Source organism: Rousettus aegyptiacus, unplaced genomic scaffold (assembly GCF_014176215.1).
Source record: "Rousettus aegyptiacus isolate mRouAeg1 unplaced genomic scaffold, mRouAeg1.p scaffold_m13_p_14, whole genome shotgun sequence".
Taxonomy (NCBI): Eukaryota; Metazoa; Chordata; class Mammalia; order Chiroptera; family Pteropodidae; genus Rousettus; species Rousettus aegyptiacus.
Window position 1 is genome coordinate 59,955,584 of NW_023416289.1, and position 228,898 is coordinate 60,184,481.

Sequence of the window (228,898 nt, forward strand, 5' to 3'; positions counted from 1 at the left end):
CAGACTTCCGATGGGGGGGGTCGGCACCCCAACCCCATGCTGTTTAAGAGTCGGCTGTGTAGCTGCTGGAACGGAGTACGGCCCAGGAAAAGAAATGCCTCAGCTCTTAGCACCAGTTATGATTACTCAAGATTATCTCTTAACACGGAAGAAAAATCCGTAATATTTCTGAAAGTAACTTACAATTTTTTAAATTTTCAGCACTTGCCTCCTCTTGTAGTTCTAACAAAATTCGAACCACAGCGACCAGAGACGAGAGCCCCGCGGTCGACGGTTGACAGTCGTGTACAGAGAGCAGACGACGCGGACGTGACCGCAGGGCTCGGAGGGTGGAAGGAAGTGCGGGTGGGTCGCTTCATTCGGCTGGAGAGAAAACGCTTCCTGCGGCCCCGGCCGGACCACAGCTGGGGCTTTTCGGGGCAGGTCGCATCGAGTCGAGGTCTGAGTGCCACGAAAGCCACAGGAATTACACCGATTTTCAATCACTGAGGAGTCTGTTCCTCTGGTTTAATTAAGTTTACATTTTTCACAGAAAAAAAAATATATTTCAGGCAAATAAAAACAAACCCCAGGTGAGCATAGCTGAGTGTTTTTTATTTTACCTTCATCAAGGCAGGCGAAGTACAGATGCTGTACAGTAAGAGCGTGCAAACGCGCGGCTCACGACCCCCCGACCCCCACAGGCCTCCCCAGCGCGGCCCCCCCGAGAAGCGCGGCCACCGCTAAATGTACAGAGAGCCATCCGCCGGCCCCACGTAGCCGACTCCGATGAGCAAGACGTCGATCAGCGTCCAGATCCCCAGGCCGCCGAAGCTGAAGAGCTTGCCGAGGCCTTCTCGCCACTGGCCCAGGTAGAAGCGGTCTGCGCCAAAGCCACCGAGGGTGATGCTGCAACAGGAGACAGGGCTGGGACCCTCTGGGTGGCCCCCGCTGCGGCCGCTGTGGCCCCGCGACACCGCTCAGCCGCATCTGGGCGAGGGCGCGAATCACCCTACCCCCTCGTCAGAACATGACTAGTTCACGTTTCACAGCACCGAGTACGCACCTCCCGTCTCGGCTGGGACTCCGCCAACGGAGGGCTGACCTTAGCCACAGGGGGACCACGGGCCGTGCAGGGTCCAAGCGCCCCACCCCGCCGCACTGCGGCGCTGCTCACGGGGACGACTGCCACCACAGCCACGGTCCATCAGCGCGTCCAGGAGATGCGTGCGATCTTCAGCTAGACTAAAATCTAGTTCGCTTTTAAAGGAATCGATCTCGCATCTTAATCTCGAGAGCAAAGCAGGAGCCCGGCTGGACAGAAAGTGTGCGAACGTGGGGGGAGGGGCGGCACCGGGAGGCCAGCACCCAGCTGCGGGAGAGAGTCCTCCCCCTCCCAGTCACTCCTCTCTAACGTGTGTGTTGGGAATGAGTGACTTTTAAGGTTCCTTCAAGGGCTAAGCTCTGCACTACCTGACAACGTCTCAGTGGGTTTCTTCTAAAGTTTTTACCACAGAAAATCTCAGAACATATCGAAGTAAAAAGGAACGAACCCACAATCCAGCCCCAACGACTGAGCATGCGGCCGACCCGGCTCACCAGGCGAGCAAACCCGCCGCACTGCTCCGAGGCACCGTCACGTCCACGGTGACGACAGGAAAGCCACCCTCACGCTTTAAGTCACTCCTTATGTGTGCCGTGGCCATTTAAGGCACCAGCGGGGGGGCGGGGGGCGGGCAGGGCTGTGCAGAACCACTCTATCTTTGCTACTTTTCAGTAAATCTAAAATTCTTCCAAAATAAATTTTTTTAAAAAAAGTTTTCACTGAAATTGTTGCTGACAGTGACTGTGGCCAGTTACCTGATCTCAGGTGTGCTGCACCGGACTTCCCACCACGGGCCCCTGTCCACGTCCAGCCACACCTGCCAGGCGGGCTCCTCCTCCTCCTCCCCCAGCCCCAGCCCCAGGCGGAAGCGGCGGACGCAGCGGAGCCCCACCAGGGACAAGGTGTCCAACGTCCCGACCGTCACGACTCGGGGGGAGGGGAGTGCCACTGACATCCAGCAAGTAGAATCCACAGATGCCGCCACACGGCCCACTGCGCGCGGGGCGCCTGATGACGAGGCTGAGACGCCCCGCCCCGCGTCCTGCGCAGGCCACGGGGCTCGGGCGCGACCGCGGAACCCCGGCCGCAGATGGCGCGGCTTGGTAAGGAGCAAACCCTTTACCAGCGCCCCCGCCCCTCCCTCTGGTGGCAAGAACTGGCACAGTTTTTTTTTTTTTCAAACTTTTTATGTAAAAATTGTAAGTCTATGTGTCTAGATGGGGGAATAGGTGATTCCTATTCTAGATAGGTGATTTTTAATGCATTTTTTTGTCGTTTTCACTTTTTCCAGTTTTCAGTATTAAGAATGTATTATTCTTATGATAAAGAAGTTCCCCGCCCACCTTCAATGGCGCAGAGCGTGGCAGCGGCTCATGGACACGCGGACGGACTCTGCCGGCCTGTCGCACGGCCCCCGCTGTCTGCCACAGGCCGCCCAGGGAGAGGAGCTATCGCCTGCCACTGAACCCCCGGAGGGGCCGCTGTGACCCCCAGGGGTGCTCCCCACAGCTGTGCTTTGGGGAACCCGGGGGAGGGGGGAACAGGGGCCGCGCGTCTGCGGGCATCCACCCACCCCAACAAGGCCGGGACGGCGCCATGGCTGCCCGGCGATGTGGCTCACCTGAGCGCCAGGGCGGTGGACCACTTGTACCCGCCCGTCCAGTTGCAGTACAGCATCTTCGGGAACGTGCGGTTACCTTGAAGAAGCGGAAACGCTCTGCTTAGAAACGTGGGTATAAACACTCTTACGCAGAGACCAAACTGTAACCGGTGGCCTTGTCCTTTAAAATCTCCCAAGTCGGCTCGCCTGACAACGTTTACCAGAGCGAATGGTAAGAAGACAGGCCTCGTGGCCCAGGAGCACAGGCCTCACGCTTAAGTCAGTCACAGGCTTCGGCCCCAAGACCGTGAGATGCCCCATCCATCGGCTGTGAGGACTCAGGCGAAGGGAGGAGCGAGCAAGACAGCGGGCTGCTGAGCCAGACCGGGCCCTGGGAAGAGGGCCCAGGGCACGCACACACGGACACGTGTGGGGCACGGGCACACGCGGACCGGCCCGCGATAGCCCGCAGGCCACCGGCTGTCCACGTGGGAGAAAAAGCGAGCCTGCATCTACCTGGCAGCACGCCCCGAAACCCGCTGCAAGTGGGCCACACACCTGCGAAAGGCCCGACTTACCACCTTTAAAAGAAAAGAGTGGTATTTATGAACCTGGAGTAAGAATAGATTTTTTATAACAAAAAAGAGCTACCTCCGGAAGACTAATAATGTCAACTAATTCAAATTTAAAGTTCTGTTCATCAAAAGACATCAAAACGAAATGGGAACAAAAAAAAAAGGTAAAAACCTGGGAGAAATTTAGGGACACCAAAAAGTTAAATTTCCAAAATACAAAAGAATTCCCAGGACTCTAAGAAAAAGACAAAACGCAGGGACAACAAGAATCAGAGAGGCCGGAGGCCGTCGAGGACAGGGGCGTCCACTGCTGGAAGAGCAGCCTCCTGGACCGCGTTGGAAAATGATGCCTGCTGGAGGGTGCACGTCGCACACACTCCTGCACGTGTGCAACCAGCACACTCTGTAGGAGCAAAAATATAAAAACCCAAATACACAGAGAAACAAACAAACGGTGGCACAATCTTACGATAGATTATCATTCAGAAGTCGAAGGAAAAAGATAGCTCTTAGAGCCACAAAGCTGAGTGGGGGAAAAAGGCCATTGGTAAGATGGTTGCTGTACACAATTCCAAAACACACATGACTGAGCACTGTGTCACACCATAGCTTATTACACAAATGTGGGAGAGCCACACGATTTGAGGAAAAGCAAGCAGGATGAGGACACTCACGCGGGTGACTGCCCCCGAAGGAGGGAGGACAGCCGGGCACACAACCAGCGCCGGGCGGTGGTGACCGCAGCAGCACCGCTGGAGCTGTTCACTCGGTGAAGCTCACCTACCATGCATTGTACTTTAGATCACGCGTAGCCTTTTCGTTTTATCAAATACTACGTTTTAAAACAGCATCGCAAATTTTCTGGGTTTTTCGTTCTGCGTTTTTAAGGAGGCTTGGCATAACTGAAAAGTGCTGATAAATGCTTCTGATGAGTCATTTAACTCGACTTTCTGATGACAGCTCCATGAGCAGGCTGGGAGGAAAGAAGTTAGCTCACGACTATCCTCGCGCTGCGACTCACCCAGGCAGTGCACGTGGTCCCGCACCGTGCAGTTGGCGGCGTGCCGCTGCCGAGGGCAGGACACCGTCACGCAGCTGGTGGAGGCGGAGCACTCGTAGTCGGCTTCCGGAAGCTGCCAGCAAAACCTGCACGTCATGTTGAGGACAAAGTTCTTCTGCGACTTGAAGTCTTGATCCTGTGTACCGAAGGACACGGAACTCATCAATCATAACACAGGAGCTTGTTAATACGTCAATAAACTACATGAACAGCACAAAGTTTCTAAGCATGATCTGGCAGGAAGTGGCGAGAAGGTGGCCACCAACGCAACACGTATGCAAAACACATGTACGTGGCATGACCCTGTAATCATGGAAACATACACCCAGAAGTAGTTACCTAAGGGAACACAAAACTACATCCATTCACATCAAAACCGCTAAGGATATTTTGCAGGTAAGATCGTGAGGACGCCCTGGCAATTAGCTCGATTTTCCAGCGTGCCTTAAAGGGTAATGCCAATATCTAACAATGGCAGACACTACGTTCCAGAAACTACGTTCAGATACTGAGACAACATAACTGTTGGGAGTGAAGCCTCCCTCACGTCTCTCCTAATCCAAGACTTCAGGAGAATGACAGGAAGGGGGGTGGGGCTGGTGGGGACACTCCACTCCACCCCTTGGCAGACCAAGTTCTAGAGAATGAAGTGGAGGAAAAAGTGCCTTCGAGTAAGTGCAGGAAATGCTAGAGCCGCTGATCAAAGGACATCTGTGGGGGACACTGTGGACATCTACACAGGAGGATCCCGTACAGAATCTGTTTTACCTTCCTCGACCATTTCCCAGAACAAGGGTTCCTCAGTTTAGGAAAAGCTGTTCTGGGATCATCGCCCCATGAACGAGATGGACTGACAAGTCACCCAGCCGGTCACGGCCGGGCTTCATCATTCACTTCTCCTTATCTCGCCTCGATGCTGGGATAATATTCCTAATTGAAGACTGCGACAATGACCTGGACCACTTGTTAAACAACACAGACACCTGAGTGTCCCTGACCTATGCTCCTTCAGCAGGTCTGGGGCACTGGTGATTCCCATGGGAGCCCAGTCAAGCAGCTCTGCCAAGAGCACTAGAAACACACCTATGGAATCCTTCTAGGCTCTTCCCAGCTCTCAGACATCACAGTAAGATGTCACTATGATGACTGTAACAGGGTCACCTCTAACGGGCAATAGTCAGTACGCTTGAGTTTTTTCTAGTTCTGACTTTCTGTCAAAAGTCTGACAACTGCTGCAATTTATCCTGCGTCAAAAAGCTGCCATCTGAACCCTTGCAATCAAACCTCACTTGGAAATGGAAGCTTGGGTCTTCTGGTAAACTTGATTTTATTCCTAAAATATTACCTGCAAAATAAAGCGCACGTTCTTTCAGAATTTCCCCACGGTCAAGGCTAAACTCTGCTGGTAACGCGAGGCTCACGGCGGGTTTGTTTAGAACAAGCTGCAGTACTTACAACACAAGTAACGGAAGGCTTGACTGTGCAGTCGAAGGTCACGGGCTTCCCGTAGACACAGGAGGCGTTTGTCCTGCACTCCACGCAGTCCGCGGGGAGCCTGCTGCACAGGCCGTTGCTCGGGCACTTCGTCACGTAGGGGGGGTTGTCGGTGCTTTCTGTGAGAGGTGAGAGCGCAGCTTATTCCCATAACGCTGAGAGGAAAACGATTTTCTAAGGCTAAAGGACGTGACCGTTGGCAGGGAGATGCTATGCGGGGATGAGGAGGCACGGCAGGGTCAGCAACACCTGCGATTAAGCAGGGCTCTGCCACCGGCCAGCTGTGCGACAGTGAGGGCTCAAGAGCGAAGTAAAAGGCATTTCATCACTGTCCCCCGATGACCATAAAAATCAAAGTGCGTATGTATATGAACTGCCAGATGCAAGTGAGGGCCTCAAAAAAACCTACCGTGTGACAAGAGGAAAGAACTAAGACTCAGAGATGGTGGGGTTTGTTCAAGGTCACAGAGGGAGCGGCAAAAGCGGAGACGGAACGGGCCTCTCGGCTTCCTATCCAGTGTTATTTTCCCTTGAACACTACCTTGGAAGAGGAGCCGGTGGCCCTCTATCCATTGGTACCACGGGGTGCACTTGACGCTAGAAAATGCCCTGTCATTCCATACTGCTGCCTCAGGAAACCATTTTTTTCTAAGAACATTTAGTTTTACACCACCAACGTTCCAAATGGTTCTCTATATTAGAAACTTGCTCAGTGGGTCGTAGTTCTATTTCCGGCCAACCGAGCCAGGAGTAAAATATATTTCTATCACTTAAGACCCGGACGTGGTATGGGGACCCCTGTCGCTGCCCCGGCCGCGTCCCCGAGCCCTCGGTGCCCCGCCCCCCGGCTCCGCAGCCTAACTAGCGACTCCGGGGTCCCCGAGCGCGGCGGCCGCGGACCGGCTGCCAGGACGCGCCGGGCTCAGGCCCAGCCCGAACGCTTCCCGCAGGCCGCGGGGCGCCTGACACCCAGCCAGGCCCGCCGTGACCCCAGCCTTAACTCACCGCCGCCCGCCAGGACGTAGAACTGTGACAGGAAGAGCAGCGCGGGGCAGAGGCGGCCCAGGGCCCGCGGCGACCCCGCCACGGCCGCCATCTTGCCAGCGCTCGCGTACTTCCGGCCGCCGGGGGGCGGAACTTCCGGGAGCCCGGAGTGCAGGCGCGGCCATCCGGCGCGGGTTCCGCGGGGCGTGGGTTCCGCCGGGCGTGGGTTCCGCGGGGTGTGAGTGGAAGCTCTGCGAGCGGCGGAGGTCGGGCCCGCGCGGTGCGGTGATGCGGAGAGGCTGCCGGTTCTCAAACTGGCCCATGCCCAGACCGGCGGCCGCCGCTCCTCACGCGCCTAGAGCCCGGGGAAGGTCCCGGGGACTGAGATGCTCACCTGAAGTGACTGAGAGCAGAGACCGGCAAACCTGGGAAGTTGGCCACCATTTATACCCCTTGCCCCCGTTTAGAAGAAGTGCAGCTTGCTGCCAAGTTCACTTAAGGTCACACGCAGGAATGCTGTTTTCTAGGATTTGACAAATTCAGTGATTAAGAATAGTTATGTTTTGTAAATGAACATAAACCACTGCTAAAAACAATGCTATAAATGGAATGACATTACTTATCTCCCAAGGCTATTGTATACTAGAGGGGTGCCGAGGTAGTAATATTCTGTAGCAATCTTCAGGAGTAAGGTTAGGACCGTAATCCCCGCGTGATCTGCGCGTGATCCCCGCATAAAAGGCGCTGGGGTCACTGCCAGCGCTGCTGGCGCGTATTCTCGGGGCAAACAGGAAATGGGGCACGTGGCTGCCTGGTGTTTAGGGAGGGAAATCACTGCTATGTACTAGGTGCTGTGCGAAGGTTTTGATGACATTACATTTCTCACTAAAATGGTAGCTGTTCACAGAATGAAACTGGCCCTAACTGTATGGAAAGCAACGCCCAGGTGTGCCAGGCGGCCCCGCGCTGGGCAGCTGGCCCGGCGGTGTCCGGCCCGCATCTCTCTGCAGCCTTCCTGGTCCCACCGCTCGCTAACTCCTTAAAGGCACGCATGGCTTCGAGGAAGCTTCTCGAAGACCGGGAGAAGCTGGACTTAGCAGGCCTTTGGGGCTCCAAGCACTGGCCCGGGATGTGAGAGGCGCCCAAAGCACGGGCCCCTCCCTGGAGGCCAGCGTGGGAGGGAAGGTGACCGCGGCTGCAGGCGCCTTGCGCGCTCACGTGGCAGCCTGCGCGTATTTCTGTCGCAGCCTCCTGAACATTGACATGCTTCCCTGTTCCCACCCACCTGTCACAACATCACCGGTGGGGAAGGCGGGAGGGTCTTCTGACCCCCCACTCCCTTACTAGCATATTTGGTGAACGGAAAAAAATATATATGTCACGTGGTGCCTGCCCTCAATAAATACAGGCTTAAAACATATCATACACTTTGCCCCTTATAGAACTATACAGGTCTGACACATAATACTGTTGCTTTTTTCTTTTTCTTTTTTTGGCCACCTGTTCAAGAAACTGTGTTGAGAGAGCATGTCCTAAATTTATTTTGAATTCCACAGCACCTAGTCTAATAAACAAAAAATACTTCTTGCTTGGTAGTTAAATTCTCTATTGGCATAAAACCATTTTCATTTTGTTCTGAGCAGTAAGGTATTCCCTTTAGTTAAAATCAAAAGTGCATTTGAGTACATTAATCAGTGGAATGTCATCCCATCAAAAAAGTACGCTGACTCTAGGGGAGATTATTGTGATGTAACCCAGAACCGAAACACTGGGAATACTGTGATGTCTTTTATTTGGAAATTTATTTTTTTCTAAAGATGAACAACGATCAGTTGTCAATTAGAAGCATTAAAATAGCAACTCTTAACCTACAGGGCAAACGACAATCCCACAATACCGAACTGGAGTTCAGCGTCCTTTGTCAATAATCCAATATTTAGTATTAGTTTCTTCTCTTGTGGTAGTTGGTTAGTTAAAACTAATTAAGAAAAATAAATAAACAAATCAAGTAATTATTCCAATTTTGGAGATAAAAGTTTCAGTGTGAACTTTAGTGAGACAACCATAAAAACACAAATCATGTTATTAGAAAATAAGACTTTCTGCTATATTCAAAAAAGTTTGCACTTTTATTTGAAGCCCATCTTTCGAAAATAACAACTCTCAGCAATAAAATCTCATAAACCTCATTTCCTAGTATTTCTCTCGTCGATGAATAACACTTTCCCATTTAAGTCTCTCAAGACATTGGGGAAATTTAAAATTCCCCAAGCTGCCCTCGTTTCACGCCCAGGCACGTTAGCGAATTAACATTGCATGTATCAGCTACTCATTCATTGTCTCTTTTCTCGCTGTGCCCATCAGGGGCCCTGTCAGTGGGTCCAAAGTTCTCAGAAGAAGGACTAACACGAATTAAGAAAAATACATTTTCAGGGGTCAAAACAAGGTTACACAGACGGGACCACCAGGAAGGACGTCAGAACTCCTCCTCAGCATTCGGGGTCCGCGACAGCTTGAGATTCTTCAATTTATCGATGGCGGAAGTTACTGAAATCTCTCCGTGAATTTTGTTGTCTCTTGTGCGAACATTTACAGCATTATTTGTTTTTTCCTTTTCTCCAACCACTGTAGAAAAGGGAAATTTTAAATCAACAATTTATTACTATTAAGCAAACAGGCACATGACACTTGTGTCTTATCAGCTTTTCTTCAGTTTTTTTTTTATTTTCTTTTCTCTTTAGTGTCTCCCCTCCCCAACTTCCACCCCTGGCCTATGGATGTTGCCGTTTACCCTTAAGAACTGGATCTCTGAAGGCAAGGTGTCTCCTCCCACACACTCGGGGCGTGCTCCTGGGGCCTGGCACCCCCAGGGGGCCTGGCGCACCCGGGATATGGTCTGTGGCTCCACCTGGGGCATGGACCCAGGACCTTCTGCATGTAATGCGGACGGGCTGACTGCTACACTATGGAGCCACCCTGGGTTTTTTCAGTCTAATGACCAATAGGTCATCCTCTGACTGACAGTTTCTTGAGGGAAGGAATGATGTCTAATCCCTCTTGTTCACTCGAGAGAACACCTACTCTGGTCTTGGGGTATAAATGGGAGCAGGGAGCTCTCGCCCCGGCTCTACCCCTGATGCATCACGGGACGGACACCAGACCTGTGCCTGACCAGCCAACTGGGACCTAGGTAAAAAATTCATTTTTTCTAATGATCCACGCTGTGAGATCATGCAGGAATCTGCAGCCATGTTTCTTGCCATTTAGAAGGAAGAAATCAGCAAGAGGACTAAAGTAAATACTCAAGAGAAACATAAAGAATCAGAACAAAACAGGGACCAGAATGGAAAGAAACAGTCCTGGTAAGGGCTGGGTTCCTCGTTCCAGTTATTCTTCTAATGGTCTGGCCACTTAAGTCTACCATCCGGGTTAGTGGACACTCCAATACCCTTCCAGAAACTCTGTCTTTGTCTAATATGAAGTTTCCATCACCACGGAAGGCTGTTTGAAACAAACCCAGACGTACTACAGTCAAACACTTTTGATGACAAATTGTTGATAGGACAGCTCTATGTTGCTTTATTTTGCCTTGTACAGCAGGGGTCCCCAACCCTTAGTACTGGTCTGTGGCCTGTCAGGAACCACATAGCAGGAGGGGAGCGGCGGGCGGGCTCCAGTGTCAAAAAGGTTGGGGACCATTGTTCTACAGAACCTTTCAACTTAATGGAGATAACGGTACCATGTGTGTAAGCATATCGATACCAGTTTCTCTTGGTTTCCGATCATTTTTAAAGTCAAAATTTTAGATTATGTATCCAATTATTCATGTGCCTCAAGGACTTTTTTTTTCACTTAATTCTTTCCTTCGATTGTCTTAAATTTGGAACCTTTTCCACTCTTAGTTTAATCCCGAACATTTCTAATAAGCCAGAAAAGCAAAGGAGAATATTTTAGCCCTGTTTCGTGGCTGAAACACAAGGAGTATAATTTTACCAATGAGATTATTCCACACTTTTGCCATTGTTGGTTGGGGATGTTAATTCTTGCGTGTACTGCTATATAACTCTTCTTCCAGCAAATATCAAAGAGTACACACAACAGCCTCCTGCTGAAACCACAGACTCTTCTTCAGTCAAACTCGTGTGCTATAATCATTGGAATTGAAGTGAGGGGGAAAAAAAAAAACATTTGGGAGACTATACGGGAATTTAAGTTACCCAAAATAAAATTATACTGAGCCAGCTGTGCGTTTCGTATTTTCTTATTCAGTGTACAGCTGTGATCTAAATCAACGTCGGCCATAAATCCTTCTTCCAAAAATTCACTGGACACCTACGAGAAAATGAAACACTTCATTACTGCACTACGTACGGGAGCCAGCCTCTGAGATGACACCCAGGGTCCCCGCCTCCAAGCAGTCATGCCCTTGGGCCATCCCCTCCACACCAAACGAGCTGAGTGCGCGCGTCCACGGGGACGGGCCGGAGTGACGTGCGTCACTTCCGAGAGGAGGTAAAATCCTGCAGCTTCCATCTCTTCCAGCTCGGTCCCCCTGGGGGTAACCAGCTGCCATGCCGGGAGACATTCAGGCCACCTCTGCGAAATGGCGTGCGTGAGTGAGGAAGGGAGGGCACCAAGGGTGAGGGTGAGCCCGAGGGCCACGGCCGCTGGGTGCCCGGGCCGGAACCACCCGCCAAGCCGCTCCGGGATTCGGACTCACAGACACTGTGCGACAATAAACGTTTGCTGTGTTAAGCTGCTAAATTCTGGGGTAATTTATGACACAGCAATAGAAAATATAAGTATTCTACCCTAAGACAGCCACATGGAAAATAACAACTTAAATGAGACATTTTAAAATACCAATTTCTCAAAAACATGAATAAAATAGTTCTGATAGGCACGAGTCAGGTGTCACCCCCAAGACCGAGGCCTGGGGTTGCTGAAAGGACATGTGGCTTTTCTATTTTCAGGCGTGAACGACATCCTGAGTCAGCGACCGTCACAGGCCGCGCTTTCTGCGCGATGGTTTTACCTGAAGTGCGTACTTTTCGCAAGTTGGCCCCACAGGGATGACCATCACCTGACGCGGAGACAGCCAGAACGGCCTGAAAAATATAAAAAATATGTATTTCAAAATGACCATTACCAAATAACCAAAGGTTTTTTTTTTTTAACACTTCCCAAGAGAGCAGAGTTAGCAGAGGGCGCGGAAGTAAAACAAAGTACGTTAAAGGGTTAAGAGGCAGAAGACGAAAGCAGAAACTGGGAACTCTGGTAGGAAAGAGGGGGAGGACGGGCTGGCAGGTAGAAGGCTGAACATCTCCTGACTGGTGACCCCGCAGAGTCAGCTCGGTGCCTTACTTCTCTGGCTAAGAAATGACTTCCGTGCTCAGAAGGACCGTGTGCTTCTAACGGGCACAAAGGCTCCACGGGCGTCCAGACGGTGTGGCCGGCAGGACTGAGCGGAGCACGTCAGAGCGGGATCTCCCCTGGAGCGCACGTCACCGGCCCTTGCATGTTGAAGGGATCAGTGTCATCGACCTGCCACGGGAGGCTGGCTGTGGTGTCACGTGAGGGGTCAGGACTCATCACTACTGACGGCACGTGGTGTCATCAGAAGAGGCCTGGCAGATGGAACTCAGTGAGGTCCCCGGTGTTGGCCTCACGCTTGTCCTCTTGGGGCCACTTTGCTCATCGATCACCGAGCGATCGGGAGTGGGAGAGAGGAGCTGATGACGCCAGCGGAACGGGCCTCTCGTGTTTGAACACGGAAACCCTGCTCCGGCGGGGGCCTTCGGGTGGCAACGTCACCCTCACGGCCCACTCTGAGCAACGCACATTCCTCTCCCCATCTGCTCGCCGTCTACTTTCTGACCTAATTACTCCTACGTCTCTGGCCGGAGCCGTAACCGGAGCCCGGGAAACCAGGATGTTTTTCCTCGAGGCAAAGAGGATCAGAGGACAGACCAGTGAACTCTGCGCCTAAGGGCGCCGCCCTTCTGCGTCTCAGACACGGGCCAGCGGCCCGGGGCTGTCCTCGTGGGCTAGTGCCAGCACTGTGCCGGGCGCCGGAGGACCAGGCTTCCACGTGCACCTGGTCCGCCCCTACGTTCATGGTCACGGCAGGTCCCCCACGAGGTGGGGGAGAAGCGGCGCACGGCAAGGGCCGGCCCCCAGGCATGTGAGCGTGTGTCTTCCGGACAGCACCTGGGCGTCTGGAGGGCTCCCCGGAGGTGACGTGGCAACCGCGATTCTCCTGACACCACGTCGTGCCCGTCACCCGCATGTGCTTTGTGGTTTTCCGACGTGGCAGGTGCCACGAGAGTTTTTATTTGCTGTCTGCACACCTGCAGGAGCTACCAAGTTTTTCTTATCGATTTTACCTTTTGCTTATGATTTTTAAGAATAATAGATAGACAGCATTTCTCTTCCACATCACTTACCACTTCCCTCCGTAGTTTTCTGAGAGGATGGCTATCATTCTTTCCACTGACCCCAAAACGGCTCGATGAATGATCACGGGGTTCTTCTTATCATCCCCATCCTTACTAAAAAAATGGAAAGTACACATTTAAGTGTTTTCTTAAGATTCAGTGAGAACGTCATCTTCTTACCTTATGTTGAAAAATTATTTTCCCAAAGTACGTAAAACAATGGATTCCTCATAAATCTTTAAGGACAAAATGTGCACTTTATTAGCAATGAAGGTTTTTTTCTAATTATGATATTTTTTATAAACCAAAAGGAAATATAATAAGTTATCTAGGATAGAAAGTCTCGCCAGGACCCAGACTCGATTTTTATGTCTCATTCTCCAACATCGTATTTATTGTATTTTTCAGTTCTGAAAATTTCATGTCTCATTGGAAAAATGGCTGATTCGAAAGCTGGCTCAGGGGAAAATACAAATGATCCTGCAGCATCTAATAGTGCCCGTGCCAGTGAGCAAAGAAGTGCCATTTTTTTTTTTAATGTAAAGAAAGAGAAAAGGAGGAAGCATGTCAAGGAGACATAGGAGCCAATACAGAAGATCTACCAGTGGCCAAGGGTGACCCGATTCGGGCAAGGAAAACTTTAAAATGTTGTTATTTCGTTATAACCCAAAGTATAAAAGAAACATTCACGAGTCTATCCTGATACGAATAAATGACTGGGTAAATAAACAAAGGAAGAAGAGGCAACTCTTCCTCACAGAAAAATTCCAAATAACACGGGCACATAATAATACTCCTTCCCCATCACCAACACCAGCCCCTCCAGAAAACGGACGAGGCGGGCCCGCTTCCCCAGCTCAGCGCGTGAGGCCGGCATGACCCACACACTACGACAGGCGAAGACAGGGCAAGACGGGAAAAGCACAGGCCAGCGACAGCCTACATGAACATCCACACAAATGCTCCCAACGGACCAGTAGGAGCTCGGACCCAGTACATGCAAAACTGACGCACCACGGCCCAGCGATGCGAGGCTGGCTCAACCGCCTAAGTCATTGTAATCACTACGCAAACAGGTAAAGAGGAAAAATCACATAAGCGTGTCACCGATGTAGTACAAAAACTTGACAAAATTCAATACCCATTCACAACTGAAAAAAAAAAAACAGCAGAAAGCCAGGACCGGAAAGGAACTTCCTCGACTCGACGAGCAGTGTCTACGGAGACCTACGGCTAAGTCGTACTCAAAGGGGGACAACGCATGCTTCCCTCCGAAGACTGGAACGAGGCGAGCAAGCCCGCGATCATCCCGCTCCCCGGCACAGAGCTGGGGGTTCTGGCCGGTGCCATGAGGCAGGAGGAGGCAATGAAAGGCACACAGACGAGAAGAAAAAAGGGGTTAAACCTCCCTCTTTGCAGGTGGCGTGGCTGCCTACATCAAAATCCCCAAAATTTTACCAAAAAAGTAAAAAACCTTGTAGAATAAGTGAGTTCAGCAGAGTCTCAGGATACAACATCGACATACAAGAATCGGTTGTATTTCTCAATACTGGCAATGAGCATATGGAAGCCGAAATTAAGAATACAGCGCCATTTAAAATGGCTTCCCCCAGATGAAACGCTTAGGCATAAAAGCAACGAGACTTGTATGGATAAGACCTGAATGCTGAAATCTGTAAAAACGGATGAAAGAAATCAAAGAAGTTCATGGATTGGAAGACTCGATTTAATTACGAAGTAAAATGGATCCTAACTGATCTCTAGATTCAATGCTATGCCAATAGCAATTCCTGTCAGGATTTGTTGGTAGATCTATTAAAAGCAAAAGAATTAGAATAGCCAAAATAATTCTGAAAAAGAACAAAGAACTCGTATCGTCTAATTTTAAGACTTACTACGAAGATACAATGATCAAAGCAGTATGGGACCAACAGAGGGATAATCGATGGATCAGTGAAACGGGACTGAAAATCTAGAAACGGACCCATACGAACAGGCCCAACTGACTTTTGATAAATGTAAAAAGGCAAGTCGATGGAGAAAGCATGCTCTTTACGACAAATGTCAGAATAATCAGACATCCAGACGCAAACGATGAACCCTGGCCTAAACTTCGCATCTTACGTAAAAATTAACACAAAATAGACCTTCGATCGAAATGTAAAACTTAATACTAGGAAAGTTTTAACATGAAGCACAGGAGAAATCCTCTTCACCCGTGCTCAGGCAAAGTCTGTAAACACGATGCCAAAAGCATGACAAGAAAAAAAAAATGTATAAATTTGACATCACTGAAATTAAAAACTTAAGACTGAAGACGAAGTCAAGATACTATAGAAACAAACAAAACGAACAAAAAATAAACAGAGGAGAAAATATTCGCAGGTCATGTACCCGTCGAAGGCCTTATATCTAGCGTGCATAAAGGAATCTCGAAACCCGCCCGGGACCACACTTACTACCGCGAACACGAATTACTGAGGATGGCGGCACGGAATTAATTCTCGCGGAGCCACCCACCTGGCATAGGTGAGATTGAACCTGAGGGGCAGCTGGAAGTCCAGCTGGACCGCGGCGCACCGGTGGTACCTGCCAACGGCGTCCTTTATCTTTACATCGATCTGTAAATTAAATGACATTTGCTGAGACACGGTTTTTCCTTTTCTCCGGAATTTGACTCTGTTTGAGGCACATGGCCTACTTACTTTAGGACCATAAAAGGCTCCGCCTCCTGGGTTCATCTTCCATGGTTTTCCAAATTCCATCAGGCTGTTCTGCAGTTGCTATTTTTTTTTGGAGGGGATGAGAACATTTAAAACCTCTACTGAATTAAACATTTTATTTTTTTATCATTAGCTCAAATAAGGAAATTCTTATTACTCTTAATTACATTCTATTTCAGTTCAACATGTATTTATTGAGTATCTTTTCTATTAAGTAAACTACTGAACAAGGACTACATAAAGATGATTAAGATGGTACCTGATCCCAAGAAACAGACTTTTTAATTGAAGGGCGGGGGGAGGGAGTAATGTCCTAAATCGTCCTGTGGAATTGCGGCCCGCTTTTAGGGAGGGAGGCTTCGGCCCTTGTGCCCAGAAGGCCCTCTCTGCACCACGCACACCTCAGCTTTTGTCTCCCCGTGAAGGATCCAAGGCCAGGTCTCTTCTCCTCAGGACCACAGAGGCCACCCCCAGGGGCAACTTCGCAGGCTGGGAGGCCACCCTCCTCCCTCTACTCTGTTTTTGAAAGAAGAAGAGACGCTGGTGTGTGTTCGCAGGGGAAATGACTTAAGTCACGGATGGAACTCTGGGGAATCCCAGGGAATCACGAAGCCTGACGACGAAGGCCGGATTGGGGAAGAGCAGCCAGCAGGGGTGACGCTCCTCCGTGGGCCCGGGGACACGGGGTTGGAGTGGCCGGTGGGCGCAGCCGAGGCTGAGAAAGCTCTGGGTTTACACGCGGCCTGGGGGCCGTGTGCGTGGAGGTGGAGCCGGGACCAGCGCCCGGCACCTGTGACGGAGAACTCGAGCCGTCCTGGCCGCCGTCCACCTGCCCTGCCCCTCGGTCAGACGGGCCTGGCTCCCGGGAGCGCTGGGCTCTCGGCTGACCGTGCTGGGCCAAGCAGGGCTGTCATCTCGGACCTGTGTGGGCGCGGGCGGGGCTGTAACGTTCCCAGGGACCCTAACTCTCATCCCAGTCCGGGGGCTCAGGAGAGATCTGCAGCGGGAGGTCATGTCGCCCCAAGGGGTGACAGATTCACACCAGTTCCCAGGGAGAGGACACAGCCGAGCTGCTGACGAAGGAGCCAGAGGACGTCTTGAAAAACTTACGACATTCGTTACTAGCGACTGGCTCTGAAGAGCAGGAGCGAAAACCTGGTACGTAAACGTTCACGTGTGGAGCGAACGGTGTCCTTGTGTTACGAGGACAACTCGATGAGGACACTCTGTGGCCCACCTGTGCACCCCGGGACGTCAGCGCCACACCGCGGGGTGCAGCCCCTTCACGCAGACTGACGAGCCGCGCCCGGGTGTTTTCCGTGTTCCCAGAAACGAGCGGCAAGCGCTTCATCAACACCTACCTTTTCGGCCTCATCCCACATCTCGATGTCCCCAAAGAAGCTTTCGGGCCTTGTCGACAAATGTAATTGAAAGGAGAAGCCAAACGTGGCGTAAACGGATTGCAAAGCCTGCAAACACCCCTTTACTTCTCCTTCAATCTGAAATTAGAGCAAATGAAATGTTTTAGAGTACCGATTAAATCTATTTGTGGCATTTTGAAAAATGAAAATAAATTCTTTGCGTCAGATACAAATAAAGCACGTTTTTACTGTAGAGCACAGCCGACCACACCGTTTGGTGGTTTGTCCATTCTTTCCTTGAATGTTCATGGAATGTCACCACTGGCCAGGGGTGCACAGGCTGCCAGAGGCCCCCGATCCAGGCCAGGAGTGGACCAGGATGCAGGCAAGGGTGCCGTACCCCGAAGGAGGCGCACGGGAGGGGGAAGGGCGCTGCCCAGGGCTAGTGACGGCGGAGCAGCAGCAGGGACAGGGAGCGTCCTCCGTGGAGAGGAAGGGCAGGCGGCCTCGGAGCAGAGGAGATGCTGGAGGTGAAGGCCCAGGGGACAGGGGCGCCCAGGGAGCCGACCGAGCTCATGGAGGGGACGGAGGGACTTGACTGGGCTGGAGGCAGGCAGGAGCCAGAGAAAACGAGGTGCCCACAGCCAGGGAAAGTCTGCACCTCTAGCCTGAGAGCAACGGAAACCAGCGGAGGGTTTTCAGCAGACTGGACCACCCAGTCCGTCCTTCGGAAGTGCGGGAGGTGGATGTGCAGATGAGAAGAGACTCGTTAGAAAGCAGGTGGGATCTCAGGAGCCGGATGAGGGCGGCCTGAACCAGAGAGAAGCCTCTGGAATGCAGAGTTGGATGGGCTTGCAGGGAGCTACCCTTCCGTTCATTAACGGACGGTAACTGCTCGCCCGCAAAGCAGTGTGCTGGATGCTGGGAAGTAGGGGGCGAGAGAAATTATTCAGGACTTGATCGTACATTTAGGGGAAGCCATCAGCAGGGCTTGTGACAAACTGGACGCACGGCGTGAAGAGCAAAGGGCGCCCGGGGTCCTGGCCTGGGCGCTGGACAGGGTGCTTGTGCATCCCCGGGGGCGGGGGGGAAGCAGAGGACGGGGCCACTGTGGGGGTGCTTGAGACGGCCACGCGGCCATGTCCACCAGCGAGGGCCCGGGAGGGAGAGCGGAGACGCCGGGGAGACGGGCTGGGCCCAGGCAGCGCCGAGGCCAGAGGGGACGCGGCGTGAGCGGCGCAGGGGGACGGCGGCCACACGTACCTGTGTCGCCGTGCAGAAGATGTGGGCGTCGTCCTGCTGGAAGCGGCGCACTCGGGTCAAGCCACTTAAGGTCGCTGACGGCTCATTTCTGTGAAGAACTCCAAAGTCGGCAAACCTGATGGGCATTTCCCTCCAAGACCGCGGACGGTGGGCAAACATCAGACTGGAAAAGACGCAGTAACACACGGCGCTTACTTAGCATGGAAAGGATGGGGTCGGTACCTGAACGTGAGTAAGTCACGGTTACGCCCCGACATTCGTAAGATGCGCCATTAATCTATGTGCCACTAAGAAAGAAAATAACCCATTAAATAAGTTATCACATGATGCTAAGATGCCCCCCGTTATAGACGCATCCCAATTTCAAACATGTTGACATGTGGGAGGAAAAGTTATCTTGAAATCAGTGGAACTCGGTAGCCCACTGATTATCCCACTGATCTCGTTATAATTGACCGAAACAACACGTAAGAACAAAACGGTCTGTAAACATGTATATTTGACATATAGTATTACGGTGAAGACAAATATTATAGTAATTTATAAAATCTACACATGTTATCTCTAAGAACCGTAACAAATTACATGGCTCCCAGCTACCCTCCCACACCCACCGAAGATCAAATGTGTTTACACAGCAAACCCATCCTTCGGGATGAGAACACTTGGGAGAGCGGACCAGTCTCCAACACCGCGACAGACGAACAGACAGATAAACAGAATCCCTTAACTCCACAGGCGGGACCCACAGCACCGCTGCCTCAGGTAAGACCCCGCCCAACGCGCAGTGCTCACCAGTGCCCTGGGCAGTTCCTGGGCTTCAGGGCGAAAGTGTCCTTTTCCACGTCGAAGGTAAACATGCGCTCGCCGTCGGGCGGCCGGTGGCCGGCGACCTCCCACAGCTTGGCGCTGCACACGTTTGGGGTGACCACCTCCGCGAAGTCGCGCTGCCGGTCCTCCTCCTTCAAGATGAACGCGTCTAGGGTTAAGCTCGGCCGCGATTATGTCTTACGTTAATCTGGGATTACTGTGCCCTCACTCTTAGGTGTGGTGCTTTCTGGATCATGAAAGGAAGATAAATGGAGGGCGGTATAATTTTCACAGTATATGTGTTATGGGATACAATAGTACATATGTGTTAATTCATTGGAAATTAGTAATCGAAATACTATACCTATAAACTTTCTGTAAGTACAAACTTAAAATCCGTCTGTGGAAAAGATACACTGCAGATTTTTTCTTATTATTTAAGAGGTTAAATAATTTCATAACTCAATAAGCCAGAATGTCTGTTGCATGCTAATTCAGTTTTGATCTATTAAATTTTAAATCAAGAGGAAATTGAGAATTTTCATTTATATAGTTGGTATCTATTAAGTCATGAGTGCCCTATCAACGGCTTCCCGAATTCAATCGGTAGGAACAAGACAGTCTTGATTTCACGGTTCTTATTTTATTTAAACTTTGTGGTTTTTTTCCTTGAAGGTATGAATCTGCTGATCTTTGCTGGGTGTTCCTTAGTCTTGACATTCGTCAATTGCTTAACGGTCACCTGGCATAAACCTAAACCACCACATTTTAGCTAAATAAAAAAAAAAAGATTTAAAATTACAAACATACAAAACAAGGTTTTGAAATTACTAATAACACTGCGTCGCTAAAAGGGGCATCATTTGTCGCTCTCGGCGGAGTGTCTCTTCAGGCCGACGGCATGTGACGAGCATGTGACAACAGAGGACTGAAGTGACGCGTTGGCCAGGAACCGTGACCGTGGCCGACAGGCCTCGGGAGCCGGGAAGAGGCAAGGGAAGATGCCTCGTGGGGTTGGGAGGCCCTTCCGCACCTCGACTTCACGCTCGGGCCTCTGCGACTACAAAACGATCCGTTTCTGCCGTTTTCAGCCCCCCCGCCGACGGTACCTCGTTAGGCACCGAGGAGGGCCACGCGCCCCCTGTGCCCACCCGAGGAAGGGGTGGGGCAGGCGCGGAAGACACAAGGGGAGCAGCCGGCACGATGACTAAAAGACGTCCTGAGACGTCGGCTGGAGAGAATCTTAGCAGCGAGTCGATTCCGGAGGGAAGACTGAATTTGAAAAGGAGATGTGCTGAGAGGTTACCTGAACCATCAGAACGTGCCGCAAGGAGTTTCGGATTCTTGATAGAAAGTGGAGGGTGAATCAGCGACGGGCACACAGAAAACCGAGCCAAGGACAGTTTAGGGAACTACGCATGACAAGGAAGACAAAAGCGGCCCAAGAAAGGGACTGCGACTGCAGCCCCGCAGCGGGCCCGTAGGGTCGCCGCTGCCGCAAGCCCACGCGCGTCGCCCCGGAGCCGCCCTCGCCCTGGGCTCATGCCACCAGTGCGCGGGCCACAGAGCTGCCGCCGCCCCCCTCGGGCGGGGCCTGCCAGGCCACCGGGCATCACGGGCGGCATGCGAGGGGCAACACGTCAAGGCCAAGCCCGCACGGCGCCTCCCAGCGCACGTGCGCAGAAATGTGCGCACCGCGCCGCGGCTACACCCGAGAGCGCCTTCTGCATGGGGTGGGGGGGAAGAAAATGACCTGGAGGTTCTATGAGAGGCGCGATCGGCATTGCTCTTTTAGGCTCAGAGTTCTCACTGTCACTAACATAAAATGAACCCGGTGCGGGCCGTTTCGCCCTTCTCTCGCACAGTAAAACGGCGTCGGATGAGGACGTTTAGGAAGCCACTTACTCGTATGAAATCCACCAGCGCGTTGTACACGAAGGCGCCGCGGGGCAGGAAGAAGCAGCTGCCGGGGCTCAGGTCGTGGAAGAAGAAGAGCTCCTGCTCCTGAGGGAAACAGCGAGGCGCCTCAGCTCCACGCGGCGCTCGGCCACGCCGGGGTCACACGCACGTGCCGGGGGCACACACACAGGCCGGGGGCACGCGCACAGGCCGGGGGCACGCGCACGCGCCGGGGTCACGGGTCATGAGCACAGGCCGGGGCCACGCGCAGGCCGGGGTCACATGCACAGGCTGCGGGTACGCGCACACACCAGGGTCACATGCACGTGCCGGGGTCACACACACAGGCTGGGGGCACACGCACAGGTCGGGGTCACGCACACACACCGGGGTCACGCGTACATGCAGTTGTCACGCACGCCTCCTGACGGCTGACATTCCAAGTCCCTCAGCACTGTGCCTGACTACGCGCAATAAACAGCATGTGGAAAATTACAATTTATCCTTACGGCCCCTTAGCTTTGAACTTGGCCTTTACCGCTCATTTCTCACTCGGGGGACGGATCTCACGGGCAGGCAGCATGGCCAAGCTCAGGCACGTTCACATGCTGTAGGTGGCGGCGACTACCGTTATGGCCTCACACACTGAGGTCCGCCGCCCGTGGCCACCGGCACCCAGCGCTGCTCACGGCAGCCCTGCACGGCCACCCGCCGGTCCGCGGGGACGTGGAATGCCAGGCCTGTCGCTTCGCACAGCTCGCACGAGACGGACCAAAACCCAGGCCCCCCGCGCTCTCAACGCATCTTTCTTCCTGCTCTGCTTCCCACGTGCAAAGTGTGTCATCAAAGTACACACTAGTTTTAATAAACGTTATTTTTATATCCTGATGAAAACGGGAGAAGGTTGCGATTTTTAACTTCTAATGCATCTAAAGTCACAGGCAGGACAGCGGAGAGGAGACGCTGGGGGTGTCAGCACGAAAGGACCCAGCGGCCAGCTCCGAGCGCCAGCAGAGCGGAAGACGGGGCCACGGGAGAAACACGACGCTTCAGCGGTGGGTCTGAGCGACTCGGCCCGCGCCGCCCACCTCCCCGATCCTCCTGTGATCCCGGCTGCCGGCCTCCTGCCGGGACCTCGCCCAGGCTGCCATCATCTCGTCCTCAGGGAAGGACACCCCGTGGACCCTCTGCAGGGCTTCCATTCCAGGGTCGCCCTCCCAGTACATCGAGGAAGCCTAGACGTCAAACGAGATTCTGGTCAACACATCAGACGTGCGGTTATACACAGCCGGTACGTACACGACTGTACGTACACAATGGTCCACTGCTGCGTCAACGCAGCTCACGGAAGGGCGGCTTCTTGTCGTGCTGGAAGGAATCGAGATTTTTTCTAACCAGTCCGCGGTGATCAGTAAATGACGCGGAGCCGGCTGGGGGTCCCGGGGTGGTGGGGGAGGTGAGAAGGACGAGGCGTAACGGGCAGTGTGATCGCCGCAGGGGACAGCAGGAGGAGCGGGCACAGGGGGCGGAGCTCGGCCTCGCCGGTCCGCGGCTAGTGGTTAACATGGCGCCGTCGCCGACCCCTCACCCACCTGCGACAAGGCCCAGGCCCAGGAGGGCTAGGGCAGTGGGGTGGGCCTCTCGATGGCCTCCAGGGCCGTGCGTTCTCCCCCGCACCTCGTGTCCCCCCCCCCCCCCCGCTCCCCTGTTCTTTTCCAGGCCGCAGTCTACATGCAGATACATGCCCTTGCTCACGGCAGGGCGAGTCGAGAAAGCTACCGTGTACACATCCAACGGCGGTGGATGAGGATATTTTGAAAGTCAAGTTACAGTACCCAGTGTCTTAAAATATCGTCGAAAGACACGCACTGTGACACAGCACGATTAAGTGATACGTAAAAGCCACGTATAATGCCCTGAGTATCAAAATCCTACAAAATGACATTGTTTTTAGAAGGCCGTGTAAAAATCAAATAATGAAGCATTGTTTAAAATAACATGATGTTCAGATTATAAATGATTGAATTTCCCAATTATCTGGTTCACCTTGTTTGCTCTACTAAAAACAATAAATCCTTACCTTGAAAATCTTTATGGTTTTAATTTTTCCAGTATGTCTCACGTGGGGCCCTTTACAAAGGTCAACTAGTGAACCACACCTACAAGGAAACATTAAGACACGCCAGACAGTTATAGCTTCTTGCATTATTATAAACCATGGTCTCATATGATATAAAGAATTTCACTTATTTGCATGTTTTGGGGAAATTTTTAATGTAGAGCCAATTTACATTAATTGAGACTGAGTTTTAATTTAGGGTAAAGGAGAGAGGCAATTCACCTCACCTCTTCTCCCCTCTGCTCAAAATCAAAAGCCACAGAACCTCCTGAAAGAAACCGTGTGCACAGAGACACCACTATGAATTGTCACTTCCCAAGGCTCTTGAAAATCTTCCATAGTCGAAAAATCAAAAAGCCATTTCCCTGCTTTACACTAATTTTCAAAACAAAAATCCTATGAAATTTATATAAAATGTATTAATGTGATCCCTTTCCCTAACAGCCCCCCGAAACCTAAGGCTCTGGGCAACGCGGTCTAACCCACAGGGAGAAAGACGCCGTCCCAGCTGAACATCCACAAAACGAAATCTGGGTTTCGGGACCATCTTGGTAAATACGAATGAGGAGGTAATGTCCTTCTGGGGGTGGCATTTCGGGGTCCCTAACCCCAGCAGCATGTCAACCATGCAAATTTACCAATGCACCAGACACCCACAGGCAAACCCGCTTCTGCGGATGCCCGCGAGGTCACCGTCGAGCAGCGTTTAAGACTCACACGCACTTTACCTGTAAACGGTGGCGGTCGGGGTGTCGACCTTCTCGTTCAGGATGCGGCACTTAAATCTATTGTGCTGCAAAGGAAAACGTATTTACAAACTATTACGTAAAATGTGTAAGTGGCAAAAACATTTCACTTTTTTTCAACAGACGCTGAGGGGTGTTTCTACGTTCTGGGCGCCGAGAACCGGGGGCAGGGCAGCGGCGCAGGGCCGAGAGCCACGCGGCCCGGCTCGGGAACCGCGAGGCCGCGCGGCTGCCGGGTGCCCGACGCGCCACCGGTCCGAGGCGAGGTACACTGTGTGCAAAACACACACACCGGGCTGCAGAGGCACAGTGCGAAAACATGGGCGCAAGACAGCTCATTTGTTTCTTGTGTTGGTGACCCGTTGAAGTGATACTTTGATAATGTTGGGTAAAATAAAGTATTATACAGATCACTTTAACCTTTCTTTGATTTTTAAAGTGTGGCTACTAGAAACCGGAGATCACAGATGTGGCTCAGGTTTGTGGATCACATTGTATTTCTAGTTGGACAGCGCTGTTCTCGAAGGTTCCGGGTTTAGGGTTGCGGAATATAATTCTGTGGGCGCGGCTTCACTGTCACAAAAACCAGAGCTTATAGTAAATAACCATGTCACACTTAAACACTTCCCAGCCACTTGCCCTCTCTTTTTTGCTTTTATTACTATTATGGTGGTGCTGGCTACCTTATAACTACTTAGAGAAGTTACTAGGAAAAAAGCAGATATGCGTAATTTAACCGTTTCATACGTAGATATTCAGATCAAATCATTTGTCTTTACGAAGGTTTGACCAAGTTTAGCTCTCGACCCACAAAATGGGAGAAAATAACCGCACATCACATATGTGATACAGGCTTAATATCCGAAACATATAAAGAAATATAACTCGGCAACAAAAGACAAGCCATTTCGAAAATTGGAAAAAGACTTGACATTTCTCCGGACGATATACAAATGGCCACTAAACACATGAAAAGATGCCCAATGTCATTAGCTATTAAAGATGCAGATCAAAACCACAGCGAGACACTACGTCACGCCCACTAGGATGGCTGAGATCAAAAAGTCAGGAAATAAGTGTCGGCAAGAGTGTGGAGGCACCGGAACCCTTGTGCATCGCTGGCGTTGAAGTTTTACACAGGTTAAAATCTTAAAAAAAATTTTTTAAACAGAAAACCTCAAAGAAAAGAGAAGCCAGGAAATTTATATGGCATTTTAAGTATTGTTGAGTTCAGTAGTCAGAACATCAACAATGCTCAGAATTAATCAGATTTAAAAACACGTATATGAAAACTAGTCTCCTGGCTCGTTACCGACCTACGTCTTCTTTAAAATCTTCAGGAAGTAGCAGGGAAATATCACATTGAGTGCCTGGTGACAACAGCTGTTTAGAACAATTTGGTGAGCAGTAGCCACTTATTCGCAAAGAAAGATCGCTATCTGTGTTAGTCATCTTTAATATTCACGGCAACGGGTTTTCTCACGCCGAAGAGCCCCCCCGAATTACCTTGAACATGTCCAGGAGGACTTCCTTGCTGACTTCCAACCTTTCGAAAGGCTGCTTTTCTTCTATGATAGTCTGACACAGGCTCTCCAGCGCTGACAGCTCCGTGCTGGACACTGCCCTAAAGAGACGGGCAGGTGAGGGTTGGCGCAGGGTTTCCAGGTAGCATCGTGCCCCTTTGGAGGCCCTTGGTCCCCTTGTCTGCCACTAACTGATGAGCTTTCTAAGATTGAGGAATTCGGTGTCGTATCGCACAGGGACCTCAGAGGGTCAAACGTTCATGCACAAGGCAGATGAGCTGATTCCTCAGAGGGAGACCGGGCTGTCATGTGTGGGGTGCGCCCCATCCCGGGCTGTCGCATGTGGGGCGCCCCGGCCGTCTCTGCACTGGGGCTCGCGGTCATGTGGCGCTGCTGGAACGCCCCCCGGGGTCTGCCCCTCACGCCACGTTCCTCCGTGCCGCACACGTCTGCCTGCACAGGTGTCAGAGCCGTACCCAGCGCTCACCTGCCCCTGCCCTCACGACGGGCGCCGTGGCCGGGAGACCGCGCTGGCTGACGCCTTTCCCGCTGCTCCCTGGCTCACGCTCAGTCCCCCCGCCCCACCCCGGCCCCAGCAGCTTCTTGTCATTCCTCACACGAGCCACACGAGCCCACCCCAGGGCTGTCTCACAGGGCCCTGGGATGTTCTTCCCCCAAATGTCTGTGAACATCCCCCTGACGGCCTCAGGGCAGGCTCCCTCTCTCAGTTCTGTCCCCTGCTTCGGTGGCACCGCGCTTTTCCTGGCCCCCTGATTAACCGATCTACCATCCTGCTACGTGACACACACCGTCACTAAACTAGTTGTAACCACTATGAAACAGTGAGCTAGAAACGTGCGTTCGGACGTGAGCATTCGCGGCGTTACCTGTCTTCGAGGAACATGTCGTAACAGAACCCGTCCTCGATGGGAGGCCCGCAGCACAGGTGGCCGCCGTAGAGGAGCTCCAAGGCCTCCCCCAGGACGTGCGCGCTGGAGTGCCAGTACACCTGCGGGGACAGCACGGGGCCACCAGCCCTGAGAACCGGGCCGCGGAGAACTCACGGAACAGCACGAGGAAGCGAGCGGACGTTTTAACGGGGTGAACTCCAAGACGCGCGGCAGCATCGCTTTGACAAGAAAACCTTCGGGGCCCACAGACGAGGACATCGTCCGAGCCCCCCGTCTGTCTGCAATGCCACCAGAGCCGCTCGCCTGGTGGAGCCGCCGCTGTGAGCCAGAGGCGAAGCTCCGCGGCCTCCGTGCGTTTTAACCGCGCGGCAGCCTCCACCCAGCCTGAGACCCCGCGGGCCCAGGGCAGAGGGGAGCCGGCTGGGGACGGAGACACCATTCCCGGTCGGAGCCACATGCAGCAAGGCAGCTGAGGCAGCAGATCTCGTCACCACTAACGCTAACAAGATTCCGAGTCTGCGTGGCGGTCTTTCCGTGCTGCAGAGCAGGTGACCGTGGGCGTCTGCAAGGTGGCTTTGGAAGACAGAGGTGCCACAGGGAAGGGTGTGCTGGCCGCCACGGACCCCTGAGCAGCGCACACACATGTCCACTGGCTGAGTCCAAGGGCGGGTCATCAGCCCAGCCTGTCCAGAAAGCTGATTTGGTTTTGAATTCCCAAGGAATCAATGGGTTATGGATGAACGAAAACTAACGGAGGTCACCAAATACATACAGGTGCCCAAGGAGCGAGACCATCGGGTCCGCTGGCAGCATTTCCTCTCCCTTAACTGAACAGGACACGAATCACGACCGGAGAGCTGTCTGACACAATAAACCGGAGCAGCGGGAGGCCGCCGACCGAGGGGCCCGGGTGGCAGGCCGGCCGCGGCATCGGGCTGGGACCCGGTCCGCGAACAGACCCGGGGGCCGGGCCTGCGGCAGAGCCGTGTGCATCGGCCGCCGCCGGGAGATGGCTGCTGTCGAATCGCTGCACTGCGCACCCGAAACTCACATCCCAAACGGGAGGCTGCACACCGACCAGCCGCACACGAAAACTAAACGAAAGACAGGATTCCACAGCCTCGTGAGAAAAAGCGTGGGAGTCTGCTACAGAAAAGACATGAATCATTCGGTAAAGCAGAGAATGCTTTTACAAAATGATTAATTTATCATTTTGAAAATCGGAGTATTCTAGACTTTCTTTTCTATAGTGTTTTTTCTCCTCGTGGATGCATACTAAATATTCATAAACTGGTTGGCGTTCAAAATCTCGTTGTTGGGCTCATCATAACAGTGAAGCAAAAGCCAGGAACAACAACAACAAAAATCTCTTTCACTAAATGACCCTAAAAGTTACCTAACCGCTCTGGGCCCTCGTGACTTCGTCTGTGAAATGGGGATCCAAACAGTGTCCGGCCGGGGAGCTGGACTCAAGGGGCTGGAGGCCGGCGCCGGACACACGAGGTGCACGTCACCGTATCATTTTCACCGACAGCCACGCACGTTTGCGGAAGCCCTAGAATGAGGCGCAGGCACCCTGTCACCCCGTCACGGCCAGTAGAAGGCCACTGGAGACTCCCCATGACAATGGCGGTGTTTCGTTTTGTTACGACGTCACGGGCAGCTGGGAGGGAAGAACACCCCCAGGGAGCATTAAACTCGGTGGGTCCCTGGCCCCCCAAACGCCTGACAGACGGGAGAGTCCAGCGGCCACGGGAACGACACTGCCGGCGAACTCTGACCGGCCAGCGTGGAAACGAGCCCGCCGCCGCCGTCCCGATGAGGGCCACACCTGCCCGCCAGGCCTGCTCTCAGTTCCCACGAGACGGACACGGCCCGGAGGCACCCGCTGAGTTTCTCTGTTTCCCGTCTCCCCCCGCGGCAGGTGAGCGCCCGGCGAAGCTGCCCCACTGCAGCCCACACGGCCTGCTTCGCGCGCCCAGTGCCTGGGACGCTGGCCAGCGACCGAGGGAATAAACGAAATTTTGCTGCATCTGGGATGTAGCTGTTAAGAACGATGTGAGAAAAACTAAAAAATACTTATAAGCTACTTATTTCTTTTAAAAACTGCTTCCTGAATCATTTTTAAAAATGGCTTTATCACTATTATATTGTTTAGCTATTTAATGGTTATAACGTGCATATTTTAAAGAGAAAATCATCATAATATGGTTCTTACAGTATGGATTAATAAATTGAGAAATTTCTCGGAAGCGTCAAATTAATGTAACCTCAGCTAATCACAGGTTGGGTTTTATGCATATAACCAACGGCTTGCACGGGTACTCCAAAGCTGAGTGACAATGTGTATTAGAGACCTTCATGAAAATGGGGTATCCATTTTTCAGACTATTACATTAATAAGTATTTAAAGGATATTTGAGTTTGTAAATTGTTTTTCTAGTCTCCCTACACATATTAAATGATAAAGTTAATCCTTGTGGAAGAGTCTATTTAAATTCATTTTAATAATTAAAGCATCCTAACTCAAAGAAATGATTACTTTGAGAAATGATAACTAGGAGCCACTTAAAAAAAACCCTGATATTTGTACATATTCATTCCATAAAATTTTACTAAATATTTATTCAACACCAATACACAGATTTTGAATCTTAGGCCACAAAACTCATCATTCTTGACTTCGATATGTGGCTTCGCACATCATGTAGTTTACGGCATAAACCCCGAGGTTCGGTCGCTGGTCGCTAAACACTCACCGCTCGGGCTTCCTCGTCGTCAAACGTGAGCAGGTCGAGGGTGCAGTCCCCTTCCAGCGGACGGTCCAAGTCCCACAACTCACCGTTGACTCTGGCTATCACTGCGCTTTCGGCCAGTTCTCGACTAGTGAGAGAAAAGCCACTTATCACAGGTCATGACGACTTGTTAAAACAAAAGAGTCTAACAACTTGCAGGGTTAACGCCAAGCTTGGAATGCCACAGGGATCTGCCTAAGTCAGTTCATAGAACCACCCATGGTTAGTTACTGGTGGGACGATGGCTTGGCGTTAAGCATCCTGACCCCTCGTCCAGCAGAAGACCTGTAAAAACTCATGGAAAAACCTTGATAATAAACAAAGGCAATGTAATGTGGCCTGTCGAGGGTTATACATTTTTCTCTACTATACGTTTTTATTAGAATTTTAAAATTTGGACCTTTGAAAGAGGAGACTGTGTTCTGATATCCGATTACTTATTTAAATAGCCTCTTTAGAAGCTAGTGGGGGGAAAATTAAGTGACTACATTTAATTCATTCAATGAGTCAGAAGACAAGATTTTAGTAATCCCCAAGAACACATTTGCACCCAGCTCGGGCACGACGCTTCATACAACACCCTCTCCAAACTCGGGCTTACCTGAGGCCAGCGGCCACTCGATACGGTGTGGTTGCCCAGGCTGCCCCGGCCACCGCCTTCCCGCCGGCCACTCTTACTGTGATTGGGTCGCCCCCGTTCCCCTTCTTTTCACGAGTGGCAAATAAGAGCTGATGATCTTTCTTCAGTATTTCAAAAAGCTTCAATCTTTCCTTTATGAAATGTGGTTGACTTTTCGCCTGAAAGTCATTAGAGACACTAAGGTTAACATACACGGACCGCTCAGCAATGAATAACTCCCGCCCCCTCTCGGCACAGCGTAGGTCACCGTCTGTGGCTGTCTCTATCACTCCGCTGCTCACTCTCACCTCAGAAGACCCCTCTCCGCCTATCTCCTTCCTGGCTGGCGGGTCCAGCTCAAAGCCCGCCTGCTACACCCCCCGCGTCGCTCCCTCTCACACGATTAACACACATGCACGCAGAGTCGCACTATTCAGCACTCGATTACACACCCCCTTTTCACTGTCTAGCTGTTCCTCCTGCTTTTGTCTGAACTCCTCACCCAGACGGGTCCCTCTGATGCCATGGAGCCCTCCTGTGCACCTGCCTACCAAACGCTGATGCTCGATAAACACTCTCAGGCTGTCTCAGTGACTTAAACAGAAAAAGCACAGTAGCCAGTTTACTGAACACAAAGGAGGAGCTGTATTATCTTAACTTTTATAAACCAAGGAGCACTTTATAGCTATGTGGCTGGCTCATCCCTAGGTTAAGACGTCTTGTATCTAAGGCTGCAAAGTTTTAAATATACTACTGTGCCCCAAATAATTTAATTAATAGTTGTTTTCATTTAAAAACCCTTGGTAATTGACTATATAAGCATATTTCAATTACGGGTAGTATTTTAGATTATTTCCATTAGCAAAACGTACCTCACTGTCAGGCTCCCTTTCCTCCTCCTTTTTCATATCTTTTTCTTGGTTTTGAATAGAAGGAGGCTGAGAAATAAAGATAAATTATAAGCAATATATACCAACAACAAGAAAGAGCAATACACTTGAAACCTCAGGGGGGGACATGCCAGCAGGCGGCCAGTGTCCCATGTTTAGAGGCTCTTGGCTGGGCCTTCCTGACCACCACTTACAACCCCCTCAATGGGCAACTGGCTTTCTGAGGTTCTGGCCTTCCTGCCTGTGCATTTTCATACACTGTTGTTAAGAAATTTTTTACATTTTAACATATGCAATATATTTTAAATGTAAATACATTTAATATATTTAATGTAAAGTTTTCCCCCTAAACATTAAACAAATAATGTCACTAAAAAATGGTGTGTAGCTGCCACCAGAGACTCTACATGCATTTTTTCATGAAGATGTTGCTAGTGCATCATGGTTTTCCTTGGTGATGAAGTGAAGAACATCCCAGTCTGAAAAAGCCTTCAGAACTTAGTAAATTTATTATGTTACAGGAAGATAACTGTCCTTCAATGAATGCAAATATTAAAATATTGCATTAATAATGTTAAATATGCAGATTTCAAGATAGACTACCAAAACAAGCCAACAAAACACCCAACGACCATCTGTCCTAACTAGCTCAGAACCGGCCATCATGACAGGGAACGGTTTACGTATGGAGCTGTTGGTCTTGCTGCTCAAGGAATGACTAGTGAGTGAGTGAGCTTTAAACACTCCAGTGTTGTTTTTAAACAATGGAAAATGCTATTTCTGTTACTGAAGAAAATGTGGGGCAGAGAATTTACTGCAAGAGCTGAGCAATTTGCACGATGAGGTCAACCCGGGATTGCTGGAAACGTAGTGGCCCCGGGAGGTGCAGGCCGCTCACTGGTGTCCCCCAGGCCAGCGTCTTAGCTCCAGATCAGGTGCACCGCGCCGGGCACCGGGAGGGGGAGGGGCAGGGACCGGGCCGGGGGCGGTGCGGAGCCGGTGCGGAGGGGCGTGGCCGGCCACGCCCCGCAGGCCATCCCCGGCGCCCGCACCTGTCCTTCAGCGGGAGAAGCCGCTCGGAGTGCAAGTGGCGGCCGCGGCGCCGCCCGGGCACTAGGAGGCGCCCTACTGCGCTCCCCGCGGGGAGTCCCGCCGCCCCGTTACCTGTGCGCCGGCCGCCGCGCGCTCCAGAGTCGCCTGGCGGCGTAGCCCCTCGGCCAGACACTGCCGCAGGCGGTGCAGGTGGTAGCGCAGGTCGCGGTTCTCGGCGCGCAGCTGCGCCACCTCCCGCGGGAGGCACGGCCCCTCGGCCTGGCACCGCTCGGGCGCGCTCAGCTGCTCGTCCCTCAGGCGCTGGACCTCCGCCCACAGCCGGCGGACGTCCTCCTCCTGCCGCTCCAGGCGCGAAGCCACGGCCTCCGCCGCCAGGGCCTCGGCCGTCATGGCGCCCGCCTCCCTCAGTGACAGATGCGGCGCCAGGTGGTAGGTAGCGGCGGCGGCTGGATGCTGTGCGGGAGCCGGAGCGAGGGGGAGGGGCGGGGCCGAGGCTACGTCCTCCCGCAGAGGCGGGGCCATGGGGACGGGGGCGGGGCGACGGGCGGGGCCATGGAGACGGGGGCGGGGCCGCGTCTACGTCCTTCTGCAGAGGCGGGGCCATGGGGACGGGGCGGGGCCGCGTCTACGTACCCCCGCAGGGGCGTGGCCATGGGGACGGGAGGCGGGGCGACGGGGAGGGGCGGGGCTGTGGGGCTTGCACTCTGCAGGGGCGCATTGCAGGAGTAGGGCACGCAGGTGCCCAGCATGCGCAGTGATGTGGGCCTCGAAAGTGGTGAGGGGCCTGAAGAGAGGCTCAAGGTACCTTCATAGCTACCAACATGCCGCCATTCGTTGGTTTAAACGCAAATCCTAAATCCTGCGAAGATATTACATGTCCCTCCCCAGAATGGCTCCTGTCTGCACCGTCGCGAATTCTGTCAATCACTATTCTTTCAACTTGCATCAATGTTCTGAAAAGTGGCTACTGAGAATCTACCATCGCTGGCCTCGATGCCAAGGCTGAGCAAGCGCAGAGGCTGCTGGGCAGGGCACGTGGAAGATCGTCACAAGAGTGTAACTCTGAAGGGCAGTTGCGGGCTCCTCAGGCCGGGGCGAATGCCACATACGCCTTCGTATGCCTCACAAGCATGGGCACAAACCTACTGTAAATGAAGGGTGGCAGCTGCTGGGGAGGTGGAGCAGTGAATGAATGCCGTCCTGGAGCAGGATCAGCAGGCAGGGAGGAGCTGGGGGAGGGGCTAGCATGTGGACTAAGGAACTGGAGTCACAAAGTGCTCCCCAGAGGATGCCCCATAAAGTTACGGCGCTAAAACCACTGCGTTTTTCTCGTTCCTGTCCCCAGTAGCTTCTGGACAGCTCCACAGACTCACGTTCTTCCCAGTCTCTCCTTAATCCTCTGCCATATGGTTTCTGCTCCTCCCGCCATGCCATGACCCACATGTTGTCAAGTGCTATCAATGTGCCTGGCACCCCACAAGCTTCCTCAGGCTTCTTTGTAGTTTGTCTTTCTTAGGTCCCCACACCCAACCCCCAGGTAACCAACCACTGGTCTGCTTTCTGTAACTATGGGTTCGTTCGCATATTCTGGAGTTTTCTATGAGTCTTACAGTGTTACTCCCTTTTGGAGGGGGCTCCTTTCACTTAGCGTAATAATTTTGAGGTTTACCTGTTGTTGGGCAAATGCCTAATGGGCCTCTTTGGACTTCAGAGACAACGCGCACCTCGTTGGAACGCATCGCTCTGACCCCATTATGACGTAACTCAGAGGACCGAAAACAGGGGAAGGTCCCAAAGCAGGTAAAGCTGCTCTGCGGCTACCTTTACACGTGGACCTCAGGAGTCGACAGACCTGGCGGTGTGCGAAGTGTCCCCCGGACGTGAGGGTGGCGTACGAAACCTTCGACAGCCCTTCCAGGTGAGTCACAGCATAGCCCTTTATCCATGTCATGGGCCAGTACGAAGTGGGCATCCAAATAAAGAAATCTCAGAGGAAAAATGGCCCGTGGCAAAAATTCGGAGAGTGCGAAGTTCAGCGGGCGCCAGATGTCGGGGAGGGGGGAGGAGGAGCACAGGGGAGCAACGCTGCCCTGTACGACACTCGGACGGTGGCTACGTGTTATCACACGTGTGTCCAAACCCACACGGTGTGCAACACCAGGCGGGAACGCTCCCGTAAGGCGCGGATGCCGGCGACCGTGCCGTGCCGGTGGGTCCATCGGTGGTGACAGACGCACCCCTCTGGTGGGGCTTTGACAGTGGGGAGGCGGCGAGTGCATGGGGGAAGGGCGTGGGGACTGTACAGTAAGTTCTCAGGTGACGTCGTCGATCGGTGCCGGCGCTTCCAGCGAAATGACGTGCAGCGAAACCGATCTTCCCACAGGCCGATGGATAGGAAGAGAGGTTCCCGCCGCGTGCCTTCAATGTAATAACGGTGACACTGGATGAGGTGGCATCATTTGAGGACCTGCCGTACGCTCTGTTCGATTGTGCCGAGAACCTAAAACTGCTCTAAAAAATTAAAGTACTGAAAGAACAAGGAAAAAGATGTCTCAAGAGACTGCAAAATAGCACAAGAAGGCACCGTTTCCCTCAGCGGTTTCGCTGTGGGGCCCGAGCACCAGAGTCGCGTGCAGAGAGCGGTGAGGATTCTGTGACCGTCCCCACCCCTTCGTGGGCACAGAGTGCTTCTCAGTATCCCCACAGCCCAGCCCCACGTTCGTACGGTCCGCGGATGTCATAGAATGTGAGGCTTATTGTTATTCGGGTGTGGCGAGGCCACTGCCATTGCGAAGACAGTCACCGAGAGGAGTGGGCGTGCGCGCCGAGCAGGGCCACACGCCGAAGCCCCGCGGTTGGCCAGGAGGCGGGGGAGTGGGAGGAAATAGCCTGGTTTTGCAGCAGGCTCTGGGGCGCTGGGGCTGTCCCTTGCGTCTGGTACCTGACCTGGGGGTGACAAGGACAAGTAGGTGGTGACATGGTGACCTGAAAGGGGGTGGTCGGGGTGTGGGCTCTGGATCGAGCGGCTGCACGTGGAGGTCACGCTGCAAGCGAGTCCTTCGCTGTCTTGAGGAGGTGGCTGGTCCTGGGAGAGGCCGGCTGCTCGGAGTCAGCAAAGTCTCGGGGCGTCACGTGGTGAACACAATGGCGTGTGGAGGTGCGAAGTTATTTCCTCAAGGTCGGACGCGAGGCCGGAAGCAAAGGCAGGACAAGCCTTACGGGCCCCACCACGAGGCCAAGGGAAGCCAGAGAGTTTTGATTTCTGAAAAATAAATCTCCCGCCCAGAGGCGGTAGAAAAATATCTGCCTGCTCCTGTAGACCGCACTGGCGGGAGCGTTAAACAACCACCGGCCTTTTCATCGGCTTCCCAGCTGGGAAAAGAAAGAAATGCTTGGAATCACTCTGTCCACCCGCACGCGATCTTGGGCGACTCTTAGAAGACACAGGTGGTTTGGAGAGAAGGGTCCCAATGCCACAATTCACTCCCATGGGCAGACGGAGAGTAATAGGACAGAGGCCCTGGGGGAGAGAACCGGTCCCCCGTAGGCTCGGCCCGGGAGTGTCCTGGGCTCCCTGCAGCAGCCGGGAGGTGCTGGGCAGGGGGCACACCAGGGCTGGCTCAGAGCCATCGTATTATGTCTGCGCGATCCGCAGTGAGGCATTGCTCGTGGCACGGGCCTCCCCGGAGCCGGCAGTAATCCGGTCTCCTAATCTGGCTTCATTAAGTGGACACCAGGGCCAGATCACAGGGGAGGGGTCATTTATGAGAGCCATGTCACCAGGCGATCACACGGAAGTGTTCCCATCGCTAAAGAAAAAGGGACGACGCCAACCAAGAAGTAGCGCTCGGTAGACAGGTTAATAAAACCGAAGCTCCGTGAGGCCACAGCTGGCTCTGGCCGCCGGCCTCCACCATGGCCGGCTTTCCCGCAAGACCGTGTCCGCCCCCAAACCGCAGTGGCGGGAGAGGCGAGCAGCAAGGCTCCGGATGGGCACAGCTCCTGACGCCTAGGCGACACCACGCAGTGCAGACTGCGAGCGAGTTACCTTCATAACGCTGAAAACCATTTGGGGGGGGGTGCAAGAGAGAGCCCGGGAGAATGGTCATTTGGGGGCGGGAGGAAGAATCTCAGCCGTCCCTCACCCCTTCTTCATCTCTGGAGCTCGGCTGCTGTGAGGGGCTAATTAGAGCAGCGCAATCCGCTTAGGCCTCGGCGGTCAGCACCCTGGTCAGCACCGCGGGCTTAATCCGGGGCCTTCCTCCCCTCCGCCTGCCGCCTGCTCAGTGCCCGCGGCAGGTGAGCTCGCCTGCAGGTGTCCGTGAGGCGCCGCACCGCCCACGGAGCCCAGAGCCGCACGGCCTGCAGAGGGGACATTTCGTTGGCTCTGTACGAGCCAAGATGCTCGCAGGCCAGGCCGGGTTGTGGTTCTATCACGGCGAGCCAGCGACGCAGGCAGAGAAGGAGAAGAGGAGCAGGCGGCTCTCGGAAATGCCCGGGACCTACAGAGAGAAGATCCTGAGGGACCTGAGCGTGAGCCAGCTGCTCCCACGCCTGGTGTACGACGGGGTCTTCTCCCTGCGGGAATACCGGGACATCCTCGCCCGCGATGGCCACCCACAGCGCGTGGAGTCCTTCCTTCTGAAGCTCTGCTCCAAGGGTCCGAGGGCTTTCTGCGCTTTCTGCTCTCACCTGGAGGCATTCTGCCCTTACCTGCTCACCTGCTTTTTCCTGTATTACCAAGGTAAGGGTGTGTAGTTTGTTCTGCAAAGCAGTATGCTTCATGACGGTCCGATCAAAATATCTGGCCCCCCAGCCACACCGTGTAAGGTCAGCACAGCATTGATCTTATTTCCTTAAAAACATCCCATATTTCTCTTTCAAAATCTCATGCTATGGAAGGGAATGTCCACGATGCCAAAGAAACCCTCACGTCGCCCCCGGGACAGCCCGGGGCGCATTTTCAGTCGTCCGATAGAAAGGTTTCACCTTCCTCGTTTGGACGAGGACTTTTAAGTGCGACGCGTAACATATCAACAGGTTAAAGAAGTTGGGCCGAGCTTTCGCTCTGCAGGTGAAGGCACAAAATGCTCATGGGTCCCCAAAATGTCGAGTCACCGTATGACCCAGCAATTCCTCTCCCAGGATTACACCCAAAAGAAATGAAAACATAGGTCCACCCCCAAAAAAACCTGTACGCGTGTTCACGGCAGCGTTATTCCTAAGAGTCAAAAGGTGGAAACAATCCACATATCCATCGACTGACGAACGGGTGAGCAAGCCTGGTGTAGCCACACGGTGGAATGTTCTTCTGCCGTAAAAAAGGAATGAGGACCCAACACACGGTGGACGAACCGTGAAAGCCTCACGCCGAGAGAAAGAAGCCAGGCACAAACGCCGTAGAGGCAGAGCCGGTCAGAGGTTGCTGGGGGCTGGGAGTGGGGGCTGGCGGGTGACCGTGTTGTGCACAGTGTTTCTCTGGGGGCCGATGCCGATGCTCTGAAATTAGGCAGTGTGACGACCGGGCGTGTCTACGAATACACTGAACCCCACCGAACTGTATCACTTTAAAAGGATGGCTTTCGTGCGTGTGCCATATAGCAACAAAGCGGCTGTTTTCAGAAATCAGCACAGAAGCCTTCCCAGCTGTTTCGCTTCCTCTGAAGGGCGCCCTACCCTCTTTCTTCCAAAGAGAAAGGCTTCTCTCCTGTGAGGAGGGAGTGTGCGCTGGTCAGCATGAGGAAGGAATGGCGAGTGGGGGAGGGGAGTGGGGGGGGAAGGGCGTGGAGCTGGACGGAGCCGGGGTTTGGGGACAGCGAAGACGTGTTCTGCAGGCGTGACGGGGACAAGGCTCCAGGAGGGCGTCTGTATTCGTGATGCTGCGGCCTGCGGGCGCGGGCTCTCTTTGGAGCCTTTGAGAACTGCAGACAAAGATTCGAGCTATTTCGAAGCAGCGTTTGGTTGTTGGTCATCATCGGACCCCAACATTTTTCCAAGACTGAACCGTAAGGGCCCCAGCTTTACACCGGTTACATGTATTTTAGGTTTGTCTTGATGGAAAGCTATCCTTGGTTTTCAGGGTAGTTGTCGTGAATCATAGTCTCATCGTGAACTCTCCCACACCACGGCCCTGATAATTTTCAGTAAACTGGTCCGTCCATATTGAAGCCATCTAATTGGCGAAAATGAATATTTACAAGTGGCTTATTTATACATTATTTTACACTATCATGTAATATGTTTTTATATATTATTTCAGGCTATAAAAGAATAGAAATTTATCAGAGAAGTATTTGTTCATCCGTCCATTTATTAACTCAATACAGTTTTGCACAGTGCTATGGCAAATGAGACCAACGCAGTCCTGTATTTTTTTTATTGTCAGGTCCTCATTGCTACTAAGTGTCTCTCATGCGTTAACAAAAACATTGATAAATATTTTTTCCGATGTAGTTGAAAATGCTGATAAGTTAAAAATAGCTGAACTATTACAGTAATTATCTAATTTTTTAGGTAAAGGACAATTACAGAGCAAGTCTCATTTGTTGTTTAATTTTGCTTGTAACGAAATAACCTTGGCTGAGAAGAAAGAGAGGGAAAGAGGTCGGTGGGATGTTCACTTTATCGTCTTTACTATTTTAATTCTTTAAAAAATTCCGAAGGGTGTCTGTCAAGATGCTAACACTCGTCGAATCTAGAATTGGAAACATAGATATCTGTTATGTTATTTTCTGCACTTTTCTGCATATTTAAGCATGTTCCTAAGTGAAAGTGAAAAGAGATAGATTTGATTTTAAAAAGAAATGGTCTCACCGTGGCGGGAGGCACACGCGTCTATGCCAACGGTAACATTTCACGGAACTGTACAACCACCACAGAAAAACCCACACGAAACCGAGCGTGCAGAAAACCCACGTGACCTGAGTGACGTCGGCAGTTAGGTATTACCCCAGGACCGACGTCCCGGTTTTGAAGATTGTGCTAGGGATGTGTCACTTATCACCGGGGGAGGGGGGAGGGCCGAGTGAAGGGGACACGGGAACTCTCTGTATGAGTGTCACGACTTCTACGTGAGCCTAAAACTACTTAGACGTTGTGAAATATGTAAGCGCGCGAATCTATCTATGTATTTGTATGTAGAAACACACACAGCAATAGGATGATCAAAATTTAACGGGAGAGATTATTTGTAAAAAATAAAATTCCGAAACGTTCTGCTCTTTGGCTTCCCGGATGCCATGTCAACGGGCAGAATTTAGGGCTGTTGACTGACGTCGTGATTCCGGGGTGATACTTGGGCTGCCGGGCCTCGCCTTCCAGCAGCCTGGGGCGCCCTGGCTGTGCTCCACAGGAACTGTCCTTTGTGGGCGCCCCTGAGGGGCTGCTTCGAGATGGATGGGCTGTGATGACCCCCACCCTGAGGGGGAAGTCCCTGGTCGGGGTAGGATCAGCTCGTATAAACGCCAAGGAGTCTTTGCAGTCCCCACAACACGGAAGGGCCAGCCGCCACTGCCGGAAACGCGTCCCGGTGGCCAAATGCCTCCACGTGACCGAGCTAGAAAGGCTCCAAGTCAGCAGCGATGCCCCAGCGAGCTCCGCGGAAGGCAGAATTGTCTAATCAGTGCAAAGGGGAGGCGAGAAGTCACCCTGCTCCTCCGCTCAGCGTCACCAGCCACGGAGACCACAGGGCACAGGGACACTGGGGCGTCTCATGTTTTATGTCCACATCCGGATGTCGTTTGGAAAACACTGGTTGTTACAGCAGATCGTTTGTGCCCGTGGAGACGGCAAGAGCGCCCAGCACCCCTAATTATAGGGGAAAAGCCCCCACGTGGGGACGAGAGTCTCCTCCCCGTGGAACTTCCGGTACCTCACGGCAGCCACTGGCCTTGTCTCGTGCCTGCCCTGTCCCATCAGAGGGACGATCCGGAGCTGGAGGACGATTCACGTGTTCGCGGAACGGGGTGGGGCGGTCCCGAAGCTGGCCTTTCCCAGGGCTGTCTCTCGGGGCGGGGCTTCTCATGGCACTGAGATTCGGTGTGACCTCAGAGGTTCAGGACCCAGCACTGGGCACCCGTGGGTGGGAGGGCTCAGGGAGGAGAGGGACGGTAACAGAAGGGTGCTACTGGGCGGGGGCGGGCAGGCCAGGCGCGGGCCAGGAGGTTGGCGGCGAGGGCTTTGGATGCTGAAGGGGTCCCACCGAGGGTTTTTACGGGGCGTCACGGGCTCTTTGCTAGGGAAGCTCGCCCCTTGTGGCCACGGGAGGTGGGTCAAGAGGCTTACAGGGGAGAAACTCGCAGGTTTTGGACCGAGTGTGCGGAGAAGGTGCTTGCCCCAAGCTAAGGCCGACCTCGTGGTCAGGGCCTGGGTGGAAAAGGAGTTTTCTCTGAGTGTTAAAAGTCAGCAGGATCTCCCTGTGACTCTGGCTTCCGATCCTGGTCAGTAGCTCACACCACGAGGGATCCTGGCTCCTCCTTTCCCTTCTTCCCATTTCCGTGAAGCCCATTTTTAGGTATCACAAAAAAAGGTGGGTTCTCAGGCCAACCCTCGTAATCAGAAAATTCTCAGTCAGTATGCACCTTTGAAAAACTGCCCCTCCGTTCCTGGCCCAAACCAGCAATTACTGATTTTAAACAATCGTTATTTTTAACAATCCATCTTTCGATGAACTCATGGGTATTTCTTTAGAGAAATGTGACCCGAATGATCTTCATCCTTCTGTATACGATCTGTAATCTCCAGCGACATACACCTGCCTGAACTGTGACCTCTGTTTGTGTCATAACGCAGAGCAAACCCACAGGATCTTGCAGGACGCGTCCGCAGCAGAAGAAAAAGCAAGAGCTGGAGCTCAGGCCGAACCCGGCGCTGCCCTGGAGACCGAAGGTCGAGAGCAAGTTCCTCGATTGCCGGACAGGTACGTCAACGGCCTCAGCGTCCGCGGCCTCCAGAAGTTCTGTCTTGTACTTCCGTTGTCTTCCCTCCCTTGTGGTTCACTGTCCACGTGGCTTCTCGCCGCCTCCGCGACATTTAGCTGACGCTGTGTTTTCTGGGACGCGCCCAGGCCGCTAGGGGACTTCTTGGCTGGCCCCAGCACATGCCACAGGCGGTCGACACCGTGGAAGTGTGTGCCTGACTGTCCTTTGTCGTTGTCGGGGCCCAGACAGGCTTAAAGTGGCTCCGGTAACTGAGCGCTCCGCAGCTAATCTCTAAAACCGGAATGGGGTGAGCATCGTGCGGTGGCCCCCCTAAAACATCCGCGAGGCCCCTCTCCTCAAAATACCTCACTCCTCGACTCCCGCGGGGCGTTCTGGAGCTGCTCGGACATGCGTGGCCGTCGTCTGCCCCTTCGGCTCACGCCTGATGTGTTTTCTGGGCCAGGATAAAACTTGAGGTGCGGTAACCACTTCCTGCCGGCACCAACTCTCTGATACAGAGAACTCAAAGCGACCGTCGCACGGTCCGGACTTCGGTCACTGTCCTTCCCACCTCTTGAAGGGACAAAAAGCGTAAGCCATCCGTTTTCTTTAGTGTGCTTATCGATGGCTTGCTAACGAATATCTGAGTTACGATAATTAGTAAGCATTGCAGAAAAGCGTCCAGGGCAACACTGAGCGTGTTTGGTTAGCGTGTAGAATTGGTTGTGCTGTTCATCGGGCTTATTAACGTAAACGTGAACAGGGTCCCGTGCCAGTCTGCTTGCATTCTGCTTCCTGTCCTTTCTCTGACTGTGGAGCGCCATGTGGTCTCGGGGCCAAGTGCTCAGAGGTACCTGAGCCTGACCTGGTGGGATGGGTCAAGAGTCCCTCTCTGGCCGGGGCCGGGTCGGTGGCTCAGGGATGAGCCCCTCCCGTGGACAGCGTGACCTCCGGGGAGCCCCGTTCAGCGGGCGCAGGTCTGGTGGCCCCGTCTGCTGGCTCTGCCTCGTACACTGTCCTGCGGTACAGGTGTCCCCGGGGTTTGCCAGAGAAGGCCTCTGTTTCCTGTCCTGTTCCGCTTGTTTTCAGCAGGGAGCAAGGGAGCAATTCTCTCATGTCGGTGATTCCTATCGATAGGGGGACTGAGTCAGATCGCTGTAGTACACAGGAAGGTTTTCCCTACAGATTTGTTAATTCTGTGAGCAAAACAGAATAGGCACGTTATGGATCTTCGAAAAATAATTTGCCGCCTAGACACTGACAGTAATTCCTCAGACCCTTTATTGTTGGGTTGTGACATCCAATAGGTTAAATCGTTAGGTTTACCCGTGTCAAGCAAACCGACGTCACCTTTCTAAAACAATAATTGAAGCAAGAAAACATAGATTCATATTGAATCTTATCTGTGATTGAATTAGAGTTAGACCGATAAGTCTGATAAGGTGCTTAGAATTAAAAATATTGGTAAACTGAGTGTAAACGCCTTTTTGTGTCTGAACTTGATCGAAAACGTCCCAGATTCTCTAGAACACTCTCAGCCTCCGGTCGTCACGGGAGAAATCGTCCATTTAAAAAAATTCTTTTCTCCACCCTCTATAAATCGTGTTTAAAAAGATAGCAACGACACCTGTCAAATCAAAAGTGTTTTTCTTTCGGGTTGCGCTTCCTGGAAGAAATGCACAAACTACAGTCGTTCCGAGTACGAAAAATCAAAGCAGGACTCACTTCTATGGTGTAACCCAAACAAGTGGCTGTAATCGCTGTGAAAACCATCGACCACAGTGCTCGTTTAATATCCCAAAACACAATCTATCGAGAATCCGAGACCTGGGAGCATTTTAAAATCTGATATTAGGGCCTATGAGCTGCTAATGCTTTATTCATCTCTATGACCTCACTTGATCAAACTGATTGTGAATGATAAAAGACACCGTTCTCCGCCCACCCCGGTGATGGTTTATACCCGGTCACTGTGTGCGTAGGTAGTTGACTGTTGAGCTGGGTTCGCCAGTCTCTCTCTAGCTAAGAGAAACCACAGTGCGCAGTTCACACAAGAAGGGAGCCGTATCACCGCTAGGTGGCACCATGAAGTCGTGATTAAATTCGACAGGGTTTAAACTTGGCATTGACAGGGCTTTTTTCTTCAAAGGGTGAATCGCTCACTCTTAATGCATTCTTGCCATTCCCCTCGGCACTATCTGCGCCTCGCCTGCCTCGAATTTGTTAAATCACCCCATTATGAAGGAATGCAGGACATTTTCAGTAGATTCGGTGAACGAATGCGTGAGTCTGTCCCCATCGGCGTGGGGCAGGCAGCGCTGGCTCACCCCGTGCCGGACCAGGCGCTGCGGCCCCGGCAGCTTCTCTGACGGGCATTGGTACCGCTGAGTCACCAGGGCGGACGTGGCGGTGTCGCTGCAGAGACCATTTGGAGCTAACTTCACTGTGCATTGCTAAATTTTTCCATTTTTCATTGAAAAAATAAAAACCTACATCATTTAGGTCGTTCCGACGCCGATCTATGACATGCAGTGATATGTCCTCTCTCGTTTGTGGTCAGCTGGTCAGGTTGGCGATTCAACAAGGCCTCATTCTGTTGGCTCTGAGCACGTCTGTCAGGACAAAGGTCTCCCCTGAGCCCTCCCGGCATTCGAATGGTTTCCGTGAGGTCAGGCAGCAAGGGTAACGTAGAACGTAGTGGAATCTCCGTAGGCATAATGCAGATAGAAGCCATTAGAGAGGAGAGACGTTGAATCGGTAAGTCCCAAAATTAAATCAGTGAAAAGTTACGTGTCAGTTTAAACCTCCCGTTACATTTCCTTTGTGGAAGGAAACATCCCATTCACAATCACTCATTCCATACATCGAGAAGGAATTCCGGCACATTTACACACACGGGCGCACACGCATGTTCATGTAGCCGTTACAACAGAATGCCATAGGGTGGTCGTTTATAAACAACAAGTGTTTCTCCCTCACTGCTCCGGAGGCGGAGAAGGCCGAGGTCACAGTGGCAGCAGATCCAGCATCCGGCGAGAACTTCCTGGGTCACGGGTGGTCACCCCTCCGTGTCCCCGCTTGGCAGAAGGGACGAGGGGGTGCTCTGGGCTCTGCGATGAGGGCGTTCATCCGTTCATGAGGGTTCTGCCCTCGTGACCTAATCACCTGCCAAAGACCCCACCTTCTACACCATCACCTTGGGGGGTAGGGTTTCAACATGGGAATTTCGGGGGGACACAAACATTCAGACAGAGGAATCTATATATATATGTATGTATGTATTCTTTTTTTAACTAAATAATGTATAATTAAATTAATATATATTAGAGAATACAGCCAGTTTTTAATATGGGAAAAGTCCATCATTGTCTCAATAAAAACTGAACGAATCCTTACGGACTACGACAGTGCTAGGTGGCATTCGGAATGCGAAGTAAAAGGTGGCCCCTGCCCTCGAGAACACACATCCGCACTCGGAGGAACAAGGCGCGGGCGGTCGGAGAGGACGCGGGCCCCGTGCCGCCCGACGGCGGGTCGGAGGTGGGCAGTGTGGGGGGCTGGGTGAAAACCCGCGCCCAGGGAGGGGGCTTCGTGGAGGAGAAGCGATCTCGGCGGTCCGCAGGTCACCACCGGCTCTCGCCCCGGCCGCGTCCTGGGTCACGCGGAGAGCCTCGTGACACACCCGTGCCGGGCCCGGCCTCCAGAGACCCTGCTTTAGGGGGTCCGATGCCCCCCGCAGGTGCATCCAGTGTTGGTCCCGGGCCTGCCTGCTGGCCCAGGAATCCGGCTTGAACCGGAACGCGTATCAGACGCGTCGCTTAGCCCAAGGCCGAGCTCCGCCGACATCCGGTCGGAAGCGTGACATTCACGGGAAGCCGCGGCAGCGGATCCGCCCGCTGCGTCCTGCTTTGAGGAGAGCCGCCAAATCGAGAGGGGACTCTGCACAGGGCTGCGGGACAGAAGGCGCGGGCGGCCGGAAACCCCGGGAGAGGAGCGGGAAGAAACGGGTTTCAGACAGCCCCTCCCCACCGTCTGCAGCTCCGACGACACTCCTTGGTCTCGGCGTCTGAGCGTCTGCGTCCACACTCCATCACAAACGGACGCCGGAGGGTTATTGTCGCCGAATGACCGTCTAAGGCGTTAAAAAAACGGCGGTGGGCATTTCCTTGCTTTCATTCCACTTTTTCTGCCTTTTCCGGCGCGCTTCATGTTTGTAAGCTAAAGTCCGTGTTGCATATGCCTCTCCCTATCTTCTGCAGCCTGCTCTATGGTGCCGTGCCCGTGAGCGCGGTGTCTAGCGCAGAATAGGCGTTTGCTAGACAATTTAAAACAATTTTTATTGTGGAAAATCTCCAGCATATGCAACGTAAACAGAACAGTGGAAGGAACCCCTACGCGCTGGCCCCCAGCGCCGGTATCGAGCTTCCTGCCATCGCGGCTGCTGAGCCCCCACCGCCCCCTGCCCATGACCCAGTCCTCGATTGTTTTTAGTTTTATTGGAGGTAAAAACTGCATGTATCAGAACTACATGATGACAAAGTTGGCTGTACAACCTGGACAAACGTCCACGCCTGTGAAACCAGTCCCTTTCACATCTCTTTCTGGGGAATCCGTCACCAACCAAAGGCGACTAACATTTTCCTTACCTGAGATGATTTTGCTTCCTCTAAAATGTCATCTAAATGAAGCGCTGCATTCATTCTTTCGCGTCCAGATTCTTTTGCTTCACATATTGTCTCTGAGGCTCGGCCAGTCGAGAAATACTTTTTAAAGGAAGGAATTCTGGACCAGGAAGAGGCGGGAGCAGCGGGCTCACGACGAGGAAGGGACCGGGCACGCGGGTTGGCATCGGTCCGTGCCCGTCCCTGGAAGCTGGGAAGGAGCTCTTACTCCGTCTTCCCCCTAACTGTCGGCGGGGCTTGGGGGCCAAGTCTCTGCACCGTGTCCGGCCCCCCGCCGCTTTCATGAGTCATCGCCGTGCCTCTGAGTGGCGGTGCCCGCGGGCGACCTCTGCTTGGAGCCGGCATGGTCGTAGCTCCCGCTGGAGAGCTGGCGAGTCCCGTCCACGCCCCCTGGAAAGATAAAAAGAGCGAGCTCAGAGCTTGGCGCCGGCCTTCGCAAGCTTCCTCAGGCCTCCTTGACGTGGAGGAGCTGAAGGTCAGGGGCACAAAAAGCCTGAGAGAGGCGGGCGGGGAGCCGCGGGGCGGCCGGGGCGCCCGGAGCCGCCAGGGCCCCGGTTTGCCAGCTCAGGGCCTGGCCTTGAATTGCTAGGGGGACAGAAGGGAACGGCCAGGCCGGCATCGGTTGGTGTGGGTGCAGTACAGGGTCAGGGGGCCGCGCTGGTGAGCCGTGGGAGCCCTCAAGGGAGAGGGCGAGCTGGCCACAGCAGGGAGCGTCCACCTCGACCCTGCGCGGACGCGCGCACCCCGTTTCACCGCACACACCTGTCCAGTGAGCGGGGCTGCCTTCTGGACAACCGGGTCTGTCCCCGAGAAGTCTCGGGGACCCCTCCTGGCACATCAGAGAACTGACTGCTGAAACCGACCTTGGCCGTGACGCTGTCAGACCACGTGGGCGAAAGAAGCCGCCTGCGTATTTTTTGGAGACAGAACAAGGCCTCGGGATGGTTTGGCCTTGACGGCAGTCGCCACTTTTCTAGAAATGGTCGCCCCCTGTTCTGGGCGAGGGCGGACCGCCCGCCTGTTCGGTCTCACAGAGCTCTCCCGGGAGCCAAATGAGATGACAGTTACGACCGCGTTTTGAAAAGCCCGTTGTTCGGAAGGACGAATGTCAGATATTCAAACCGCGCATTGTTGTTGTCATTGCTGGTGCTGTAAACAATCGTTTACTGGGAGAGACGGAGGCTCTCAGGGGGAGTTTGGGCCCCTGCTCTTCCTGCTCCCAGTGCAGCTAATGCCCGCGTCCGGGGATGCCCCCTCTCTGGGACTGTGACGTTTGCATCTCCGTCTCAGGCCCCAGCTCCCCGAGTTCGGGTCCCGCGCTCCTCCGGCCAGGGGCACACACGCCGCTGTCTCCCTGTGCCCCTCGGCTTTGCCACACATCCCTCTGCAACACCTCTCAGCACCACACAACTCTGAACAAGGCAGGGGCTCTCGAGCCGCGCAGGGGCCTCCCGTCGCCACCCTGGGGTCCCTCAGCGACCGCCCGTCGCCCCGGGCGAGCCGGCCTCCACGCTCCTCCTCTGCGTGGAAGCAGAGGGCCAGGTCCCTTCCCTGCTGGCCTGCTGGCTTGCAGCCACCACGATGGTTCACTACCGACGTTCCTTGGTACTGAACATATTTCCACCCCCTCTTTTCGTCTTAGGTATTGGCTTGAAGTCATTGTCTAGTCACGGTTTTAATCACAGATTCCACCAACTAGAGACGCATTTGCTCCACAAAGTAAATACGATAACCTCCATTTTCTCGTGGAGGAAATTAAGTTCAAGACCATAGAGCAAGTGGAGGTCTGGGCCAGCACCCAGACCCGGGCCATGTGCTCCCTCTGCCCGGGGCGCCCAGGGCTCCCCATTAGATCCACTGGACCCAGGTCTCTTCATTAGATCGTAAGACACTCAAGTCTTTGGGACGCCCACGATAACTGGGGATTTGCCCCCCAGTGTAAAAAACCAAATTATGTGTGCAAACTCCTGAGGGACACAAATTTCTGCCACAGTTAAATATTGATAAATGTCAATGGATAAAAGGGGTTGATTTGTATTTTGTAAAAATTTTTGATGGAAATGCCATATTTTCATCGAAATATGATTCACGTAACCGTGCATGTCCGTATCGTATATAAAAGCTGAAAATGTTCTTCCCGGCGGGTCTGTGCCATTAAATATCCACATTAAATGAAACATCATCCCATCTTAAGATTTATTCATTTACATGAAGAGACTCCAGGGTGTAACACTTTAATCTATAAAAAGTACTAACGAAAAGTCACCGTTACCATGGCGACACACTGCCTGCATCAGCGACGCTTTGGGGCTGAGCGTCTCAGACGAGTCAGGTCCATGGGATGGACTCTACGTCTGTCACCACTCGGAGGGGCCCCGTCTCCAAGGGAGGCCTCAGAGCTTGCCCTGGACACACGCCGTTTTCAAATTCAAGGGGAGAATTTCATTTTCTGTACATATATTTATTTGGAGGAACCAAAAAAAAAAAAAAAAGGATTTTTAAAGGCATCTGGATGAGGAAGGGCCAGCAAGAGCTACACACTGATTTGGCGAAAGAGCTAAGGGCCAGGCGCTCGCGAGTCGTAGCAGTGTGACCCTTGGTTCCGGCAGCGGGAACGCAATGGCTTGGGTCACCTGCCTTGGCCATTTTTACGTGGACCGCTCAGTGGCGTCAAAACATCTAGAATGTCGCGTGGCGGGCGTCACCACACCCAACTCCGGAATTCTTCGTCTCGCAAGACGGACTCTGCACCCATTAAACGCCAATTCCCCGTCGCCCCTCGTCCCCTAGCCCCTGAAAACCACCGTTTGACTTTCTGACTCTCTGACTTTGACTCCTCTGAGTAGCTCAGAAGTGGAGTCCCACAGGATTTGCCTTCCTACCACTGGCTCATGCCGCTCAGCATAATGTCCTCGAGGTCGAGGCAGGTGTCGACTCCCACCTTTTAAGGCGGGATAATAACGTTCCGTCCTATGTACAGACCACGTCCGTAGAGCAGCGTTTGTAATGTGCTTCATCTTCTTAACAAATCTTCGGGTTTTCTGTTTGCACTAATATCTTCGGATAAGTGATTTTCTTCAGCACACGGCACAAAAGACTGCCCGGAACGAGCTCGACACGCGCAGCAGTGATCCACCTTAACGTGGTCACGTCCCCTTCTGGTCTGTTATGTTCCTGGAGGTAAAAATAGAGCGAGATGTCAACCTCGGAGCAAAGAGCTGTTTATTGTGTTTATTTGGTGTGTTATAATTAAAACTGTTGTGAATGCTGCAGCTTCGTTTTGCAGAGGCTGAGAAAACCTTTTTTTCAGTTTGGTTCAAGTAAATTCACACTTCCTGAATTCCGTTTTGTGTTTTAGCATCTAAAAATGAACCTCAGCTTAAAAACAAAATGCGGCCACACCCTCGCGGCGTGCCTGGCCTCCTGCAGACATGAAAGGCTGTGTGCCACGCCCAGCCTGCATCCGAATGACACCTTCCTACACTCAGCCGAAGCCATGGGACTAGATGTGCCACGGAGGACGTCGTTGCTTGCAGTCGCTTTTTTCCTGAACTTTCGATGGATGGAGGTCAGCTCCCGGACCCCGTCACGGGCTCCACTCTCACTTTTAGGAGTGAATTCTTTTTCGATTAACCGAATGAATCATTATGAGGAAAAAGAAAAAAACCTTCGCAGCGAGAGGAGGTCGCGCCGAGGGTAGTCAGTCGCCGTGTTTGCCGCCGGTTTTGGAGATGGCGGGAGCTTCAGGGACGGAGGGGACGTTGTGACCCGGGCGGGCTGTCCAGCATTGCACCTAGTCTCCATCCTGGCGGCTCTGCCCTCAGCGCCGTCTCTCCTGCCCGGGGTAGCCGGCCCCGGGCACGCGGGCTCTGGGACACCGAGAATGTGATGCTAGTTCCTGGGCAAGGTCAGAGGTCGTAGCGTCGTCATGGCAGCAGCCTCAGTGACCACGCGCCGCCCGTATCCCACGGAGAAGTCTTTCTGCATCTTTCCTACTTTCCGACTTTCCAGAACTTTCTGGTCCTGCCGCTCTGGAGGGTGGCGGAGGATCAGTACGCTTTCGTGGGTGTGAATGCCTAGGGCAGAGCGGCCTGGGCCTTGAGGGGAAGCGGGGGGCGGCAGCCCTGGGGCGGCAGCCCTGGGTCAGCGTCCGGCCGCCCTGGCCAGCACACAGCCCGGACACGCACGCTCCCGCCGCGCCGGCCGTCCCAGACCCGCGCGGGGAACTGTATAAACTGGGACGCACTGGGCCGTACTAGGACACACTGGTGTGCACTGGGACACACTGGGACGCACCGAGACGCACCGAGACGCACCGAGATGCACGGAGCATCAGGGAGGTGCGTGTGCACCGTGAGCCGAAGCCCGCGAGCCGCACCCGACGTGGCTGTGCAGTGGCTTCACGTCTGAGATTCCAGCTCCCCCGTCGCGGCTTCTGGGCCTCGCCCTCGGTCACCCACAGGGACGTCACGCCTGCTTCCTCTGCCGGGAAGGCCAGCAGCAGCACCGGCTTCAGAACCGGCCTGATCGGGCTGTCCAGACCCTCCACCCGGCCGGCCTCCTCTGCACGCCCCCGCCCGGCGACATCCAGGGTGGGCAACAAAGCTCCCCTTCCACCACTGTCTTGGAAGAGGGTCTCAGCATGCTTGTGGGCTGCGTGGGGTCCGGGCTGTTTCTGAACCATCACAGGGCAAGGAGCTTGGGTGGCCCCGTGACCAGCAGCTCCCAGGGGTGTAGCAGGACCCACTTTCCTGGCGCTCCTGCGGGGATCTCGGGATGGGGGCAGGGAAGACACACTCATGCATGAATACACCACACACACACATGCACACATACACACGTGCGCACACACGTGCACACGCAAACACACGTGGACACACATGCATGAACACACACACACATGCATGCACACATATACGCATTGTGAATGTGCACACACACCCCAAACATTGATTTTCAGGCACAGGGAGATCTTCGTGTAGCTGCTTCATAATCGGAACTGCCTCGGCCTCAGATGGGGAGAATCGTTTTCATGATTTTGAAGACAGGCCACAGGCCCCCCGCTTCAGCTCCCGGTCCCCAAAGCACCGGTCCTCGATGGAGGGGCTGTCACAGCCATCCCCAGAGGGGCCTTTGGCAATGCCTGGAGACGTTTTTGCTTGTCAGAACTTGGGGGCATCACAGGTATTTAGTGGGTAGAAGACAAAACACTGCAAAGCATCCCTCGATGGACGGACGGCCCCCAGCAAAGAATTATCCTTCCCCAGACGCCGCCACGGTGCCGCTGTCGAGAGACCTTGCTCCGCGGCAAAAAGTACAAGAAACGAGTCTGAGGACGGAGCTCTTCATGGTCGCCGCCTCATAAAGTGCCTGTCCTCGGAACCGCCGCTGGCCTTCCTCGCAGCGAGACGTCTCACTGGCGTTCTGATGCGAAAGGAAGCAACCTGGAGAGTCGTGACGTCTCGGGACACCCGATGCACCAGGACTAGGATCCCGTGCAGTGGGGACGTGGGCCCCCCCGTCGGGAGGGGTTTGCCGCATCCACTCGGGCGGGACGTGGCAGCCCACGCGCTGAGCATCCTTCTAACATGCATGACCTGGTCCGATGCTCACGACAGCTCTGCGGGGCGCTCACAGTGTCACGTCCCGCTTACGGAGGCGGCGCGGGTAGGGGAAGGACTTCGCTGCGGTCACGCTGCTGGGAGGTTGCCGACGTGTCTGTCACCCGACCCCTGGCTCTCCGGTTTCAGAGCCCCGGCGTCTGACCGCGGCGGCCTCCAGCCTCCGCACCCCGGAGCCAGCACCCCCCCTGCACGCCTGTGAGCACTTTAAACCGCCAGAGAGAGATCGCAGAATCGTCCTCCGGAAAAGGTTATTCCAATGCATTTTCCAGCGAATAATACGTGGGAGTGACTTTCCCCACATCCCCACCCACACTGGGTATAGTGAATTTTTAAAATCCGGTAGGTGACCATCATTATTTCTATGCTTCACCTCCTCAGAGTGATGGTATGCATCTTTTCATGTATTTGTATCTGTCTTTTGTATTTCTTTTTCTGTGAGATGCTTACCTATTCATCTATGAGTTGTTCACGCTTTTCTTTCAGCCTTATAAATGGTTCTTCGTTTATTAGAACACTTATTATCACAAATATTTTGCCCAAACTTCTCTTTTGTCATTTTTATTTATTGTACTTTTCCTTTTCTGTCCAAAGGAGCTTAATTTTTATGTCCTCAGATTTAGCAATCTTTTTCTACCTAGTTTCTCGAATCTTATGTTGTCCATAGACGGTTCTTCCCTACTAAAGACTATAAAAACATACTTATTGCTCTTTCTTTCTTATAGATTCTCATCATGGAACTCAGATCTTTGATCCACCTGAAATTAGTACGCTAAATTTGCATGTGCTTTTGTATCTCAACATGGTAAGAATCACAACTAGATCACTTGTATATTCTTAGCACAATGGGGATTTCTGTTGAGTTGACTCTGTCCTTTGAAATGTACCAGAAACCTGACTCCGATCACCACGATACACCTGAAGGGAGCCCAACACCACTTCCAAGGCTTCTGTGGGCTCCAGGGGCCAGTCCTGACTCTCTACCTCGGCCGAATTCTTCATCTCCCTTGTCATCCACCCACCACCATATTCTGCCCTCTGTTCGATCGCCAGACGAGGAACCCAACCCACCCTCTCTCTCTGGTTTCTCCCAAAGCCCCTCGTGCAGAGCAGACCTTTCAGCAGGGTCAGGGCGAGAGGCGAGGCTTTCGCCGACTGTGACCTGAACATGAGACAAGCCCGGCGGGGAGTCCTCACTGGCACGCTTCTCCCAGGGTCTCAGGGGGAAGTTTGCTCAGCCACACAAACTCTGCCTCCCTCCCATCTTTCCCCGGTTCCCCGAACGTCTGATTAGTTTTTACACCAAGGAGTGTTACTAGTTCTTTGTCGGGCATTCCAAGGCCACCTGCTCCCACGGGGCTTTGCCTTCCGATCAAAATATTTTCCAAACAGGGAGGCCATGCCATCGTGAAACACACCCGCTGTATACATTACCATAACATGCCATTCTTTCTGCTACATGGCATTTGAAAGTCTTTTCAGTAATGCAAATTGGGTTTTTCAAATGGCTTCATAGAACTGACTAAAATGCTCCATAAGGCTTTCATGCTTAATTATTAATAAATGCAGGTCCTAATTAAGGAGTCTTTCATTTTTAAATGAAGCCTTGCTGAGTCATATTGTTTCCTGGAACACTTGCCCTGAAGTATATGTTGAAGATTTGTAACTGAATTCTTAAGATTTCAAAACAGAGACCCGGGAGCGTGCACATGTGTGCGTGACAGCCGTGACAGCGTCCGCATCGGGTGCTGGGTGCCGCGGCGCATCCAGGTGCTGCGTTCGGCGCATTCGCATCTCGCGGCATCTTCGCAGAGCCCATCGATGTCCCCGGCTTTGGAGGCGGCGACTCTTGAGATGAGACTCATGCTCACGGCCCCGCCCATCCGCAGCCCCTGTGCGTGCTGAGCACCGCCCGGTGGGCGGGTCCAGCTGCCCTGTTTGTAGGTCAGGTGTATCAAAGCACTTTTGACTTTAGTTGTTTTCTTTATTTCTTTTCTTCTTTCGTTTTTTTTTTTTTTTTTTTGACTTTTGATATTTTTGAGTTAGGACGGGTTTACTGGGACGTAGCACCTTCATAAGTCAGTGAGCGTCTGTCCTGGAAATACCTTCCCGTGCATCATCTCGTTAAATCTCTGCGAAGTTGCACGCTTCAAACACCTTTTTTTTTTTTGCCTGATTTTAGAGAAACTATGACTGACATTGTAACCCTTTTTCAATATGCTGATTTGGTGTTATATTTTTGCATTATGAAACTACAGAATATCTTAAATATGTTTTCTGATAGATCTAGGGCAGCAAATCCCTTCTGGATATTTTTCTCCAAAATTACATTGAAAGAAATAAACAGCTGTCAGGAGCATGGAGCCGGAACCGTTCGACTGCCGACTCAGCGCTCTGGAAGTTCCGGGGCGCCCTGGAACACAAGTCACACGCCCTGACACTGAAGTCCTCGTTTTATTTTTTGAGAGTCAACATGAATTAGTTGTGGGAGGTCAAAAAGAGGACAGGAGAATAAATGGCAAATTAAATGCATGTACCATTCCAGTTGTGCTAGAGAGAGTCAAACATATGGGCAATATTCAAAATATTCAAAATATGACCGATACCTTGTGTATGATTAGGAAAGCCCGTTTTTGATAATTAGTCTCTTTACCCATTGCAACTACTGGATTATATAGTTTGTGGTTGTTTGGCTTGGACCCTGTAAAACAGTTGCACTGAAAAAAATATTTTACAAATACAAAAGAAATGCATTTTGTCCTTAGGCCATATTTCACTCCAAGCTCTGTCATCTTGGAGGAGAATCAAGGGGCTTATTCCCCGGGGGGGGGGGGGGAGACAGACAGCAGGTATGCGGCCCCTTCGGCAAGACGCTGGGCTCGATGTCCAGGTTTTGTGACTCTGGGTGATTCTTTTACTTGCCTTTCAAGCGGCCTAGATGTGCCTCGCGGCTTGGCTTAAACTCCCTCTCTAAGTGAAGGGAGACGAGTGTCCTGGGGTTGGCCTCTGCTGGGCCTCGGGCTTCAGATGACGGGCGAGGAGCACAAGGTGGGGCCCCGCGGTCAGCCCGGCGCCAGTCAGGGGTCTTGGTGGGGGTCTCCTGCCGTTTTGAGTGGACACCTCCACGCTGTTCAGAACGCCCCCCCACGTGATCAGACCCTGCGCATCCAGGAGCCCATTTCCCAGTCCCCGTGGCAACCAGTGACACTCTGGACACACCCCAACAGCCCCTCAGAGGTGGCACCTGCTGCTCCGATGAGAGGCAGCAGCTGTACCCGAAGGACGGCAAATGCGTGGTTTCAGAGATTTAGCTGGAATTTCATGTTTGTCATCAGTTCTTCGGATCGAATGCTACATTTTAAAACTTTCACGGAATCGGCAGGATACCAGATCCGGCTGGGATCTCGCGGGCCTCCGCGTCGTTAGCCCTTGGTGTTTAGAGGCTTTCTCCATGAAGCGTGCTCCTCAGACCGGCAGCCTCCCCGTCTCCTGAAAACTGGTTAGAAATGCAAAATCAACTGAATCGAAACCTGTATTTTGACAAGATCCCTATATAATCCATGTGCGCATTACAGTCTGAGGTGCAGAGCTTCTGAGAATACTCTGGATGCTCTCGTGACAGTTTTCGTAGCTGACTTATCTCCCCTCAGTGGCACAAATGATTTTGATTCCAACCCCCAACCTCCGATTTGCACTTTCTCGTTGTGACAGCAGTAGAAACGTCTAGCAAAGAACGCTCATGGTCCTCGCAGCCAGTCCCAACAACACCGACTTGTGATTGTGAGATGTAATCTCGTCATGATGAGAAAGCCAGAGTATCAGGGATCCTCGTCATTCCCGTCACGATCGGGGACAGTGCGGCGTAGTCCGTGACGCAGCCTGATACAGCCAGGGACAGTGCAGTGTCTGACTGGGCCCGTCAGAGTTGGGGGACGGTCCAGTTTAGTCTATGACCAGGCCTGGTGGAGGCTCCCATTTTGGACAAAAGCTCGAGAGCCTGGAACTGACCACTTTTCCCGCCCATTTCTGTTATTTTACTTTTTAAACACTTTAAGAGTTTTTCCTAGTCTAAAGAAAACCCTACTATACTATTCGCCCACCCCAATTTTATGTCCTTTGCAGTGACACAAATCCCAACGGCCCCAAGACCACAAACGTCCACGGGGAACGGATGAATTGTGCCTCTGTGCGGCCGGCAGGGCTCGAGCATAAAGGGCCACTGTGCCGGCTGCGTTCACGGTCAGCTGACTCGGCCAGACACTGGGGGCACAGTGGCTCGCGAGCCTGCCCGCTCCCGTCTGCAGCTGGCTCGGCCGTGAACTCGGCCCAGTGAGCTGCCCGAAGGCCCCACGAACCGGTCCGCCCTCCTGCAGGTGCACCCCGGGTTTATTTATCCTTCTTCCTTCAAATCCCAGAGAGCAGGTGCCTAGCAAAGTAGATTTTCAGGCATGTTAAAATGAAGTATGGCTCTTTTTTTAAAGTCTTTTTTTTCATTGCGGAAAAGACATATAACAAAATTTACCACTTAAACTATTTCGAAGTGTGCGATTCAGAGGCGTTTAGTCCGTTTCCATTGTGGTACAGCCGTCGTCACTGTCTAGTTTCGGAATGAATTTTGAAAAAGATTTCAACAATCTTTTATCCTCTGTTATATATTTAGAAAAATCTGTTCTCGCTTTTTTTGTGTTCCGGCAGGATACACTTGATCTGTCTAATTTTGAGGGCCGTCTCGAGCCATTTGTGCACTGAAGATGAAAGATTCATGTAGAAAAATATCTGAGACTACCTTCAAACTAAATGTATGCAAAGGACTATTTTTGACTTACTAATAGTCTACATTATCTCTTATTACACACACATTCTTTTTTCCTATATATAGCCTTTTTACTAAGCTTGAAAAACCCTAAGTAAGTTCAATACAAACAGAAAAGTCACTAATTATATATGTACTATTCTTCATAAATTCAAAGCAACTGTCCCACTGACTTTAATGTTTTTTAAAAAAACATTATACAACAATGAGTATTTTTAAAGTTCTTCACTGTGTGGTGAGATAAATACGTCATTCCTGTTGTATATCCTGAAATGTATTTCTATATATAAAACAAGCACGCTCCACACTCACATACACATTTTAAAACATTCTGGCTTTATCAGGAGGCTAGTTATTTGGAGGCGAGACACCCAAATATTGGCACCAAGAAATGGCTGTCAGGAAAATTTGGGGCTGTTGTCTTAATAATATATGAGACACGATTAAGGCTGTTCGTGACCCCTCGTCGTGGGCTGGCGAGGCCGTGATGAAGGGCTCATTCTCCTTACTGGGCGTAGCTTTTCATTATTCTTGTCTTTTTATACGTACCTCCCCGATTACTAAAAGCTTCGCCCTGATTCGGGGTCTGAGGCGCCTTCTTACATAAACACCGTCTTGCTCCCTCTTTTTCATTTTGGCAGACAAAACATCTTGTAGACTCTACGCATCTGGGCAGCGTTTTCTCTGTCAGTTACAACAGTAAAATTCGCCTTTAGCTTCTCTCAGAATCTGTGTTATTGCTTCTCCCCACTTGCATCGTCTACTGAACTCCAACTACAGAAGATGCCACACTTAGACAATTATTTTGGGAAGCAGTGAATAAGTCATGAAAAGGTCAGGACAACACCAGCCTCAAGCGCTGGGTTTCTACAAACTTAAGCCGAATGGTGAAGCCAGGCGGATGATCACTACGCTTACAGGAAACGACCTACTGCCTCGCATCGCCGGATGTTTTTAAAGTTTCAGTAACCTAGGACGTCCTTTCCCGTCTTCGTAAGCACACTGGAATACACGCAGACTCACGTTCTGGAAGCCGCGTCTTTCGGACGAGCGGGGACGTGGGGAGACGTGAAGCGTGAGCCCCGAAGGCCACGTGAGGACATCTGCGTCCCACGCGGTCAGCACGTTCGGTGGGGGCGGTTTTCCGGCGCGCGGCCCAGGGCGCAGACACGTGCCTGGCCCTGCGACGGGGTCACGGAAAGGCGGCTCCAGCGTCACCACTGGAGAGCGTTTCTAGAATTCAGTGTCGCTCGACAACGGAGTCAGTCACCTTCTGAGGAGGTTTGTCTCTTAAAGCGCTCGAGCAAACACAGACAGGAAGGTCGTAAGCGTCCCGTGCCTGACATCAGCAGCGAAGGCGGCGGGGGTCAGGGGGGTTGCGCACCGTGACCGAGCGATGGCCTCAGAGCACACACGGACGCGTGATCTTTCTGCTGCGCTCCGTGGGGCAGGTCGTTTTTAAGGATGGCCAAACCAATCTGTCCCCTTTTCCGAAGTGACTTTGCCAATGAAGAGATTCTAGGTGAAATACTGAAAGTACAGGCAACTTCCTGAATTGGAAAAAATAATTTCAAATCGTGGTATCTGATAAGGGGTTAACATGCAAAATATAAAGAGAATTCATAGAACCTAACAGCAAGAAAAACAACCAAACAATCGGATTTAAAAATAGGCAATGGGCAGCAGATCTGAGTAGACATACGACAGCCAACGGGCCTGTGAAAAGATGCTCAACATCACTGATCGTCGGGGAGACACAAGTCAAAACCACATGGACACGTCACCTCACACCTGTCGGCATGGCTGTAATAAGAAAGAAAGAAAGGAAAGGAAAGGAAAGGAAAGGAAAGGAAAGGAAAGGAAAGGAAGGAAAGAAAGGAAAGGAAAGGCGGAGTATGGAGGATTGGTGATTTGAGAGTGAATGAATTGAGTCCTAAGACATCAATCATCTTCCTCCTACTCACCTAGACATCCCCTCCCTCCCATCCCTCCCTCCAATCCATCCCTCACCCATCCCTCAACTCCCCAACAAACCCGAAAGTACACCGTCTTTCGCCAGACGCTGTGGAGGTTCCTCGAAACACTCAAACCCGAGCTGCCCCGTGACCCGGCGATCGATCCCACGTCTGGGTATTTATCTGAAGAGAACGGAAACATGTAAAACAGAGATTTCCTTTCCTCGGTGGCGTCCCTCACGCGAGGCACATGTACGTGACGGTGATTGCGACCAGGGGGGTCACCTCGAACCTCCTTAAGAGTCCCCGACCGCGTCCGCCGGCCCAGGCTCCGGCCCCCCGCCGTCCCTTCTCTGTCCCCTGTTCCCAGATTTCTATCCGTCCCTTTGAAGAACTCGGCTCTGGGATGCCATTCGAATACCCGATGGTTCCGGTAAAGTGGACTCGGGCCCTTCCGCCCCTCCCGCCCGCCCGTGCTGGAAGGAGGAGGCCCCCGCTCCGAGTCAGGCTTTCCCCCCGAAGGCAGAGGTAGGTGTCGGCTGTCTGGCCTCTTCCTTTCCCTTCTCCCATTACCTTTTAGATAATGGCTCTGAGGGCAGAAGCAGAAATCAGTAAGGAGGGTGCTGAGACCCCGAAGTTATGTTCCACACGAAATGTAGTGCCACTTTAGCCTTTTAAGATTACGATTATAAAGACAATAATAAACTCTCAATGCGAGATAAGTATCTGCTATGAAGGACAAAAATAGGATTCGATGGGAAGAGCTGTGGGCGGTTCTCCGAGCTCGCCACCGGCTTCGGTAAGAACAAATGCCCCGCTGGAATGGGAGCTCTTTGAGCCGTTGGCTGGCACGCTCGTTTTAATTATACGGTTTTAATTATAATATTTAAAGCTAGTTAGAGCTGTATAATTTAGACATATTTGTAGGTGCATGTATATATAAAAAACATCGTGTCGCTAGACGAAGCTGTCGAAGTACTGCCCAAACGGTTCTTGGTATTTCAAAAACTAGGTACAAACTATACGGAGGAAAATCAATAGATCTAACTATGGGAAAATATAAAACATCTGTGCATCGACAGGCGACGCTCGGCTCCCGTTCGGTGGGCTCGGGCGACGCCTGGCCCCCGTGTGTGGCTTCTTCACTTTGGGCGACGTTTCGTGACTCTGGTCTTTTCCTCGGGCTGCTGGTGTGCAGCCAGCGTCTCGTGGTTTGCGTGTGGTTCATCGTCACGCACGAAGGACCCGGGCGCCCAGGAAGGAGCTGCAGGCGCCACGGGCCCCCGCGCCGCGAAGGGGCCTGGGCATGGGCTCTGTGCCGGTGCGGAGGGGTGTCGCCCAGCAGGCTGAGGGCAGTGGCCGTGGTGTGGGCGGGCAGCTCGGAAACGCCGCACTCAGCGTAATCAGGAGCCGTAGCTGAGGGGCCTCACTCCTTGTCGCCCCCGTCGGGGTTTGGCGCAAATGTTTTCTGGGCGTTACCTTCAGCCCTGCTGTCTCCTTGCTCCGACCGCAGCCCTCCAGCCTGACCCCTCTCCAGGCAGGCCGTGTGTCTACAGGAAGCCGGGAGCTGCTGTCATTTTTCTGCCGGCTTTGTGTGTTCCTTATACTTCGGGGGGCAAGGGGGGTGTGGCGCCCAGCGATCCTGCTGCCGCAGACGCAGCTCTTTCTTCGCATCCTCTCAAGTTTGACCCATAGACGCACCTGCAGCTACTTCCGCTTTCGCTATTGGTTGACTGAGTTTGGTCATTGCCCTGGTCGGGCTTCTATGTGCAGAAAGGGAATCCTTATCGTTATCTGTTTTAATCCATATCATACTGTTAATAATAATATAGTGTAAACGCTGTTTCCTTAAATACTTAAGCGTAACTTACAGCTCTTACTTTACTTATAAATATTGCAATCTTCATCAAAACAAGAACAATCACTGTCGCTTCTGCTTTTTCGGTTAACACATATTTAGCAGTTACATGTTTAATCAGATTCTCTTAGCTATTTCAAAATACAATTTTTGTACAATCGACTCTCCCAAACATTTCAAATACACCACGGGAGGATTACAAATGTAAGAAACAAAATCTTCCTACGCATATTGCCCACTCTCCTCGATCTCACGAAATCAGCCTTTTAAATTCTGCAGGTAAAATCCTTTCAAGCCTTTCAAAAATCGCTAAAAAAAATTAACGGAGTATGCGCAGGACATCATAAGGGTTATATTTAAACACAGCTTGCATAAGAGCATGCACTGAGTTTTAGACGTTATAAATTATTCATCCAACTAAGGAGAACAAAACAAGTACGTCAGACCAACCGATGGGCCAAGGTCAAAAGCTCCGGGCGACTCCGCAGGGGACGTCCGTGGTGCTGGCCTGCTCATCTCACGTCTCAGGGGCAGGTTTCGTCTGCCCTGGTTTTGGCCGTTCCCAAACTCATGACTTTCAGCTGAGACTGGGCCCATCGTATCAATAGATCAACCGAACTTAAGCCACTTCAGTTTTTGATAATCCAAAAAAACTGATCTGCCCTTATATTAATAATGAGTGTTTCCCAGGTCTTGGTTTTACATTTCATTTTCTATAATTCTCATGTAAGTTACTGCCCTGAAGCTGGGGCCGTTCTCATGGAACGTGGAGCCCGTCACCTGGTAAGACCTCTTCTCTCTCGAGCAGAACGTTCGACCGGGACACCTTATGCCATGCAAGCGACCTGCTCTGTGTCTTTATTCATCGAGGTTGTCTAATCTATACATGTCAAAATCGCATAGTAACAGGAGAGGCCTGAGTCTTCCACAGGCGTCTAATTTAATTCCATGTGGCTTAAAGAGAATTACAAAAGATCCAAACTTAGTTTCTGCTATGAGTTTTCGGGTTGGCTGTCCGGGATTATTTGTCTGTGGAAACTAGTTTCAGGTTACTCATCTGTTTCCTGCTTTCCACATATCTTCACCTCTGAAATGTCTACATTTTAACAAGCGATCATTTAAATCTCTAGCAACTAACACAATGCCTGGCAAATAGGATATATTCGGTAATTATTGATTGAATGGAATGGATGATTAAATTATCTATCATCACTCGTATTGCTGGATCAATTTCAATAATTTACTTATCGACTTTGAAGAGTCATCCAAATTACTTTTAGGAGGAATTTAACATGTAAGACACGAATGATAGGCTAAGAATGAGCGTATAATATGCGTTTCTTTAACCGCCTCTCTGGTCGTTTTTCTGAAACTTAGTACATCATTCTGACAATTAGACCCACACCCTGAGCTTCTAATTGCTGATGACTGATATCACGAAAATTTGCCAAAATCCTGCAATGGCTATTTGATTGTACGGGGAATGAATGCTACATTAATCACCCACTGGTTTGTGTCCCTACCTTGGTCTTGCCCTGTCCCTTCCCACCTCTCGATTAGTCAGACGATGCCAGCTGTGGCTCTGGGTCAAAAGCAGAAAATGCCAGATGGTGTCATACCTACTTAAGGGACGCAGGAAAAACAAACAAGGTTCATTTGATGAGGGGAGAGTATCACGTAGACTGTATCCCATTAAAACCCTGGACGTGAGAGCCGGAGTCTGGATCAGTTTCAGGCATGTATCTATAGACTTTGAAGAGAGATTTTGAAGAAATCTTGGAAGAAATAATCATATGTCAGTAAGTATGATCATTTTTTTTTTTTTTTACTTTACGAATGTTAATTATTTCTTTCTGGCCAAGAATGCCGGCCGCTGATCTAGTATCTTCTCTCCCCTTCTTCCGTAGTAACATAATTCAGCTTTTATCCAGAGAGACAGTGTGCCAAGCTACAAAAAAAAAAAAAAAAACCAAAATCAAAACCAAACAAACAAACAAACAAACAAAAACACTCCTTTACTTCCTGGCCTCCCTTGCAGTTAAGCGGGCAGTCAGTGAAATTTGAGAAGTCTTTGGTTGGTGATTCCTGAAGCTCTCTTTAAAGCGGGGCTGGCTTGGATGGGAGGAGAACCCAGGCCCCTTCGTCTTTCTTTTCCTGATTTCCCGAGGTAATGGCCGGCACTCTGGCAGCCATCTTGTGACCCTGAAGATGGAAACAAGATGCTGCGGAACGCAGAGTGGACCAAAAACGCGCCTGGGTCTCTTGGGACTCTGGGGAACCCACCTTACCACAGCGAGACCGCGGCAGACTAACGACTTCTTTTACATGAGAGGGAGAAAAGTTTTCAATTCTCTAAGCCCATTATGACACGTTCTTGATGCTAGCACCAACATCGTTTCTAACTGACACATCCTCAAATTCTGGATATTTATTACATAATAAATCGAAGATCGGTTCACTCACAAGGCAAACGTTTACTGTGTAAGAACTCATTGTAGGGAACTCAAAAATGGATCAGACCAGGCCCTTGTCTTCCGAGAAGTCGCTGTCTGCTGATGGAGCTGAGACACGTCCACCTACGATAGTGACACAAGGTAGACAGTGAAAAGGTTCAGAGGGCGGCTGGCAATAAGACATCAGCCCGGGAGAGCTTCCCAGAGAAGGGGAGCGTGTGGGTCTTAAAGTAAGCCAACTTGAGGGAAATGGTGTCACACCGTCTGTAGAAGAGAAGAAGGAAATAGTACGTTTCCTTGACAGACAGAGAAATGCAATTGATAATGCCTTCTTTCTGTTTTCTACATAATTCAGCTGAACGTGAGACGCACTAGAGACCAGAACTAAAGGTGCAGTTAGGAGTTTGGCCAAAGAGCCTCCCGTGCGAGAAACGCCCATCTGATGTCAGAGGAAGGAAGCGTTAAGGACACACGACAGCTGGGACTTCCACTGAGTGGTGGCTGAACAATCGCACGTGGAAACTACACAAGCCAGAAGGAACGGCCCTGCCCCTCATCAATCCACCAATCAGGACGTGAGTAAGTGTACATCCAACGCTTCCCAGAACCTCTGGGCTCTTCTCCATTAAATTCCTGGCTTTGTAATCCAGAGACAGGTTTTCATCAGGGAGTGTTAGGACAGCAGAAATGAATGGAAGGTCCGAAAGCCTCTAAAGAGTGGGAAAGTCGAGCAAGCAAACAGTACCCGGAATACACAGAGGACACTGAGTGTCTCAGTGGCAACATTGGAACCTAGAAGACAATTGAGCGATGACCTAAAACTTGAGTCAAATTAGTTGCAACCTAGAATTCTGTATTCAATGAAATTATAAATCAAAATGATGGCAAAACCATGACTTTTCAGACGCGCGAGGTCTCAGAGTTTCTATCGAGGTCTCGTGTATTCTTCCTCAGGAAGTTACTAGAAGAAATTATCCATCAAAACAAGGAAGTTAACCAAGAAAGAAGAGATAAGGTCCAGAATACGGGGACCCAGCACAAGAGGGACAGGAAGAGGACGCTTCGGACAGCAGCTGAGCATAGCAGCAGGACCGAGGGACCAGGAGAAAATGAAATGGACAGACTCTGTGTCTGGTCTGAGTGTCTGGGAAACCATCGCAAGGCATTTCACGTTCCTACTGCAGATGTCAGAACATTCGGCCATACATGTTAGTAAAATCCAACAAGTTGCAAAACAAGGCAAATGTTAACTCCAGGTAAAATAACAATCTGTATAAGAAAGGAGATATAATCATGGAACAACCCTAGGGCTGGTACTAAACAATTTTTAAATGCTCACAATAAATAAATATATGGATTTGACCCAAAATGTGGATGGTCCACACGGCAGGATATGTAAATCTCGAGCCTGAGGTCACCAGCGTCCGGAGCTGGGTGACGGCAAAGAGCCGACGCGCCTCATCACTCCGCACACAGGCTTCCCCGATGCCCCGCTTTCCGCCTGAGGTTGCTGAGGTCTACAGTAAGAAGGAATAAGAAATCTTATCCTAGGTATGTGTGCATAGAAAAACCCATAATATATGTAGGATTCAGTATCACCGGCATTTCGGGCATCTGCTGAGGGTTCTGGAACCGACCCCCTGCCGTTAAGGGGTGACTAGCCCGTGTGACACATACAGCCTTGGCGTTACCGGTTCAGACACGCCTGGTGTCACAGCTGCCGTGGTGTAGTTGAATAACACCTGCTGCTGAACACTATGCTTCAAATTTCAGTTATCGTGGCATATTCGCTGTAGGTGAATGCATATAACATGAACGTGCCGCTAGCGCGTTAGTCCACCAATCACTGCGTACGTAACATGGACGTCACCCTCAGCGACCAATCACAGCAGCTCTTTCAAAGTGCCAGCGATTCGCGTCTGAGCGTCTGTTAACTCAGTTTGCGCGCAACCAGCGGAGCGCGCAGTCACATCACCTCCTTTCCTTGCAGGGGCAAACCCTCGAAGCGCTGTATAAAAACCAGTGCCCGACAGAGGGGACTGGCTGGCAAACATGAAAGTGCAGCAAAGAAACAAACAAAAAAAGATAAAGATGGACCTGAAGTGAAATTTGAATGAAATGTAATTGGAGTTATAAAAAAAAAAAAAAGGCAATTGTGGACATGTTGATATTGCCACCTTTCCAGAGACTCTAGATATGACACCGGAGGAACTTAGCGAATGTGAACTTGGATGGGAAAAACGGTTGTGACAAAAATGACGACGGTGTCCGAGAGGATAACACATTAAAGGAACTCTGATATATTTCGCCGCGGCGAAAGAGCAGGGATTAAATGTTGAGAGTGACCCAAATATGACGCTTTGCCAAGGCACAGAAAAGATGTCTCCTTGGCCCATAAGATTCTGCTAGAAGACACTGTTCCAGTTACTTTCGATAAGTTTTGCTTACAAAGAAACAAAACACTGGAATTCTCAATGTGTTTTAAATTGCAGTGTATGCAGTGATCACTTGTACTAATTTTTTTCATTTCCCTATATACTCATAACCATCAGTGAAGAGTTTAGAATGTTTTGATCAATTTTTTAAAGGACATGGAACAATCTTAGTTTTCCCCACTCATTATTAAGATCGTTTTGCATGGTTCGTGGTCTTTGCCACAGTCCCAAACTACTGTGTAAGTGACAATGGCATATTGTGTATGTTCATGTGTGTACGAGTATGTGTATACATGCGCAGGTGTATAGGTAGGTATATGTATGTGCGTTCGTAGGTGCACATGTCTATATGCGTGGATACATATATGTGTATGTAGGTGTATATACACTTGTATATATGTGTATATATGTATAAGGTGTACATGTGTGTACACAGGAGTGTATGTGTGCGCATGCGTGTGTATATATGCATACACACATATGCTCGCATTTTACACACGCATAAAACCTCCAAACTGTCCAGGCTAGAACACACAGATGATGGTCACAAACCATTCGGTGGTCACTGTAAACTCTTTTTCTCCGCTCTGGAAGCCTGTGGTGGACCATGATTTCCCACCACCGGGGTGGGGGGGTGGCAGGGACTGAGCCCAGCGGGGGGCCGGCCGGCGCGGTGCGGGTTGGGGCGGAGGGCGGTGGCCCTGCCCGGCCGCGGGATTGGACGCCCCGCAGGCCGGGCGGGGGCCGGGGCGGGGACGGCGGGGACAGCGGGGCGCGGCGGGCGGGGTCTGCGGGGCGGTGCGCGGCGGGGCGCGGCGGCCACGCACGGCGGCCACGCACGGCGGCGGCGGCGGGAGCTGCGGGCGCGCACGGCGGCGGCGGGAGCGGCGGGCACGCACGGCGGCGGCGGCGGCGGCGGCCGGAGCGGCCGGAGCGGCCGCGGCGCACGGCCAGGGCTGACCTATGCGGCGCCTGGAGGGGCTGTGCCTGCGGCGGCGGCGGCGGCGGCGGGGCCCGGCGCGCGAGCGGGGCGGGGACAAGATGAAGTACCAGAAGTACCTGACGGTGCTGCAGATGGCCATCGGCGTCACCCCCTCCAACCGCGGCAGCCTCCTTCCGCTCAAGCGGAAGCTGTGGTGAGGCGCGGGGCCGGCGCGGGGACGCGGGGCGCCCATCGGGCCGCGGCCGAGCCCGGCCACACGCAGGGCGCGCGGCGCGCTGCGGGGAGGGCCGCGCCCGCCGGGCTGGCCGGGGACCGCGAGCCGCGGCCGAGCCCCGCGCGCCTCGCGTCCTCGCCCGGTCCACCTGCCGGCGGGCGCGCGCGCAGGACGCGCCGCTGCCCGGCGAGGTCGCAAACGCGCCGCCGCGTGTGCGGTCTGCGCGCGGCCCGCCCCCTCCCGGACGCCGCCTGCGGGGACGGGACCCGGCGCCGTGACCGGAGAATGCCTGGGAGGCGCCCGGTCCCCCTGCGGGTCCCCCTGCGCCGCCGGCTTTCTCTCCGAGCGAGCGCATTGCATTTTGTTAGCATTTGAATGTGTCACGTGGAATCCCGGTGGCTTCCCCGCCATGTGCAAGGGACCCTTAGGTGTAAATCAGTAGAGGGATGGTGACCATAGAAAAACGATGAGTAACGTTGGTATTCAGCGGTCATTTTAATTTTATAATGGGTGGTCAACGTAATTCATAGAGGTGTTATTCAAGTCTGTCGAGGTGTCCGATTTCGAGGTGTGGAGAAAAGGGAGGCTGCTTTTAAGCATTTGGGAAGAGTAATTTCTCTCGTATAAGACAAAGCGAAGGAACGATCCAGGCTGAGCATAGACTGAGCAGCCAGGAGGAGGAGTTATAAAAAAAGAAACAAAGAATCCCAGTAGTGTAGAATTTTGGAGGTAAGATCAAAAAAATATGGGTGGTGAAGTTCAGATTTCAGTGATGCCACTTGCTGTGTGACCTTAAGCAGGTTACTGGAGTATCTGTTTCTTCCTGTGTAAAACGAGAGGGATGTCATCTGCGTCCTGGGGTGGCATGTGGACCAGCTGAGAGAATGACAGCGAGGTGCCTGCCTCCATGCGGGTCTGAGCAGTAGGCGCTTAGTAGATATCAGTGTCTTCTTCCCTGCCTCCCCCCCCCATTTGTTTGAAAATAAGTTTATTCATTAGATGGCCAGCAAGTGACAACACATCAAAGACTAGACGGGTAAAGGTTGGCAGTAACTGAATTAAGAAATGTCCGTGGAAGATTTTAACAAATATATGAAGAACACATCACTATTATGAAGTGGTGACATTGGAAGACGGCTTTTCAGACTGATGGTGTAAGAAAAAAAAAAAGCATGGACAGCTCCCCCACCCCCTGCACCCCGCTTTTCTCCTGAACACTTATCCATCCCTAATGCATATTTAATTTAATCTTCACATGTATCACCCGCCACTAGAACTTGAGTTGCAGAGGGCAACTTCTCTCTGTTTGATTAATCACTAAGTCCCTTGCAACTAGTATCTCCTAGGAAATAGGTTCTCAAAAGCTGTGTTGAATAAATGAATTCTTAGCGATACTTAACTGGAGAAGAAAGTTAAGGAAATCTCTTTTCTTGATGTTAAATTTAAAAACAGACGTGGGACACATTTTTGAGGAGCTGTGAGGTTCGTATATGAGCAGTTATTTAGCACAAAGTCAGTAAACTGGGTTTATTCCTTTTCTTCACTGGCGTGCTGTTTGAGAATCCGTCCTCCAACACAGAGTTTGCAAAGAGAACACAAGGAAATAAAGTGCAGGTAGCGATTGCAGTCAAGAGACCCACGTCTGAGGCAGGCGGCAGGACGGGGCAAGAGCTGAAAGCCATCTTCCTTGGAGATGGCCCACGAAGGGCCTGGTTATAGACTTTTCCACCATCTTAAACGAGCGTTTGAGAATTTTCCACTCCACATTAAGTGAATTTGCAAACGTGGGTCTAGTTTCTGCAGCGGCAAAGTGTAGAGTGCCTTCTACAAAGACTCTGGCTTGGGTGGCACTTTTAAACGAAGGTGTCACACCCATTTTTTCAAGTTGGGGAATACTGTGCTGCCTGATCAATCTGTCAGGTATCCTCTGGATCCTTTTTCTGGATAACATTTCATTTGGCTTGCTTCGTAGCAACTGCACGTGGAGCATTTTAGAGGGAGGCGCCATTACAGGGCAGGAGGGCAGGAGAATAAACGGATGCGCGCTCTGCCTCTGCGGGGTGGTGGGCGGGAGCCATGGCAGGCATCCGCAGAGCCTGCCAGACCCTAGGCCGCGCGGGCTCCGCCCACAGTGGGAGCGCTCGCTGCGGTGATTGGCCGTGGTGCTCACGTGGGCGGGAAGCACGCGCTGGGTCTCGCGGTAAAAGGCGTCTGTGCTCGCGAGGCTTGTGCGGCGCGCGAACGGGCAGAACGGGGGGACGGGCGGGGCTTCGGCACCTTGTGCTCCTCACGTTGCGTCATGCATCGTCTATCTCTGTGGTGGCTCGGCAGAGCCTTTGCGGGTGGTACGTTTGCAGATGGGTTTAGGCGGCCCGGCGGCTGCACCCACGCCTCGGGAACCTTCTGTCTCCTCCTGCTCCAAGAGGTCGTGGGCAGGGTTTGGTTCTGAGCCACTGCGGTGTCAGAGCCTGGAACCGAGGCCTGTGGCCTGTACCCGCTGCCTTCCCTTGGGGCCTCCTGTGGTCGCCAGTGATGGGGAGAAGCCGTGGAGCGCTGCGTTCCCAGAGCAGCGTAACACAGTAGCACAGACTTGGTGGCTTTGAACAACAGAAATTTATTCTCTGCCATTTCTGGAACCGGAAATTGAGATTGAAGTGTCAGCGGGGCCACGCTTCCGGGAGAGTTCCAGGCAAGACCCTTCCCCCCTCCGGCTTCCGGTGGCGCCTTGTGGCCACATCACTCCCATCCCCCTCCACATCTTCGCGTGGCCTTTTCTGTGTCTCTGTCTCTTCTGTCTCTCGTAAGGACACTTGACATTGGATTTCGGGCCCACCCGGGTAATTCAGGATGATATCATCTTGATATCCTTAACTGAGTCGTATCTGTGAATACCCATTTTTATAATAGGGTCACATTCTCCGGGTCCTGGGGTTAGGATTTGTGGGGAAGAAGGCGACTTTCCAGCCACCACGGGCACCGAGGCCAGCGCCTGCTGCTGGGCAGGCGCGATGCCCGAACGGGAGCAACTCCTGTCCATTTATGTGAAATGTGGAAAGTAGTTTCATAACAATTTTATCATTGTCAGGGGTCTTGCTTATTGCACTGAGTGCTTTCAGGAACATTTATAGCGACATAGGAGGAAAACAGGGTGTCGTTTCATTCCCTCCATGCTTCCCAGTGTTTCTCCTGGTTATTTGATGCAGTAATTAGCGAAGGCCGTGCAGTATCAACTCACTCATTCAAATAGTCATCCAGTAATCAGATTCTGAAAATCATAAGAGCTGCCGTTCACGGAGCTCGTCGCCTGCCAGGCCCCGTGCCAGTGCTTCCCAGGCACCTTCTCGGGTGACCTATGGCACTCCAGTGAGGGAGGCGCTGCATGTCACAAACGAGGTCACTGGCTTACCCGGAATCACACATCAGGTTTATGCCAGCCTTTGGGGCTGAAAACACGTTCAAGCAGAAACATGACAGTCTAGAAAGGGAGAACTGAAAACAGGCACAAAATGCCCGGCAAGTGTCGTGTCGAATGTTCTTTTCCAAGAGCGGTCCCTGGCCACTTACAGGACAGAAATAGCTCTAGTATCCAAGTCCTTTCTCGATTTCTTTAATGAGTAAATCGTAGACAGTTATACACATTATTATCAGTACAACTAAAGGCCATTTAATCTTCCCCGATTAAGTAAGCTGTTACGATTTGTGCCTGAGCCAGGTTACCGTGGTGGTGGTCACTGAGACGACCCGGGCTCGGGTTCAAGGGGACAGCTGGCGGGCCGGATGATAGCTGTGCTGCGAAAACCAGGAGATGCTGGAACATAGTGACTTAGATAACATGGAAGTTCATTTCTGCTTCCAGGAACTCCGCAGGTTGGAAGTTCAGAGAGTGGGGAGACCCTCTGCCTCAAAAATCATTTGTGGCCTCTGGTCCCTTCCATTTCGTTGTACCACTGTCCCCTTAGGTGTCATCTTCATCTGGATGGAAGGAGCTGGGTCACTGCTGTGAACACAATCCATGTCTTCCTCTGAGAGAAAAAAGAGAGAAGGGAAGAGCTCGTTCCTTTGTTTTAAGTTCAGGACCTGGAAGTGTCACACGGCCCTTTCACTGACATCCCATTGACTCTGACCGTCACCGAAGCTGAGAAGTCTCATCCAAGTGGGAGGTCACGTGTCAGTAAAATTCCGTTTTGGGGGGAAATGAGGAGAGTGGATTAGGCGGAAACAGATCTCTTAATAGTGTGAATGAAAGTTAATTTAAAAAATGGGTTTCTGAAGCCTGATCCCTATAAACAAAAATGAGCATCTTACTAGCCTTTACCTTGCAGAAGGACTCGGTCGTGGCGTTTCCCTGGGCTCTGTTTTCACACCCCTTCGTGGAGTCCCCTGGCTTGGGCAAAAGATGCTTTGTTCTCACTCAGCAGTGTTATCTGGAGCTGGTCTGGCCATCAGTTGCTGATATTTTAAAACTAGTATCTTGCGGAAGGATTATTGGGTTTTTTGATAGTTTTGTTTTTGTGCAGCTGCCTTGTTTTCACCATCTGGATTATTTTTGTCCAGTTCTTTGTTATTCTTCAGTTCTTTTCCACTTGACATTGGAAATGGGTGAGGGAGATGCACTTTGGAGGCATTTGTCCTGAGTGAAGCGCCAGATTTTGCCTAGAGCCAAACCCACCCCCCCCACCCCTTAAATCACAAACAAAATGAGGGCGTGGGCCACATTCCGCCCCATCTGAGAACAGGGAGGGGCAGTTGCCTCCTGGGGAGTATTAAACAGAATTAGGAAAACAAAACTTCTGTTGTCTAGGCTTAGTATTGATTCCCCACAAGGTTCAGGGGAGAATGTCCAAGATGCTTACACCTCCCTTCCTGTCATCAGGGGACCTTCTCCTGAGTATTTGGGGACCGACGCCCGGAGTCTGAGTTTGGCCCCACACCATCAGGTTTGGGGTGGTGGTGGGGGGTGAGACACTCCTTGTTCTCCACTTGGATAGCGAGCCTTTTGCACCCAGTAGCCCTTGTCACCCGAGTTGTAGGCACATCTCTGTATTCTTGCGAGTGTACAGCAGAAAACGACTTAAACACACATATGTGCACCCCAGGACAAATATTAATTCTCAAAAACAGTCATAAAACAACAGAAGTGACATATTAAATTCTCCTACACCGAAAGCCCCTTCCACTTACTTACACGCGAATGAATATCCCGGATCACCTCAGCTGGTGCTGAAGAAAGGGGTCATTGCTTAGTCACATGCTTTACAACAGCTGACCTCAGCTTCGCAGGGTCTGGTCAGAGCTCTGCAGTTACCAAAACTACCCCCTTGGGAGCTGGGTTCAGTTCCTGGACTAAGTCCGTCCTCCTGTGGGTCTGTGAGTGGAGCGGGGTGGGACCTGGGAGCCACCAGGATGTCCCAGGCCAGCTCTGCTGATTCTCAGGTGTTTTTGCTGTGATTCTGGGGTGGGGGAGAAGGGCAGTTCCACTCTTCTGGTTACATGTAGGGTTGCTTATTGTTGATTTCCTTTGTCACTAGATTTAGAATATTGCATAGATCTAATTTCTTGGTTACTCGTTTATAAAATTTGGTGAATATAAATTCTTATTGCAGACTTTAGGTTTTAGGCTTTTAGGTTTGGAAAAAAGAAAATAGTGGTGCTTTTTTTTCTAAGCCAGATGAGAGAAAACCTTAGGAAAATTTTTGTGAAAAAAAGTTTCTATTACGTTTGTATTAATTTCCTCTAATACAATCATACCACATAACCAGAGTTATCAAAATAAAGTGAGACAGAGGAAGTAAAGATAATTCAAGGCCTGTGTATTGTTTTACAACTCTGTTTTTTTTCCGCCATGTGTCCTCCTTTCTTGAACGAAGTTCTTCATTATTTCCATGGAAGCTTTTACCCTGTAGAGAACAGAACAGAACTGTCCAAAATGCCGCTTTATGTGTTGAGAATAATGAAAGCGTTGTCAAAATTTTACTCTGGGAGGGAACTTGAAAGGGAGACTCGTTGAAAATTCAATGGCATAACAAAAATAGAAAATTTAAAGACTACAGCAAAAATAATATTGGTAACGTCTGAGTAAACAGCACAGAATGCCTTCGGTGGACCAGCATTTTTGGGGGGCCACTGAACGGTTGGTTGGTCGATAGTGATGGGGAAAGATCCAAATAGAATTACCTTGCAAATTCCATTGTCCGGAAAATAGGCAGGAGAGGACCCCTGCGGCCTGGGTTGGGACGGGGCTTGTAGTGGCACCAAGGGCTGGAAGGAGCGGAGGACGCTTGGGGGAAGCGAGCAGATTTGATGTGCTTGGCTTGGTTGGTCCCTTCCGTCCGCAATAATTTGTGACTAGTGGACAGCAGCGTTGCTTTCTCATTCACCGAAGCAGCGGACGTGGGCACCGCGGTCGGAGGGATGGGACTGTCCCCGAGTCAGCGGCTGAGTCCCCTGACCCGGAAGAGAACGCGCCTCACTAGCCTCCCGGCAGCATGTCCCATTTCTCTGCCCGAGCCGCCCGAGGCGGGTGGCCGTCCACGCACAGCACAGCGGGGAGACAGATGTTCCCTAATGCAAATAGATGTCCACGTGGAAAATCACTGGAGGAAACCAGCGTTGAGGGAGTTAGCGCCGTCTACAGGCAGGAGAGCTAACCCCTGAGAAAGAGAAAAGCAGCGACTAACGGGGGGACTAACGGGGGGCGGTGTTCGGAGATGCAAGGGGACCCTGTGTGCATTAAGAGGAAACATACTAGATACTTCAGAAATTTCAAATTTGCTCCTTGATGTAAGAGAGAGAGAGCTGCCGACTTGACAAATTGAAAAGCAAATTAGTAACTTAGTAACGGGGAGGCGTAAGTGAAAGAATCACAAAGAACAAGGGATCAAAAGTGTGAAAGGAAGGTTATGGGGACCTTACAGCTACTTCCGAGAGGGGGTCTAAACCCTGGGGGGATGTGGTGGCCCGGAGAAGAGGGGAATGAGGGGATGTCAGTGCCAGTTCTCCTGTAAGTGGAGATGAGGTCACCGATGAGCCCCAGATGTTCCTGGAAAAACACGCGTTTAAACATGTACGTGGAAACAGTGTGTGGGTATCGTTAGGATCGTCCTAATATGTGTAACTTTCAGACTACTAATTGGAAGGGGGAAAGTGCAGGAGGAGGTGGGAACCAAGAAAATCGTACTGAAAAGGCAGAGTACAAGACAGCAGGAATAATTCTAAACGTATCAGTAAATGATACATTTGAGTGGATTAAGTTCCTCTCGAAAAGTGCTGATTCCCAGAGTGGATTAAAAAAAAACAAAAGCAAACAACAATCCAGCTACGCGCTGTTTACTAAGAGTTAAAGGCACAACGGACGATAGGGAGATGGACGGACAGCTAGAAAGATTGAGAATGAAAGAAAGAAAGAGAAGCCACAGAAAGAGGAGAGAGTTAACATAAAAATGTAGATGGGAGAAATTCTCAGACAAAATAGCATTTGAGGTAAACTCTGTCTTGGAGACTTTGCATATGATAAAGGATTAAACCCCTGAAAAGATGAGTTATAAACATTAAGGCACCTAATATGACAGACTTGAAATATATAAAGGAAAAATGAGTCAATTGCAAAGATCAGTTGCCAAATCCATATTCACGTCGGGAAGTCAGGCAATGTTTTTTATAGAAATCAGCGACTGAGCAAGACAAACAGTGACGGGGACAGAGAAATTGCATCCTGTCATCGTAATCAAATGATGACCTTGTCCAGGTGTCTCAGGGAAGGGGGTGACTGTCATCAGGGAAGGGGGTGCGGGCTCGGGATCAGGGGAAAGAGGGGCCTTTACTTTACATTTCTGTACCCCTCTGCTCTTCAAATAGCCTAACTATATGGATGAATGAATTTATTTACTTGTTTACTTATTTATTTATTTTAAACTGTAACTGGACCTAAACTAGTCCCTTTTGATATTTAATTGTCTTAGAAATCAAATTTATTTTGCTAACGGTCTGTCCTGTGTGTCCTTTCCAAGGGATGAGAGGCCCGTTTCATTCCCATCACACCATATAAATATCAAAATTAAGTAGGTCCGGAAGGGGAGCGAACCTACGACCGTGGCGTGTGTGCTGAGCGGGACACGTGCTCGTGCAGATAAGGGGACATCTTTGTGAACCACGCTTCCAGCCACTGTCCTTGCCTGAGCCTCTGTCACCCCTGAGGGAGCCCCCCAGCAGTTTCCGCCAGGTTCCCAGAGTGGCGTGGAAGCGAGGGGGCACGTGCCGCGCCCGCCTGTGCGTCCGTCTGCGCGACCGCGTGCCCCAGCCTGCGTTCTGCGGACGGCTTAGACTGCTTGCCGTTTCTTACCTGCGTTTTCTTGGTTTCGTCGAAATGCCGAGTTACGTGTTGACTGCCCCGCTCAAATTTGAAGTCATTTCTTGAGAAGAGCATCCTGCCGGTGTCTGTGGTTGAACACAGTGATGGCGATGGCACGGGGTGTGTAAACCCCAGGCCCCGTGCGAGCGGATGCCTCCCGGTCACCTGGGAAACCTCCGCTGGTCTTAGCCACCTCTGTGACAGCCACAGAATCAACTTTTTGTCAGTCTTAGTGTTGGAATGTTTGAACTCTGTCAAGAAAGATTTCTCAGCCCGCGAATTGCTGAGAAATATTCGGGGCATCTGGTAGAATGACGCTCCACTGTGGTTCTTGGCTTTTTGGTTGGAAAAACGTGTGGCGTTTTTAAGGCTGTCCTCATGTCGATGCTTGCCGCGTGCTGGAGACAAACGTTCCCCTGTAAACAATGTCTTCCCTCCTGCAGGGTAACGCCGTCCTCTGAGAACCCTCATGGTGCTACTGCTGGTGTCAGCCAAGGAAAACCTTCTCTGCGGCGCATTAAAGGGAGGTTGCACAGAAGCAAAAGCCTGGATAGCATCGACTTTTGTGAGCTCACTGTAAGTAGACTGATATTTTTCTCGTTTTTGGAAAAAAAAAAGATTTTCATTTCATTTTTCTCCCCATAAAAAATGCAGCAGGCTTATTTTGTGGTAAGCATTTTTTACATCAAAACTGGTTTATCCAAGAGGCTACCAACCAGCATACTTTCTTAGCTGGTATTCACATGATACGTTTATAACAAACGGTTCATAATGGTGAGTCTGATTCGAAGGCCAAGACCAAGACGTGTCCCCTGAAGTGTAACAAGACCGAATTCATATCAGTGGAGTAAATGTATACTGTCATGTGATACCCTGAAATGTAATATAAAGTATGGTACATAACGGGTGACATATATGATGTAATATGTAAACTTCTCAGAAAGTTAGAAATCTCTGTGTCCATGTAGAGATTTCAGGATTTGATAAGCTCGAGCACCCAACTTCCTGCCCGCGCCAGGAAACAGGGTGAGTCTAATGCAGGTAGGACGGATCTCAGTGCAGAGATGGCGATGCATTCTGAATTCTCTGTGTTTAACAGTAGTGGCCTTATTTTTTCTCCAGGCTAAGTGACAGGTTTTTCTGTGGATTTGTGGTAAATTCACGCACGTTTTTGAAGGAACGCGGGCCGTTCTCATGAACTGTGTTGTTCTCGTCTATGAGAGACAGTGCAGCGCCATAAAGAACATACTAGAATTTTCTTGGTTGTGAGAAGATTTTATTCACATTTATGTGTTATGGGGTTCAGTGGCAAATTAATGGGTATTTAGGATGCTTAGCAGACCAGACATATTTATCTCTCTCCTTCGAGCTCTGACAGAATCAGAATTGTGGAAGTTCTGCTGACCATTATTGTGTTGAAACGTGGTAATGAAGTATGAATCTAAGGCCTTTTCTTTCTCAGGATGTGACTTCTGCATTTTTCACCTATAATTGATTAAAACAAACGTTTGGTAAATGTGGGTACTCTTATTTTTTTACTTTTTAATTTTTTTAAGTTTTTGTATATTTACTAAGATAATTTTCTCTATATTACTTAAAAGTGTGCTTGGCCACATTTTATGCACAAGACATAAGAGGGTGAAATATGACCCATCAGAGACACTTTAGCAGTAACAAAAAATAGAAAAAACAAAGGTAAAAAACAGTAAATTCTTGCTAGATAAACCTAACAAAGTGATTGAAGAAAATATAAGTATGTTTTAAAATAAAGTGAACTGCTTTTCAATAGTGAAACATTGAATTTACCAAGAAATAAATTTGAAGTGTATGGTGAGATATAAAAATGGAAATGGAAATTTTATCTGGTTCTTGTGTGTGACGTCAAACATTGTCGTACCGAAGCATGATCAGATGATGATTAATGTGACAGGGCACAAAATGCTCGCCCAAGCAGAGTCCCTGTGACGGGGGAGGAGGGCCAGTCTCCTTTCAACATGAGAGGAAAAAGCTCTCCTTCCCATGAGGCTGCCTTCGGTTTCCCCTACATAGAAACTGATTATATTTTATCCACAAGGATACATTGGTGAATAAAGTTATCTTTTTATTGCGATAAATATTTAAAAATTATTGATATTGATTCACTGTCTCATTTCATAAAGAATAGATCTGGGTGAATGAAGTCGGTACGCACCAAGCAAGGGAAAAATACCACCACCCACGTGCAGTTAACAGTCAGAGTTAATTTCTTTCTTTTTGATGATCTTTCCTGTTCGACATTATCACAAAAGACCGGAGTCGTAGCAGCTCTGGAGGGGAGGGGAAGCGTTTTGACGTGGAGGTTCGCAGAGGCCAGTGCTGGGAGCAGCCACACGAGCTGCTGTAATCACGACTCGACAGCGGACTGCACTGTTCACAATTTCACGTCACCTTCCAGAGTGCGTTGAAGCCACGGGCTTCGGGTGCAGATCGTTCGTCCATCAGTAATGGGAGCAAATGAATGAAATGTAATCACTGAGGTCAGTTTTGGGTTTTTTGCAGTTTGAGTTCATTTTCATTCTCAGGTTTTCTCAGTCGTGGCTCATGGGGCAGCATTTTATATTGTACTCTGAACATTTTTAGATGAACAGGAAATTTTACAACAAGCACCTTCCATTTATAGAAAAGCAATAAACTGATTTTTTGAACAATACAAAAAATAAAAAGAATTTACCAGCTTGGCTCCCCCTACTTTCTGCCATAAGCAATGACAATTCATACTGTAATAATAACCCAAACACATAGGGACATATAGCATCTTTGGCATGGGACTAAAAAGAATTTTATCCCACTTTGAAAATTCTGTCTTCTTTTTGAAAAGAAGGAAATGCTACTATTTTTTAAAAAAAGTGTAGGTTAGAAAAAGTTTCCTGGGAGGTACGGGGTATTCAGAGCTGGTTCTCTAATGCAGTTGTCTCTGTAATACAATTGTGGAAAACCAAATTTTAAAACTTTAGCCACAGAGTCTAAGGGGCGGACCCTTGGCAAAGGGTCTGTAATGACTTCCCGATTATAAGAAGATGTGGTCCTTATCCCCTTAGGAAATAGCTTTGCCACCACGGTTAGCTCTTTATAAATGTTCTCTTTCAAAAAGACGGGGAAAAAAGACTGAAAAATTTGTCATATACTGTTTTAAACTTTGTAAAAACTTGTATGAACTGTGTGGATTCCTCCGACTGCCAGGGTAAATAGAAAGACTTAAACCTATTAATTCATAATCTGCTGTCGTGGGCGTAGGTCAAAGGACGACCGGCAGTAACATTTACATTTTTATGTTCACATTTTGCTTTCATCTTTGCCTAAGAGAAAATACTGTTTTTGTTGCTTTTGGAAGAACATGGCCAGTGGAGCAGGAGACCCACTTGCTGTGCTTCAGCCTCCCGGTTTCCGGCCAAGAAGCCGCAGGTCCCGGCCGAGACGGTTGGCCATGGCCCTGGCTCAGGTGGAGGCTGCCGCTCCCAGGGAGAGGTGAAGGTCCCAGCGCTCTCGGTGGGGGTCAGATGGGACTGGCTCTCGGTTCATTTCGTAAACCCCGCAGCACAATTAACTGGCAGCATAGCTCACTGACGGGTCAGGGGGACAGGGGTCCATCCAGTGTCCCTCGCTCCTTGAGTCAGTGTCCCAGCGATACCTGCTAAAAGTTTCTCGGGCAAGGCCTGGAGTGGCCAAGTGTGTTCTGAAGCTGTGCCTTGACTAATGGAGTGACATGTTGATAGTAAATACGAAGAAACACGGCCTTCTGTCCTTAGGCCAGTCCTCGGCGTCTGCCTCTGGCTGGCCCGTGTCATTCGGTCGTGCTTGTTGGGAGCCGTCAGGCTGCGTCTTCACCGTCCCCTCTCCCCTCTCGGATTCTAAGTGTCTAGTCAAGGAATTTTCAGTGATAATGAAAAATTCAACAGACTGCTTGAAATTTTACAGCTTCTCCCGATTATTCCTCCCACCTAAGGTGGGAGAATGGAGCCAGCTGGGCAAGATCCGCTCATCCTGACTGTCGAGCGGAGTCATTTATTTCTTGCTTTGTGGGTGTAAACCTAGACTGCTAGTTTTCTCTTATTCTGCCAACAGATCCATACAACAGAAAGTTTTATGCACAATAAATAGAAGCAGTGGAACAATGAATAAATTATGGCTCTGGTCCCGTAGCCTTGGGCGAAAGAATTCAGTGGTCCCTGGGAACCGTTATGCAAAAATGATACATGTTTCAAAACCTTTAGAGGAGTTTTTATCATGAGGGAAAATATGCGGTAATAAGATATTATTTGGACTGTTACATTTTTGTACATTTTGGGGGTAATGAGTCATATTTCACTGCAGCCTGAATAATAGTTCTCTGGTTTTTTAACGATCAGCAATTTTTCACATTTAAAAAGAAGCTCTTTCTCCTGGCAAGGACGAGTCTGTGCGTAGGCCCGTAGAAAACAAGCGTACCCCGGCGGAGACATCAGAGATGCAAGTCTCCTCCTCCCTGCACCCCCGAGGCCCCCGGCTAGGACCTCTGTGGGACACTGAGGGACCCCAGAGGCCTGTCTCAAAACGAAGTATCCCTGTGACTTTGGACACACACCCCGTTTGTTTTCCTCTTGACGTGGCGTGGGCGCCTGGCCGGTGAACAGGGAGCCGGTGAAAATGGTGGAGGCAGAAGGTCTGAGGGGTCAGCGCGCACCAGCTCATCCTGCCGCCCGCTCCTTCCCTTTGTGTCGCCCACGGTGGGCACCCCCGCCGGCTCCCCGCCACACGAGCCCGGAGGGAGCAGCAGCGAGCGTCGCCGGCCCCGGGGCCCTGCCCACGCCGGCTCTGCTGACTCGGCCGTCTTCCCGTGTCATTGTGGGCGCCGGCCCCAAGGCCACCAGCAGATCTCCCCACTGCGCCCTCAACTCCAAGCGCACGTGTAGGCAGCTGACTGCCTCGTGCGTGTCACCCCTCACGGGTCTCGTGTTCCCCAGGACGCTGAGCGTGGCTAGCTTTATGCTCATAAATGTTTGGTGGCTGATTGTCGGCTGACCGGTCGCTTCAGTAACTGGCGGCTGAGTGGAGAAGAGCTGAGAAACCGTTCCATGTTACAGTATGGGGGCTGAGAAGCAGAAGGACCTGCGAAGTCACGTGACTGACACATAGTCAGGTAAAGTGACCCCCTCACTCTGTTGACTTCTGTTGTGGAGCACGGGCCTCAGCTCCACGAAATAATGGGGACAGTTTTTGAATAGCTGGAGTAGCTGTAGTGGTGCTGGTAGAGGTGGCAGTGACGATGGCGACGGTGGCGATGGTGCGGGTGGCGACAATACCGGTGGCGGTGCTGGCGGCGGAGGCGGCGGAGGCGCCGGGGCGGTGGGCGGGGAGGAGGCGACGGTGGCGGCTTCTGCTCTCAGCGCGTCCAGGCTGCCGTGTCCTGAGGCAGCGGGAATGTGGCCTACACAGTGCGGACGCTTACGCAGTCCCGCCCCTGGGAGTCCAGACGCAGGGTGAGCGGCGAGGGCCGGCACAGCTGCTCTGCGATGTCCCCGGACACCCAGCGTTCGCCCCTTTCCCGGCTGCCTCGTCCGTGTCCCAGGCCGCTCGTCACCCCGTGGCCTCCGCGTGGCTGCCGCGGGTCCGCACTCACATCTCTGTTCCCGGCAAGGAGAAAGGGGCAGCGGAGGCCGGACGTTTCCCTTCTCCCCAGAGGCGATTCCCCCCTGGGGTGCGGGGGATGGCTGGATGGAGTTAGGAGGGAGGAGGAGTAGCCGGCATGCTGAGCTGACGCCACCTGCAGACCCCAGCGGGTCAGGAACTCGCTGCTGTGCAAACCCGAAAGTTAATGCCACAGTGGGTTAAATTATAGTCAATATCATGACATCTCATGAGAGCTCCATGTCTGAGGCCTCTGCATAATTCAAGATTCATACAGTTGGGAGGCTCACTTTCTCATTTTAGATAAACCTGTCTGGTTATATAGTTAGTTCACTCAGTCTGCTAGTGTGAAATTATGTGATTCTTGATGCTTAATTTTAATTTGGGGCATTTGCATGATTTCAGATTCGTATCTGAAGTGATACTTTTTAAATATTTTGTGTTGCATGATTTAGATTTGCCCAACTAAAATTCAATAGCACGTCACCAAATTGTGTTCAGCTCATGAAGGCAGGACAGTGAGTAATACATTTAGGGAAAAATGTGGACAGATGGTTAAAATACAAAAAGCCCTTGTTTGTACATAAGTGGTATTTTTAGTTAATTCTTTGAAAACTTGTCAATCCAGAACGAATTGCTCCCCAAGTTCCCCTCTTTCCAGGAAGTGTTTGTTATTGTAGTATGGCCTTACAGGACCTCTCCTGTCATAATTTATGTCTAAATATTGCCTCCCTAATTTCAAACACAAATTACGTGTCACAGAACCGCATAGCTTCCTAATACCTAGCATAATGCTAAGGACTTAGTAGAGCTCAACACAAATATTTGTTGAATGAATGAAGGGATTTGATTCCGTGAATAAAGGGCCTGGCTGGCAGGTAGGCTGTGAGGTGGCACTGAAGACGGAAGCAAAAACCACAGCTTGCAGCGCGAGCTGTGATCTGCAGAGACGACGAGCTGTGCCGAGCACGCCCCGGTGGCCCCGCGGCCCGTGCTCAGACTCCCCGTGCCGGTCGCACAGACCCGGTCACACGGGCCCCTGTGGCCCGTGCTCAGACTCCCCGTGCCGGTCACACAGACCCGGTCACACGGGCCCCGGTGGCCCCGCGGCCCATGCTCAGACTCCCCGTGCCGGTCGCACAGACCCGGTCACACAGGCCCCTGTGGCCCGTGCTCAGACTCCCCGTGCCGGTCACACAGACCCGGTCACACGGGCCCCGGTGGCCCCGCGGCCCGTGCTCAGACTCCCCGTGCCAGTCGCACAGACCCGCGTGTTCCCAGATGAGGCTAGAGACAAACTGCTCTGGCGAATCCTCGGACACAGCTGCTGGGCTGGGTGGGTCTTGAGCCTCCAGCACCTTGGCTATTACCTGTTCTACGAAAATGAGGAAGGGGACGGGAGGCAGACACTATTTCATTGGAAAAAGGTTTTTCCGCCAGGATGGTTTTGTGAACTAAGAGGGCTAACGCTCAGCGCCAGCCCAGCGCCAGCCCAGCGCCGCTGGAGGGGAGGAGCAGTTCATGGTGGGCGACAGGGGCAGGGAGGCCGAGGAGGGCACGAGATCCCGACACGCAGCCTGGAACGGCGGGGGAGGGCGAAGGCGTCCCTACCCGCCAGCAGCTGGAGGGCCTTTGAGGGGCGGGGACTAGAGTTTATCTTTTTCCTTCTTTTTTATCTTGAGAGGAGGAATAATGTAATTTTTTGTAAAGTCATAAAACAAAGAGTCACCCTGTTTCCTGTTTCAAACTCTACTGAGCTGATGTCACGGGCTCTGACAGTTCTATATCACATTTCTGGTGCTTACAGCCCCCCACCCCCCACGCGCAATCTATGAATAGGGCGCACTACAGTGGAACTCACCCTCGGGTGCTGAGCGGGGACAGGCAGGGCTCGGGGGACAGTTGGAGGTGACATTGGCCAAGGGCAGTGGAGCGGGCGGGCAGGCCGGAGGAGGTTGCAAACATAGAAATGAAAAATATTTTCATGTGTGCTGAATGAGTAAATTTATGGAGATAATTTTTTAAATCTAAAATGGATCTACTGTAGCTTTTCAGAGATGATCTTGTAGTCTGTTGCTTTTCACTCAGTGAACTGCATCATTTGAGCTCCACATTTGTTATTGACAAACAAGTAAACTCGGAGGATCATAACAAGTAACGTGACGTGTCTGTGTCTGTGCGCGCGTGCGCGCACGCACACACACACACACACGTCATTTCACATCTGTAGGAAACTGGTCGTTTTCCTCTGTGAAACAGACACCGTTCCGCTCCTGCTGGTCAAAGTGAAAGCATCAGACTCATCTGGTTCTTCCGTGACTTCTGAGCATAAGGATGAGAAACGGAATTTTCAGAGTGTGTTTTGTGTCTCTAATGTTTTCTGTTTTAGGGAAGCCCCCGTCCCATAGTAGCAGAGGTTTCTGGGGGACCAACTGCAGAGTGAGAAGTGGGGATCCCACATGGCGGACACGGCGGCCCCCGCAGTGGCTCAGGTGCCTGGGAAGGAGGTGGGAGGCGGCCTCCCTTGTCCTCGGCGCCTTGCAGTTCCTTTCCCGTGGCGAAGGGGGTGACGCACGAGAGTCCCTGGCCTGGCTGGCAGGAGGGCTCGCCCCTCAGGGCCTGACGCGGGAGCCGTCAGAAGACCCGGTCCTCCTGGTGGCCTGTTCGTTGTGGAAGACCCTCGCGTTCCGCGTGTTCTGGAAGTCCCTTTCTGAAAGCCGCTGATGGCCTTGGACAGCAGCTGTTTCCAGAGGCTATTATTGGCGTTAGCTGTCACCTTCAGGGGTGCTGAGAGGCTGACCTGGGGTTGGGGACAGTCAGGGCTTGGCGAGGGGCCTTCGGTGCATAGAGGTCAGTGGCTGAAGGCTCTGTCTTGGGGGGGGGATGGAGTGTCTTGGAGGAGACCCTGGGCGGCTGGAGATGGGGCGGGAGGGCCCCAGGTCACAGAGCGGGGACTGGGCAGAGACCGGGTACCCAAACTCAAAGAGCCGAGGCAGCGCTCTGTCCCGTACCGAAGGAAGTCGCGCGTGACCGTCACACCCAGCTGTACTGTTAACCGAAGGCCACGTGGAGTGACGTGTCCCCTGCAAGATGTGGCCGTGAGCAGGAAAGACGTCATTTCATGGGGCCCCAGCATCGTCTGCGAACTTGCACGTCCCATCCGCCGAAGCCGCGTGGGCGCCTGGCAAGGCACACGCGGACACGGCGGTGGTGTCGAGCATTCCTGTCGCCCAGACAGAAGCCCAGGGAAGGTGCTTGTGCGTGGATGATGTCAGTCTGCATCTGGCGACCCCAGCGGTGGGCGTTGAACCTGTCTCTTTAGACCCGAGCTTCTCACTGGTGCCCCTGCGGCTGTGCTGCAGGTCGGTGGCCACATGGGGGCAGCACTTCCCATCGCGTGCCCGTCCACAGTGACAGCCTGGCGGCACGTCGTCACCGGTCACCTGTCACCTGGGTCCTTTGGGTTAAAGACTTCGTTGTTCCTGCCCTGGGCCATCATCTAGTTACAGCTGGAGGACCATAGATTTAATGTGGAAAGGAGAGAGGATAATCCTTTCCAGCAGGAGGTGGCTTGGTTCTAACCGCTGCAAACGTATGACAAGTAGAAGCAGCGTGGGCGGAGCGGGTGCGCGTCCAGAGGCCCGGGGCCTCGAGCGACAGAGCTGGCCCTGTTCTGTTCATCGGGACGAAAAATGAAAGTGCTTCTGTTTGTAAGGACTCCCGTGCTGTCAGAAAGAAGCCAAGTGTGTTACTGATTTTCTGAAAAGTAATCTAGTGAAGCGCGTTATTTAAAACTCGTTATATACCAGGCATGATTTTAGCTTTCTCTTTTTAAAATCACGGTTTGGCGTTTATTTCTGTGTTTTAATGTGACAGGAGCCATCTTTGTCAGCATTCGTTAACTTTGTTTTTCCATTCTCTGGTGTGCATTAAAATTTGGAAGAGTCATTATAAGTAGAGAATGGGAACCACAAACCAGCTTTTAAAAGTGTCTTGCTTTTTGCATTTTGACCTAGCTATATACTCTGAGTTACACTCATTTTTTTTTTTTTTAGGTAAATATAAGCGCTGGCATTTTCACACTATTTTGGCATGAAAATTTGCTTTCAGCCTTTCGGAAATTACACAGTTCCTTATGTTCTTGTTCCTGCTGTTTCGTCGTGCAGACCCGCGAGACCCCGGCTTCCGCGGCATCGCGAAGCAGACCGAGCAGGCGTAGGCTTCGTGCCCACAGCGGGGGTTTGAAATGGACAGTTTAATTTTAAGTGGTTAAATGTTTATTTTCCCCTTGAAGAGCTTACTAGGCGCAAGATTGGGACGGCGTGCCTCGAGGCAGGGCCGTACTTCAGTGCATCTAAACTTTGTTTTAGTGTCATACTAGACAGAGCATATGATCAGATTTCTTTTTAGGAAATGAACAGTGTGTGTGTGTGTGTGTGCGCGCTTGTGTGCATGCCTGTGCACTCATGTGTGCGTGTGTCATATGTGCTTGTGTGTGCACGTGCATGCATGTTCTCTTAGCCAGGTATTTTTTGGACCAGGGCAGAAGAACAGCTCACCTGGAGCTACTGAGCTCTCGGGAGAGTTATGCGGGAAAGGCCGTGGCTCGTGCCTCTGCTCCCCGGACTTACTCTTCAAACGGTGATTGTGTTAAGCGTGTTGTTTTTTTATATGTCGAACTGGGTCAGTGTTGCCGTTCACTTTGCACGTTGTGCACAGGTGGGGCTCTGGAGACTGCTTTTTGAAGCTATTAGGTGCTGCGCTGTGGTGCATTCACGAGGAGCGCGGGGTCACCCAGCAGTCCCAGCAGACATCTGAAACCGAGCCCAGAGCTGAGCGAGCAGAGCCCCGGGCGCGGGGCAGTGAGTGTCACCTGGGACAGCGGGCGGGTGGTCCTCGGGCTCCCCACAGGAAGGCTGGAGGCTGGGACGGGGCGGCCGAACAGCAGGAGTGAGCGTCGGGTTCACAGTCGCCGGGCCGGGGAGGCGGGGTGTGACCAGAGGACAGAACGCGGTGACAGAGCGTGAGGGAGGCTGAGCCGAGCGCTATGCTCCGTGCGCAGCGCGGCCTTCAGCGGTCTCCGTGGAAAGCTTGGAATTACTGACGTGGACCAGGTTTTTTAAAAGATGGGAAAGTGCTGAGCATCTCTATGCGCTGGGGGAGCCTGGGAGGTCCCAGAAGGAGGAGGGGGACGGACGGAGGGAGGAGGGCTCTGCCCTGTGCGTGTGTGTGTGGGGGGGGGGAAGGGTGGGGTTCAGGGCCCTGGAGGGGACAGTGCCCACCCCCACCCCCCAGCAGGAGGAGATGAGTCTGGGGCTGGGGGTGGTTTTGGTGGCTCGGTGGGCGTGGGTGGGGGTTCTGAGGGAGGCGATGATGCCCGGCCGGGGGTGGGGGGAGGGGGCGCGGCGGGGACAGGAGGGCGCGGGCGGGCAGGGCGGAGCGGCCAGCAGAGGTCAGCGCACACGCCTGCGCCAGGGCCAGCCTGTGTGGGCGTCCCCAGCGGAGTGCCTCGGCCCGGGGCTGGCTGGTCACGAAGGGAGGGTGCAGAGAAGGATGGGGGGAGGAGAGGTGACAGCCAGGTGACAGGCGACAGCTGACAGATGGGTGACGGGAGGAAGTGCAGTTAGAGGGAACTGGGAGGACCAGCAAGGGTGGAGGCTGCACCCGGGTGCGGCGCTGGGCGTGGACCACCGGGCGGGCCTGGGGCGAGGTCACCCCAGGAATTCTGAAGTCCTAGGAACGACCTTGGGAGGGGAAGCAGGGTCCAGAGTCCAGCGGTGCCCACCGGGGAGGCCACCAGCACGGGCCGGACACAGAATGTTAGGAGGAGGTGGCGGTTCGGAGGGTCGTTATCCGTAATTAGAGCAGAGGAGGCAAGTAGAAAGTTTTCAAAGTGAATAGAAAGATTTTAAATTAAAAGTATTTGAGGAGAAACTTGAGAATAAGAACCTTTGAAGGCAGAGAAGCGCCTTATGGCGGCAGCTTGAACTAACTGGAGAGTCAGAGCTGGACATTGCACCCCGGAGACCCGTGGGTGTTTCGGGGTGTGCCCGGGGCGGAGGGCAGAGGGTGTGCCTGCGGGGCGGGGGGGACAGGTGCCGTGATGTCGCCGTGACGTCGTCCCTGGCAGCTGCGCTCCAGAGACTTCCGAGGGCCGCGGTTGCAGCTCCCGCAGAGACTTCGGCAGGGAACTGACTTGCAGGGACCTGCAGGGTGTGGCAGCCCCTCGGGCCGGCGGCCGGGCACGCGCGTGACCGCCCTCAGGGGAGGACCTGGGCGCGCTTCACCGCCTCAAGTCACAGCGACTTCACGCAGCGCAGCCAGGGGCCTTCGCGTCTCGCAGATGTCCCAAATGTTCGTCTGTGACTTGGAAACCACTTTGAAGCCCCAGAGGCGGCTGTCGTATGCGTCCCTTATCACATGCTCGGAAGGCAAACATTCTTTTTGAAACGCCCATTACCCCTGAACTTCCGATGTCTCTCTGAGGAGCAGCGAAGGGCTCGGCCGCGTTCTCCTTTCTCCAGCTCGCTGGGTCCCTGTCCGCAGGACGGGCTTAACTGGGCATCACCCAAGGCAGGCCGGCTTTCCACAGGGCCCTGTGTGTATGTGTGTGTGTGTGGGGGGGCTCCGGTGTGGAAGGAGCTGAGGGGGTCGCAGTGCCAGCCCCGCCCGCTGCTCTGTCACAGGTCACAGAGGAGCGACCTCAGTGCCCCGTGAGACAAGTGCCCTGAGTCATCACATTCCTCGCTTAATCACAGACCTTTGGGAAAACATGGGTTGGGTTATTTCACTTTGAATTGTTTTGCTTTTGATTCTCTACCCTAAACTAGCAATTACGCGGTCGCCCATGCAGCACAGAGACGGTTGTGACACGTAGCATGTGCCCTGCTGTGGCCGACACTGGCGCTGTCAAAAGTAATGTTAAAATAAATCTGTTTTTTTCCCCCTCTGTTAAGAAAACGAGCCTGCCGGCATTCGTGTCAGGGGCTAACCAGTTGCAGAAATCCCCCTTAGCGTCGGTGTGTGTGGAGTTTCGCTCCAATGCTGGCTTGGTTCTCAGGCCGTGGGTGGGTCGAGGCGCACAGTGGGGGTGTTGTTGTCGTTGTCGTCGTCGTTGTATTTCTAGTTGAGCTGTCAGATGCAGTCTCGTGCGCTTCTTGACCGTAGGAGAGTTTTGTCCCGTGCCAGGTCTTGGCACTGAGTGCGCCCCCTTCACCCGGGCCGGAGTCCTGTCCTCATCGGCTCCGTTACCTCCGTCCCCTCCTGCGTGAGGTCCCACGGCCGGCCACGTGTCCTCGTCCGTGTCTTCTTCTCTATTCCAGCACCTTCTGTCTTTTGGGCGTGGCGGGTTTCTCTCCCTAGAGCTAAACGGATTCCTGCCGTCTTGGAAAACACTGCCGCTGGCTCGTCGCCCTCTTTCCTGCAGACTTGGTGACTGTACGATCCACACGCTCGTCTGTATCTCCCGCTTTCTTCGCATTCCTGTCACCTGATGTGCTCACCGCGGTCCCCTCGGCGGCCTTCCCTCAGCCCCGTTTTCCGTCACCTCCCTGCAGGACCTGGCAGCCGGGCAGTGTCCCCTTGAAACTCCCTCACGACACCCGACCCCTGCCTCCTCTCCGACGGGACCGTCTCTTTCTCCACGAGCTCTCTCCCCACAGCTCAGCTCGGTCCTGCCCCCGCGTGCGGTCCTCACCCTCGTCTTCTTGCACAGTGACGTCAGCCTCTGTGGCTCTAGGAGCGAGTGAGCTCCCGGGCCAGCCGCCCTGAGCCGGCCCCTGCTGCCATCGCCGGGCGACCCCCTCCCGTGTCAGGCCCGATTGTCATGCATGTGCTAATGTTAGTGTACGAGCCACAGTGCATACGTGCGTGCCTGTGTGTGCTGATGGAAGCAGTGTAGAAAAAATCCAAAACGTCAGCAGTGATGTGTGTCTGTGTATGCAGGAAGGATGATTATCGTGATGCTTTTGTATGTTTGTTTCTTTTTAATTTAATTTCAATGTTTTAAATAATATTTCACATGTACGTGTTAAGAGCTTTATAAAATTTCTAGTTATGAATTACTTTATAATCATAAAAATAGCTAAGATACATGAGTTTTCAAATGGTTTTCAATAGTTCTAATACTAGTCGAATTAACTTTAGAGTTCTGTGTTAGAAATGACAATAAGAAAAAATATTCTCAGAGAAGTTAAATATTTGCTTTACAAAATGAAAGAAATGGAGCTAAGTTGTTTTGGAGAGAAGATTGATTATTCATTTGTACGGGTTCTTTATATATTGTGTTATTGGTTCTTTAGTGGTGATCTGTGTCGCAAATGTCTCGTCTGTGGTTTGTCTCTCACTTCTCTTTCACGTCTTAATTTTAATGTAGTTGCGTTTATTGGCCTTTTCCTTTATGATTTTTACCATTTTTAATGTTTCGTTTAAAAACCCCATTTTTCCCCTGCCGTAAAGATGTTTTCCTTATGTCTTTTTAAAAGGTTTTAGGGTTCACTTTTCACATTCGGATCCTTCATTGTGAAATTTATGTTTCGAATGTGGCGAGAGGCAGAGATTCCTCTGTGAGTCTCGGGACGGGTAACCGGCCGAGTCGGCAGCGTGCCGGCGTGTGTCAGACGCAGTCTCTGTGGGGCCGTGGGTCTGCTTCCTCGTTTCCCTGGGCTGTTTACCTGTCTCTGCGTTGAAGCCACACGGTCTTAATTGCTGTAACTTAATAACAAATCTTGAAAACCGGTCTGGCGAGTGCCTTCCCCAGCTTAGTTCCTTGAAGTTGCCTTGGCCGTGCTTGGTCCTTTCGTCTTCCTTGCCCGGGTTGGGACCAAGTCCCTGTAGGAGGACTGCCGTTGGGTGAATAGAATCAGACTGGGGGAGGGGAAGCGTTATCTTTATAATTGGGACTGTCGTGCTTGGGCAGAGCACACCTCCGCTCTGTCATCACTTCCATCACGTTCTATCTTGTACGATCGTTCGTCTTTTTGCCGTTACAAATGGCTTATGTGTCATTTTCATTATCTAACTATGCCGATGTAGAGACGCTATAACTGACGTTAGTATTTTCACATTGTAAGCAGCAATCTGTCACTTGCGTTCTAAGGACGTGGATTTCCGCGGTCATTCTCTGGACGGCCCGGTCCCTGTGTCGCGGCGGTTCTTCTTGCCCTGAGCCTCAGTGTGCGTCGGGCGCCCCAGCGCGCTGCCCGGGGGAGGCGGTCCTCGCGAACGCCCTCGCCCAGTGTTTCGGCCGTGAGCGTGGGTGTCGCTGTATGGTTTTGTGGGTCACTTTTGTCAGATTAGAGAAATCCTCTTGTCGTTTTAGTTTGCTAAGAGTTTGTATCACGAACGAGTGTTGAATTTTAAAGGGCGCCTTCTCCATACTCATCGAGATAATGCCATTTTTCTCTGTCTTAATTGACACGTACACGTCATTGTGGTGAACTTCAAAATCATATTAATGGGTTTTCCAGGAGGATACTTTGTGTCACTTGGATAAGTCGTACCTGACAATGTTGTTGTGTAAGACTTTGCAAAATTGGGTTTTCTGACATTTTTAAAGAGTCTGACATCTGTGTTCGTGAGATGGTCGTACTCGTCTCGTTCGGTCGGCTCCTGGGTTTTCCTGTCTTCGTTACATGAGCCAGGAGTGAGACCAGCCTCTTCTGTCTCCCGGAGTGGTTCGTGCGAACGCGGGTCTTGAATGTTCGGTGTGACCCGCCTGCAGTCTCGGCGGGGCCTGCTGTCCAGGATTCTACCTGCTGGTTCGCTTCCAGTTTGTCTTGAGGGGGCAGGTTTCGAACTGCTGATTCAATTCCTTTAGTTCTTCTAGGTTTCTTCAAGTTTTATATTTCTTCTTGAGTCAATTTTGTTGTTACATTCTTCTTCCAAACTGTTTATTTTCCCCCAGACTTTCAGTTGTTATTGGCACAAAGTCCTTCATTATATTCTGACTTTTTAAAATGTCAGCCGTATCAGTAGCCCTGATCTTTTTTCCCACTCCTGATACTGTTTATACTTTCTGTATTTTTCTTTGGCCTTTTCAAAATGACCAGCATTTGATTTTATCACTTCTTTTTACTGTTGATTTTTAGTTTCGTTGTTCTGCTCATATCCTCGTAGATGCTGCCCGTCCTTCCTCTGACTTTTGAGTTGCACGTTTAGGTCATTGCTTTTCAGCATTCCTTCTTTTCCAGTACACACGGGAAACGTCAGGTTTCTGGTTGGTAACTTAGCTGAGTCCCATGCACTTAGTGCTGCCGTCGTCAGCAGTCTTAAGCTTTTTAAGTATTTCCTTTGTGGTCTCTTCACTCAGCCGCGATGATTTAGCACTCGGTCCACACGTTTCCAAGAAGAAGGGCTTAAACTGGTTCCCTTTCGCTCTCGATTTCATTGCTAAGATGACAGTGATCCTCTGATAATTGTTGAAATTTGCATTATTGCCTCATGGAATCATTTTTTTTTTTTTTTAGTGTCCTCTGTGGGGTTGAAAATAACGTGTCCTCTGATTATACTTCCTTTAGGTCAGGTTCGATCATTGTTATTTAGCTTTTCTCTGCTCGATCAATTAACTTACTGAAATAAGTATGGTAAAGTCTACAGCCGTGATGAGGGACGCTGTTTTTCCTTCTAGCGATTGGGTTTGGCCGTTCGATGTTTTTTGTGTGTGGCCCTTGGTGTCCACGAGCGTGCGTTTCTTGCTGGACATGTAACCCGGCTGTAGAATTACTGCATCGTAGGTTGCCTGTGTGCTCAGTTTTATTCGATAATACTACAGAGGGCTCTAAAGTGTTTAAACAATTTGTAATCTTACCAGTGGCGCATGAGGGTTCCTGTTACTCTGTTTTTAGCAACACTTGATGTTGTCAGTTTTTAAAAATTTTAGCCATCAGAGTTGGGGTGTACAGTAGCACACTGTGGTTTTAGGGTGCATTTCTGTAATTACTAACGAGATGGGGCCTCTTTTCATATGTATCTTGGTTCTCTTTTATAGTTTCCCAGTGTCTACCGAAACGATCAGTCTTGTCTTTTGTTGAACATAGTAAGAAAACTTATCTTTTCTTTTTTTAAAACTTATCTTAATGTTTCATTCTAACGTATGGCGAGCGTGACCAAGAGTATTCTATTATTTGTGGTTTCTTCCTTTTTTCCTCCCACAGTCTTGTCTTTTTATATGTCTGATAATTTTTGATTGAGTGCCAGAAAAATGAAAAAAATTCAAAATAACTCAAGATCTAGGACTCTGTAGGAATCTTCCAAAACGAGTTCGCGTCTGTTTCTGCCAGGCACTTGGCAGTGGTGGCTCTGGGGTCCCCTCAGGCCACCTCAAGGACCGAGGGTGCAGAGCTCAGGTTAAGGCCTGCGAAGGCTGCCGAGCCCCGGCTCGTCCTCACCTTTGGGGAGCACTACATAGGGTCCCGACCCAGGTTAGGGATGGTTCACCAGGCTCCCTGACCTGGGGGAGCCTTGGACTCCAATTTCTGTGCCCTGGTCCTTGGATGGAGTGACAGTGCCACTCAGCCACGCTCCAGAATCAGGGGGCACCCGAGGGGCAAGTGGCCCCCATGCCTCGGGCCGCCTTCCTGGGCCTGCGTTCGCCCAGGATTTGGCTTCTCAGGTGTCTGCTGTCTCGCAGACTCCATGACACCGTTAAGAAAACGTCCTTTACATTTTTCCGGTTATGTTCAGAGGGAGACTTGGTCTGAATTATCTAGTCCACCATCCCTAGAATCTCAATTCGTCCTGTAGACACATTTTTTCCTCTTTTTATTCTTAACCTCTCGGTATCTGTGTGTGTCTCCATGGATTTTGTGGAGTTTCGTTTTATCTTTCTACACAGTTTAAATTGATGTTCGGTGAAATGGGCACGTTCCGTGTGTTTGTGCTTGTTGCGATTTATGGCACATTCAGGCGTAAGACTCACACTCTCCTGTGCTTTGTGTTCGCTCTGGTTCTTCCAGGACGTTTAGCTCTTTGAGTCTTTATCGTCCATCGTGGATATGAATTCATTTCTTGTCCCAAATAATTCTTTACTGTTCGATGGGTGCGAATGGTTATTTGTGGTATTTTGATTATTTATGGGAATAAGGACAAACATTATGCAAAAACTTTTTTTAAAAAAGCCTTTGCTTCTACACTGCCAACTAACTCACTCTCTATATTTTAATGGTACACAAGGTGATTTTCTTGCCGTCACCCATTTATCCTTGTTTCCTCAGATTTCGATAGGGCCGTGTGTTCTGAGCCCAGGGCCCGTTCCCAGAGGGATTGGGGGCCTGGCTTAGAGAGCAGAACTGGCTCCCTCCCAGGCTTGCCGGCCACCAGGAGGTGCTGCCGGGGGTGGAGGTGGCCATGGCTTAGCGGGGCGCCCCAGGGAGCACCGCGGCGGAGGGGAGGGTGGTGTGGCTGGGACCGGGGGATGCTAATTGATTTTTCATCCTCTCTGTGCCGGTCAGGATCTGCCTGTCTGCAATAAAAACCCATGAACTTTGCCCTTTAAATGGGTGAGTTTTATGGTACGTGCAGTAGACCTCGGTAAAGCCGTAAACACAGGCAGGCCCGCCCTGCAGAGTGAAGGCGCGTGCGTCAGGCTGAGCCGCTCGCGTCCAGGAGGGGTGTGTGCGTGCGTGTGTGCGCATGTGTGCATGTGTGTGCGTGCGTGTGTCAGGTTCACTCACACAGCGTGCGTCGGCGCGATGTCCCTCGTCATTGCCAGGACCGGGGCCTTGGTCGCAGCAGCAGACGGCTGTGAGCCGGCGGTTAAACAGGGCAGAGGGCCGGCTGGGGGCAGCGGCCGTGACTTTGTGGTGGCTCTGAGCGTCTCTGTGACGCCACTGCTCCCCCCGGCCTTCGCGCCCTTCACGCCGTGGCAGCCTTTTCTGTGGCCGCGCCCGGTTTTCCCCCTTTCCATCGTTTTGAACACGGCTGCAGCGGGCGTCCCGACGGCTCCGTGTTTGCGGTTTACGTGGCTGTCGTTTACGGGTGAGTCTCTGGAAGCAGGTTTGGAGGGCGAAAGCGTCGCAGAGTGCCACCGCGCCTTCCCGCAGGGCCGCGGGATTTCCACCCCCGCCGCGGTCCAGGCAGCGTTCCCTTCCCGCGTCCTCGCCACGCCGGTGACGTGTGACGGTGGCACACGGCGCCTCCCCGTCCCGGTTCGCGTCGCGTGGCACTCTTCAGGTCGGACAGTTTGCCCTTTATGGTTTTTCTTTTCCAATATATAAGGTAAAAAGTTGACAAGTGGAAGTTTAGAGTTTTACACAGTGACCTATTCCGGTTTGCAGCGTGCATTTCCTTCCACCGCTTAAAATGTAATTAAAACCTGAATGGGATCTTTCGACTGCTGCTGACCTGCGCGTCACTCTGTCAGCCTTTCCTTGCATTGTTCTGTTCCCATTTCCTTTCCGCCGCTGTTCTCCTGGCTTTTAATAACCATTTAATTTCTTTTAAAACGCCACCTTCAGTGTTACTCTTCAAAATATTTATTCTTCTTGAGGTACAAGAAACTTACAACCCTCAATTAGACATTTTCCCACACAGCTAACCTTGCATTTCACACCAATTATTTCTATTTACTTAACTAATTTTAGAAGACTCTAAACTGCTAACTGAAGTTTTTCTTAGAAATTTAAAAAGTGTGGCCCTTTACGAATGTCATGTTTATGCATAGCCTGAGGGTTAATCTGTTCATTTTCAAACCAAAATTACTAAATATCAGATTAATATACCTCAACTTTTGCAGACCTTTGAATTATTTTCCATATTTCTATATGATTTCCTTTTCTGAATTCCCCAGCTCTTCCCTTCATTTTTCCTAACTTCTATCTTCCTCTTCTTTAGAAAGAGGGAAAAGTTGTATTCTTTTTCTTCTTCCTGAAAGCCTTCCTTAGCATCCCAGGCTTTACTTTACGGGGAAAAGAGCCCGCCTTTGGACTCAGGCCACGCTAGCTCTGAATGTTAATTTTCCAGTCGTGAAGCCAACAGGTAAGCACCGAATAAAGGGGTGACTAGGAATAGTACATAGAGGCATTAGTACGAAGAAGCACAAAACTTCCCAACCACCCGAAGGAATGCCAAAACAGAGAAAAAGAACAGAGGGAGCGGACCCCATCGTAGGCAGTAAGGATTACACAAATATCGGTACGTGCGCGTAGGCCTCAGTTGCTATTAACAGTTCCAGATCTCGGCTGGCTGGCCAGGCCGCGTCTAGCTCTGGGCTGGACATGGAGACACGTGATTTGGTTGAGAAGAGTTACAAGCAAAGGCTTGGGAAAGATCCCGGCGAAACGCTTACAAAAGGCGCATCCTGCTATCGGACAAGGCGGAATTTAGGCCAGAAACAGAGATGCCGTGAAGGCTAAAGACTATAGACGAAACGATCGTTGCTAATACCCTGCTCTGAAGGGCACAGAAGCGACTTCGCTGCAGCAGGAGCTGCAGGTGACGAGGGGGGCAGTGGGCGCTGGACACCCCACGTCAGTCTCCCCGATCGCGCCAGTGCGGGCCTCAGGGGGGCTGCCCACGGCCCGAGTGAGCAGTCGGGGGCCAGGTCTGCGGACGGGTGTGTTGAAATGCGTGCCCCAGTCGTGGGGACTATGCCTTGGTTTTAGACACTAATGGATCATTTGCAACAGTTGACCTTATGTAGGTCGATTGTAAAAAACTTTTGGTTTTGTTTGTGTAAAAAGTTTTGGTCGTTAAAATAATTCCGTGAAGCTGATGATGTGGAGTCCGCACAGGGGCCCGCGATGTTCGCCCCCACTTGAGGACGATCCTGACGCGGGTGCCAAGAAGGGAGTGCGCGAGGGCTCACGAGGCTCCAAAGGCCTCAGCGTTCGCGGCCAGTGGGAGAGAAACAGCGGCTTGCGGAGCAGCCACTCATCTGGATGGAGACAGCGACTGAAGACAGCGACTGACCGTCAGTCACAGGGCGGCTGTGACGTGGAACCGACACCTGGAGCCTGAGGCGGTGCCCCGCGCAGGCAGCTGGAGGCGTGGAAGGAGGCCCGGCGCGGTCCCGTGTTTTCCGGGATCCCTGCGTCTGATGGGCGAGGACCCCGGGCCTGGCCGTGGCCCTGGGTCGGGAGCGGACGCCGGAATCCTCTCGAGTGAAGCTGCTGGCACTGGAGGGGGAGGGTTAGCAACGCACAGAGAAAAAGGCAGCGCAGCTGCAGACGCAAACGAAACTTGCTCACACATGGACGTTTTGCGGGGGGAGTGCCCGTTCGCGCCAGGTGTCAGACTTAAGTAAAGGTTCAAGGCCCTCTATGCATGTTTTGAAAAGGCTATTAAATCTAGGGCATTTACAACTCTCTGATACAATTCTCGGATTAGAGGAAAATCTGAAAACTACAGAATTCTAAGAAAATAGATTAAAAACATGCCATGTCAGTCTATGGGATGCAGTTGAAATAGCACTTGGGAAGATTCATAGCATATGTACCTATATAGATAAAAATCGAAACAAAATATGGAAAAAATGAACTGAGCATCAAACTCAATACACTGGAGAAATAAGCAACAAAGTAAAGGAAGACAGAAGGAAAGCATGAATAAGTATAAAAACAGAAATTAACTGGTTAGTAATCGGAAAGTAGAAGTAATAAATCAAGAATCTCGTCCTTGAGATAAAGATCAAGAAGAGAGAAAAACTGCTAGCCCACCCAATTTCTAAAAACTGGAAGAAGAAAACAATGTACATCCAAATAAAGTATGACAAGGGGGAAATAACCATCAAAATAGGAAATTTAAAATAAAACAGGGGATTAGTTGGCACAACTCCATGCAAATATATTTGAAAGCCTAGATGCACCTTTTATTAAAATATAACTTACTAAAAGTGATCCCAGTAGAGACAACACATCTAAAGGACCAAATAATACAGGAGGCAGGAAAAATTGCAGAAGAGCGATGAAGCATCACGTGCAGGCGTTCCCAGGGGGGTTCTTCCCGGTGTTCAAACTCAGACAATGTCGTGCGGCCTCAGCCTCTCAGGGCACAAGAAAGACAGGACTTCAGGTTCTTTTAGTGAAGTGAATTAGCATTAACACTGAAATCCGATAAAGGCTCAGTATTTATCAATAACTGCGAAATTTTTAAGTAAAATGGGAACAAATATAATCTGATGTACATAAAAAAGATCAAGTTTATTCCAGGAATTCAAATGTGGCTTATTAATCCATTTGTGTAATTTATTATATTAAGTCAATAGATTTTAGAAGAAAAACGAATCATATGGTCCTTTGCATAGATGCCCAGAATCCATTTAACAGTATTCAACACTTCGTTAAAAAGTGCTCAGTAGCATAGGGCCCAGTGCACAGCAGTTCCACGTGCATGAACATCCTTGTGCACACATGTGCACACACGTGCCCGCACCCCCAAGTCAGCGTCTTTGTGGGGAAGACCAGCGGCCTTCCGTCCGTAATCGGAGTGCAGAGGCACACGGCCAGGAAGGGGAGTTAGAAACCTCTGCAGCACTCGGGTAAAGCTCTCTAATGGGAAATTTTAATTAGAAATATCGGTATGAACTGTTTTTTTTTAACTGAAAACAAAAAGCACATTTCCTGGCCCTGCCCATGGGACGGTCCGGGGGCAGTGATGACCCCCGTGGTGACCGTGCCTCGTGCCACCCGTCACGCCTGAGCAGGCTCTTGGGAGGGAGGGTCAGCCCCGGGTCTGAGGCCGAAAGGCGTCTGTGAGCCTGGAACATTTTTGTGTGCTCGAGAGCAAAGAAGTTACTCAAGATTATTAGGGTCGTGTTAGGGGACACAGCAGCTAACATGAGGGGCCGTTTGGGACAATTTCAGAAGTCCAGACATAAAAACGCAATTACTGGGAATGCAGAATATGTAAAACCTGTGCGTTTTTAAGAATATTTTAAAGACAGTCAAACAAACAACTCATTGGACTCCATTGGATGAATTCAGAATTAAGGTCCTAGTCTCCCTTTGAGAGTTAGCAACTGAAAGAATTTTGTACTTATCCTGATAAGCCTTTTGTGTATCCGCTGCAATACGGTAAACAAATTCCGGTAACTCATAAGGGCAGGTTCCTCACGGAAGAATTTCAGCTGATAGCCGTGGAGGGGGTGGTGGAATTAGAACGTGGTCATTGTGCAGCTCTTGATGACGTGACAGGTGGGTGCGGTGCCTGTCGGCAGGCGGCACCGCTGGCTGAGAGGCTGCCGAGGACTTCGCAGCGCGGGTCAGGTCGTCACCGCCTCCGAGGGGCCAGCACGCTGGGCGTCCCGATGTCACGCGGCAGGAAGCGCACGGCTCTGTGAGTGACGCGCCAGACGCGGCGCGTGCGCTTGATCAGGCTTCTGGAGCTGCAGTTCACAGGAGGCGAGAGGGAGAGAGAGCGAGCGAGGGATTAAACAAGTGACACTCCGAGGACGCGAGGGGACAGATCCAGAATGTGGGCGGCCGGCCGGAGCAGGTGGGGCCGGAGCAGGCGTGGCCGCTGGTGGCATTCAGCTCCTGGCGGCGGGGGAGGGGCCGCCCGGCTCGCAGCCAGCGAAGAGCCGGGGTGACCCATGTGTGGGTCCCATTGCATCTTGATTAGAATGTGTCTGGGGGAAAAAGACGTTTTTCAAACAATCGGAACAGTTTTATCGTGGACGCAGTGTTACATGATACCGAGAGTTATTTTTGATTTTGTTTCGTGGGATGGTAACATCGTAGTTATGTTTTTGAAACTTAATTTTTTAGAGAGGCATTTGAAGAGCCGAGTGCCTTTGAAAGTACTCCCACGAAGGATGAAAGGAAAAAGAGAAAAATGGGGTAATGAAGGAAATAAGTCCAAATCTTGATCCTGCTGAGTCCACGGGATGGATGGGTTCACTGCACAGTGCTTTCTCTTTTGAGTATCTTGAAACTAGTTTGTGAAAAACATTTCAGCCCTTGAAAGACGTATGCCATCAAAACGGGAGTGAGCTGAGCCACCCTGGGAGCGGAGTCAGGCAGCCAGCCCCTCCCGAGTGGGGGCGCGTGGGGACACGTGGGGGCGCAGGGCTGCGAGTGGAACGGGAGGAAGTTGCTGAGAAGCGGCGCCTCCCAGGCCGCGGCCGCTCGCAGGCGGCTGAGGGGCGGCCGGGGCGGCCCTCGGTGCCCTGGGGGAGCTGGCTGTGCAGCTGGCCTCGGGGATGCCCCACCTCGGCTTGCAGATGACTCTGTGCATGTGTCAGCCGGGAGCCGGGCTGGTGCACGGAGACGGGGCATCGTCCCCGCAGGACGTCGCCCCAGCCACCAACTCCGCACGCCATTCCGGACCTTCCAGCACCTTCCAGCACCCCACCGTGGACACTGACCTTGACTTCCCTAAGTTCAGGTGGGACACGGGAGCCTGCGAGCGCCCAGGACCCCGCGTCCCGTGCCCCTCGGGCCACTGCGCTGGCCCTGGTCAGACTTGGTGTTGGTTTGTTCTTAAACTGGAGTCTTGTCTTACATTACGTGTGGAACAGAAGGTGTTTTAAAAATTGGTTTTGAACCCACAGGACTTTTTGTTTTCCTTAGACAGTGAGGCAGAGGTGAGTGATTACACCGTTCTGGACCCAGCCTTGAGCACTGCTGTGCGTCGGCCACTGTCCTAACTTTAGAGGTTCGGAGAGGGGACAAATCGGGAAGACCCCAGTGTGAGTCGGTGCCACAGTGCGTGGTGTGAGTGTAAGACACAAGAAACAGCTATGTTCACTGAAGGTAATCCACGCCGTGAGTCAGATTCCTCACCTGTAAAAACCTCAAGTCATGTAAAATGTTTTGTATATTTAACAAAAATAGCCCTATCTGTTCGGTCCCTGTAGCTGCCTTTGCTGGTCGGTGGTCATTTGGGTGCCTTGCGGGCCTGGGGCGAGGGGTGTGGAGCGGGCACGCACAGAGAGGCCACTCTGCCCAGGACTTCGAAGACGGTTTCCTCATCTGCTTTGTATTAGCGTGCGCGAGAAGGGCCCTCCGCAGCCCGCCCTTCTCTGTCTCTGGCCAGAAATACTTTGGCCACAAAAATGAGGGAAAACCTGCAGCGTAGGGTGACCCGAGTGGTAAGGTTAAGCATTCGCGTCTTTGAAGTGGAGTTGCTTTTTGTTTTTGGTGTAACGGGAGCCCCTTCCGCTCCTCCCTGTGCGCCCCCGCCCGGCACCCCCGGTCGCCGGCACCGTGCCAGAATCTCAAGCCGCCCGGCCCCGCGCTGCACTGTCCTCGACCCTTCTGAGGCTGCGAGCCTGCTGAGGATCCAGTGAAGCCCGCAGGCCCTCGCCCTGGGAAAACGCGTGTACTCGTGTGTGCGCACACGTGCTCACATGTACATGCGCGCGCACACACACACGTTTGGAGCCGTCCCAAGGGATTCTCACACCCTGCCTAAGAAGCCCTCTGGCCATCTTCCTGCCTCTAATGCCTCTTGCAACGAACCGGCCCTCCGTGTTTTTACCTAAGTTACTTTCCAAAGGAGACTTCAGCTTAAAGACGTTGGTGTCTTTGTAGAATAAATCCTCTCTTTCCTCTGGTCTCTAAGGGACCCCATAACCTAATTCCTCCCCTCACCCCTTCACCCCACCCCCCACTCTTTTTTGGCTTTCCTACTTTCAGGAACTTTCTACTGCCTGGTTTGCTGTTCTCCAGACAGCCTGAGAGTTTGCATAACTTCGTGCTCACGCCCACATCCCTGTACCTGGCTGCCCCCTGCTCGCCTGCCCGCTGCCCCCCAGCCCCTGGCCCCCCTGCTCGCCTGCCCGCTGCCCCCTACCCCCTGGCCCCCCTGCTCGCCTGCCCGCTGCCCCCCGCCCCCCCGCTCGCCTGCCCGCTGCCCCCCACCCCCTGGCCCCCCTGCTCGCCTGCCCGCTGCCCCCTACCCCCTGGCCCCCCTGCTCGCCTGCCCGCTGCCCCCCGCCCCCCTGCTCGCCTGCCCGCTGCCCCCCTGCCCCCCGCCCCCCTGCCCGCTGCCCCCTACCCCCTGCCTCTTCCTTGCTGGAAGGCATCTTTACTGGCTCAAGGCTCCAGTTAAGCGGCCGTCACTCACGAGGCTGTCGCCCCTCTGTCCATCCTCAGACTGCGTCTGCACGTCGCCTCCGTGAGGCCGAACTATGTGAAGTCACTGACATTCAGCTGCTTCTCACGTTTATTCTGTAATCTGTACCCAGTAGAATGCACTCTGGTGTGCCCCTCTGAGAGTTTTAACAAACGCGTTGAGTGTGGACCCGCCCCCACAAGCAAGGTACAGAACAGTCCTGTCGCCCCCTGGAAAATTCCTTCATGCTACCCCTCTGCGGTGCTCTGTTTTTAATGTCATTTTGCATGGTCCCGTCTAATATTTAATCCCAAACTAAATAGCTGTTTGCTTATCTTTCTCCTCGTTAGACGGTAAACGCCTCAGGAATCTGAAGCATGCCTCACTTCTTTGTTTCATAACTTGCAGCCAGGTGCATTTGAAGTTCCTAGGGCCGAAGTCTTGAGTCAACACACACACGCACGGTTAACACGCATAACCATGGGCTGCGACTTCCTGACCAGACTGAGCTTCCCTCACCCTCATTTTCCTGCCTTTGCCGCTTCCTCTGACTCACCTGACAGCTCCACGCCCAGCCCGGTTCTGAGCGGTCAGGGTGCAGCCCGCAGCCTCGCTGCTTGGGCCTCTGCAGGTCGCAGCCGTGTCGCAGAGTAGGCGGGGCCCGCATGGCGGGGGCCGGCTCGAGCCTGACAGGGCTTCGGGAAGTTTCCTGGCGGGGGCGGGGGGTACCCACTGCGGGTCAGCGCCTTGAGGGAGAGGGTGGGTTGCTCCTCACCACTCTCCATGGCCTGCTTCCCCTCCCGTCGCCCCGGCACAGCCCTGGGGTGGGTGGCAGCGGGCGACCTGTGCGGGGGGCCTCTGTGCTCAGCGCACGCCCTTCCCGGCCCCCCGGGGCTCAGAGCTCGTTTAATCCCCCCTCTGATAATGTCTTCTTGTTCAGTTCGCCCCGTCGCGTGTAACTGGTGGATCGTGTACACGTGAGTCGGGCCTCCCTGTGTTTGCGGGTGTGACTTTGAGGACAGGCGATAAGTCTCACGAGTTCAGAGCGATCGGAGCAGGGGTTGGTAGTGGTCATCGCGCACCTTAGCACTTGTAACAGTTGATTCATACGTCTGTTTATACCACCGGGGTTATTGCTCGCAGGCTTGGAAAGAGCTGCACTATAACATAAAAGCATCTTCAGCCGAAGTCCAGTCACTTAAGCAGCATAATGTCCATTGCTGGGTTCAATTAAAATACTTTCCTTCGTATAAACGGCATTTAAAATATAAAGTAAACACGATATCAGAAAATATTTTGGGAGCAGGAAGTCCAGGGAGTGGCGCGAGCGTTCGGAACAGGACTCCTGGGGCTAGGCCCAGGCTGGCCCAGGCCCAGGCATTGTAGCCGTGAACTTGGGCGGCGTAAGCTTGGGGGAATCAGTCTCTTCGTGCTCGGATTTAAAGATAGAAGCAGGCTTTGCTGCGTGGGGCGCCGGACTGCGTGGGGCGCCGGCCTGCGTGGGGCGCCGGCCTGCGTGGGGCGCCGGCCTGCGTGGGGCCCCGGCCTGCTTGGGGTGCCAGCCTGCGAGGGGCGCACGCTGTGCTCACTGCTCCTCGGCCTCTGTGGCTTCCTCGCCTTGCGCAGCAGAAGCGGCTGTGCGGTCCCCCTGCCTGCCGCTGTCCTGCGAGGAACGTGGGTGTTAGATATCAATTCACATGTGGGGAGGTGAGTAGAAGTTCAAATTGTTTTTCCAGTCAAGGCGTTTTCTCCCTGCGGTTTTTACTGGTACAAATAAACAAATATCGCATTGCCTTTTAGAGGGTTTCTGATTTCAGCACTGATATCTCATCCCCTGTGGAACGTGCCTCTGGATCGTTCTAGAAGCTCTGCTTTGACTGAGATCAGCGACGAAGACTTACGGAATCCTTAAGCCAAAGAGCTGATGCAGCCGCCGCCTCTGCGTGCTGCAGCGTCGCCCGCGGAGGGCTGCATGTGGGGACCGGGGCTCCCCAGGCCTGTGCTCAGCGCCCGCAGCTCCGTGCCAGTGCGCGGGGCGGCGGGCATCCCTGGCGCGCAGTGCCCTGCGACCAGCTGCCGAGGGCAGCTGTTTCTGACTCCTGAGCAGTCTGTCCACACATCGGTTTGAAGAGTCTCAGAATTTCTTCTCTGAGTTATCAAGTTAAACTATCGTTTTTTAGTTTTCCAGTCCTTTCTTCTAAAAGGTTAACACCTCTGTGGAGGAGCCACTTATGTTTCCTGGGGGGTGAATGAACCAGGCCTTTGAAGGTTAAAGGAGGGCAGGAGGGCAGGGGAAGGGAGACTGGGGGCCGAGCTTTGGGGTGCAGAGGGGCCTCCCGGTGCAGGAGCGAGGACGTGGCATGTAAAGGCCGCTGAGGACGAGAACATTCTGGCTGCTCATCTCCGAGAATGCACGGTCAGTCGAGCAGCCCAGCGGACAGCCTTCCCCGACACACACGTTTTCACAGAAGAATCCCACGAAGCCGCTCTTTGCCCCATCTTGGTGGCAAGGCCCGCACTCCCTGCCTCCCGGGATGTCCACGCGTGGGCCCTCGCCAGCCCTCAGCAGCTGCCACGCTGCGGCTACCCTCTCCCGCCGTGGGCCTACAGGCGTGGGCCCCTGAGCCGCTGCCGCTGCTGCTGCTTTGGGTGTTGCTTTTCCCTTTGAGTAACCGATTTAGCAAGGCAGCTGTCCCTGCCACGCCTCACAGGGTGTGAGGTGCGCTGCGGCACCAGGCGGGCCGGGACCACCCAAGTTAGCGCCGCCCCACGGGTTAGAGGGCATGGCGCCCAGCGCGGCCGCCTGGCTTCAGACGCCAGCTGCTTGGACCTAGTGGTTATAAATTTGGGGGTTCCCATGATCCTCTCCGGTGTGATAACTGCACAGAACTGAGGAAAGCACACGCGTAGACGGTTTCAGGTTTATCACGGAGACACGGATCAGGGGCACCAGCCGTCAGGAGGCGCGGGGCGAGGCCTGTCTGGGAGGCCGCGGAGCTTGTGCCCCTCGCGAACCCCTTCGCTCCCCGGCCAGGGTCGGCGCTGAGCTCGCTGGCCCGGAGCAGAGACACGATTCATTAAATTCAGCGCCACACGCTTGAAATCAGTCTCCAGCACCCCCCCCCTCCCGTGGGGATCAGGCAGCTGCAGGTCCCAACCCCCCGATCACGGGGTTGTCTTCCCAGTGACCAGCCCCACATCTGACAGCATTTGGGGCCCACCCAGGAGTGTCCTCATCAGCGTGACAGCCACTCCTGTCACGCAGGACATTCTGGGCGCCTCAGAGCGCCACGCCTGGAAGCTGGCGTGCAGACCGGAGGCGTGGCCGCCGCCCACAGCCGGGAACCCCCGGAGCCCAGGCGTCACCTGGAGCGGCAGGACGCGACACCGCGCCTTCCCCTGCGCCTTCGCGATGCTTCCGCGTTGCTGAGTGACACGCTGATCCCGGCGCCTGCCGCCGTGTCCACCTTAGGTACACCGCGGACTTCCTGTGTGGGGTGGGGTGCGGCCCTCCGCACTGTGCTCCCCGCCCTGCACGCCCTCCCGCTGAGGCGGAGTTCACGTAGTGCGCCTGTAAATACTGTCTCACCGCGAGCCACGTGCTGTGCCCTCTTCCTTTCTTGCGCAATTTTTTGTTTTCCTTGGACTTAAAGTTTCATTGCCTCGTTTATTATTTGCTCCGTTTTCTACATGTCTATCATGATGTCTTCTCACACTGTTTAATAAAATTACGGACTCCTGCTCTGTTATTCTTCACTAGTCACAGCCCTCCGCCCCCCGGGGCTCCCAGGGGACCTTCTGGCTGCAGTCCACATGCCCTGGTCACTACGCCTTGCATAGCTGTTTTCCTGTCTCTGCCATTCCAGAAGTTTCCTTCACCTACCCTGGTTCTTGGCTCCCTGAGGCCAGTGGAGGACGTTAGCTAAGATGCTGCCCAGTACGGGTAGTAGCCCATTGAAAGCGACTCACTCAGTGAGAAGGGGCATTTATTACGCCATTCGGTCAGGACTTCAGCTGGAACGAGGTAGGCTGCGATGTTTTAGCTCTGGATCTTGCAGTCTCCAAGTCTCCAAGCCTCGTGCGAGCATTGGGCCTCGCGGGCGGCCGCAGGGTTGTGGCCATGTTGCAGGCGTCCTTTGGGGACACCTGTATCCGAAAGAAAAAGTGAACCACTGCCTGCATTGAGACCCTTTCCTCAGGACTGGTCAGTCACAGGGGATTCCCGGACTGTAGGGTCACTTCCCGCCCTAGGCCGTCGCAGACGGAGGGGACTTGCCCTCCGCCTGGACACACCCTCCGGGGCCGACTCCTCTGCCGCTGCAAAGCAGACCACCGTGTAGGAACAGAATCGGGGTTCGTTAGCAAGGAGGCAGGGTGGCCGTTGGGCAGGCCACCAGCAGTGACCACTGGTGTCAGGGGCGAGGCCCGTCTGGGACTGCGTCCCCTGCCCGCTTGCCAGTGTCGCTGGGCATAGTGTTCTGGGTTGCAGATAAGTTCCCCCAGCCTGCGGGCATCACTTCATCGTCTCCCAGTTCCTGGCATTGTCACGAAACCCAGAGGCTTTCTGGTCACAGCCTCTGTACGTCCTTGTCCTTTCTTCTTGGAAACCCCCAGAAAATCTCTTCATCCCAGGGCTCCGATTCGCTGCAGGGGAGGCCCTTCTGTTCCCCGTGACGGGCACGTGAACGCTCAGGTGGAACCGTGCCGCAGGGAGACGTCTCCGGCCCCTCTTAGGAGGACACCCGCCCCTGGGTGCAGAACCGACTCCCTCTGCCCTCGTCCTAGCGAACGACACCTGCAAAGCCCCTGTGTCCCGGTGGACACGAGTCTGGGGCGCCCCTGTCCGACCCGCTGCAGTTACCTGTGAGTTTCTCTTCTAATCAGAGCAGGCGGGAAGAGCATCTTTGTTTTGTTTTGTTGTAATTTGCATTTCTGTAATTACTAGTGATGTTGAAATGTTTCGACATGTATTTTTTATTTCGTAAATTGTAGCCCTTCACTGTTTTTGATTTGTACGGTTTAACTCCAGATAATCCGGACGTTGTTTTTATTTATGAGGAGACGTAGAGGTGTAACTTCGTCTCCCCTAATTACATCTCACACCTGATCGCTGTCGCCGCCCCTTCTCGCCTCTGTGGCCGAGCCGCCCTCCTCACGTGGGTCCGTGGTCTTGTGGCTTCCGACTCCGCCCAGCCTGAGCTCCGTGCAGCAGCCGGACGTCAGGTGTAGATCCCAGCCTGTCACTCCTGGCTCAGCACCCTTCGCTGGCCTCTGATCACCTGCGGAACAGAAGCGGAGTCCTGACTGTCCCGCTGAGCCCTGCGCCTCCGTTCCGGCCGCTGCGGCCCAGCCTCCAGCGATGCACAAGCGTTTGCACAGCCTCCCGGGGCCGCCTGGTCACCTCAGGCCTCACGCCCGGCTCCGAGAGGCCAAAAAATGGACAGAGGGTGCCCGCCCCCCCCCCGACGCTGGTGCCCGGCCCTGCAGCGGGTCTGTCTCGTCTGCCTCGTCTGCCTCGTCTGCGCGCCACATTTCGTCTTCAGGTGGCCTGCTGCCAGCACGTGTCCTTATTTGGACTTTTTTTTTTCTTTTCTTTAAATTTTATTATGGCGACATTGGTCAACGAAATCCCGTGTCAAGTGTACAGTTCAGCAGTGAGGCATGTGTATATTGCACGGTGTGGTCCCCACCCACAGTTAGGTTTCTTTCTGTCACCACCTATCTGACCCCTTTTACCCCAGCTACCTCCCCCTCCCCCGCCCTCTGGTACTTATTCTGATTTTTCAAAGTTAAATTTCCATAAAGGAATCCCCCTTTGCTACGATGTGCTGTTTCGTCTGCGGCCAGTTATGCTCCAAGACTGGCATTGTCTTCGCCAGCAATGTAGCGCAGGTTTGCCGTGGGAGTTACGTTTACAGTAATGACGTTTCACAAGCCAGCAGCACATCTACAGGGTCATATCTCTTAATAAGGCGGAAAGAAAATAGCAGCCTCCGAACCAGTGGGTGGTTAGTCGCATTACTGTTCCAGGAAAAGGGGAAATAAGTCAGGCCCAGACCGAGTTGCGGTGTACCTTCTACGAGGCTCTCGGCGGGGCCAGTCCCTCCCGCTAACATCTGGGGTCAGCGGTCGGCTCTCGCCCCTCGCTGCTGGGACACGTGGCTAGCTGGCGATGGCAGCGGCGCTGGCAGGCCCAGGGCTGAGGCAGGAAAGGAGGCCGCCTCTCTTTCTGAGCTGGCCGCACGGTTTAACACTGCTGCCAACGGGGACTGGGCAGCCGTGGCGGGCCGGTGTGACCAGACCTCCGGGGCACTGCGGGGGTAGCAGAGGAGCCGCGCCAGACGGAGAGCTCCCGGCCAGCCAGGCGAGGCCCCTGGCTCCCGGCGTTCGACGTGTAAATGCCCCTCACGTCACAGCCAGGCTGCCACACGGTGTGGGTAAGTGTCCAGCTCTCCACGATGTGCGCCGCTGAGTGCTTATCGACGGCAGCAGATGCGAGGGACAGCTTCCTGGCCCCGCTTCCTGGCCCTGCTTCCGGAATGGAAGCGAATCCAGATCAACCCCCCCGAAGTGACTCACGGGTGGACTTGAAATCATAACAAACCGAAACGCGACGTCCACTATGGCTGCTGCCGTCCACAGAAGTCCTCCTCTGGTCTCTGAAAGTGTAAGGACAAATATCTTGAAGACTGTCAAGGGAAATTTTCCAATTTTTTAAGTATTTTGAAACTTGGTGTAATATTGAACACTAAAATTTCTCAGTAAGTCTTTAATCTTTACTGTTTTACGAATGGCAAAGGGATCCCTTTAGCTAAACATCACAGGACATTATAAGTGCATTTGATCATGGCAGGGAACTATTAACTGTGTGGCAGGTGTGTTTCGTGCCTTTATAAAACACTCGACATGAGCTTCATCCAGAGCCCGGGAAAAGACTGTGCTCACGTAAGTTGGAATCTTTGCCTCTTTCAAGAGATCAAAAGCTACCATGCACGTGGAGACAGGAGGCAGGTGAGGGGGGCAGGGGCTGGGCCAACCGCGTGGGACTGGCCTGGGCTCGTTTAAGGGGCCGAGCTGGCCAGCGAATTACCTAGGTGGCCGCCTGGCCTGTGGGATACTTTTCTTACGTGGGGTCGACGGTCATGTTGGCCTCGTCCTTGGACGCGCGTGGCATGTAACTGAGACATTAAGTTGGTCAGTTGTTGGTTTCTACATTTTCTAGACCTTACCAGATTCCTGGGGACCAAACTCATCCCGTTGGGCAGGGAAGATGGTACTCTAGAGCAGCTTATGGAGCCAGGGGGTGCTGCTGTCTTAACAGAACGGTCCGTGGCCAAAAAAGGAACGTTAGTAAGGAACAGTCCCGTTTTCCTGATCGTCTCAAACGTGTTTGTAAACGGGACTGGGACCCACTCCCATAAACTCGGCGAGAGTTGAGATTAGATTTTTAATTAAGCCTGATCCTTGATTGTTTTTTGTATGATTAACTGAGTTTATTTTATTTTATCCTTAGGTTACTAATGATTTCATTCTCTATTTGTACAAAATACAAACTCGCGACTCTGAGTAATTGGCAAGGGTCAAAAATGCAATATATTTCTTTCTGGACAATTTCTATTTATTACCCATTTTTCAATTTTCCCACAAAATAAAATTTCAAAGCTCTCCTTGATTCAAATGAAAGAACCAAATGTGACATTATTTTCATTTACCGTCTGGATTTCTTTTCCTCTTTACCCTCCGGCTCCTGGAAATAGGGTTATTCTGTGGGTCGATGACATGAATTGGATAATGCAGAAACTTATGGCTTATTTTTCAATATTGTTTTAATTTTTGTAGTCCTTTTATTTCATCTTATCTTGTCCTGCTCGTCTGTTTCTGCCAGCATCACCCTGGCTTAAACTATACAGTGTCCGACGGGACTAACTTCCTTCAGGCTTCTTCTAGTGCAGATTTTCTTTGTAGTTCTTGCCCGTTTGTTCTTTCCGACGAACTATGGGATACTTTCGTTGAATTTACAAATTATTTTGGGAAAAACTAGCTAATTAAAAGTTTTCTAGTCATCCCCATCAAGCACAGGGCATGATATACGTTCATTCATATCTTAACATTGTATTTCTCACAAAATTTTCCAATCTTTTAAAAATAGTTATACACGTTCTCATTATGGGTATTACTACTTAGTTTGTAGTTTGTGTTTTGATGTCTTTCTTTTTTTTATCATGTTTTTAGACTGACGATAGTTGGTATTTTGATTCCGTGTATCTTGTATTCACTCACTTTTATATTAAACTTAATCATTTCCCATTTGACTTCTATTAACACATCACTCTAAAATAAATGTTATGTTTTTAATATTTACATTTTGGTTTCTGTCTCGTCATAGTGCCTTTCAGCATCAGCCTGAATTTCTTGGCAATGGTGATTATCGGGGCACGGTGTGTGCCGTGTCTCTCTGAGACAGCCCACAGGACCTTACTGAGCGGTATGTTTGGGTGTAGCCCGGGTTCCTGCCCCCTGATGTTTACACTCATCTGCACACACAGTGTTTTCTGAGTTGGCGTCTCGTCCAGCGGGGTTCTGCTGGCCCGAGGAACAGTTGATGAGGGGTTTTCAACTCTAAAATTACCGAGTGGAAATTGTGCTTGTTCAGATGTCTTGAAACAGCCCCTTCCCTGCTCTTCACCAGCCTCGCCTTTCTGTTCGGTTTGGTTTGTTCGTTTGACTCTCTGAGCTGTCGGTTATATTTGTAAAATAAAGAAGTTCCTAAGTAGAGTTGTTTCTGGGGCCCGGGGGGTGGGCTCCAGGACCCCCGGCAGGCACCACGGCCGTGGACACTCGAGTCCCTTGCGTAGCACGGGGCGGCGTCGCGCACGGCCCGCGTTTGCGTCTGCGCGATGGCATGTGCGTGGGACGCCCACACGCCACGTCGGTCTCCAGTGTGGTGCCCGGGGCGTGGCACGTTCACATTTTGCCTTTTGCAGCTTTCTGAGATTTTTTTTCCAAAATGTTTTCAATCCCTAGTTGGTCACTCCGCAGATGTGAAACCCTGTGTACCACAGTTCAGGCCGCGTGACGCAGTTTTTACTAGTTCAGGGCAAAGTAATTTAAAAAATAGGCAACATGTTTTCTATAATTTGAATTTCTATTCTACTTAAAGAATTTCTCTTTATTGAAATAGTGGCTTTCCTGTTTTGTATAAAATGCTTTTTTCCCTAAATGTTCTTAGACACCAAAATAAAGGTCGACGGTTCGAGGTCAGTCCTCTGTTTTCTTCCCTCTCCTTTTTTCCTTTTTTTTTTTTTTAACTTACTGGCCCAAGGCAGAAAAGTAAAGCAGATTCTTTATCAGCTTTTCTTGTTATTGTTTTATTTTATTTTTAAAATAATCTTATTTTTCAATTACAGCTGACGTACAATGTTATATTAGATTCAGGTGTACAACGCAGTGGTCAGACATTTATGCGACTTAGGAGGCGATTCCCCCATACGTCTGGTCCCCGCTGACACCACACACAGTTGCTACAACACTACTGACTGCTACTTACGCCGTGCTTTACGTCCCGTGACCGTTCTGATACTGCCAATTTGTCCTCTTTAATCCCTCCCCCATCCCCCAGCTGCTCCCACCCAGAGGCCATCAGAGTGTTCCCCGTATCTATGAGTTTGTTTCTGATTTGTCCATTTATTTTGTTCTCTAGATTCCGCATGTAAGTGAGGTCATATGATATTTGTGTTTCTCTGTCTGACTTACTCCACTCAGCACAATACTCTCCAGGTCCATCCAAGTTGCTGTAGAAGGCAAGATTTCATTCTTTTTCATGGCTGAGTAATATTCCATCGCATATAGGTACCACCTCTTCTTTATCCATTCATCTATGGATGGATACCCAGATATCGTCCATGTCTTGGCTACTGTAAATACTGCTACAATAAATATGTGGAGTCACATGTCCCTTAGAAGTAGTGTTTGGATGTCTTTGGATAAATACCCAGAAGTGGGATTGCTGAGTCCTTCTTTGTCTCTTGGTACAGCCTTTGTTTTTGAAGTCTATTTTGTCTGATATAAATATTGCTACCCTAGCTTTTTTATTTGTTTCCATTTTCACGAAATATCTTTTTCCTTTCTTTTACTTTTAATCTATGTTTCTTTTGATGTGAATCTCTTATGTAAGGGTTTTGTTTTCTTATCCATTCAGCCACCCTAAGTCATTTGATTAGAGTATTTAATCCATTTATATCTAAAGTAATTGTTGATAGATATGTAATTACTGCCATTTTATTATTCTTATTTTTTAAATCTTTTTTCTTTTTCTTAAAGAAGTCCCTCCAACATTTCTTATGATACTGGGTCGGTGGTGATGAACTCTTTTAGCTTTTTCTTGTCTGAGAAGCTCTTTATTTGTCTTTTGATTCTAAATGATAGCTTCGCTGTGTAATCTTGGTTGTAGGTCCTTACTTTTCATTACTTTGAATATTTCCTGCCAATCCCTTCTGGCCTTCAAAGTTTCTGTTGAGAAGTCAGCTGACAGTCTTATGAGAGCTCCCTTGTAGGTAAGTAACTGCTTTTCTCTTGCTGCTTTTAGGATTCTCTCTGTCTTTAATTTCTGGCATTTTAATTGGGATGTGTCTTGGTGTCGGCTTCTCTGGGTTCACCTTGTCTGGGACTCTCCGTGCTTCCTGGGCTTGTGGGTCTATTTCCTTCACCAGGTTGGGGAAGTTTCCCATAATTATTTCTTCAAACAGGTTTTTGGTTCCTTGCTCTCTCTCTCTCCTCTGGTCCCCTACAATGTGGCTATTGCTATGCTTGGTGTCGCCCCTGAGGCCCCTTGAACTGGCCTCGTGTGGGGGGATTCCTTTTTCTCGGTGCTGTTCCACTTCCGTATTCTCTGCTCCTTTATCGTGCAAATCGCCGATTCGATCCCCTGCTTCATTTTATCTGCTGTTGATTTCCTCTCATGTGTTCTTTATTTCAATTATTGTACTTTCATATCTGATTCTATTTATGTTTTCTATCTCCATTTTTGTGTTTTCTATCACTTTTTTGAAGTTCTCCCTGAGATCACTGAGCATCCTTAAAACCAGTGGCTTGAACACTGCTTCCAGTAGATTGCTTGTCTCAGTTTTGTTCAGTTATTTTTCTATTCTCTTCTTTCATTTGGGACGCATGCCCTTGTCTTCCCATCTGGCCGCCTGTGTTTGTTTCTGTGCATTAGGCAGAGCTGCTCTGTGTCCCATACTTACAGAGTGGCCCTGTGCAGTAGGCGTTCTGCGTGGCCTCCCTGGTCGCCCGAGCCGGGTGCTCCAGTGTGTCCCTTGTGCAGGTCGTGTGCCCTCCTGTTGTAGTGGAGCCTTGGTTGCTGCTGGCATATCTGTAGGAGGGACTGACCCTCAGGCTGATGGCCATGAGGACAGGCCCTGACCGTGAGCTGTTGTGCAGGGCCGACCCCACAGAGCAGGATTCGCTGTAACTGGGCTCTGGTCCCTGCCCAGTCTGACCTTTGGGTGTGTCATTTGTGGAGGTGGTTGGGTGGGGCTCTGGTTTGTTCTGAAGCTGGTCACAATGTATGTTGGTTCTAGGGTGTCTTGGGAGGGGCTCTGGTGCAGGCCAAGGTCAGCTGCTGCCCTGCCCGGAGTCACCTGGTCTGAGCTCCAGAGTGATCTGCAGATGGTGCCACTTGTGCTGGGCTTGGAGGCACCTGGGAGAGGCTAAACCTCAAACGGAGGCCCCTGCCGCTAGTTCCGGGCTGGGGGCTGCTCAGCGAGAGGTGCGGGGCTCGTGGGGGCAGATGCTGCTTGTCTGGGGTTTGTGGGCCTTTGTGAGATTTTAGGGAAGTCCACAGCATGCGCCAAGAAGGCCATTTGTATGGAAAAGCCACTGGAGGTGGCTTGGGCCCTCTCCCTCTCCCACGCCCGTTGGGAGGGGCGGGGCCCTGGAATCACGTGGGCGGGGCGAGCGCAGCGGCCAGGCTGAGGGACACTGAATCCGGCGGCCGGCTGCGCATGCGGCTGGGTGAGAGGAGGGCCCAAGGGAGGGCCGGTGGCCTCGGCCAGCACTTTTGTCTGGGAGGAGCCGTCCCTCCAGCCCTCTCTGAAGCAGACAACTCAGTCCCTCCCCAAGTGCCCCTGGCACCTTCTGAGTTGTCTGCCTGGCACTGGAGCTCAGAGCGAGTGAGTCCATCAGCAGTGGCTCCACGTGGACCCTTTAAGAGGATGCCCAGTACTCTGGCTGCCGTATGTGTCACTCGGCCACCATCCCTGCTGGTTTTCACAGCCAGAAGTTGTGGAGACTCCTGTCCCTGGCACCCTGGGCTGGGAGCCTGGTGTGGGGCCAGGACCCCTCCCTCCTCTGAGGAGACCTCTGCAGCTAAAACACCCTCCTGATGCTCAACCACCACACGCAGTTGTGGGACCAGCTTGGTTCGCGTCTCTGCCCCTCCTGCCAGTCTCAAGGTGGCCTCTTCTGTGTGTCCCCAGTTGTAGGACTCTGTTCAGCAGACCTCAGGCGGGTCTCAGTGATGGCTGTTCTGTGGTTTAGCTGTGATGCTGGGATGGTCATGGGGGGATGTGGCACCACAGTCACCTGCTCCGCCGTCTTGACCAGAACCTCTTGCTGTTAACGCTTGAAAATGCGGGGCTGTCATCTGCCAACTGTTCTCAGTTTATTGGTAAAGGAGTAGGGAGAGGAGGGGTGGGGGGAGCACAGCATTGCAGCCTGAAGCCCGTCCCCACAGCCCACGGTGCTCCCTGGTGTCCCTTACCTTCCGCGTGTCATCTCCCGGGGCCCCGACAGCGGGATCCCCAGGGAACTCAGTGGTGGGGGCGGCACCAGCGGGAGCCAGGATATCCAGATCCACGCCAGGCGGCTGCTGCTCACGCCCTTGGTGACCCGGGGAGGTCGTCAGTCCCCTCTGAGCCTTGGTTCCCATCTGCAGAAAACATTGGTGGATGTTGGGGTTCTCCATTAAAATGTGGGGTGTGTGGTAGGGGAGAGGGCAGGACCCAGAGCTGGTACAGAGCCCGGAAGGAGGAGAGCATGAGGAGGAGGGAGGGCGGTGCCATGCGGCCGGCCAGGTGGCCCTGGGGAGGACCGCACAGCTGAGAGGGCCGGTCCTCGTCAGCTCACGCCGAGCACGTCTGCACAAGGCAGAGCCTCTGCAGGCTGCAGCCCAGTGTGACGGACGCCCGCAGGGGCCCCACTGGGCAGGGAGTGAGGGTGTCCTGTGCGTCTCTCCCCTGCCTCCCCGAGCGGAGTGTGGACAGCGTGAGGACGGGCACTTACCTCCCTCGGGCCAGCCAGGCGAGCGGGAATTACGCTCGCTGTGTAGACGCCTCACCCCCGCCGCGCTGCAGACTCCCGGGGGCACTCCTGCGGCCCCCACCGCCTCGCAGTGCGGGCTCCGCGACGGGCTGTGGAATGTCAGGACGGCGGCGACGGCCCCACGACGCTGCTGCGAGGTAGCCGCAGGAAGTGCGAACGTCCCCGCCGCCTGTCGGCAGGTGGGGTTGGGGTAAAGGTTAGATTACGGAGCCCTAGGGTGACGTTTCGGCTATCGGGCTGAGCTCTGCTCGGCTCTGCCCGGGTCGGCGCGTCGGGCGGCATGCACACGCTTTCTGTCGAATGAGACATGAGGCTCGTTTGATTGTGTTCATCGGTGTCGCCGCCAATAATTTTCAATTAAAAAAAAAGAGAAGAGAAGAGATAGGAAAGCAGAGGTTCTCCACATTTAATGTGCACGGGAGTGAAATCGGCGCTTGTCAGGACCGCAGCGTCCTCGGCCCTGCCGCCTGTGGTTTGTGGGGCTGGGGACAGGCCGCGGGTAATGCGCCCCAGACGGTGCGGGGCTGGGGACAGGCGCACGCGTGACGCGCCCCGCGTGGTCCGGGGAGCCAGCAGACGACGTGGTCCCTGTGGTTTCTCCAGCTCTGCTTTGAGAGGACACCTGCCACGTTACAGACGTGTGTGTAAGCGCGGGCTTTCAAAAGATGTTTGTTTCTGCTGTTGCGAGTTCAGCGCAGCGACAAGTACGGACAGTGGGCATGTTCCACGGAGCTGAGGGGGACTTGCGCCTGCGGGAGGGCGGCGGGTAGGCGTCCGCGACTAGGCAGGGTGCGGCACAGCTCTCAGCCAGAGGACTTGTCCCGGGAAGTTTGACCGTTAAAGAGTTTGCACATTTTTCGTCCGTTCGCTGCGGGAAGTGGGCCCACCTTACCCTGAGTCTCCAGGCAAGCCCAGAGCTCAAAAGAAAGCTTTTACTTTATTAGACTTCAAATTACAGCCCTTCGGCAAAAGTTGGAGGTAGCATCCGGGGGCATTCGGGCTGTGTTTGCTCAACACAGGCCTGCACGGTCCGCCTGGAAAGGACACCTGTCAGACGCTCTCCTGCAGCAAGAACGAGACCCCAAGTTCATTACCGGGACCAGCTCTGTGAGACGACCATTCTCAGACGACAGAGATGCCGAGGAGGCCGAGGAGTGGCAGACTCAAGGCGGTAGGAGGCAGAGGCGGGGATCCAAGGCACCGCAGAGCTGGGACGTCCTCGCCACTGCCGAGGGAGAAAGCGGCCACGTGCCTCGTCCTGGCTCTGTTGAATTGTGTCCAGTTCTCTCCACACCTGCCACCAAATCGACCCAGCATTTTGGGGTCCTTAATCTTTATTGATGACCGGCGGGGAGCCTTGAACCGACTGGACCGGAGCCTGACGCTGGAGGGCGGGCCGAGGGGGCGTCCTTGGTGCCGCGGTGGGGACAGTCGCTCTCCGTCTCGCCTGCCCCGATCCAGCCACCTCAGGCTCTTGGCGATTTTAGACAAACCTAGTTACGAATTGAATTTCGGTCCTGCTCTCTCTTCTGTGCATGAAATCATGTACCTCCTGGTCATTTTGTGGCCCATTTTCAGCAGGTCGTTGAATGAGTTGATTTAGGATGAAAGTCACGAAGTTATTTTTAGAAAGCTTATTAATGTCTCTGAGGCTGCAAGTGTCGCCAGGGTCTCTCTCTCTCTGTCGGTGCTGGTGCTGAGGGCGGAGGGCGTTTCTGTATTTAAGGCAGCCCCGCTGTGTGGCTTTGAGCCGGTTAGACGCTCACTCATTTTATGTCCTGGAGCCAAATGTTACGTCTTCTGAAGCCTTTTCCATCCGTTACCGCTTTACCTGGAATTATTATTGGAAACACAGGGACGCGGCCGTGCCGTCTGCAGGGGGTGCAGGGTGCCGCATGCGGGGAGGGCTCATCTCGCTGGCGTGCCAGCGTGCGCCCCGTGGGCCCCAGGCATGGCAGGCCCGCTCGCTCCTCATCAGGCCGAGCGATGCCGCCCGCAGAACCTGCTGCAGCGCTCAGTGCGGTCGCCACCAGCTGCCTGTGACGGCGTCGCTTGCAGTAGGCTGGGGGTTTCTGAGGAATCCTGATTGAAACACGCCCCTGCGGTGAGGCTGCCGCACTGGGCAGCAGAGGCGTCGGCTTCGGACTGAAGCCGCAGCTCCGTTCGCACCTCCGTTCAGTCACTGGAGCTGCAGCCCGCAGGGAGGGGGACCCGGAGCCCGCAACCCGTGTTTGGGGGATCTGTGCGCGTGATCACGGTGTCTGCCAGAGAAGTTAGGGCTCAGGAACCTGCGCAGGTGGGGTAGGTGGGAAGAGGACTCAAGGGAGTGGAAGACGGGAGTCGGCCGCGGCGTGCAAGGCTGGGGTCCAGTCAGGGCGAGCCACCGCGCAAGGCCGACGTCGCTCTTCCGAGACCCCCCCAGGTGCTGGCTGAGGCTCGCCTGCCCCCCCCCCCCCCCCCCGGTCTGCAGGTGGGCACGGGGCCTCCCGCGGCCGCAGCTGTGGGGGCAGAGCGCGGGTTTGCTCAAAGTCCCCGGTGCGTGGCCACCCTTAGGTTCGGCGCGGGTTCCGAGGGTCTGCTGGGTGACGGACGCGTGCGGACACGTGGGGAGCGGGGTGCGTTTCGGAGAAGGAATCGGCGTGAGGGCTCCCCACTCCGCGCACGTCAGGGCTTGTTCACTGCTCCGCGCTGAGGGAGGGGCGGGAATCCAAGGCCCCGCGTGGGTCGTTTTAGCTGGTAGCATCCGCTGCTCCAGATCATGAACTCCGTCTTCCCCGAAAGGCCCGACTTCATGTGCACACGTGTCAGCACCCGTCAGGTAGCGCCTTTTGTGTGACATTGTGTGCACATGTGTCACCAGAAGCCACACTGTGCTAACAGTTGGAACGGTAACACAGCACCACGTTGTGTGCAGAGCCATCCCTCATTCAACAAGGAATTCGACGTGTTGTCTCAGACGCTCACGATCAAGTTTGCAAACAAATACAAATTTGAAATTCTGAACTCGCTTGAAAAGATGATGTTGCGGGAGCGTCTTGTCGGCGTGGGTTTTGTGGGAGGAGCAGCCTGGGCCCGCCGGGGCGGGGTTTGGTCGCCCCGTGGAGCGTGGCCGTCTGCTGCCCTCCCGGCGTCCCGGACTCCGAGGGGCCGTGTGTGACGTTTGCCCCCCCGCCCCTGTGCTGCCGTGGGGACCAGTGCCAGGAGCCCGATCGAGTCCCACGGCACACCGCGGGGCCTCCCCGGGCTCCGCGGCCCGTCGCCGCCCGGTCACCCTCCTCCCCAGAGAGGAGAGAAGCCGGAAAGCGGGCCCCGCGCCGCTCAGGCCCTGCGACGGCTCCGTCGCTGTTACTCGGGGCGACGGTGGGGAGGGCACGCGAGGGAACGCGGGAGGCGGGCTTGGGCAGCCCTGTCCAAAGCCGCCGCCCAGCCCGCCCCGTGCTGGGGACCCTGGCGGGGGTGGGGGGGTGGGGGGGTGGGGGGGTGGGGGGTGGGGCCGGCCCCCGGGCGGGAGCACTGCTCTCCTTCCGCCCCTTTGTCTGCGTCAGTTCCACTCCCCGGGCTGTGGGGCGGGGGCCGCGTCTGACGCCGCACCCTGTGTGCTGCTTCCCCGCAGAACCCGGTCTCCAGGTCCGCGGACGTGAAGGGGTTCCGGGCTTGCCCGGGGAGAGGCGCCCGTTCGGTGCACCCCTCCCGAGGGGCTCAGGGCCGCAGAGCCCGGTGCCCTTTTCTGTCTACGTTTCTCACGTCTCACAGCAAGATGCCCGTTTAACATTTGCTCACGGTTTGGTTAGCGGGTGTTCCAGTGACCCGTTGTTGAGCCAGAAACCGCCGGGACCCACTGGCTTGTTCGTTGTCCTTGGTCGTGGCTCTGAGTTGGCGGTTCTCACCGAGGTCACTCCTGGGTTGCGGTCCCCTGCTGTCTGGGCCGTATGTCCAGGATGGCTTCTCCATGTGCGCTCGCTGCCCAGCAGGGGTGACGGGGCCCGCTGAGGGCCAGCTGGCACCCCACGTGACCATCGTGCACCTCCTCAGAAGGAGGGCCCTCGGTGACTTTGGGATTGTCCCGTGGTGAGCATCCAAGAGGCTCAGGTGGCAGCTGCAAGGTGTCTGAGAATTGAGTGTCAGAAGTCACCCGATCTCGGCTGCGGCTGCATGCCAGGGCAGGGGCCGCCTGGGGCGAGCCTGGGAGGGTAGCCGTGGTGGGAGAGGGAGCCGGGGTGTCACCGTCACCAGAGGAGATTAGCCGCCTCGGCCAGAAAACCAGCCGTACATGTCCACATTTTATAATGTTTTGCAAGTTACAAAGATCTGCTAATTGGCCTGCTGCCCTCACAGCATTAAGAGTGTCTCGGTGACGTTGTTTCCTGTCGCACACTTCGTTAGAACTGCGTGGGCGTCGCCCCAAAGCTGTCTGCATGAGCCTTGGGTGCCGTGGAGGCTTCGTCTGGTGTCCTGCAGAGCGGCGTCTGTCCTTCCCGTTGGTAAAGACGCTGCAGCGTTCAGGGTGCGGGCTTAGGATCGGCCGCGTCCCCCCGCACGGGCCCCGGTTGCCGGAGAAGGCCCGGCGGGGTGGCGTGGTGGAGGGAGCCGCCTTCTCCGTGCTGCGGTGGCTCCCGGCCCAGGCATCTCCTCCCTTTGTCTGAGCAGCGTCCATAACGGGGTGGCCTCCCCATCCTCCCTCATCCTTCGCTCTGCCCTCACCCCGGGCTCCTCCCTCGGGTCCGCGGCAGGATTTCTGAGCCAGCACCTTTGGTCCCTCCCCCACCCCCGCCCCGCAAAGGACAGTGCCCTGGGAATTGACAGGGGCGCCTTACGTGAAATGAGGGCGAGCATCCAGCTGCGAGCCACGCACTGGTCAGCAGAGGCGTGTTCCGTGTGCGTTCTGAGCGGTCCTCAGGGCCCAGGACGGCCAGCCCTGTTGGCCAGACGGTGATTTAACCAGCTTCAGCCCTACGTTGCATCGGCTCTAACCCCCCCTGAGTGGGTAGGAGCCCCGGCTGTCTGCTCGCGGGGCTCCCCGGAGTGCGGGGCGGATGGGCAAGCCGCCCTGGAGGCAGCGCTGCTCACCGGACACGCTGCGCAGAGAACCCTCTAAGGTTTCCTGCTCTGCCTAACCTCAGGTCTGTCGTCCGTCCTGTCTCTAACCCGCCCAGGGCTGTGTCCGGTTCGCGGCTTTGTCGTCACTCGCTCGTCACGCAGCGAATGTGTTGCGTGCCTGCTCTGGGCCTCGTGACCGTGACATAGAAAAGTGCGAGGACAGCGTCCGCCTTCGAGGTGCTGGACACTTGAGTTAAGATGATTGTCCCAGGAGGCCGGCGCCTGGCGGGAGGCGCGCTCGCCGGCCTGCCCCGTGGCGAGCTCGGCGACCGCGTGCCGTGGGCGCGGGGCCCGTTCGATCCGGCAGCGAGCGCCACACCGTGTCCGTGGGGTGCGGGCTGGAACCTGGTGGTGGCCTGCAGACCGCACTGCCCCTTCCCTGCCCCCCGAGAGCGGAGCCCGCGGCCGGGAGCGTGTTCGCAGGCGGATTCCCCGGGCTCCAGACAGCGCCGAGGGTGTGCGTTGCTGACGACTGGTGAACAGTGCCGGGCTCCCCAGAAACGCCGCGTGGGGCACACCCTGCTCTCGACAGGTCCCGGCGAGTTACCCCAGCCCCCCGCCCGGGCTTTGCATTGTGATGGGCAAAATAAGCAGTATCTTACTGTTTGTTTGATTTTACCTCTTAAGTATGTGTGAAGTTGGGCGTCTTTTTATGATTTTAGTTTTGCTTTTGAGATTCGTGTTTCTCGTCCGGGGGTTTTCTGTATGTGTCCCCCCTAGTTCCGTTGGTTTCTGTACTTTTATTTGTTTGAGTACCGTCTGAATTCAGGGAGTGCGTGCCGCAGACATTTCCCCCGTGCATTGTTTGACTCCGAGTGTTAGTCCTGTGTGGACAGACCCCCCGACCCCGACCTTGCTCACGTGGCCCCCTTTGCCTCGTGGCTCTGCTGCTTCCAGATAGCCACCTGGAGCACGACACACATTTACCGAGTGACCGCTTCTCTTGAGATGCTATTTCGCCATGATGTGTTGAGTCTTCCTAATCTGTTTTATTATCTGCGAAGTCTACTTTCTACTTGCTACTCTTTATTTCCATTTTCTCCTTTGATAGAAACCTTTCTCTCCAAAGTTTTGCAAAGCTTGTTAGCAGGAGCGAAATCTTTCTCTTATGTCCTCAGAATCAGTTTTTAAAAGAAGTTTGAAAAAACCTTGAATCTGGGCTATTTTCGCGTAGAAGGTCCCGGCTCCCGGCAAACACCGGGACGTGGTGCTCGCCGACGCCAGGCGCAGCCTCCGGTTGCCCTGACTTTTCTCCTCGCTCCCTTTCTTCCTGCGCCTCGGCCTTCACCACGCCCGTACGTGCGTGGCGGGGGCTCGCAGGCGCCGGTCCCTGACTCGGTGATGGCGCAGCCGGCTGGGCCTCGTCCTTGTGACTGCGCCACACACGCCGGGGCTGGCTTCCGGCTCACGGAGCCCTCACGTGAAGCCGGGTGCCAACGGGAGGGAAGACTTCCTCCCAGCAGCTGCTCCCGCGTCTCACCCGCCGCCTTCGCACGACCCCGGGCAGCGCCGGGAGCCTCGGAGCTCACCGGTTATTTTTAGTGCCTGGAAAATTACAGAGGGGCTTAGGAACCGTTGCTCTAATCCTCCGCTAATTCTTAAAAATGCCGTTAAGGCACATTTTTAATAGACCGAGACCATTTTTGAGGGCGCGGGGAGCCTGGGGGAGAAGGGCAGAGAACTGCCCGCAGCCCCCACGCGCAGCGGGAGGACGGACTGCGCGGCACAGGGGGCCGGGCCCCCCCCAGCCCCGGGCCGCCGGCTCCGCCCGCCCACGTGCGGCTTCCCGCTGGCTCGCGCCCTCGCCCCCCTCGCGATGGCCGTCCTGTCGCTCGTGCGTCTTCTCCAGTTGGTTCCTTCTTCATAAAGTGCCGTTTGCGTTCGCTGTGGAACGACCGAGCTCCGGTGGGGGCCGCGGATGAGCCTGTCCCGCGGCCCCTCAGCTTCGAGGGTGGGAGTGTCCGTGCCCGGGGGGCCTCCAGACGCTGTTCTCGCCCTGTGCGTCTGACACAGTTCGCCATGTGTCGTGCTGGCCCGCGGTAACCGTCCTAAGTCCAGCTCCGCGGTGTTGCAGGAGACACAGGAACAGCGCAGTTCGCGTGCCTGTCGCCCCGGGGGCCCGAGGGCTCCTGACGGGGGCTCCTGACAGTGTGTGCACAGGGGCCCCTGCGGTCCCCGGCCGTCTCAGGCCAGGGCGGCCGCTGGGGAAGGGCCAGGACGCTGTCGTCTCCAGGTCCGACAGCTCAGTTCCCACCGGAGGCTTCTTTATTTCTACGCGGGGCACCTCCCCACGCATCGGCTGGGTGTCGGGTCGCGAGGTACGGTTCCCCGCGGCTCACAAAGGCCGGGTGCTTTCCAGACGTCGTCGTGTGCCATTTTCTGGCGTGACTTCTGACTTACAGAAAAGCAGCCTGTTTCTCTTTTCTGCATGAGATATATACTAAGGGTGGCTTTTGTGATATGGTAAACAAGATCCCACACAAATTCCGCACGACGAGCTGTGTGGGGAGTTCGCATAATAAAGTGAAGAATGCTGCCTGTTTGTCTTCCGACCAGTGTGGCGACTTCATCTTGCACCTCTCAAAGCCGTGTTTGGATACAGGAATGATGTATTTAAACATGCTGATTAAAAATGGACACTTTCTTTCCATAAACAAAACACACCCTTACTGCAGCTACCCGTGTTAGTCCACTAAGGGTGAAGGCAAGCTCTAAATATAGCTCAGGACTGAAGCTAACACTAAGTTTGTGAGGGAAAATGTGTTGAAATTTAGGTGGGTGTCACCAGCAGGAGCAGGAATGTGGGGGGCAGGACACGGCGACCCGGGGATAAAGTCATGGAAGACCCGCACGCACATGCCAGAGAAGACTTAACAGAACATTAATACGCTGCTATTTTTGAAAAGGAGAAGGTGTCAGATCACTGAAAGAAAGAAAACTCGCTTAAAGCCATCTGCACGTGAAAGTTTGTGTCAGCTCTGGGGTCCCCGGCTTCCAGGTGCCCGTGGGGACGGTGCGCTTCGGCAGCTGTCACCTGCAGCTTCATTTCCGTCACGTTGCACGTCCATGGCAGGAAGCTCGCGGTACCCGTCCTGTGCCCGTGGCCCCTGGCCCGGTGCCGGAGCCTGGCCTGCGGAGCGAGGTGGGCCGTGTGCTCCGCGCTCCGACCGCGCACGCGCGCCACTGGGCGCACGCATCTTCCCGCTGGGCGCACGCATCTTCCCGCTGGGCGCGCGCATCTTCCCGCTGGGTGAGCGCTTCTTGGGGTGCAGCGCCAGCCCTGACCTGAAGACCAACGCTTCGGCCACGGGAAAAGGGTGACTTTTATGGTATGTGAGTTACAGCCAAATAAAGCTACTTTTTATTTTTATTTAAACAATTTTTTAAATTAATTATTTTTTTTAATTGAAGAAATGATTTGGTTTTTTTGTCTCTTTCCCCACCTCTACCTCATTTAAAACTCCCTTGAGAGCTTTTCTAAACTGCGCCTCTGCCCTCCCATCGTGATTGAGATTCAGTGCACCTGGCAGGTGTCTGCCCTGCAGTGACTCTGTGACTCTATGTCACGACGGGAAGAGGTGTGTGATGCTGGCCTGCCAGCAAGGACAGGCGCCCGAGCCCACGGCTGGCTGGTCGCCCGAGCATCTCTGGGGAAGGGCTCCGCTTGGTTTTCTCCCCTAAGCTCTTCTCTTGTGAGATATCAGCTCATTGGGTATGGATGTGAGGATAAAAACCGACCATGAAATTCATTTGCTTCGCAACGCGGGGGGCACGTCCAGCACGGAGCCGTTCGATTTCTGAGTTAGATGGTCGACAGCGACCCGCAAGTGAGATCGTGGTCACAGCGTCGGGCGCCCCGTTTGGTCTGAAGGAGACGGCATTGGAAAAATGACTCCTTTTCTCATTCTAAACTCTAAGATCTAACAGTCCAAATTGCCAGTTATAAACACAGCCACAGGGATGTAAAGTACAGCGCGGGGAACGCAGACGGGGACGTCGTAATGACGATGTGCGGTGGCAGGTGGGGACTGGACCGCGCGGGGTGGCCGCGCCCCGAGTTTTATAAGTATCCAGTCCCCGTGTCGTGCATCTGCAACTCATGCAGCATCACACGTCAACTGTGCTTAAACAATGACATTTACAAAGTACCTGTAGAAAAAATCAACTAATAAAAACATCTAACGGTTCACCTCATAGCCTCTTAGGCTGTACTGCATCCTTCAAATTTTAGGTATACTGTGACGTTAGCATAAATAAAACATAAATATTAAGGATGAAAATTGAAATATCATGTTAACGATGAAACTGAACTGTTGTTGGCTGTCATGTTGTATCATGGCATAAACTTGGCCAGCGTCTCAGCTTCGAGACCATCTCCTGTACTTTAAAGCTGTTATTTCATCCACACTATCTGAATTTTTCAAACAGTTCCTTTGGAAACGAGATGGACTATTATTTGTGTATATTTGTTTCCACCCAAAATGTTAAAATGGAAATAAATGCTATTATGGAGACACCGAGCAAAAACACAACAGCAAACAGATGCATAAACACTGACAGTTTGCAGCTTAAAAAAATAAAACCATTGTTGTTAACAGAGCATTTTCTAATTATAATAATCTCGGAAATGAGGCAACATTTGGTAAACGCACTAACTGAAAATACAGCATGTTATCGTTTAATTTGTAACAGTAGACAGATTGCCTCCGTTATGTGCCCTTCCCAACAGAATTTCCTGCCCAAGCGGGTGTTTACTGAGTGTCTTTAAATGATAATGCAGCATAATGAAGTCCCATGCCATATAGCAGCAGCGTTTTAAAATTTCCTGAGGCTGTTTTGCCTAATAACCCTGTCTATAAAATGATCATCGTGGTTTTTTCTTCTGATATTAACATCCATTTTCATCATGTTAGATTTTTAAAATAATTTCTATTTTATTTTATTTTATTATGATATAATAATAAGTGGATTATACAACATATAACGAGGATTATAACCAAATTGAACAAAGTAGGCTAGGTCTCACAGGTGATAACACGCCTCTGAAGAGACCATTCTATAATAGGACATGTATTTTAACGCCCGATGGGCTGAATTTGGCTGAGCTATCTTAAGTAAAACGAGGAATTACATTTGGGTATAAAAATGGCTCTGGAGCAGTGTGGCTTCGTGGTGGCCTCCACCGACTAGGCATCTCTCACGTGCCGGGGTTCGTGTAAGGCGGCTGTTACTTCTCATTCTTCATGCTGCCTGAGGCAGTTCTGGTTCTGTTTTATCGATGACGAAACAGGGTCAGAGAGTGACCCGTGTCTGCTAGGATCCAGCTGCCGTTAAAATGGCGGCGTCCCACAGAGGTCCAGGGACGCTGTTCCCAGGCTCATCACCCCACTGGGACTTGGGGTGCGTCACTTCACCTCGGGTCCCTTTTTCCCAAATTTGTAGGAGGGACTTGGACTATATGGCTTCTGAGCTCCTTTCGAGCTTGAAAAGTCTCTGAAAACAAAAGTATTTAAAAGATAACTATTGATCAAAACTCTATCAATATGGATCATAAAATCTTTGTCATTGGAAGTCATCAAGAAGTAACTAATTATGAACAGTTAAGCGCTTGAAAAGTTACTGCATTTACAATTTTAAACTCAGCAATTCACATTTTGTTACATTTATTCATGCTTCCATGGCCTTTTTCAGGAAAATATTAAAAGCTGAACAAATAAGCCAGAGGATGTAGAAGAGAAAATTGACCGGATCTGGAGTTAGAGGTGGAGGGGCTGGGGAGAGGGACTGAGGAAAAGAGTTTTAAATAAATAAGCCCAAAATAAAATAAAATAAAATAAAATAAAATAAAGATCGCTAAATCTTACTATGCCCAATGTTTTATACTAAAAATAGACATATGAGCTGAGACAATATATGCAATAAATAGAAAAGGGATTAATATCCTCAATATCTGAAAAGGATACCAGAAAATAGAGAAAATGGAAAAAAGACATGAATAAACAATAGAAAAAGGCATTGTGTCAACCTGTCAACAAACTTGAGACTAACTTATTTCTTATGGTATTTAGTCTTCCACTCACTAAACTGGCAAGAAGACTTACTGAAGTGTTCTTGAATAAATTTAAAAAATGAATAAATAATAATAAATAAAAGTTTTTTGTTTCTTCGTTTTCATATAGGTCCATGCATAGTTGGTTAAAGTTACTGTTTCATATTTTCATGCTTTTGTGAAAGTAATGTTGTATTTTAAACTAATTTTTCTGGTATGCAGTAAAGGTAATAGTGGAACTCATATTCATCAATTTTCTCACTTTTTGCAGAATGCTTATTAATCAGAGGAATTATTTATTTAATTTGTGGTGGTATTGCCTCCCTTTGAAAAAAATTAAAAAGTAATTGTTTCTAAGTTTGTTTGTTTGTTGGTTTCTGCTCAATAATACCGTCTGCGAGGTTGTCTCCTGCTTGTTCCAGATTCGAGGTTACTTTGGAGGTTTCATGGCTGCGTAAGCTAGATCCCGGGCAGCTCATGTCCTGAAGCGTGTCTGAGATTTCTTTTAGTCTGGATTTAGAAGATCGCCGTTTCCATGCTGCGCTTTGATTGGCAGGCGGGTGGGTTGTACCTCTGTAAAGCGAGAGTGTCAGTTTCCTGTGGCCGTAACAGTCACCCACAGTCCCGGAGGCCAGGGGTCCATACGGCAGCAGGCCATAGGCTGGGCCCTCTCCTGTCCCTTTCTGTCTGCAGTGGCCGCCCCGGCACTCCTGGGTGTCTTTGGCCAGCGGCCTCTGCCCTCTGACCGTCTCCCCCATCTCTGCACCCCCTTCTCTGTCCCAGCTGGTTGTCCCTCAGCTTCCGTGTTTTAAAGACACTCATCATTTGATCTAGGGCCCACTTGCCGTCTGAGTCGGTCTTGTCATCTCAGACCCTTAGCATGCGTCTGTGAAGACTGTCTTCCAAACAAGGTCGCCTTCACAGCGTCTGAGGGTTGCGTCTAACATTTTGCATATTTTTCTTATTTTATTTCTGTCTTTCTCCGAGACAGTGGGAGCTGGGGGCAGGGTGGGAGGGAGGGATTTTAGTCTGTCCTCAACTGCTAGGCGCCCAGCACACAGAGCATCACACACACCTGATAACTGCATTGGGTCTAGAAAATAACTTTTGTGATCTTCAGGATGGTTGCTTTGACTTCTCATTGATATAAAAATAAAAAGTAAAACCAATAAATAGCAAATAGCAGGTCAAAATGACAAGAAAAGCAAAGACTCATTCAGCAGGAGGAGGAGCAGGTAGGAGCACTTGCGGATGCTCGTGCGCGAGCTCATTTAGTCCGCGTGGCCCCAGCGTGTGGGACGCAGTGACCACCCCGTTCTCACTGACACGAAAGTGGGGGCTCAGAGAGGCAGGCGGCTCACCCACGGACAGGCAGCACGCGTCCGGCAAAGCGAGGCCCGTCACGCAGTGCAGGTTAATTTGGCGTTTCCAGAGTGAAACTTTCTTCTCACGCACGGAGAAGACGTGTAATTTGAGGAAGCTTGTTATTCTCGCTGCTGTGGGCAACAGGTGTTAAGACAACGGTAGAATGGCTCTTCCCGATGTCTTCACACTCGTGATCACTCATTTAGCGTCCCTTGTGTGCGTTAACCTGGAAGCCATCACTTGCTCAAATGTTCATCCCTTCCTCTACAAAACCAAACCAAACTCAACAAAAAACCTAACTTGGGAAAATTAAAAGCTCAGCAGGAGCTCAGAAAGCCTGCTCCATCCCAGCGTGTCCAGAAGTGTCCCTGGTTATGCGAATTTGTGCTGGGTCTCTTGGTGACCGCAGGTGGCCCCGTCTATCACACGAGCTGCCTTTGCAGCGTCATAAAATTTGAATTTGATTCTCGATCAAATCTCAGTTATGGCCAAGGGTATGGATTGTATTTTTGATGATAAACTTTGCTTTCCCAACAGCTCAAAATGAGTAAAGAAAAAGAAAGGCGAAGTTTTGACTTTTTAAAAATCTTGAGCCTTTACTAATCCCACCACATCTGGCAGGAAAGTCGAGAAACAAGACTATACAGCTTCTCTCCACGACAAAACATCACTGTGTCAGACTTGTTGAGCACAGAGTAAGTTGGAATTAGTCCAAAGTAAAATTACAGCATGTAGAGAAATACAGCCTTGTTACATTTTGCTTATACTGTAACTCCGATTAAATGGTAAGTGTTGCACAGTTCGCGTCCTAAGGGCGAGCCTCTAACGAGTGGTTAAGAGTCCTTTTTAATCAGCAGGCTGTTTGTAGGCAAGTACGCGTTGTTCTCGGTGGGTTAGATGTCTCTGCTAAAATATTCTCCCTGAGCCTCACTGCGCGGTCAGCTTCCGCTCGGCCGCGGCCGCTCTCGACCCTGACTCGGTGGGAGCGCTGGGTCCGACGCCCGGCCTGCCATGTGGACAGGGTCGGGAGGGCAGGTGTCAGGCTTGCGTCCCCTGCTTGTCAGCCTCAGGCGGTCACACTGGCCCTGGCGGGTGCTCACGGGGACCGCCAGCGGTGCCCTTTGCGTTTTCTTCAAGGACTCAGAGGTACAGAAAGCCTCAGCCCCAGGCCTGCTGGTGTCTGTTGCAGACATTTTACCCTCCCGCCATGTCGCCTCCCAGGGACACCGTTCCCCAAGCCCCCGCGTGGTCCGGTGTCCCTCGCCGCCCTGCTCCCCCCGCCTCGCGCGCTCAGCCCTCGTGTCCTGGCTCTGTCCGTGTGTCCGTGTCCTCTGGCCTCCATCACTGAGCGCAGTGACCGTCCTCCCGTCCCTCCTCGTACCCCAGACACCTGGAGTGGCGTCCAGGAGCACTGATGAATGGCGGAGGAGGAGGCGCCAGGCACGCTGGGCGTGGCCGTGCGGGGTCACCTCGGGAGGACTTGGCGGGCGGCAGCGGCCCGCCTCCGGGGCAGCCCCTCCGAGCCCACCGCTTCTTCCCCGGGACCAGCGGGTGGGAGGAGGCGCGTGTCTGAGCTAAGAGTGAGGCAGGGACGTGGCGGGGAGGAGCAGAGGCCCGTTTCTCCGCCCCTGGGGCCTCTCTCCCTGGTCCTCACGGCGAGCGTGGGCGGGGGAAGCCGACCACAGCCGGTGACAGTGGCCGCCCGTCCTGCCTGCCCTTCAGGTGGCCGTCCATGCCTGTCACTGGGGCAGCCCAGTGGCCTTTGCCGGGACCTGTGCCCCAGCCGCTGCCTGGGACACAGCCCTGCTAGTGGATCCTGAAGACTGGGGTGGGGGAAGCACAAATCCCACAACGCGGCCCCAACGCAGGGCTGGGAAGCGGCGCCGTTTGTGTCTGGTGGACGCTGCTTACACTGCTGGCCCCATGGCCACTGTTGCTGTTTTACTCCGACTGCCGATGACACCCATGATCTGCAGGTCACCGAAACGGACCGTCCACTGTCACGTCACGCCCGGCAGGGACTTTAAGCGTATAGTCAGGGCGTTGGGACCTCGAGCCTTGCGTCTGGCTTTGGCCTGGCGTGCCGATGAGCTGTTGTGCTTTGTATCAATGCAGTTAAAATGTGAACGCTGAGAATATTCTGGTTATGTTTTCTAAGAATTCGGATATGACAATGAAAACGGTTGTAATAGCGATGTCAGCATGGCCCAGACCTCACGCGTGACCGGACGAGGGAGGTCGGTGACCAAGACAGAGCGCAGCACGGAGTCGAAGCTGGCGAGAAGGCCGGGGTGGTGCTGTCGGCCCAGGTGGTCGGGATGTCGGACTCCGTCCAAGGGCGCGCTGCCCGCCTGTCACCGCGTCACCGCCTTGCTCCATGACGCCGAGTGGGGCCGCGTTTGCTGACCCCGGCGTGCAGTCAGGTGCTCTCTGGGGGGCCTCCAAACCACGTGGGCCCCTCTGTCGGCCTCGGCCGCCCCCTGCTCCCCGCAGCTCAGCCCACGAGGGCCCAGATCCTGCACCTGCCGTCAGGACGTTTGATTTGGATATTGACGTTTCAGATCATCGTCTGACGTTTATGAAGATTGTAACGAGATCTCAGAAAACAGAAGCACAAAGGTTGTTGAAGCCTTGTCGTACTCGGCCTGCCTGTCTGCAGACCTGAACGCTGGAAGCGCCATCTGGGCTGCGATGTTCTCACCGAAGACACCGAAGTGGCCCTGGCGGCCGGATCCTGCCCCGGGCATGGCGCTCGTCAGGAGGAGCGCCAGCCGCGAGCCCAGCCGCGAGCAGCCTCTGCATGAAGTCGCGTGTGGTAAAAACGCGTGGTGGTAAAATGACTCATTTTCTGAAACGACTGCTTCCATTTTTTTTTTTTAAAGTCATCAGAAAAGGACAACTAAGTTAAACGGGACGTTCTCAACTAAACTAAAACATTGATCGCACAATTTCAAGTTACATCTTTGCTTTAAAACTGTTTTCCCCGAAAAACAGTTTAACGTTATCCATCACTTTGTCTACAAATGATAGACAAACTTAAATGTGAAGGGTAAAACTGCAGACCTTCTAGAAAAGAACATGACAGAAAACCCTCAAGGCTCAGAAGTGGGCCGAGACTCTCAGACGTGACACCGAGTGTGTCCCTGAGCGGAGGGGTTGGTAAGCTGGAACGCGTCAAAATTAACGGCATTAATTTTGGAAAAGAACCTGTCAAAAGGATGAGAAAACAAAGTAAAGACTGAGGGGAGAGTGTTTGCAGACTACATTTTCAACCAAGTCCTTTATGGGGACTATATAAAAAACTAAACTCAATAGTAAAAATCGGTCATCGTAGGAAATGGACAAAAAAACATAGACATTTCACTGAAGGGGACATGCAGGTGGTGAATAGGTATGTGCAAAGGTATTCGACATCAGTAGCTAGTACACACATGCACTTTTAAAGCACAATGAGGTATCATTACGTATCAAAAGGGCCCAAACGAAACACGGCGATAACGTTCATTGCCAGTAGGAGCATAAAATGGTACCGCATTCTGGACAGTATCTTGGCCGTTCCCTTCCAACTGAGAATGGGTTTATGACAGGACTCAGCACTTGAATTCTCAGGTGTTCATCCCAGAGAAACGAAGAGCTGTTTCTGTGCCAGGGTCTGGACACACATATTCATAGCAGTTTTAGTCGCGATCCCAACAACTGGAACCTGCTCGAATGTCCTCCAATGGGTGACGGTTAAACAGGCTGCGGTAACGTCCGCACATGGGCCGCTGCTCACCAGTACGAAGGAAGGAACCACTGACCGCAGCGATGTGGGTGAACCTCAGGGGAATCACGCTGAGGGATCCGTGTGCGGTACGAGGCCGTTTATGTGGTGATTCGTGAAGCAACATAGAGGCGGAGAGCAGGGTGCTGGTTGCTGGGGGTTCGGAATTGGGGAGAGGATGGGCGTGGCCAAAGGAGACGCCAGGAGAGAGTCACAGGTGGCGATCGGCGGTGGCACCCCACAACCACACACACACCACACACGCACCACAGACACACACACCACAGACATACCCCAAACACACACATACCACCCCCCCCACATACACCGCAGGGGTTTTGAGGTCACACTAGAGTTGTGTAAGATGGTAACATGGGAACGGGGAGCAGGGAGGAGGGCGGGTGACAGGAGCGTGGGACTTCCCTCCACTTTGCTCTGCAACTTCATGTGAATCTATAATTATATAAAAATAAACAATTTTCTTTAGAACAGTGGATGTTTTAGACGCGGGTGGCCTACGCGATGAATTCGTAGCCACGGACAACCCAATAGCCAATAAAAAATGTTTAAAAAAGAATCAAATTGCTCTATCAGAGGACAGAAAGAAACTTGAAAAAACATTATTTTTCTCACACATTGTTTACTTAGTCCTACTATTAATTACTACAGTTGCCACCATCAACTGGTTCTATTGTCTTGTTTAATAACATTAATGTAACAGAAGGAAATAACAGAGTAACATAATTTCCATATGCACCCATTCTTACGTTAAGCAGTGACGCACGTGTGTGTGCGCGTGTGTGTGTGTGTGTGGCTACGCATACTTTACTATTATCCCTTTTTGCCTGTTACTGCTGTGTCCTTGGCTGACTCTAAAAGTTGCCCATCCCAAGAACAGCGTCTCTTAACAATAGTGCAAGAAGCAGAGCTAGTGCGGGAAGCCTTGGCCCGTGGGCGGGGCCAGGAGGAGGAGCGCCCTCTGCTCCTATGTATCTCCTCCAAGTGCCCTCTGGACCCGGTGGGCGTGGGTCCCCCGGAAGCGAGCCTTCTGCTTTTAGTGCCATGTTTTAAATGTATTTATTCCTGAGTAATCCAAGCATGACATCACACAAGGAGTGACAGTAAGGTGTATGACGTAACAAAAAGAGTAATACCTGAATAGTGACTTAAAAGAAATTGTTTCTGGCACATAGTAAGAAAGAGATAATGTAACTATATGGTGACTAGATGAAGAATGAATGAATGAATGAATGAATGAGTGCGTGAGTGAACGAATGCTGTGTTGGCAAGTTTTCCCTTCCAGCCGACTGTGTAGACCGTCTCTACAGAAGGGATTAAGACTGGCATCTCTGGGCGTTGATCGTGTCTCCGAGCTGATATAGATTGGTCACATGGACAGGAATAGCATGTTTTGTGCTATTTCAGGCGCCAGTGCCTTGCCGCCCTCAGAACATCAGAGAAATGGATTTGGCTTTGTGAGAACGTTTTACACAGTCCAGAGTCAGGAAGCCACACCCTTCCAAAACACGCTCACGCGCGGGTTTGCACTCAGCGGGGCTTGTGTGTGTTTAGTTTGCCCAGCTTTTCTGAAACGTTTCATTCCACGTAACACGCGCTCTCGTACGGAAGTGTTAACCACACTTAAAATTAGAGCTTTTCATAGCAAAGCTATGTATATATTTGTACATAGCTTATAATATGTATACTATTGTATATGTATGTGTATATAATATGTCTCTTTCCAAAATTTGTAAGATCTGCAAGGAACCGCATCCCACGCTGGCCCCGTGCCATCAGGATGAAGAAGATCTTCAGCTTTTGACTGTTTAGATGACTGCGTTAGGTCTTAGAAGTCACCCAACCCCCAGGCCCCAGGGCGGCTCCCCACGGGACGCCCTCCCCTGCGCCCGTGAGAACGCATGTCCCAGAGGACCCTTCCCAGCATGCTCCCTCCGTGTTCTTTCTGATGCTTCGTTAGCCACAGGGAGCATTTGTTTTAGGGCCGGGCAGAACGCGCGCGGACCGCAGCTTCTCCTCTGCTCTTTGTCACCTTTTCAGAAAGGGGGGGTGTCACGTCAGGTGCCGGAGGTCGGAGGTGCTCCCCGAAGTCCTGGTTTCTGTGGCACCCTCCTCAGCCCAGCCACACGTCATCATGGGTCCCCTTTAGGTTTAGGTTCACAAATAATGAAGCTGCCAATTCTTCTTAGCTTTTAATTTTCGTTCTTCCCAAATACAGTCCTTAATGATTTCTTTGTGTTGTTTAAACCTTGTTGAATGACGTGAATTCTGAACCCATAGTCCCAAAAGGCGTTTGTAACATTTACTCTATAAGTTTGCTAATTCAAACTGGTATAAGATATACTCGTGCTTTAAAATGTACTCAGACGATATTGTACTGCACCTTTAAAAATATTAATGAAGAGGTTAACAAGTAAACGTGGGTGGCATGTGTGTGAACAGTAATTCCGATGAACTAAAAGCAGTGATGTTCGTCAAAAATCAAAGTATCAAATTAACTTTAGACTATTTCCAAATAAAGAGCTAGTGTGATGAAGAAACACTGAATTCACAAAAATGTTGAATTTTTCTTTAACAAGTTACAGGATTTTGCTAATGGTACTAAAATGAGCTATGCAGCCCTTGTGAGGATTGTCTTAAAGGTCTGTGATCGAGCTGAATTGGCCAACCATGAACTAAAATCCTTTAATATTTCCTTTTAGTAAAACATATACCGCGGCCGAAATACCCGTGGGCACCTCAATGACTTCTGCCTAGTGTTTTCTGGGGCGCCTCAAACACACTGATGACTCCTCGCGCGGGGGCCCAGCATTTGCGGGTGGCCGTCCTCCCTGGCGAAGAGGAGACGCGATTTGTTCTGAGTGCATGGGAGACAGCGCCCTCGAGGAGCGTGTCCCGGATGTGTTGCTGGGCAGCCCCAGCAGCGGCCCCCGCGGGGGCGGGGTCGACCCAGGAGTGGACGTGTGTCCCTGTGCCTTTGCGGCTGGGGCTGCAGGGTCATGTCAGGGAGCAGACCTGTCTGCCGGCCGTGCAGAGACTCTCTGCGGGGACCGGTCATTGGCGACCAGAGCCGGAGCCGCAGAACGCGCTGCCTGGCTCCTGCCCCCGTCCGTGTGCCGACCGACGACTTGGTTCTCCAGCCCGCGCTGTGTGCGCAAGTGGAGACGGCCTCCCTGATCCACTCTCTGCTCTCTTTCGAGCCCTTTCCCTGCACAGCATCTCCCCGGGGTGTGGCCCCGACTCAGACACCCGTGCCCCGCCCCCCCACCGAGAAGCTGACTCTGGCGTTTGTGGGCGCAGTCTCCCCGTAGGCCGAGCTTCTGTACGGCTTTGCCCTCCTGTGTAAACAGCTGCCCCAACACCCAGCGTCTTAAAAAACGATCGTGATTTCGCAGGCTAGCAGTTTGGGCTCAGATCAGCAGAGTAGGCCTTTCGCCGGACTGGCCTGGGCTTGTCGTGCTGAATTCCCTCTGTTACACGTCTGGGCCGGCGGCGGACTGCGGCCAGCGCGCTTCTCCACGTGCCCGCTGCAGCGGGAGAGTCCGCGCTTCTGCCCGTGGCGGGCTCGGGCCCGCGGCAGCCGGCGAGCGCAGACCCCAGGGCTCACGCTCGTGCCAGATTCGCCCCGTAACTAAAGCATCGCTGCCTCGATTCGCGGGGTGGAGAAGAAAGTGCCGCGTTTTGACGCGAGCTGCAGTGTCATGTGGGACGCGATGCGGCATCCAAACCACAGCAAGAATTTCTGACAGTTAATGAGAACCTACGTGACTTCGCTAACAGGAATGTTTTTGTTACTGCTTTTGTTGATTTTCGCATTAAAAATTTCAAATATACACCAATATTTAAACGTACCCCAAAGTAGGAAGAATAATAATACCATGGACTTCCCCTATGCCCATCACTCAGATTCACCGATTCTCGGTATTTTGCTGCATCTGCTGCCTTCGTTTTCAGTTTTTCTCCTTGCGAGTATTTTAAAGCTCAAGCCCCAAACGTCCTGCCCTTTCCACGTGCATCTCCTGTGGCCACAAGGCCAGTCCCGCTTCTTGGCATCATTGAACACACAGCCCATAACTCGTCTTCCCTACTTGTCTCAAAAGCATCTTCTGAAGACAGGTGGACGTGGGAAGGAGCCACCCGCGGGACGCCCACCGCAGCCCCGCCGGCCGCTTTGCTTTTTTTCTGTTGACTTGTTTAGAAAATGGTCACTTTTCCTGTATAGAAACTCCCACCCTCTGCATTTGTCCGGTTGCCTCTCTGTGGAGTTTAGTTTCCATCAGCATGTCCTGTGTTTGTTTGTGTAAGTCAGCCCTGTCCGCTGAACTTCATCTGGGCTCCACCCTGGGGACAGGCCCCCCGCCCCCAGCACTGCGGGCTTCCGGTTGCGTCCCTCGAGTGTTTGCTCGCCTAACGTGGATCAGTGGGTTGATCCACCCATGATCGTCTGAACCTGTTATTTCAGTACGTGTTACAAGAGGATGGCTCCCCCGTTCTGCCATTCGCTCCAGACATCTCAGCTGGAGGTCTTTTATGACCAACTCTCCCTCCTCAATGAGAGTTATTTGGTTACATGAAATAGACTTCATACAAAGTATATTCTTTCCTTTTGATTGACAGCTTACAAAGTAAGGAGTTGGTGCCCAGGTTGTTTCCGGGGCTGTTCAATAAGTAGTTGTTTTGGGGTTCTCTGGCTTACTCTCTTTTTCGTTATTGTGAATTCATGGGTTTTAGTTTAGGTATTCAGCTGAGTGTTTCAATCGACTGAAGGCTCACATTGTTTCATCTTTGGCCAGTCGCAGCTACTTGTTGTTGGCTTCTGTATCCCTTTGATTCTTTCTTATTCTTTGAGAACTTCCTTGCTTTCTGGAACAAAATATCCCAGGATTAGCTTGCATATTTCTGGCTGCAGACATGTAATCGGCCTTTGCTGGCTGGAGACCACAGCAGGGAAACTGGGGGAGCCTGTCGCTACCGAGTTTTCATTGTCTCTAGTCCTTTTCAATGGCAAGAGCTAGGAAATATATATACATTTTTTTTCTTAAAGATCTTTTTAAAAATTGTTATATTGAATTTTTAAAACACACATTACAAATGCAAAGTTTTTATTTAACTTCTTTGATTTTATACTTTTTTCTCTTTGTGCGGAAACAGAAAATCTCAGTTCCTAATGTTAATGTAAGCTAATATGTATTGATGTGTTAACTGATATGTAATGAGTGTAAAAACATAGAATGTCATCATTTTTAGCATACACTACATAGCATTGCTAACATGCATAGTATTAGCATTATTACTTTGAAATTGTTATACATGTAACTTTGAAGGTATTATGCACATAACGTGATAATGCTAATGTGATAAGTTATTTTATGTTAATAATGCTAATATATTAAATATACTACCATATTAGCTAATATACATATATAATAGCTAATTACTCAATACACTGATGATTATATAACACTTTTAGACTAGTTAATGCACACACACACATATGTATAACAGTTTCAAACTAATAAGGGTAGTATTATTACTAACACGTGACTGGGTGAAATTTAAGATTTCTCAGCAGTGCAGTTTCCCTTAGAATACATTATACTAAGAATATGCAGTCAGCACTTTGTTTTCTCTCTGTTAGCTCGCCAGCTTACTATGTATTTCCTTGCTTTAATTTGTTTTCCATTTTTACAGTTTTTTCTTCTTGATTTTATTTATTTCTTTAAAAACATGGGAAGCATTTTCATGTTTCCACAGTCAACACCGTGTTCTAGAACACACTGAGAGAAGTGTGCGTCGCTGCGTCCTCACCCCCTTCCAAGGGAACTAATTTCGTTTGTTCCTGGTCGTCCATCTAACGTTTCTTTTGCAAATATGTTTATATGTGTTATTCCTTTTAAAGCTAATTTTAAATATAAAAATAAATTTACCTCTATTTTAAATGGAGTTCCACTAACATTTCTATATTTTATCTATTTGTTTTAAAAGGCTATTATTATAAAAGTTTTATCACACATACACACACACACAGATACACAAACATTGTAAAAAAAATCCAAACATTATACAAAGACTATTATTATAAAAGTTTTATCTCTCTCTCTCACACACACACATTGATACACAAACATTGTAAAAAAGCCAGGAATACTCTGGGGGATCAGATCACACAGCTTCTTTTAAGAACTCTCTCTTTTTTAAATCTGTTGAGCTTGGCGCCGCCTGCCATCCGGGGAAAACAGACTCCAGCCTAAACTGGCTTCTTCTCATCTTCACTTACAGTTTTGAGGCTGAGCACATAGCCACAGTGGTCATTTCAGAAAGCTAGGTCTTAGGGAGAAAGTTCTGGTAAATGGTAAGAACTGTGAACGTCCAAGTTGACCCTGTGTGTTGTCGTCTGTGACTGTAGTTTACACTCAGCCTCATTCAAAGTTATGTTCAGAAACTTAAGAAAAGCCTAGCGGCTCAAAATTAACATGTCCAAATAGTTTTCATAAGCTTTGGAAAGGAGGCTGAATTGTCAAAAATGGAAGAATATTACAGAAATTCAAGATTTAAAATGGGCACAACTTGATACAGTTTAGATAACAAGGTTGTAACGATGTTACCTTTTTTAGTTTTTAAGGAACCTACCATAGTTGTGCAATTATTCAGGGAAGCCTGATGAAGAGTGTACTGGAACTTTTTCTACTGTCTTTGCAACTTTTCTGTAAAGCTAAAGCTATTCCTAAAAAAATTTTTCTCTCTCTCTTTCTCTCTCTCTTTCTCTCTCTCTGACACACACACACACACACACACACCCCAGACTAAAAAGGCCTAGAGTGCATTTAATACAAAAGGGTATGTACAGAACGTCAACAAATGGATAAGAGAAATAACCTAACAGATGAAAACAGGAAATGAAATAAACAGGCAAGCAATATGCCATTTTTGTCTAATGGTATATCGCTTTTGTCAGATGGGCCAAAATGTCAAAGATTAACATCATCAAGTGTTCCAGCGAGTGGGGAGCAGGGCGAGCTGGTCGCTGTTCTTGGGGGACAAGCTGACAGCATCTGTTAACATCCTTATGTTAAATAAGACTCAGAAAATTCCCTTTTGGATTTCACTTCTGAAGAAATAGTTGCGGACGTGCACAGAGGTTTTCCACAACTTATAAGGGTTTTAGTTACAATGTTCTAGTGTCAAAATCATTTTAGTTAAACCATGGTGCATCTCTATTATGGAATACTAGATAGCCATTTTAAAATGCTGACGTAGATTTTCATTGTATGACATAATGTCCAAGACAAAAACATTAAGTTAAAAAAAATCATAAAATAGTAAATGTAGTCTGTCATTTGTTTTTTAAAAAAATGATATATTTTTATATCTACACATACACATGTCTCTCTCCTCCCTCCGTTTATATATACGTGTAAAAAAAAAAAACAACCAAGAAAGTGATACGGAAATATACTCTCTGTGTACTATATATGCTGTCGAGTCAGCTCCGACTTCTGGCGGCCTCACGAAGCAATGGCGTCCACAGTGCTCCGTCCTCGACGGCCCCGGGCAGCTCCTGCAGACTCAGCCAACGGCTGCGTTCGTGGAGTCAGTCCATCTCAGGTTTGGTCTTCCTCTTTTCCTGCTGCCTGTTCCCGGCATCGTTTCCGGGGAGCCCTGCCTTGTCACCATGCGCCCAAAGTAGGACCGCCTCGGTTTTGTCATGTTTGCCAGCAGCAACGTTTCAGGCTTGATTTAATCTAGGCTCCACCACCCATTCGTCTTCCTCGTGGTCCAGGGTGCGTGCAGGGCGCTCTCCTCCGACACCATGTTTCAGATGAGTCAGCCTTTCCCGTCAGCCTCCTTCATGTCCGTACACAGTCCACAGAGACTGGGATGCGAGGGTGCGGGTGATCGTAGCCCTGGTCTGCAGCGACACGTCCTTGCCCTTCCTGACTGTGCCCTTGCTGCCCTTCCGAGTCCGAGTCTTCTGCCCTCTTAGCTGCCGTCTCTGTTTGCCGATGACTGAGCCAAGGAAGCCAAATCTGGGACAGTTTCAGCGTCTTCATTGTCTGTGTTAAAGCTGTGTCTTTTTTTTTTTTTTTTTTTTTGCATTCGTGGGTCCTGTCATCTTGCTGTTCAGATGCAGTCTGCTTTGGCATTTCTTTGGCTTTCATCAGAAGTTGTATCGAGTCGTGGCCGCTTTCTGCCAGTGGGATGTATCCTCTAGATAAGTTTAAATACCAGTATCCCTGGGGAGCGGGGGTGGGGGCGACACGGTCCAGTTGGACTGTTAAAAACCAGCTGTTGCTTGAGCCTTTCGTGGAAGGAATGTGTTGCTGTGTTAGTGGTGAAGTTAGGGGGGAAGGAGATGCAGACGGCCTGGGCACGCGTGGCAAATGGGGGCCTGGAGGTGACGGAGGATGCTTGGGAAGCTGGTCACAGCCGACAGAACCCAAAGGAGAGGAGGACTCAGAGCTGTCCAGCGCCAAATGAACACGTGGGCCCCTTCGTTCAAAAGGCAGAACGAGGCACCCTTAAAGGTACACGTAATTTTACCATTCACCTTTTACCGTGCAATGCCAATTTTAAATACAGAGATCAGAACGTTTAACTCAAATGAGGAATCAATTAAATTACAGAGTTTATAGTTCACATCTTGTCCCTGCGTTTGTCCCTCAAGCTGGACAGAAGAGACAAGCACAACCAGACTCAGAAAAGAGGGGAGGAGAGGACCCCAGTCCCAAGCGGGAACCTGCAGGGGGACCACCCCAGGGCCTGGGGGGAGAGGGGAAGCGCAGTCAGTCGCAGCGCCCTGGGGGTCCCACTCACCTGCAGGGCCAACCAGGACACCCTCACTGGGGACAGGGTCTGGGGAAGTCGAGCTCTGGACTTGGTGACCAGCCCTAGTAGAGGGTCACCACCGAGGACCCTGACTTAAACCTCATGCCTGGACAGCTTGGTACCCACACGGGGGCCGGGTGAGAGGTTCACCTCCACCAAGATGTGGCCCCCAGTCAGCTCCCACCGGCCGGGGAGTGGCGCCGCCCACGATGCTGTGGGTTCACACACCTGGCCCCAAACCTGCCCAGGGTGATGGAGAGGGAGCTGGGGGAGGGCGCAGGCCGCAGGGCGCAGGGCGCAGGGCGCAGGCCCACGTGGAACCTGCGGACCTGTCGCACAGGGAGCAGCAATCCCCCAGTGGAAAGGAGGCCGCAGGCGGCTCTGCGGGACCCTGCGGACCCTGCTTGCCCGCACAGGGCCCCGGAGCGCGCGTTCACACACCTGTGCCGGCGGCGGCCCTCGGGGTGGCCCGGGACGGTCGAGGGGGCGTTGTTTGTTTTCCTTGCTCTGTTTCTGAGGTGGGAGACACTACAGAAAGCTCGAATTCTAAGAGATGGGCTCCTTTAGCTGAGAGAGGATGAAGATGATCACGAGAAGCACAAAGCACCTGGCGGGCCTGCCCCCCAGACGGCCACGCCAAGTGGGGTGGGGGGTGCGGGAGAGGAGAGAAGCAGGCAGAGCCTGGGACAGGGGCCGGTGTCCCGTCTGCGTGTCCCATCGGGTGGGAAGGGGGAGAGGAGTTTTCAGTCCTTTATTTCCGTTTTCTCTATGAAGCATCAGCTTGGTGGGGGCGGGGTCTTTGAGGGATCATTAGGGGAGCATAGGATGGGGACAGGCCGGGGGCAGGTGCTCGGAGGTGAGTCAGACCCTGGGCCTGCCAGTCTGGCTGGAGTCACAGATGCCGTGGAATTACGGGGCTTCCAGTTGGCCTGCTCATGGCATCCTGGACCCTGAAAAGAGAACCATCATCTTGCCTTGAGGGGGGTTAAGGGTGTCCCCACTTTTCTATTAGGGGGAACTCTCAGGAAGGACTGTTCTTTATTCAGAACTGAATAAAAAATGACTTGTCTTTAGTGTTTACATGTCCTTTTAAAAAATGAGAAGATGCTGCCGATAGTAACAGTCTTCTGGTATTTTTTTTATTGTGATAAATGATAAAATGTACATACTGCAAAATTTGCTATTTTAACCATCCTTAGGTGCATAATTCGTAATGTTTGTTTTTAAATGTTTTCACATTGCAAAATAAAATAAAATGTTGGTAATCTCATATTGTACCCCTAAGATGTTTCTTTGAAATTTTATCAGCGGAATCTATAAGCTTTATGAGACTTAAAAGCTCTTCCTTGTTTAATGTTGTTATATGACTTTCCTGGCAGAGGAAAATTCTGAAGTAATTTATATAATTTCTAAACATATGGCATAGGAGTGAGATTAGGATGAATTTTTTTTGTTATAATGCTTTGATAAAGTTCTAATTCTGGTATTTTGTATATATATTCTCTTTCATGACATTATCAAGAGTCACGTTCTGTCAGTGATATCATACTTCCTCTTTGCATTTAGCATAAACTCATAGCCCATACCAAAAACAACATAAATATGCTGTTCTAAGGATCTTTTTGTAATGGAAACATACATATAAGACATAAACATAAAATGTGTGGTATAGTTGTCCATTCGGTCAAGGCTCTTTCAATAAATAGTTTATTCTAAGATTAATAAAGATTTTGCACACATGGTGGGGTTTTTTTTTTTTTCACTTTTTTTTTTTTTCATTCTGAGCCGCAGACACCAAAAATCCCACAGGAAGTTGTCTTTGTAAGTGTTGTGGTTTTTCAGTTTCCTGTTCAGTTTTCATTAGATGAATAAGATAAATCTGTACAATCGAGATTCTTGGTTAAACTTTATTGTAACTCTAAATGAGAATCTCAAATTTGTTTGTATTTCTTCCCACCTAGAAGATCTAAAGGGGCTTTAACACGTCAGCATTAAAGTTGTGGTATAATTTGATATATTTTTTTGGTGTTCAGTAGATAAACTATTCATTGTTAACGGGGCAGCTATTTGAAAGCATGCTTTATGCTTTCTACTTCTTATGAAAGCGTCTTCCCCTGAATAAACCTTAGTAATGGATAAATTAGTTTTTGATAAGTGTTTTACCATTATTTTTTAAATGACAAAAACTTTCTCTTGTTTCTTTGGAAGAAAGGAAATAGACATAAAACATTTTATATGGTTTAATTTAGATACTATAAGTAACATTGAAAAAGATTTAAAGGATACTGTGTTTGTTGAAATATTAGTGTAATTTTAATGTAATTTTTAAAGCATAATATTCTCAAGGTAAAATTTTCTTGCTCAATTTCATTATTTTTTGAACCATGGCAAACGTAAAACTAAAACCGTAATTAGATAGAGTAGATCTTCGACAGATCATTGTAATCTAACATTTAAATTATACAGGGGAGACTTGATGAAAAGTGACAGATGAGGACGAAGGAAAGGTTTCAGTGCATTTGTAGGTGACGTCTCTGGTTCAGGAGCTGTCAAAGACCATACACTTCCTTCTAGGCATGCGATACCAATTGCACATCTTATTAAATGGTAAGAGCAATAAAGATAAAGTGAAAATTCTTCCACAACCACCATTTAAAATTAAATATCTCTCAAATTTTAAAAAATAGCATTCACTGTGAGGAAATTTAAGATTACATTTCTTAAAGGGATAATAATGCCTTGTCCAAAAACAAAGATGTTACACACAACAATTTCCATGCAGGGGGAAAACAAAGGAAAAAATAAGGCTTTGATTTGCAGAATGTATTTTTCTAGGTCAGGTATCTTTAGGTTGCAAAATGTACGGTACTTTGAAATCTTAATTGATATTCATGTGTGATATGTGGAGATTTTGTGGTTAAGATAAATTTGATCTCATGCACTTGAGTTCTAAAGCGAAAGCCATCGTTTAAAACTTGATGTTCATGCTTTTTTCCATTTCTTGTGTGCCTCGTGTGGCACTATACTAGGCGCTTTAAGGATGCTATCATTTAACCTTACCGAGAACGTGTGACGTATATTTTACAAAGTGTAGATAATGTTTCTTGCGTATTCCCTGGTGTTTAGCAAAGCCATCGCCATCGTGGGAAGTTTGTAGTGGCTGATGAAACCGGATAGCGAACTGACCGTTTTTACATCCTTTTTCCCCAGAGCGAGCTGGAGGAACTGGGTTTAGAAATGCAAGAGAGCCTGACTTCTCATTCACCATTAAGAATTTCAGCATTATCGATGCCAAAAAAATATTTCTAAGATCCCTGTCTAGTGGGGCTGAAGAAAGAGACTTTGGATGTATCTTGAGGCCTAATGTGGGTGAGCCAGGTCGCTTGGGTGTTTCTCAGGCCGCCTGCCCACAGAGCCCATGACCGCGTCACCCGTTTTAGGTAGGTCAGTTGGTTTGTGGAGAATGAGCGCGATTATTTTGACCCCGTTAGCAGCTCCTCAGAGATGAGAGCCAGGATGGGCGTTACGGGAAAACGCGTCCTGCCTTCAGCGGGCAGGAGGGCCCAGGCCCCGCCATTGTCCACCGGGTCGGCGACGGGTGGCGGGGTACGTGCCGGAGCCGCCTCCCGCGTGGGCTGATCCGGCGCGGCCCGTCGAGGACAAAGCGGACAGGTCTCTCGTAGAACCCAAAGACGATGGGTGCACAGGAGCTTGCTCCTTGGGGGCGACTTCCGCCAGACCTGTGATAAAAACGAACGGGAAGCCTCGCACGCCAGCGGAAACGCTGCCTTCCTAGTTACTTCGGAAACTGGGCTTTTCCTTCCGTGACTGGGGCGGACCCGGGAGGAAGCGGGCCCCGGCCGCTCGCCCCGCCCCGGCTGTGGCCCCGCCCACGCCGGGCCCCGCCCCGCTCTGGCCCCGCCCACGCCGGGCCCCGCCCACGCCGGCCGGGCATGCTCAGTGGGCCGGGCCGGCCCGGCAGGTCTGTGCGGCCGCCCGCGGTTCCGCGCCGGCTCAGCCCGCTGACGCCGCGTCCCTGTCCCGCGGCTTGTTCCAGGGGAGCCGGGACCGAAGCTGGCCTCTGGGGGGCCGCCGGGCGGGCTGCGAGAGCGCCGGGGGGCTGAGCGAGGCCGCGGGCGCGGACAGGCGCTTACTGGGCGCGCCCGGGGGCCGAGACCCGGGCGGGGCGGGCGTTCCCGGACTTTTGTCCGAGTTGAGTCCCCTCCCCGTGGGCCGGGCCTCCGCGGCCGCCCCCGCCCCCGGCCCCGCTCGCTCCCGGGCGCTGCTGGTCCGGGCGGTGGCGTGAGGCGCCGGCGGCTGCGGCGCGCAGTTCGGGTCCGAGGAGCCTCGCGCGGCGCTGCAGAGACAAGATGTCCGCCAGGGCCGCGGCCGCCAAGGTGAGCGCCCTCGCGGGGGCCGGGCCGGGGCCGGGGCTGGGACCGGGGCTGAGGACCGGGGCTGGGACCGGGGCTGAGGACCGGGGCTGAGGGCCGGGGCCGGGGCCGGGGCCGGGGCCGGGGCCGAGGGCCGGGGGCTGAGGGCCGGGGCCGGGCGCTAGGCGCTGGGCGCTGAGGGCCGGGGCTGGGGGCCGCGGACCCGAGCGGGGCCGGGGGCGCGCCGCCGTCCCGGGCAGGTGCAGCGCTGCCCGCGTCGGACCCCGGCTTCGCGGCGCGGCGGGCGGGGTCGCGCAACAGGTCCCGCGCCGCGGAGCTCGGCGTCGGCGGGCGGTGCGGGCCGCGGGCGGGGCGGCCTCCGGCTCCCCGGTAGCCGCCGCGTCAGGAGGAGTGGTTGGTGCCCGGTGAAACCGTGTAGTTTCGATCTGATGTCACTCTCCGTGGTATGCGCGCGCCAGCGATAAGACGGGGACAGTAAAACACTCGGCTTAAGCGTACCAGGTCGGAATTTTTTTCCGCCCGGCATTACTTAAGGTAACGTTGAAAAAACTAAACCCCTCAACACTTTTTAGTAGTTTAATTTGAGTTAAACTTCCAGAACTAACCCAAAATACCTCTATTAATGGACTGGAAGATGAACTCTGAAAAATGAGCAAAGATCTGTGGATTCAGCAACAAAGTAACACTTTTACCTATTAATATTTTCCATGCGCTTTGAAGTATTGTGCCATTTTTTCAGTGCTCTGAACCCGGCTTGTATATTACATCAGAAAGCCGAAGTTCCTATAAATCAGTTAAAATCCTCCTTTTGTACATTTTGATCTTTCTCATCATAAAGCAGTGCCTGTTCGTTTAACAGTTACAGGAATCCAGAAATGTAAAGAGTAAATCCACACCCCCCCCATTAAAAATCATTACTTGAAACCATATCGAAGTACTTCAGCAGGTTGTAGTTTTGTGTATTTTTCTGTTAGAAATGTTTATTCATAGTATTTGGGAGTTGGTCTAACATGGCTCTGAAGTTTCTGAACTGAGGACCTTGTTCTCTGGCTGGCAGAAGTTAGCCGGTACATTTAGTAGTGAATAGTTCCTTTTAAGGAATATAGTATTTTCTCTAAGAAGACTTTAATTTGTATCTTTTTGACTTTATGTTGATGGAGAACAGCCGAAAGATAAAACATGATCCAATGACTTAGAAAAAAAGGCAAAATTTTGCTTTGATTTTAAAATAAGCTCACATTATTTACCTTTTGTGGGACTTTTTTTTGTAAGAGGAAAGGCTTTGTTTCCATGTTACACAGAATGTCACTTTGTTCCTGATGTGTAATCTCCATTACTTGATATCCAAGACAACACAGTTTTGAAAGGTTATTTCAAGACTGGAGAAAAATAAGTTTTTAGTGGATTACCATACTAAGATGATTTGGGAGGAGTAATACTTTTTCTCCTGAATTATGGTAATGAGATTTTATGGCATATTGAAAACCATCACAAGTTAAATATTGTCTTGTAGGGAAATTTTCATTCTTAAATATTTATGAGTAAAATGTGAGTTGAAAGCCTTTATTTTTTTGAATGCTGTATCATGAAGCTACCACAAAATCTTATGTAGAGCAAGGCAGACTTTAAAATATAGGTGAAATGAAATAATATTCAGCCATGTATTATCGTCATATTTAATTTTTTGAGGTGATTAAAATGCTTACTAAGTGCCAGGATCTGTACTCAGTACTTAAATATGATATTACCCCCCACCCTCAGTTTAAAAAAAGAAAAAGACACTTTAATTTTGCAGCTTGCCTTTTTGTTTTCAGCTTAGTAGTTTGTAGAGCTCTTCTCCAAACTAATACCTTTGATTCTGTGTTCTTTGTAATGGTTGAATAGTTTTCTGTTCCATGAATGTGCTGTGGATCATTATTGCCTTATTGATAGACATTTAACTTGTTTCCAGGATTTTGCTGTTGTAATAAGTAGCATTATATTTTTATATCTGTGCATTTATATCGTATTACAATATGTCAGATTCTTAAAAATGGAATTTCTGGGTCAAAGGGTGTATCCATTTAAAATTCTAATAAATATCACTAACTCTCCAAAAAGATCATATTTAAGAACAACTATAACAGTTGTTGGTAAATTACCAGAATTTTAAAGAAGGACATAAAATAATACCTGAATAAATGAAATGAGGTAATATACTTTCTGGATGTGGGAGAGAGTCAGTACTGTAGAATATACCAGTTTTCCCCATTTGGTGTATAAATGTAATACAATTTCAAGTAGAATCCTAGTGTGATATTATAGAAAATCTGATGTTGATGAGAAAGATTATCTGATAAAATAAATGAAGGATAGCCACGAAATTTTGGAAAACGAAAGGCCCTGTCAGAATCTAATGTGTTATAAATCCTGAGTAATTTAAAGCAGTCGTCAGCCAGGAATGGACAATGGAACCACAGAGTCCAGAAACATCTCTGGGTTTTTGAGCTGTCAGTGATTATGATCATCAGCATTTAATGTGTCAGATACTGTTCTGAGTGCTCACCATGAATGAGCTGATTTAATTCTTAGAGTAGCCCCATGAGTGAGCTCTACTCGTCCCACTTTATGGATGGGGAAATTAAAACAGAGAGATAAAAGTAATATGCCTAAATCACTTAGTCAGCAGTAGGGAAAATTAGCACATGATAAGAGTAACATTGTAGATTATTGGAAAAAGGATGGGTTATTCAGTAAATAGTGCTGGGACCGTTGATTATCCTTTTTCGTTTTTAATCTGTTTTCTGTCTCATGCTGTAGGCAAAAAAATTTTAATGTTTGAAAAAGAGCAAGTAAGTTATAAAGTACTAGGAGAAAATATAGGCTACTTTTAAATATGTATACTTGAGTTGGAAATGGGTCCTCTATAAGACATTAACTTAAGAAATAATAAAGGAAAAGGTTTTTATATGTGTGATATGCACCTCAGTTTGTGGACACGATGACCTTGATATAAAAGTACTCGGAGGCTGAAAGTAGGAATTTGAGGGTGGTTCTCTGTCTCCCTGAGGAATTGTTAATTATACAAGAAAACGGTATGAATAATAGGCACATTTCCACTGGTTGAATCACGCAAAGTGGCGGAAAGAAGTTTCAGTGGCTTCTGGATTTTCAAGCTGTTTCACTTTGGAGGAAGCAATAAAAGCTTAAATGTTTTCATTGTGTCTCAAAGATAGTACTTTTTTTTCTGATTATCTCTAAAATTATGTAGTTTAGTATGAAAATCATTTACAACACTTTTTACGAATGGATTTCTTAAATCGGGAACACTGGCGTTTCCATAATAGCTGAACATTTGGAAGTTAAGAACTGGTAGAAAACAGCTAAAATAATGAAGAAACTAATTGCAAAATTAGTTTTTATAGCCAGGAATTGTGTTCCGCGTGGCCATTATAATGTTTTATTTTTGGTACTTACTGATCAAGGAATATTTGTTTCTTATTGATTTAAAGGTAAACTGAAAACTCAGTGTGCTTGATGAGATTCACTTGATTACGGTTGTCAACTTTTAGTGAACTTTCTGTAGTAATTTTTCTGAACTTGCTAAGCTTGTACAGTGGTTATTCACCAGAAACATGTTACTAGTATTTAAGGCAAAAGGCTCTTAATACTTTTTGTCAGCAAGTTTGGCCTTTGAGACGTGCGTGGTTAAAGCTGTGATTTGTGACTTGCTGATAATCCTGACTGCGTTTGCAACTGCAAGACAGCTGCTTTCTAGTTGTCCTGCGTCTTTTTGTCGGATCCTGTGATGGCGCAGATTGTACCGCGTTGCCAAGGAAGACCCCTTTTCCCCCTCTCTCTCGCTCTCTTTAAAAATACTGATCTTTTCATGTTAGCAACTTGCAAACTTTTACTTCACATTCAAGAAAGCGGCCCATGGTGGCCATGGGTGAGGGGCGGAGGCTGGCCGCCGCTGTCGCTGTCACGAGCAGGGAGGTTGGCGCGGCCTGTGGCTCTCAGGCCGCGCTGCGCGCAGTGTTTCCTGTTTGCTTTGAAGGAAGAGATCACAGTGGTTTCGCTCGGTTCTTTCAGTCACAGGAGCGTGTACTGGCTCCGACTTTTCCTTGCTCTTTCATCTTTTTTTTCTATTTAGAGACCAGTGTAAACTCAGTACGGTTCTAAGAATAAAACCGAGTGAGTATAAATGAGACAGAGCACTCTGCTGCAAAGGAAAATGTATTTAAAAATAATAATTTTGGTGAAAAATTGAGAAATGTAATTCTGTTTCTTGACATTCCCTTGACATGATGAAAGTCGTTCCGCTGAAAGGCCATGAGTCTGGCTGCAGGTTCACGAGCAGTGCCCCCCCAGGCTTGTGCAGCTGTGTGCACAGGGACCCAGGGTGAGGGCCGAAGAGAAGCTAGTGGATTGAGCACAGTTCATTTTATTAATAGTGTTTAATTTTTTCTTTTTAATTATTATTTATGCCTACAGCACCTGGTCTTCCTAGGTGGTCTCCCATCCAAGTACTAACTAGGCGTGGCCCTGCTTAGCTTCCGAGATCAGACATCGGGCTTGTTCAGGGTGGCATGGCCATATAGACCAGGGACTGTGGCTCCACTGGGGCAGGAACCCAGGACCTTCTGCATGTAAAGCAGACGTTCCGTGCTGACCGCTACACTATGGAACCACGTACTATCAGTAGTGTTTTTGATTAAATGTTAAATAAGATTGAAAGATAGTTGTTCATGTCTAGGATATTTCTGAAATATTTGACTGGAACTTGCTTTGCATCTCTGAATTTTGAAAGAAAATCTTGAAAATCCTTATTATTTTAACAACTTTTAATTTTTAGGAAGAGAGACATAAGGATAGTTTACTGAGGTTTGAATTTACTCTACGATCGATGCATTTCATCACAGTGTTTTTAGTATGAGATAGCTGTAAAAATAGGCCTTTTGCTGTCTCTGGCCTCTAGTGCTTCTTAATTTATTTATTACAGAGAAGAGTGGCTTCAGGTTGCTCCTTTATGGGTTAGCCAGGTGCTTTATTTCCATTCCTTCCCAGCAGATAAATTGTTAATAACGAAAAGTACATGGTGAATACATGGGTAGAGAATTTCATTTTATGTTCTAAAACAAATGAGAATAAATGAACGCTTGGCTCTAGAGCAGAAGCCACTGCTTTAAAACACAAGAAAACCAGTGTTGCCAGAATTCAGGCCGGAAGACACGGCCTTTGAGAGTCATAGTGCTACAGCTCCGGCTGTCCTATGAGTAGCGACGAGCCTGGGTCCCAGGTGGCCCTTGGCTTTGGCTGGATCCAGCATGATTTTTTCCTTGGGCTGCGCTATATGTGTCGGGGTTGGCCCAGAGCATCATAACCCGCGCCGGCGCCGGCGGAACTCAGGGAAGCGAGCGGGCAGGTGAGCGCACACGCTCCTTGCTCCTTCCTGTTCTCCTGCCCAGAAGCGGGCGGAAATGAGCCGGGGGCGCTTTCTAAGGGTGTTTCTTAGGGACGTGAGTATAGTGTACACCTGGTGCAATTAAAGTGTTTCTTTTTTTGATTTGCTGAAATATCTACCTTGTTGTTTTTTCTTAATAGTGTACATTTCCTCAGAGTGACTGTTCACTTTTTTTGTTGTTTAGGACATTTCACTCTTTTAAATTGTCACTAATAATCTTTGGGCTTTGTACCATTTTTGACTACTGAATTAAATTTAATTTGTGATTAGCTCTCTTAAGTGAGTTCATAATTATCAAATCCGGGAGGATACCAGTAATGACTGATTTTTTTTGTCAGCGCAGCAAACGTTAATTGTGCACGTTCCGTCTCGGATCCCTGTTCTTCTAAAGCTCCTGGTGTTCCACCTGCTCTGTGCTGTCGTAATCACTTGCGAGATGTGTAATTCACTTTTCAGATCCAAAGAATTTGGACTGTTTACTCATAAGAAATAAATGTGAGCACGCTTGTTTACTGCATTCTGCTATGCTGTTTTGGGTGGGGAAGGTGACGGAATCATATCTAAAGCCTGGACTTGCTATAACAGATGATTGTCTGCATTTTTCTTTATTACTTTAAAAAGTATTTTAATTAAATCTGGGTATAGCTGTGTGTTTGATAAAAATATCAATAAGAGAAAATAGTTGAGAATTATAAAGTAATTAGAGTTTTCTTGTGTACTTAGAACTCCTTGGATGTGCTGATATGGCAAAGTACAGTATGTTAGGGCTTCCTGTGGTATTTGGGATCTAACAAGCTGTGAAATAGGTAACAGTTTGGATTTTTGAAACTGTGTTCTACATTCAACAGATGTTTATTGTGAAGCTGATATGTACCAGGCACTGTTTTAGATGCTGGAGATGGAGCAGTGAACAGATCTCTGTTCTCAGGGAGCATTTTAATGATAGCAACAAATATAAAATACAGTACATGGTGATAAGTGCTAGAATCCTTACATGCCATTTTTGCAATACCCATTTTGTAGCTTTTCTTTATGATTTTACCATGTAATTACGTAATCCATAAGCACTTTGTTTTGTCTGTGAGCTTTACACCACAGAATCTTCCAGTGTGCAGTCTGTTGTGTATGGCTGTTTGCTCAGCATCATCTTTGTTAGGTGATTGACGTGGGTAGCTGTGGTTCCTTAGTTTTCATTGTATTGGTGGGTGAAAATCCATTGTATGAAGGCTTCTTGGCCAAATTGGCTTCGGGACAAAATAATTTGAATTAGACTTGTGTTATTTTTTGGAGGAAAATATTGTATACCTCTCTCTAATGGGCCATAATTCGGTAAGTGTGTTCACTAGTCATTGGAGCTCTAACCACTGTGTAAAAGGAAGCAGCTGTCGTTGGTGTTCCTGTGATGTGTACCTTGAAAAGTCAGTTTTAGTGTCAAGGGCGCTTTATGACTCAGGTCTTATAATCCATCATCTTGAAGTGTGTTTTTGTAGGTATCCATTTACCTGACCAGTAAAAGCTACCATCAGTGAAATACATGCTTTGGACAAAAACAACTGAAAACAAGTCTGCTTTTCAGAGTATACTTGTAGGGAAATTTTCCCACGGTGTCATGTAAAGGAACTTTGGAAGATTTATTTCTTGGTTGTTTTTGTTTTTAACAGTGACGAATATTGGAAAATGTAGTTAAACAAATATCTACTGGGCCATACTTGATGCTGTGGCGTCTGTACAATCAGGACAGCAGCCGTGGCAAGTAGGTTTCCATCCTGGTTGTAAAACGAAATGTGTGTCAGTAGTAAATAACAGCCTTCTAATCCCGAACGCCGATCCTGCGGCAAGGACCAAACTGCATGTTCTATGTGCATTGTTTCATTGAGTCTTAACTGCAAGGCATGGTTCCCTCTGTTTTGTAGGTGAGGAATCCGGGGTCAAGCTTACCTGCTCTCGCTAACTGCACACCTGCTAGTACCTGCGCTTTACGTAGGTGCACATGTTCTAGCTTCCTGTGCTCTGAGGGCGTGTCTGAGGTGCTGTGAAGGGTGCTGGGTGAGTCTTCACCCATCGGGGCTCCTGTCCTGAGTCCTGTGAGCCCGGAGAGAGGGCCCGGGGCAGAGGGTGGGCGGGGCTGGAGGCGGGGCCTTTGCTGCTGTCCCAGGCCGCCCTTCCAGTGTTAAAGCAGGTAGTAAACCGGATTTCTGTGTGAATTGCCTTGACGGAAATGTTGTCAGCTGATTTCATTTTTTGTACCTCTTTTATTGTGAAAAGTACGAGAAACACATGCAGGTTATCAGATTACCGTAAAGTGAGCACCCGTGTAAATGCCAGCAGCGTCAAGGGCTAGGACGTGGCTGGCGTCTCAGAAGCGCCGCCGCCACGCGCCTCTTTGTCATGACGCCCCCTGCTGTGTGCTGCCGCAGCCCCGGTCCTCACCACAGATGCGTGTGCCATGACCGTCCTGTGGACACCTGTCCTCCCCCCGGCAGCCAGGATTCAGGCTGCTTTTAAGACTCATGTGTTGTCGCCTGTGGATCCATTCATCCCTGCCGGGTGCTGTTCTTTCGTGTGAACGTGCCACGCTGTGTTTATTCCGCGGTTGGCAGACATGGACCTCTGGGTCACCCCTCACCTCGGCTGTCGGGGACGGCGCTGCGTGCGCCCGTGCGCCTCACCCGGGGAGTGCACGTGCCACGTGCTCAGCGGTGGCTTTGCTGCCGGCTCCTTCGGTGTGTCCTCAGCCTTCATACGTGATGGCTTTTCCGAGAGGCTGTACCCGTTACGTCTTGACCGTCGGTGAGTGCGGCTCCGTCCGCTGCCTTCTCAGTACCCGGCGTCACCAGTCGCCGATTTAGCCTCCAGGGTGTCTTTGGCCAATGCTAGTGCAGTTTTAACGTGCAGTTTGACGTGCCGAGGTCGAGCGGCTTGTCACGTCTGGCCTGCTCGGTGTTCGTCCGCTCGTCTTCGGGGTTATCTCCTTGCTGACTCACCCCGCAGTTCTGGACACGAGCCAGCTGACGAGGCGCGCGTGGGTGCGGCGCAGTCCCGCTGGCTCCCTCCCGACGGTGTCTTCACGAAGGGAAGTTCTCACTTTGACCGCGGTGTGAGCAGGTGGCACAGAGAAAGGCCACGAGGGAAGAGCGATGCAGGAGAGGGGCCTGTCGGCCAACCAGACCTGCAGAGAGAAAAGCGAGGTAAAATACGGACTGCAGAGTCACTGTGGAGCCGCCTGAGCCCTTGTCAGTTCCTGCGTTTAGGCCCTGGACTCTGGATCTTGGGTCCAGCACTTACTGGCTGTTTTCTTGTCTGTGGAACGCGGCTGATAACAGCGCCCGTCTAAGGGCGGCCGAGCTCTGGGCCCAGCGCCCGGCGCGTCGTCAGCTACTGCGTTAGCTGCATCTTAAAAACATGGTAAGTGAAGCCTGTCTTAATCCCTGAGAAGAGGCCTGCAGGAGTGAGAGGGTGTGTGTGTGTGAGTGTGCATGTGTGCGCGCCCGTGCACCCGCACATGTGTACAGATGTTTCATTTGTGTGTGTGTTTTTGGGGGGGGGGGTTGTATTTGATCCCGATAGAAGTCGGCCTGTCTGTTATGAGTCCCAGCCCAGCAAGTTGTGCTGTGGGCTCCCAGAGGGTCCTGGAGCTCCTAGACACCCCTGAGAGGTGACAGGCGCATCCAGTGGCAGGTGCGGCGTTTGGATGGATGGATTAGGGATCGGAGATTAAAGACTATTTCAGTCCAGCGCCCCTGGCTCAGTCGGGCCTAGTGGGTCGGTGTGGCAGGTTTAGCGTGTACTCCGAGCACCTCACCTTCCTCCTTGTCCCATCTGTGCTTTCTGCTGTTGATGCCCTTCCCCCAGCGCGCATACACACACACACACACACACGCACACACGCACACCTCTCTGCATTCCTCTCGTAGCCTCCTAAGTCCTATCAGACCCCACCTCCCTGACAGTCTGTTCTGCTAAAGTGATCTTTTCAGAATCCAGGTTTGATTAGTCCTCCCACCCGCACCCCCGCGCCCCAGCGCAGGCACGCGAGGGCACACACACACACACACAAACACTCATGCTGACACTCCTGAGTGAAATCCACCACATGGTCGCTGAGCTGCTGCCGGCTCGTTTGGCCGTGGCCTGCCCTTGTGGCTTCGCCCAGTGTCCCCCGCCTCCGGCCCTCTGTGCTCACACTGCGCTGTCCTTTCAGTCCTGGCAGATCCTGCGCGTCCTGCCAGGGGCCTCTCAGTTCCTCTCGTGGCGCTGTTTTTCTATTTTTCTTTTCTTTTGGTAGTACTTATTGATCATCCAGTTCTCCCCCAGACTGTTAGCGCCGTGAGAGCAAAGGTCATGCGGGCCGTGTCCTGCCCCTCACAGAGCATGTCCCCATGGCTGGCACCTGATGAACTCTGGGCGGGGCCGGGCCCCTGCGCGTGCTCCCTCTGTCTGCCAAGCGCTCGCCCCTGGCCTCACTTGCTAGCGCCTGTCCCGTTCTTGGCCACAAGGGCCGGGCCCGAACCTGGAAACCAGGCCGGACTCGTCTTTCGGCTCCCTGTGCCGGCCCATTACTGCGCTTACAGCTCACTCTCACGTCTGCCGGTCACCTCGCTGTCCCTCCTGGACTGCAGTCACCCTTTGCCGTTGCTTGCTCACTGGTAACAGCCCAGCTTAAGCTCCGCCTGGAGACCCCCAGGGCCGGCTCTCTCTGCTTTCCAGAAGGGGACGCAGCTCCCGGAGGAGCCAGCTCCGGCCCCGGGCTCCGCGGCCTGGCCTCTCGGTTCTGGCGGTCTTGGTTCGGGTCTTTCCTCGGTCAGTAATTAATTTCTAGTTCCCCCCAGTTGCTGTACCCTGACTGTGTCCCCTGTTGCTTAATGAACGTGAGCGCTCTCCCCACGTGTTTGTGGGCCCTTTCCGTATCTGCTGTTCGCCCGTCGCTTCTGGGGTCGGACTTTTTTGTATATCCTGGGGATGAATGCCGAGTCAGGTGCATAGATATTATCACGTTACTTTGATTACCCAGCTTTACTTGAAAATAAGTGACGTTGCTTCTTGCTACAGTGTATGGGAAGTCTTATGTTTTCACCTAAGTGGCACATTTCCTTCTGTCCCATGGAACCTGGACCACTGCCACCTCAGTGGCCGGGTTGTCAGCCGCAGGGTGCCTGGTGCTGGAGCCAGCGGGAGGCCCCTCATAGAGAGTGCCCAGGCCAGGCTTAGCAGTTGAAACATAGCTTGTCTGTCACCTTTTCACATAAGCATTTCGTGATTTGTTGAAAGTAGTTCTATGAGCACGGTGGAGAAGGGAGGCTGGCGGTAAAGCAGTGTGCCCTGCAAGCCGCCATGTGTGGTCTGTTTTCCATTGCTTGGTTGTGTGAGTGTCAGGCTTTTTGGTATTTCTTATTTAGAAACTAACATCATATTTTAACCTTCTCCTTCGGTGGTCAGTTACTAAGTTGTAGCACACTTAGGTTCTTTGTTCCCGTTTGTATTCCGTGCTGGATCTCCCACCCCTTTGTTCGTTTCAGTGGTGTTTTTTGTTTGGTTGGTTTTGTTTTTGATATGTGAAGGACATACATCATGAAACAGTTCTCTGGTTCTAAGAGTCAGAGCAACTCAAAATGATACACTCAGAAATCCCTGCCCCTTGTCATCCGGCTGCCCGATCCCCTTTTCCCTTCCAACCTGAGAAGATTGAAGGGTCTTCATCCGTCTTCAGCCATTACAAAATGTCAACCCAAGAATAGTTTTATTTTTGATAACTGGAACTGTCCCTGATGAGAATTCTTCAATGTTTAATGTACATGTCATGGTCACTTATTTAACTTGATATTCTTTCACTTTGATCCTAGGACAGTGGTAAATATAGCGATTTATCTGTGAACTTATATTTTAAACAAACCTCCAGCTTTCATAAAAAAAATTCCAGGTCCGCTTCTGTCTTTCTCCTGACTCTTAATATTTTCTATTTATAGCCATCTCTTGCTTTGTTTTCTAAATGTCAGCTCGGGGCTGAGCACAGTAACGTATTTGACAACGTAACCGGTGCTGAGTGTGATGGGGCGGTGGATGCTAAACTTACTTTCAGCCGAGGCTGGCGTTCTGCAGCCGCCATGCTCTTACTTTGGTCGTTGCTTTAATTCTAATGTCTAACGAGTTCTTGTTTTTGAGAAGTGGTTGAATCCATAAGTGTCTCTCAAGATCTCTCTTCATTTGACTTTAGTTGTTGTTGTTGTTACTATCTCTTGGACATCTGTCTCCACTTTGAGAGTTTACATGGGAGCCCTTCAGACAAATCCAAATGTGTATTTCCCCACCTTTTAACACATACACTAGTCTCTCTTTGTACTCGGGCATAGTGATGATCACAAATTGCAATTAAATGAAAGTTGTGAACAGGCAGGGGTCACCTGTTCAATTTTCTTAAACTTAGGTTGTAGTTAAGTTCCTGGCTCTGCCTCATCTCAGTGGGTGATCTTGCTTTCTATTTTTGATGGAAAAAAGCTCAAAACAAAACAAAACTGCTTTAGAGAGCAGAATTCAGAAAAAAACTTCCCGTAGCGTCTCTGGTTACAGAGAGAACCCAGAGAGAGCTTTTTCGGTGAGTCGCTCAGCTCAAACCCACTCACTGTCCGTACTCTTCCTGGTTTTCACTGTGACTTGCTAACTGGTCTCTGGGCCTCAGACGCGTCTCCCACGAGCAGCCCCCAGGAAGAGTTCCGACTGGACTTTCCGGTCGCCCCAGCTGCCTTCGCGGTTTCCTGCTGACTTCAGCGTCCTCAGCGTTACCAGGCCTGTCGTTGGTGCTCCCAGCTCCTCTCTACCCTGTCTGTGTCCCACGCGTCCTGCGATTCAGCTTGCAGCTTCGGCAGCATGCTGACGTGCTGGTCCTCCCCCACCCCTCCTGGCCATCCTGCAGGCGTAAACTCCAGCGCCACTTTTCCAGGGATTCTGTCTCTGCATGGTGGGCGGAGCCCGCCCTCCCCCGCTGACCGGGCCCCATGTGCCTCTATGTGGTGTCCAGGCCGCCCCCTCGATCCCCTAGGGAGGGAGAGGGACCTGTTTTGGTCTCCACGGCACTCAGGACTTCTGATTAATGTTTGTTGAGTGAATTAGTGCATAAACGAAGGGGGCATTTTTTAAACGACAGCCATGAGGGTGGCGTGTGCGCCTGCGCCTCGCCATGACGTTCATGCTCTGTGAGTTCCCTTTATTTGGGGAGCGCGTGCATCGTTCTGGTTGGGGTTTGGGCTTCTCCCCGTTCTGTGTCCGCAGTTCTTGCGTTCTCCTGCCTGTCTCCATCTGATTTCTAGTCAGCCCGGGAGGACAGTGGAACTGCCTGAAACTGGGCCCCGAAGCCCAGCAGGAAGCCCCTCCTACGTCAGTGGCCCGGGGCGCGTCTCTGCCAGCTGGAGCCGAGGACAAAGCAGCCACACAGTCCGGGCAGACTCTGAAGGGCAGCGTTAGGAAGTTGTGGCGACCGACTTAGAGGTGTCCGCAGAGGCGGGCCCCACGGCCCTCGTGTCGGGCCCTGTGGGTTCGGGGTCGGAGGCTTGTTTGCTGTCACCAGAGTTACAGCCGAAGGGAACCGTGGAGCCAGAAAGTTTCCTCTGGCTCCCTAACTTTATAGGTAAGGAAAACTGAGGTCACCACCCTAGCTAGTGGCAGCTTCGGGCTCTGATCTCAGCATTTCTGGCCTGGTCCATCCTCTGCCGAGCAGCATTTTTCAGGGTCACTCAGGAGCGGTTGTGCCGGCATCGCGCTTAGAGAAATGACGCATCCTCCTTGGTCTCCCACCGCCCGACATGCTTTAAATTACCAGAGCTTCGTGCAGGTTTCCGAGAGCTTTACCGCAGGGAGCTGCTCTGCCCTCCGCCGTTCGTTACTGGTTTATGGTACAGCAGAGTTGGAAGACTTGCAGGGTGGGTAGGCGGACCCCGACAGCCAGGGGCGCGACGCAGGCACACGGCCCCTCGGCGCGCAGCCCTCCGCGCCGCTTCGCCACGGAGGGAAGCCCAAGGCAGAGTCCCGGTTAAAATGGGGAATCCATTCGTTCTGGGTTTGGGGGTTTGTCTGACTGGCAGGGCGTCCCCACTCTCGGTTTGGATCACGCGGGGCAGGAGCCCGCCCGCCGTTGCTGCGGGGTTCGGTCTCACCGGGCAGCGGGGCACCGGGGCACCGGTCACCCCTGGAGGAGGCCGCTGGGTTGGTCAAGACGTGAACTTCTCTGATCCCTCCAAAGAAGGAACGTACCAATTTTGATGAGAATGCTGAGAACAGTTGTTTTACTTTTTTATTTTTCCCCACATCTTCTACAAACAAAATAAGTTAAATTTCTCTAACTCACTCCTCTCATTAATGCATGGACCCCCTACTAACAGGCGAGTGCTTTTTATGGTTAACAATAAAGCAAAGTAATTTCTTAAATATGATTTGGTTTTTCTAAAGCTAAGTTAAAAACAGATATTTGAAGATTTAAATGGGATTTGGTGAATGTGATTTAAAACACTTTGGCAGTTTATTGTGACTCGGAATAGAGAAAGGAATGCAAAAAGGTAAACTTCCTAATGAAAAAATGTCACCCATAATCCCTTTGCTTGGAAGGTGATTGGTGTCAAAAATCGATGTTCTGTGTGTCCTTCGAATCTTTTCCCACTTGTGTCTAAACAAAATGTAGGAGACAGTGTATAAGCGCCTTCATAACCTGTCAACGTTAAATGAGTTTCCCCCCTTGGCGAATGTTCTCTGAAATGAAACAGCGTGTGGAGCGTGTAAGCTCTGTTGAACCGGAGGCCCTCTTCGGGCTGGTGGCTGCTCCCAGGGCAGGGCAGGGCAGGGCAGTGGCACCCACAGCAGCGAGGTTAACTAGGCCGGAGGCGGTGCTGTGGGGGCTGGGCGGGCTTCGCCGGCAGAGCCAAGCCAGCAGTTCTGGTCCAGTAAGCCAGCTAGGATGGGACGAATGGCAATTGCTGCAGATATTTTTGTCATGTGCGTTTAAAGTGGGACTCTCGGTGTTTGGTACAGTCACTTATGTCATCATTGCTTCTAGCCATCGAAGGAATTTTGTTTCAGTACACTAAATTCTGGTCAATTTTTGTTAAAAAACCAACAAAACAGCTTTGTTTCCAGCAGAGGTCTCATTAAAGGAAGGTTTCCCTGCACCGGATTGGAAGGTTGAAACAAAATGCAGGCGAGGTTGTGGCCCTCGTCTGTGGGGTGAACAGAGAGACCCTTTCTCTCCTCGCCCATTCATCCACGGGAAAGTCAATCCAGTGGCTTTGATTTGGGGAAGCAGGGTTTCGGCACAGGGCTGTTTTCTAAAGCGGCATCGCTCTTCAGTTACAGCTGCTGTGGGGAGGAGAAGCGGCCCCTGGCACCTTGTAGGCCTCGTGATGCTGGTGACAGCGGTGTAGACGCAGCCGGGTCTCCTTGTGAAATGGGCATTTGTAACAGTGGGTACCGAGTGCCGTCCTGGGAACACCCTGCTCAGCATTCTCCCCTCCACCCTAACTTTTGTTAGCTCTGAAAAGGCCTTTAAAGCAGTTTTGTTTTTAAATATCTCTGTTTGGGAGCCCCAGTTCCACAAAGTGGTAACAGCAAGAGACTGAATTACTTTTAAGCCTCCAAGAGCAGTCAACCAGTTTATAACATTTATTTTGAGTTCATTAGTGCTCGTCCCTTGGATAGGAATTTCTCTCTCTCTGTCTCTCTTTCTCTCTGGTAAGTGTTTCTTGACAGATGGACCAGAGCCACACACCGTGGTTTGAGTTGTCCCTTTACTGGAGCCTGCAGTGCTCTTATTTTATGGTGATTCTTGGGGTGTGTGCGTGAAGGGGGGAGTTCGCTTTTCCTGTGTGTTTGTGTGCAGTAGGGTACTAGAAATGCCATTTTTTTCCTTAGGGTTATAAACAAAGCTTGGAAAGACAGTTCTGTAGTGAAACTGTAAACAGGTGGCGAGTGGTGTTTAACAATGATATTAAAGCAACCATTGAACAGACCTATCACATGGTCTTATCTGGTTCCCTGTGGCTGTCTATGTGTAATTACTGAGGTCAGAGGCTTGACTTTTCCCGGCACAAGGAATGTAAAGGAATGCTTAAAATGTTCTGTGCATGAAGGTATCGTAAAATAATGCTATCCCAATTTCTGTTCTTTTCTATCTGATGTTAAGTATAAAGTTGAAGAAGTAACTGGAATACTGGTTTCAGCTGGCAAGAAATGAACATAGAGCGGCATCTGTCCAGATCCAGTTAAAAACAGAGGAAGTTGCTGTGTGTAGTTTCCTGTCTCTTACAGCAGAAACAAAGGCACAAAAACCTTCCATGAGCATTAAGCTCCTTCCAGAGTCTCTTGTATTAATAGTATGAATTTCGGGATTTTAGTGTGCTGAATTGTTTGCTAGATGTTTTCACTCACTTTATTAAAGACATTTTCTTAAAAGATAAGTGACTTTGTTTTTCTTTTCCTTTATCAGAGCACGGCGATGGAGGAAACGGCTATATGGGAGCAGCACACGGTGACGCTTCACAGGGTAGGTTTCTGCTGCAGTAAATGATGTGTGTGTGACTCAGGATACGGGCAGCTTTGGAAAACAATAGAGAAAAGCCAGATGTCAGGAAGCCAGAAGAAAGGGGAGAACTTTTCTATATTCCTTTGTTTAAAATTAGAATTGCAATAAATTCTTTATTAAGGTCAGAAGTGAACATGATTACTTTTTCATATATCCTTTTGGTGGTTATTTGTATATTTGCTATTTTTATTCCTGACTTAAGAAATTAATTGATTTTTTAAAAAATTTGATCGAAGAGTACTGTATGTCGTGTAAGTTGTAAACTGCTTCAGCTTTTCTGAACACGTGTGCCCGTACTGCAGGCTCGGGGTTAAGGTGACACAGGTCGTGGGGGCCATGACCTCTGACGAGACGCTTGCGGACCTGACGCTTGCGGATCCGAGCTCCTGCTGGGCGGTCGCCGTGGGCAGAGCGCGGAGGCAGCAAGCCGGGTGGGAGGGAGCTTCGGTGGCAGTGGGGCCGCCCTGCGTTTGGACCCTGGCTCTGCCTCCCCCTTCTCCAGCTGTGGTGTCCCCAGATTTAAAATGGGGCTCATGGCACCTGCGGATGCTGGCAGAGGGTAGTTTCCTCCATGATCCTCCCTTCTCCTCCCCAAGTCCCGTTCTCCTTAGGGAATGAATCGAAAGAGGCTGGAGAATATTTACATGCCTTTGCTTACCCTTCCCGCCGGCTCCCCACATCCCTGGGAAAAGGAAAGGGGAAGAGCTTGTCCCTGAAGCCAGCCCCAATCCTCTTGGGAATGTGGGCCTTTGCACATAGTAGAAAACAGGCAGGTCAGTTATTGAAAACCAATTTCTGGTAAGATGTAGTAGTCATTTATGTTTCCCAAAACGTTAAATCATTAAGTGATACTAAACTGTTAATTTATAAAGCTAAAATATGGCTTCTGTTCGTTTGAAAAAGGTAGCATGTTTCAATCAGATTAAACATGTTAAATAACTTCATACCTCATAATTGTTTTTAATTGGCTGGTTGTGATGTAATAATTTGGTATTATTTTATCACTGCATTTATTTTCTGAACACCATTACTATTTTCATCGGTCTGATTTCCATACAATGAAAGCCATCCTTCATGCACAGTGCTGAGTTTGACAGACCTGTGCAGTCACACAGCCGCCACTACAATCAAAATACAGAACCGTCCACCCCCCCACCCCCCGAAACATCCCCGTGGGCCCACTGTAGTCAGCCCTGTCCCCTCACTGCCAGCACTCAGCAGCACAGATGTGCTTTCTGTTCCTGTACAGAGCGTGTAGCCTTTTCCAGAATGTCACGTGGGTGAGCTCATGAGACGTGCAGCCTTTGAGACTGCTTTCCCACGCTCAGCCTAACGCACTTGAGGTTTCCCCCTGATGTTTCCGCACCATTAGTTTTGTTTTGTTTTGTTTTGTTGTTAGTGCCTTCTTATTGCTGAGTAGCATTCCATCGTATGATTGTGTTAATTTGCTTATTAGTCCTTCTCCGTTTTTGATACATTGGCTCATTTCCAGTTTTGGGTAATTGAATCGATCTGTTCTGGCGTACAGGTGTTTGTATGAACATAACTTTTCATTTCTCTTGGGTAAATGCTAAGGCATGGAATTGCTGTGGGTCGGACGGAAAATGAACTTTTCACTTATAAGAAACTGCCGAACTGGCTGCGCCGTTTTGCATCCCCACCGGTTAAGTATAGAACCGACCCTTGACCTTGGTCGTTTGGGTTTTTTGGTTTCTTAATTTGAGCCACGCCAATAGGTGCGCAGTGGTGTGTCCTTTTTGCTTTAGTTGCCAGTTCTCTAAAGACTAACGATGCCCCGTGCCTTACACACTTGCTTGTCATCCATGTGTCTTCTTCGGTAAATGTGTTCAAATCCTTTGCCCATTTTTACTTGGGTTGTTTTCTTATTACCGAGTGTTTTTTTTTCCAAATTGTAAAATACACATAATAATATTTACTATCTGTTCAAGGCCTTTGCCCATTTTTTAATTGGGTCATTCATTTTTTGGTTGTCGAGTTATAGGAATTCTTTATATATTCTGCATGTCAACCCCTTATCCTGATATGACTTGCAGATACTTTTCCCCAGTCTGTGGGCTGCCTTCTCACTCTGTCGATTGTGTCGTTTGGTGCACAGAGGTTATCAGTGAGTTTCGAGACTTCTTTATTTATTCAGAATTCAAGGTGTTTACCAGATACTGTTTTACAAATAATTTTCCCGTCTGTGGCTTGCTGTTTTCCTTCTCTGAATAGTGGCTTTTGCAAGGATCACATAAATTGATAAAGTGGCTTTTAGTTGTGGCTTTTATCAAGCACACTTTTCATTTCGTGTCTGAGATGTTTCCTCAGAACCCAAGATCGCAAAGATTTTTTTCCTGTGTTTTTTTACTAGAGGTTTTGTTGGACTTAAATTTTGTGTATGTCGTGGGATTTGGGCAAAGGTGGTTCTTTTTAATGTGAATATCCGGTGTTAGAGCAACCGTTTGTGCGAAGATTCCCCTTTCTCCATTTCTTTCTACCTTTGTCTGTTGTGATCTGTGAATCTGTCTTTCTTCTGCCAGTTACTTCTGCCTTGGTTACTGTAGCTTTAAGTGTAGAAGTCACGTAGTGTGACTCCTCCAAGTTTATCTTTAAAAAACAAAAATTGTTTGGGCTATTCTAGTTCCTTTGCCTTTCTATGTAAATTTTAGAGTAAGTTTCTCAAATAAAGAACGTCTGCCTGGTTGTCTTTGGGATTGCAGCGAACCTGTTCCTGCGGTGTCTTTGTCCGGAGCTGGCCTCAGGGAAGGCTGCCTGCCTCCAAGCCGTCGCTGGGGAGAATCTTCTGCGTGTTCTCTGGTGCAGTCCGTGTGTCACTGGCCTTGTCTCTTCTTAAACGTTTGGTGGCGTTTCAGCAGGGCAGCCACCTGGCCCTGGAGTCTTCTTCGTGGGAGGCTTTTAGCTTTGGTTGTTTGTATCTTTCAAAGTATCTGCGCCTTTCATCTAAGTAGTCGAATTTACCAACATAAAATCATTAACAATATTCCCTTCTTTTATAGTTTTAGGATCTGTAATGAGGTCTCTTTTTTTAAAAAAAAAATTACAGTTTATTATTTTTTTCATACCATATGTACACAATTTTTTTTAACATTTATTTATTTCCCCCAGCCCCCTCCCTTCTGGTAACTGAGGTCTCTTTTTTTCTGTCTGATGTTGGTAATGTGTGTCAACTTTTATTTCTTGGTCTGGCTAGAGGTTTAATGGTTTTGATTGATCTTTTCAAAATACCAGCTTTCGTTTTCATTTATAGTCTTTGTTTTCTGTTTGATTGATTTCTGCTCATATTTCAACATTTCCTTCTCATGTTGGGCTTAAATCATTCTTTTTATAATTTCTTAAAGAAGCTAGATCATTTTGAGACCCTAGGTGTAATTTGAGTATTGTCACATTACATTTGTTTATCCTAATACCTTTTCATTTTTAAATAAACAAAACAAAATAAGACAAATTAGCTAACATGTGTTTCTCCTTTCTACTATTTTGCCTGAGTTTGTTAGGAATTTAGTGTGAGGAAATATAGTGTGTTTTCTGCAGATTTGAATCTCATAGCTCAGGTAAAGGAGGAAAAGATCTTGAGTGTTGATAAAAGTCTGATGTTGTTCCCAGCGTCCTCCCAACTCAGCACGGCCGGCACGTGCCGGGGCGGGTCCGAGAGCCTGGGCTGGGCGCTGGGTGCTGGGTGCGAGTCTCCTCTGTGCTGCGGTTTCCTTCGGTTGTGGGCAGGGCGCCCGCCCAGGGCAAAGCGACAGGAAGATGCGTGCAGAGCAGACGAGTCTGCTGTTTCTGACTCTGCGCGTCTGTGTCAGCTGTCGTGCTAGGGACGTGGAGCTGTGTTGCCTCTGGGCCTTGTCAGAGAGAGACTGTGACAGGATGGAAGTCCTAACAACCATCCCTCCAGGAATTGTTTTTGAAGGTTTTTTAAAAATAGCCCTGTCACGGCCGGCATGGTTCAGCTGGCTTCATTCTCGGAGGCCGCGGCGGACTCTCACACGCGCCGACCTCCGCTGTTCCGAGCTGCCCCGGAGTCACAGTGAGACCGGCCGGAGCAGCGTCAGCAGACGACTGCGGGGCAGAGCCAGAGGAGAAGTCGTATTTCAGGCCTCGCGGGCCATAAATCTGTCGCGACGACGCAGCTCTGCGTCAGGGTGCAGGAGCAGCCTCCGTCGCCACGTGCGGTGTGGCTGGGTTCCCGCAACGCTTTCTCTGCAGAGCGGGGGCCAGCGGGCCGTGTGTCCGGCCACGGCTCCGGGGTGGCGCCGTGCGGCCGACCGGGATGGGGCCAGCTGGCATTTCACAAGACGTCCCCATTCGAAGTGGCGGGCCCTGCCTCTGCGTCGCAGTTCCGAGAGGTCGGCAGGCGTGGGGAGGTCACTCCCGAGGCGAGCAGGGGGTGTCGAGTGATGGCAGCAGTTCAGGTGGCGACCGGAGACCGGGCTCCTGGGGCGGGAGCCTGCCGTGGACCTGCCGTGCGCGGGCCGCCAGGCGACGGCAGGCCCCCGTCCTTGGCGTCTGGTGCTGGTCAGGTACCTGTCAGGTGGCGGTAACGGTGGCGTCTGATGCTGTCGGTTCCTGTCAGGTGGCGGTAACGTCTTTGAAAAGATTAAAATCCTGTGGGTGAAAACGTCCTGCTGCTGCTGTCAGGGGTGACGTGTGACACGCTCCCACGTGGATCCAGTCCTGTCTGCCTTCTCAGAGGGCGTGGTCTTTGTCCGAGAGCCCTGGGAGCTCCAGAAACCCCGTCATTATTCAGGGCCCAGTGACTCAGGTGCGCCACCCTGTGCCAGCACCATGCGCTCCCTGGAGCTGCGTCAGAGAGCAAACGAGGCAGGACGCGACCGCGTGGGCTGCTCCGTCCCCCGGTCCTCAGCGACAGATGGGTGGACTTACCTCCGTTCGTCGTCTGCCCCGCCTCCCGCTGTGGCATTTCCCTTTTGTACGTCCCTTCAGCTTGACACTTAGTTAAAAGCCTTGCGCAGCCTGATTCCCCGTTGGCCCGTGTGGCAGCCTGTCCAGTAGCAAAACGACACACAGCATGTGTGCGGCTCAGAGCGCTCCCGTCTTCACGCTGAAAATGCAAAATACAGGTCAGGTTAACTTTGTAACAGGCCTCATTCAGCTCAGCGTGTCCAGACTGTCACTTACGACATGCAGTCAGGATTCTAGAAGGTGCCATGCCATCCTTTTCACGCAGAGTCTCGCAGAACCCCTGCGCGTGCACTGGAGTGCGCGGCCTCGGCCCGCTCGTGTCTGACGACTGTCACTGGTCCGTGCACGTGTGCCGCTCGAGAGGGCGTTGCGTCCACAGCATCCTGCGTTCCAGCCCTCGGCCACTGCGACACGCACCCTTCCGCCAGCATCAGGCCTGCTCTCTCAGAAGATGCACGTGGTTCTCTAGTCCTTCGAGGGATGGAGTAAATGCTCAGGAAGGAGCTGGTCGTCTCTGCTTACATTCCATAAACACTTTTTAGATTTAAAACGAAATCTGGCACATAAACGGAAGGGGCATTACATTCTCAGTCCAAAGATGGTTTCGAGTTCCAGCTCTCTTGGGGCATTTCTAGAGCTTTCTGCGACTCAGTGTACTCTGTGCCATTGTTAACACTTGTTCACAGAGGGTTCTGTAAAGTGAAGAGTGTGCAGCATTCACGGTGCACCCTGTCAGGGGGAAGGGTGGCCGGCCTCCTTGCGTGCTCACCCAGGGGTGAGTAGCGACCTCATTTCTGTCACACACCAGTTGGAGCAACTCCAGTTACATAGGGTTCTTCCCGTCCCTTGTCTTGGAACAGCTTTATTGGAATATAATTCCCATGTCATAAAATCACCCTTGAAAATGTCCCATTCAGTGTTTTTGTATATTCATGGTTGTGCAGCCATCAGCCACAGTTTTATAACATTTTATCACCCTAATCGAAGAGGGTTTTCACTTTAAAGAGAGATGGGGAAAAGTGAACAAAGCGCCCAGCGTCACTCAAACCTGTTTTATCTGGACGAGGGCGTTCAGGCCCACAGAGGTTCCGTGTGAGTCTTAACGGGCGAGTAGTAGGACACATGGGCCCGGGGCCTTCTGACTTCGTCTGTGGAAAGGAAGTGGGAGTGAAGGGTTGCCGAGGGTCCTCTTACTTGTCAAATGGTTGATGCCTGCGGCGTCCGCCATGCACACACGGTGAGGACAGACCTGTGAGGTGCTTGGAGGTTTGAGGGAGAGAGGTCAGCTGCAGTCAGTGAGGAAATGGGACTGGGCTGTTCGCTGGCCGTAGGGTTTGGGCACGGAAAAATGGGAGAGAAGGCAGAAGGCGCCGCGGGGGTCTCTGAAGGGCACAGAGACGGGTCTGGAGAGGAGGCTGCACACACGTCTCTGCAGCCAGATCAGCCTTCCAGAACATCTCTTCTCCTTTTTCTTTCTTTTGTTTTTAAATAAGGCATCAAGAAATGCTCTAACGTGAGTGGGCAGATCGCCGTAAGAGGCCAGCTAGCGAACAGGCCGCTTCATGGGCGTAACTGCTCGGTGCCGGCCGTGCGTGATGACGTGTGCGGGAGTGGGCGTGGCTCGTGTCTGGTAACACTGACTGTGAGGTGCGTGTTTCTGCTGGGCAGAGGCAGAAACACGTAAGTTCCTGCCGCTCACAGCTGATCAGTGGTCTCAAAAGGGTGAAATACGGTGAAAGGAAAAGCCTTTGATGCTTCTGTTCAGAAGTGTAACCGTGCGTGCACACGCAGATAAATGAGATCATCCCCTGCTGCTTTCCCCCGCTTTCCCCCGCCACCATCACAAAGCATCATCTGGGACGTTCTCTCATTAAACTTTTACAAGTGGACTATGTTTTGACACACCGAGAAATTTACATGGCAAGGGCGTATGAGGGAACAAATGGGCTGTTCTTCTGCATTTCTCTAGAAAGCCCCTTGGGGAAGGCACCTCGTTGGTCTTTTCATGAGCCCAGCACAGAGCAGAGGATGGCCTCGGATTAACACTCAATCCGTCCCTTTCGGTTTTGATTACTGGAAGCAGCATTAAACGTTTTTTTGCACGTGCTAGTCCTGTTCCTCTCCCCATTTAAAAAAGTGGGTTCACCATGTCTACGTCATAGTTTGTTACGTGAGTCATTTTGCTCTCGAATCCTCATTGACTCGTTTCTCTAAGTGTACATTCACGGCCTCCCAGCCTTCCTCTCTGCGTGTCCCGTCACTTTGATTGTCAGAGCATCGCTCCCTGTTAGATTCCTCAGGGATCGTGGGAACGTCCCCGCGTCCCGGCTCGCTGGGCTGCGCCCGTTTATACGTGGAGCTCTGTTTCACTGGACATGAAATCCTTGGCTCAGTGTTCCCGCTGAGTGTCTTTAACTGTGTTGTCTTTGGCATAGCATGTTGCGGTCCAAGTGCGATAATCTCAGTTTCTTTTCCTTATAAGTCATGGGCTCTTTCTGCCGAGATGCCAAAGAATCTTTCCTTAAAATCTAGTGCTTTTCTTTGAATTTATCTTGGTGTCTGTTCCTCTGAACTGCCATTCTCCAATAACCCTCAGATACTTGCAGTACCGTGTGTCCTCTGAGTACGTAGTCACTAGTAAACATGGGGAAAGCTGTGTTTTTAAATTATAGTTTTCGCTGCTTTTTCCCTTAGTTGGGTTTAGGTTTCACGGGACTCCTGCTCCATATGTTGCATCTTGTTTGTCCACGTATGTGTATTTGGTCACAAGTTCCTACCTAAACTGACTTTTTAGCATTTCTAATTAGCTCTTGAATTCTGTTGATCAATTTCTGAGGTTTTCTAATTCTTATTTATGTTCTTCCACGTCTTATGTATTTTCTTAATCTTTTCGTTTGTTTCATAGTCGTTAATGGTCTAATTCTTTTTGTCGAGCGCTCATTCTGGCTTGCTTTCACCTCCTGTAGGGTTACGCTTGGCTGCTTGTTAACTTCGTGGTAAATTTGTAAGGGATTTGATCCTGGTGTATGTGTGTGTGTTTGTTTGTTTACTGCTTATTTTTATGTGAGATTAGTGTCTTGGGGTTTTTAGAAATCAGCTTAGTGTCCTTGTGTATGAGCGTGTGTGCGAGGGTGCGTGAGCGTGTGCGTGTGCGTGCGCACGTGCACGTCCCACAGAACGTGACCAGTGTTTTCTGACACTGCCCTTCGTGTGCCTTTCTCGGGACCTTCGCTTTCTTTCGCCTCTGTTGTCCCTGTGTCACCGAGGTTTCCCTCCTTCCCTGCCAGCCAGCTCTCCACGGCGTGGAGCGTGCCCCAGCGGCGCCTGGGGCCCGGGGCCCAGGGCGAGAGTCCCCGGGGCTGCGGGCTCCCGCCCACGGCTGGCGGAGGCACAGTGCCCGCCGCCTTCCGCCGCTGGTCAGCTCGGCCTGCCGCTCCTTCCAGCGTGTGCCTGTGGTGTTTTAAGTGGGAATTCAGCAAGGTTCGGAAACCATGCTGCTACCAGTGCCGTGAAGTTCTCCAGGACCCTGGGTTCAGTGCTCAAGTTAGTGCTGGTCTTTAAAAGAAGACAATCCCGTAAAGGAGAATTGACTAAAAGTTAAATCGGTCAGTTAAATGCACGTCTTTTGGTTCACTAATGTTGATGAAACGCTTCGTGCTGGGCCCCTGCGGGGTTGTGCTGAGCCGGGACACGCACGTGCACAGGCGAGGCCCTCCCCGGTGGAGCCCGAGACCCAGGTCACTGTAGTGGCAGCGCCAGAGGTCACAGGGGGTCAGGCAGGAGAGCGTGTGCCTGTGCTCAGGGAGCGGCCGGCGCAGGCCTCTGCCTGCGAAGGTGGGCAGGTTTTATGAACGAGATGCCACTGAACCTGGCCTCAGAAGGGTGCACTGAGGCTTGCCAGACACAGGGTGCCAGGCTGAGAGGCGACGCGAGCGCACAGTGGGCTGGCGCCTCGAGAAGCAGGGCCCGCGGCTCAGGTGGACAGCAGACGAGGTGCCGGCAGCAGGTGGGCCCGCACACGCGGGAACTGGGGACTGCGGCGGGTGTTAAGCAGCCTTTCAAACATGATGGGGTGCCTCGCGGTGCAGTGAGGGGAGCCGAGGAAAACGAGACAGGGCAAAGGTCACGGGAAGGGTCAATGAGGGTGGTCGAACCCTCGGCAGCTTTCAATGACGGCCCCGGCCTGGCACACAGAGCGTGTTGGCCCAGGTCCTCAGCCCTGGCCCCGGCAGAATTTCCCGGGGCCCTGAGCACCTGCCATGTTTCTCACTCTGGTTTTATTTTATTGGTGTGGAGTAGAGGTTCCGACACCAGCAGCACTTCTGAAACTGTCCCCCAGGGGTTCCCTGCAGCCCCAGTCAGGAGCCTCAGGCTTTTAGGGGGACAGAAGCCAGCACTGATTCTGAAGGATTTCTGGCCCTACTAAGTGCAGGAGCTGTATGGAAGCCGCGCGCGGTCTGGGCCAGGTCTGAGGCTCGCTCTCTCCCTGCAGCTGAAAACGGCACTTGCACGTGCCCCCGAGTCAACCTTAAAGTGCCATCCCACCTCTGCCTTCCACGTGGGACGCTCCTGGCGTTTTCTACATTTCTTTAATATGTTTGTTTCTGACAGTTGAATAAAAAAATTAGCAAGCAAGATGTAGGCAAATGCACAGGAAAAAGATTTGCCCCGCTCTTCCAAGAAGGGGAGAAGAGCAAAAGAACAGTCTCGCTCCCAGAACCCGCGGGCTGGCGGGGCTGGTTTTCCTCGGCATTGCAGTGAGCCGCCACCTACGGTGGGGGGCCGTGTGCGTGTTTCCACGTCGTTGGAGACGCGTGTGTCCGCGCACCTCCAGGAGGCCCACGTGCTCTGCAAGGGGCGGGCGCGTCCCGTCCGCCCCTCTCCCGAGGGTCCCGGCGGGTCACTAGCCAGTGCCCGTTTCTCCGCAGCCTCCCCAGCGAAGCGTGCCCTCACGCTTTAATCCTGGCCCTCCTCTGCGTGGCGTTAACTCGCATTTCTCATTATGGGTTTTAACATCTCACACATCTTTTGTAAACTGTTTCATTTTTTGTTTTCGTTGAGGTAACCTGGGTTTATAACATCGCATAGTTTCCCGTGTGCAGCACTGTACTTCAGCATCCCTGCACACTGCAGCGCTCAGCTCGCCACCAAGAGTCTGGTTTCCAGCTGTCACCAGACAGTCCACCCCTATTACCCATTTCGTCCTGCCCGCCCCCCCCCCCCCGGTAACCACCAGTCTACGTCCATGAGTGAGTTTCCACTTTGATTTTTTTTCTTTCTGTATATCGCATGTGAGTGGAATCTTATAGTATTTGTCTTTGTCTGGCTTGTTTCATGTAATATCCTCAAGGTCCATCCATGTTGTCACAAATGGCAAACTTTTATCTTTTTTATGGCTGGGTAGTATTCGTGTGTGTGTGTGTGTCTGTGCATACGTGTGCGCACTCACACCACCTTTATCCATTCATTTGTTGATGGACACTTAGGTGGTTTTCATGTCTTGACTGTTGTGAATTGTGCTGTATCTGTGACATAGGGGCGCATACGTCCTTATGAATTGACGTGTTCATATTCTTTGGGTCAGTACCCAGAAGTGGAACTGGTGGATCACGTAGTAGTTCTGTTCTTAACTTTTTGAGGACTTTTCACCTGTCCACAGCGGCTGCACCAACTTCCAGTCCGACCGGCAGTGCGCGAGTGTTCCCTTTTCTCCACAACTCGGTCGTTTGGTACTAGTCATTTTAACAGGCGTTGATGTCTCATTGTGGTTTTATTTGTATTTTCTCAATAATAACGTTTAACATCTTTTTGTGTGCCTGTTGATGTGCCATTTGTATGTTTTCTTTGGAAAAAAAAAACATTTATTTAGATCCTCTGCCGTTTTTTTAACAGGGTTGTTTATTTCATTCTTGTCGAATTGCATGAGTTCTTTTTATATTTTGGCTATTAACCTCTTATGTATGATTTGCCAGTATCTTTTCCCATTCAGTAGGTTGTCTTTTCATTTTATCTATGGTTTTCTTTGTCATGCAAAAACCTTTTTGGTTTGACGCAGTCCCATTTGTTTTTGTTTTTTGTTTCTGTTGCTGTTGGAATCACATCCAGAGAAATAATGCTCAGAGCACCTTAGGGAGCTTGGCTCCTCTTTTCTTCTGCGTATTTTATGGCCTCGGGTCTTACACACAAGTGTTTGTCACCATTTTGTTACCTTTTGTGTGTGGTGTAAGGTAGCGGTCCAGTTCCATCCTGGTTTCTGTGTCTGTAGATCTGTCTTTTCCGAACGTTGCGTGTGAATGGCATCACACCGTGGATGGTCCTGTGTGGCCGGCGTCTTCACCGAGCACAGCGTCTCCAGGTTCATCTAGTCCGCAGCAGGAGTCAGGCCTTCGTGTCTTTCTGCTGTGAATGCGGTGTCGTTGTAGTGACAGTCACAGTTGGCCACGCGTGCATCCGCCGGTGGACGTCGGGGCTGTCTGTAGTCTTTGGCTGCTGTGAACAACGTGCCGTGAGCACATCCGTGTCTGTGCGCCGCCGTTCTTGGGAGTGTAGCTTCACGTGGGCTCCCTGGCGTTTATTCCTTGAAGGGGAGTTTGTTTCTTCTCTGCCCCTCAGCAGCTTTGGGGTGGCAGTGGCGGTCAGGGCGCCTGCCAGCCAACATGCCCCGCAGCCCCCTGCCTTTGCAGAGCCCCGGGCAGCCTTCCTCCTGGGCCCTGGGGCGAGGCCCGCTGTCTCCAGGCCACTCTCAGAGCTGCTTCCTTCCCCCGGGGCGCAGCGTTGAGATTCCTTTGATTGAGATTCCTTTGAGATTCCTTTGAGATTAGGTAATTTTTTAATAGCTCAGAAGTATTTTGAATTTTTTCTGTATGGACTGTCCTTAGGCATTGTGGTAAAGTATGCAGTTCACTTAGAAGTGTATAGTTTATGATCATTTTCTTTAAAAATGTATTTTAAAGTGTTTCAGATGACTAATGCATCCTTTCTAGTGTATGCGTGTTTGTAAGACATAGTGTACTTCTAAAGGGATTATGACATAGTTGAAGGAAGTTGAAATAACGTATTTGATTTTCACAGCTATTGACATCATGTGAAGTAAGTAGCACCTGTGTATATTGCTAATTAAGTCTGTCACCCTATAAGCTAGCCGCAGGTGTTCGCGATGGTCACAGTAGGGCCATGCGGTCCCCTTGGGAACCCTCCTAGTGATCAAAAATAAACCCAGCAAATGAATTTTAAAATTCATCCTAGTTCCTGAAAAACATCCATGCAGCTGGCAATTGCTGTTCTCTCATGCCCGGCACCCGGCTTAGGGGGGCGTGCCCGCTGCCGGGATGGGTCCTTCTGGCGGTAAGTGGGGTCACACACAGTAGGAGATTGCAGTTTGACATGTTAACCCTTTTAGTTAGTGGAGTAAGGTGTAACGAGCAGTCACTTTTCTTAGCGGTAACATTTTACCGTCCTCATCCGTCTAGGCTCCTGGTTTTGGATTTGGAATCGCTATATCCGGTGGCAGAGATAACCCGCATTTTCAGAGTGGGGAAACCTCAATCGTGATCTCAGACGTCCTGAAGGGGGGGCCCGCCGAGGGCCAGCTGCAGTAAGTGCCGGTCTCCTGGGCCCCGCCCCTGCCTGAGGCCCCTGCGCTTCAGATCTCTAAGTTAATTCATCATGCCTTTCCTTATCTCGGCCATGACGGGAGAGCAAGCGTGCCTGCCTTCAGTAGAAGTCCCTGTAAAAGTAAAGGTAGTGAAAATGCTGGTTACTCCCTGTCGGGCAGACGCTAGCAGCCGAGTCTTGCCCTTTTTCTCCAGTCCGATTATCAAACTAAAGAGAGGCAAAAGATGCATTAGCAAAAATGTAAGTATCAGCTGAAGGACTGAAAGAAAATTGGAAGGGGAGTGTTTTGTTTTTTTTAAAAAAAGGCGCTTTTCCCAGCTATACGACTGTATCGCTTACGCGCCCTGTAGGCGTACCACCCACGGTTACTTTGCGTTGTGGTGCCCGTTCAGTCCTTTGCGGAAACATTCTGCTAATGGTTCTAAAAAGTTAACAATCCGCTTAGTTACTTGGGAAACGTCTTGTGGGAGATTGGAAAGTAAATAGTTCGATGTTATTTTATCATCGATCTGAAGACTGGAAATAGATGAGTTAGCCCATGATCAGACTATTTTTGCGAAGTACCCATCTTGAAAATGTCTCACAAACTTACCTTTGTGCTTTTCTCTAACGTGTCATTTTGGCGACTTCTTCTTTAGGGAGAATGACCGTGTCGCGATGGTTAATGGAGTGTCGATGGATAACGTCGAGCATGCTTTCGCCGTTCAGCAGCTAAGGAGAAGTGGGAAGACTGCGAAAATCGTGAGTGTCTTTCGCCGTTAACTTGGTAAAGGTGCCGGCTTTACTGCCGACACGTTTCCGCCGTTGCAGCGAGTCCCTCCCCTGTAAGAAGCGGAGCGCTGGAACAGCAGTGGTCAAGCCAGTCGTTTGCAGGGGTGTTACTTCTGATGTTGCTGGTGGGTGTGTTTTCCCGAGGTTCGGGTACGGCACTCTCCCAGTTGCAGAAGGACAGGGCGGTCGCGCGCTCGGGCGCGCTGCACTTGGTGCGCAGCCTGTCTGAAGCGTGGAGCCCTGCTTTGCTACGGGGCTTGTGGAACGGGCAGGTTGCACATTGCTGCTGTGAACGCACCCATCATCAGCTGCGCCCACCGTTGCAGTGACAGCTTGAGGAGAGAGACCGTGGGAAGCTTTCCTTCATAGAGTCACTCGGGGCGCATTTAATGGTGCTTCTCGGACAGAGGCAGGATCTCCCATATTATATTCCTCTGATACATTGTTTTTAAGTAAGAGAAAGGAGTTCACTTAACTCCTGCTAACTGGCCTCCAGCCCTAGTTACTTGAGGCGCACGTGGCCCAAACGGGTGTAAAGTAAACGTCCTGTTAGAGCCACACCCTCCTGCGGCTCAGCGGCCGCGCTGCCACATGCGGAGGGAGGGCCTTGGTGGGGACTGGGCGCCCGCGCAGCCGTCCCGCCTTTTCCGTTGGTGGCCTTTCTACCCGGCAGTGGATCCTCAGAAGCCAGCAGAACAGAGAGGGCCGCGAGGGGGGCGGGGGACCGGGCGGGGAACCCCCCGAGACGGGCCCCAGCTGGCGCGACGCGCCTTCCCGTGCCGCAGTGCTCCCCGAGCCCCGGCGCCGCGCGCCAGGCGGCCGCCGTCCTCCGTCGTGCCCGCGCTTTCGCAGCTTCCCTGCATCGTGGTTTCACAGCTGTCGCGTTGTTTTTAAGTCGCGGTTCATGGTCGGACTGGCTAGTGCACGGCAGCACTTTCGCACAGTTTCCGTTACATGAGATCGTCGTGTTTACAGTGGCAGATGGCTGATCGGTACAGTTGCCAGCGTTTGTCACCCCCGTAGGCTCTGGCTTTCTTGCCTCGGCCGCGGACCCTGGCCGCGGACCCTGCGTGTCCCCAGGGGCGTGCCTAGGGAGCCGGCGCCCGTGATGCCGGAGCTCGTGCACCTGACCCGGACCTCACTCTGGCTCGAGCTGCCTGTTTCCACGCAGCGCTCCCCACGTGAGCGGCATCTGGAGCTCACGGTCCTGCCCCGCGGGCCTCCCCGTAGAAGCGAGTCAGTGGTGGTGGGTGCAAACCTGGGGTGCCTTTGCGAGGGGAGCATCTTCTGCCCGTGCTCTGCTGCCCGGCTCAGGGGTCTCGGACCTTGGGCCGGCGGTTTGCTCCAGAGGGGGCGCTGCGGACAGCCAGGTGCAAGGGGAGAACGGTGCTTCGTCTCCACTTTTGGGGAGACTGGATCGTGTCGTTAATTTTGTTAGTTTTTCATTACCAGATGACATGTGGATTAAAAGTCCAGGGTCATAGAACGTGGCCTTTCATTGTAAGGCGTCTTTCGTGACTCGCCTGGCCGTGACTGGCACCGCAGGCCCTCACGTGCGGGTTCTGTCTCTTCGTGGTTCTGGATGACCGGCCCCTCCCCCTTCCCCTGTCCCAGAGACCTGCTCGTCTGTCCTCTTCCCTGTGCTCTCATGGTGTGGTGGTGACTTGTTCATAGCATTTTTTCCCCAGAAACAAAGAGCCCTGTGGACGTTAGGCTCAACCCCCTCCTCCAGGGGCTGAATCTCGGTGGGGCCGCTGGGCGCCCCATCATAGCCGTGAGCCACGTCCATCACGTCCGTCGTCTGAGGCCGAGAGTGAGTAGTCCAGCGCGGTCGAGTCCCAGAGCCGGCCCTCTGGGGGGAAGACGAAAGCCCTAACACAGACCTCGCCCCTCCCGCAGCACGCGGCGATGCGGGGGGCAGGCACTGTGCAGCAGCGGGACTTGCTCTGGGCCTCGGCTGTGGGGCTCGAGCCGCACAGGCTGGCAGCCTCTCTCGGCCCCCGTGACAAGGGCCGTGCGTCCTGTCCAGGGCTGCCGCTCGCTCCCCCTTGTCCTCCACGTCGGTCTGTCTCAGGGCTCTCTCAAGTCTCTCGGGCCCTGAGTATGCGGCAGCCCCCAAGCAAGCTTGGCCACGGGGTGGGGGTGAGATGGCAGCCAGGACGTGAGCAGCAGGACGCAGGGCAGAGGGGAGACTCGTGGGTTGCTCAGGAGGCGGAGCATAGGCTGGAGGCAGGTGCCTCAGACATGGAGAGGTCCAGGTTGTGGTGCCGTGGGCTGGTCGTTGACAAAGGAGGTTCTTGGAGGTGGGCGGCGAGAAGAAAACGCTCCTACCGGGGTCTCGCCCAGCGTGGTGTTTGGGTCCAGGAGGGAGGAAGAGCCAGTGAGCGAGGCGCAGAAGCACGAAGGGTAGTGGCAGGGTCAGTGGCGCCGAGCGCTGTGAGTCAGGCCGAGCGTCGGGACCTCGGACAGGAGTAGCGAATTCCTATGTCAGCGCGTTCCGCAGAGAGGTGACAAGAAGTAGGGGAAAGGCCCGCCGGACAGACAGAAGGACGTTGTGCAGCGAAGTGGACTTACGGAGGACCCGGCCAGCAACGTGTGGAAACGCAGCCCGAGGGCGAGGGTGAGACAGGACTGGCGTTTGTCACGACGGATGCTTGAGGGTCAAGCGGAGTCACTGAACTACTGCACCGTGAGGCGTGCCGCAAACTCGGGGGGAAGGTGCAGAGTGCGCTGAGAAAGGAGCATGGAGGCCTGGGGGTCAGGGGGGCCTTGAGCGTTCCGGCAGGTGCCGGGCGCAGAGTGGAGGCGAGGAGAGGAAGGCGCCCAGGAAGACCTGGCGCCTCCGATGAGACCCAGTGTGTGCTTGTGCGAGGCGGCCAAGTGCAGAGCGGGCACAGAGGCCACTTCATCAGAGGGAGCGCGTGCAGACCGGAACCGCAGGAAGGGAAGGAAGGACGGGAACCAGAAACTGAACCAGTTACCAGCGCCATTGGCGGGAGTAGCCGGAGGAAGGAATTTCCGCCCGATGAGAAGTTAAGAAGTTACGCACTGGAGGGAGAAACGGGAAGCCACCGCCTGGGGGACCCGACGAGGTTACCGGCCAGTCTCGGGGCGGGGCCGTGCGGCCCGGTGCTGATGCACTACCACGTTGGGCCCCCACGCTTGCTACAGCATGGTTCTGATGTGAGAGTGCCCCGGTTTTTATTCACGCGCCAGCACTTACTGGTTTTCCTTTAAGCGGACGATTATTACACCTAAAAGACCTTTAAGAGTTAATTAAAGTAAGGAGTTTATTAGGCCTGCTGTCCCAGAGTTGGTTCTTAACCAGATATGTTTATCAGGAGAGCAGGAGACACAGAAGGATTCTTTAAACTTGTGATTGTACGTTATGTCTCACTGGTTCATGATTTTCTTTTCTCCTAATAAAAACCAAAGGCTCCTTTATGAAAATCAGCTTACTTTTTAATATTTTTCGTTCATAGACCATTCGGAGGAAGAAGAAAGTGCAGATACCAGTAAGTCGTCCGGACCCAGAGCCAGCGTCTGAGAATGAGGAGGACAGTTACGACGAGGACGTCCATGACGCCCGCAGGGGCCGCGCCGGCGTGGCTGCCCGAAGGAGCGAGAAGAGCTGGGCGAGGGACAGAAGTGCCAGCAGAGAGAGGAGTCTGTCCCCGCGGTCTGACAGGCGGTCTGTGGCCTCCAGTCAACCCGCCAAGCCCACCAAAGTCACATTGGTGAAATCCCGGAAAAATGAAGGTATCTCCACCGACCTGGTCATCGTTTTCACGTGAAAAACTTAGACTCGCTTTAATGAGAAGCAGGCTTGCCGACTCGTCATGTCTTTGCTTTTGCTGCCTTTTGCCGTCTTCCTTGTCATGTCCCGTTGTTGTGGTGTGTCACATCTGGTTACGACAGCCTTCAGAAACCTGATTTTTCTTGAATTGTTTGTTGGAGCAGGTAGTACTTTAGATAAATTGTCCAGTGGTGGGGTTTCGGAATTCTTGTTTTGGTTATAACAGCCAAATATAAATTATGCTAACGAGCGATGTCACAGCCTCATTAGGGTGAAACGCAGTGTTTTACTCTGCTGTCAGGTGGAGGGGACTTCTCAGGGTCGCCCGTGACGCAGGATTTGTGCAGCGAGTTCAGGACCGAAGCCCGGCTCCTTTCTTTCACTTTGTCAACTCTGATGACGGGGAATCTGACCATGGCTTCTTCCTGCTGTGGCATGTGTGTCAGACACAGGGAGCCATTTACGACCCATCATTTCTATAGGAAGGTGTCACCTAAGTCTGGTGAAGGCCCACCTGGGCCTGCAGGCCTGGCCGTCCGGGTCTCTGCGCCCCAGCCCCGCCCTGGCGTGGCCTTCTCGGTGGGACCCCCTGCCTGCACTGTGTCCACGCGTGTCCCCGCTCAGTCCTCAGCCCACGCCGCACATGCCCCCACCTTCCCCTGACCCTTCACGTGCGCCCAGGAGGCATCTTGGTCCTCACCTTCCTTGTCTTTTCGGTGCTTTGTGGCATGTTAATAACTGCTCCCTAATTTTGAAATAATGTCTTCTCCTGCTTTCTGTAACACTCTGTCCTTTTGGGGCCATCCCCTTTTCCTGTATCCTTGGCAAGTTCATTCTCATTCTTGCCTTGAATGTTCTGTAGGTTTCTGTTCTAGAATCTTCTTGTACTTAACACGATCTCTGCAGGCAGTCCTAGGTCCTCTCATTGCCTCGGTTAGCTGCTGGTGAGGGCAGAACTTGCGTCCCCAGCCCGAGTCTGCACGTGTGCCCGTGTGTCCCAGCTGACCAAGAGGCTCTTCACTTGGGGGCTGCACGTAGTAGGTCCTTCAGACTCAACTCATCTTTAGAGAAACTCCCATGTCCCTCTCAAAATCTGTCTGTTTCTCTGTCGTGTCCCATCGAACACACTCCCATCCGCCCAGGTCCCAGGCCAGCCACGTGGTCCCATCCGCCCAGGTCCCAGGCCCGCCACGTGGTACCTGCACTTATTCCCGACATCGCTTCGTCCCCACCCCCTGCGCCCAGTCAGCCACGCAGCCACCTCCTGCCTTTCTGCATTGCCACCACCCTCATCCCAGCCACCATCACCTCTTCTCCCGCCCAGCTTCATCAAGGTACAATTGACATAAACATCTGACAGCGCAGTTAAGGTGTGCAGCGCGACATGTACGTTACGCCGTGATCACCATCCGCGAGGTAACGCGCCCACCACCTCGCGGTTACCGCGCGTGCACAGTGGGCGCCGCTGTCCCTGTGGCAGACTCATCCGTCTCCTAGTCTGCGGACCCTTCTGTCAGGCCCGCAGACCCCCTCGCAGCGGAGGACCCTCCGCGATGTTCTGTGTCTGGTTCCTTCGCCCCTCGGTCCCCTCAGTCCCAGCCACCCCCACGCCCAACCTCAGCAGGCCTGCCGGGCCTTTCCTCCGTGTCTTCTGCCGCATTTGCTTTTAACCGTCTGTCTTAGCACCTCCCAGCACACGTGCACGTGCACACACGCGCGCAGCACACACACATCGTTTTTCAGGTTTATTTTTGGGATCCCCACTCTAGTGTTTCTGAGGTGAAGTCTCGGCCGTAGTGTTTCTTCCTCAGGGAAGCCTTCTTCGACCCTAGCTAGACACAGAACCCTCCACTGTCCCTTCCCAACCTCTTCATCGGTCTTGGAATCGCCATGGTCACGTCTGTTTCCCTCCTGCCTGGAAGTCGCCGGCGTGTGCAGGCGCCGCCGCTCCCCCGGGCCGCGCTCTCCCGGGCGTGCTCAACACGGTGCCGGGGAGGAGCGGGTCACGAGGGTTCGCGACTCTTTTGGTTATTTATGCTTTTTCATCCCGGACGAACGCGTATCCTGACCCAGCAGCTGTTTCTGGAGTGCGGGTCTGGCCAGGTCCCCGGAAAGGCGTGGCCACTGTTCCTTCCATGCCGCTCCCGTCCCCGCCGCGAGCACTCTGCGCGTTGCCTGCGCGACTGTGACCGCAGGGCCTTCGGCAGCTCCGGCCGGCTCTGCGCGTCTCAACGTTAAACATCTTTGTTTCCATCCCAGCCGTTTCTTGTCAGCTGTGCTCACTCACCTTTCACGCGGTGACAATCTTACGCTCTTGGACGTCTGCGTCCCAGGGTTTTACACTGAAGTCGTGTAACCGTGTCATTTCAGAGTACGGCCTTCGACTGGCCAGCCACATATTTGTAAAGGAAATTTCACAAGACAGCTTGGCGGCAAGAGACGGCAACATTCAAGAAGGCGACGTCGTGCTGAAGGTACGGCCGTGCCCTTCCCCTCGGGCGCGGGCAGGTTCCACGGGGCCGTGTCGCTGCTCTCACATTCGAAGCAGTTTTGCCAGAAAGTGTTGCAAACCAGTGTTTGGGGGACTGGCGAGGCGGCTGCTGTTCGTTCCCACGTGTCAGCACTCGCGCTCTTTCTCCCTGTCACGCTGGTGCCGCCCTTCAGGCCTAGGGCCCCCGACAGACCGCATCGCTGTGAACGTGTCGCTCGCTCGTGGGATGGGCGCCTTCTTATGCAACGGGCGGTTTAGATGACTGCGCCGGACGTTATTGAAGTGTTTGTTTTATTAGCTTGCTTCTGAGTGATAGAATGTGACAGGCCTTGGGGACAGGCTGGGGATGTTAATTTGGGTTTCTGACTAGCAGCAGTGTAGTAAAGATTTTATTTCAGGCAAGAGGAGGACTTTGATAGTTCAGGAAAGCGTGAAGGGGGTGGTTTGGTTCTTGGAGTAAGGCAGGAAGCAGTTTAGATATTCTTGTTCATGTCAGACATAAGTTAATTAACATATTTGTGTCATTTACTTTCAACTTGTAGTTTTTTTTCTGTTGCAGATAAATGGGACCGTGACAGAAAACATGTCGCTGACAGATGCAAAAACGTTGATAGAAAGGTCTAAAGGCAAGTTGAAAATGGTCGTTCAGAGAGACGAGCGGGCCACGCTGCTCAACGTCCCGGACCTGTCTGACAGCATCCACTCCGCCAACGCCTCGGAGAGGGACGGTGCGTGCGCCCCCGGCCGCCCCGCCCAGCGGCCTTCGCGGAGTTCCGGGGAGGTGCAGGTGCAGGTGTGCCGTGCTCGAGGGAGGTGGGGCCCTGCGGGCCAGACACCTTGAGCTCAGAGGGTCACAGACACACACGCGTATATGCACAGGCCAACTTTATATTTTTTTCAGTTTTGTCGAGAATTAATTGACACCTCTCACTGTGTAAGTTTAGGGTATATAGTATGCCAGTTCGATTTACATATACTGTGAAACAATCCCGACCGTCGTTACTTAACATTCATCGTCTCGTGTAGATAGATGCAGTAGTAGGGAAAGGAAAAGGGGTTTCTCCCTGCGCGGGAAGCCTCGGGGTCTTCACTCTTAGCGGCCCCGCATCCCTGCAGGCCCCGTGCTCCACGCCCCGTGCTGCACGCACACCGTGTGCCACTCCGCCTCCTCGCGAGAGCGGGGGCTCTGGCCACCCTCCTCCAGCCCTCCCGCCTCCCACCCCTCCTCCGGCAACCACAAGTCTGGACTTTTTTCCTATGAATTTGGTGCAGTTTTGTGATTTTTGTTTTCAAGCAAGCACAAGTGACATCACACGAAATTTGTCTTTCTCGGTCTGACTTATTTCACCTAGAGTAATGCCTTTGAGGTCCACCGGTGCTGTCACTGCGTATTTCTCTGTGAACAGCGCACCACTGTCAGAGGCTGACGAAGTTAATGCTTCCGTCAGCTTACGTTTCGTAGCTCATGTGCGTCGTCATCGGGGTTCCTTATAGTTGACTGTCCGTGGGAAACTAAACAGCACCCTTTTGCTTAACAGACATTTCAGAAATTCAGTCACTGGCATCAGATCATTCTGGTCGCTCACACGACAGGCCTCCCCGCCACAGCCGGTCTCGGTCACCTGACCAGCGGTCTGAGCCCTCTGATCACTCCAGACACTCTCCGCAGCAGCCCAGCAATGGCAGGTAATCACCTCTGTTGTTTACAACAAAATAGTTATGTGTGCTAGATACTGGTATTGTTACAAATAAAGCCAGAAGATAAGTGTCCTCTCCATTATTTTAGATTAGGTCTGTGTTTCTTTATCAGTTCAGGTATTTTTTATCTAGAAAGACAGAGGTCTTCCTTAAAGGGCTGAGCAGGAACTATTCCTCCAGCATGCGAGCCAGGGCCATGCCGCCTCCTGTCACTGCTCTGCTGCATGGTAGCACAAGAGTGACCGCAGACAGCGTCCCCGGAAAACTTTGTGAAAATGGCTGGGCCACCACTGCAGTTTGCGGACCCCCGTGTTAGAGATGCCGGCACGCTTGTCATCCACTGCTTGGAACACTGCACTGTCCCGGAAGTCCTTTACCAGCCAGATCAGCTGGACTTTGTTCCTATTTTAAAACACACTGGCGTTGATGCCGAAGGGTTTGGCGTGCTAGCAGTATGTCACTTACCTGAGTTTATGCTGTCTTTGGGGGTCACCTATATCCTTGAGAATCTGAAGAAAATTACGGCCCTTATGCAGGTGACCTGTGATGTACAGCCTACTCGGAGCTCTTCTGGAGGCACTTGAAAATTCAGGTCCAGTGCCTGACAGTTTGGGATTAGAGATGGTGATTTGGGGCTTACCTGCGTGAAGGTGTTGTGTTAGCTGTAGAAGGCACTAAACTTACTAAGAGAAACAAGCTGGAGCAAAGGCCCAGAGCCGGACCCTGGGGAGCAGGTTCTTCGAGGAGGGCGGGGGATGAGGGAGGAGCTCGTGGAGAAAGCGGGCGGGCCCAGCCAGGAGCCACTTTGCCAGAGATGGTCGGAACCACAGTGATCCACTTGTCCTGCACTGCCAGTGTAGATATTCGTGCAGCTGTTTTCTTCTCTACATTTCAAATTTTAGATTTATAAATTACATCAACCCCGATCTTTAAGGTTGTGATGATTTTTTTACAGGGGATATTCTAGTGCCTCCCATGTAAAACTGGCTTATCTTATAACTGATAATTAAACTTAACTGCTGCAGGGTAATATAGTAATTTAAAAAATCTCTCTGACGCAGCACCATCCTTATCTGGAAAAGGGTCGCTGCCATGACACATGCAGGGGGCGGCGACTCGCACCCTTGGTGAGTCACGCGAGCAGCCCCGAATGCAGCAGCTTCTCCCACCTGGTGTCAGCCATTCGGCTGTGATTTTCCTTTAAAAAAGAAAAAAAAAAAAGAAGGAAAGAACTGTTCATGAGACGTGTTTGTTTTTATTATGAGAAAATTCTAAGTCTTAGGGATTTCTTTTTTTCTTGACTTAGATTTTCTAAACACTTTGCAGCTGTAATTTTACCTTGAAAGTTGAAGAAGTTTTTAAAAGACTATTAGCTAGAAAAGGTTAGCTATTTTCATCGTATACTGGGGCTCATGCTTCACTTTGTGCTGAGTTGTTTTCATGTGTCTATATAGAGCTTTTACTGTAACTTCCTTCAGTATTTTACTTTTTGTCCTGATTCATAATTTTAATTACTATTAGAAGAAGTAAAATAGGTCAGATTGGCAGTGCACCTCGGCCAGGTTTCCACTCCTCTCGAATTGAGTCTCTCTACCCTCGTGCAGGCTCAGGGCACCACGAAGAGTCGGTGCGCCTCCCTCCAGCCTGCCCTGCCTGCGAGGGCCTTCTGTTGCCTGGGGCCGTCTCTAGGCCTGGCCTGTGCAGACAGTGTGCGCAAGCATCCCCGTCTGTGATTTCACGTGCTGGCTTTTTTATTTCTAAAGTCACCAAAGAATGCGGTACTTTAAAATGTTCACGGAGAGTGCCGGACTACTTTTTCAGTGACCCCGAGATGGCACTGTGTCTCAGAATCCTCATGGCTGCAGCGCCACCCGGTGCTCCAAGTGGATGTCCCCGACCCCTGTGGGGCCACGAGGTCATGGGCTGGGGTCTGGGCCGTGCCCCCCAACCCCCGCCCCAGCGCGGGGCCCCTTCGGTTCTGGCGGGCTCCTCCTCCCCTATTCCCCCTGTGAGCGTGTTGCGGACACGTCGTCACGATCTTGTGCAGTTAAACGTTTCTAATCTCTGTAAGTTTCTTTCCTTTTGGCTTCTGAATTTTTATCTTGCTTAAGGAGATCCCTTTCAGTCTAAAGTCATACAGATTTTCTCTAGGAGTTTTACAATTTTTAGTGCTATTGTTGCTGGCATGTTTTTTCCTTTTCCATCTGATTGTTGAGGATATTGAGAAAAATGTCAATTTAAAAATATAATTAATATTCTATTCATGTAATTTTTTAGTATTCTTTTATAGTCACTAAGTTTTCTCCCCCAGTATTTCAGGCCCATTATGTCACGATCGTATCATCCGGGTGTTCAAAATGGTGGTGAATAGCAGTGGTGTTGGCAGGTGTCGCTGTGTCGTTACTGATGTTAGTGTCAGCACATTCAGCATCTCACAGTCGAATGTGGCGTTAGCGCTTGGTTTTGGAAAACAGCCTCAGAATTAGTTGTGTTGCCTGTATGTGCTTTATTTATAGTTTTTATTAGGAGTGGCTGTTGAATTTGTCCACGTGCCTGTTTGTCATCAGCGTTTTTCCCATGATACTTGGGCGTAGCGAGGTGCGCAGTGGGGTCCCGCTGAGCCGCCACACGCCCGTGACACGGCCCCGCTGTGTCTTCCAGCCATCTGAGTACGTTGCTGTGGTCCCTGAGCTGGTATTTTAGTTAGACTTTTTTCTTCCATTTGGCATTTAAAATATATGATTTTTTTCTCATTTTGTACTGTCATTGTCAAAGTTTGAGCATCAAGTTTTGTTAGCTTCACATTGAATCGCTGTTCAACGGAATGTTCGCCAGTTTTAAAGATGGGGACGGGAGGTTTCTATACTGTTCTCTGTGTTACTATGTATGTTTGGAATTTTCCATGATAAGAATTTTTTAAAATTTGAATAGAGAGCTTTCTATATTTTTCTGTGGTCTAGGATGATGGAAGAAACAAATCGTTTTGTTTTTCCTAAGTGTGAGGACTTGGGTGTAAAACCTTCTACACCTGCTGCCTTTTACAATGGTAGATCTTGCTTTATTTTTTATTGGAGGTATAAAAAATATGTGGATTGTCTTGGTTCGGCTTTTATAATTTATATTTTTCTGGGGAAATTTGATGGACATTTAGTTTTGTTTCATTTGTTGCTATTAGAACTGATACCAGAATAAATATTCTCAAAAATGTCATCTTGCAATAAATATTCTCAAAAATGTCATCTTGCAATACAAGGATAACTCTAGAAGCAGAATTACAGGTTATTGCATATTTGCATTTTTTTGTTTTGATAAATAAACCCCTATTTTACCCTCAGATAGCTACACTGATTTATACTTATTCTTACCAGAGTGATGAGATGATTCCTAGTGATTTTAATTTTCATTTCCCTTGTTACTAGTGAGGTCGAACATGTTTTTATGTTTATTGTCTATTTGTGTATACATTTTTGTGAATTGCCTCTTTTTAGTATTTGTTCACTTTTCTCTTAAGTTGTCTCTTTTAAACTGGTTTATAGTTCCAAATACTTAATTCTTATATATCTTGTTAAGTCATATATATTGTCTCAGTATTAGACTCTTATTTCATATGTTAGATCAAACTATGTGAAATTACTACATTCAGCTGTTTGAACTAAAAAAACCATTTCACTTGGTTCAACTCTGTATATATATTTTTTCAATTTGCATGCCTTTTAACTTTTTATATAATCACTTTTGCTATCTGATGGCTTTTGTGCATTGAGTCTTTTAAAGTTCTTTATTCTTCAGTGATACAAGTTTTTTTAAAACATTTTTTGTTTAGGAATTTATTCCATCTGAAGTTAATTTATGTTTTTGTCATTGATATGCATAGAGATACGATTTTTCTAAATTTGTGGAAAATTGTTCTAATACTATTAAAACCTGTCATTTTCCAACAGGTTTGGGCTGCCATGCATAATAAGTTTTGTGTCTGTGGATGTTATTTCTCCAATTTCTGTTTTGTTACGTTTGATCTGTTTTCTCTTTCTGTGGCAGTACCACTCTGGTTTTAATTACTGGTTTTTTGTAATATTTCAGTATCTGTCACAGCAAGTCCCTCATCGTTATTTTTTAAAGTTGTTCTCTTACCAAGGATCCTCACGTCTTTATGCTCACCGTTTTGTTATTACCAATGTAAAGTCTCCGGAGCAGGGAGGAGGAGAGAGTTTCGAAGCCCGGGACCGTCTCGACTCCGGTGAAGCACTCGGAGGACCACACACCCAAGGCTGCGGACGAAGTCACGGCGGAGCGGAGCGAGAAGCAAGCGCCCTCTCTTCCCGGTGAGGGGCGCCCTCGCTTCCCGGAGTCCAGGAGGCGGCCAGGCTTTCTGTATTTGTTTCCAGCATCTTCCTCATGGGTGGGAGGTCGGCACGGGTCCGTCGGCAGTCATAGATTTTAAAAATTTTCTTGGTATGAGTTATTCGTAGCAAACAGTAGCTCGCGGTGGGTAAATTCTCTGAAGAGAAACATTAGATTAGCTTAAGAAACATTTTAAGTCATTTCTTTATTAAAAGTATTTTTCATGAGTACTTTTTATAAAGTGCCTTGTGGCGCTGTGTATGGAATCAGTCGTGAGAACCTGAAGGTTTCGTGACCCAGTTGCTCAAACGGCCTGGAGTCCTCAGTCCTGGAGGCCCCCCCCCCCCCCCCCCCCCCGTGCGTGCCGTCCTTAGACCGCTTTGCTCACTGAGTGTCGAGGACGCAGATTTAAAACCGCCCTTCCCCTTGGGGCAGGAAGATGGGGCTTTGACAGGCCCCGCGGAGACGCGCTCGCATTCCCTTCCTCCTGTGATTCGGCCCTCGGGAGTAGGCCTCTCTACCCCAGCAGCCGGGTCTGTGACAGGCTGAGGTGGCCGTGCGACACGCACACGTGCTCTAGTACACGGAGTGTACACTTTCCTCTTCAGGTTCTTTGGACCCATACTTTTGCCGTTGAATTCTATTTATGTTTTTCAGACTTTGATTATTTCACTAGCTGCTTACATTATTATTTCATTTTTTAAATAAGCGATTGCTACACCGTGTAAACGTTCTTTCTTTTAGAGCCAAAGCCTGTGTATGCTCAAGTTGGACAGCCAGACGTGGATTTACCTGTCAGTCCATCTGATGGTGTCCTCCCCAATTCAACTCACGAAGACGGGATTCTCCGGTAATGAACTTGGCTTGTCTTCTCTGTCTCTTATTAGCATTATTTAAAGTAAGAAATCAATTGCAAACCATATTGCATATGCTTTTTAAAATAGTGTATGCCATTTAATGCTATGAGTTTTTTTAAACATTTTTTTTAAAAATCGGATTAGAGAAGAAAAAAAGAACGTTTTGGATATTTACTTCTTTCTCGCTACCATCTTCTTCTGCCTAGTTTTTTAGGTCGTGAATTACAAAATTAAAAATTTTTTTTATTTAGGCATCAAATTTTTACACAAGCTCTAATGCCGTAAACAAAACAAAACAAAACAAAACACTGCTTCTCCATTTCAGCGCTGTTGACATTTCGGTCAGATGATCGTGGTCCGTGCTGGGCCGCCCTTCACGTTGTGGCCTGGCCACTCACTGCCAGTCATGACAGTGTGACCATCTTGAGGCACTGCAGATGTTTCCTGGCGGATCAGCCCTGGTTAAGAAGCTGTTCCAGATTAGTTGGCAGCTTTTAAGTTTTGGATATTTCAGACCCTTTATCAATTTATATTTGCTGGTTGATGGGATCGAGGTGTAAATTTTGTAACCAGATTTCACGCCGTCAGGAGCAGCAGGTCAGTTTTCCGCAGCCTCTGAGCTAAAGGGGCATGGTATGCGCAATGGACGGTGACCAGACTTCTCAACGTGGGGGGACCACAGCCCTGCTCACACCCGTTGGCTCTGGTGAAGGCGATGGGACTGTCACCGCAAGGCCCGCCTCGCTGGTGGGAAAGAGCTGAGAGAGATGGGGTCACACCGGCTTAAAGCAAATGCTGTTAGTGTTAGGTAACTGGTCATTCAAAATTTTGTCACTTGTGAGGAAAGAGCCCCCTTTTTCTTTTCTTAGGGATTCCTTGCAAGCTTTCGTACCTCTTTAAGGTTTAAGGAAACTGATGATTAGATTCCAGAGACCCGATTTTCTGGGGAGCCTTGAAGAGCAGGTCAGGAGATGCAGAGAGGGTTGGGGAGCTGGGCAGGGACCGTGTGCTCAGTCATTCAGACACAGCGAGCGCACGTTGGCGAGTGCGGGCAGGCGGTGTGCAGAGGGCGCGCGACGCCTCGCAGCGGCTTTTCCTGAGGGACACGTACCATAGAGCTTCCTTGTTTGAGGCGCCGGGTTGCTCAATGTCGCGTGGTGCGCCCAGGCCTGGGGTCTTTGGGGTAACGTCCAGAAGAGCTGTCTGCGCAGGCGGCTCAGGAGAGGGTCTGCGGTTTGCTCTGGACTGGGCTGGGCAAGTCGGATAGTCCTGCCACCGAGAGATCGCAGCCTTCATGATGAAGCCGCGAATAGTCGCAGGAAGGGACCAGCGATGCCACCAGCCCTGGCGGCGAGTGATTTCATCTGATCTGCAGCTCTTAGAGTTCTGTCCGGCTCAGGCTAGCTCCATGTGAGGAGGCGGGATGCGGAGCGAATGCCTTGCGGGTCCTGCACGCTAAGGTGGTCTCTGGTGTCTGGTGGGTCCAGGAGGCCCAGACAGCGTGGCTTTCTCGGCCTGTTCATGCTTTTGACTTGTGTTTGTAGTCAGTCTGTTAGTTTCTAATAATTTGCTCATTGTTACATAGTGAATTTAAAGGAAAAGTTTTTTTATACTTCATGTTAAAGTAGGTTAAAGAATCGTGTATCTTCTCGTATGGGAACGTGGAGTAGTCTGGAATCCAGAGGGGAATTCGCCGAGTGTATAATTTGCAGTTTGTTGTCTTGAAGAGAGTTTGTGACCACGGCCCGCGCGGCCCAGACGTTCCACAGCGTCCTGCACAGTGGCTTTCCGCGCTGCCACACGGCTTTGACACCGCACGTCGTGCAAGGCACGCAGGTGCTCCGTCCCGTGCCCAGTCCAGCCAGCAGGCGCAGGGGTTGCGTACGGGGCTGATCCCGAGACCCTGGGCGGTGAGGTGTCCTCGCGGTCAGAGGGGCCGTCGAGTCCGCAACCCCCAGAAGTGCTGAGAGGGCCCGCCAGCCACCGCGCTGGAAACCACCGGCCATTGGACGAGGCATCACGGTGCTCAACCTGTTTTCGGCTCCTTGGTGTTAGGAAAATCTGGCAATTTATGATTCCATTTCAGCCTTTTAAAAACAGTACTTCTCTGCTATTCGGTAGAAAGAATATGGTACGAATCAGGATAGGAAAAAATGGAAGAATTTTTTTTAGCCATTAGAAATGCACCAAGACTCTCAGAGTTGGGAAAACATTTTTTATAAAGTAATTTTATAACTTAGCATGTAAAGCAGTATGTGCATATTACTTTTGAATATTTCATAACTTGGTTAATCAGAAAATAATAGAAAATGCTGTTTGGGAATTCTAATGCTAAATTTTATTCAGTACATCAGTGGTGTGGGGGAGAGTGCAGAGACTGTTCTTTATTTCATTCTGAACATGGTTTTCATTGTATTTGTTTGCTCTGATTTTTTAAGTGTCTCTTAACTGTTTCAAATGAGATGTTTTGTTTTAACAGGCCCAGCATGAAATTGGTGAAATTCAGAAAAGGAGACAGTGTGGGTTTGCGGCTGGCTGGTGGAAACGACGTCGGGATATTTGTCGCTGGCGTTCTGGAAGAGAGCCCCGCGGCCAAAGAAGGCCTGGAGGAGGGCGACCAGATTCTCAGGGTGCGTCAGACAGCGCGTCGGCTCCACGGGGTCAGGGTCCTCAGACCTCTGGGCCGAGGCATCGGGCCCAGCAAGCCCACTGTTGGAGCAGCTGTCATCGTCGCCGGTCTGCTGGACCATTAAGTACTCAGGCTCAGACTCGTTGGGTCTCGGCTGCGCCGGGCTCGCTCACCACGTCCCATTCCTGCATTCAGTCTCGTTTACCTCCCCGTGTCATGGCGCAGTGGGACGCTCTGGTTTCGTTTAATCACTGTGGTCATAGAGCCTACAAAAAGAACAAGATAAGTCTGAGACCCTGTGGCCTCTGCCAGCTCGTCGTCTTGGGTCCAGCCACACCCTTAGGCTGGCCAGAGTGACAGCCCCCTGGTAGGCCAGCATCAGGTGCTGTGCCCACGGGAGTGGGCTTCGCAGTGGTCCCCATGGTCCTCTGGGACCTCTTTTGTCCCAGTGATGGCTCAGGCACAAGGTGGTGGGGTCTGCACCAGGCTCTGAGGCGCGCGCCCCTCGCAAGTCGGGGCAGCTGTGTGGGCGCCTCCCCCACGGGCCTCCCCTTCCGCTGCCGTTTTCTTTCCGTCACGGGGTTGCCGGGAACGTCGTCACCTCCGCAGCTCGCTCTTCTCTGTAACACGTCCAAACTCCTGGCAGGGAAGCCGTTTTAGCCCAGTGACCAAGACTGTCAGGTGAATCTCTGCATCTGCTCTTCCCGCCACCTCCGATCGCCCTTGCCACCTCTGCACAGTGGCCCCCGCCTTCGGCCCTGCGCGGCCCACGTCCCGCGTCCCGCCTCCTGCAGCTGCCAAGCCGTGCTGTTCTTCACCGCTCCTCACTGTCTTCTCTCTCGCTCCCCTTTTGCTGTCGGACCTGGCAAAGGCGTGTCGAGTCCCTGTCCTGCTTCCTTTCAGTCTGTGATGTCATAAAGTTTTATGTTCTGGCTCCACCTTTAAGCCATAAGCCATCATGGCCCTAACGCCATCTTCTGCCCTCTCTGCCTTCCTTTCTCAGCGGCATTTCGAAGGTCAACGTGCTTCTGCCCTTGGGCTCCCTGCTCTGATCTTGGAACTTCTCCCGCCTTTTTAATAATAGTTCTAAAACTTGGGGATGTCAGCCGCCCCCGCTTCTCTCTTGCTACTCAGTGTCCCGATTCCTGCTGATATCTTCCCGTGACATGTAGGATAACGCTCACTCTGCTGAGGAGACTCAGCGCCTGTTTCCTTACCCACCTCGGAGCCTGCCGGAAGTAATCGTTAGACATACTGAATAGTTTGTTTTGTATCATAAAAGTAGTGCATGTTGGCTTTTCCTTTCTCTTTTCTCTTTTTATAATGTGAGAACTCTTGAAAAGATGGAAAGGACATCTCGCTGTGACCCTGCAGAGTCATTGATCACATTCCGATGAGTTCCAGTTAGGCCTTCAGGCGCCTCTCACATGACTACACACCGACTCGCAGACTCCGCGCCCGCGTCGTCCGGGTGTCGGTAGAGACGCCACAGCACACACGTGACTCGCTTTCCATCTCGTTCCCTTTTCATTTCTTCTTCAGAGACGAGTAAAAAGTAGGGCTCTGTTGCACTTTCACAGAACTTATGATTTAAAATTTTAGAGCCAGAGATTTTCCAATAGTAGCATATTTTTTAAATTAGAAGTGTCTTTTTTGGTCTAAATTGATTATATCTTGCTGTCATCGGTCCTTGGTTTCAAGATGCACGTGACTGCTCCTGAAGTGAATTTATGCCTTCACTCACTTTATTTACTTGGTTTGTACTTGTTTAGAGTATATTCATTTTTCTAAAGTTTTTCCCTCTCAAGGATGTGAATTTTTAAATTAGGTTAAACTCTGAGAACGTTTCTTTCTCATGTACATGAATATTTTTAGAATCTTAAAATACGGCCAAAAGTGACTTATGAAACGTATTTTCACAGGTAAACAACGTAGACTTCACAAACATCATAAGGGAGGAGGCCGTGCTGTTCCTGCTCGACCTCCCTAAAGGGGAGGAGGTGACCATCCTGGCGCAGAAGAAGAAGGATGGTGAGACGCCGCGACGGGGGGTCTGAGAACCTAGGCCGGGGTTTTAGCTTAGTCTTTTAAATAGACCACTTGATGTCGAGTGGTAAACAAATTTGTAACTCTCGGAGGGGTTTATTTTAAGGCGGGCAGGGGTTCGTTAGCATAACATCCTCATCTAAGCAGAACGCAGGCCCGTCCAGGGCATGGACCAGTGGCCGGCAGGACCGCACAGGTGTCTGTGGGCAGCTTCCAGGGCTGGACTGGCGTTGCCGAGGCGGCGCCCGGCCTCGCTGCCTCAGTGGTCAAGCGGATACACTTTTCATTTAGAACCGGGTTCCTCAGTCTTGGTGCTGTTGGCATTTTGAGTTGAATAATTCTTTGTCGTGGGGGCCGCTCTGTGCCTTGTAGGGTGTTTAGAAGCCTCCCTGGCTTCCCCTCACTAAATGCCAGTAACACGCACACACGCACACTCCTCCTCACACTGCTCCTCCTCCCCCCACCCCCCCCCCCCGCCCCAGCACGCAGTTGCAAGCATTAGAAACGGCCGATGTGTCGCCAGGTGTCCCTGGGGCATGGAGTCGCCCTCATTTGCAAAGAGCTCACTTACAAAACGGCAACGTCTATGACGTTGGCCACGAAATGGGGTGATTTGATCAGGAGCACGTGTGTGGCTTCGGACACGCTGCCTGGCCTGTTTATCGGTTCCCTCACCTGCACGGTGAAGCACAAGCACTCGTTTCACAAGGCAATCAATGGTGTTGTACGCGGGACAAGATAGTGTCATACAGGACATGTAACGAGGACTCGGAATTTGTGGCATAGTTTTATTTTTGTTCTGTTTAACATCGTCGATAGCATCTTCACTAGTGGGCTCTCTCCAGATTAATTTCTAATTTCACTAGCCATTGATAATGTTTTTGTCTTGATTCTTTCTAGTTTATCGTCGCATCGTAGAATCGGATGTAGGAGATTCCTTCTATATTAGAACCCATTTTGAATATGAGAAGGAATCTCCGTACGGACTTAGTTTTAACAAAGGAGAGGTGTTCCGGGTCGTGGACACCTTGTACAATGGGAAACTGGGCTCCTGGCTCGCCATTCGCATCGGCAAGAACCACAAGGAGGTGGAACGAGGCATCATCCCCAGTAAGAACAGGTACGGCTGCTGGGCGCCTTGCAGGGCAGTGGCCATCAGTGGTGACAGTTCCCAGTCCCGCTGGGGTATCCAGTGAAGATGGTCCTCACTGGGTTCACCATATCCGTAATCGGCGTCGTCGTAGAGACCCCTTTATTTTAATGTAGCCGTTACGACTTAAACAGCATATGAAGTTCTCTGCAGAATTGTGATATTTATTTCACAGTGGGTCTTTTTCATTATGTTTTTGAAACACACTGACAGTATGCTCACCTTCTCTTTGCAGAGCCGAGCAGCTGGCCAGTGTTCAGTACACGCTCCCCAAAACTGCCGGCGGAGACCGGGCCGACTTCTGGCGGTTCCGGGGTCTGCGCAGCTCCAAGAGAAATCTTCGGAAAAGCAGAGAGGATTTGTCGGCTCAGCCTGTTCAAACCAAGTTTCCAGCCTACGAAAGAGTTGTTCTTCGCGAAGGTAGTTGATTCTGCACAGACTGACCTGACACCCTGAGTGTCCGTGTGCTTAAGGGAGAGAAGGGTGACTCCCACTTGTTGTTTTTCTCCTCCCAGCTGGATTCCTGAGGCCCGTGACAATCTTCGGACCGATAGCTGACGTTGCAAGAGAGAAGCTGGCGCGGGAAGAGCCCGACATCTATCAGATCGCAAGTAAGTGGGTGCAGGGCCATGCGGAGCTGAGCTCGAAGGGGCAACTGGTCACCCGCCAATGCCGGGCCCGCGGTGCGTGCTCTGCAGAGGGAAAGCCTGCACGTGAAGCTTTGCAGTCGCCCCATGTGTTTAGTTTGGAGGGGAACCTGAGCGATCGTGTTCCTCTTCTGCCTGTCGCCTTTACTGTGAGAGGCGTTGCTGTTGATGAAGCTCTGGGCTTTGTGACAGCGCTGCTTATCACAGGCTCTTGCTTCCTCTTGACGTCACCGTGGGGTGAGCGTCCATGCTGATGCCAACAGCCGAGGCTTAGGGCGGTGGCGATCCTGACCGCCAGCAGTCTCTCCAGCCCGGGCTTCCTAGTGACACCCACCCAGCCAGTGAGTCACGAAGCCCAGCTCTGAGCTCAGCCTTTTCCGGCTCCAGTCGGGCACTTCCGGTCGTGAAGCTAACATGCTCACACGTCGGGAAGGCAATGCAGGCGTGACTTGCGCTGTGAGCTCTTGCCTCAGACGTCCATGGCAGGCAGCGGTCAGCATAGTGACAGTGCGTAGGGTTCTAAGTGCTTAAGAGGTTTGGCTTTTGTTTGTCTTGTTCTGTTTAGTTTGGCTGTTGTGGTAGTTTAAATGTACAGACTTAGTTTCGACCACTTGGCTTACATAAATTATGTATGAAAACTTATATGTAACTTATATAAGCAACATGTAAAAACCTAAATTATACTTTTTCTAATTATAGAAATATTTTCTATTTGGAAAGTTTATTTTTTATTTATTTTTATTTTTTAGGCAAGGTAAACCCTTGGTTGACCTCACAGATTGCCAAGGACCTTGTCAGCTTACAATCCCTTATTTTTTACATTTTACGCCTACAGCACCTGGTCTTCCTGGGTGATCTCCCATCCAAGTACTCATCAGGCCCGACCCTGCTTAGCTTCCGAGATCAGACAGGATCAGGCGCGTTCAGAGTGGCATGGCCGTAAACAGTAAAGTTTTAAAGATTAATTTTGGCATATATCGTCGTCATCCTAAATTTTACCCAAGTGTATTTTCTTTCACACTTCCTGCTCTTCAGACGTACTTTTGCAGAATTTTGTTAATACTGTGTAGAAAAGTGTATACCCCCTTTTTCTTTCTTAACAGATAGTGGCGTATTTTTAATTTATTATCTGTCCTGTAATCAATTTGTGGTTGGTTAGCCTTCTGTTGTTTGTATAGTTTGTTTCAAATTTAGATTTTGTTATGACAAAGGATGTAGAAATCTGTCCACGTTGTGTTTGCTTGTTCATACTTCGCTTTCTCAGAGGATTTAACTCCTTTAGAGTGCAGCCTTTCCTGCATTGGCGATGGTTTTCTTGACAGTGTCCCAAAGGCAGGAGGGAGCGGGTCGCAGGGCGGGCGCAGCGCCTGGCAGCCGTGGGCCCGGCGGGAGACCCTTGGTGGCACTGAACCGCGTGCCGCTGAGCTGAAGAATCAGCTCTGCCTTGTCATTCTCTCGCTTTTCCTTGAGCTGCTGGTGAAGTTCAGTGAGGGTGTTTATTTTCTGAAAGTCCAGGCCTGCAGGAACATGATAGTGGAATCTGAGCAAGTTAGAAAATGTTTATTTTGATTCCCCCTTAGTTCCTTAGTTTGATCACACTTTTTCAGAAGAGGTCACTGTTTATAGATAGCGTTCGCCTGCAGTGCGTCTCTGCGTCGAGGGATGCGCCGATGTGTGGCGGTCTCACCCCAGCGCCCCGGCCAGTGTTGCTGACGCCTGTGCACCTGCCCCTTAGTGGCTGGCGCGGCTCTGGCCAAGACAGGCCTCCTCACGTGTTCTCAGTGCCTGACAGATGGCACCGTTTTCTCAGATGTCACAGTGCGAGACAGGTTTGGACGCAGTGCCATGCCAAACCATGTTGGAGCGCTAGGCAAAAGGCAAAAGGCAAAAAGCGCATCCCTGTCTATGTGTTTGTGGTTTTTTAATGGCCAACTGTTTTTGAGAATATTAAAGTAGTTGGCAATTTTTTTAAGAACACGAAAAATATGCACATTAAAACATTATTTTAAGTTTAAATACCTTATTTATACCAAACAATTTGAAATTGTACTCTCTTAGCTTTAATGGAAACAGAGCTCATCAATATCATTTTAAATCTACTGTTTAAAATCTCATTTTCAATTGAGAGAATTGCTATACTTAACAGGTTCTTTTGATCAAGTGACTGTCTTAAATCACTTCTACGCAAGGTTTGTTCTGAGTGAGTGGGCGGTGGGGGCTGCTGGCCGCTCGTGGGTGGGGCCCGTGGTGCGCAGGGTGTCCTCGCAGCCAAGCACGGCGGAGCCCCGCATATCCGCAGTGCCCGCAGCCGGAGACTCTGATCTGACCAATGTGACGTTTGTTTTGTCCTGACTTCGTGAATAGAAAGTGAACCGCGAGATGCCGGCACTGACCAGCGTAGCTCTGGCATTATTCGTCTTCATACAATAAAGCAGATAATTGATCAAGTAAGTTATTAAATATTGTTCTACTTAATTATAAGCTGCGAATGTCGTTTTTGGGTGGGATGGGTTTGGTTACCTTGAATGTAGGAGGTGGTTTTTCTAAAATGGTGCCTGGTATACCGTAAGAAAAGCCTCACCAAAAGGCGTCGTACTAATAATCACTTTGAAAAGAGTAGTGTTGACATACATCACAAGATGACCTTTGCCGCAAAGAAGCGCACAGTGTCCAGATATGTTAACGGACGGAGTTTGCATTTCAGTGGGACAGTTCAGGTTGCGCTTTGGCGTTTACGGGACGGGTGTATGTTGGTACGCTGCAAGGTCGCGCCGGGCACGTGACATTGCTGTGCCTGTTGTCACTCTCACTGAGCACAGGTGATGTAGTCCGCTTGCAGGTGGTACAGTATCTTAGGAGTGAGCTGGTTAGAACGTTTTATTTTTAAATTGGCTAGGAATTGCACTACATTAACTTGTGATTACCAATTTTGTGATCTGTGCTCATGAGACATTTTGGAGCTCCGTTAAAGGTCCATTTCTATTGCACTGTAGTTTAGTCTCTGACTTTTTCTGAAGGGGATGATTCTTAATGAACTGTGTCTGACGTCCTTGTTTAATTTTTCTGTGTCTCCAGGACAAACATGCTTTATTAGACGTGACACCGAACGCAGTTGATCGCCTGAATTATGCCCAGTGGTACCCGATTGTTGTATTTCTCAACCCCGATTCTAAGCAAGGTGTGAAGATGATGAGAATGAGGTTATGTCCAGAATCGCGGAAAAGCGCCAGGAAATTATACGAGCGGTCTCACAAGCTTCGTAAAAATAATCACCATCTTTTTACAAGTGAGTGTTCTGTCAGTTCAGAGTGTCTGGGTGATGATATGTAGCCAAAAACATGTTGTTCATGTATAAAATCTCACATAACCATTGTCCGGAAGGCTTCCTGCCGCAGCAACAGGCGCCAGGCAATCGACAGCACGTGTGCCGGGGCAGAAACGCCACAGGCTTGTGCCCGGACACCGTCCTTCACATAACCCCGTGATGGCGCCCGAGCCCTCAGCAGGCTTGCGTGGGTCCCGACTTTTGGCCGTGTTCGCACCGTAAACGATGTCGCTCATTTATTTTCAGCTACGATTAACTTGAACTCGCTGAACGACGGCTGGTACGGTGCCCTGAAGGAAGCGGTCCAGCAGCAGCAGAGCCAGCTGGTGTGGGTTTCCGAGGGGAAGGTGAGGCCGCTTCACCTGTGTGCCGGGCTGGGTCGCGGGGTGGATGCTTTCGAGTCCCTTGTTTTCTGTTCAGAGCAGCTGCAGTGGGGTAGCTGGGGGAGAGGAAACGCCTGGGTGTTTCTGATTGTGCGTGGGGTTAATGGAAGTTTTTCTGATAGCAAGAGATTCAGTCACGCAGCTGCCAACAGCCCTTCAGTGTTGTTCCTCAGGAGAGTTCTTAGCTTTTGACTGAAGGAGCCGGCCCGCGCTCCGTGCTGCCTGCCCGGCTGGGGACGACTTTGACCCTGGCGTCAGTTTCCTCTCTGGAGGATGAGGGCCGTCGGGCAGGCGAGGTGCGCGTCCCCAGGATGCTGTCTTCGGCACATGAGATTCCACACGTGCTGAGCGAGCAGGCGCATCCTGGCTGGGCCATGCTGCCTCCTGTGGCGCCTGGGAGAACAGTGGCCCCAGCACGATGAGGAGTCCTAGGAAGGAGCGTCCTTCGCTGCAGTGTTGAAGCCACTCCCCAGATTCGTACCGAGGGAGTTTTTTTTTTTTCCACTCAGCACCTTTTAATGTTCTCGCAACATACTAGGAAATGCTGGACAGAGCAGTACGTCCTCATGGGCTTAGAGTTTATATATGCAGCCAAATGACCAGCTTTAAACAAACAGCCCCTTTCTGTCGTCCGTCTCTGTGGTTTTGGAGTCCTCTGTGATGGGGAAGGTCTGTTGGTTTTGTTGGGTGGGATTGTAGCTTTCTCGAAGTATCCATTTGGAAGTACCCTTTATTTTCAGTGTCTCTGACCTTCAGACCAGGACACTGTTAACACGTGTGGTTGCTAGGGAAGGCTGAGACTGTCCGTTTCGTTTTTGTTCTGTTCTTCCCGTCTCGTCGGCTTGGGTTTCATGTGTCGGCCCCTGCATGGCCCCGCCCCCTGGCTGCAGATGCTCTGGCAGTGCATGCTGCATGCGTGCGGCCCCCACGCCCTCACCCGGACAGCACGCAGCCTCTGCACGAGGGACGCCGGCGCACACAGGTCTGGGGGTGTCCGCTGCTCCCGCCTGCAGGCGCGTGCCAGAGCCATGCCACCCTCGTCAGCACCCCTCTGGGGCGGGACTGTGCACATGAGGCCACGGTGACTCACTGACACGTTCAGCGGACACCTGGTGGACAGACCGCGGTGGGCGAAGAGCCCACTGCGCCGCCTCGCAGCCGCACGCTGCCACACGCCTGCGGCCTTGGCTCGCGGGGCCTGCAGCCCCTCCACGCTGGTCGCCCGTGACGGCGCAGGCCTGTCGGCGCCGTGTGCCGTGCAGGACACTCGTAGCCGGCACTGCCGATTCTGGGAATGGGGCTGGATTAGGGACGCAGAGTGCGCTGCTGCCGACCCGAGGGGCTTTTTTAGGCACACGTCCTCACTCTTTAATTTTCCTTTCTGATACTGTTGTGGGTTCTTTTCTTTGCTTGGGTTTATAAATATGGGTCCCAGCTTCTGCATTAGAAAAGTAGCTTGTTTATCATTGGGTAGCTTGACGCACGGTGTAGATCAGAAGAGGTGGTTGTCATTTAAGTCAGGCTCAACTTTTCCCACCCCCTTCCGTTCCGGTGCATTTTACTTGAATGGTCAGGTCCTGAGTGAAAGCGCTTCAGCTCACGTTGACGTCCCGAGCTAGTGACTCTGATCTAAGTGCTACGGAGGGTCCTTTTTGCAGGGTCTGACTCAGTCTCGTACGTCGCCTACAAGCCCACGAGAAGTCATCCTGAGGCCGCCTTAGCGTGTAGGCATGTGGCATGGTCTGGCTCACAGCCACCCAGGGTCCTCATTTACTTGTGCATGTCGTACTGCGGCAAGAGCCGGGTGGGCCGTGAGTTCCAGCTGACCCTTCCCCGAGGCCTTGAGTGGCTCCTGGCCAGCTCCTGGGACACCGTCTTCCAGCACCCGGCCAGGTAGAGGTCGGAGTGGGAGTGGGGCACGTTCTGCAGGAGCTTTCATAGAGACGAGAAGCCGTTCGGGTGGGCAGACTGCGGGAATGGGGGCCGAGCCCTGGGGCTCACTGTCCCGCATCCCTCAGGCACCCTGTGAGGCACCCTGTGGGACACCAGGGCCACCAGGGCTGGGCACGGCCTGGGCTTCCGTGTCAGGAAGGCGCACTCGGCGTTAGCCTGCCAGTGCCAGCTCCACCCAGGCAGCTCAGGCAAGGATCCATGTCCCAGAGCCCGCCGGAGTGGGACAGCGACCGCGTCTGGACGCTGGATCCCCCAGCTCTCGTGCCTCACTGGGCCCGGTGCCCGGGCTCCCCTGTCGGGCCTCCCTGTCAGACCCAGACGTGGTTTCAGTGGTGACCAGCAACAGCACCCTTTCCGTGAGAGGCTCCTCGTGCCTTCCTGGTCCGCTGCCGGGCAGCACAGGCCGCTCGCGCCCGCAGCTCCCAGGCCCCGCGAGGGGCTCGGGGCCGGCCTTCCCCCTCACTGTCCGGGGAAACGAGGGAGGACGTCCCTAGGTCAAAGAGGCAGCCCACACTCAGGTGCTGCTTTCCTTACAGAAGCTTTCAGGCTGAACACCAACCTTTTTAAAAAGCCGTTTTTTTCACGTGCACACGCGTGCTCACGGAGCCTGGACCGTGGCGTTTGGTTCTGGGGTGGTTCGCGCGTGCATTGCTGTTGCTATGTCCTGGTGTCCTGGGCTTGGTCTGATGGCCTTCTCCATCCTTGCTTCACGCTGACCAGCTAGCGACTGGCTAGGTTTCAAACCCAAGTGGCACCAGGGTCCCTTCACTGTCTTCTGGGGCCAGGCCCAGTGTGGTCCTGACAGGCCAGCGTCCTCGTCACCCACGCCCGTCACACCTCACAGGGTGCTCCGTGTGTCTGCATGTGTGCTTGGCCTTTCCTCACCAGAGGTTTGAGAAACAGATGTGATTTCTTCAGAGAAAAATACCCTTGCGCTCTCCCTTTTTAAATGAAGGTCATCTCTCAAAGAACTACTGAATAAATCTTTAATTTACTTTTATTTGACCCAGGCGGACGGTGCTACAAGTGATGACCTTGATTTGCATGACGATCGTCTGTCCTACCTGTCAGCCCCAGGTAGTGAATACTCAATGTATAGCACGGACAGTAGACACACTTCTGACTATGAAGACACAGATACAGAAGGCGGGGCCTACACTGATCAAGAACTAGACGAAACTCTTAACGATGAGGTTGGGACTCCACCGGAGTCTGCCATTACACGGTCCTCTGAGCCCGTGACAGAGGACTCCTCTGGGATGCACCACGAGAGCCAGACACACCCTCCTTACCCACCACAGGCGCAGCCACAGCCAGCCCATAGAGTAGACTCCCCTGGACTTAAAACTGCCTCTCAACAGGTAAGCAGCCAGCATTGACGCCTCGTAGTCAGGTGCCTTGTCCAGTGTTGCAGCATGTGGTGATGGAGTTTAAGAATGTTCTGTCCTTTCTCCGGGTTAAGAATTAAGTTTTAATTTCAAGTTGAGGATACCAAGACTTCATTCTAAACCTTGTGTGTTCATCTCGCGCAGCTGGGCTGTGCTTTCGTTTGCTTGTAGGGCCTGAAGTCACAGGGTTGGTGTTCCGCACGCTAAGAGTGCACGTCTGCCAACCACGGTCCACGGAGGTGGGAGGCTAGCGGTGAACAGGAAACACCATGCTTAGAATGTTCTAAACGCTTCACGGGAAGGGGAAGCCTCATCTCCAGTCCCTTACCTTTTGCCTGAAACACCCAGCATCATCAGCCTCTAGCGCTAGTCACAAAGTAGAATTCACTGCCATCACACTGGGGGGGCCCTCACCCCCATCCCCACCCCCGCCCCCACACCTTCCCCTGCTCACTCAGCGCAAGCTGACGCTGTACGAACACCACGTGCCGTGGCAGCTCATGTAACACTAAGCGATCTGGAGGTGCACCTGTCGCGTGTGGCCCCAGCACAGGTACCCGTGCTCTCCGCTGCCCCTCAGTCTGGCCCGTGACCACTGGCTCCCCCTTGGCGTCCCTGTGCTTCGTGGCTGTGGGCGTGCACACCGTAGCGCTTCCGGCTCGCTACAGGTCGTGCGGCTCTGTGGCTTGCATGGCTTCCCGGGGCGTCCGGTCATTTGAGAACAGTCCTTTTCATTGGGATTTGTGCTTGATATTTTTATTTTTGGTTTTAGCTTTCAGCATCTTCCAGAATTCCTTACTATGTAGTTGAGCCCTATCATAAAGTATTTTTATGTTTTAGAAGTTGTGGTGTCCATAAATTTTAATGACTTCTATTTTCAATGTCCAAATCAAGTGGAATCAGTAGTTCAGTGCAATAGTTTTCTACTAAATTTAATAATTATCTTTAACTCAGTTTTTATTTAGTACATCCTAAAACATCAAAGTTCCTACCCCCATTATAAGTTGTGAGCCTTCACTTAAATTGGCTGTCTCCAGTGACAAATGGTAGAACAGACGTTTTCACATAGTAAATCAGTTTTGTCTATTACAGCAGACTAGAACCTAAAGCAAGCCTGCGTACTCACCATGCCTTCTCCTACAGGTGTACAGGAAGGACCCCTGTCCCGAGGACGTGACGAGGCAGACCCTCGTTCTAAAGCAGCCGGCCGGCAGCCACGCCGGGCAGAGGCCAGACAAGGGGCCCCGTGTGAGCTACGACACTGCCCCCCAGCACGCAGCGGAGCAGGCCGGCCGGGGCCTGGAGCAGCCGCCGTATAGATACGACTCCTCGGGCTGTCCGGACCCGCTTTCCCAGAACCTGGCCCCGCGCCTGCGCTACGAGGAGCGTGTGCCCGCCTACGAGGACCGCGTCCCCGCCTACGAGGATCGCTGGGCGTACCACGATGACAGGCAGCCCCCGCCGCCTCGGCCGGCCTTCGAGAGTCAGCCCCTGCGAGACCTCGACGCCAGGCAGCACCCTGACGAGCCCTCGGAGCGAGGATACTTCCCCCGGTTTGAAGAGCCAGCCCCTCTGTCCTATGACAGCCGGCTGCGCTATGACCAGCCACTGAGGACCTCCACCCTACGACACGAGGAGCCACCGGCTCCGGGGTACGACCTGCACCACAGATACCGGGCAGAGGCGCAGCCCTGCTCCTCAGCGGGCCCTCGGGCGTCCGAGCCCAAGCAGTATTACGACCAGTACGTGCGCAGTTATGAGCAGGTCCCGGCCCAGGCCTTCGGCCCCGCGGCAGGCCCCCCCGAGCCTCTCCACGCTGCCGCGGCTGTCCCGCCTCTCGTAGCTGGGTCTCAGCAGAAGCCAGAAGGTCTGCCTGTGAGTACCAAGCCACTGCCGCCACCCCCGGCTGTAACTGAGGAAGAGGAGGACCCGGCCATGAAGCCGCAGTCTGTGCTCACAAGGGTGAAAATGTTTGAAAACAAAAGGTCAGTGTCGTTGGAGAGCAAGAAGGACGAGAACCACACTGCTGGGTTCAAGGTGAGCGCACGGCCCTGCCTTTCCTGCCGGCCCGCGTGGCACGTTCAGCGCTTCGCGGCCACGCCACGCCCACGAAGCCTGGCGTGTGATGGTCTGTTCCAGCGGCATCTTTGTCTGATTCTTTGCAGCCTCCAGAGATAGCGTCTAAACCTCCAGGTGTTCCCTTCGCTGGTCCCAAGACCACTCAGAATCAGTTCAGTGAACACGACAAAACGCTGTACAGGTGGGTTGCACTCGTGACGTTCACGGGTGCCGCTGACCGGGAACCAGGCCCTTGTAGCCCGTGGCGGCCTTGCACTGCGCCAGTGGGGGACAGGGAGGCGAGGGGCACTCTGTCCCCGGGTGCCAGCTGTCGGCCTTTCTGGTTAAATCCGGGCCTAGAGAGCAGAACGCAGGTCGTCGCCAGACCTTCATCACAGCTTTGTGCTCTTAGTTTCCGAGTTCATTCAGGTGTGCAGACTCGGAGGGGCTGGCGCAGGGGATCAGTGCCTCCGTGAGCACGCGCTCTGGGCTGGCGGCGTACTCAGTGCTCGGGGCAGTGAGGGGAGAACGGTTTTTCCCCCACTGAAGCGCGCCCCCGAGGCCTAGCAGGGTTGTGTTCACAGGGCGTGGCAGAGCCAGAGGGAAGCCTGGCCAGGGTGGCCTCGTCCCCTGCTGACAAGGGAAAGGCTGGACGAGGCAGCCGTCTTCTGCCTGACTCACAGGTGTTACTCGCTCACGTCTGTACTCGTGAGAAAGAGGAACTGCAGTGCGCCTTTTCCTGGCACTCTAGCAATGTCTGATGCTTTTCATGAAGCCATTTCTTCTAGCCAGCAACATCATCAGCAAATGAGCTGTGTCACATCAGATAAATTCGGGAGACCCGAAGCTTAGCCCCCTGCCCTTTTTTTGGTGTAAAACTTAAGTTGATCCATTTTTGACACAGTTTCTAAACTTCATGTTAGTGATGTGTTCGCTTGGTAACTTGCTTCTCTCCCAGCCCTGCTTCCTATGCCCTCTGGGACTGTGGCCTGTGTAGAGCCATTTCCCTATGTGAGGGTCGTTCCTTGGTCCTGGTCTGAAGTTCTGAAAGGCCTTTAGAGCGGTTACATCCTGTTACTTGTTGAGGACGTAGCTGGTTGGGCTCGGGGAAGCGTCTGTTCCCTTCTTTCTTCCTGATCCACTGCTTCCGACCTGCCCGGAGGCCTCTCGCCAGTCACCCAGCTCCGTGGGCCGAGCTGTCTGACTTGGGGTGGAGACCGCAGTGCTGAAGACGTGGCTTCGAGCGTCCACTCCAACTGTCGGCCAGACCCCGAAGCACCTAGCAGTTGGTGATGTGTCACGGGACGCGATTGTGTCCCCCTCCCTCTGTGAAAGTAGCACCTGAAACGCTGTCCCACTTGCCATTCGTTGTCAGGATCCCAGAACCTCAGAAACCTCAGCCGAAGCCACCGGAAGACATCGTGCGGTCAAACCACTACGACCCCGAGGACGACGAGGAGTATTACCGGAAACAGCTCTCGTACTTCGATCGAAGAGGCTTCGAGCACAAGCCTTCCACGCTCACCCCTGCTAGCCAGCTCTCGGAGCCTGCCACACCCGTGCATTCTCAGGGGCAGCCTAACTTTTCCAGTTACTCTTCAAAGTAAGTTATCTCACCTTCGGAAAACGAGGTGCCGCGTGGGGTGCGACCGCGTCAGGTGGATGGAGTTGGGGGGCGGGAGCTGCGTCGGCAGCACGCTCTCGGCAGCGGTGGTCAGCCCTGCGGGCTCGCCGCAGCCCGGCGCCTGCGCGTTTTCTTCTTAGGACGCTGACATCAGAGGCAAAGTGTCACGCTAGGAACCGTGCCAGATTAGAGATGAGGGCGTGAACTGTCCCCCTGACGTCGGGACCCGCGAGCGTCTCTTTCAATGCTTTTTTTTTCTTCTTCTCTTCTGCATTTGTTTTTTAAATATAAAAATGGGTGTGGCGGGAGCAACACGGTGTGAAGGGAGAGCACAGAGGGTTGATTTTTTCCGTGGCGGGAGAGCGCCTCATCTTTGAGTACTGCAGCTTGGGGGCCCCAGGTCCCTGTGCCGCGATGTGGCTGGGCGGAACAAGGAGCGAGCCCTGGGCTTCTTGACCCCCGTCACTTTTTCTTGTTATCCATCACTCCCTTCTGTTGGCTTGTGTCTCGGGTCTTTGTTGGTTTGTGTGCCGTCTTGTGGGTTTGGTCGGGGTACAGCCCCGCCGGTGTGGGTTCCTGTCTCCTGCCAGTTCTGCTTCTCGGGTTGAACCCCGAATGCCAGAGCATTTGGTACTGATGGGGACACGAGGCCACACAGGCACGAGCGAGTTCATGCTCCAACAGGACAGGCCCACGAGAACGGAAAACGGGCGTGGGCTCATGACAGATGCATTCACACAGCTGTGTGACCTGGCTAAGTGTGTCCTCGGTCCCTGGAGAGGGGGTATGGGAGGGGGAGGATCAGGGCTGCTGGGAAGTCTGAGCTCTGGCAGGCCGTGCTCACTTTGAAGGACCCATCCAGAGGGCCCCCCCCTCTGAGTAACCTTGAACCCAGCTGGTCAGATGCAGCGCCCCCATTATGACTGGGTCCACTTGGTTGAGCCGACACAGCAAAAAGCCATCCCAACCTGCTTTTTCCCACAAGCCAGCATCGGGAGCAAAGGCTGGGAACCTTTCTTCCGCCGTCCTCCGTTTACGTCTCCATCTGCAGGGGAAAGGCGTTCACACGCACTGCAGGCGGTGCACCCACAGGCACCGTGGGCTTGCCCGGCACCTCGCGTCTGGAGGGCCCAGGCTGGGTCGGGGCAGCCTCGGGAATGTGGCCGTCACTGTTAGCTGTCACCGTCAGCCTCCTCACGCTCACTCCCGTCGGAGGGGGTCTGGGCGGAGGCCCAGGAGAGAGATTTCACTAATCCTCTCACTTGGGAACTGCCATGGAGCCTTGAAAAAATACATTTAAGTCTAAAGAAAAGTCAGCGAAAAGCTTTGTTGGGGAATCAGGTGGCAAGGCGTTCATCTGGTGTGTAACCTGCGGGCAGGGTCCTGGCCAGCGCCCCGGCTCTGGGGCTGGGGGTCCCCGCCGAAGGTAGCCACGCCCCGAGGGGTGCGTTTCCCACTCGCAGGCTCACCGGCGCCCGCCGGGGTCAGCGTGGCCGTCGTGCGGTGCACGTCGCCGCGCGCCTTCCCGGGGCTTCTCGCAGCGCCTCTTGCCTGCCGCTCTTCGTGGAGTATCGCCTTCGCGCTCGGCTGCTGCTGCTCCCTGTCCTGCTGCTTCATCTGGTTCCCGCCTCGGCGCCCCTCGAACAGCACAGCGGAGGGGCAGCGGGGTGTGGGAACGGGGTGCGGGGCAGGCTCGGACGTGCGCTGCTCGCTCCCGTCCCAGTGAGGGGGGCGAGCGGGAGCGCGCCTGACCAGGGTGCGTACGGGGTTACCTCACCGCACGTTCCCAAGCCGGACGAGGGTTAGCGATGCGTTTTTTATAGATCAAGTTATTCTGATACAGTGGATGCGTATTTTTGGGTCGATATTTGAAGATGACATGAGCTCCATTTGCTGCAAATTTCTTGGTTAGATTGACGATTTTCTTTCGTTTTTCTGTTGCGCTCGCTTTGCCATCACCTAGATGTCTTGGCTTTCACACTAGCTGTGACTGCTTGAGAAGGAGCGTCAAGTGGTAAGACCGGCGTTCGCGCCAGGCCGTCACCTGAGGTGTCCCTCGCTGTGTCGTTGGCGTTACGTGCACTTCCTGTCTCAGTGCCCGAGAACAAGATAACGGCGCAGTGTATAGCTGGCGCCGAACCCGGGCCTCCTCAGCGGGAGTCTCCCGGGGCGTGCGTCCCACGTGTCCCTGTCAGCTTCCGTGCACGTAAAGCCAGGGCAGCTTTGGCGCTCTGCAAGGTTTGGGTGGCAGCGTTGCAATTGTGGGTCTACTTAAAAGGCTTCTTTTGTGTGGCTTTTTTACATGACATGTTAACAATTGGCAACTTAAATGAGCCCGTAAAATTAACCAATAATTACGCTAGAAATTGTTAAAAAATGGATCTGGTGAATTTTAAAGTAAATTAAAAGATGTCGGTTTTTCTGTTCTGGAACACAGCCACGTTCATTGGTTTACACGCTGCCTGTGGCTGCTGTGGGGCAGGGTGTGACAGAGACCCCCGTGGCCCCAAAGCCGAAAACATTTACTGTCCAGCCCTTCACTAAGAACTCTGCCGACCTGTCTCTGACGTCAGTTTTCGGGGTGCTCTGCGTGTGCCGGCAGCCAGGGCTTTGTGCCTCCACACAACTAAGTGCTATAAGTATACCCAGAATTCCACCTGCCTTTGGTGCCACCTTCTGGATGTTACGCTGATAGTCTTAAAGTTCCTGTGCCGTCTCTACATTCTTGTGCTGATGAATGGTTGGATTTGTACATTTCAGAAGAGTAACTACCTAAATCTCTTAAGAAACTGTAACATTTCTAGATTTTTTTTAAAAAACATGGGGATGTTTAGAGGAATGAGAACTTGTAAATGTGAGTCCACATTTTCAGGTGTTGGCGTTTTCTTCATTTTTTCACAGGGGAAAGTCGCCTGAAGCTGATGCTATGGATAGGTCGTTTGGCGAGAAACGCTATGACCCCGTGCAAGCCACGCCCCCGCCGCCTCCGTTGCCTGCCCAGTACGCCCAGGCGCCCCAGCCCGGCTCCGCCTCTTCCCTCGCCCTCCACACCCACGCCAGGGGGGCCCATGGCGAAGGTAGGACGGGCGGAAGCCGGCTGTGGCGACTCGTGGCGATACTCTGAAAACTTCCAAGCAAAAATGGTTTTTCATGCAGGGAACACATACTTGAAACTCTTAGGCTAGAAACAGCGATAACTAAGGATTTCATTAAAAGTACATTTCCTGTTTTCATGACTAGGAACATTATGTTGGATAAAACCATTAGCTAAATTTTAATGTTTCATTAACCTAGTTCAGCTTCTAGAAGTATAGTTATTTAGCAGCACGTCTGAATCTAAATATTCAGATGCTGGTTCTTAATGATTCTCATGTTCCTTCACACAGGGACGCAGGGAAGCCGTAGTGTCATGTTTCACGTGTCCCTCAGCACCTCGTTTATGTTCCCTGGCGAGATCACAGCGAGGTGCTAATGTGCAGGCCCGCCGTCACCTCAGAGCTGCGTCTCCCTGGGTTTTGGCCCATGTTGACCGCTTCCCTCTCTCTGAGCAGTGACCGTCCTCCCCTAACTCATGCCGACCCTCTTCACGGGCCCTGGCCTGGGGCCCTTCCAGCTGCCTCTCACACTATGGTCACATCACTTTACCTTTCGTCAGGCTCCTTGAAAGGGACACTGTTCCCTCCTCCCCAGACCCCGTTTCTTATTTGGCCCTTTAAAAAAAAAAAAAAAAAGTAACAAGCTGTGTGTTTTCCCCTAAATCGCACCACAGCTCATCCTTCCCCGGGCCACTGGTGGCTGCGAGCTGGCTCCTGCGGCTGCCGTGCGCGGGACGTTGGAGAGGGGTCTCTGACGCTGTGGAGGCCACCGGGGCAGCAGGTGCACGGATAGCAGCACACACGTCCTTGCCACTGTGGGCCCCTCAGTGCCACCCCTAGCCGTGGCCACACTGAACCGGGCCCTGAACCGAGCCTCAGCTGTGGCTCCAGCACGAGCTGCGACGGGAGAGACGCCGCAGGGTGCGCGGACGTCTTTCGCGAGGCCATAAACGCTCGTGTTTGTGTGTGTTCCAGGCAATGCCCTGTCATTGGATTTCCAGAATTCCCTTGTGTCCAAGCCAGATGCACCTCCGCCTCAGAGCAAGCCCACAGCTCTCAGGGCGCCGGGCCGGGACGACGCCGCGCAGGCCACCTTCCACCCGCAGAGGAGCTTCCCGGACAGAGCACCGGCCGGCGCGGCCGAGCAGGCGCCGAGAACGGGCGCCCCGGCCTACAGCCGCTTCACGCCCAAGCCCTACACCGCGGCCGCGCGGCCGTTCGAACGCAAGTTTGACAGCCCGAAATTCAGTCACAACCTTCTGCCAAGCGAAGCCACGCACAAACCTGATGTCTCTTCCAAAGCCCCCACGTCTCCAAAAATGCTGGGGAAGGCGCACGGCTCGGCACAGCCGCTCGAGTTCGACAGTGGCGTCGAGACGTTCTCCGTCCGGGCGGAGAAGCCCAGGTACCAAGCGAACAACGTCAGCTCAGTGCCCAGAGCCGTCCCGGTGAGGTGAGGTTCTGCCCGGCCTTGCGCCTGTGATCTGCCTAGCGCGAGTCGATGTGGTTTGTGTGATAGCCATAGCTCAAACTCTGAGCCATGTTGTCCAGAGTCTTGCTGCCATAACTACCAGTACGCGGAAGGCACAAGGTAGCATCAGTCAGATGACGTTCACATGCTAGGCAGGTACCGTCGTCCCCGATTTACCGCGATTGCAGCTGAGTGACATTGTGGTTTGCCCAGGGTCACACAGGCAGGGTGAGGGGGCCTCGGTCAGGCCTGGCCATCCGCCCTCAGCCTGTACACAGCCAGCCATGGCTCCTCGTAACCTTTGACCTTCCACTGGCGAGGGACGTTGGAGGTCCTCGCAGCACGAGCATCTGTGTTCCCCGTTCGCTGTGTGTTCAGAAGTGTCGTTAAAAAGGGACGTGGGAGCCTCCCAGGGCTTGTGAGTGTCAGCGGTTCCTTTTGAAATCAGAGTGAGCGCGGACGGGCAGGGCGGGCCCAGGTCCACCGCCCTTTCCAAGCCCAGCGCTGGCAGCACTCCCCAGGCCCGAGGCCCCGCGGACCTCCTCCCCAAGAGCCGCCACCTCCCTCGCCCAGCTGTCCCGTCTGTCACTGCGCCCGTCCCCAGGAGTATGGCCGCCCCACCCTCCACAGGCTTCATTTTGTTGGCCCAGCTACCCCCTCACTTTTAGGCCCTGGCTCAAAATTTTGCTTCCAGAGGCGTTGATGTCTCCATAATGGAAGCAGCTGTTGAGCTAAGTTAGTGCCCGTCTCTTTCCCGGGTGTCTGGGCTGTGTCCCCTCCAAAGGCCTCATTACCTGGTGGAGCGGGGAAGGCTTGCCTCTGACAGCAGGAGGTGGGAAGGGGAATTGTGTGCGCACCCACCATCCTGGGGGCTGCAGCGCCCACATGCTTTCACCAGGCTGGGGTGCCCCCAGTGGTGAGCTGCCTTGCATCTCAGCGGAAGGAAAGGGGGTGCTGCCCACTGAACCATGACTTGCCATCCGATTCCAAACACCAGGTTTGTGGATGTGAAACCATGCACTGCAGCGGTCGGGTGAGCGAGGTGTGTGGTCCTCGTGCGTTCTGGATACAAAATTCGGGGACGAGGGCACCTTGGGAGGCGCCTTCCAAAGCGGAATCAGTGTCTAACCTCGGAAGCTGAGCAGGCTTGGGCCTGGTTAGTACGTGGATGGGAGACCACCTGGGAAGACCAGGTGCTGTAGGCATCAAAAATAAAAAATGAGGGATTGTAACCCGACAGGGTCCTTGCAACCTGTGAAGTCAACCAAGGGTTGCCTCGCCTAAAAAAAAAAAGTGGGGTCAGTTTCTCCAGGAGGAGCGTGTTTCATTACCCCTGCGAGTCACTGTCACCGAGCGCTCGCTGGTGGAAGTGAGTGACTCCGGTCGCACAGAGAAAGGGAAGAGAAACGAGGTGGCAGGCGCGCGGTGCGGCTCACTCACAGCACGTCTGTGCTCTCAGTCCCTCAGCTGTGGACGAGGACGCCGAGGAGGACGGGCACACCGTGGTGGCCACGGCCCGGGGCGTGTTCAGCAGCAACGGCGGGGTCCTGAGCTCCATCGAGACAGGCGTCAGCATCATCATCCCCCAGGGGGCCATCCCTGACGGCGTGGAGCAGGAAATCTACTTCAAGGTCTGCCGGGACAACAGCATCCTGCCGCCCCTGGACAAGGAGAAAGGTAGCCGCCCTCGCTGTCCCGCCCGTCTGCCGCCCGGCACGCTCCCTCCATCGGCAGTGGGGGTGGCACGGGCTGCCCAGACCCTCCCCACGGTGCGCGTCCCTTCTGGTGCAACTGCGCGACCGTGGCAGGCCGTCACCACGGGCGGTTCCTCCACCTGTCTGCCGGGCTGTGCTAGCTGCCCTCGGCACACTTGTCCTAGAGTCAGTCACCCTCCATCTCTAGAGAGGGGACAGGTAGCTCCCGCTGAGTCAGGCTTTACTCTGCGCCTGTCACTTGACAAGGCCTCCAGCTTTTCTCAGGGCAGCTGCCATCTGCTCCGTACCCCGGACCCAGTACTGGCAGCCACTCAGCAGGGTGAGTAGAGCCCGTCAAGGCTGCTACGCCGCGTGCCCGCGCGCCCCTGGTGGCGGCCATGTTCCCCGGTCCCCAGACCCCCTCAGCCAGCCAAGCACACACCTGTAGCTGCTGCCGCACACCTCACCGGGTGCCAGCATGCATCGGCTGGGACGAAGCCTGTAAACCAAGTCTGTAGCAGGCGCAGCCGAGGGCACCTGGCTGTGGGAGCCTGTGACGGACGCAGGGGCTGCCGGCCACGCGCCTCTTCAGCACTGAACACGGCCGTTCCGCATGGCGACGCATTGGCCTGTGAAACACGCCAGTTTCCAAGACTTAGCGTGTTGGTCACTTCTCGGCCTAATTTGGGGTTATATTGGGTCACAAAAATATTAAAATTTATGTCACCTCTTTTTTTTTTTAATTGTGGCTACTCAGCTTCTGGTGTGTTTTTCTAAAGTCGTTGCATCTGTGAGGAACTGGCCCCATTTGGTGCTGAAGGCTGTCGTGGGGGGCGGGGAGATCTGGCCTGAAGGAGGGCACCGTCTAACCACCCCTCCCCCACAGGCGAGACGCTGCTGAGCCCGCTGGTGATGTGCGGGCCCCACGGCCTCAAGTTCCTGAAGCCCGTGGAGCTGCGCCTGCCACACTGTGCGTCCATGACTCCTGACGGTTGGTCTTTTGCTCTAAAATCATCCGACTCCTCGTCGGGTACGCTGTCTTCACTCTGTCCTTTGGGGGCTTTGGGTGCTGTCGTTGATTGTCCCGGGCTGAGGGTGCTCCCCGTGCTGTCTGTCAGACCTCCGCCTCCCGCCCCGTGGCCTCGCGGGCACCTCCGGTGTCCCGGAGCTGCTCTGTGGAGCGTTGGCTGCCAACGAACAGGGAACGGCACAGACAGACGTTTGTCTTCTGGACAGCCATGGCCGGGCCAAAGGGGACTGTTTCTCGGTGTCCAGTGATGCTGTCTGTCCTGTCCAAATGTGTAAGGTGCAGTGGGAGAACTGAAGCCGTCCCACGTACGTGGGATGTCTTCTCACGAAGGCAGTGATCCCTTCTTGTGGGAGCTCCTGCTCGGGGCTGCTGTTCTGTCACTTCTCCGTCCGCAAAGCGGACGCACCAGGGGACCTGAGAGACAGGCCTCCCGCTGTGCCCACGTCTGCCGTGGCTTTCAGTGCAGAATGCTAAATCCCTTCTGTCACACGCACTACTTTAAATGGTTTTTGCTCCTAAATCATGATTTCAAAGCTTCCATCACGTTTTCACATTTCTCACTTCCTTGGGTGACTCAGTCAGTCACCAGTTGGAACGGTTCTGTGCTTTGTGTGTGGTTCACTTCAATTGAACCTGATGTAGAGAAATAAGAGTTCATAGTCCTGTCACTGACCTTGCGGAAAGCGGGCGAGCATCGTGCATTCTGGCTCAGTGCAGCGCACAGCAGCTGTCCCGTGTGCAGTGCGCAGGAGCACACTGCAGTGCTCCGCGAGGCACACCACAGGGGAGCATGTGTCTCGTGTCACGAGGACCCCTTGTTCTAGGAAAAGTGAGTTAATTTTAATGCACTCATCATTAAAGCTATTTCCTCAGGGGCTCCGCTGAGAAATATTAGCCTAGTTCATGTTGCTGAATTAACATTAATAAACTTGCATTTAGAACACGTGTCCACTGTGCCAGGCTGGGCCCTCACATTCCTGTTCTCACATGGTGGTTCCCAGATGGCACGTGACGCAGGGAGGACTTCTCCACTTATTCACTGTTTCATGCCGCAGGAGTTATTTGTTAGGTTGAAACACCTTTTTCCTGCATGAATTTGAACGTGTCCACGAGGACAGAGCTGCGCCTTTGTATGACTGCAGGATGCTTTGCTTCTCTAAGCCTCTGTAAGACATCAAGTGTAGATTTTGATAACTACTGACCTAATCCCAGAAGAAGTTTTAGTGTGTTAGAACCATGAGCCTAACGGTAAGATCGCTGAGTTCCTGTCCCGCCTCGCTGCCCAAAGAACGGGCTCTGTGCTGAGTGCACACCGGCCCTGCTGTGTCCCTCAGGTCTGGTCACTTGGGCTAAACGGCCGAGCCCGTCGTCCCTCAGATACTGCTCGGCGACACAGGTCCTCTGCAGGCAGGATTTCTCACTGCGGCGGGGGACTCTGTCATGGGGACTGTCGCGTGCATGGCGGGGTGTCCAGCAGCCTCCCTGGCCTTTGCCCAACAGGCGCCAGTAGCGACGAGCAGAACCATCTGTGAACGGTGTCCCTCCCTCATGGCTGCCGGCTGCTGCTCTCAGGGAAGCAAAAGTCAGCAACTTTGAATGTCACTTAACCTCAGCCACAGAGCCAGCCGGCCACTCCAGCCTTCCTCTTGCTCAGCACCCACTGCCAGGGCCCAGCCTCCAGCTGCGAGGCCCGGATGCCCCAGCGCTGCCTTGGGCTCAGTCAGCCCGGGCAGTTCCGTGCCTGGCGCAGGCCAGGGCACAGGTTCTGCCAAGCTTCCGGGCTTCATTTGCCAGTCTGTGGTTAGAGTAAGAAATGTGCCCTCAGCTCAAACGGGTGCCGTGGAGTTACCCTTCGAAATTCTGGAGCGGGAGAGGGGTGCCGTTGATTACATGCAGTTGGGCAAACTGGAACTGTCCCACACTCATGGCCCCCAATTTTTATTCACGTTTGTACAAGCACAAATGTGAAAATGTACGAAGAGAGCAATCTGAAACAGTTTTAGAGTCCTCCGAGTCCAGGGTCCGTCCCAGAAACGGAGCCCTTGAATGTCTTGGCTGCTGTGCAGGCTCCGATGAGTGGCCTCCGTGCCAGGTGTCCCATGTGGGGGCTTGACATTCTCATCCCCTACAGTGTGGCCACCCACTAATTCCGGTGCTCGTCCAGCCCTTAGAGGCCTGGTGTAGGCTAACAAGCTGGAGAAATAGAAGAAACTCGTATCGAAACGTATGTGTTTGTTTCCTTGTGGTCGCAAGGCATTGTGGCTGGCCGTTTGCCCAACTAAATGACGTGAACTTTTCTCTCTCATAGGTGACCCCAAAACCTGGCAAAACAAGTGTCTTCCTGGAGACCCAAATTACCTTGTCGGAGCAAACTGTGTTTCTGTCCTGATCGACCACTTCTAGCTCGTGGGCCGTAGGCGCGTGACCGCGTGCGTGGCCTGGGTCCGGCGGCCCGCGTCTCCGCAGAGCAGCGCTCTCAGGCGCCAGACTTTGCTGCCACTTGCCACCGCGGTGTTTGCGGCAAGCCCTCGGTCTGACCCGCGAAGACGCCACGGGCGGGAAACGTGCCGCACGGCGCGCGTCACTCCGCGTGTGGCCCGGGGGCACCGCTGGCCCGGGCTTCGCGGCGGTTGCTGTGCTTTCTCACGGTCACTGCTCAGCTTCGCGTCCTGGTTTCTGTGAAGACGCCGGCCAGCAAGGGGGCGCGTGTGGGGTCTGGCCCCTCCAGGGGACACTGTCCACCTTCGGCGGCCCTGGCCTGATGCTCACACTTTCTTATGCATGGGGCGGCAGTACACGTTTCAGATCGCACCTGGGGTACACAGCCGTGTCGTGGCCCTGGCGGCGTGTGTGGCAGGGGGTCGTGGTGGGGTCTGGTGACGACAGTTGCCGGTCATGCGTGGAAGGACGCCGAGGCACGCGGGCCGCTCCCGGGGCCTCGCCACAGACGTCCGGCCGGCAGGAGCCTCGCCCTCACGCTCCATCCTCACCCTCTCTCTGAGTTTTTATGGCTTTTGTGCACATTAGATACTGAATCATGAAAAAGATTGAGTGCATTGTGGATGCAACGGTTTCTGAAACGTATAATCAGCCAGAAGGAAATGATGCTGTGACTTGGGGGTTTTTTTCTTTTTTTTTTTTCTTTCTTTTTTTCTGTTCTTTTTTTTCGGCAAGGAGCAGTGATGGTTTTGTTTTTTTGGCTACGCATTTGAAAATTTTGATGTTTTAAGGATGCTTGTACATAATGCGTGCATACCACTTTTGTTCTTGGTTTGTAAATTAACTTTTATAAACTTTGCCTTTTTATACATAAACAAAACCAAGTTTCTTAAGGCGACCTTTGTACTCTCTCCCGTACCTCTTGAGCCTTGACCTTTGACCTCTGCAGCAATAAAGCAGCATTTCTATGACACACACAAGGTCATTTTTTTACAAAAAAAGAATGCACAGAGTTGTTACATTTTTAAGTGCTGCATTTAAAAGATACAGTTACTCAGAATTCTCTAGTTTGATTAAATTCTTGCAAAATATCCCTACTGTAATTTGTGATACAATGCTGTGCCCTAAAGTGTATTTTTTTACTAATAGACAGTTTATTATGGCACATCAGCACGGTTCCTGTTTGGATAATACACCACTACATTCTATTAATCAATAGATGTGACTGAATTTCTTTTGCTGTTATTAAAATCTCAAATTTCTAAATCTACAGAATAAAACTTTTTAAAATAAAGTGCCAGTTTGGTCTGTTTGCCCACTGATTTTAGTGTCACGCGACTATCTGTGATCCTGTTTTCGAGTCCTGGACACTAACGACGATCGGCCGGTCGCCTGGTGAGGCGCGTGCAGAACGTGACGCCTCGGGCCCGGCGAGAGGAGCAGGCGGCGGGAGAGCTTGGCGGGCTGCCCGCCGCATCTGCAGACGCGCACGTCACTGCGTCTGGGGGAGGACACGGCGCCCGGCGGCTGCGGAGGGGCCAGCGCCATGGCCGCCGACGCGGGTTTAACCCATCTGCGTCCCCAGCGCTTGACACGCACGCCCCGTCTTGGGCCCGTCCCCACAGTCGGCGTGTACGATGTGGGACGCGTCCCTTGCGCCCCTTCTTGCTGAGCCCCTCGGGCCATGGCGGGCGGCGGTCTCTGACCTGATCCTTGCTCCTTTTTGTGGGTGTGACAGAAACGGACTCCTATACGACGGAGCCGCGGAGCCTGGCTCTGTCCCACGCACGGCTCCGAGACGCGCGCGGGAAGGTGCGCCTGTCACTGCCGGAAGCGGCCTCTCTCCCACGGTGGCGGCACCGTCCGTGGAGGCCCAGCCGCTCCGCGCTCAGCAGCAGCCGGCGCCTCGGTTTCTGTGAGCCGCCGCCTCGCCGTGCCTCGCCTGGCGGACACCGGGCAGCTTGTCGCTCGCGTGCCGTCCAGCCGTCTCCGGCGAGCTGGCTGCGCTCGTCTCTCCTCGGTTCTGAAGCCGGCTTTTCGAAGCACTGGAGACTTCACACGCTCAGATGAAGATGCGTCGTCAGGCACGCGAGTCACAGGTGTGTGCTCAGCCTGCTCGGCTTCCCACGGGTCCCTTCAGAGAGCGCAGGAGCTGGCCGTGGCGCAGTGCGGGGACTCGCTCGCCCTCTCCCAGGTGGCGCGTGAGAGTCGCGCCCGGACGCCGGCAGGTTTTGGTTTGGGGTCTACGCGTGTGTCTCCGACCCGTTTTGAGTCAGTGCTTTACGTGTGAGATGGGTTGAGTTTCACTGGCTCCATTCTGTCCAACGTGTCCCCATGAGAACACCGACCCGCAGACACAGGGCTTGGCGAGACCCGGGGTTTCCGTTGGAGCCGCTCAGTGACAACTTACCTGTACGTCTGTCGCCCGAACCCGCCTGCCTTTCGCTGCCTGGCGCAGGGGCTGGGCACTGCTCACCTGGTGCTGTCTCGCATTCGCTGGGACGCGGCCACGTCTGTCCCCTCTGACTCCTTCCCACAGCGCGGGGCACAGCAAAGCCACGCAGGACCGAGTCCGGCCCCCGCCTGTGCCTGCCACTCCCTCACGTGGAGGAAAACCCAGCGAACGTCCTCCCTTTGACTTCTTAGCAGAGCTTCTCCCCACGCAGCAGGCGTCAGGGCCCTCACAGCGCAGAGGGTGCACAGCCTGGAGCGCAGCCTCAGGCGCAGGTGGCCAGAGGGGTGTGGGTGGCCAAGGGGCAGGCCCCTGGGGAGCGCGGTTCCTGCCATTTGCCTCGCTTGGCAGTCTGAAAATCCTGGCGCGCGGGGAGGGGGGAGGGACGTGGCACCTGCTCCCGCAGAAACGCAGGCCAGGGGCCGCTCGCTGTGGGGGCCCAGGTCCCGGCACCAAGGGCGCCGGCAGCCCCCCAGCACCCCCCGAGGCTCCGCTGTCCAGCGCGCGGGATGGCGTGCTGGGGGGCGTCTGCGCGTGTGGACCTCGAGGACATGGCGGCGTGCGGTTCCGGCTGTCGAATCAGACCCGGGGGTGACTCCCCGCTCGGCGTCCTTTCCTTGCAGACCCCTTGACCCCGAAGGCGGAATGAGCCCAGGCTGTCGAAAATTTAGTATTTTTCAGAATTTACAAGGAAGTCGTAAGATTTGGAGAATTTCTAATTCAAAGCTAAATGGACAAGACTTTGTGTTCCATCCTCCTTTGTAGAAACTGGCTTTGCAAACGGCTTTCAGGGCCCCCCCCGGAGCCTCTTCCCTCAGGGGCAGGACAAGCATGTGGCTCAGAAAGATGGGGACACAGCCGGGGACGCAGCCGAGGTTCTCACGAGAGCCCGTGGCTGCGATGAGCCTCTGCTCCTCCCGCCCGTCGCGGTCGAGGCTGTTCTGAGTGGCGACCAGGGAAGAGGGCGTGGGGCGTGGGGGACACGGGGCGGAACCCACGGGACACGGCGGGCGGAGGACACAGGCGGGCGGCGTGCCAGCTGCCGGGGAGGGGCGCGGGACAGGGAGCGGTGCTGAGGGGACCTGGCTGCAGCGGACGAGCCAGCTGTGCGGGGGCCACGGGGACCTAGGGTTTGGGCGTCATCCGACAGGTGGCCTTGGGAGTAGGGCCAGAGGGCTTAGGTGAACCCAGAGGAGGCTGGGGACAGGCCTCCAGGTAGCGGGGACGGGGCAGACAGCGGGGCAGGAGCAAGGTGGAGGGGACCTTAACCTGGGCGGCGGCCATTAGACTTTTGAGGGGGTGGGAGAGGGCAGGAGGGGTGAGGGCTGTCAGCGTCCAGACCTGGGGAGAGCGTGCATGAGTTGGAGTCGAGCCGATGACAACTGCTGGGAAGAAAAAAGGAAACTGAGGTAGCGGGAGGTGTGGCCGAGCTCCCCGGGGTGCGGCGTCTTGGGCAGACGACCCAGGCGGCTCTCGGCGTCGAGACTGACCTGTGTCCAGGAAGCTGCCGCCCAGGACGTGACTGTCCCGGGACCTGCTTTGAGCTGGGGATTTTTAACGTGCAGACGACCCCTTGTGGTGACTCTCGGAGTCCGGGTTTGTGGGGCCATCAGGCAGGCCCCCAAGCTCATCGGGCAGCATGGGGCCCCCTGTCACGCACACCCTACGTCTGGTCAGCAGTCAGCCCTGAGGGGGCTCACAACCAGCCGCCGGCTCGGGTAATGCCCCCCGGGGCCGAGAAGGCTGGCTCCGAGGCAGTCTGGGGTGTCGTTTGTCTCGTTGAACTGTGGGGCCGCTGGGGACGCGACACACACAACCTTGGGCGGACTTCGGGCCGAAGTTTTCTCATGCGGGAAAGGCAGGAAAGTGGGGGGCGGTCGGGGGTCACGGCCCGCAGGCGGGAGACCCGGCTCCTCTCTGACTGGCAGGCGCGGTCACTTCCTCTCTGCGTCTAGAGTGACTGACAGGTACGGTTTGAGGCCACCGTACGCTTCCACAGCCTGACGGGTTCCCGCGCACTGGCGGAGGTGGCCCGCCCGCTTCCCACGCGACATGCATGTTTAACCTGCTTCCTGCTGGTCGCGCAATCGAGCACGGTAAGGTGACGCTTTGCTCAGGGCCAAGGCCGCAAGGACATCGTGGTGTGAACTACAGTTACATGAAAATGCGCGGAGGCCACGGGACGGTGAGTGTCGCGCGTGACCCTGTGCCTCAGCGGCCTCCGAGGGCCGGCGGCCGTGGGCCGCGGGGCACAGGCCGCGCCGAGGCCCGCGTGTCTGCACGGGGCCCTTTGCACACCCGCCAACAGCACGTCCCTTGTTTGCAGTTTGTCTCTATTTCACTCCTTCAGGAATAACCGACTTCTTAGGACAAACCATTGCCGGGTCACGTCCCCAAAACACACCCCTTCCCCTCCTCCTGCAGTCGCTCCCTCCGAATGCCAGAAGAAACCAGAAAAAGCGCGTGGAGAACACAAACTTCCCCGACTGTATCAAAGGACTGCGGAATCTAACCCTTTCCTCTTCCAAAAAGAAAGGAACGAACAGCTCCTTTCCACAGCTACCGACACGGGCTCTGCGGGATCCGGATGAAGTCAGCGTCCCCGAAGGCGCCGCCCGCGCCGAGAGGCGAGGTCAGCGAGCAGAGCACGGTCATCCTGCAGGAGCCAGCACGGTGGCCAGGCGGGCCGCGGCCCGCAGCGGACGCGTCACGGGGCGCAGGCCACTTCCTGAGGAGCCGGGCGGGCGACGGGGGCTTCGCCAGGGTGCGGAACGGGCCGGAGAGCCACAGCCACCTCCAGCGTGTGTTCACGTGGCGCGGCGGGGGCCGAGGTGGCCGTCGCCGGTCTTGAGATGCCGGTGCCGAGTCACAGCTGCCTGTGACATCCTGCAGATCTGCGGGGATCTCCGTGCTTCCGAGTTAAAACTCCCACAGCCTTTCCTGGCTTCGTGGGTCGATGTCGCGGGTGTCCCTGCACTGGACCAGGCCCGTCTGCTTGTGCCGAGACGTGTGCAGGCTGCGCTGTCGACGTACAGCTTGGAACTCGGTCGTCACAGTCGCCGGTCGGGCCCAGGGTCCCTCTGAGCTGTTCGTTCCTTTCTTTTTGGAAGAGGAAAGGGTTAGATTCCGCAGTCCTTTGATACAGAACCAAAGCTTGGCCTCTGAGACCCTGTGTTCTGTGCGGCTAGCTGTGATCATAGGCAAATTGCGTCCTCTCAGGAGTGTGACGTTTCCTGGAGCGTGAAGGTAAATCACGCACGCACTGGATTAGAGGGGAGTCTCTGGGAAATCCAGCATCGTTCCAATCGGGCATTAGGCTCTGCGGGAAATCGGGGGACTCTCTGTAGGTCCCTGGGGCGTTCCTGGTCCAGCAGACCCACCATTGTCCCAGGTGGAAGCAAAAAGGCATCTCTGACTTTTTCTGCAGAAATGCTGAAAACGGCTCTGCATGAATCTGTTGCTGAGAAACAGTGCAGCCCGCGGACGTGGCTGGTAACAAACAGGGCGTGTGGATTCGGAACCAGGGGTAAGTTTGTTCATCGCTCTGAGATTCTGGGCAGATCCCCGTCCTCCCCCCTGGGTCTCTGCTGGAAGGTCAGGAGAATTACGGGGGGCCACTCGGGAGGGCCAGCCCCCTCGAGCCGTCCCGCATCCTGGGCGTCAGGTCGCACAGGGTGTCTGTGCGCCTCCGGTCGGTGCGAGGCGGTGGTGGTGGTTGTAGCAGGCGTGGCCAGCTCTGTCTTGCCCGCATCACCGGAAAAGGCGCGAGGCTGCGTGGACCGTCTGGGAGCAGACACGCCGTCCCGAGACGCGTTTCTTCCCACAGAGGTTCCTTTAAAATCACTGCTTTCCCAGCTGGGTCAGTGTCTGATTCCTGTAGTTCTCCATGCGTTTTGTCCCCTGGGAGAAGGATCTGTGGGCGTCGCTGGGTCCGAGGAGGTCTCGGCCCACTGAGTGCACTGGGGCAGATTCGACTGGTGAAAATCTGTCGCCCCGAACGCCCCCTACACGGGAGGGGACAGGTTCTGACCTGAGAGCTTTTGATCTCTGCAAGATTCAAATTCAAAATTCCCCAATAAAAGACAGAAGCAAAGAATTCTCCCTCATGTAATCAAATTATGTAAACTATATAACGTTCAAAGTCCATGTTCTTCAGAACTCATCTTTCGAAATGAACCAGGGACAGAGAAAGGTTCCAAGGTTTCTTCCTGAGGGGTGACAGGGTCGGGGTGGTGGGACCGAGGGGTGGGAAAGCCTGAGGCACAGACGTTTACTATGTCATGACAAAAGGCTTTATCAGTAAGATACAGTCATAAACATATGCACACAAAACAACATACAGGTAAAATACATAAGAGAAAGTCAGAGAAATAAAGGACCTCGAAAAATAAAAGAGAAATTATTTTCACACACCTGTGAAACAATGTGACATGTCACATAGACACAAAAAAATAAAATAGTTTATTTTTAAATCGGAAAAGATTTAATTTGAATAACCCATTCTGTTTTTTAAAAACTGTTAAATTACAGGAAGTAAAAATTTTACAAACCACTTTCACTGGCCATAATCAAGTAAAACAAGAAATCAGTAACAAAATAATGATACCCAACCTCCACCTCTGAGAAAGGAATACATACTAATTAAGAAACATTTTTCCACAGAGCCTCAAGATTAAAGAAAAAAAAATCAATACTAAAATTATAAATATGTAAAAATGCATGTAAATGGGAGAACTCTATTGAAATCTATACGCTACAAATATACTCAGAATAAAATGTTAACTGTAACCGCTTTTATTATTTAAAAAAAAATGAATATATATTAAATATGCAACTGACAAGTCTGCAAAACAAAGAAAATAAAAGAGCATAATAACGATTAAAAGTGGAAATTAATTAATGAACTAGAAATGATTCTAACCAAAAGCAAGTGACAATTTTTAAGAAGTAGAAAAAGAAAAAGCCAAAGGTTCTTGCGAAGACAACTTGAATAGATTACTACGTAAGACAATTAATGGTTATCGAACATCTACCCTTTAGAATATACACCAGGCGTTAGAGACGAGCTGTCTAACTAAGAGAACAGATTTTCCCTATGCTGGTTCACAGAAAAACATGGAAAGCTCACCAATTAATTTTTCAAAGCCATCACAACCTAACAAGATTTAATAAAGACGGTATCTGCATGAACACACGAACTCCCATTTTTTGTGTGCCTGTAGAAGCAAACATCTTAATATAATAATAGTATGTGGATTCCAACAATATGTTAAAAGAATAAGTGATAAAAATCAATCCAGAAATCCCAGGATAATTCAACATTAGGGAATCTATTGTACTGTAGAACAATTACCGAAGAGGAAAACCCAATTTTTCAGATTGTACCAATCTGAAAAATGCATCAGTCGTTCCTTAGAAGAATTCTGAACAGAAGGAAACCACCTGAGTAGGACTTTTAAATTTCTAATTTGAACACTGGACTGGAGAACAGAGGGAGGCAGATTTTTTTAATTTTTTAATGTTTATAAAGAACATTTTGGGGACAACTGGTAAAATGTGGATATGGACTAGGGATAGTGTTGTATCTGTGACTGCCTTTTGTAATTGCTCCATGTTTATGTAATGTCCTTGTGTTTACAAAAGATACTCCTCAGTATTTAGGGGCAGAGGCCACTAGGTCTGCAGTGAACTCAAAGGTGCCCCTCCCCCCCCATGGCCAATTCTGAATCTGCATTGGCCAATCAGCCAGCTCCGCCCCGTGACCCCCGAGACACCCCCCCACCCAGCCCACATTAGCAAGAATCCATACCATTAAAGTGGCCATACTACCCAAAGCAATCTATAGATTCGATGTAATTCTTATCATAATACCAATGCATTTTTTTCAGAGAACTAGAACAAATAACCCAAAAATGTACAGGGAACCATAAAAGACCCCAATTGCCCCAGCCACCGTGAGAAAGAAGAACAAAGTTGAAGGTATCCTACTACCCGACATCAAACTATACCACAAGCCTACAGTAATCAAAACAGTAGGGTCCTGGCATAACAACAGATATATAGATCGATGAAACAGAATAGAGAGCCTAGAAATAAATTCACATCTATATGATCATTGAAGATACGACAAAAGAGGTAAGACTATACGATGGGGTAAAAGAGTCTCTTCAATAAATGGTGTTGAGAAAACTGGACAGATACATGCCCCAAAATGAAACTGGATCCGCCCTCTTACACCATATACAAGAACAAACTCAAAAAGGGTTAAAGACTTACATGTAAGAAACCGTAAAACCTATAGAAGAAAACATGGGCAGTAAACTCTCTGATATTGCTGTTAGTAATTTGTTTTCTGATATATCTCCTCGGCACAAGAAGCAAAAGTAAACAAATGGGACCACATCAAACTAAAACGTTTTTGCACGGCAAAGGAAACCATTTACAAAACGAAAAGGCGGACTACCGAATGGGAGGAGATGTTTGCCGTGATACATCTGATAAGGGGTTAATATGCGAAATTTATAAAGACCTCATGTAACTCAACAGAAATAACAAACAATCCAGTTAAAAAAATGGGCTGAAGACCCGAATAGCTATTTCTCCAAGGAGGACATACAGATGGCCAAGAGACATATGAAAAGATGCTCAAGGTCACTAATCATCAGAGAAACGCACATTAAAACCACAATAAGATATCACTTCACACCTGTCAGAATGGCATCATCGATAAATCGAAAAAATAAGTGTTGGGGAGAATGTAGAAAAAAGGGAGCCCTCGTGCACTGCTGGTGGGATGTTTGGAAATTGGTGTGGCCACTACAGAAAACTAGAGGTTCCTCAAAAAGTTAAAAATGAAACTACCTTTTAACCAGCAATTGCACTTCTAATTTTTTATCCAAAGAAAACCAAAACACTAATTTGTAAAGACCTTTGCACCCCTGTGTTCACCGCAGTGCTATGTACACAGCTGGGGTACGGAAGCAACCCAAGTGCCCATCGGCAGACGACTGGAGAAAGAAGTTACGGTTCAGGTGTACGATGGAATAGTACGCAGCCGTGAAAAACGAAATCCTACCACGTGCAATGACGTGGATGGACTAGAGGGTATTACGCTGAGTGAAATAATTCAGACAAACACAGATACCGTATGATGCCACTTATATGCGGAACCTAAGGAACAAAGTAAATGAAAACAGACTCACAGGTACGGAGGACGATCTGGTGACTGCCAGAGGCGACGGGGGTTGGGGAACTGGGAGGCAAAGGTGAAGGGACGAAGAAGCACAAATCAGTCGTTACAAAGTAGTCCTGGGGACGCAGGGCGCAGCACGGGGACTACGGTCAGGAGTATCGTGACGGCCGCGTGGCGCGCCCGGGGGTGCTAGTCGGGGGTCACGTCGTAAACTGTATAAACGCCTGAAACTAACAAAAAATAAACCATATATACAAGGAAGAAGATCCTAAAAATTATCAGCGAGCAAAAACAGAGACTGTCTGGGAAGCTACCTCACTTCCAGGCATTGGGGTCAGGGCTCAGACACGTGCCTCTGGGAGACCCGGCTGCACCCCTGGGCAGGCGAGATGAGGCTCCGGTCACCCGTCAGATAAGCCTCTCCTCCCTGCAGGGGGCGGCGGGTGGGAACACCGACCGACCCTTAAAGAGCAGATCGGGAAACTGGTTAGGCACCGATTTCGAGAAAATTAATTCTTTTAGAAGGAATTGACTTGCCACAGCATCTCGCACTGAAGGATGATTTTTCTCAATCTTTTGATAAGTCACGGCATTTGTGAAAGATCCGAGGAGAAAAAGGGAATTTTTTTTTAGAAAGAAAGAACTGAGTCATTTTACTTAATAATGACGGAACAGCCGACAGTGGTGGCTGAAGACTTAATTAACGTCTGAGGGTAATGCAGCGGGTGTTAACAGCGAATAATTCACCCAGCAGTCTGTTAAGCTTCCGAGGAGAATGACATCCAAGGTCCCCCCGGGGCGTTATTTCCATATTAACAAGAATTTATGTTCGAGCGTTTATGAGGCACAGCCATTCTGATCAGCGTGTTTATGAATATTCGCGCCCCTTAAAAACCCTTCCTGTTGCGGCTTCAACATCCCGTTACACGGATCATGCAAAATGTCCCTTCCTTCCTCCTCTCCTTCACGTTTGTTTCTCCTGAAAGTCGCGAAGCTATGGGACATCCCTGTCTGTGGCGATGGTGACCCCCAACACGGAGGCTCTGTCCTTTGTCCTGTCTGGAAGGGATTTTAGGCCACCCGGCTCCCACCCACCAAGTGAACGACCCACTAATGTCCGGGAGCAGCCGCGTTTACTAAGGTATACGTAACTTATGTTTCACAGCAGTGACTTATGGACGACGTCCGTGGCCTGGGTAGCTGAGTAGAGGCCGCAGCCCACGGGGTAAGCTCTGTGACCCACAGCCTCCCCTTCGGAGCAGACGTGCGGGCTTGAAAGGGGTCGGAGGAGGGTCTCAGCACATGACGCTGGTCACACCGGTGGCCGCGCCTGAGGACGGCCCACACCGCTCCGAGGTGCCGAGTAGAAGATACGTAGGGTCAAGCCCCAGGCCGGGCTGCCTGCCTGGAGAGTGGCAGTGAGTTCGGCCATGTCCTCATACGAGGCACAGGCTGGCCAGCGGCCCGGCTGCCGGCTCCATGTCTTGTCCCTGAGGCCAGGACAGAGCGGGAGGCCCCGCAGAGGACAGGGAGCCAGCATGGATTCTGGGAGGGCTCCATGCTGGCCACGGTTCCTCCTGTCACTAGTAGGAAGAAAGACACTGGACAAGTCACTGATGTTTCGTGTGCCTTTATTCCCATCTGCAAAATGAGAGTGAGAACAGGGTCGTTTCTGTTGTCGATTTGCTGTTTTTCAGAACCTGTACGATGAACTCTCATGCAGGCACCCAGAAAGAGACGGGAAAGGTCAGGCTGAGCCGGAGGAGTCCAGGGGCGGGGTGTGGGGGTCACAGTCAGGCCAGCGGCAGCCGCTGAAGTGGGTCCGCACCCCAGGCTCCTCGGAAGGGACACAGCCAGACAGCCTGGGGCGTTGGCGAGCCCGGAGGTCCAAGATCGAGGCGCCCGCGGATTCTGTGTCTGGTGAGGGCTTGCCGCCTCGTTCACAGGTGGCCGTCCCCTCACGGTGTCCTCATGTGGCAGAAGGGGCTCGGGGACTCGTTATGAGGACACAAATCCCATTCAAGAGGGAGGGCAGAACCTCCCAAAGGCCCCATCTTCAAATCTCATCAAGTGGGGACTTAGATTTCTGTGTGTACATTTTGGAGGGACATGAACACTCAGCCTCTAGCACAGGATATAGTCAGTACCTACAACACTCTCTTTAGAAATCGTTTGGTCTTTTTAGCCAGTACATTACATTTATTGAAACGTAACTCACAGGCCACAAAATTCATCCTTTTGAAGTGTACCGTTCGGTCTTTTTCAGTGTGCTCACAGAGGTGTACCACCGTTACCATGAACTCCAGGACATTTTCGTTAAACACGGAGAGGAATTTAGGCAGAGCCAACATCTCTGCTACGTTGTCTCCAGTCCGTGAACACGGTAATGCCTCTCTCTCTGTTTCATCTTTTTTATCTTGATCATTGCGATGCTTAATTTTATGCGTCGACTCAGCTGGGCCACGGTGCCCTGAGAGTTGTTGGAAACTTATTTTGGATGTTTCTCTGAAGGTGGTTTTGGAATGACAGCAGCATAAATGGGTGGGCTTTGTGTAAAGCAGACAACCCTGCACAAGGTGGGCCGCGTCCAATCAGTCGACGGTCTTGCCGGCACTCAGACCGACGCCCGGAGCCAGAGGGAATTCTGCCAGCTGCCGGCACGCCACCCGCAGGTAGGAAGACTTGTATTCCTTCCTTCCCAGTTTCCGTGCCTTTTATTTCTTTCTCCTGCTGTGGTGTGGTGGCCGGAACTTCCACGAGCACGCCGAATGAAGTGAGGACACGCTCCTGACCTTCAACCTTCTCGGGAGGGTGTGCGGCCACCCGCCGCCGGGCACGCCGTTTCCCTCAGTTCTCTCGCAGACGCTTCTGATCAAGTAGTTTGCTTTTTAGGTCCAGTTCTCGCCTTGGTTGGCGCCGTTCATTTCTGTATTCTCATAATTTCGATTTTTGTTTTCCTTGCGTTGTTTTTAAAAGCTTTGTTTTCATACAGGAGGTGACGGTGCTGATGCGCTTCGTGGCTGGCTTTCTGGCGTGCTTTCCTCGCCTGCTCCTTCTCAAGATCTCACTCTTAATCCCAGTGAGGAAGGAGCGGGGAGGGGGCCGCCCCGTCTGTTCCGGGGTGCGCCGTCATTATAACTGCGTCTGGAACCACCCAGAAAGTAGTTCTGGTCTGGACGGCGTATTCAAATCACTGAATGATTTATGAAGTTTCATTACTCAGTCCATTTATTCTGAGGCGACTGAACTACGCCTGTGATTAGAAGACCGACCTGATGAAGCTCTTGCTATAAATGCCTTTCGACATCTGCACAGAAACAAGCGCGTGGGAAATGCGAGGTCTGGCCCGGGCCTTGCCGGCCCTTCCCGCGTTGGGGGCCGCGCCTCACGCGTGCTGTCGCCCGACAGACAGTACGGGGTACGTGGGTGACGTCCGGGACGAAGTAAAAATATGAATTCTTTATTATTAGAAAGCCATAGCCGTATCGAGCAAAACAAACAAACAAACAAACAAACCATCACTGTAGCTTCTGTTCTGATATGATGAGGCCCTGCCCTGGGAGATCAACACAGTGCGGATCGTGAAGTCTCTCCTCGGACTCGTCCTGTTTGAGGAAACAGATTCGTTTGGACCGTTTTTCCCTGTGGTGGCCCCGGCGACGGCTTTGGGATGCGTGGCCACCTGCGCGGGGCGTCTGCGCGGACCCCCTGCTGGCTCGATGCGGGACATGGGAGAAAGGGGGGCGGCGGGGCGCAGGGGTTATCAGGGGGGATGCTCGGGGCGCGCGGGGAGCAGGGATGCTCAGGGGCGACCTGCTGTCACTCAGGCGCGCGGCGTCAGCGCCTGCGGGGAACCCGCGACCCCGCCTGCGACCTCGCCGGGCCACGCGCTGTGGCTGCACAGCGAGGTCCACCCGCCCCGGACGCCGGGGCCGGCCGGGCCTAGCGTCTGTCCGCCCAGAGGCCTCGCGTTTCTCTGCGAGCAGCGCGTCCTACTGTCCTTTCTCAGTTAAAAAAGGGGAAACGGGCCGGTCGAAGGGGACGCTCGTTCTTCGAAACCAGGTGATAGTTCTGCTCCACTATTTTCTGTTCACTTGATGGACGAGCGTTTTCAAAGCGCGTATGGCTGACTCCTCATTTTCTTACATTTTCCCCTAAAGGCAAAACACTCCTTTCATGTGTAATTCGGTCTGAGTCAGTGTGCGTGAACATGAGGGACGCTTAGCCTGACGGAGTCATTGCCTCGTACATCACCTCGTACATCCCGGTAACCCGGTAACTCGCTGCTGGTGGAGTCGCTTAAGTGGGATGTGGGCGTGACAGACTGCGGCCCGTCCGAGAGCCCGGCCGCCGGCGATGTCACGATGTCGCCCGTGACCCCGCGTCCCCTTCGGTAAGAACCGGACCACCAGCGATGTCACCGCATCCCTAACGTGCCTCAACGTTTGCAAAATTCTGTTACATATTTACGATCTGAGTTAGATCTCGTCGCGGGACGAGTGTTGAGCCCTGTGGACGTGCGACCTCTCCCTGCCCTGCTCTACATCGTCCTTGAGTCACCTCTCGTCAGCGCAGGGTGCCGACATCAGTCACGTCCTCCTGTCCGCGGACACACGTCCTTCCCTCTGCCCGGGTTTCCTGCAGTTTCCTTCAGCGCTGTGTCGTGGTGCTCCGTGCGCAAGCCTTCCCCCTCCTTGGGTAAACGCACTCCCAGGCGGCCGTGGGGCACACGTTGCGTCACCCCTGGAGCAGACACATCAGTGTCTCTCTCTGTCGCAGCCCAGAGACACCCTCGCTGCTTCCAACCGTCCAATATAATCACCGAACAAAAGCGCCCCGGGGCCGAGGGCGATAACCGAGGACACTGGGGACACCTTCAGGGCACTGCCGTTCGGTTCTGCACTGAGCGGTGGGGTGGCTGGGTCACAGGCGGCTCTGTGTTCAGTCCGAGGGACAGCCCGCTCTGCCGTGTACATTCCACCGGCCATGAGCGGAGGCCCCGGTTCCCCGCCCCTTTGCCAACGCTTGTTATTTACAGGTTTTCATTATTATTATTATTATTATTATTATTAAATTACTATTATTATTATTATTGTCATCTAAGCGGATACAAAGTGGTAGTTCAATGTATTTTTTTCTTATTGTGGTAAAATACGCATCGTGCAAAAAATTGCCCATTTTAACCACGTTTCACTGTAATTCTGTGGCGTCAAGCACACATTGCTGTGCGGCCGCCCCCGGCCATGTGCCCACAGATCGATCTGTCATCTTCCCCGGTGGGAATGGTCCCCTTTAGACACTGACGCCCCATCCCCCTCCCCCCAGCCCCTGCCACCCAACCTTCTCCTTTCTCTCTCCACGACTGTGATTTTCCCGCGTACCTCACGTAGGTGGAACCGTGCGCTATCTGTCCTTCTGCGACTGGCTTATTTCGCCGAGCGTGACGTCCTCTGAGTTCATGCGTATCGAAGCCCGTGTCAGGACCGTCCTGCTTTTTGAGGTCGGGTGATACTCCATTGCGCGCGTGTGCGCATGCGTGTGTCCATACCACGCCTTATTGATCCACTCATCTGTGGTTGGACATGAGTCGTTTCCGCCTTTCGGTTGCTGTGGCCGGTGCCGCCGTAAATGGCGTGGGAGGGCAGACGTGTCTTTGGAGTCCTCGCCGTCAGTCCTTTGGGCGCATGCTCGGAAGTGGGCCGGCTGGATCATACGCATGCTGTGCCAATGCTGCGTGTGATGTTCTGAGGCACCTGCGCCACCGTGCATCCCAGCAGTGGATGAGGGGTTCAGCTTCTCCACATCCTCGCCGACATTTCCTGGTTTGTGTGTGTGTGTGTGTGTGTGTGTGTGTGTGTGTGTGTGTGTGTGTGTGTGTTTGGATAATAGCCATCCTAATGAACGCCAAGCGGTATCCCATTGTGGTTTTGATCTGTATCCTCTAATCACTGATGCCGAACATCTCATCATCTGCTTATTGGTCATTTGTGTATCTTCTTTGGAGAAACGTCTGTTCAGGTCGTTTGCTCACCTTTAAATTGGGTTATTTGCCTTTTAGTTTTTCAGTTACAGGAGTTCTTTATGTATTCTAGATATGAAATCCTTGTCATATATACAACTTGCAAATACTTCCTCCCAGTCTATATCATAGCTTATCTTTTTACTTTCTTAATAGTGTTCTTTGATGCACCACAATTTTTAATTTTGATGAAGTACAATTTACCTGTTTTTTCTTTTCTTGCTGATGCTCTTGGTGTCATCTAAGGATCCACAGCCAAGTCCAAAGCCTAAAGATTTATACCTGCATTTTCTTCTAGGAGTTTGATGGTTTTCACGTTTTCCATTTAGGTCTGAGTTAACTTTCGTAGGCGGCGTGGGGTGGGATCTCACATCTTTCTTTTACATGTGTACATCCAGTCGCCCAGCCCACCTGTCGACAGCCCCATTGAGCGGACTTGGCACCCTGTGAACACTCAGCTGTCCTCAGGCCGGGGGCTTTATTTCTGGACCCTCGATTCTATTCCGGTGGTCTGTCCACCCTTATGGCTGTAGCACACTGCTCCGATTCCTGCAGCTGGAAATTTGAAAGTGTAAACCTGTCCACCATTGTCCTTTCTCGAGACGTTCGGCTCTGTGGGCACGTTGCCATCCCACAAGTCCGCGAGGCTTGGCTTTTCCATTTCCGCGGAAAGGTCTGTTGGAGTTCGATAGGAATTGCACTGAGTCTGCAGCTTCGGGTATTTCCCTCTTAACAGAGTCTTCCTGCCCGCGAACGTGGGTTCTTTCCATTTTTTTAGGGCTTGGAATTGTTTTATTATCTTCCCTTTCAGATTGTTTAATGCTGGCATAAAAACATAATGTCCGTGTGTTGATCTTGCATCGTGTAAAGTTACTGAGTTTGTTGCCTCCAGTGGCTTTCTTGGGGCATCTCTGGGATGCGTATAAATGCAGGACATATCCTCTGCAGAGAGAGTTTCAGTTTTTCCCTTCCAGTCTGGATGCTCCCCGCCCCCTTTGTCTAACTGCTCTGGGTAGCATTTCTAGTTCAATGTTGAATAGCAGTGTTGTGTTGAAATGCGGAATCCTTATTTCATTCCTGATCTCGGGGAAAAGCATTTAGTCCTTGACCACTGAGTCCGATGTTAGCTGTGGTTGTT

The 228,898-nt window shown here is 51.9% G+C and overlaps 3 protein-coding genes, 3 long non-coding RNA genes and 1 pseudogene across 14 annotated transcripts; 2 read left to right on the top strand and 5 right to left on the bottom strand.

Moving 5' to 3' along the window:
• Window positions 1-573: 573 nt before the first annotated feature.
• Window positions 574-6,928, bottom strand: TM2D3 (TM2 domain containing 3). The gene is made up of 5 exons (XM_016154901.2): window positions 6,819-6,928; window positions 5,775-5,932; window positions 4,281-4,455; window positions 2,706-2,781; window positions 574-888 (listed from the first exon to the last, which is right to left on the bottom strand). The coding sequence occupies exons 1-5, from the start codon at window positions 6,907-6,909 to the stop codon at window positions 723-725; spliced, it is 666 nt and encodes a 221-aa protein (XP_016010387.2). The 5' UTR covers window positions 6,910-6,928; the 3' UTR covers window positions 574-722.
• Window positions 6,929-8,580: 1,652 nt separating this feature from the next.
• Window positions 8,581-32,406, bottom strand: TARS3 (threonyl-tRNA synthetase 3). Of its 5 annotated transcripts, none has more exons than XM_016154896.2 (19): window positions 32,058-32,406; window positions 30,876-30,941; window positions 29,986-30,182; window positions 29,349-29,472; window positions 26,566-26,687; window positions 25,662-25,779; window positions 24,138-24,202; window positions 23,371-23,449; window positions 22,379-22,525; window positions 21,297-21,395; window positions 19,377-19,543; window positions 18,582-18,744; window positions 17,319-17,456; window positions 15,940-16,017; window positions 15,755-15,855; window positions 13,244-13,348; window positions 11,833-11,905; window positions 11,015-11,129; window positions 8,581-9,422 (listed from the first exon to the last, which is right to left on the bottom strand). In XM_016154896.2, the coding sequence occupies exons 1-19, from the start codon at window positions 32,334-32,336 to the stop codon at window positions 9,274-9,276; spliced, it is 2,385 nt and encodes a 794-aa protein (XP_016010382.2). In that variant the 5' UTR covers window positions 32,337-32,406; the 3' UTR covers window positions 8,581-9,273. The 5 variants fall into 5 exon arrangements, 4 of the variants coding, with proteins under 4 accessions (XP_016010382.2, XP_016010384.2, XP_016010383.2 ...); XR_001598101.2 differs by lacking the exon at window positions 8,581-9,422 and adding an exon at window positions 12,162-12,310 and having other exon boundaries at window positions 11,087-11,129; XM_016154898.2 differs by lacking the exons at window positions 8,581-9,422; window positions 11,015-11,129; window positions 11,833-11,905 and adding an exon at window positions 12,225-12,424.
• On the top strand, window positions 32,288-35,698 carry LOC107515778. The gene is made up of 3 exons (XR_001598106.2): window positions 32,288-32,375; window positions 33,658-33,864; window positions 34,330-35,698. It is a non-coding gene; the product is annotated as an uncharacterized LOC107515778 (long non-coding RNA).
• Window positions 35,699-58,472: 22,774 nt separating this feature from the next.
• On the bottom strand, window positions 58,473-65,810 carry LOC107515777. Its single transcript, XR_001598105.2, has 3 exons — window positions 65,741-65,810; window positions 62,257-62,369; window positions 58,473-61,741 (listed from the first exon to the last, which is right to left on the bottom strand). It is a non-coding gene; the product is annotated as an uncharacterized LOC107515777 (long non-coding RNA).
• On the top strand, window positions 65,645-213,419 carry TJP1 (tight junction protein 1). Of its 5 annotated transcripts, XM_036232058.1 has the most exons (29): window positions 65,711-65,817; window positions 74,629-74,761; window positions 158,558-158,614; window positions 171,067-171,191; window positions 171,850-171,952; window positions 175,465-175,741; window positions 178,149-178,252; window positions 178,829-178,997; window positions 179,808-179,955; window positions 184,150-184,289; window positions 185,053-185,158; window positions 187,645-187,795; window positions 189,717-189,825; window positions 190,741-190,757; window positions 190,812-190,960; window positions 191,226-191,410; window positions 191,506-191,601; window positions 194,002-194,084; window positions 194,713-194,923; window positions 195,209-195,309; window positions 198,309-198,659; window positions 199,830-200,723; window positions 200,852-200,946; window positions 202,120-202,347; window positions 205,270-205,445; window positions 206,439-206,916; window positions 208,394-208,611; window positions 209,515-209,658; window positions 211,967-213,419. In XM_036232058.1, the coding sequence occupies exons 1-29, from the start codon at window positions 65,723-65,725 to the stop codon at window positions 212,059-212,061; spliced, it is 5,238 nt and encodes a 1,745-aa protein (XP_036087951.1). In that variant the 5' UTR covers window positions 65,711-65,722; the 3' UTR covers window positions 212,062-213,419. The 5 variants fall into 5 exon arrangements, with proteins under 5 accessions (XP_036087948.1, XP_036087949.1, XP_036087950.1 ...); XM_036232055.1 differs by having other exon boundaries at window positions 65,645-65,817; window positions 190,741-190,960; XM_036232056.1 differs by having other exon boundaries at window positions 65,645-65,817; window positions 190,741-190,960; window positions 209,515-209,619.
• Window positions 95,941-99,974, bottom strand: LOC118611411. Its single transcript, XR_004954367.1, has 2 exons — window positions 99,764-99,974; window positions 95,941-97,148 (listed from the first exon to the last, which is right to left on the bottom strand). It is a non-coding gene; the product is annotated as an uncharacterized LOC118611411 (long non-coding RNA).
• On the bottom strand, window positions 192,464-192,582 carry LOC118611932 (annotated as a pseudogene).
• Window positions 213,420-228,898: the final 15,479 nt, after the last annotated feature.

Excerpts from the sequence above, each read along its gene's own strand:
- TM2D3 (XM_016154901.2), bottom strand. The coding sequence starts at position 6,909 with ATGGCGGCCGTGGCGGGGTCGCCGCGGGCCCTGGGCCGCCTCTGCCCC. Across the intron at positions 4,456-5,774 it reads AGCCTTCCGTTACTTGTGTT|GATCAAGACTTCAAGTCGCA; the intron begins GTAAGTACTGCA and ends TTCGGTACACAG. Across the intron at positions 2,782-4,280 it reads GGACCACGTGCACTGCCTGG|GTAACCGCACGTTCCCGAAG; the intron begins GTGAGTCGCAGC and ends CGCTTCTTCAAG.
- TARS3 (XM_016154896.2), bottom strand. The coding sequence starts at position 32,336 with ATGACGGCCGAGGCCCTGGCGGCGGAGGCCGTGGCTTCGCGCCTGGAG. Across the intron at positions 22,526-23,370 it reads AAACCATAAAGATTTTCAAG|GCTTCCTCGATGTACTGGGA; the intron begins GTAAGGATTTAT and ends TTTGACGTCTAG. Across the intron at positions 15,856-15,939 it reads GAGCCTTTTATGGTCCTAAA|ATCGATGTAAAGATAAAGGA; the intron begins GTAAGTAGGCCA and ends TTTAATTTACAG.
- TJP1 (XM_036232055.1), top strand. The coding sequence starts at position 65,645 with ATGCGGCGCCTGGAGGGGCTGTGCCTGCGGCGGCGGCGGCGGCGGCGG. Across the intron at positions 191,602-194,001 it reads CGACATCTATCAGATCGCAA|AAAGTGAACCGCGAGATGCC; the intron begins GTAAGTGGGTGC and ends CTTCGTGAATAG. Across the intron at positions 194,924-195,208 it reads TAATCACCATCTTTTTACAA|CTACGATTAACTTGAACTCG; the intron begins GTGAGTGTTCTG and ends ATTTATTTTCAG.